The sequence below is a fragment of the Hypanus sabinus genome, unplaced genomic scaffold, assembly GCF_030144855.1.
Source record: "Hypanus sabinus isolate sHypSab1 unplaced genomic scaffold, sHypSab1.hap1 scaffold_209, whole genome shotgun sequence".
Classification (NCBI taxonomy): domain Eukaryota; kingdom Metazoa; phylum Chordata; class Chondrichthyes; order Myliobatiformes; family Dasyatidae; genus Hypanus; species Hypanus sabinus.
The window spans coordinates 99,684-370,954 of record NW_026780194.1 but is presented as its reverse complement, the minus strand read 5'-3'; the positions used below and the strand labels follow the sequence as shown (position 1 = coordinate 370,954).

Here is a 271,271-nt window from a genome sequence, read left to right as displayed (position 1 = left end):
AGACACGTCTGCCACCCTGCCGTCGGATACGAGATGGAAATTAAACCCAATGAAACTATCTCATTTTAAAAATATACATTATTTCTATTTTTGCACTTTTTTATCTATTCAATACCCATATACTGTAAGTGATTTATTTATTGAATTTTATTTCACTTTTTCTTCTATATTATCTATTGCATTGAACTACTGCTGCTAATTTAACAAATTTCACGACACATGCCGGTGTTAATAAGCCGGATTCTGATTCTGGATTTAATGGAATTTATGTTCGGCGGTGTTTGTATTTGACGTACCACAGACCACTTTTCCCTCACCACTTACGAAATTGCCTAAATATCAGTGATTTTAATCAGAGTTATTCACTGCTAACTAATTCGCAGATGAAAACCGGACACAAGCTCTTGTCTCGGGTCTCGCTGTGACTATATTAAGGATTCCAGAAGCACCTAGCAATCTCAATATTAACGGGTTGCAAATTCGATGTTCGTTTTGTGGATATGAGAATGCCAATCCAAAATATAGGTTGCAGTTCCTTTAAGATTTTTTTTGCCTCAACTTGGCCTGAAGGGAATCAAGGGCAGGATGTCTCGGGATTTGCATGTGACGGAGTGTCTCACACGGCACGGCTATTTGAAGGCCCTGCACATGGTTAAGGGAAGAGGAGTTTTCACAGCTGTTTCACCTTTATTTGTCTTTTCCAGCTATAGTTCCCCCGGCCTCAACCTCGTGCCTTGTATATGCTGAATTTCAAGCGTGGAAGTTATCAGGTTTTATCCAATGCGGAGTCAGTTAATAACAGCCGAATCTTGTCCGTTATTGTTTAAAACAAGATAAATAAACATCAATAATAAAGTGTAACATTAACAGAGCAGGTAATGTGTATGTAAACAAATAGGTGCAAGTCCATAAGGAGGGAGATTGTGTGGCGAAGATTTAATCTGATTGGACTATGGAACAACTTAGTTCTCTTAACAGAGATGACAGAGTTTTTTTCTGAACCTGGTGCCGGGGCTTTCATGGTTTTGTATCATCGGACCGATGGATGGTGGCGGTGAGGGTGGTGGGAGAAAGAGAATTAGCGGCGTCGGTGGGCCTTTGATTATGGTTCCAGAGCTCTCCAGTTTTCTGTGGTCTGATGCAGGGCCATAATGTGCCCCTGTAATTGTGAAACTGAATCTCTCTGGGTGTCCCTGTTATGGAACTTTCCATTCAGGAACATGCTCGTGAGACGCTGGGGATCTTTCTCCCGATCGTGCGTTGTCGAAAGCTGCGACTAGCGCTTCAATCGAAGCCGAAACGGGCCAAGTACATTTGTAATAACATGTCTCTGTTCTTGTACGCTGTGCTTCATGAAATTAAACGAGGTTTCCTGATGTGTAACCACTGTTTTTTTGTGTTCTTCGCAATGACCTCGTGACGATTTTAATCTCGCGCTGATTTAATTGTAGCTCCAAATGAGCATAAGACCATAAGATATAGGAGCAGAAGAAGGCTATTCGGCCTATTGCGTCTGTCCCGCCATTCAATCATGGGCTGATCCAGTTCATACGGTATCCCCACTCATCTGCCTTATTCCCATACCCCTTGATGACCTGGCTAATCAAGAGAATATCTATCTCTTCCTTAAATACTTCCAACGACTTGGCAATAAATTCCACCGATTCACCGCACTTTGACTACAGTAACGTCTCCGCATCTCTGTTCTAAATGGACGTCCTTCAAACCTGAAGTCGTGCCCTCTTGCCCTAGACTCCCCTATCATGGGAAATAACTTTGCCATATCTAATCTTTTCAAGCCTTTTAACATTCGGAAAGTTTCTATGAGATCCCCCTGACGAACCCCGACAGAGTCTCATAGTCACATCATTTTGTTCTTGTATTCTATACCACGAGAAACGAACGCCAAAGTTGCATTCGTCTTCTTCACCACCGACCCAACCTTGGAGATTAAACTTTAGGGTATCCTGCACAACCCCAAGTCCCCTTTGCAGCTCTGAATTTTGAATTCTCCCCGGAGTTGTCACTCGCTAACTGGTTGCATTGGAAGCGGCGGATCCACTGATCGTTGTCCTGGACCAGATATTGAGCAGGATTCCGAATAGTTACATGCCGATCGGAATTTTCTTCTGGTCTGAGTGTACACCGGTGTTTAACGTCCAGGCTGTTCCTCTTTTTTCGGTCGGGTACATCGTCTCCTTCACTTTTGATCGATCTGTGGCCATTTGTTGCCAAAAACATACTGAAACCAAATATTGCATCAGGAAAATCGCGGCAATGCTTCTGTGGATGGTGACAGTGGTCAGCTGGTTAAGAAACATTTACTGGTATTTTCTTTACTCACAGTATTGTACAATGATGTTTACTCCATTTTTTGTTTGCCTTCTGTATATTATTTGTCCCTATCTTTGGCGATTCCAATGAATTTATTTAATTGCATCCTCACCTCTGTAAATCCCATTCCTGTTGGTTCTCCTGACGAATGGATTAACCTTCCAGCATGTTTTAGTCACCAGCAGAGGGCGCAGGAGACTCCGGTGTGCTGACAAGGGACAGGGTGCCCGGGACCGGAGATGGAGAGCCGAAGGAAATCCCTCGTTTTACTGATGATCATCTCTGGCAATTTCGTCCTGCTGTGGGCACCGTTCACTGTGTATTCTTTGTGGAACCGACTGGCTGATATCTCTGAGCTGAAGCTTCCTCCTGATTCACTGCGAGTACTGGGCTTGATGTTGCAGCTTCTGAGCTGCTGCACAAACACGGCTCATTACACCGTCACCCAGACCAAGTTCAGGGAGAAACTGAAAGACGCGATAAAATATCCCCTGGCTCTCATTGCTGCGAGGATGTCAAGAATTAGTGATGTTTCCCTGCCTGGCCCAACTAATTCACCACTCATTGCAGGCAAACTCTGCGCCATTGGAGCCCGGCGTTCTCCCTGTCCGTCTCATTCCTCGCCAGCTTTACCATCGCGCATGATCCCTCACTCTGGCTCACTGACGATCAATTTAATCGTTTATTCCTGCATTCACCGGTTTCTATCCCCTCTCTTCCCCAGTGGAACGACCTACGTTTGTTAGTGTAAATCAGCGCCATCTTTGTGAGCCTCAGTTCTGCCGTCAAAGTACCGCTGGTCGCCTGTTCCAGCCGCACTGCTCCGCTCCAGCGTGAAACCTCCCCTGTGTTCCCGAAACCTCTCCCGTTTAACAGTGACTGCGCACGGCCCAGTTCACCCAGTCCGCAGGTCGATGCTGGAGATTAGCTCTTGTCCCGGGTATCGATCTGATAAATTGAAGGATTCCAGAAACATCTTGCAATCAATATGTTAAGGGAATTTTGATATAACATCGATGTTAGTGTTGAGGAAATGCGAGTGCCAATCAGCAACGTGGGGTGCAGTTGCTCTCCGTTTTATAAACTTGGCCAGAGGCTCGGAGATGGAAAACCCTCGTGCAACGAGATGCATCATCACCGTAAGAAATGCAAGATTACACTTACGTCAGAAAGCAGAAGAGTCAAAAAAAGGCAAGATGTTGCCTCAGCATATCAGGTGAAGAAGATTCCTCTGGGTGATGTAGATATGTTAAGAGCTGAGGGATTGCAAGAGACTGAATTGGTCCTCTGGGAGGACAGAATGGTAAACGGTGTGTGCAGCCAGAGCGATGTATTTAATGTGCATCTGTATTTACTTGGGAGACGGAGAGAGAGTCTGCAGAGGTAAGGCAAAACGGCATCAAGTCCATGGACTATGCCAATTACAGAGGAGTTGTCTGCTGCCTTGATTACGGGGATAAACTAGAGACCGTCCTCTGCTGTTTTCATCGATATTAGCGATCTGAATGATTATGTGGTTAAACGCATCTGGACAGTTTCGGATGACGCCAAACGTAGAAGTGCGTTCGGCGGCGGGAATACGACAGCGGCTTGCAGCGGAACGTGGGCCAGCTGGCAAAATGACGTCACAGATCAGAAGCAAGCTGCCGGTACACAGGCCAAAGTACCGAGTACACGGGACGGGATGGTAAGCTGAGGTTGTACAGGACTCTGTCGGTGTCTAATCTGAAGGGTTGAGCGCAGGTTTGGACAGCTCCCCACAGGCAAAAATGTAAGTCAGGTTGAAAGAGGACAGAGGAAGTTTACAAGGATTTGGCCGGGTCTGGAAAACCTGAGTGATAAGGAAAGATTGAATAGACTAAAACTGGTTCAGATGGTGGTGGACTTTAGGAGATCTAGGCCTCATATGGAGCCAGTGATCATTAATGGAGAATGGGTGGAGCAGGTTAAGACCTACAAGTATCTGGGAGTGCAGTTAGACGAGAAGCTAGACTGGACTGCCAACACAAATGCCCTTTGCAGGAAAGCACAGAGTCGACTGTACTTCGTCAGAAGGCTGGCGTCATTCAATGTTTGTAGTGAGATGCTGAAGATGTTCTGTCGGTCATTTTTGGAGAGCGCCCTCTTCTTTGTGGTGGCGTGCTGGGGAGGCAGCATTAAGAAGAGGGACGCCTCACGTCTTAATAAGCTGTTAAGGAAGGCGGGCTCTGTCGTGGGCACAGAACTGGAGAGTATGACATCGGTGGCAGAGCGGAGGGCGCTGAGTAGGCTACGGTCAATCATGGCAAACCTTGAACATCCTCTGCACAGCACCATACAGAGACAGAGAAGCAGCTTCAGCAGCAGGTTGCTGTCAATGCAATGCTCCTCAGACAGGATGAAGAGATCATTACTCCCCAACGCAATTCAACCACCAGGGGCAAGACATGTTAAAGTGCCGGGGTTAGGAATGAGCTTGTTGCCACTCAATGCACTTTAGTAAACTATTTAAGAACTTTTTAAAAGCTATTTATTAATGCTTTTTGGGAGGGTGATTTTAGATGTATATCATATTTATACTGAGTTAAATACTGTACGTAATTAGTTTTGCTACAATAAGTGTATGGGACACTGGAAAAATGTTGAATTTCCCCTTGGGGATGAATAAAGTATCTATCTATCTATCTATCTATCTATCTATCTATCTATCTATCTAGAACATAGAAGATTGAGAGGAGATTTCATAGTGGTAAACAACGTTATGAAAGATATAGATCAGGTAAATGCAAGCAGGCTTCTCCACCAATGTTGGTAGGACCACAACCGGTGCTTCCCAGAACCGGTGAAGGGGGAAAGGTGAAGAAATTAAGAGGGACATGAGGTAAAACCTCTTCACTCAGCAGGTTTGAGAGCGTGGAACGAGCTACCAGCACCAGTGGCGCATGTGAACTGGATTTCAACGTTTTGGAGATAGTTTAGAAGGTAGAGCTAGGGTAGATACCGCCCCTGTGCAGGTTGGTGGGAGAAGGCAGTTTAAATAGGCCTGTTCCTGTGCTGTACTTTTCCCTGACACTTTAACTCTGTGACTCTGTGACTCCTTGCTGGCTGATTTACAACAGTCCAAGGGTTGATCACACAAAGTAAATATCAGAAGTGGTATTATTCACTCCTAAATTCCCCAAGTGTGTTCTTGGATATGTTTTGAAGTAATTGAAACTGCGCTGCCAACTACACCAAACGCTCCCTCTCGCCAGTCGGGGAAGAGGCCGGGTTACTGATTGATTCGGAAAGTTCGGGTTGTTGTTCTGAGAGACTCGGGGCTCTGTGTGACAGCAGCGGCCTGTCCGCCCATATTCCTCAGGACAGGGTGCGGCCTTTCTGCTGAAATCAAATCCTACCGGTTCGACGATTCACTCTCATTAAAGTGTGAACAAAGTCACTTTAATATTGTATTTAACAATTTCTGCTGCATGGAGGAGTGATAGGGCCTTTAATGAAAGAAAACCACCTGGGGTCTCGAACACCAGTCATAGTTGCTGCCCTGTTTGCAGCGAGTTTCTAGAATTTTATTTTTACTCCAGACTCGCGTCGTCTGCAGTTTTTAAAGTACATTTAAAATATAAAAACAAATTTGAGAAAATATTGAGTTGTAAGGAAAGATTGAATAGGTTCGAACTTTATTCCTTTGAACGAAGAGGATCGAGAGGAGATAGAACAGAGGTAGAGAAAATTATGAGGGGTACAGATAGGGTAAATGCAAGCAGTCGTTTTCCCCTGAGGTTGGGTGGAGCTACAACCAGAGGTCATAGGTTAAGGGTTGAAGATGAAAAGATTAAGCAGAACATGAGGGGAAACATCTTCACTCAGAGGTGAACGAGCTGTCGGCTGCACATGTTACAAGCGAGTTCAATTTCAACCACTGAGAGATAGTTTGGATGGGAGGGTTGTGGAGGGCTTTGGCCCCAGTTCAGCACGAAGCGATTAGGCTGTTTAAGTGACTCAACCGAAAGGGCTGTTTTTGTGTTGTACTTTTCTATGTCACCTTGACATCTGATTTTTAACAGAGACGACAGGTTGATTAAACAAAGATCAGATATAATTTTCGGAAGTTTAATTTTCCATAGCTTAATTCCCCAAGAATATTCTGACAAGGAGAATATGTTCTGAAGTCTTTTCAAGCTGCCCCCTTCTCTTGGTCCCACGCGCTGATCTTTCGGAACCATGGTAACACACAAAATGCTGGAGGAACTCAGCAGCACAAGCAGCATCTATGGAACGGAGAAATAAGTCGAGCTTTCGGGCCAAGACCCTTCAGCGGAACTGGAAAGGAAGGGTAAAGAGGGCAGACCATGGATGCGGGTGGTTGTTCTGTGAAACTCGGGGCTCAGGGTCTGTGTGGAAGCATCTGCTGGACCCGCCCATTCCTCGGAACAAGTATTTTCAGGATTCCTTCAAATAATCAGTCCGTGGCATTCCTAACCGCAACATTAACTTGGCTATGTTCCCAGTTACTGCTGCCAGTAATTTTTAAATATCTTCTGAAAGATCAGAACAGTAAACCATACATGGAGCCAAACTAGATGAGTGAGATGACGAGATAGAGGAGATGGATAGAGAGTCTGTATAAGCACTGTTGTCCTGGTTCCTCTGTGGATTAGACAGGAGGTGTTTGCTCTCTTCAAGCAAATCAGTCCTCCAGACTGTGGGAGGCAAGTATAGAAATTGCGGGGCGGCTGGAACAGATATTTAATCATCCTGAGCAATGTGTGAGGTAGTTCAGAGTTGGAAAATAGCTAATGTTCCTCTGTTTGAGAAAGGGTCTTAATCTCTGTGAGAATGTTATAGGCATGTGAGTCTGATATCAGTAGTGGGAACGATATTGGGAGCTATTCTAAGGGATACGATATATGAATTATTTGATAGACATTGAACTGATTATGGATAGTCAGCATGGTACGTACGTGGCTAGTCTTGTCAGAAATGTTATAGATAGTTTTGAGCGTGTTACCACGAAAGTTGATGAAGGCAATGCAGTGGATATAGTCTTCATGGAGTTTAGAATGGAATTGCCAAGGTCTCGCATGGGAGGATAGTCAAGACGTTCCAGCCACTCGGCATTCAATAAGCTTGATAAGACATTGTCCTGGTGGGAGAAACCAGAGAGTTGCTGTAGATGGTTACCTCTCTGACTGGAGGCCTGTGACTAGTGAAATGCTGCAGAGATCAGTGCTGGCTCCGTTGTTCTTTGTCATCGAAACCAATAATCTACGTGACAATGTAGTTAACTGGGTCAGCAAATTTGCAGACCACGCCAAGATTAGGGGTGTAGTGGACAGTGAGGAACGTTATCATGGTTTGCAGTAGGAAATGGACCAGCTGCAAAAATGGGCTAATAAAAAACCCTGAAACGTGGACAAGTGCGAGGTGTTACACTTCGGTAGGAACAGCCAGTGTAGGACTGAAGCAGTGAACGATAGGGTACTGAGGAATCTGGAAGAACGAAGGGATCTGGGGTTATGGTTCTATAATTCAATGAAAGTAACGTGACAGTTAGATAGGGACGTAAAGAAGACATTTTCAAACATTCGCCTTTATAATTCTATGTGTTGAGTACAGAGGATGGGATGTTATGTTGAATTTGTACAAGACTTTGGAGTGCAGTGTGAAAGATTGGTCACCGACCTGCAGTAAAGATGTGAATAAGGTTGTAGGAGTACTGAAACATTTTACACGGATGTTGCCGGGTCTGGATGACCCGAGCTCGAAGGACAGATTTAATAGGTTGGAAGATTGAGAGGAGATTTGATCGGGGTATCCGAAATTATGAGGCATATGGGTAGGGTGAGCGCAAGCAAGGATTTTCCACTGAGGGTGAGTGGGATTGCCACCAGAGGTCATGGGGGAAGGGTGAAAGATGAAGAGTTTAAGAGGAACATGAGCGGAAACTGCTTCGCTCAGAGGGTCGGGGAATGAGCGGCCAGCAAGAGTAGTGCATGCGAACACGGTGTCACTGTTTCAGCGATTGTTTGGATGGCAGGGGTATGGTGGACTGTGACCCCAGCGTAGGCTGGTAAGATTAGGCTGTTTACATTCCTCGGCCGAAGGGTCTCTTTCTCTGCTGTGCTTTTCTATGACTCCATTACTCCTTGATCTCCGATCCATAATACAGACAAGGGGCTGATTAAATGATGGTCCAAAATAAATATCAGAAGTTGAATTATTCATACCTAATTCCCTAAAAGTATTCCAACAGCATGTATGTGATTTGAACTCGTTTCACACTGCCCTGCTGAATGTCCCACAAGCCCCCTCTCGCCGATCTTTTGTAACCACGGCGACACATAAAATACTGAAGGAAATCAACAGGTCCGGCAGCATCTATGGAACTGAATAATAAATGGACGTTTCAGGCCGAGACATCTCAGTGGTATTGTAAAGGAATGAGGAATAGGACAGATCACTGATTTGGAAGATGCGGGTTGTTGTTCTGTGAGACTCTGAGCTCAGGGTCTGCGTGCCAGCAGCTGCTGGTCCGAGTACATACCTTAGAAAAGGGAGATGCCTATCTGCTGAAATCAGATCTAATCGCTTTGACAATTCACTCTCATTCGCGTGTGAACAAGATGTATTTAATATTGCATTTAACCATTTCAGCTGCAGGGTAGAGTGGCCTATTCTTTAACATGATTAAAAGAATATTTCATAGGATCTCGAACTTGCAACGTTACCAGTTACAGTTGCTGCCCTGTTTGCTGCGAGTTTCTAGCACCTTGTGTTTATCCCAGACTTGCATCGTCTGCAGTTGGGTTGAAAAACATTTGCAAAGATCTGTTAAATAAATCAGTCATTCTCAAATAAGACATTCCTTAATGACCTAGGGACTGAAACCTGCAGAGTTCCCAGTTACAGTTTGCACGAATCATTTAAGTGCTATTAAGGTAATGATGAGGATGAGGGGCAGGAGCAGAGTGAGGTGTGAACATGATCAACAGGAAACTGAAGATGAAGGTGAGTGTAAGGGGAGGTAGTGGGTAGAGAAAAATACAGAGAAAGAGTGTTAAATAGAAAAGGGGAGAGAGAGATAGAGAGAGGCAGAGAGATGAACAGAGACAGGGAGAGAAAGGGAGTGGGACTTTTCGTGCTTGGGTGAGTGAGAATGGTAGAGAGGTTTGGAGATTGAAATAAATGAAAGGAGGTATAGAAGAGAGGAATTAAGGGGATGTGAGAATAAGTAAGGGTGTGAGGATAGTAGAGTTGGGGTGACTGCAGGTGAGTTAAGGAGAATGACAGGGAGACGGGATGAGGATTCAGGTAGTTGAGGGAGGAGTGTTGAGCCCGTCTGGGCATGACCGGGGGGCAGCAGCGAGTAAGAAAGGCTGAGTGATAGGGGAGGCAAGGAGAGTGGAATAAGAGAGATCGGTGGCAAGGGGGAGGGGTGGGCTAAACATTGAGGTGACTGAGTTGGGTGCCGAGGAAAGACGGGTGAGTGAGAATGGCGTCAATGAGAGAGAGAGTTGATGGAGATGGGTTTGATGCCGGAGTGAAGGTGTGTGGTGCAGAGAGTGGTGTGACTCCGAGGGGGTGGTGAAAAAGGAGGGATGAGGATGATGGGTGGCGAGGAGAGTGGGGCTAGCTGGGAGGGGAGAGTGAGAGCAATAGAGAAGAGAAGAGAGTGAAGGAGCCATGGAAGAGTGAGAGAGGCGCTGAATCTGTCCAGAATTATGAAACTAACTATTTATTCAACCACGGTGGCAAGGATGGTGGTTATGTCTGTTCAAAAGTCACTGAACAAATCCACGGCGAGATTGCGGTTCGCCCTCCCACCATCGTACAGTGGGAGTTTTGCCACACACTTTTCCCCGTCTGCCACCTCCGTAACCCAGATGGGGAGTATTTCCAGACACAATTCCCAGTCTCCATATCTCATCGCGCACCATTACTACTTACCCTACCCTACACCGGGTGTTGTACCTTGCATGATTTCCAATCACCATACCCCACACCATGTGTTTTACTGCGCACGGCTCCCGATCTCTGTGTAGAACTGTTGATCTGCCAAGTCCCACTAACCGGTCCTCCATACACTCCCATCCATCTGGTTTCCCATCTAGTGTTGCTAAGACCTCAGACAAAGTCAGGAATCGCAGGTTAAACATGCTGTGACTAATGTACTGAGCTGCGTATATTTCAAAGCAGGAAGTATTGGGGGAAAAGCATATGTGCTCACATGGAAGCATGGTATTGTGCGTGGGAGGTTGTGTCTCAGTAATCTTATAGAAGACACGACAGTGGATGTTACCTACATGGACTTTAGCAAGTCACTCGCCAAGGTTCCACATGGGAACTTAGTCAAGACGTTTCCGTTTTCGGCATTGAAAATAACACACATTGGTTTGGTGGGAGAAACCAGAACGTGGTAGCAGATGGTCACCTCTCTGACTGGAGACCTGTGAACAGTGGAGTGCTGCAGGGATCAGTGATGGATCGGTTGTTCTTTGTTATCGAAAGCAACAATCTGGATGATAATGTGGTTAACTGGAACAGCAAAGCTGCAGATAACGGCAAGATTGAGGGTGCAGGGATCAGCATCTATGGAACTGAATAATGTCGATGCATCAAGCAGAGACCCATCAGTGGAATTGGAAGTGAAACGGGAGGGGGACAGATTATGTATTGATTTGAAAGGTATCACTCCTCAATATCCTGAGCATGGACTGATGCCTTACTACCCCATTGTTCTGTTTATTATTTATTGTAATGCCTGCACTGTTTTGTGCACTTTATGCAGTCCCGGGTGGGTCTGTAGTCCAATGTAGCTTTCCCTGTGTTGTTTATTTTTTACGTAGTTCAGTCTAGTTTTTGTACTGTGTCCTGTAACACCATGATCCTGCAAAACGTTGTCTCACTTTTACTATGGATCAAGCAGTTATGGTCGAAATGGCAATGAAAGTGAGTTGAGTTGACTTGATGAGCGGGTTATTGTTCAGTGAGATTCGGAGCTCAGGTTCTGCGTGTATTTAGTTGTTCTGCTGCAGGGAAGAGTGAGAGAATCTAACATGATTTAAAGAAAATTACCAATGGTCTCGAACCCGTAACATTACCAGTTCGTTACTGCCCTGTTTGCTGCGCGTTTCCAGCATCTTGTGTTTATCTCAGAATCGAATCATTTGCAGTTGGGTTAAATTAATTTTCAAGGATTTGTAAATAAATTGTTCAATGACATTGCCAACTGTGAAATTCCTTAACATAAAGACCGTCAATTCTAGGTTCTGGAACCTGCAACATTCCCACTTACAGTTTCCACAAATCTCTTAAATGTTGTTGATTTGACGGTGAGGGTGGGCAGGAGGAGAGTGAGGGATGAACAGGGTAAGGGGCAAGCTGATTTTGAAGGTGAGTAAGAGTAGAGGTAGAGGGAGAGAAGGAGAAGAGGGGAGAGAGGAGGATAGAAAGACTGTGGCACAGAAAATCTAAAAGGAGCGGGAAAGACAGAGAGAATAGATATGGAAGAGATGGTTAATGGGTAAGTGAGGGGCCAGAGAGTGGGGAGAGAAAAGAGAGCGGCGGTGTAGAGTGGAGAGGATATAAGGCAATGTGAAGTGGTGAAGGAGAGTGTGGGATAAAAGTAGAGACGGTGTAAGAGGATTTGTGAGATAGGGAGAGTGGTACAGAGATATGGTGAGGATTGTGGGGTGGGAGATGAGTGTGAAGAAGGAAGTGTGTGTAAGAGGTGGCGAGATAGGATGGGTGAGCGAAAGGTCGGCCAGCAAGAAGATCTGAGTGACTGGATATGCGAGGAGAGAGTGACGAGTCAGGTGGGCGTTAGTGAGAGCGGTGACGGAGACAGATTTAAGGCAGAAGTATTGAAGTTTTGGGGAGCAGAGTGTGGGGTTAGCACGAATGGATGGTGGGAAAGGACGGGTGAGGGTGATGGTTGGTGAGGAGAGAGGGGCCATTTGGGAGGGTGAGGGACAGGGATGAAGAAGAAAGCAGGTTAAAGGAGAACGGCGGTGAGGTGAGGTGGATGTGAGCGAGACTCTGTCTGCTCAGAATTATTAGACTAACTATTTATTTATCCACAGTGACGAGGTAACTGATCTTACTGAAAAAAAAAACAAAAACAGGGTGAGATTAATGTTCCCAGTCTCCAATCCCACAACTCATGTTTCCCAGTCCCTGTATCCTACACGGGAACTTTTACCGCTCCAAATTCACAGTCTCCTTATCCCGCTGCGCACGATTCCCAGTCTCCAGATGCCACACTGGGATATGATTCCCAATCACCATATCCTTCACCAGGAATTTTACTGTGCATGGCTCCCTGTCTCCGTGTCGAATTGTTAATCTGCCGAGTCCCATTGACCTACCCTACATCCCCTCCCATCCACGTTCTTTTCCAAGTTTCTCAAACAGATATTGTTAAGATCGCAGACTAAGTCAGGAATCAAAAAGGTGAACCTTGCTGTGACTGATGTTCTAAGTTGCAGATATCTTAATGCAGGAAATACTGAAGGAAAGGCAGATGAGCACAGGGCATTGATCAACACATGGAGTTATGATATTGTACTATTAGTGATACCAGGACTAGCTGCCCAATATTCCATAGTTTTAGATGTGACAGAATGAGAGGGGTTAAAGGTGCATTGGTGACGTTACTAGTCAGGGAATATTTCACGAGAGTGCTCAGTAAGCACAGATCGAAAAGTTATCTGGTGAAGTTTTATTGCTGGAACTGAGGAATAAAGAAGGGTATGAACCCATCCCCTTACGGACCACCAAACAGTCCGGGGATCTAGAGGAGCAAATCTGCAGGAAGACCGCAGACTGTTGCAAGAAACGTATGGACTTGGGCATAAACAGTGGAAGAACACTAGCTGCGCTGTAATTCTCTGGTACTTGACCTGATGCTAAGCGTTATTTAAATATACCTTCTACGACTACTGCAATTTCCATAATTTCCTCCTTCTCGGTCCGAGGGAACGATCTGTCCGGCACTGGAGATATATCTACCCTAATTCACCTCAAGTCAGCAAACACCTCTTCCTCTGTAATCTGTATAGGCTCCATGACCTTACTTCTGCTTTGGCTCACTTCAATACATTCTGTGTCCGTAAACACAGATGCAAAACAAAAGTTCTCCACCATCGTTTTTTGCCTCCATGCATAAACTACCATTCTGATAATGCAGATAGTCAATTCTGTCCCTTGCAGTCCTTTTACATTCAGTGTATCATCAAGCAATACACTCAAAAACTTCTGTAGTTGTACCGTGGAGAGCATTCTTACACGTTCCTGGATACTGTCCGGTATGGAGAGGCTCCTGCACAGATGGAAAGAAGCTGCCGAAAGTTGTAAATCTAGTCAGTTCTATACTCGGTATTAGTCTACAAAGTAACCAGGGCATCTTCAGGGAGCGGTGTCTCAGCAAGGCAGTGTCCATTAGTAAGGACCTCCAGCACCCAGGGCATGTTCGTTTCTCAATTCTACCGTCAGGTAGGAGGTACAGAAGCCTGAAAGCTCACACTCAGCGATTCAGGAACAGCTTATTTCCCTCTGCCATCCAATTCCTAAATGGACATTGAATCTTTGGATACGACCTCACCTTTTACAGTATTTCTGTTTTTGCACGTTTTTAATTAAACATTTTCAATATATTATACTGTAATTGTAATTCATTATTATTATTATTATTATTATTATTATTAATATTATGTTAATTGTTTTCTCTGCTAGATTATGTATTGCATTGAACTGCTGCTGCTAAGGTAACAAATTTCACGTCATACGTCGGTGATAATGAACCTGAATCTCGTTCTCTTAAAATATCTGTGTTATTTCATAGACTGTCCATCACCTTGTCTGCTAGGGAAACTTAGAACCATCCTGGTTTCTTTCGTAAGGGTTCTCTTGAATTTCATCAACTCCATAAGTACTTCACTTGTTCCCACCCATCTCTTCCTGCTATGCTCCTCAGTGTATTTCTTTACTCGAGCCACATATTTTGAATTTTCACCCCATTTAGAAAATAGTTTTATTTCTTCTTCCATAGTGCGTGACTATACACCTCCCAACACCGTATTCCATCTTCCATTTCTTTGCCCATTCACCTAATCTGTCTGTTTTTTAATAGCCTGTCGACTTCTTAAAAACTACTTACCTTCCACATCTTCCGATCATCTGCAAACTTTACAACAAAGCCACCAATTCGTCATCCAAGTCCTTAACACTTAATGTAAAAGGAAGTACTCACAACTTAGGCTCATGTGGGACACCACTAGTTATTGGCAGCCAGACCGACGAAGCTCCCTTTATTCCCACTCCTTCCTTCCTTCAATCAATCAGCCACTTCTTTATCCATGCTAGTGTCGTTCTTGTAAAACCATGAGTACTTTAGTCAATAATATAAAGCAGGATACGAGAATTCTTTTCGGTTATATGTAGAGTAAAAGGGAGGTGACTGTTGATATTGGACTACTACACTAACAATAATGCTTGTGAGGTAGTAATAAGGGACAAAAATGGCAGATAAACTTAATTGGTGCTTTGCATTTGTCTTCACTGTGGAAGACACTAGCAGTGTGCCACTGGTACATGAGTGTCAGAGAGCAGGAGAGAGTGTAATTTGTATTACAAAGGAGAAATTGCTAGGCAAACTCCAAGGAAATAAGGTAAACAAGTCAGCTGGGCCACATCTTAGAGTCCTGAGAGATGTTGCTGAAGAGATACTGGATACATTAGTCACGATATTTCAATAATCAATTGAATCTGGCATGGCCCGAGGAGACTGAAAGATTTCAAATATCACTCTGCTCTTTAAGAACTGATGAGGGCAACATAAAAGAAATTATAGGCCAGTTAGCCTAGCCTCAGTGGCAATGTGTTAGTGTCTATTACTAAGGATGAGGTTTCGAGGTACTTGGAGACGAATGATAAATTAAGTTAAAGACCGCATGGTTTCTGCAAATGGAAACCTTGCCTTGACAAAGAGGTAACAAACAGGGTGCACAGAAAAAGAGGAAGTGGACGTCATTTACTTGGTTTTTCAGAAGGCGTTTAAAAAGATGCCACACATGAGGTTGCTTAACAAGATAAAATCTTATGGTTTTACAGGGACGATACTCACATGGATAGTGGAAAGGTTGACAGACAGGAGGCAGCGGGTGTGAATAATGGAGCTTTTCTGATATGCTGCCTGTGACTTGTGGTGTTCCTGAGGAGTCAGTATTGGGACCGCTGCTTTTCACATTGATTGTCAGTGATTTAGGTAATGAACTGAATGGTAGTGCGGTTAAATGGATTAGCAAATTTGCGGATGATTCCAAGATTGGGGTATAGTTGACAGTGAGAAAAAGTTACAGTGGAATTTGGACCAGCCGGAAAAATGGGCTTAAGATGCCAGATGGAATTTAGTGCAGGCAGACATGATAATTTGCCGTTCGGTGGGACAAGACAGGGTAGGTCTTACAGAGACTGAGGAGTGCGGTAGATGAAATGGTCCGAGGAATGCAGATCCACAATTTATTGAATCAAGCATCACAGGTTGATAGGGCAGCAAGGAAAGCTTTTGACGCATTGGCTTTCATAAATGACTGCACTGAGTGCAGGAGATGGGATGTAACTCTGAAGTTGCATAAGACATTGGATAGGCCGCGTTTGGTAGATTGTGTCTAATTCTGGTCACCTACCTACAAAAATGATCTAAATAGGGTTGAATGAAGACAGAAAAACTTACAAGAATGTTGCTGGGTCTGGGGAGCATGAGTTATGAGGAGAGATTGAATTCCTCGGAAAGTAGATAATTGAGATGAGATTTAATCCAGGTATGCAATATTATGAGGGGTATAGGGAAGATAAATGCAAGCAGAGTTTATGGGTTAAGGGTTAATTGTGAAAGGTGAACAGTTTAAGGGATACGTGAGGGAAATATTCTTTATTCAGTGGGTCATGAGAGTGGGGAATGAGCTGGCAGCTGCAAGTGTTACATGCGAGTTTGATTTCAACGTTCAAGAGAAGTTTGGATGGTAGGTGTATGGTGGGCCATGACACCGGTGCAGTTCGATGGCAGTAGGCTGTTTAGGTGGCTCGGGCGTAGGCCCTGTTTCTGTGAATGGACTGCTGAAGGGTCTCGGCCCAAAACGTCGACTGCACTTTATATCATAGATGCTGCGTCGCCTGTTGAGTTCCTGCAATTGTTTGTTACGGTTTCTATGTCTCTATGACTTATTCGTCACTGATTTATAACAGCGACAACGGACATTAAATAAAGATAAAAAGTAAATATCAGGAGGAGAAATATTCAACACCTTAATTCCCCAAGAATATTCCAACAGTGCAGATATGTTTGAAGTCGCTTCACACTGCCTTGCCCAATGCTCCACAATCTCCCTCTCGCAGATCTTTCGTAACCATTGTAACACACAAGAAGCTGGAGTAATTCAGCAGTTCCTGCAGGATCTATGGAACTGAATAATAAATCGAAGTTTCGGGCCGAGGCACCTCAATAGAATTGGAAAGGAATGAGGAAGAGGCCAGATCATTGATTTGGACAATGCGGGTTGTTGTTCTGTTTGACTCTGAGCTCAGGGTCTGTGTGTCAGCAGCTACTGGTCCGAGCACATACCTTAGAGCAGGGAGCGGCCTTTCAGCTGAAATCAAATCGGACCAGTTTGACAATTCACCCTCATGCGGGTATGAAAAAAAAAGTCACTTCAGTATTGCATTTACCCATTTCTGCTGCGGGAGCGGGGGGTGGAGGTACGGCAGAGTGTGGCTATGGAAATTGGAGAGGGGAAAGCTGAAGATGTGCTTCACTGCTTGGGATAGGAAGATGGTGAACCCGGGGTGGGGGGCGGCTGTGTGGCGAGAGAGCAGAGAGTGAGAGTTGAGGAGAGGGTGGAGATAGGAGGAGGTCGTGAGAGAAAAGGACTGAAGGATGATGAGAGGGAGAGTGAGAGAGGTAGAGAGTGTGAGAGTGGCAAAGGAGAGAAAGGTTGAGTAAAAGGGGGAGAGGGGAGGGAGGAAGGAGTATGGAGTGAGGAATCAAAAGGTTAATTATGATATAAAAATACCCTCATGATGGTCTAACTAATATTTCAGTGCAATAAATTTCAGTGCAGTGAAGGAAAGGCAGATGAGCTACTGTAGCCATTAGATTTGTTTGCAGGATGGCAGGACAAGCAGCTCGGTATTCCAGGGTTCCGTTGTTTTAGACGCAATAGAGAGGGAGGGATTAAAGGGGGCTTGTGGTATTACTAGTCGGGGAAAATATCACGTCATTGCTCGGTCAGGTCAGACTGGAGAACTCGTCCACAGAGAACACATGACAGCTCAGCACAGGAACAGACCATATGTCCCACAATGTAGTGCCGAAGCACCTAAGAAGCAAATCAAAGCAAACATACACTAATCCCTCCCACCAACACCATGTCCATATCCCCAGTCTTCCTTACATCAATGTGTCTATACAAACGTCTCTTAAAAACCTCTAATGACTCTGCTCCTCCCTCCACACCAGGCAGCACATTCTCTGAACACGACTCTAAATAAAAATGCTTACCCCTCACATCCACCTTGAAGCCACCCCTTCCTGCCTTCAATACATGCCCTCTGGTATCTGACATTGCAACCCTGGGAAACAGATAGCCCATGTAAACTCTACTTAAATCTTTAAATATTTAATATTTTAAACCTCAATCCGATCTCTCCTCAAACTTTGTGCTCCAATGATTAGCCCAATTATCCAGCTTCTGATGATAGCTCATACCCTCTATATAGGGCAGCACCCTTGTAAGCCTCTTTTGCACCCTCTCCAAAGTCGCGACATCCATTCTGTAGTGCAGTGAATAGAAATGTACCGGTTCTCCAGATGTGGCCTGACTAGAGTTGTATGAAGTTGCAATATAATTTCCTAACTTTGAACTCAATGCCTCGACTAATATAGGCAAACATTCCATAAGCCTTCTTAACCACCTTATCCACCCGTGCAGCCACTTTCACTGAGTTATGAATTTTGATCACAGATCTCTCTGCTTAGCAATACTGTTAAGGAACTTGTTCCTGACAGTTTTCTATTTCCTTGCATTTCGCCCTACCGAAGGGCTGCACCTCATATTTATCTGGGTTAAACTCCATCTGCTATTTCTCAGCCACATCTGTGACTATTCTACATCACGTTGTATTTATTGCCAGTCTTCTACACGATCGACAATTCCACCCGTCTTAGTATGATCCACAGATGTACTGACCGACCCCTTTGCATTTTCATGCGGATCATTTATACACAGCACACACAGCAGAGGTCCCGATGCAGATGCTGCGGATCTCCACTAATTCCAGACCACCAGCTCGAATTAGTCTCTTCAGCCGCTACCACCTGCCGTCTACGCACAAACCAGTTCTGAATTCAAACAGCAAATTCACCGCGGATCCCATGAATCCTCCTCTTCTGGATTAGGCTCCCATAAGGTACTGTCAAACGGCTTACTAAAATCCATGTAGATAACATCCAGTGCCCCAGCCTCATCAATCTCTCTCATCGACTTTTCAAAGCGATCGTCCTTTCAAAGCGCTCAATCAATTTGGTACGACACGACCTAACAAACACATAGCCAAGCTGGCTCTCCCTAATTAGGCCACGGTTTCCCAATGCTCAAAATTCCTATCCCGAATAATTTCCTTCAACAACTTCACTCCACCTGACGTGAGACCCGCCTTTCAACTGTTCCCAGGACTTTTCCTTACTCCTTTCATAGAGAAAGTTGCAAAATTATCGCTTTGCCTGTTCTCTGGGACCTCGCCGGTGGCTTGAGAGGACAGAAAGATACTGGGCAAGGGCCCAGCAATCTCATCTCTTACCTCCTTCAGTGAAATGGAGTAAACCCCGTAAAGCTCTGGGGACCAGTCCACCTATCAAATGTTATGAGGAGCAGGCCAGGGAGTGGGATTGAGGAGGGGTTAAAAAAGGATCAGACATGAGTAAATGGCGGAGCAGACTTGATGGGCCGAAATGCCTGATTCTACTCCTATGTCTTATGGTCTTTAGTCTTAATACTCACTAAGAGGCCCAACGTCCCCTTGTGTGTTTCTGTTTGATTAAAACTTCTGGAGTTTAACTTTTCCTTCCTGACTATTTTTGACCAGATTTATTCCAGTTGAGTGTGAATACATATAGCCGAACGTGTTTGGTTTAATTTCAGAAGAAAGTCAGTTCCCTGTACCTGAACAGGTGAGGGACGTTGGATCTGAAGCTATACCTACTCCGGGCAGTCCAGTTTACACACGGGGCGGAGCTCAGATCCTCCCAGAACCCGGACTGGATCAAATCCGGACTGAAATGAGGAATTTCAGAAAACACCATGTACACTCGAACCTATTTGCATAAACTCTACCGGGAAAGAAGGATGCACAGAATAGGATATAAATACTTTACACAACAGTCAGATAAAACTTCTAAGGATATATTTTCATCAACGGAAACATGATTAACCACTCCAAGGAACATATACTATTCTGATATGAAGTACACGAAACTGAAATTAAATGAAAGCACAAGGATGAAAAATGAAGGAAGTATCACGACAGTAGAAACTGTTAACTAATGGAAGAGCATGAGCTCCAGACCCGGCAACATCCTTGTAAATTTCCTCAAAAAGATATCACACTACTTCAGCGTGACGTCCCATCCCCTGTACTTAACCCTTTGAAACATGAAGGCCAATGTGCCCAAAGCTTTCGTTCCGACCCTATCGACCTGTGACGCCACTTTCAACAGATTCTGGACCAGTATTCCCAGCTCCCTTTGTCCTACCGCACTCCTCGGCGCCCGACCGTTCAACCTCCCCTGGTCAGTTCTACCGAAGAGCAACTCCTCGCATTTGTCTGCGTTAAATTCCTTCAGACATTTTCAGCTCATTTCTCCAGCTGGTGCGGATCCCGCTGTAAGTCATTACAGTCTTCCTCGCTGTCCACTACACCTCCAATCAGGTTTTCACCCGCAGATTTCCAGTAAACCACATTATCATTCAGATGGCTGATAGAGACGAGAAACAAAAGCGTACCCAGCACTGCTCCCTACGGCACTGTAGGAGTCACAGGCCTCCAGTCAGAGATGCGACAATCTCCCTCCACGCTCTGGCTTCCACTACAAAGCCGATGTCTGATCCCATTTACTACCTCATCGTGAATGCCGAGCGACTCACCCTTCGTGACTAACCTCCCGTGCGGGAGCTTATCATCTGGTTACTGACACGGACACGATCGCGGGGCAAACATCTTTCACCGAAATGTTGCTTTAAACGGCAAACTCATAGAAGGTGCCATACATCACTATAAATACAATCCGCGTCCTGTTTTAGAGGCCGGCAATAACATGACGAGTGATCCAGTATCGCGGGTATGTCAATCCATAATACCTGGGATAGCACACCAGGACACCCGGTCGTCAGCAGGAAGTAGAGGTGAGAATATAGACAATAGACAATAGACAATAGGTGCAGAAGTAGACCATTCGGCCCCTCGAGTCTGCACCGCCATTCTGAGATCATGGCTGATCATTCACTATCAATACCCAGTCCCTGCCTTGTCCCCATATCCCTTGATTCCCCTATCCATCAGATATCTATCCAGCTCCTTCTTGAAAGCATCCAGAGAAAAGGCCTCCACCGCCTTCCGAGGCAGTGCATTCCACACCTCCACAACTCTCTGGGAGAAGAAGCTCTTCCTCAACTCTGTTTTAAATAACTGACCTCTTATTCTCAATCCATGCCCTCTGGTACTGGACTCTCCCAACATCTGGAACATATTTCCTGCCTCAATCCTATCAAATCCTTTAATTATCTTAAGCGTTTCAATCAGATCCCCTCTCAATCTCCTCAATTCCAGCGTGTACAAGCCCAATCTCTCCAATCTCTCTGCGTAAGACAGCCCTGCCATCCCAGGAATCAACCTAGTGAATCTACGCTGCACTTCCTCAATTGCCAGAATGTCCTTCCTTAAACCTGGAGACCAAAATTGTACACAATATTCCAGGTGTTGTCTCACCAGGGCCCTGTACAAATGCAAAAGAACATCCTTGCTCTTGTATTCAATTCCCCTTGTAACAAAGGCTAACATTCCATTTGCCCTCTTCACTGCCTGTTGCACTCGCTCATTCACCTTCATTGACTGGTGAACTAGGACTCCTAGGTCTCTTTGCATTTCTCCCTTACCTAACTCGACACCGTTCAGACAATACTCTGCCCTCTTGTTCCAGCTTCCAAAGTGGATAACTTCACATTTATTCACATTGAATGACATCTGCCAAGTATCTGCCCACTCACTCATCCTATCCAAGTCTCCCTGTATTCTCCTAACGTCCTCTTCGCATGTCACACTGCCTCCCAGTTTAGTATCGTCAGCAAACTTGCTGATATAGTTTCCAATGCCCTCATCTAAATCATTGACATAAATTGTAAAGAGCTGTGGTCCCAATACAGAGCCCTGTGGTACCCCACTAGTCACCTCCAGCCAGTCTGAGAAACACCCATTCACTGCTACCCTTTGCTTTCTATCTGCCAACCAGTTTTGTATCCATGTTGAAACCCTGCCTCCAATGCCATGAGCTCTGATTTTACTCACCAATGCCATGAGCTCTGATTTTACTCACAATATGTGTGGAATTCGGAGATAGGTATACGAATAATAATCGCTATAATAGCAATAATAATAGAAGTAGTAGTAATACTTGAAGAATTCCCCCCAAATATGCCCGAGACTGCCGAAGTGCCACCAATGTAGATCGGGTCAAATGTCTTATGTGCCTCCGGGACCGCTTTGAGAAGTGAAATGAAGGTGATACTGAAAGTCAGACCGTTTTACTCGATCACTTGTGAGGGGTCGACGCGTTTTACGTCGCTCCTGTGTCAGTGGGGAATTCGTTCGTGACCAATGACCATCACTCCACTGGTTTCCAGGTTGTTAGAGAGAAGAGAGAGAACAGACATTTCAGTCAAAAAGTTAATAGGTGTGAACCCGACTTTCGGTGGCATAAGGAAGGAGCAATGGGATCAACATGCACGAAACAGCGCCCCCTAACGCATTCACCGGCGATTTGGGGGATGTTAACCAGGCCAGTCTGAAAAAATCACCAAGCAATTACCATCAACAAATCGCTTACAGTACCAGAGTACAGTTGAGACCACTCTTACACCACCATCTACCGTGCGGTTCCACTCCCTCACTTCGGGAAGTCTTATCACCTGACTGTACTTCTGCTCCCTGAGTCTAGGCCGAGGCTGAAGACCGCAGCACCAGTAGTGAGGACCCAGAACGTTTGGACCAGGGAACCGCAGGAGCGCCCAGAGGACTGCTTTGAATCGGTGGGCTGGACTGTATCCAGCGATTCATCTTCCAACCTGGATGAGTATGGTGTAGTTCTTACGGACTACATTAAAACCTCAGAGGATGAGTATGTTCCTACAAAGAATAAGTGTACAATCCCAAACCAAAGGCAATGTATACGCCGTCTGCTGAAGTCTAGATCAGTGGCATTTAAATCCGGCCACCCGCGCCTGTACCAGAAAACCAGCTCTGATTTGCGGAGGGCCATTTCAAGGAAAAAGAGGCAATTTCGAAGGAGTTTGGACGCGACATCTGATGTACGACAACTCTGGCAGGGTTTGCAAGACATTACTTCCTACAAAGCGAAACCCAATGGCATGAATGGCAGTGATGGTTCACTACCAGATGTACCAACGCCTTCTCTGCGCGCTTTGAACGGGAGAATATAACTACAGGCGTGAAGATCCCTGCTGCACCCGGGGACGCTGTGATTTCTGTCTCAGAGGCCGATGTTAGGCTCCCTTTAAAGAGGGTGAACCCTCGCAAGGCGAACCCTTCCGGTGGAGTCACTGAAAACTTGGGCCAACCGACTGCCAGAAATATTTAAGGACATTTTCAACCTCTCACAGCTGCGGGCGGAAATTCCCACTGCTTCAAAAAGGCAAAAATTATCCCAGTATCTCAGAAGATTAATGTGAGCTGCCTTAATGACCATCGCACGGTAACACTCACATCGACAATAATAAAACGCGTTGAGAGGTTGCTCATGACGAGACTGAACTCCTTTCTCAGCAAGGTACTGGACCCACTGCAGTTTGCCTATCGCCACAATAGGTCAAGGGCAGATGCAATCTCACTGTCTCTTCGCACGGCCTCAGACCACCTGGACAATACAAGTTGCTGTTCATCGACAATAGCTCAGCATTTAATAGCATCATTCCCACAATCCTGATTGAGAAGTTGCAGTGCCTGCGCATCTGTACCTCTCTCTGCAATTGGATCCTCCACTCCCTAATATGAAGAACACAGTCTGTGTGGATTGGTGATAACATCTCCTCCTCTCATCGCGTCTTTCTTTCCCCGTCCGTCTTTCCCATGTCTATCCCGGCCATCTCCCATCTCTCCGCCCCCTGTCTGACTCTTTCTACACACTTTATCTTCTATCTCTACTTCTCCCCACGTCTCTCTTCTTTCTCGCTCACTTTATTTCATTCTCGAACAATATTCCCTCTCTCACATCAAGTAGCTGTTTCACTCCCATTTCTTTCTTTCCCTCAGTGTCTCTCACCCAGTCCCGCTGCACAAGTCTCTCTCCTCCTGGGTCCCTTTCCCTTTCGTCATTTTTCAACCCGTCATTAACGCACACTCTCTCCCTCTCTCTCCAGTGTAATTCTGTCTTCATGTGTCTCTCCCGTGTTTCTTTTCCCAGTTTTTCTGCACTGACTCTTTCACCACAGTCTCCCTCTCCTTTCGTACTCTCTCTTTCTCTGAGTTTTCCCTCAGTCTGTCTCCCTCTGTTCTCCCTGTCCCCTCAGCCTCTCTCCCTGGTCTTTCTCGCTGACGCCACTCCCCCCTCCCAGTTATCCCTCTCCACCAGTCTCTCTCTCACGCAGACTTTCCGTTTCTAACAGACCCGCTCACCGCCAGTGTCTCTCTCCCCAGTCCCTCTCTCCACCAATTCCTCTCACCTCCAGTCTCTCTACTCAGTCTCGCTTCCCAGTCTCTGTCTGCCTCTCTCTCCACCACTCTCTTTTCCCCAGTTTATCTCTCCCGTCTCTCTCCCTAGTCTCTCACTCACTTACCCTTTCTCTCCATCAGTCAGTTTCAACAGCCTCCCTCCGCACTCATTCCTCGTATTCTCTCTCTCTTCCCATTCTCTCTCCCCATTCTCTCTCTCCATATTCTCTCTCTCTCTTCCCCGTCTCTCTCTCCTAGACCTTCTCACCAGTCTCTCTGTCCCTGACCCCTCTCTGTCCCCTAGTCCCTGTTTCCTCACTCTCTCTCTTCTCATTCGTCATCCCATTCTCTCTCTCCCCGTCTCTCTCCCTAGTCTCTTTCTCCCCATTCTCTCTCTCCCCAGTCTCCATTTCCCGTTTCTCTCTACGCAGAATCTCTCTCCCCCGTTTCTCTATACCCGTCCCAGTTTCCCCAGTCTCTCTCTCTTCCCATTCTCTCTCTCTCCGTCTCTCTCTCTTCCCATTCCCTCTTCCCAGTCTCTTTCTTCCTCGTCTCTCTCTCTCCCCCAGTCCTCTCCCAACTTTCTCTCTTCCCATTCGATCTCTCCCCACTCTCTCTCTCCTTAGTCTCTCTCCCCCGTCTCTCTCCCCAGACTCTCTATCCCTGTCTCTCTCTCCCCGTCTCTCTCCCCTAGACCCTCTCACCAATCTCTTTCTCCTCATTCTCTCTCACTGCATTCTCTCTCTCCCCTGTCTCACCCCATACTCTCTCTCCCCAGTCTCTCTCTCCCCAGTTTCTCTCTCCCAGTCTCTCTCTCCCCAGTCTTCCTCTCTCCAGTCTCTCTCGCCTGTCTTTCTTCCCTTAGTCTCTCGCTGCACGGAATCTCTCTTTCCCAGAATTTATCTCTTTCTCCCTAGTCTCTTGCAACTGATTCTCTCGCTCCTTCCAGTCTCTCTCTTTCCTCAGTGCTTCGCTCCCCCATTCTTTCCCTCTGCCAATGACACTCCTCCAGTGTGTCGCTCCCGTATTTCCCTCACACTCCTTCACTCCCGTCTTTCTCTCCTCTCTCTCTCCTTCTGATTCTGCCTCTGGCTACCTGCGTCTTAACCGTCTCCACGTGACTCTCTTCCCCCGGCGTGTCGCTCTCCGTTTATTTCTCACCAACATCCATGAGTTTCCCCTCAATTCTTTCCCTGCCTTTTCATCTCACCTGCCTCTCTTCCCGGTCCTCCCTCCTGACACTCTCTTTCCCCAACTCCCCCAATTCCTCCTTTTTCTCTCTACCCACCCCCCCCCACTCTCTTTTTGTACCACCATCGAATTTCCTCTCTGGTCCCACTGTCGACTGTCCGTACGCCTGTTTCCCTCTATTTACGCCTGTAAATATTGTCCACAAATATTACGCCGATTTACGCCTGTAAATATTGTCCACAATTGATATCATCCCAAAGCCACTGCACAATGACATTAAACAATTCTGCCCGCCCAGTATAATGTAAATCTCAGGAAAGCCACACTACGAAACACCGCTAGAATGGTCCGAAAGTTTATAACACTTGAGAAATCGGTGTACTTATCTCTGTCAATATCTGAAGTTTTACCAGCTTTAATGAAAAAAAAAGTGATACTAATCATGCCATTGCACTGAGCTGAATGCAGAGGAGATTCAGCATGCAGTTTGCTCGGACGGAAATTGATTACAAATCAGGAAGTGAGAAAACATTCCATCCTTGAAGCAGAGTTCGCATTATGAAGCGAATGCACCTGTTCTCTAGTGTTAAACATTTCTTCATAACAGGTTTTAACAGATTTCTCTAATGCGAAGGACAAATGTAAGGTTTACTGTAAGTTCCTGCAGACTGTTGATTGTCGTTTTCATTCCATTATAGTGCAAAAGACTAAAGTAACAAAGGAGCTGCATTTTCACCGATTTGGTCTTCAATAACCTCAGATCCCGAAGCGCTCCGTCATGATGGGAACTGGAGTGGCTGTGACGGAAGCGGATGATGTAGTGAAACAAACAAAAATAAAAACTAGTTTGAGTTTAGTAATTGGTCGGAGGTGGATGTCTCGGGCTGCGGGTGACGGAGGTTCCGTTCACATGCTGTGTTTTATTCTCCCCTCCGCCACGTTCTCTGTTGAATTGTGAAGACGGACAGCTCTCCGACCCCACTGAGAAGAACTTATATATTACGTTTATTAATTAGTTGAGTAATTGACGCGAGCGGGTATTTCACTGCGCTGATAAACTGCACTCTGAATTTGGACTGAGTTACCCCATAAATAAACGTGTTTGTGCAGCAACTTAATAGCATCAGCATGTATCCGATGTGTTTAAATATGAATTCTGTTTCGTTGTAATTACTTTGATTCAATCCCATACTGATGTAGTACAGGAATTCAGCAACGTTCACCGACCACAGGATGATGAAGCTCCCGGAGATGGAGAGAAGTAAGATCACAGACCTCCTCCTGCTCTCCATCTCCGGGTCACTGCGGTTCTCCGTCTTGTTCTGTCCCCTCAGCCCCTTACGGACGCGACTGGTCACGACAATGTGCCTGACTGTCAGAGCGTTGAACAGAAGTATTAACACAAACGGGAGTAATGGCATTAGAACGGTGGAAAGCCAGCTATATCCCACCCACCCGCGGTCAGTATAGTAGCCCGGCTTTATTAGACAGTCCCAGGGTATATTGTCAATCACTCTCAGAGGACGATATCTAAAGAATTCGGGCACATTTTTAACACAGAACAGAACTCCAGTTGTTGTCAGAACCGCAGTCGCAGTTTTCCCGGTGCAATACTTTGCTCTCCGCTTCTGACAACAGATGGCGACAAACCGATCAAATGTAAAAGTGACGGTGAACCAGACAGAACAGTGAGTAGCTGACTCTCCCAGGGCAGCGATCGCAATGCATACGGGGGTGATGTCCAGGAAAGTCCCGGGGAAGTAATAATAACTGATCCGCCACAATATGACATCAAAGATGATGGTTAGTAGATCCGCCGCTGCCATGGCCACCAGGTACCGCGTGGTGCAGGTGGAGAGGCCGCACTTTCCCCGGGACAGGATCACAATCGCCACTAAATTCACTGGAGAGACAGAAAAAAAGAATGAGTGAATTACAGACTCACCACTCTGTGGGTCTCTGAGCAAAGCTCAGCGAGATATTGAGAACAATCAAACTTCGCAGACCGCTCACTTTTGGAGGTTTAAAAGGCGTAAAGTACTAGACAGAGATGCCTCAACCGCGTGCACGTTGGGTGAAAGGGAGCAGGAGAGTCGGTACTGGAAGAGGAACAGTGTTTGGGAAGGACACACTGTCAACTGGTCACCGAGAGCGTTCTAGAGAAATCAATTAAACTCTCCTGGCATTGGGTTTGGACTGACGTGTAAAGGCTGCATATATCGGCAACTTTTTCAGCGATGGTTATGGCCACGTTCCCGACACCTATGTTTTATCACTTTCCCACTACAGCGAAACCGCGCCTCTGCCCAGTTACAAAATTCAAAGCAATTCACTGACCCGACTTGTCACTAAAGTGTGTCTGACTGCCAGAACGTTGAACAGTAGTATTAACACAAACAGGAGTAATGGCGTTAGAACGGTAGAAAAACAGTTATATTCCACCCACCCGTGGTCCATATACTAACTGGCTTTCCAATACATTCCCAGGGGATATGACAATCACTTTCAGATAATGATATCTCAAGAAGTAGGGCACCTTGTTAAGCAGATCAGAATGCCGGTGGTTATCAGAACCACAGCTGCAGTTTTCCCAGCGCAATATTTTGTTTTCCGCGTCAGCCAGCAGATGGCGACAAACCGATCAAACGTGACAGTGACGGTGAACCCAGACAGAACAGTGAGTGGCTGACTCTTTCAGGACAGAGATCGCACTGCACACGAGCTGATATCAAGGGAAGTTCAGGGAAAGTATTAATAACTGATCTGCCTCAGTGTTACATCACATATGATGGTCAGTAGTTCCGCCGTTGCCATGGCCACCAGGTAGAGAGTGGTGCAGGTGCAGGGGCCGTACTTTCACCGGGTCAGGATCACTATCGCCACTAAATTGACTGGGTGAACAGCAGAAAGTATGAGTGAAATACTGTCTCGCCTCTCCGTGGGTCTCAGGGCAGAGATAAGCTGGAAACTGAGAAAAATTAAATTTTACAGAAAACTCATTTCTGGAGTTTCCAAAGGTGTAAAGCGGGAGTTCCCAAAGCCTCACACGAGTACATGATGGGTGAAAGGGTGCGGTACTTGATAGTGGAAGAGGAACAGTACATGGAAAAAGGCAATGTCGACTGATCGCCTCGGACGCTTTAGAGAAATAGGTATAAATCTCGCACAGTCAAGTTTTCGACAGATGTGTAAAGCCTGCACATTTCATCAGCTTTCTCAGCGTTGGTTATTCCAACTTCCCGTCACCTCAGTTCTGACAATCTCTCCATAGAGCGAAACCCCGCTCCCTCAGGTTCTGATCATGAGCCTTCCTCGTCTGGCCTCTACCGACATATCTGAGTTGACTCTTCACTTCCTCTTCACTGCACAGATAACATGGCGTGGAAGCAAACACTGGTACACTGAAACCCACACAAAACCATTCTTGATGTTTCGGAGTCTGAGAGACAAGTGATGTATAGCGCTTCCCTGAAACTCATCGGGGATTTGCTTCACGCGTTCCCGTCAAACCTTCAGCAGGCTCTTCAAGCACAGTGCAATACCTTCAAAAACGGAGTTTAAAGCTTGTTGTGTTATTGATGCGGAATAATCCCAGCGTGTCTAGCGCCCTGAATTATCGGAATTTCGTTTTCCATTGATAAATCCAAACGGCCTGCCATGAAACGGCAACATGAATGAATCTCCCCGATCTTCCACTTTACATCTGTTTCAACTACGGTTTACTTACAGCGGGGGGGGGGGGGAAGGGGTCACGAATTAAAATGCAAGGGAACTTCTGAACGAGCAAAGAGTTTTGCCACAACGCCTGCACCGCAATCTCTGATACACCGGGATCACAGCGCTGTCGGGCACTGTCGAAAGACCGCGCACACGGAAAAACAATTGTTCGTTCGCCTCTGTTCTTACCAGGAACACCAATAACGGCAATGATCATGAACCATATCTTTCTCACACGGGAAAATACTTCAAGCATTCTGTGTGAGATTCAGCCTATCTTCCAGCTGCCCGCGATCTCGCTGAGGAAACTCTGAACTGATGAATCTCCACTGTCATTCATTTATACTCGCTCCAGCACGCTGAATATTCAATACCGCACGAGGCTGACGTGTCTTACAACAGCTGGGGGTAAAAATAAACATGAGGTAATTCAATTAAAATCCCAACTGTGTTGAGGTATGGAGAGGTTGACACGAAACAGCAAAATCTCAAAGACGAGGCAACGACGATTCGAGAAGTCAGCGAATGTTGTTGCCAAACACTCTCAGGCTCACCTCTCGGATTCATGATTTCTATTGTTGATCTTGTCCTTTCTGAGACTCCATAGACATGGTCATCATAGACTAAAGCTGCACTGTTATTGGCTGCTCTGTTTCACTCTGTGATTTGGCTCTGTTATAGATCTTGCAATAGAAATGAAAAAAGAAATAAACAATATGCTGTTTTCACGTTCCTGGAATATCGCAAAAAGCCTTAAAATAATATCGCATCCAGATTGTTAATTATATTAATTGCAACGCACACTAAATGTTGGGCGAACTGAACAGATCAGGCAGTATCTATGGAAATGAATAAACTGCCGTCGTCTCTGGCAGAGACAACGAAAAGTAGATATTCCCAGTGTCCAAACATTTCAAATCATAACCCCATTCTCTGTCCGGGATGTCGGCCAATGGTCGCCCGCTTAGCCACGACGAGGCCACTCTCCGGCTGGGGGAATAACACCTTACATTCCACCTCGGTCGCCGCCATTTTCATCAATAAACACGGATATTTCGAATTAACACATTTTCAGTTCGTTTTCTCTCTTCTTCATTTCCCATTCTGACCTCTTACTCTTTCTGATCAGCTGTCTGACTCCTCTCATGGTGTCTCCTAGCCTTCCCTTTCACCTATGATGCACACTCCTCACCTGCAGGCTCCCTTCTTCTCTAGCCATTTCCATTTTCGACCTATCACGCCAAAGCTACTTACTTCGTCCCTGTAACCTACCCACCTCCCTTCACCGATCACCATCCAGATTTTCCTGATTCCAAACCCCCCCCCCCCCGGAGCAAAACATCTTATTCTGGCATCTACCCGCTTCCTTTCCAGACCGGTTGAAGGGGAACGGTCCGAAACGTCAACTGGTTATTCACTTGCTTATTTGCTGCCGAACCCGCTGAGTTCCTCCGTGTGCATGACATAGATGCAGTCGCTCACAAGCTAAAAGAGCTCCCATCAAAGTTCGTACCCGTATGCAGCAAAGTAACTCAATAACCTACACATGGCCCTCGAATTGGTACCAATGTTTAAACCGACAGGGCATCTGCAGTCATTACATCTGCACCAGCAATGAGAATTGATTTTCAGATACACTAATTTAGTAACGTTATTAGTAATGTGGTGCTAATCGCATTGACTTGTTTAACAATCTGAAATACACTTTCACTGGAAACATAACACAACATTCTATTTTCTGCTTTAATTCCCCGTGTTGCTACCTCAATGTGCTCATACGTTGAACGGATTGGACTCAACAGCACACAAGTAGATCCTGTCACGTGTCTCGATACCGGTTGCAGGACAAGCCAATGGTTTGCCAACAGCCAAGCAGGCTCGATGGGCTGAATGGCTTAATTATGTTCCCAGGTATTCTGGTATTATGACTGATTTGGCAAATGAAGCGCGAAGTCGGGTCGTGGTCATTATTGAGATACGTTGCGGTTATCTTCCATATGTGAGTAGGGCTGGGATATTCACCAAGAATGACGGGGTTCGCCATAGTGCTGATTAGAGACGGACAAGGAAACGGAATTTCAAACATCAATGAAGGTGAGGATGCGGATTGATAATGTGGTGATAAATACATTGGAAATACCCGCCTTCACTGACGGGGAAGGTCCCGATGTAACGATATATAATATTGGTCAGATTCGAGTTTTTCAACATTTGTTCGGCTCGCCATCAGTAAATGATGTGGATGCAGTGGAGCCGATGCAGAGAGACTTCCGCAGGAAGGTGCCGGAAAAAAAAAAACATTGTAGAGATCAGCGGAGAATCCGTCATTCTGTCCTTGAAGAGGAGGGAAATGGATTTCATACAGAAGTTTTTATTTGGTCAGCGGTGGTAACCGTCTCCCCACATCAGATGCATCTGAAGCGAAGAGCACAGGTTTAGTGGAAGGACAAGTTTTAGCGCGCAGTGTTGACGTTCCCGATGTTAGGAAACGACGCAGTGAGTGAGTTCCAAACCTGACAACATAGGCTGCTGCACTTTCAATGTTCACAGTGATGGTACAACTACATCAGGGAGGGAGAAAAAATAAAACCGGATTTGCATGCGCGGACAACCGATAATTTTCCAACAGTTGATCCTTTGCTCCCTGGTTGATCACGCGTTAGTGATTAACCTACTGATATTCGGGGACATTTTCCCCGTCTATGGCCTTCTCCCCTCTCATCGTGAGGCATAACAAAAGTTGGAAGTACGGACCGATCTTCCAACTGGATGCCTTCCAATGAGGAATTGTATTCCACTACGCCGGCTGAACTGCCCTCTCTGGTGAGGTCCTCGCCCCTTCTCGCCTCTGTACAATAAAATCCTGACGAACAGTCAATATTTCACGCTCCACAGAATAAATCCCCATGGTCTACTTCATCTTTCACCGCCCCCCCCAGTAATCTCCATGTTGGAAATTGACACGCTTGCGTTTATGACCCAGTACCGAGGGTGAGTATTAACTACTTTCTGTCTTGACGGCGTCTGTTTCACTTGATGAGTTCTACCAGTCTATGGTTCTGATTCAGATTTTGGAGTAATATCTGTCACGTAACTCACACCGGATAGAGCAATCGATTATAAATTGCCAAATGCCTATGGCCAGAACAGGCCGGTCTAATTATAGGAATAAATGGAGCCACTGCTATACGTGGTATACTGGCATGTAAATCACATAAACAACATCCGAGACTTCTTCGAGGATGAAATTCACCCGGTGGAAAGCTGCCCAGTTACAAATCCCTGCAATTACTTCCATCAGCTTCCCAGTACCCTCCAGAAACAGTCAGATAACAGAAATGGTAACCGCTGGGAAAAGGAGACTACGTCGGCCAGGCGTTCCTCTCGAACCTGATGTCATCTTCAACTTTCCGACTTGAGGTTATCCATTCCTGCGGTGGCTGGTCTCCACAAAGTTGCCGCCGGTTGCTGCTGAAATCCCCTGTTCCGATCTCTTTCCTTATCAGATCTCTCTGTGAAGTTTCAATTTTGTTAGTTCAACCGTTATGGTTCTTTGCTCCAGAACTGTGATCTGGATAGCTGTTTGGTTGTCATATCGAAATCAGACGGGTTCAAACCAAACAGTCTGCGCAGACCACCAGACCACAAACTGTTCTGTCCACAAGTCTGCCATTTTACATTTCCCTTGTCTGAAAGTGTACCCAGGTTTCGCAGATCGCCAACAAAAACTAAAACCGAAACAAATTGTGCCCATTAATCAATTACTGAATAAGAACCTCTATTCCTACGAGCACATGGCAAGAACAAATATCTTTCTTTGTTTAGACAGTTCCGCTGTCTATCTAACTGTCTATCTAGCTGCCTGTCTATCTATTCGCCTTTCCGTCGGCCTGTTACTTAGCCTGTCTGTTCACCTGCTGCTATGTCAGATTATGCGACTTCCATCGAGCGGATTGCACAAGGAGATGGACAATGTGAAGCCGTTATAAAGATGGAAATACCTCTTTTCTCAATATTACTGCATCGATATCCATAAGATAGATACCCTGTGAGATGGGAATGACCCCAGTTTACCATCTCATTGTCACTTCAAGGGTATTTACAAAGGCGACTGAATTTCATGATCCATTAGTCAGCGAGTCGGTGGATGGCAATCTGTCCCAGTTTTATCTGCATTTATGATACATTATTTGCTGGACATGGAGTGCAAAAACTAATGGAAAATAACAATAATCATGTGAATGAGGATCAATATCGAGTACCCTGCAGTCCACAACCAGTGAAGACCTCCACTATCATTGTCCAGGCAGAACAGCGGTCGGCACCGAGGTTTCGGCTCTCCAGTTCCCTGGAGTATGGTGAGATGCCACTGTCCCTGACTGACAGTTACTGACCGCCGCATTCATTCGTAGAAACTCTGTACTTAAAGACCTCGGGCTGAGCACTCAGTGCTCAATAGTGGAAGTAACATTTCTAGTCCTTCAGTCTGTGAGTTACACATTGGAATGGGTTGTTGCTAACTTGCTAATTTTTCGTTTTAGTCTGTGTTAGTTCTGGACCTTACACTGCACTAAAGCTCACCACCATCCGGAGATCTCTCGTTACATCCACAAGATCAAACAAGGCTCCAAGGTCAAACAATCACAAGATCCGTGTGACGTTCTTCTCACAAATGATGCAAAATGTGATCAGGAAATGGTGAACTTCTGAATGGAACCCCACCAAACACCCGATTGTGGCCGCTAACGAAAGAACCTTGAATGAATCACAGCACGTCTTTTGAATATTGGAGGAAAATGCAAAGCCCATGGGAAGCACGGAGCATCGCATAACGAAAATGTTGCACAACGGAACTCCGGGGTCAAGATCCAAGGTGATCGTTGAAACTATGTGGTCGCAATTTCACACGCTGCGACACTCCGTCTCCATTTGCAATAATATTGGTTATTCATGATAATAGACACGCACACACACACACACACACACGCACACACACACACACACACACACACACAAATACATGGTAGTTGAGACACTTGGCATTTTTAGCTTTTTCATTGTCGAACATGAATTATTTTTACACATTCAATTGCATACAAATCTTTCCATCAGAGGGATTTTTTAAATATTTTACAGAAGACGAGGACTTCACGCACTGACATGCCGAGATTAATTTTCAATCGTACTATGTCTGCAAACTCAGTTTGGAGTTACCCTTTTTGGAGCCTTATGACCCTCCACGAGGAGTAAATAAATAAATGTGGCAAATGTACAGGGGATATTACCGTAGAGTTCAGCAGAGGTTCCCCAGTGAGACAGGGAAAGGACGTTAGTGTACAGGAACAGTGGTGTGCAAAAACTGTTGACAATATGCTCAAGAAGAAATTAAGATCATATGGAAATTTCAGAAAACTAGTTAATCATGAAGATCAAGAAGATTATAAGGCTAGCAGGAAGGAGCTAAAGCCACAAATTAAGAGAGCCAGAAGTGTCCATGGAAAGGCCTTGGCGGGCAGGATTAAGGAAAACCCCAAAACATTCTACCAATATATGAAGAGCGAGAGCAAAAGACGTCAGAGAACAGGACCGATCAAGTGTGACAGTGAAAAAGTGTGTCAGGGACCGGAGGAGATAGGAGAGATACTTAATGAATACTTTGTTTTAGTGTTCACTACGGAACAGGATCTTGGTGATTGTAGTGATGACTTACAGCGAACTGAAATGCTTGGGCATGTAGATATTAATAACGAGGACGTGCTGGAGCTTTTGGAATGCATCAGGTTGGATAAATCACTGGGACCGGACGAGATGTCCGCCAGTCTACTGTGGGATGCGAGGGTGGAGATTGCTGAGCCTCTGGTGATGATCTTTGAATCATCAATAGGAACGGGAGAGGTTCCGGAGGATTGGAGGTTTGCGGATGTTGTTCCTTCATTCAAGAAAGGGAGCAGAGGTAACCTAGGAAATCATTGGTCTGTGAATCTTACTTCACAGGTTGGTAAGCTGATGGAGAAGATCCTGAGAACAGGATTTATGAATATTTGGAGGGGCATAATATGATGAGGAATGGTCAACATGGCTTTGTGAAAAGCAGGTCGTGCCTTACGAGCCTGGTTGAATTTTTTGAGGATGTGACTAAACACATTAGAAAATAAGAAACATTGAAAAACTGCTGAACAATACAGGCTATTCGGCCCACAAAGCTGTGCCGAACATGTCCCTACCTTAGAAATACCTAGGCTTTCCCCATAACCCTCTATTTTTCTAAGACCCGTGTAGCCATCCAGGAGTCTGTTAAAAGATCCTATCGTTTCCGCCTCCGTCGCCGGCAGCCCATTCCACGCACTCACCGCTTTCTGCGTAAGAAAACTTAACCCTGACATCTCCTCTATGCCTACTTCCAAACACCTTAAACTATGTCTTTTCGTGTTAGCCATTTCAGTCCTGGGGGTAAGCCTCTGTCTATCCACATGATCAATGATCTCATTATCTTGTGCACCTCTATCAGGTCACCTCTCATCCTCCGTCGCAACATCCTTGTAAATCTCCGCTACACACTTTCTATGGTTTGCACGTCCTTCCTGCAGTGAGGCGATGAAAACTGAGCACAGTACACCAAGTGGGGTCTGACCAGGGTCCTATATCGCTGCAACATTACCTCTCGGCTCTTAAACTCAATCCCATGATCATTCCAGCTACTTCCCTCAGAAACCGAGGATGCATTTCATCAGGTACCGGAGATCTATCCACCCTCAGACCATTAACCTTCCTGTGCACCATCTCAGTCGTAATTTTCACTGCAAATACATCACTTCCCTGACACTCTTGTATGTCCGGTATACTGCAGTTGACTTCCAATGGGAAGGCTGATGCAAAATAAACTTTCCGATACATTGTATATCCTTGGGCGTTCAGCTCTCGATGGCAGCCACCCTTTTCCTAAGTTTCAGAGATGGACACTACATCATACTTGCCAATCTGCAGCTGAATTTAAAGAACATCCATGTAATTACTTATGCTGCGGTCATTCAGATATAATATTTTCAATCCCGTATTTGTTGCTTTCGGTTTTAACTGAACCAAGCCTCTATTGCCCTGCAACTCACCGAGGCTGTCATTAAGCCTCCTCTCCTGCCTGTCCTTTCTATTATCTCTTTTGTACACTTTATTTGATTGTATCTGTTTTCGGCTTCCTCGGCCCTACCAGTCAGGTTCCCATTCCGTTGCCAAATTAGTTTAAATTCTCTCGAACAGCTCCATTAAACCTGCCTGCTAGGATATTTAGCCACTTTGGTTTCAGGTTTAACCGGCCATTTTGTAGAGGTCGCACCTGCCCCGGAAGAGGCCCCAGTAATCCAGGAACCCGAAGCCCTTCCCCCATACCAGCTTCTCAGCCACGCGTTAATATGCCTAATCATGCAATTCTTGCGCTCGTTAGCACGTGGAACAGGCAGCAATCCTGAGATTACTACCTTGGAGGTCCTGCTTTTCAGCGTCCTACCCAACTCCCTGAATTCTTTCTTCAGGACCTACTCTCTTTTTTACGTATATCCTTGGTACCAACGTGTATCAAGACTTCTGGGTGTTAACCCTCTCCCTTCAGCATACTCTGCACCCGATCCGTGACATCCCGTACACTGGCACCTGGGCAACACGCCTTGCGGGTATCTCTATCAGGCTGACAGAACCTCCTGTCTGCTCCCCTCACTATGGAATCCCCTATGACTACCACATTCCTCATCTTCCTCTTTCCCTTCTGCACCATATGTCAATGATATCGATGACATAATCTGTGATTTTGTGATGTTGGAGGATAGAAATTTTGCTGTGGAAGCAAGGATTCTATAGAAGGACTAACATAGGGGAGGAGAACAGGCAAGTAAGTGGCAGATATAGAACAGGAAAGAGCGTTGCCATGCTCTTTAGTTGAAGAAATAAAGGCGTAGATAATTTTTTAGACGTGAAGCCAATTCAGAAATGAGAAATGAAAAAGGACTAGGGACGACAATGTCTCAGAGAATCCATCACAGGTTCTGCACATTAATGCGATCGCGATAGCATGACAGGGGCTCTACCATATTAGTTGCTGCAATAAATACGTCACAGATCTTCGAGAACAGTGTAGCTCCCTCGTCACTGTCCAGTCACACTCTCCTGGGGACAGACACAGTGTATAGCTTCTGTCACACTCCATGAAAAATGCAGGACATATTACAGACCAGTTTCAGTTTGAAACTCAAATGAATATTTTATTATTTATAAATGGGACAATGCTCGAATAAGTTGATATTCTGATGCACTTCGTGGAACCGATAACAGTACCGGCAAACTTAAGATTGGAGAGGTATACGGTGAAGGCACCAACTTAGAATTGCTGAGAGAAATGCAATCATGCAAATGCTGCAAGAAAGAGTGTTCTTGCAGTTTCTAAGTGTTTTATTTAGATCAAATTATGAATTTAAACAGTTATTTACTTAAATTAATCAATTTCATTCTTTTGCTTATTTTCATTCAATATTTAAGAAGTTGTGTTGCCAAGCCACAGAAAGTTACAGATCCGGTGTTACTCAACTGGCTCTTTCTGACTGAGCAACGAAGAAGCGTGCAGAATGAAGTCGTATCGAATGGTTTGTTTACCATATGACTCACTGACGCCCAGTGTACTGCTCCGTACAACCGTCATCACTCATAAATACACTGTCCATCTCACAATTTTAACATAAACCAACTGCAGAAGATTGTTCTAAAAGTAGTTCAGGGAATACAGAATCTATATTAAGAATACTTGCTAGATTTGAGGAACAGCGGGAATGAAGGAGAAAAAATACATTTGCACACTGAACCTCAGTCTGATTGTTACAGCGCTAAGAGAACACACAAAGCTCTCGAGCAGGAACTGAAAGATACAGAATGAAATGCACACTCTCACAGTGGTAGCAGAGACTGACAGATACAGAATGAAACCCACACTCTCAAAGTGTAGCAGAGACTGACAGATACAGAATGAAACCCACACTCTCACACTGTAGCAGAGACTGGCATATACAGAATGAAACCCACACTCTCACACTGTAGTAGAGACTGACAGATACAGAATGAATCCCATACCCTCACACTGTAGTAGAGACTGACAGATACAGAACGAAACAGACACACTCACACTGTAGAAAAGACTGACAAATACAGAATGAAATCCACACTCTCACACTGTACCAGAGACTGACAGATACAGAATGAACCCCACACTCTCACAATGTAACAGAGACTGACAGATACAGAATGAAACCCACACTCTCACACTGTAGTAGAGACTGACAGATACAGAACGAAACAGACACACTCACACTGTAGAAAAGACTGAAAAATACAGAATGAAAACCACACTCTCACACTGTACCAGAGACTGACAGATACAGAATGAAGCCCACACTCTCACACTGTAACAGAGACTAACAGATACAGAACGAAACACACACTGTCACACTGTAGCAGAGACCGACAGATACAGAATGAACCTCACACTCTCACACTGTAACAGAGACTGACAGATACAGAATGAAACCCATACTCTCGCACTGTAACAGAGACTGACAGGTACAGAATGAAACCCACACTCTCACACTGTAACAGAGACTGACAGATACAGAACGAAACCCACAATCTCAAACTGTAACAGAGACTGACAGATACAGAATGAATTTCAGACTCTGACACTGTAGGAAAAACTTGTTTTGTCCAGAATGAAATGCACAGTCTCACTCTTTAGGAGAGGGAGAAAAGTCTGTTTGTGTGTGTGCGTGCGTGAGATAGCGAGTGTATCTGTGTATGAGTGTGTGTTTGTGTGTGTGAGCGAGACAGAGAGAGAGAGAGAGAGAGAGAGAGAGAGAGAGAGAGAGAGAGAGAGAGAGAGAGAGAGAGAGAGAGAGAGAGAGAGAGTCTCTCTATGTGTGCAATTGTGTGTGAGTGCGTGTGTGAGACAGTATGGAATGGAATCTATACATGGCAGAAAGTATTTTATCAAATCATGCCGGTATTTACACCAGAGACAAAGGTGTTGATGTTTATGCTCGTAACCCACAGAGCAGTGAGTGACAGCATCATCAGCCCATTATATTCCTGCAGCTGATTGAATGCCACAGTATTTCTGTATTTCATCTAACTGTTCCTCAGGTGCATCCAACAGCGGCTTTGTCCGTCACTTTACCATTTCAAACTCCACAGCGCGAATAACAAATAAGAAGTATTATGCATATACATTATAAGATATATAAGAGTTACACACAAAATTACCTACGCATGCACATTGGACACACAGAATAAAAACGCACACAAACATACCTATACACACACACAGACGCGCTCACACACACACACACACACACACACACACACACACACGCACACAAACATACCTATACACACACACAGACGCGCTCACACACACACACACACACACACACACACACACACACACACACACACACACACACACACACACACACACAGACACACACACACACACACACACACACACACACACGCACACACACATGCATACACACACACACAAACACACATACACACACACATACGCAAACATACTTACACTCTGACACTACAGATTTGGAGAAGATAGTTCAAAAGAGAGCAGGAACCGTGGACAGTTCTGGACTTATCGAAGGTGTGAAGATGAACATTATCCTGGGGAAGGTGGTCCAAATGACGCAAGCATCGATGTCGTCCAGGGCTGAAGGTGAATTGGACAGAGTGCCTTTGTATACAGCGTGTATGTTTTATGTATGGTGACAGGTAGACTGACGGAGTGGGATGGGTTTGGTGTCTGAGCGGCCAAATTGGAGGTGTTGAATTCAGAAAATATGACCGATAATGAATTTAAGTGTGTACAGACAGATCGAGAGGGTTTTCATGTGTCCCTGGATCCAGACCACAATGATAGGAAACCCAATCTAATTGTACATGAAGCAACAGGCATGACAGAGAAAATTGTGGAAAATGCGGGAAACATCGATTCCGGATTGCTTGTGGAAAGAGCACCACAGTGAAATTTTCAGGTTGGAAAATTGGAATAGTCGTGACCGCTGACAGCAAATCTGTGGAATGTTGTAAATGAAGCCTCTAATTGAGCATTTACTGGTCTCATTGCAGAATTTAGTCGAACTACGCAGGGGGATCTGACTGAGGTAATGCCAATGATATTGACGTGTTTGTGTCACATCCCCACAGCATTTTCACCTGAGACACTGCCGGTGATGTAATTTGTTTATTCAGTAACAATGGTCAGAGGTGGGACCTTGTCACTGGAGATCGATCCCCTGTATAAATCAGAGCCTGTTGCAGTACGTCAGCGCAGAGTGTCTTGCCGAGCTGTGGAATTCGAGCAATAGCGTTCACTGCGTCACTCAAATGGGATATCCAGTAATCTGGCGGATTGAAAACATTTACTACCCTGTTGTTTCAGCCGTTGGAATTCCCGGTAAGCCGCTGTCACACCCGCGAATGACAAAAATGTATAGTTAATTCCAATATACTGAATTAATTCTGAATTCATAGTTAATTCTGATATTCCGATTTTGATAATCTCGCTACTTGTTGCCTTTAACACAATGGCAGTGAAACCTTTCAGAATGTTATACTTGTGACACACTACCGGGTTCACACTGGGGAGGAAGTTTCAAAGAGCTGCATGCTGGATATTTGTCCATCACCGTTGCTGAATGCGATTTCAAGACTGACTGTTGGTGCTGAACTCAGCAATTTTTGCTGCTGCTCACTACACCCAGTTCTGCACTCTGGTCACTGGGCATGGGAGGAGTTTCTTCTGCTGCACATTCACCTTTAATGGGACTGGAGTTTAATATTCTGCAGCTGAGACAAATAAATCAGTTCTATTTTAAACCTTGTCTTTGGAACTCTGTGAGTTTACAACACAACTAGTGTACTCAGGACGGCTGGACCCTGCCAATGATTCTATTCCTTGACAGTCCTTTTAAATCCTCCCCTATTGTTTATCTCCTGCTTCCCTGTGCTGATGGGTTCCAAACCAATGGTGAAGAGGTTTCCTTTAAATTTTCTACTGACTGAAGAAATCGCACTGATTGCAGTTCTGTCTGAGATGTTCTTCGCCCCTCAAATCTCTGGGCTGACGAAGAATGACATTGGGAGTCAACCTCCTTATTCAGCGCTTATCTCCACATTTGGGCCCAATTCCCCTGCTTCTGAAGGGTTGTTCGAAAACACCACTCTCCTCTAAAGACTGAAAGCCAAATGGGAAACCTTCCGTTGGATGTTCAATGAAGCAGTGTCAGAAACCAGAGGCGAGTCTGCACAGGGCAGAGTTTGGGGCTCTAGACAATGGTCGGGATAAGAATGTATGATGAGGAGAAGGGAATCAGCAGCGGGGTGTGGCAGCACATGACAGAGTAGCAAGATTTGACGGAAAATAATTCAGTTGTCTGACTGACAACACAGACAATGCCTGTTGTGAGATTCCCCATTGGTTGAGGCACGTGTTTGTTGAGAATGGTGATATCTATTGAAAGAGTTGTTCCTGCTTGTTTATCCTGCAATATTATATCCGGATGGTTATTTTAGATTAACCTGTCTGTTGTAATGTATTGATTATAATATCAATTGTGAGATTCTGTCCCTAACTGTATATGGCTTGAATTTATGGTGCCTTAATGAGGTGACTGAGGTCATTCATGACTTTGTATTTTAAAGTAAGATTTTGGTGAATGATATTTGCCACTTGATTTTACCTGCACAAATAATCAGATTGAGTTAAACTGCTGCAGGATTCTAGGAATATTTTGGATTGTGTCTGGTTTCCCTTGGCATTATCTGCATTTATTGCCTTGTTTGTTTGTATTGCATGTATTTGTGAGGTTGTTAACCACCTTGTCCTGTACTTCTGCAAGAAATCCCTCTGTTTCTGGGAAGAGGTGTCCAACTCTCAGTCAGGTGCTCGATGCTTCCTTTTCAACATCTAGTCTGCTCAGATCGTTGGGATGTCTCCCATGGAAGGTTATTCTCATTTGGTTTGTTAATGTTTTTTTTCCATATTGATTATTCATGTTTCTGAGTTCGCCTCTCATTTAAGTGTATATTGCATATATACACTCGGAGTGCTGAATCCTGTTTATTTTTGAAGAAAATATATACTTAAAAGTTTTATCCGATTGTTGTGTGATTTTTTTTTCATTTGTGTTATTCCTCTTCCTCCTTCTGTCCAAGGTAGTGTTTGAGTTTCAGTAGTCTTTTCTGAAGTTTTCTAAAGTTCTTGTTTATCTTTGAAAATATTACTGATTGAAATAGGACCAAGTTATTTTTTATAAAAAAAAGTCAATGTCGGTATTGATGAAAGTGTTCATTGCTTTTGTTGTATTTGTTAACTATTGAACTCAGTTTGCCAGGGTTTCATAAGCCTTGATCTAAATTTTGTCAAAGGTTTTCCCTATTTGCACTACTTACTATTTTCTTTGCTTGTTGTTATTCCAGATACTTGGGAATCAAGAGTCACAGTGAAGGATCTTGGCCCGAAATGTTGATTCCCTGTCAGGTTCTGCCTGACATGATGAGCTCCTCCTCTACACACTTTGTGTGTAGTTCTTTAGTTTTCTAGCATCTGCAGATCCTCTTGTTTCCCAGATACTTGTGTTTCTTGAAAGAACAAGCCGGTTGTAGTGTCGTGTAGCTCTGTTGGTAAAATATTCAATAAAAACACGAGAAAGAGGTGGCACAGGGTTGGAAGGTGTAGAGTAACAGTATGTGGAATTAAAGAAGAGCAAATGTAAAACAAAATCCCTGATGGGAATTGTTTCGAGACCACCAAAACGTAGTTAGTATGTGGTCCACAAATTACAATGGGATATAGAAAACGCTTTCCAAAAGCGTAATGTTAGGATAGTCATGGGGGGGTTGTCATGCAGGTGATTAGGAAAATTAGGATGGTGTTGGTCTCAAGAGGAGGAATTTCCTAGAATGCCCACAAGATTCTTTTTTAGAGCAGCTCGTGATTGAGCCCACTTGGGGATCAGCTATTCTGGACTGGGTATTTCAATGATCGGGAATTAATTAGGTCACTTAATTTCAAAGAACCCTCAGGGGCAAGTGATCTTAATATGATCAAATTCACCCTGACATTAGAGAAGGAGAAGCTAAAGTCAGATATGGAATAAAGAGGGTTAGAGAGGCATGAGAGAAAAATTGGTCAAGATTGATTTGAAAAGAATGAATTTGAAAAGGCAGGGATGACAGCAGAACATCAATGGCTGGAATTTCTGGAAGCAAATTGCAAAGAAGAAGTAGTATTCTAAAGTTAAGGTGACAATACCGTGGCTGATAAGGGAAACCAAAGACAATATAAAAACGAAAGAGAGGGCACACAGCAAAAATTACACGGAAGTTTGAGGATTGGGAAGCTTTTTAAAAACCGACAGAATGCAACTAAAATAATTCAGAAGGAGAAGATGGAATACATAGATGAGCTAGCCATTAATATTAAAGAAGATACCAATTTTTCTAAAGGTACAGATGGTGTAAAAGAGATGCGAAAATGGTTATCAGACCAACGAAAAAATTATGATGGAGAGGTAGTAATGGGGTACAAGGTGATGCCAGATGAACGGAATAAGTATTGTAGATCACTCTTATCTCTCAAAGACACTAGCAGGAATATGGAAGCTGCAGATGTCAGTGGTCAGAATTGTAAAGTTATGTTACTCTGGGGAAGGTTCTTGGGAAACGGAGATGGTCTGAAGGTAAGTAGGTCACCGGGACCAGATGGTGTACACCCCAGAGATCTGAAAGTGGTGGCTGAAGAGATGCGGAGGCATTAGCAATGATCTTTTGAGAATCGTTAAGGAAATTATATCCTAAGAAGTTTTGTTTTCCTTCCCTGTTTCCCCTCTCCCAGTTTCATCTGTCACCGACCACCTTTTCCGTCCCTTTCACCCCCCACACTTCTTCCTCTGACGTCTCATCTTCTTTGTTCCCAGTCCTGATGAAGAGTCTTGGCCCGAAACGTCGACTGTTTACTATTTCCCATATATCCTGCCTGGCCTCCTTGGTTCTTTCAGCATTTTGTGTTTGTGTTGCTTGGATTTCCAGCATCCACAGATTTTCTCCTGTTTTTGATAAAAAACAAAAGCAGGGTCAGTGGAAACAAGAAAACAGTGGAAAGATTGGAAAGCTTTTACATAACCAACAGGAGACAACCAAAAATATAACACAGGAGGGATAAGATGAAAAATTAAAGTAAGTGAGCCAATCATATCAGTTATCAAGAGTTGTTCATACCTATAAATAGTAAAAGGGGGCGAGTTGATTTTGTACCGCTGGAAGATGATGCTGCCGATCGAGCAAAGAAATAGCGGCCGAACGTAATAAGTATTTTCTGTCATTCTTCATTGTATAAGACAATAAGACATAAGAGCAGAATTAGTCCATTCAGCCCATCAAGTCTGCTCCATCATTCTATCATGGATGATGCCAGTTCTCTCTCAACCCCATGCACCTGCCTCCTCGGCATATCCTGTAATTCCCTGTCTGATCAGCAAATTCCTTAAGTGTACCCACGGTCGTGGCCCTCACCGCTGTCTGTGCCAGAGAATTCCACAGATGCAATCTTCTCTGACTAAATAAAATTCTCTTTTACTACTCTATAAGGTCGCTCCTCATTGTTGAGGCTGTGTCCTCTGTTATGCCTGCCCCTACTATACGAAATGTCCAGTCCTCATCCACACTATCTGGACTTTCCCAAATTCAGTGGGTTTCAGTGAGATTTGCCACCCCACCATCCGCATTCATTAAACTTAGGTCATTGCAGGAGTACAGGCCCAAGGCTGGCAAACGCTCCTCATATCTTAACCCTTTATTCCCGGAATCATCTTGAACATCCTCTGTACTCTCTCCAATGACAGCACAGGTTTTCCGAGATATGGGTCCCAAATGCTCTAAGTGCGGACTAATAGGGTCTTATAAACTACCCGGATGATCTCTTTGCTTATATCTTCCACTTCACTCTAAATAAATGCCAGCATTACATTTGCCTTCTTTACACAGCTTCTCCTGTAAATTAACCTTCTGGGAGTCTTGCTCGAGGACTAATTTTTTCTTCCGTACTTCTGTTTTTTGAAACTTCTCCTCAATCAGATAATAGTTCACTATTGTTCCTTTTGCCAAAAATCACCATCGTACATTTCCCAATATTGTATTCCATCCGCCACATTTTTGCTCATTCTTCAAATTTGCCTGTGCCCTGCTGCAATCACATTGCTTCCTCAGCCCTAACGACGCCTCCACCTATCTTTCACAAATCTGTCCCATAGCCCGAACTTTGGACGGGGTCCACGTTCGGATTAGCTGGGTTGTGTCGATCATGATTTTTCAACAGTGCTAACCAGGATCTAATTCTGACTTCGCTTGTTTTTTTGTTTCTCCGATTCATTCAACCACAGAAGTTACTGGTAAAAGGAATCACGTATCTAGTATATCTACTTTCCAAGCAGACCTGATCATCTGGGGAGACTGATGGCACCGGAGGATCTCCCAAGAATGTATTTACACATTCAATCTTTTGGTTTTTAAATGAGAATCCTGCCGGACAGATCTTCTAGACTTTTTTAAGAAGTTACACGCAGGTTATTTTCAGGAGAATCGTTGAACGTGTGTACTTGGATTTTCAGAAGGCCTTTGAGAAGTTGCCGCTCATGAGGCTGTTTACCTGGTTAATATTCAATGGCATAAGGCCAGGAGACCATAATATGTAGGAATAGAATTAAACCATTTGTTACATCGAGTGTGCTTCCCCATTCCATCAGGGCTGATCCAATTTTCCTTTCAGCTCCAGACTTCTGTCTTCCACCCACATCCACTCATGTCCTGCACAATCAGGAATCTGTCACACTGTGCATTAAATATACAGGAACGCTTGGACTCCGCAGATGACTGTGGTAAGGAACTCCACTGATTCATCACTCTCTGGCTGAAGGAATGCTTACTCAATTCCGTTTTAAAAGGATTGCCTTCCGTAAAATCCTCTCCACACTCACTCTATCAAGGGCTTTCACTATTCGATAGTTTTCAATGAGCCCACTCCTATTTTTGTTTTCTGAATTCCAGTGAATACAGACCCAAAGCGATCAAACATGTTTCAGATGGCTCGCCATCCAATCCTGGAATCACTTTCGTGAAACTGATTTGAACCATCTCCAGTCAAACACATCTAAGATAAGGAGTACAAAACTGCTCATAACCCTCCAGGTGAGGCCCCACCTGTTCTTTATAAAGTGAGCGCATTATCTTCTTTCTTTTATATTTTGGTTCTCTGGAAATCCACGCTGACGTTGCACGCCTTCTTCACCGCAGACTCAACCTGCAATTTCCCCTTTATGGACTGTCACACAGGAGTTCCCGGGTCCCTTTCCCCCTGAGTTTCTCTTTGTATTTTCCCTCCGTTTAGAAAAGAATCAATGCTTTCCTTTCTTCTACCAATGTGCACGACCAGAGAATTTACTACCTTCCATCTGCCATTTCCTTACCCATTCTCCTAATCTATGTAGGTGCTTCTGTAGCCTCTCTACTTACACAATGCTCCCTGCCTATCCACCTCTCTTCATATCGCCTGCAAACATTGCAAATAAAACCGATAAATTCCATCATTGAAATCAGCTTTGGCATAGAACGCAAGAAGAATCGATCCCAACATGGATTCCCGTGGAACCCCACTCTTCTCCGGCAATCATCGTCTCGATTATTTGACACTTTTCACAGGTTTATGGAAACGTAGTCGTTGTGTACGTTCACGTGCTGATTTAGCCCAGACTATAAAAGCACTTATCAATAAATACAAACTCCTTCTGTACCTAACTGATCATTATTGATGATGGGTAATCCTTGTAACACATTCTCTCAATTGTGACAGATACATCTGACATCATCCGAAAGTCAGGACATAGCAGCATTAAACAATGAGGCCCACACAACAATATTGATGTCAGTCTCCAGAACGCCTTTTAGTTTACACGAATAGAGTTGCTGGAAAGTTCACACGGATTGAGAAGTAGGTGTGTGAGGTTTACTCGTGCCTCAGGGTTTAGCAACCGGAGCTGAGAGCAAAAGGAAAAACAAATAATACCATTGATAATAATTTACCTGTTTAAAAACAGGATATAAAATTGTAGCATCGTGCATCCCACAGCTATTCGACACACACTGAGATAATCACAATTTAATCACAGAAGAGCAGAAAGTATGCCGTGAGGGTGTGAAAATATGTAAAGATAACTGATAATAGATTCCGTAATTCTAAATCAAGCACGAATGAATATCTGAAAGCTTTCATGTGGTTATGTTGACTACAAAAATCATTTAATTCTGCCCCACACTAGAGATCATGTCATTTGGACTGGATAACCGCAGAACATTAAACACAATGAAAGGTGCAATAGAGCGAGTAGAGCAGCAAGGTCCGATACTCCCGATGAATGGAAATGAAGCAGATAAACACCTGAGATATAAAAATGCAAGCAAATTAGATCATTGGCGTGATAAATGGAAATATACCACTTCAGGGCTTAAGAAAATGCGCCAGAAAGTGCTCAATAGTGAAACTATTACAAAGGCAACACACAGGTTTGCTGCAAATACATTATATTTGTTTGTCAAACCCTATCTGGAAAACTGATAAAGAAATACAACTGAAATGAAAATTTTAGAAAACACTACGTACACTTGTGCGCACTTACCTCGTACAGAGGCGGAAGGGGAATAACAGACATAGTAGCAAGTTTACACACTACCCAGATGAAACTTAGAAAGATAACTTTTCATCAAGGAAGACAAGCTTTAGTAATTATCGCGAACATGTGGAATTCTGATATGGAGACCACAGCATTAAACTTAAATGAAAGTACAATATAGGAAAAATAATAAAATTGTCACTTCAGACCAGAAAGTTATCCGATGGAAGAAAATGACCTTCCACGGAGAACATCCCCACGATCTGAACAGAGCTGATGTCGACAAGGAAACGTCGAAGGTTTGGCTCAGATTTGGAGTCCTTTTCCCAGGAACGGTGCAACACAAGGTGGTGAACTCTGAAACAATATAAAATACAGAAGAACAACAAATTCAAGCCGACAATGTCACGAGAAAGCAGAAACAACCGACCGCAGCACAGGATCCTGCAGCAGATTAGCTCACTTTGATTACTGATACAGGTAAAATCAGGTGGCAAGCGTCATTCACCAAGTTCTTGCTTTAAAATGCCAACTCATAAAAGGTTGACGCCCGTCCGTCAATCACCCCTCGTACCTCATCGTCAGCACGAATACTCCGGTTCCCACCCCCGCCAAATTAGTTTAAACCCTCCCGAACAACTCGAGCATACATTGTCCCAATAGTAATATTCACAGCTGGTCTCATCCCAAACACACTATACAGTATTTTTAAACAGTTAGGCCTTCGCAGCAATATTTATGTCAGCCTCCAGAGAGCCACAATAATAAACAGCTCTAGAATGCTCCGAAAACTCCCCAGCTTGAGCTGAGAGAAAATAAAACTTAAATAGTAATCAGAATGAAAAGCTTCATTATGCATGTGATAGACGGGTTTGACAATGCTGATTACCTCCCCCTACACACAATATCTCTCAATGGCGTGTTTCTCACACAACCTCTGGGTTGTCTACTGCGTCTGAACAAGTCCAGCTCCTGACCTTCACATGATGTTTAACTACTAAGCCCAGCGGAACCATTTCTATTGACAGGATGAGGAGCAGAGGCGGCTCACCATGGCTTCGGACGGATGGGGCTTGTCAGCCGGGGTTGGCATTAATCATGCGATGGAAAATTCTGTTCTCAAACCTACGACAAAATCCAGTCCGTGGGAAAGCCTCGGTAGCAAAGTCCGGAGCAACAGCTCCACGGCAAAAGCGTGCTCTGTGGATTCTGTTGTAATGGCTTTCATATTGTCTTGTGTATCAGGGAGACAACTCGGTCGCATCATCCACGGTCGACAATGGCCAACGGAGAGAGTCATAATAATGCAAAACAGTAAATAAATAAATAAACAAACAAATGAATGAATGAATAAATAAATAAATACATACATACATACGTAGACAGATAGGTAGATTAGGAGATAGATAGATAGATAGATAGATAGATAGATAGATAGATAGATAGATAGATAGATAGATAGATAGATAGATAGATAGATAGATAGATAGATAGATAGATAGATAGATAGATAGATAGATAGATAGATAGATAGATAGATAGATAGATAGATAGAAAGATAGGTAGATAGTTAGATAAATATAGGTAGATAGAAGTCAGATAGACAGGGAGGTAGATAACTTGATAGATGAATACATCACATCAATATTACGAGAACATGACTTTCAGAGCCATTGAAAGTGTGTCCATGGTTGTGGAATCTGTTCAGTTTTGCGGTGAGTGCAGTAATCCGCATTGTTTCAGGTGCCTGATGGTAGGAGTGAGGAACTGTTCCTGAACCTGGTCTTGTGTCTCCTTCTGAGGGCAGCCGGGATAAAAGAGACACAAAAGCCTGGAAGATGGTTGCTCTTGTTCGTGCCTTCCGCTTTCTTGTGACGTCACACGTTGTAGATGTGTCGCTAGTTTCCTGCGTTTTCACCTGTCGGGTGTGCGGGGCTTTTCCTGTGATGGGATGCAGGTGCTTTTCCTTGTGCAGGTGTTCCCGTTCTGCGGCATTGGTGTTCCCATTCCGGGCCCCCATGCAACCGGATCAATACTGTACTCAGTGCGGAGATTTATAGCGCAGTCCGAGCCCAGATTAGCAAACCAAAATCAGAATCAGGTTTATTATCACCGGCATGTGACGTGAAATCTGTTAACTTAAGAACAGCAGTTCAATGCAATCCATAATCTAGCAGAGTTAATAATAAAAATAATAAATAAATTAAAACATAATAAGTACACAAGTGAAAGGATCAACAAAAATGTGTTAAAAACAGAACAGAAATGCTGTATATTAAAAGGTGAGGTAGTGTCCAAAGCTTTCAAAGTCCATTTAGGAATCGCATGGCAGAGCGGAAGAAGCTGTTCCTGAATCGCTGAGTGTGTGCCTTCAGGCTTCTGTATCTCCTCCCTGAAGGTAACAGTGAGAAATGGGCATGCCCTGGGTGCTGGAGGTCTTTAATAATGGACGCTGCTTTTATGAGACACCGCTCCCTAAAGATGTCCTGGATACTTTGTAGGCTAGTACACAAGATGGGGCTGATTAGATTTACAACCTTCTGAAGCTACTTACGGTCCTGTGCAGAAGCCCCTCCACACCAGCCAGTGATGCAGCCTGTCAGAATGCTCTCCACGGTAAAACGATAGAGGTTTTTGAGCGTATTTGCTGACATGCCAAATCGCTGCAAACTCCTAATAAAGTACAGCCGCTGTCCTGCCCTTTTAATGACTACATCAATATACTGGGACAAGGTTAGATCCTCAGAGATCTTGACACCCAGAAGCTTAAAGCTGTTCACTCTCTCTACATCTGAACTCGTTCCCTCGTCTGACGGTTCATTATTGTAATACTCAAAATCAAATTTCAACATACTTTCATTTTCACATTCTGCTGGCGTGTTAGTTCCACCGCATTTGGGTCTCCCGAGGTCTGTCACGGATCAGTTGCCTGAGAACTGGTTGGTTGCAAATGTATTCGGCTACTTAAGATAGATTCTGGGGCTAATTCCTTGAACACGACGTCAGAAGTGGGTACATTATTAGCAAATATTCTACGGGATCGTCTATGTAAACATTTGGTTAGACTGGGCCTTCTTAGGTCTGTGCGTGTTCGGTCGTGCCTCACCAATCTTACAAAGTTTTTCGCGGAGGTGACCAGGAAAGCTGATGAAGGAATCGCAGTGGCTCATGTCCGCCTGGGCTTTAGAAAAGCTTTTGTCAATGTCGGGCCTGAGAGGTTGGTCCGGCTGTTCCGTCTTCTGGCACTGTGAATGCGGTAGTAAATTGGATGCAACATTGGCTTACGGCAGGGGTTCCCTTCTTTGTATCCACGGATCCCTCGGTTAATCGTAGGGCTCCATGCAATAAACATATTGAAAACCCTGTCCTATGGGCAGAATCCAGTGGGTGGTAGTAGGTAGTGGCCTCTCTAACTGGAGGCCTGCAGTTACTAGTGTAACACAGGTGCTGCTCTGGGTTCATTGCTGTGTGTTTTATAGATCAACAATCTGACAGACAGTCTGATAAATTCACTCAACAGATTTGCGAATGACACCAATATTGGATGAGTGGTAAACAGCGAGAGAGGCTGATGGTCTTGAATACAGGTTAGTGTGTGGTGTATCACTTTGGGAGGACTAGCCATGACACGATTTACACTGTAAAAGGGAGGGCATTGAGCGCTGTGGTATTACAGAGGGACCTGGGAAGACTGATCCATAATCCCTTGAAGGTGGCGTCGCAGTCAGATAGGTTTGCAAAGAGAACTACAGGCACATCGGCCTTCAGACATCGAAGCAACGAGTACAGGGGCTGTGATGCTATGCTAAAGCTATATAAGACGTTGGCAATGCCTAATATCGGGTATTGTATGTGTTCTGGTCACCACATTGCATGAACGATATCAATAATCTTGACGGTGTAGATAGAAAAATTAGAAGGATGATGCCGGGACATGAGGAGGGGAGTTAGAGGGAAGGATTGAGTAGGTTAGGAATAGGTTTTTTATTCCTCCAAGCATTGGGGTAAGAGAGAAGGATTTTAACAGATGTTGCAATTTATGAAGTGTATAGATAGCGTAAATACAAGCAGGACAGTTGCCTTTTCGGGACGAGACACTTTGTCTTGACTCTTCATAGAATCCATGCTATACAGATCTTCGAGGAGGGGATCTCTGCGCACAATTAACCATTTTATTCTCATGCACATAGAAAGGGGTTCGAAAATTAGTGCCAGGATCCTCCCTGATTTACCATCAATCCGCTTTCCCCGGCACTCAGATATTTGCGCGGCTCTAATCTGAAGCCAGTGCACGCCCGGAAGCTCAGTTACTGATGCTGGTTCTTAATGCGGCGTTCTTTCCAATGCGTCTCTCCATTGACCGTCTCTCTGTTCCTGATGTGCTGTAGCGGAAGTGACGCAATTGGCCCGTTGTATGTCATGTTTTATGAAATGCCAAAGAGCCCCCGGCCCACTGCTTCTCCATGTTTCTCTATCTAAACACGAGAACAGCGTGCTTCAGGAATAGCTGTGTTTAATTATCCCGATGCTTTACTGTGTCTCTGTATTTATGCCCCATTACGCAGTTCATCTCTGTTTAGCAGTTTAATACACTTTTTTCCTGAATCAATTTCTTTCTGAAATTCAACTTCGAATATCATCTAGTAACTCTGTAACATATTTAATATCGTCAGTGCTACTTGTTTGCATTAAGACCGGTGTTGACACAATATTTTCTGTTTTACTCTGTCTGGTACAGCAGCGGACAATGTCTGTAATGCTGGGTTCACTGGTTTGCATTTCGCGCCGCATAATCGCCAACATCTGTGTTTGCGACTGACTCCGGTAACAGTGCAAACAGTGAGGGTTTGCGCCAGAAATCATTCATGTTAATGTCCATTAAAATTCAATCCCCGCAAGCAAAGTGACAGTGAATCACATGAAAGGTGCGTCATCACGGGGAATTAACGAGACAAAGACTCCACTCGCAATGTGAGTGTGGAATCAGCGCTGATGAGGTGGACTCACCCACAGGATTACAGACTACTGTCGTCCCCAGCGATGCGCAGATAATGTCCTGTCATTACACGGAGTAGTTTGACAACATCACATTTGGTGTTGCGAGCCCAGCATCGGCCGTCTCTTGAGGCTTCATGACAGGTGTTGAGTTCAGTTGAATGAAATAAGGCATGTTATTTCCCCACTGGCATTACGGTTCGTTAGAGCAGAGATATTTTTGCTATCTAGCGTTAATTAGCACCAGTCACTGTACAAGTTGTTTTCATTTTTGGTGACCGATTTTTCTATATAAGTACGTCATTTTGTGCTTCAGCTACATTGAGGACGGAAACATCCAGACGCGGTGGACTCTCAACAACGTGTGATCCGTGAAGAGTTTTACCCAGTAGCCGCAAAGGAAATGTGCTCTCCGGGCTTTTTTATAACTGTTTGAGTTCATTTACTGGCTATTTACAATTTCTATGACAATTAGAAATTGGGAACATTCCAAACGGAACAGCCTTGGATCAACAATGTTTCTAGAGAGGGCTATTTGTTACACAGTCACTGTAATTGTCGGTATCCCGGGTAAGTACCTTTCGAATATTTATACGAAAGCAGAGACCTCACGCCGCTCTCGGCGGTGATTTAATAGGTGATTATTAAAAATCCCTAAAATGCTGTTCCGTTCATCTCAACCTCCTGCCCTGTTGTCGTTTTAACCTGGGTCGTGCAGACTTGTCACTGGACTGCTTCACCAATCCCACCCCCCAAAAACAAATTCTCTTCCCTCCTTCTGAAAAGTAAACTCATATTTCCCCCTTCTCTTTCTCCGGGCACTGTTCAATTAACGGCCAATCTGTTTTCTATTCTTTGACAATTCCTTTTTTTTTTCCCGTCACCAAATTCTGAGCTATGTTCCTTGGTGTCAGCACAGTTCCCTCTAAAATGCGGGGGTGCGCAGCCTCGTCATAATTGAAACTCCCCCGCGAACATGGCATTTGTGGACAAGCAGCTGGAATTTCTTTTACACGATGCTAACATCATTTTGAAATTTTGCGAAAATCTTTCGAAAACTTTGGTAATATAACGATGAATTTAACTGTATTAATGAATATAATCCATAAATGTGCTAAACACTAAACGTACCACATTTACAGTGAAACATTTTAGCTTCAGCGAACGTGCATTGTCATTGTTTCAAGTTACAACACTGTCACAAATGGTCAACATGAAGACAGAATGGAAGTCGGTCGCTCACTGTTCAGAAACCACCATCGCCGTCCCGTCAGAACTTTTCACTGTTGCATCCTCCCTGTCAATTGTGACTGTCTGACAGTGTTTACGTGTCTTGTGTGTTATGTTTTGTCATCGATTGAATTGCATATTACAGATTTAAACAATATTACAAGTGCCGAGCACTTTTAAGACCGGGTAACGATGTTCTGCTCAGAGCAATGGTTTGTCCCCGAAGCAGTAAAATAAATGAGAGGGAAGGTTGCTGCGGTGCAAGATCTTGTTTTCAGAATCTGACCTTGCAATCGAATCAAACTCAGACTTTCGGAAAGAAGCGTAGGTGCGCACTTCAATAGCACTACCCCTCTCCTTGGAGATACCCCGCTTGGAGTTCTGTGAACAGTTTTGGTCGCCCTGTTATAGGAAAGGCAGAAGTCCGCTAAAAATGGTGCAGACAGTATTCACAGAGTTGCTGCAGGGAATCTTGGGATCGAGTTGCAGGGAGAAGTTCGGCCGAGTGGCATTTTATTGCAAAAGGCAGGTGGTTGGCGGACGAGGTGAATTAAACCATTCAACTCCGTGGGGTAGGGGAATCGTGAACAAAAGGCGGTAGATTTTTCAGAGGGCAGAAATGTAGCTGGATTCCCAGCGACGTTTCCTCACATAGAAGTTGCTCTGTGTATTGAACAGCCTGACAAAGGAAATGGGAGAAACAGAGTCGTTAAAAATATTTAAAGTGCACGTGGACAGTTTGACGAATCTGATCCAATCACGAACAACTGTATCAGATGGCCACGTCGGTCGGCATGGAGATATTGGGCCGAAGGACCCGTTTCTGTGTTCTATCATTCTTTGACTCTGCTCATCGCTGCTGCATCCGTGAACGTGAAGAGATTAATGTGAGCATGCGCAACTTTAAAACGTTTTATGCTGCGGTCACGTGTTCAAACAAGTAAAGTATCTTTTAACTTCCACTGATAATGTCCAGCAGAGATTTAATTTCAAGAGAACTATTGACGGCTGTGTTTCTGCCAAAAAGTACGTTTGATTTTGTTTATTCTTATTGCTGGTCATCTTTGCTTCACTGCAGTTAACCTTGTTGCAATCATCATTCTCAGCCGAGGAAACTGCGGTCTCTCCAAATGCGTCACGCGGTACCTGGTGGCGATGGCTGCGGCGGATCTAATGGTGGTGATTATCGAAGTCCTGTTTTACCAGATGAGTCGAGCTTACAGATTTCATTACGGAGTCCTGGGCAACGCTCCGTTCTGCCTTGTCCACTACGTCCTGTGTCACGTGGCCGTTGACTGTTCCGCTTGGTTTACTGTCGCTTTCACTTTCGATCGCTTTGTGGCCATTTGCTCTGCTAAATTTAAAACGAAGTACTGCATCTCCAAAATTGCGAGTTTGGTGATCGGCGCAATATCTATCGGTTTCTGTTTAAAAAACATCCCATTTTATTTCATATATATGGGAGGAACAGCATGGTTGACGAGTGATAACTGGGTCTGTTTCGATAGGAGTGTATTTCTTATTTCGGGATCGTTTGAGGGGTTTTATTGGGTGGACCGTCTGTTGAATCCGCTACTTCCTTTCTTCCTCATTTTGACCCTCAATGCTCTGACCGTCAGACAGATTCTGGCGGCGAGCAGATTACGCAGGGGACTGAAGGGACGGGGAAATTGCGGGAAACAGCGAGATCCGGAGATGGAGAGTCGGAGACAATCCATCATTCTGCTCTTCAGCCTGTCGGCGAGTTTCCTTCTCTGTTGGGCGACAACCACTCTGGTCTTCATTCTCATGCGATGCCTCTACACAGACCTGGAAACGTCAATCCGGTTTTTTAAGGCACAGTTTTCGGGTTCTGTGATTCAGAATTTCAGCAGCTGCACGAATACATTTATCTACGGAGTGACCCAGACCAGATTCAGAGAGCAGATGAAAGCTCTTCTGCTCTCTCCGGCTAATTTAGTTTTGAAGATTTTTGGAAGTCCATACCGAGCAGGAGAAAGCATCAGATAACTTCCTCGTTTCGGAATCAGAATCAGGTTTATTGTCACCGGCAGGTGTCGTGCAAAATAAACCCACATCAGCCATGAATAAATTGGACTCTCTGAAAACGTTCTTGTTCTCAAACAATACCTTTGCTCCCAACAGTTCAGCTTTCCCTTTTCTTCAGTAAAATACTCTCATTTCCTGCTATAATTTACATAGAAACATAGAAAACCGACAGCACAATACAAGCCCTTTGGCCCACAATGCTGTGCCGAACATGTACTTACTGAGAAATTACCTCAGGATACCAAAAGCCCTAAATTTTTCTAGGCTTCATATAGCCATGCCGGGGTTTCTTAAAAGACCCTGTCGTATCTACCTCCAACACTGTCGCCGAAAGCCCATTCCACGCACTGGCCACCACGTAAAAACTACGACTAGAATCTCTTCTGTACCTACTTCCAAGCACCTTATACCTGTGTCCTTTTGTGTTAGCCATTTCTACACTGGGCAAAAGCCTCTGACTATGACTATCAATGCCTGCCATTAACTTGTACACCTCTCATCCTCTGTCGGGTCCCAGGAGAAAAGGCCGAGTTCACTCAAACTACTCTCATAAGGCATGCTCCCCAATCCAGGCAATATCCTTGTAAATCTCTGCACCCTTTCTATGGTTTCCACATTCATCCCGTAGTGAGGGGGACAGAACTGAGCACAGAACTCCAAGTGGGGTCTGACCAGGGTGTTATATAACTGTCAGTTGCTTGTTTACTGTCCTTCTGTAAAATGTATTTTACCTTGCACATTATCTCACCCGAGTATCCAATGTTGAAAACGCATCGATCCATTCTCGAAGCGTTCATTAGCTGAACCTTTGGAATGGACTGGCCGTGGCTGCCAATCCCGACATCCAATCCCTTTCTGTATTGCTTGGTATTTCCCTTTACCTAATGTTACAGTTTGCTTACTATAGCCAGCATTTTACTAGCAGACTTTTTTCTGCCTTTTTTTCTGTCTGAATGGACCCCTCTAGTTTCAGCACAAATCGGAACCCACACTCTGAATGAGATATGCTTTTGCTTCGGCCCAATATCGCTGTAATTTGAGAACACATCAGTCTCCCATGTCCTATTGAGCTGGCTGCTTGATGGAGAACATATCGATTCAAATGGTCTAAATCAGGATGTCTGGAATCGTACCGTACAATCCAGAATTACTACAGCACTTTAAAACATTAATTTATTAACGAATAGTTTCCATCTGTATAAATATCACAACCGTCCCGAAATTGTTGCAAAGGTTGCACCACTTTGTTTCACATTAGCCTTTTCTGAACGAAATGTTGTAGACAGGGTGTGTTTGCGTAAAATCAGTTTAGCAATCCGGAACTCGTATCTGCTTCTGGGTGCAATCACTGTTTGATGATTGCCTTCAAATTCAGACATTTGAATTTCCGTATTTGGACCCTAACGTGAGAATCCGTCTCTGACGGACAAAGACGTATCTCACACGTATATTGCTGTGGCTTCTGGAAGCTGCTGACCCTCCCGCTGCTCCTTTTATAATGCTCCTTCTGTGATCAACCCGTATAATGCGCAGAGCACGATCTGTAATGGTGCTGCGTCATGGCCCAATGGGGCGAAATGTCATTTAGCCATGAATGCTCATTTAATATTGAACTGTTTTATCAAAGGATCTGTCGGAGTTAATGCAGACCCTCTCTCAGAGTTTACCAGCGGAAGTAGCGTTTGAAGCTAGCGAGTATCAGTGTGATGCGAACAAACGTAAACCCATTACATGACTGTTTACCGCGATTAAAACTGATAGCAGACCTGAAGAATGTTTCACAATCATATTGGCAATGGCGATCTGACCGCTAATCCGGCATTGAAAACAGATGAAATCAATTAAACTCAGATTCTCCCGAGTTATTTGGGCTCCCGCATTTACTTTTCCGGTTCCTTGCACTGCAAAGCCGTTGATCCATATCTCCCGTCACGGGGTGCGGTATCGCTGAGCGGGTCGGCAACGATCACAGAGCCTAATTACAAATGCACTGAGTAAACTGTTTGTACTTGTCAGTAGGCAGCGAATGTCTTTACGTTTTTTATGGTCTGGAACAGGCCGGACCGTAGATTTACACAGCTGAACCTCCCTAGTAACCCAACTGATATATACATATATACAGCCACATGTTCGTGTGGAACTAACTTTCCCAACACTGCGTGTGTGTGTGTGTGTGTGTGTGTGTGTGTGTGTGTGTGTGTGTGTGTGTGTGTGTGTGTTGGGGGGAGGGTTATTCTATTGGTTTACTTAGTTTAATTCCAATTGTCGGAAACGCTGTCGAGTTATGAACAGATTCCCCGATACTCAAGCGTATTAACAACATGACGGAATAAAAACAAATTTCCACCATGATCCGTGAATAGGAATGTCAACATGGATTTATAAATGTTTCTATTCCACAGTGTCAAAGATACAGCAGGAAGTTCTGCAGCTGATCCACTTATTCTACGATTGTAGCTGTTGCCGGTCTGCTGAAGGAAGTGAATTGGAAGCGCGAGCATGAGCCCGTCACCCGTGACCACATTGGACGAGCGGGACAAGCGATACTCCAACTATTCCGGAAGGCGGTAGTCATGAGTCTTTCATTGTTATGAGGATGAATGATTTTTGGGTACTTCACATTATCTTCAGCGGAACTAACGTAAAACTGTCAATTTTGCCTTAGTAAGGTATATCACAGTATTAAGTTTTACTACTCATGTTAAACCTTCATTTCTTGCCAATTAAACAAAATTTTCCAATACAATTGCTAAACTCACTTGACTCTCATTTATATGAGAGGTTTGGAGAGGTAGGGATTAGATTATCCTTGAAAGATGGAAGACGTGAGGGATCTGTCAGTGAATATATAAAAATGAAGCGCAGGAACCATGGACTGTTTCCGATCGCACTGTGAACGGTCAGTCTCGGGTAATACAAATAACGCGTCTCGATTCAGAACAGCATTCGAAACAGAGGAATGAAATGCCGCGAATGGAGTCTATCGGTCGTCACTTCGACAATTTGCATTTCTAAAGTGAAATCCCTTCCAAAATTAAAAACAAAACGGGACAGAATCCTCCAATGATACAGCGGATGAATAAGCAAGTGGGTTAGGTCCTGATTTCCAAAAGGTATATAACAGGATGCAAGTTAATTGGGTGTCAGAAAGATTAAATATCTTGGAATAATAGAAACTGTTTCTGTACAGAAACAAAACAGAACACTATTATGTTTCCCTTTTCCTGGACTGGTGGAAGAGTTACAATCGATTTCCTCAGAGATCAGTTGCAGCAGAACATTGTTGTTCTTAACATTAATATAGAGCTGAGTAAGTCTGGAGTTGAATAACCAAGTGATGCAGTACGAGTAATAGAGTAACAGGAAATATTGCATTTAAAATTGAACACTGAGGATTAAGCAGTGTTTTATAATGAATCCCGATAAGAAACCACGCCTCTTGCACCACATTCTTGCACTGACGAATTATGTTTTCAACTAGACACATAGACCTCGGCATCAGCTAACAATACGGACACCACATCTCTTCCACAAGCCTCTTCCAATCCCTCAACGCCTTGCACCCTACCGGAACCCATTGATCCGGAAATTTCAACAAGCCTCCATCACTGACCCACGCTCTCACACTGAACACACCCACCCTCCACCCACTCCCAATGACCAGACGTCACTGCAAGATCTCTTCCCAGTGAGACGCAACCGAGTCCATTCCATTACCACGGGTCCTTGCCATTGAACTTCCGGACTCCAAAAGTTTTAAACAAGCCCAATTATCACACCGCCTCCCTTAAAATACCTTCAAAACCCACTTCTTCATGATCGACGTATGACAATGGCTCTATTCCTCCCCATTAGATTTTCCCTCTGACCCCAATATTCCAACAGTTACGCCGCCACATTAACCCCTGATTGGGCAATTACACGTCGGCCATTCCATTGATCGATATTCCACCAGCACACCTCCAACTATATTTCCTACTGACCCAATCTTCGACAAAATGTTCCGTTCTGAATCCTCCTCTCCAACAGCTTCCTCCAACACAGCACATTCGCCATAGTTCCATTGAAACCATACCTTCACACTGGACCACAGCCCCAACAGATCCCACTGACCCCATTCATACCGACTTTTCCCAATGACTCTACACCTCGCCACCAAACTCAACCGGTTGCCCAATTCCCCATATGTTATCCACGATACCGTAAACCTTCCACCTTCCAATGAACACGATATTTCTTCCAGCAGCTGCCACTGACCTCACACATTCCCATGTACTCAGCAGCTCTCCGGTCCGTCATCTGATTTACACCCGTTCAAATGCTTCTTGTTCCGTTTGTATGATCTGTCCTGGACTGACTCTGCACTAAGTGAACTCCGTTTCTCAGGAATCCACGGAAGTTACAGTCCGGTAACTTCCTTGTATTTCCTGAGGTCCTGTGCCTGTTATGGGACGCAATACCTCGGTCAAGGTCAAGATTTCCATGGCAGCATACAACCTCAAGGAGGACTCAGATTGAGCATGATCTGTAGGTTAAAGTAATTGTCGACGTTTCGAATCGAAACCCTGTATCAGCGCCAATGTTCTATCTAATATTCTGTATTTCACGGGGATTTATCTTTGAGGACCTTTCAAAATCTGTTGCTTTCTGGGCCTGATGAATGCGGGAGGGGTGTTGGCGGTGAGTTGAACGTCCCGATGTGTTTTACAAAGTATAACTGCTTGTGAATTGGAGGGCGCTAGCCCGATACTGTAATGGAGTCAGGTTCACCAGGAGACTTTAAAGGCAATGCAGAGACAGGGAGCCGAGTTTTCGGGATGAATCCTATAATTGTCCGCGAAAAGAATATGGAGCGTATGACATCCTTGTGTCCAGTTCACTGGGTTAATTCCGTGGCGGACAGGGATTCTCACCCTCAAAATCTGCCCCTTTACCTTGCTCACCTTTGTTCTCACTCTGATTTAAATGATCATCACTCTTATCCCCTTGGTAACCCGGGCTATCGCTCATCCAGTCAACGTCGGTTGATATTGCTGGTCGCAGGAATGTGGTGCGGAGAAGCCCCCATTCCTCTACCCTGTCCTTCACTCTCCGGTCTAACCTTTCTGAAGATGTTATTACCAGTCTGACTCCGTCACTTCCCTTTCCACTATTTCACTTGTGCTCCATAGGTTTTCCAGGGCTTGCTGATTCATTGCTCTAAACAATCTACCATCAGCCGGACAAACCGCAGAGCATCTCATGCGCCAGGGTTTCCGTCTACACGGTTTCCCACTGATAGTGTATCAGACAGAGGTGCTCGATTCACCTCCCAGCTCTGCTCGGTGGAACTGGCTTTGAGATAATTATCTTCCACTCAAACTAGAATCACGTAAACTAACAACTCGCTTTATCAGTCTCCTCAAATACATTAGGAAAATTAACCCGTTAGCATACGGATTACAGCTTCCCCGTTCTATGAGATTTCATCCCACCTTTCTTGCATTCAAATTGAAGCAATTAATTTGACCCGGAATCCCAAGCCACACACTCCACCTAGGAGCTCAGACGGTGAGACAGTTCACACAATCCATAGACTGTTTAACTCACGAAATTAAAGGGACACCTACAATACTTTGTAGTTTGTGATGGATAGGGTCCGGAGGAACCAGGAATATTTCGGATCTTGGGTTCACTTCAGAATTCCATTGTGCATTCTGGATCGCAGTGGGCCGTCAGGTGCCGGTCACATGGGGGCGGGTTCTGTCACAAACCCGGGTCGCCGATGGAGTATTCTGGAGTTCTCAGCCTTCCTTACTGTTTTTGGTGTGTGTGCGTGTTCCCTGAGATTTAGTAATGATAGTTACAATGTATTGTTGCGTTTCTGGTGTTGATGTGTTATAGTTGAGTCTTCTCCCATTCCCATGTGGGCAGATATTGCCCTTGGATAGTTCCAATTAACTTTCCTTGAAACTTTGCCGGTGTCCAATTAAGTACCCTTGGACTTTTGCCTCTTATCACAATGGTTACCTGTAAGCTGCTCACGAATCGGGGGTTTGATTAGCTGGACAAGGATTCCTCCGTACCCTGGAGTGTATTTAAAGTGGAAGGGCTAAACCCTCGGGGCTCAGTCGACCTGGTCCTTGCGTAATGAAATTACGGCCGTGTTATTTAAAATTGTACATGAATGTGCAATTTCTACTGCTTTTGGCGCTTTTTTCAGTTTGATTAATAGAATTTCAAGTTTTGTTGAATCTTCCTGTGTGCAGCGTGACAATACAATTCACAAATTCCAAAACTCGAGCAGTTCGCAGTTAAGCCTCCTCTGTTAGGATATGAAACAGCTTCATACGTTTAAGCCGCCAGAAATCCCACAGACAGTATTTAAGATTTTTGTTTTATGACCCTGGAACCCTATGCAAGTCATGGTTCCCTGGTGTTGATGCCGGATCTATAATTAAGTACCTGTATAGTGATTTATCAAAGACCCAACATTGATCGCTGCGACGCATCACTGGTCCCAGGCCTGTATTCCTAAATAAGGACATCCCCCATCCCTCTAGCACATTGTGCCACGTATCACGATGTCAATATCAATGCTCCGGTAGTGAGTGCCTAGCACTGCACATTCTTCTAACTTTTTGTTGACATCCTCATAAAATCAGTTCAATTAGCGAAACATTATCGCCCAATCCGGCTCTTCAGAATCCCTTCTATGCATTTCTCACCAATAATATGAGGCTCACTGGCCCTCAGTTCCCCAGCTCCTCCTTATAGCCCTTCGGATGTAATGGCAATCCTCTCGTCCTCTGGTACCTCATTGATCTCAGTCGAACGTGAAACTATCTTTGCCAGAGGCATTGCTTCTCAGAAGTGCCTGTGAAAGGCTGTGAACGCCCAGAGGATTTCCATCCATGTGTTCTTCAGGTGCGACACACTTCTTGTGCTCAGCCCCTGTTCCTGTGCAGCCATGAGCAGCGCCTCTGTCTGCCCGTCAGCCCTGCCATTTCGCCATTGATAAGACATTCTTGTGACAACCACCTCTGATATCTGGCAATGATACATCACACGTGCTGTGGCTTGTCCATCCATGACCTCTAGTCCTCTGGCTCTGGTTCAGCTTCTTCTGTTTCCATATCCACTGCCTGCTCTGTGAGGTATTCCCTTAAGTGCCATAGGGACCATCTTCTTGACATATTCATGGGTGTTTCTCATTTCATCCAGGACTGTGGCCTTGAGACTTCCTAGTCCCCGTCGTCCTTTATTCCAGTGAGTGTATTGTCGCTGGACGATGGACTGTGGATAGAATCCTCCGTGTCTTGTTAGAAGTCTCCGGGTATTGATATTGATTTAGAGGATAAATTAATATATTCCGACCAAGATTACACACCCCGCGGTCCTCCAGAAACGCAAAGAATACTCCGAAGTAAAACGAGCATTAAAGAAAAATTAGATTAGGTTTCAAACCCCGGACGCTGTTAAACTTCGAGTGTTTTATGACAATGGGATGCAGTTGTACCAGACAGTGGAAGAGGCGACTAAAGACATGAAGGTCAGAGGGTTGCCCGTCAGCTTGAAAAAAACTAAAGAAAGCCTGGCTGAGGAATTGTCCCGCTTGGCTTGGGAAATAGTGCGAGAAACCAGAAGGCAGGAGACGGGAGGAAGCCGAGAGAAACATATCAGTAAGGGACCGGGAGGTTCCCAAAGACAGTCCTCACCCCCTTCAGAAGAACCATAAGATTTGGCTAACTTTAAAAATGTTGAGAAGCTAAACAGAAGCAAAAGTACCCGGTGATATACCTAACTCGAGAAATACATTATAATGTGGATTTTATATTACTTAGCAAACTCGAGGAAATCTGCAGAAGCTGGAAATTCAAACAGCAACACACACTAAATGCTGGTGGAACACAGCAGGCCAGAAACGTCGACAGCGCTTCTCCCGACAGATGCTGCCTGGCCTGCTGTGTTCCACCAGCATTTCGTGTGTGTTGTTGTTTATATTACTTAGTTGTTATTCTCTATTCGCTCACTAACTTCTTTTTCCCAGCAAAATGAGAATATATATATGTGTGTGTGTGTGTGTGTGTGTGTGTGTGTGTGTGTGTGTGTGTGTGTGTGTGTGTGTGTGCGTGTGCGCGCGTGTGTATTTGCGTGTGTGTGTATATATATATATATATATATATATATATATATATATATATAGGAGTACACAGGGAAATCTTTTCAGTGTAATGGATTTGTTCACTGAACATTTATGAATACTGCAATGGGGTCCCTCAACTCACAAGTAGGAGGGGTTATCCCCAACAGCTGGACATTTCCTCTAGCTCAACGCAGAGTCATCTCCTCGAGACCTCAGCCTTGGAGTCACACGTTTGTTGCCATTTTTGTTATTATTTGAGTTTCCTGGTTTTTATTTGTTCAGGGAGCAGATCGATTAAGTTTTATTGTAATTTCAATGATACATTGACAGATAAATACGGATGGTTAAGGAAAAGGTAAAATTCATTTATTTTAATGTAAATGGGCTATTAATTCCAATGAAACTTAAGAGAATTTTATCCAAAATGAAAAAAAGGAACAAGCCCATGTGGTATATTCAGAGGAAATTCATTTAAGTGATAATGTTGATTTTGACCTACAAACAAAGAATACTATTTGGAAACTAAATTCAAGTCAACTAAATGATCCGTACTTTTAGGAACAAATTAAAAAAGAAATTAGTGTCTACTTAGAATTTAATGATACTGCAGAGGTTTCATCTCCCATTTTATGGGATGCTCTGAAGCGGTCTTAAGAGTGAAAATTATAACGATATCTTCAAATAAGAAAAAAAGGAATAAAACATTAGGAGATTTAGAAAATAAGCTGAAGGTACTAGAGAAAAAATACAAATTGAATTTGGCACAGGATGCATTAGGGGAAATTAAGAGAATGAGGAATGAAATAAATAATTTGGCTACGAAAGAAATCAGGAAAAACTAAATGTTTCTGAAACAGAGACATTATGGAAGTGGATCGAAATCTATGAAAATAATGGCGTGGAAGCTGAGAAAAAAAAAGATAGCAGAAAATACAATTCATATAATTAGGGACTCAAGAACGAAAATGATAAAAAAAAAACTAAGCTAAATGAAGTTCAAGAAGCTTTTGAAGTGTTTTACAAAACGCTATATTCCAAAGTTCCAAGGGGAAGCATAACCCAAATTGACACCTTCTTGAATTCTCTAGAGTTACCCACTTTAAGCGAAGAACAAAATAAAAGGATGACTGATGACATAACTGAAGTTGATTAAAATGCTTCATTTAGTCGGCTTAAATTAAGCAAGTCACCAGGATCAGATGGGTATAATGGAATGCGGGTCATTTAGAACAATATCCGTTCTTAATGTAGTTTATAGGTTATTTACCTCCATCGAGGCCAAACGATTAGAGGAGTTTCTACCCATACTGATAGGTAATGATCAGATTGGTTTTATACGACAACGCCAGACACAAGACAGTATACGAAGGACACTTCACATTATGAATCATATACAAAAATAAAATCGAAGCAATAGTGGTAAGCGTGGACGCTGAAAAAGCATTTGATTCGGTTAATTGGAATTTTCTCTGCAGAGCTTTGCATAGATTTGGTTTCCAAGACGCAATTATTAAAACTATGGAGACACTATATGACAATCCTGCTGCTGGGATTAAAGTTAATGGATGTTTATCAAATAGTCGTACCCTAGAAAGGGGCAAGAGACAGGGTTGTGCATGGCCACCACTACTCTTCGCACTATATCTGGAACCATTAGCTCAATAAATCAGACAAAATGAAGATATCAGGGGAATTCCTATTAAAGGGACAGAGCATAAATTGGCTTGCTATGCGGATGACATTTTGATCTATCTCGGGCAACCAACATACTCTTTACCTAAATTGATGCAATCCTTTGAACAATATGGTCAATTATCAGAATACAAGATCAACATAGATAAAACCCAATTACTTTCATATTAGTATAGGCCACCCAGAGAAATTGAAAGTCGATACCCCTGGGCATGGCACACAGAGTCTTTCAAATATTTGGGCATCATTATGCCAAAAGATTTGGCAAAATTATCACAATGTAGTTATCAGCCTTTAAATAAAAAAAAATTAAGCAATATGTGGCATGATGGAGCCTGATTCCTGTTTTCAGTCTCAGTTCAAGGATTGAGTCTACTAAAATGCATATACGGCCCAGACTGTTATATCTCCTTCAGACCTTACCAATAGAGATTAATCAAAATCAATTCAATCAAATGAACAAGATGCTATCAAAGTATATTCAGCAAGTTCAAGGCCTAGAGTTCGTCTCAAAACTTTGCAATTAGTAAAGGAAAAGGGGGGATGGGGCTTGCCTTCTCTTGGAGATTATTTTGCAGCACAGTTGAGAGCTGTGATATGTTGGTGCAACCCATCATATGACGCTCAATGAAAAGACATTGAGGAGCGGGTACTTCCCATCCCCATACAAGCTATTTTGGCTGACAACAACCGCAAAGCTACATAAATACTATTACCCATGGGTGAAATTGAATCTTAAAATATGGAAAACTACTATAAAAGAATATAATCTAGAGGGAGACATTGTAATTATTAAATGGTGTGCATATGACTCTGATTTTACACCAAATAAATTGGATGCTAGATTTAAGGACTGGACAGCTAAAGGAATAACAGTTCTTTGCAACATAATGAAAGAAGGAACACTGTTCAGTTTTGAAATGCTAAAAGAGAAACACTTATTAGAAAAACAAGATTTTTATCGGTATTTACAGTTGCGACAATATGTTAATAAGACGCTTAAAAATGTAACCAAGGCAAATACATGCTTGACAGAGCTCTTTAGAAAAGCATATAATTCAGATACTGGCAGTAGAATCATTTCAAGCATGTATAAGGGATTGACAAATCTAAAACACGTTCGACTTCATACATTAAAACAAAATGGGAGAAGGAAGGAGTGATAATTATATCTGAGGAAGAATGGACATCAATATGGAGATATCAATGGCAGTGCACCAATTCACAGAAATGGAGGGAGTTCGGATGGTAAAACTTAATAAGATATTTTATTACACCTTCTCAGAAATCCCATTATGATGGAAACCTCCCTGTTTGCTGGAGAAATTGTAGAAATCAAAATGCAAATCATTATCATATTTTTGGGACTGCCCTGTTATCAAAAACTATTGGGGTGGTATACATAATGCCCTAACAAGACATTTTTAAATGTGAAATACCCTTGGAGAGTAAGACAATATATTTTGGATATATACCTCAAGAATGGGTGAAAAGAGATAAATATTGAATGAATATACTGTTGGCGGCTGGTAAAAAGACTCTTACCAGGAAATAGTTATCACAGGAGAGCCCAACTTTAAATACATGGATGGAAATTACAATGGATATTTGCAAAATGGAGAAGATAACAGCATCTGTTAATCATAAGCAGGAACAATTTGATTCATACTGGGATAAATGGTTTAACTACATAATGCCTCACAGGCCTGATTTTAATCTCACAAATCAATGAATCTGTTGTAAAAAAATCACTCCCTACTTGTAAATAGTTCTTTCCTTTTGCTTGTTTTTATCTTTCCACTGTTTTCTATAAGTGTATATCCCAGATAAATACTTTGTGATTCTGTGATATATATGATTATATGATATATATGTACAATGTCTGAAATACATCTTATGGAACTGTTTGTTTGATGAACTTGTTTCATATCTGAGGTGTCTGATCAGCAGAGAAACAAGAATCCGTTGGAGACTGGTAGTACCAACCTAAAGGCGTTTATTAGTAAACAATAGAATATCAAAATGCAAATATACATATAAAACAAGTTAGCAGTAATAAACCTAAAAGTGTAGGAATAATAATAAGCAATAATAAACAAGCTCTATCGATGACTAGGAGTAAATGAATTGTCAAAAGAAAGTATAGAGTTCAGTTCATAAATGCTGAGGTGGTTATAGTTGTTGTGTTGAAAACGTTGGAGAGAGAGCGAGAGCGACACAGAGCGAGCGAGCGAGATGTAACAGCAACAGCTGTGGCAGGAAAACCTTTTGTAGCTTTCTTAATCCGTCGTGTCGTTGTGTTCATTCAGTTATGACCCCTCTGTTCTTCAGCTAGACCGTTCTCTTGTGGTGGACTCATCACTCTGGCATGAGTGGACACACACACAATTCCCCACCGTCCCTGCTGTAACACTGTGAACTTTACTGACCGATCTCCTGGTTCGGTCTCCGAGGCTCCCATCTTTCTGTGGGTTCCCAACACTCAGTCAGTGTCCACTGGTGTGTCTGAAGGGTGTCTCTCCAGACCTGTCTTTTATCCCCACTCACGGGGTCTCAGCTATCCATAGAAGATAATTTAGAAATTGACAACATTCCAAACAGAACAGCCTTGGATTAACAATGTTTCCAGACAGGGATATTTGTTACACAGTCATTATAATTGTCGGTATCCTTTGTAAGTACCTTTCGATTACTTATACGGAAGCAGAGACCTCACGCCGCTCTCAGCTACTGATGAGTGAGTGAGTGTGTGTGCCTGTCTGTGAGATGCTGATTGTGCATCGGTGAACAGTGGCAGGCATGCAATGATGTTTGTCCAACGGAGCAAATTATAGGAGGCTAGCGCGATGTGCTGGGGAATTAGCTCAAATGGTAGAGCGCTCGCTTAGCATGCGAGAGGTAGCGAGATCGATGCTCGCATTCTCCATCGACATTTTGTATTCCGAGGATTCGTTCAATCAAATTCCTGAACTAAGAATCCACAAAAGATGCGGTTGGCGCAGAGCGAGCGGAAAGTATCTCAGTCAAAGGGTCGGGAGAAAATGTCGTAGGTTTGCTGCGTTGAAAGCAGATAGGAGGGAAAGCCGGCTGGCAGCTGCTGTTTCAGTAATGGATGAGCTGCAGGCGACGATTCCGGCATAAATCAGGTGAGTCGTTAGAAGGACATTGCCCTGGTTACTGGGTGAAAAGAGAAAGCTTTGATTTGAACGGGCGAGGACGATCAAAGAGCTGTGTTGGAATCGTAGTGTCCCTAGAATTGTCAGAAGCGCGGTGATCGGCGTCATCCCGTGGCCTGTGGCCCCCAGTGCTGGAAGGACGAGATAGTTGCCACAGGCAGGCTTTTGCCATCGGTCGACAGATGCCGGGCTGAAATCTGCAGAATGATTGTCGGTAGGAGCCAACGTGGAGAAACTTGGTGTCGCTTTTCCTTCGATAGCTCAGTTGGTAGAGCGGAGGACTGTAGAGGAAATGGAGTCATCCTTAGGTCGCAGGTTCGATTCCGGCTCGAAGGATCAGGACTTTTACAGCGCCCATCATCAATTCCATACCACAGCCTCGTCATGATTGAAATTCCCCCGCGAACATGGCATTTGTGGACAAGCAGCTGGAATTTCTTTTATACCATGTTAACATCATTTTGAAATTATGCCAAAATGTTTCGACATCTTTGGTAATATAATAATGAAATACTCTGAATTTAACTGTATTAATGAATATAATCCATAAATGTGCTAAACACTAAACGTACCACATTTACAGTGAAACATTTTAGTTTCAGCGTACATGCACTGTCATTGTTTCAAGTTACAACACTGTCACAAATGGTCACAATGAAGGCAGAATGGAAGTCGGTCGTTCACTGTTCAGAAACCACCATCGCCGTCCCGTCAGAGCATTTCACTGTTGCATCCTCCCTGTCAATTGTGACTGTCTGACAGTGTTTACGTGTGTTGTGTGTTATGTTTTGTCATCGTTTGACTTACATATCAGATTTATAAAACGTTACAAGTTCCGAGCACTATTAAGACCGGGTAACAATGTTCTGCTCAGAGCAATGGTTTGTCCCCGAAGCAGTAAAATAAAACAGAGGGAAGGTTGCTGCGGTGCAAGATCTTGTTTTCAGAATCTGACGTTGCAATCCAATAGTAACACAGACTTTCGGAAAGAAGCGTAGATGCGCACTTCAATTACAGTACCCCTCTCCTTGGAGATACCGCGCTTGGAGTTCTGTGAACAGTCTTGTCGCCCTGTTATAGGAAAGGCAGAAGTCCGCTGAAAAGAGAGCAGGCAGTATTCACAGAGATGCTGTAGGGACTCTCTGGGTTGAGTTACAGGGTGAGGTTCGGCCGAGTGGCATTTTATTGAGGGCAGAAATATAGCTGGATCACGAGAGACGTTTACTCACATAGTAGCTCTGTGTATTGAACAGCCTGACAAAGGAAATGAGCGCTACAGAGTCGTTAGCAATATTTGAAGTACACATGGACAGTTTGACGAATGTGACCCAATCACGAACAACTGTATTAGGTGGCCAGGTTGGTCGGCATGGAGATATTGGGCCGAAGGACCCGTTTCTGTGATCCATCATTCTTGGACTCTGCTCATCGCTGCTGCATCCGTGAAACGTGAAGAGATTAATGTGAGCATGCGCAACTGTAAAACGCATTCTGCTGCGGTCACGTGATCAAACAAAGTATCTTTTTACTTCCACTGATAATGTCCAGCAGAGATTTAATTGCAAGAGAACAATTGACGGCTGTATTTCTGCCAAAAAATGAGTTTGAATTTCTTTATTCTTATTGTTGGTCTTTTTTGTCACACTGCATATAACCTTGTGGCGATCATCATTCTCAGCCGAGGAAACTGCGGTCTCTCCAAATGCGTCACACGTTACGTGGTGGCGATGGCTGCCGCGGATCTGATGGTGGTGATTATCGAAGTCCTGTTACACCAGATGGGTCAAGCAAAAGGATTTAATTACGGAGTCCTGGACAACGCTCCGTTCTGCCTTGTCCACTACTTCCTGTGTCACGTGGCCGTTGACTGTTCCGTGTGGTTTACAAATTGTATTTGTTTCAGTAGACCTGTAGTGCCTTTCTCGCCATCGTTTGAGGGGTTTTATTGGGTGGACCGTCTGTTGAATCCGCTACTTCCTTTCTTCCTTATTTTGACCCTCAATGCTCTGACCGTCAGACAGATACTGGCGGCGAGCAGAGTCCGCAGGGGGCTGAAGGGACGGGAAAATTGGGGGAAACAGCGAGATCCGGAGATGGAGAGTCGGAGACAATCCATCATTCTGCTCTTCAGCCTGTCGGCGAGTTTCCTTCTCTGTTGGGCGACAACCACTCTGATCTTCATTCTCACGCGATGCCTCTACACAGACCTGGAAACGTCCATTCGGCTTTTTCAGGCACAGTTTTGGGGTTCAGTGAATCAGAATTTCAGCAGCTGCACGAATACATTTATCTACGGAGTGACCAAGACCAGATTCAGAGAGCAGGTGAAAATCATTCTGCTCTCGCCGGCTACTTTAGTTTTGAAATATTTTAGGTCTGTACCGCTCAGATGAAAGGGTCAAATAATTTACAAATTTCAAAATAAGATACCTGCTCTGCAAGCACATTAATGAATTGAACTGCCTGAAAAAGTTACTGTTCCCAGCATTTCTGCCTTTCCATTATTTCAGAAGAAAAATAATTTATTTTTCTATTATAGATTAGATTGCTTGTCGTTTCCGTTCTGTAAAATGTATTTTACCTTGCACATTATATCACCCTGATATCCGGGATTGAAAACACGCAGATCCATTGTCGAAGTGTCCATTTTCTAAATCTTGCTAGTGACCTGGCCGTGTCTGCCAATCCCGACGTCCATTCTCCTTCCCTCTTGTTCCGAATTCTCCCTTTATTTAAACTTCCGGTTTGTCTGCTATACCTGTATGTAGCTGGGAGAATAATTGCATCTTCTCTGTCCGGATGAAGCTTTCCAGTTTCAGCAAGAGTCGAATCCTACAGTCCGGATGAGATGTAATTCTTCATCGGCCCAACTTCGCTCTAATTTGATAACATATCGGGACACATTTCCTATTGGCCTGAGGGTATTTTCATACAGTAAATACAAGTTACTCTTGCTATAACAGGTTTGCAGCACAGGCCCTTTACAACAATGATGTCGAACATGAGGAAAGCGAGAAACAAGTTAAAAGAATTTACGTTTTATACTTTCAATAATGTTGAGATGTAGAACTTCAGAATTAATACCTTCGGTAGGACTAATGTGTGCCCGGCAATTTTGCTTCAGAAAGATCAATCACAGTATTGATTTTTATTATTTATGTTGTCTTCATATCCTGACATTCAAACGGTAAAATTGCAGCATAATTGCTAAAAGCGTTTCCTATCAGTGATACGGGAGATTTGGGGAGAGGGGTTAGATCATCCTTGGAAGATGGGAGACTGTGATGGAATCTGCCAGGATGATATCGCAGTTTGTAGGACACTCAAATGCTAAGAACGTTGGCTTTCAGTTATATGGAAAATGTGGAGAAGGTAGTTAAATTATGCCTAGAAGAGAGAAGATGTGGGGAGTCTGCCAGGATGATATGAGATTGCGAAGGCAGAGTCACAGTAGGTGTAAGGACTGTGGACGGTCGGTACAGGAAGAATACACTGAATGTGCCTCGAAAAAATCTAACCGGGAATCAAAACACATTCCACACAGAGGATGGAGATGCGGGGAAGCGGCTCAATTTGCATTCACTGGGACAATTGTGATATATTAGAACAAGGTTGTTTAAAAAATCGCTTCTTATTAACACGGGGTAACCCTTCAGTGAAGCAGAGGATGCGTAAGCTCATGCAATGGGGCAGTTACTGACTTCCAAAAGCTGCTGGGCAATTGTGTTGCCATGGAGATTTGATATCGTGCAATAACTGGGAGCGCGACTCCGCAGAATCAAGCCCTGAAATGTTGCTGCTTCTCCGGACCGGTGAAGGATTCACACTGGACTTCCTCAGATGACAGTAGCATTTCCAAATTTTTATAATCACTAATGGAGAGCGGGAAAACTTTGGGAGAACATAACCGTGATATAGAGGAAAGTTAATGGGAAATATAGCAGGTGAAATAAAATACTGAAGATCGTGACTCCCGATAATAAAACACGCCTTTTGCACGACCCTCTCACACTGACTACGCGTGTCTCCAAGTAGTTACAGATACTGACCTTCGGAATCTCTCAGCCCCAACAGACACCACAACTCCTCCTCTAACCTCTTCCAATCACCCAGCGCCTTCCGGACGGGCTGTACCCACATCTCTCCACCAGAGACCGTTCTCCCTCCCCTCACCTGCTCATTAAACACACCTCCCAATAAACACACGTCTCCCCAATGACCTGTCCGAATCAGCCCAGTCCTCCAACACGGAAACCCCCTGAGTCCAGTCCATCAGCACAGACCATTCGCATTGAAATCACCGACACCCAGTCCACAAGTTTTACACACATCCAAAGACCACACACCACCTCACTGAACCCTCCTTCTGAATCTTCCTCTTCGCCATCGACACCCGGCAATGTCTCTGATCCTCCCCATCAGCTTGTGCCAGTGGGTGTTCCCCCCTCAGACTAATGGGCAGGCTGAGAGGACGGACCCTGACCTGGAGCGAGCCCTTCTCTGCCCTCTGTCCGGGAATTTGTCCTCTTGGAGTGACCATTTAATCCGGGCCGAGTTCGCCCACAATACCCTTCAGCATTCACCGCTGGGTATGACCCCATTCGAATGTCAAATTGAGTTTCTGCCCGCTCAGTCTCCTGATCAGGAATTAGGTGTCGGGGTCCCCTCCGCCGAGTAATTTGTTCAAAGGGTTCTCAAGGACAGAAACTCGGAAAGGAAATTCAGCCGGGCTGCAGGCCAAGGCCAACAGATACAGGCGGCTTGGCCTCTCTTTCAATATTGACAAGCGGGTCTCTGTTCAAATAAAGATCGTCCACTGGAATGGCGGAACCTAGCCCCTCGCTTTATCCGTCTCTCTAAAGTCATGAGGGAAACTGCCCCGGCAACATACACACCACATCTTCCCCGTTCTCTAAAAATTCATCCCGCCTTACACGTATCGGGATTTAAACGTACGTTGTCCCTACTTGGCCCCGAATCGGAAGCCACACATGCCTTTCCCTCCGCCCCTCACCACTGGGGATCATTTTACCAGTATGGGTGGGATATGGTCCGGAGGAAGAAGGGATATTTTGGATCCTGTCCTTTACTCAGAATTCCAAAGGACATTCCGGACAGTACTGGGCCGTCAGATGCCGTCCATGGTGGGACGGGATATGTAGCACCCTCTGGTCGGCGGTAGAGTATTCTCAGAACTCTGTTTTTCCCTTTGCTGTTTTTGTAATCCTCTGCTTAGTTGCTGCCTGAATGGCAAATTTCCTCCAACATTTTGTGTGTGTGCGTCACTGTATTTCCATCAACTGCAGAATCTTTTGTGTCTTATATCTGCCTTTGTAAGAGGATTGAACGTTGGCATTAGATACCCTTTGATATTGAGTATGGGAGCCGCTTTCTGCGTTAAAGCAGCTGCTGAGTTTTCCATATACAAATGAAAACTGAAGTTTGGACATGGAACTGGCGTTTGCAGAAACTTTTAATGGCACCGTGCGTACCCATAATGCTCAGCATTAAAAAATTCGCCAGCGCTGAAGCATCGGTCATATGGGCAGGCGTGAAGGTTGTGACGGTGGCGAATTTTACGCATGCGTGCAGTTCACAAAAGGCCTCGGGAGCCCGGCAACTGGATCGGACGCAGGTAAGCGGTTATCTACGGACTACTGTCCTAAACATCGACTGAGGGGCAACTGCTGTGAGCTCCCCACACCGTACCCCGCAATCCCGGGACGGCCCTGCTCACCTCCCTCTCTCTCTCAGCCCCACGATCCGTGCACGGGCCCCGGGGAGCTTCCGGCTGCTGAGGGATTGGGAACGGATGGATCTGTCGGACAGAGCTGAGCTCCAGATATCTAAATGCAAGGATTAGGAACTCGGAGAAAGGGAACAAATTTTTTTACATCACCAGTTGAGAAAATCACCTTTGTTTCTCTTCCAATCACAAACTCTGCAGATGCTGGAAATCGAAGCAACACACACAAAATGCTGGAGGAATTCAGCATTAGTACTCTTTTCCATAGATGCTGCCTGGCCTGCTGAGTTCCTCCAGCATTTTCTGTGTGTTGTTGACCTACCTCCTCTCGTTCTGGACTTTTCTACCCGTGACGACATGTTTTGACCCATTCTGTCTGGAAGTTAATGACATCAAAAACCTTTGCCCTTGGGCAACAAGTAACTTTCACATCCCAAATGTGCCAGACTCCAATGAGACAGACTATTACCCTTCCCTTCATATTTATAATAGATTCTACCTTCTTTTGTTCTGGACTTTTCTACCCGTGACGACATGTTTTGACCCATTCTCTCTGGGAAGATAATGACATCAAAAAACTTTGTCCTGGGCAACAAGTAGCTTTCATATAACAAACGTGCCAGAGTCTGTTATTCCTTTCGCTGTGGTAACGTTCCCAGGATCGTAGCAGCAGGAACAGTTTGTGGTTGTGGTGAACTGGGTCCCCAATATCCTTAGGGCATGTTTACACACCTGTCTCTGTAAATGGATTGATAGTGGGAAGTTGACATCTGCAGATGTGCTGGGCTGTCCGCACCACTCTCTGCAAGTTCCTGCAATTACGGGAAGTACAGTTTCCCATACCAGGCAGTGACGCAACCAGTCAGGGTGCTCTCAATTGTGTTCCTGTAGAATGTTCTTGGTATTTGGAGCCCCAACCCAAACTTTTCAGTCATCTGAGGTGACAGAGGTGCTGTTGTACTTTTTTTTTACAACACAGCTGGTACGCACACACGAGGAAATCTGCAGATGCTGGAAATTCAAGCAACACACACAAAATGCTGGTGGAACACAGCAAGCCAAGTAGCATCTATAGGAAGAAGCACTGTCGACGTTTCTGGCCGAGACCCTTCGTCAGGGCACCATGTGATATCCTCGGTGGTGTTTATGCCAAAGAACATAAAGTTCTTCACCTTCTTAACCACAGATTGATTAATGTCAATAGGGGTTAGCCTGTCTCGATTCCTTCTGTCGTCCACAATCAGCTCCTTTGTTTTTGTGAAATTGAGGGAGAGTTTGTTTTCTTGACACCAGTCAGATTTTGTTCAGACCTCAGACAAAGTCAGCAATCACATGGAGCATGGTGCGATGAATGTGCTGAGCTGTGTATATCACAATGCAAGAAGCCTCGTAGGAAAGCCAGATGAGCTCAGGACAGGGAATTGTGATATTGTAGCCATTATTGGGACTTGTTTACACCCAACAGTCTGAGGGATTCAGAGGAACAAATCTGTAGAGAGATTGCAGACCATGTCAATAAACATAGGTTGATTCAGTAAGTGATTTTAACTTTACACATATTGACTGGGACTCCCACACTGTAAAAGGACTAGATGGGGTAATGTTTGTCAAATGTGCCCTTAGTCATTACGTAGAATTCCCGACGTAGAAGTGCGCAATAAGCTGTTAGGAAATGATCCGAGGCTGGTGACAAAATTTAGTGATCATAATGCCATGAGATTCAAAATAAAGATGGTATAAGAAAGGTCTGGACCATGGGTTGAGATTCTAAATTGGAGAACGGTCAATTTTGATGGTATCAGAAAGGGTCTGACAAGTGTGGTTTGGGACAGGCTGTTTCCTGGCAACGGAGTATTTGTAAGTGGGAGGCCTTCAGAAGTGAAATTTTGAGGGTGTAAAGTCTGTATGTGCTTGCCAAGATAAAAGTTGAGAGATAACTGGTGCAGGGGAACTTGGTTTTCAAGAGATAGCGAGGCCCCAGATGTTTTGTTCCTCTAAATCCCTCAGACTGTTGGGAGCTACCAAGACCCATTAATGACTACAATATCAGGATTCCACGCACTAAGCTCATCTGAGTGTTTTTAGTTGTCTGCTGTTGGTTTCTAAAAGTTTTTGCTCTATCATGTGCCCTCTATCTGGCTTTATGTTGGCTTTGACTTCTCATTTTAGCCACGGTTGTGTCCACCTGTCTTTCTAAATATTTCTACTTATGTGGAATCACTCAGCTCCCAAATTGCTCCCAGAAACTCCAGCCTTTGTTGCTCCGTTGTCACTCCTATCTTTCCCTTCCAAAAAAGTTTGGCCAGCTTCTCTGTCATAGAACCACGAAAAAGTTCAGTACGGAAATGGACTATTTGGCCCATCGAGTCAATTCTGAAAAAAACATTTAAGCTGTCTAATGCAACGACCCGCACAGGGACACTCGCCCTTCATACCCCTAACATCCAGGCTCCCATCTAAACTTATTTTAAATGGTAAAACCGAGCTCATCTTCACCACTTGTGCTGGCATCTCATTCCACGCTCTCACAACCATTTCAGTAAAGAGCTTTTCCACATGTTCCCATTAAATATTCACCTTCCCCACTTCCCCATGACCTCTGGTTGTAGTCCCACCGAACCTCCGTGGAAAAAGCTGCTTGCATTTAACCTATCTACAATCTCATAATTTTCTATACTTCTAACAAATCCCCAATCTAATGTACAATTTCCTTCTTTATGTTTAGAGCCTCTGTTAGGTGTATAAAATGAAGAGGGGCATTGAGCGTGTGGGCAGCCAGAGGTTTTTTCCCAGGGTTGAAATGGTTAACTCGAGGGGGCATAGTTTTAAGGTGCTTGGAAATAGATAATGAGGGATATCAGGGGTAAAAGTTTTACACGGGGATTGGTGCGTGCGTGGAATGCACTGTCAGCAGCGGTTTTCCAGGCAGATACAATGGGGTCTTTTAACAGCCTCTTAGATAGGTACATGGAGCTTAGAAAAACAGAGGGCTGTGTGCGAGGGAAATTCTAGGCAGTTTCTAGAGTAGGTTACATGGTTGGCATCACATTTTAGGCTGAATGGCCTGGAATATGCTGTAGATTTCTATCTTCTATTTTGAATAGTGAAGTAACTACTTTTCTTTAATCTGTATAGGGTCCACGATTTGAATGGCACTTTTCCACACTCCCATAGACTCTTTGTCCATCTCCTGAGTAAACAGAGATGGAAAAATATTGAAGATTTAAGATATCCACCATCTGCTTTGGTTCCACATGTGGATTGCCATTCCGGTCTTCCAGAGGACCAACTTTGTGCCTTGCAATCCTTTTGCTCTTAATCTATCTCTAGAATCTCAGAGAATTATCCTTCATCTTTTCTGTGAGGGCAACCTTATGCCTTCTTTTAGCCATACTGGTTTATTTCTTATGTGTTCTCTTGCATTTCTTATACACCATAAGATTCTGCCTGCCTATACCTTGCCATAAAGCAGCCTGTCCCAATCCACAGTTGCCAGATCCTAGTATCTCAATTCCAGGTGTTGATCCATGTCCTGAACACATCTGCCTTTCCTAAAATGCTCCTTGTATTGAAATATACAGAGCTCAGCATATTCACTGCATCATGCTCAACTTTTTCATTCCTGACAATTGAGGACTGAACAACAACTATCTGCACAAACACTCCACTCTCTGTTCAGTTATTCAGGCTCCCATTCCCCCTGCAACTTTCATTTTACCCCCCCCCCCGTTACCCCAACTTCTCAGCATGCCGCTCTATCACCCCTTTGGCTTTCTCCTCCCAGATCAAAAAAAAAAAGGAGACGCATACCAGGTACAGGCAGATAGGAACAAATGGGGTACTTAAGAATTACAAGGAAATTCAAGAGAACACTTATGAATGAAATAAATGAAGGCATGAGGTTGCCCCAGGAGACAAGTTGAAGTAGAATTCTCGGGGAATCTGCAGATATGTTCAGAGTAAAAAAGATTACATGGGAAAAAATTAATCCTCTGCAAGATCAGAATGGTAATCCATATGAGGAAGCAAAATAGATGGGGAGGTCAAGGCAGTGGATGTTCTCTGCATGGACTTTAGCAAGGAGTTTGCTCAAGAATGTTCAGTCATTCAGCATTCAAGATGAGATAGCAAATTGGATGATCAAACCTTGGCAATTCAAGTGATCTCACCAGAAATGTTGTCCGACTCCCATTGATGTATTTTGTAAATCTATTTACAGGTCACAAATGAGAAGGAATTTGTCTCCAGGAATCTCAAACACAGCATGCCAGTTTTGCTGTCTCTGTCTAGATGTTCAAGAAGTGGAGCAAGGGATTCACTCGATCATCCTTCCTGCTCAGACTGTGGGAAGGGATTCTCTCGACCATCCTTCCTGCTCAGACTGTGGGGAGGGATTCTCTCGATCATCCTTCCTGCTCAGACTGTGGGGAGGGATTCTCTCGATCATCCTTCCTGCTCAGACTGTGGGGAGGGATTCACTCGATCATCCTTCCTGCTCAGACTGTGGGAAGGGATTCACTCGGGCATTTGACCAACTGGCATGCACGTCATTTTACACAGCAGAAAGGCCGTTCACCTGCTCAGACAGTGGGGACGGATTCACTCGGGCATTTGACCAACTGGCACGCACGTCATTTTACACAGCAGAAAGGCCGTTCACCTGCTCAGACAGTGGGAATGGATTCACTCGGTCATCTCAACTGAAGGTAAGTTCACACTGGACAAGGCCATTCACCTGTTCTGTGTGTGAGAAAGGATTCAGTTGGACCTGTGGACACACCAGTCAGTTCACACCGGGCAGAGGCTGTCATCTGCTGAATTACTGGGAAAGGATTCACTCAGTCATCTGACCTAATGGCACACTAGCGAGTTTACAATGGGGAGAAGCCTTTCACCTGCTCAGTCTGTGGGAAGGAATTCACTCAGTCATCCAATCTGCTGAGTCATCAGCGAATTCAAACTGGAGAGAGGACATTCACCTGCTCAGTTTGTGGGAAGGGATTCACTCAGTCATCCCAATTACTGGCACACCAGTCAGTTCACACTGGGGAAAAGCAGTTCACCTGCTCAGAATGTGGGAAAGGATTTACTGAATCATCCACCCTGCGGAGTCACCAGCAAGTTCACACTGGGGAGAAGCCATTCACCTGCTCAGAATGTGGGAAGGGATTCTCACTGGCATCCCACCTACAGAGACACCAATCAGTTCACACTGGGGAGAGGCCATTCATCTGCTCAGTCTGTGGGAAGGGATTCACTAAATCATTGCATCTGAAGGTACATCAGCAAGTTCATCCAGGAGACAGGCCGTTCACTTGCTCAGACTGTGGGAAGACATTCACTCAGTCATCCCATCTACAGAGGCATCAGCAAGTTCACACTGGAGAGAGGCCATTCACCTGCTCAGAATGTGGGAAAGGATTCACTCAGTCACCCCAAGTACTGGCACACCAGTCAGTTCACATTGGGGAATGGCCGTTGTTATGAATCCCTAGGTTTTGTTTGCCATGGACTGTCATTTTAAGAGAGAGAAATTAAGAAGGCTAATCAGTCTGACTTGCAGCTTGTTTGCATCGCTCGCAGCTTGTTTAGTTTTAACCGAGGACACAGACACTCAGAGTCAGACGGAGAAGAAGGAGAAAAAATGGAAGGATTGAAACCAGGGAACTGGTGGCCAAGGGTCACTGATTGGAACTTTCCTTTGCCCATAAGGGTGGGTTAATTAATGATTCAGCATACATCGAATGTGTGGATGTCACCTCGTTCGATCCGTAGGAGTGGATCTGATTTGGGGTAACCTGTGAAGACCACTGATGTGTTAACTCTTCCCTGGGTGTGGTGTGGTAATTCACTTGAAGACAGTACTCTTTGTGACAAGTCCCTTTCGGTGATAATTCATATGTCGATTTGGAACGAAGAGGGACAAAATCTACAGCAACTGTTGTCTGGTTTTACCACCATGAAACCTGTGGAATTCGACATAATTGCCTTCTCTCAACATTTACCCTGGATTACAAATATCTCTCTCATCACCTATTCCATGGTTGAACTGAACTTTCATACTTTGCCATCTCAAGACTCCAAACCTTGTTTCTCCCAAGTTCAATAGTTTTGGAGTTATATTTACACATATATTTATACACATAAAAATGTTAACTTTTGTTTATCTTGCTTGTTACTATATTATAAGTAGATTCTAATAAAGGTAGTTTTAACTTCAAAAAGACTCCAGGTGTAGTTTATTGCTTCTGGTTCATTTCTCAAGCGTTATGATTCATAACAAAATTGGGCCCGTATCCAAGATATTAACATTTTTCGGAGCATTGACATTAATTATTGACTTAATTGAGGAAGTCCATTTGATTTATTTGTGTGTGGAAAATCAGCAGCAAAGAATGTTGATAGATGTCAGGAAGCGCCAACCTCTGAGATATTAGGGGACACCAGAAGGACTGAGTTGTTGAGTCTTGCTAGAAGGTTAAATCTTGCTAAGGGGAAATCGACAATAAGCAGGGCACAGATGCAGAGGATAATAGCTGAACATTATGAATTTGTTGGTGTGTTTAAAGTGGAGGAGTTGGAGGTGCTTCCTGAAAGTAAACCTCGTGATCTTGTACTCCAGTACAAGTGAGAGAAATGAAAGATAAAGGCTGCGGAAGGCAGAGGCAGTTTGAGGATAGGGAGGCAGAAAAACAGAGGGACGAAGCAAAAAGACAGAGGCTGTTTGAGCTGTAAAAGATAGAGAGATTGCAGCAAAGGGGTCTAGCGTTAGACTCTAGTGAAAAGTTTAAGGCCAGTCAAGAAGTTAAATTGGTACCTCCATTTGACGAGGCCGAGGTTGATATATACTTTCAGCATTTTGAGAATGTTCCTGAAAGTTTAAAGTGGCTGAAAGAGGGTTGGCCTTTTCTCTTACGAAGTATAATTAAGAGGAAAGCTCAGCAAGACTATTCTGCTTTGACAGTTGTTGAAGCAGCTGACTATGACATCGTGAAACAGTCTGTGCTGAACGCTTACGAGTTGGTCCCAGAATCATACAGGCAAAAGTTTGGAAATTTGAGGAAATCTGTGAAACAGACATATGGAACTTGCTTATGAGAAATTTGTGTGTTTTGACCGGTAGTGCACATGTAAAAATATAAATGATGATTGTGACAGCTTGAAAGTTTTGCTATTAATTGAAGAATTCAAAAGGTGCTTTCCTGATGACATAAAGAGCTATTTAGATGAAAAGGATGCTGCCACTTTGCCGGAGTCTGATAGAGCAGCAGATGAGTTTGTTTTTACTCATACGGTTAAGATTATCTGGAATAAGAGCTTCCAAAAGAGTAGCAGGGATCACCAGGGTAAACCAGAAATTAAAGCTGGGACTAGTGACAAGTGTAAGGATGAAGGAGAAATATTCTGGTCTTACTTGTTACTATTGTAAGAAAGCTGGTCATACGGTGGCTAATTGTTCCATCCTGAAGAAGAAAAAGGAAAAGGAAGCAGTCCCAAATGTCTGTGTTCAGTATGTTGAAGCAGCTATCAACCCACAGAGTTCTGAACATTCTGTTTCAGGCTCAGTTAATGTTTCAGAGATCTGACCGTGTTATGAAGGGATTCGATCATTTTATGTCAGATGGGTTTGCATTAGTAAAGGAAGGGTCACCCCGGTAGCAGTGAAAATTCTTCGAGTTACTGGGGCTTCTCAGCCACTTATATCAGACAGTGCTCTAATGTTTGGTGATGAGACTGACACTGGTGAGGTAAATCTTATTAAAGTTATTGGGGGCGACATGGTTTCCGTGCCATTGCACAAGGTAACTTTACTGTCAGGGTTGGTTTCAGGACCTGTTGAGATCGGATTATGCTCCAGTTTACCAGAGCAAGATGTTACTTTGCTGTTAGTGAATGAACTGGCAAATGGTAAAGTTGTTCCTGCAGTGCAGTTAACAATTAACCCAACCACTGATGACCCACTGATGGATTTTAACATTTATCCTTCCTGCACAGGAACTCGGTATGGCTGAAATGTCTGCCAACGCAGACGAGTTTATCGCAGAACAGAACCGAGTCCTCGAGATTGTAGCATTAAAAGAAACAGCTTTCTCAGATGACGAAATTAAGAAAGTGCCAGAACGGTATTATCACAAGGTTGGAATGATAATGAGGTCATGGAGGCCACCTGCTATACCAGCGAGTGAGGAATGGGCAATTGTTCACCAAGGTGTAGTTCCTAAAGTTTATAGGACTGAAATTTTAACTTTGGCCCACTGTCTGCCCTCCGGTGGCCATTTGGAGTGAATAAAACTGTAAACAGGGTTATGAAATAATTCTACTGGCCTAATCTGAGGAAAGATGTTGTGACCTTTTGCAGAATCTGTCACATTGGTCAAGTTGTGGGTAAACCTAATCAGATCTCCACAGTGCCCCACTGCAGTCTATATATAACTGCATTCGGTGAACCCTTTTCCAAAGTTATAGTGGATTGTGTTGGCCCATTGCCAAAGACTAAAGCTGGCCATCAGTATCTGCTAACTATTATGTGTACTGCATCAAGATTCCTAGAGGCAATACCTCTCAGAAATATTAAAGCTAAAACTGTGGCGAAGGCTCTTACCAAGTTTTGTTTTACTTTATTTGATTTGCCTAAAGAAATCCAGTCTGATCAAGGAAGCAATTTTACATCTGGATTATTCCAGCAGGTAGTGTATGTACTGGGAGCTATACAAATTATATCTTCTGCGTAATTCCAGAATTACGATGGGTTCTGGAAAGATTTCATTCTACCCTCAAAACAATGATTAAGACATAATGTGTTCGACACTGTCTCTCTTTCTCACTCCGTGCCTTGTAAAGGCCTGAAAAATACATAATCGGATGCACGCACGCACACGCCAAAAAAAGACATACTGTGTTGAAAATGGAAAAGAGTGAGATGAATTTGCTTTTGTTCGCAGTAAGAAAGTTGGTACAGGAATCACTGGGCTTTAGTCCATTTGAATTTGTATTTGATCATAGAGTGAGGGGAACTTTGACCTGGTTAAAGGTACAGTGATTTGATGGGGATGTGCATGTTAACTTGTTAGACTAAGTTTTGAAGTTCAACAATGAACTACTCCAGGCTTGTAGTCTAGCGAGACAAAACTTAATGATTTCTCAAAACAAAATGAAATGTTGGTTTGATAAGTGGGCTTGCGAAAGAAATTACCAGGTGGGGGATAAGGTGCTTACCTTATCTCCAATGTTGACAAATCCACTTCAGGCAAAACTCAATGGACCGTATGAAATAGTCTCTCAAATTAATAATGTGAATTATGTTATCAAAACACCCGACCGATGTAATCTAACACAGGTGGTACAGACAAATATAATAAAGCCTGATTTTGACAAGCAGGCACCATCTGTGAGTGTTGTTGTCAAAACATATGAATCTGGCAACCCTGAGAATGAAACAATTGACTTGTCTGAGACTTTTCACAAGCAAAACATTGTCCTAGTTAGGCTAATGAATTCAGTTGTTCTAGAAAGCATTGATAACAGGTTGGCTCACCTGCAGCCAAAGCAACAACAAAAGCTGAAGGAATTAATTCTGCAGTTTAAAGATTTATTTCCCGATGTTCCCAGGCAAACCACGGTCGCAATAAATGATGTAGATATTGGTTAAACCGATTAAACAACACACATATCGCATGAACGTAGAAAAGTGTAAATAGGCTGAGCAAAAAATTGACTATATGCTGGAAAATGGCATTATCGGTGCTTCAGCATCATATTGGAGCTCACCCTGCATTATAGTGCCCAAACCTGATGATAGTGTTAGATTTTGCACTGATTATAGGAAGGCAAATGCAGTAACAAAAACAGATGCCCATCCTATCCGTAGGGTGGATGATTGCATCAATAAGTTTGGAAAAGCTGAATTTCTTACAAAGATTGATCTGTTGACAAATTATTGGTGTGTTGCATTGACGGACAGAGGTAGAAAAAATCTGCATTTGTGATACCATCTGGGTTGTATGAATATAATGTCTTGCTGTTTGGAGTGAAAACTGGTCCAGGAACATTCCGGAAAATAAATGACTCTGTAATTCGTGGGTTGGAACACACAGATGCCTTTATTGATGACTTAGGCACAGGGAGTGACACTTGGGAAGAGCATATCCCTGCAGTAGAAAAACTGTTTGACAGGTTTTTCCAGGCCAGCCTGACAGTTAACTTAGCTAAGAGTGAGTTTGGCCATGCCATTCTGACCTGTCTTGGCGATGATGTATTCAATGCAAGTTTGCTCCTGTTCGGGCAAAAGTCCAGGCAATTTCTCAAGAACCTATTCTGACTACTAAGAAGGCTCTTAGGAGGTTTCTGGGAATGGATGGATATTACCGTAAGTTCTGTAAAAACTGCTGCTATCGCTCTTCCTCTGACTAACCTGAAGAAGGGTGAAAAGTTTGTTTGAACCGAGCCTTGTCAGGAGGCATTTGGTCGATTTTAAGTTATTATGTGAGATTAGGCCAATCAATGTAGTGCTGTCGGCAAATTTAATTAGCAGATTGGAGCTGTGGGTGGCAACACAAGTCATGGGTGCACAGAAAGTAAAGGAGAGGGACAAAGAGACAACCCTGTGGGTTATGTGTCCTGAGGGTCAGAGGAGATGGAGCCCACTCTTACCACCTGCCGGCGATCTGACAGGAAGTCCAGGATCCAGCTACATAAGACAGGGTGAAGGCCGAGGTCTCTGAGCTCCTTGCTGATACTTCACGCCTTTGTATGGCTACTGCTCTGCCCATGACTGCAAGGAACTTCAGAGAACTCTGGACAGCAGAGAACATCAGAGCAGAGAACATCAGCCCCCACTCCATGGACTCTCCCTACACTTCCCCTCCCTCGGAAAAGCAGGCCATGTACACAAAGAAGCTCATAGCCTGGATATTGTTGCTGCAAACCCGCTCCCACATTGGCGGAGAGGTACAAAAGCTTTAAAGTGCATAACACCAGGCTGAAGGACGGTTTCCCGTCTGCACTTATAAGCCAAATGAATGATAAAATGGACTCGGCCTCACAATGTAACTCGACGTGACCTTGCCCCATATGTCTATCTGCACTGCACTTTCTCTGTAGCCACAATGCTTTGTTACAGTGAGTGTAACTTTGTTACTGTTATTGTTTTGTTGTATATCTGCTCGATGTGCCGTCGTAATGTATCGATCTGTTTGGATGGTACGTCGGGCAGGATTTTCACTGTAGCTCAGTACGTGATGATAATAAACAAATTCCCCACTTTAATTGTCTGGAAATATTAGACAGACTGAGCTTCTGCTCTGGAACCGCAAAAGGAAACTGAACTGTTGTCATTTCTGTGGAAAGCAAATATGTGGAAAATGCTTCAATCTCACATTACGATCTGCAGTAACTGGGATCAGGTGACCGGTGATGGGCCTCCCATATCAATATCAGAATCAGGTTTGATAGCACCGGAATATGCCATGAAATTCGTTGTTAATTGTTAATTCTAAACAAAAGATTTTAACAATTGTGATTTAAAATAAGAATATATATATATATATAGTACAAAAATAGAAAAAATAAAAATGTAATAAACTATTTTAATTGGAACTATTTGACTGACTGGGTTGTTGCTTTGGAAATTCGGAAGTGAAGCTTAACTGAACTTTTCACATTTATGAGAAGCTCAGATAAATACAAATGGCTAAATTCTCACATAAATGGGTCAGACACCCAGAAACATTGGCAGCACCTCAGCACGTCGAAAAAGTGAATGAAACATGCAGAAAATATTACAGAAAAAAAACATTGTCTACCCACAATAAGAAGACGTGACAGATCCGGATCTCACTGACTTGTCTGAACGGGGAAAGATGAAGCTACACGGACACGTAGAGCAGTGACCCGCAGATGCTACAGATCTGCAGAAAAATGTGAACAGGAAACGGGATCAGGTCACGGGTGGAGGGACTCCCTCCTGAACCGGTGGCTCTGCTCCTCGCCCCTCACACGCTGCCTGACCCACCCGCCGCATTCCCCACATTATTCCATATTTACACCAGGTACATGCCTACTCTTCCACACCATATCTACCCCGATCCCTTTCCCTCCACCCCCAGGTCAGAGTCACGGGCTCGATTCCCATCCCGGTCCGAAACGTAATTCAAGCCCAAACAGGAAGTGTTCACGTTTCATTTAAATCAGTTCTGTGTTTATAAACACTAATTTCTAATCACATTCCTCCGGCCTCAGTGGACAGGAACACTGAAACATCAAATGAGAAACAGCAGGAGGTTGCCATTCGGCCCATCTAACCATCAACAAGATGGCGGCTGCTCTCCCATCTCAGCCACGTTTCTGTCCGATCCTCATTTCACAGATCCCTTCGGTCTCCACACTTCTGCCGGCCTCTTTTCTACGTGAGGACGATCACTGAGTGTTCACCGTCCTCTGTGGAGGGGATTTACAGATATTCACCACTCTCAGAATGGAGAATTTTCCCCTCATCACATTCCCGGACAGTCCAACCCCTTTTTCAGAGTCAGATCCCTGGTTCAACCGGTAATGATGTTGTGCATTTCAATGTGTTCACCTCTCAGTCCTCGATTCTCCAAAATGACATTCAGAGTTATCACATTTGATCTTTCTTGAAGTTATGACCCCACCACTCCAGGGATCAGTCAGGTGTATCTTCATTGCACTCTCTGTACAAATACTCTCTAACCACTTTGTTCATCCTCTATGGAATTAATTTCCTTCTTCTGCAGCCCCGTTTTGCCCCAACTACTCACTTTCCATCCTTATCACTATTTTCCCCTTCCACCTCCCCTGTCAGCTTGATACACCTCTCACTCCCCAGCTCTTGCTCCATCCCCACCCCTCACCTCTTTTCTCTGAATATTTCCCGTCCACACTCAGTCTAGAGGGAGAGTCTCGGCCCGAAATGTTGACGGTCCATTTCCCTCGACAGATGCTGCCCGACCCACTGAGTTCCTCCGGCAGTTTGTTCTTTGGTCTGTATAACCCGTGTTAGTATGGGGAGCGGGATTTTACACCATATTCCAGGGTTAGGGGTAATAGACTTCTCGGTGAGACAACAACATTAATCAGGGGTTTCATCACTGAATCCAGTGTTGTGGGATGTGAAGTCCCCTGTTATGTGTCCGGCTGTGCCGTGTTGTTGGTGGAGTGGGCAGCGTGGTGCTTGTCTCGATTCGGGTCACAACACCAGAATTGCCAGCGTGGTCCACACACAGTGTATTAGTGAACAGAAAACCTCTCGTCCCTGCAGTCTTTGTCTCCTGGTAAACTCAACACCCTGACAGTGTGGACCATAGATACCCCTTCCTCTCAGAGTCAGGGAATCACTCAGACAGCTGATCGCTGAGAGGAATTATATTTATTGGTCATTAAAGTTCGCCCAGATTCGTTTGGACGGATTTGATGTGGAGTTCGGGGTGTCACAGTGAAAGGGCCGGACGGCCGAACTCTCTCCGTTGTCCAAACATCCTTCCAGGTGAGGCGACAATTCACCTGTGAATCTTCAGGCGTCGCCCATTGTGTTCGCAGGTCCCGGTGCGGCCGCCTCCACACTGATGACACCGGCTCCTCCGCAGTTGTGCGGGGTACGAGTGTTTTTTAACGGGTGTCGATATTTTTCTTACCTTTTGTTCGGGAGGGGTGGGTTTTGGGGGTTGATAATCGGGATGCCGTCCTTTTCGATACGAGTGGTGTGGAGGGAGTTTCATTTGTTTTTTCTTTCTGAACGACCTTCATGTTTTCTTTGTTTCGTGGTTCTCTGCAGAAGAAAAAATCTTAGCGTTATTTATGAATACCTGGTTTGATTATAAATTAACCTTTGAACTATTCGCTCCGAGCGGGACTTACTTACTTAGTCACTCAGACAGGAACAGTCTGTGAATACTCCCATCCAATTCACTAATTCCCCTTACACCACAGATATATCTGTCCAGATATTCCCCACTCAAGACAGGCTGGAGCCAAAAATATTTACAACATGACAGACCCTAAAGACAAATTACAAAATAGTCATAATGCCTTTGAACAGACTGCGGCTGTCCTATCTCTACACATGAGTGCACAAGAAGATAAGCATCCTGAAACCCTAGCTAGCTACCCTCAAGCAGAAATATGGCTCAGGACGGCTTAACACATTGGTTGATCATCAGCAGTTTCTTTCGGAAAAACAGGTCGCTATTGTTTAACGAAGTGTTAACCCTTTTACATACTTTATCATTCCATCCTTTACATCATTGCATGATCAACAAAGCAGTAACGTTTTACAGAGAAAGCAACCTAGCATTGACTTCTCAGTGGGTAAAAACGGCATACATCAGTATTTATAACAAAGATATGTACAACCTTTTGGACATAATTCAATATCTTGCCCCACATATTACCGACAGGTCTTCGAAGATCACCATTTCGACCCTTCGGTGAACCCGTGTAAATCCTGCCCTACTCTCCTGATGCTGTCAGTCTCCCTGGCAGTGTGCTTAGAGAGGGATGTAGACTCATCGGGGATATAGGTGCAGCATTCTGTGTCAATAATAGCACAGGTTCCCCCTTTCTCAGCTGGGATAAAATCTAAAGCCATATGATTCTGTAGGACTGTTTGACGAACTGCAATCATTTCAGTGGATATTTCTGTTATTTGGGCCTGTGTTTCTGTCAGGGCCCCTGGAGTATTGTGGCCAGCTTCTCAAGTGCTTGTAGCCAAATTGTTCATCCTAACTCTGGTTGAACAGGATTACAGACATTGGAATCATAGTTTTACCCAGCGGGCACCTGGTTCTACCTGTTTGTCAAGGTTGACAGAGAGACAGAAAGGTGTTAACATGGGGGCCCCGAGAAAGACATAAACACGAACACCTCTGTTACATTCCTGTAACGGTTTAAATGAGCCAGCAGCAATAGACCACACCTGCATTGTGGTTTTGATGTTAAAACCACGGACTTTATTAGTATCTACTTATAATATAACAAATTAAGCAAAATAATCAACAGCTAAAAGTGTTATGAGTACACATATGTGTACATATAACTCCCAAACCACTGAGCTCAGGGAATACCAAGCTTAAAGTCTTGAGATGGTAAAGTATGAAAGTTCAGTTCATCAACGGAATCAATGACGAGAGAGAGATATTTGTAATCCAAGGTGAATGTCGAGAGAAGGCAATTACGTTGATTTCCACAAATTACACAGTTGTAAAACAGGATAACAGTTGCTGTAGGTCTTATCCGTCGTTGTTCTGAATCCACATACGAATTATCACCAGAAGCAGCTTATCACAGGAGTACTGTCTTCAGAAGGAACTACCACTCAGGCAAGGGTTAACACACAGGTAGATTCCGCAAGGTAATCCCAATCCAGATCCAACACACAAAGTATTACCGACAGTGATTTCAACAGAATATCCCTTCTCACAAGCATTTACCACATAACACACCCGAATCCTGTTAAGGGTTAACAAAACTGGTAGCCACGAGATACTGCAACAGATCCCCATTTGGATTATACGAATTATCACCAGCAGTGATTTGTCACAGGGGTACCTCTTCAAGTGAATTACCACCCCCAGGCAAGGGTTAGCACAAGTGGTCCTCACAGGATACTCCCAAACCAACAGATCCACTCCAATGGATCAAACCAAGTGACAATCACGCATTCGGTATACGCTGGATCAATAATCAACCCGCCTTGTGGGCATAGGAGAGTCCAAAAAGTGGCCTTTGGCCACTAGGCCCTTTGTTTCGAGCTTTCCATCTTCTTTCTTTCTCTCTGGCTGACTGTGTTTGTGACTGTCCTTGCTTAAATAAAACAATCTGCGAGCTATGTAGACCCAAGATGCAACAACATGGTCAAATTGTTCCGCCCCTCTCTCTCTCTCCCTCAGTAAGAATCAAACAGGAGCCGGGAAAGCCAGGCTTGTATACACAGGAATTTAGCAGGAGAATTTAGAATTTAGTATTTTCTCCCCGTATTGCTTTTTTAGTTATCTTCTGTTGCTCTTTAAAAGTATCCCAATCCTCTCGCTTCCCTCTCATCTTTGCTATGTTATACACCTTCTCTTTCATTTTTATACAGTCCATGACTTTCCTTGTCATCCACGGTCCCCTTAGCTTGCTTTCAGCACTGAGATTGGGTGGGACTACAACCAGAAGCCATGGGTTAAGGGTGAAAGGTGAAACGTTAAGGGGAACATGAGGGGAAACTACTTCACACAGACGATCATACGGGTGTGGAATGAGCAACCAGCACAAGTGGTGCATGCGGGCATGTTTTTAACATTTAAGAAGTTCGTGTAGGTATCTGGACGGCAGGGGTGTGGGAAAGGGCAGTTTAATTAGTTCAGCACAAACCAGATGGCCCAAATGGCCTTGTTCTGTATTGTAATTTTCCACAAGAACCTGAAGTAACACTAACATTCACTCTAAGTCCTTTTAAAAGCTGTGCAGATCAACCATTCACCTCAGTAGGGATTTTTTATATGGCGTTAAAATTGTGGAACTTTAAGTTAATAATAAAAGAAAATCTCAGATGCACGTCGAGAAAGACAATTTGCATGAGAGTGTTTCAGATACTGTGGGGCCAGGAACCCATGCAGCTCAGCAGGAAGAGGGATTAATACCAATGGAGAGAGTCAAACTGAGCCAGGGTACAAATTGCAGATGGCAGAAATGCCCCATTCTGTTAGAAATAGGAAGAGCATCGGGGAATAAATGGTCATTCCAGATACCAGCTCTCTGCCCAGTCAGGAGATGATTTCTCTGTCCAACTTGGGTTCAACCTCATTGCAACAGCGAGGAACAGCCAGATCAAAACTTGGCGACTCAAGCAATCTCATCTGAAATATTGTCCTACAGCCATTGTTGGACTTTGTAAATCATTTCTGAGGTTAAAACAAGAACGGATTTGTCTGCAGGAATCTCAAACACAACACGCCAGTTTTGCTGTCTCTGTCCAGATACTTAAGAAGTGGAGCGAGGGATTCAATCGACCATCCTTCCTACTCAGACTGTGGGGAGGGATTTATTCGGTCATCTGACCAACTGGCATGTCCGTCATTTTACACAGGAGAAAGGCCGTTCACCTGCTCATACAGTGGGAATAGATTCACTCGGTCATCTCAACTGAAGGTACATCAGTACGTTCACACTGGACAAGGCCATTCACCTGTTCTGTTTGCGAGAAAGGATTCAATTGGTCTTTCCATCTGCGGACACACCGTCAGTTCACACCGGGCAGAGGCAGGAGATCTGCCGAAATTGTGGGAAAGGATTCACTCAATCACCTGACGTAATGGCACATCAGCGGGTTCACACCCGGGAGAAGCCCTTCATTTGTTCAGAATGTGGGAAGCGATTCACTCGGTCACCCAACCTACAGAGTCACTTGCGAGTTCACACTGGAGAGAGACCGTTCACCTGCTCAGAATGTGGGAAGGGAATCACTCAGACATCCCAAGTACTGGTACATCAGTCAGTTCACAATGGGGAGTTGCCGTTGTTATTAATCCCTAGATTTCGTTTGCTGTAGACTGCCATTTTAAGAGCGAGAAAATAAAAAGTTAAATCAGTATGACTTGCAGTTTGTTTTCATCGCGTGCAGCTTGTTCAGTTTTAACCGAGGACACAGACACTCAGAGTCAGACGGAAACCAAGGAGGAAAAATGGAAAGATCAAAACAAGGGAACCAGTGGCCAAGGGTCACTGATTGCAACTTTCCTTTGCCCACGAGGGTGGGTTAATTATCGATTCAGCGTACTCAAATGTGTGGTTGTCACCTCGTTTGATCCGTAGGAGTGGATCTGATTTGGGGTAACCTGTGATGACCACTGATGTGTTAACCATTGCCTGGATGTGGTGGGGTAATTCACTTGAAGACGATACCCCTTGTGACAAGTCACTTTCCGTGGTAATTCGCTCGTGGATTTGGAAAGATGACGGGTAAAATCTACAGCAACTGTTGTCTCGTTTTACCACCATGATACCTGTGCAATTCGACATAATTGCCTTCTCTCAACATTTACGCGGAATTACAAATATCTCTCTCATCACCTATTCCATGGTTGAACTGAACTTCCATACTTTGCCATCTCAAGACGCCAAGCCTTGTTTCTCCCGAAATCAATAGTCTGGGAGTTATATTTGCACACATATATACACATAACACATTTGTTTATCTTGTTTAAGTTATATTATAAGTAGATTCTAATAAAGATGGTTTTAACATTATAAACAGACTCCAGGTGTCGTCTATTGCTGGTGTTCGTTTCTAAAGCGTTACAATTCCTAACAAAATTTGGGCCTGCGTCTGGGATATGAACAGATTTGGGGGCGTAGTCATTAATTTTCGATTTCATTGGGGAAATTCCTTTTGATTTATTTGTGTGTGAAAAATCAATAGCAATGGATGTTGATAGATGTGTCGAAGTGCCAGGCATTGGAGGACGCCAGAAGGATTGAGTTGTTATGTATTGCTAAAAGGTTAAAACTTGCTTAGGGGAAATCGACAATGAGGAGGGCACAGATGCAGAGTGTAATAGCTGAACATTATGTATCTGAGGGTGTGTTTAAAGTGGAGGAGTTGGAGGTGTTTCCTGAAAGTAAACCTAGTGAGCTTGAGCTCCAGAGCAAGTGAAAAAATTAATTGTGGAGGCTGCGGAAAGGCAAGAGGCAGAAAAAACAGAGAGGAGGCAGAAAAGCAGAGGGAGGAAGCATAAATGCAGAGGCTGTTCGAGATGGAAAAGATAGATTGATTGCAGCAAAGGGGTCGAGTGTTAGACTCTGGTGATAAGTTTAAGGCCAGTCGGGAAGTTAAATTGGTACCTCCATTTGACGAAGCAGAGGTTGATAAATACTTTCATCATTTTGAGAAGGTTGCTCAGAGTTTAAAGTGGCTAAAAGAGGGTTGGCCTATTCTCTTACAAAGTGTAATTAAGGGGAGGCTCAGCAAGCCTATTCTGCTTTTACGGTTGATGAAGCAGCTGATTATGACATTGTGAAACAGACTGTGCTCAAAGCCTACCAGTTTTACACAGAATCATACAGGCAAAAGTTCAGAGATTTCAGGAAGTCTGTGAAACAAACTTATATGGAACTTGCTTAAGAGAAGTTTGTGTGTTTTGACCGCTGGTGCACATATAAAAATATAAATGATGATTTTAGCAGCTTGCAAGAGTTGGTTTTAATTGAAGAATTCAGAGGGTGCGTGCCTGATGACATACAGAGATATTTAGATGAAAAGGATGCTGCCACTTTACAGGAGTCTGCTGGATGAGCAGATGAGTTTGCTTTAACTCATAAGGTTACGTTTATCCCGAATAAGAGCTTCCAAAAGAGTAGCGGAGCTCAACGGTGTAATCCAGAAATTAAAGCTGGGACGAGTGACAAGAGTAAGGATGAAGGGAAGCAGTTGAATGAAAAATATTCTCATGTTACTTGTTACTATTGTAAGAAAGCTGGTCATATGATGGCTTATTGTTGCCTCCTGGGGAAGAAAAAGGAAAAGGAGGCAGTCCCAAATGCCTGTGCTCAGTATGGTGAAGCACCTATAAACCCACAGGGTTCTGAACATTCTGTTTGAGGCTCACATAAGGAAAAATGAAAAGGAGGCAGTCCCAAATGCCTGTGTTCAGTATGTTGAAGCACCTATAAACCCACAGGGTTCTGAACATTCTGTTTGAGGCTCACATAAGGAAAAATCAAAAGGAGGCAGTCCCGAATGCCTGTGATCAGTCGGTTGAAGCACCAGTAAACCCATAGGGTCCTGAACATTCTCTTGAGGCTCAGGTAAGGATTTGAGAGGTCTGACCCAGTTAAGAAGAGATTCGATCATTTTATGTCAGCTGGGATTGTATTATTAAAGGAAGGGCCAACCCCAGTACCACTGAAAATTGTTTCAGGTACAGGGGCTTCTCAGTCACTTATATGAGACAGCATTCCAAAGTTTGGTGATGAGACTGATACAGGTGAGGTAAATCTTATTAAAGGCATTAGGGGCGGTGTGGTTTCTGTCCCGTTGTGAAAGGTAACTTTACAGTCAGGGTTGGTTTGGGACCTGTTGAGATCGGATTATAGTGCAGTTTACTGGTGGGAGATGTCACTTTGCTGTTAGGAAATGACCTGGCAATTGGTAAAGTTGTTCCTGCAGTGCTGTTAACAACTACGCCAAACACTGACGACCCACAGATGGATTTTAACGTTTATCCTTCCTGCGTAGTAACTCGAAGTATGGCTAAAATGTCTGCCGACGCAGACGGTTCTGTGCAGCATGATACCCATGATAGCCAAAATCGGGATTCAGGTTATGATGACTTGTCAGGGACTTTTCTGCCTTCCTTGTTTCAACAGGATTCAGGTAGTAAGTCTGATGAGAAAGATTCATCCCTGTCTAGGAAGGTGTTTATAGCAGAACAGAACGGAGACCCTGAGATTGAAGCTTTAAAAGAAACAGCTGTCTCAGATGATGAGATTAAGAAAGTGCCAGTTGGGTATTATCCCAAGGAGGGAGTGTTAATGAGGAAGTGGAGTCCACCTGCTATACCAGCGAGTGAGCAATAGGTAATTGCTCACCAAGTTGAATTTCCTAAAGTTTAAAGGGCTGAAATTTTAACTTTGGCCCACAGTATGCCCTTAGGTGACCATTTTGGAGTGAATATAACTGTGACCAGGTTTATGAAATAATTGTACTGGCCTAATTTGAGGAAATATGTAATATTTTGCAAACCTGTCACACTTGTCCAGATGTGGGTAAACCCCACCAGGTCACCCGAGTATCACCACTGTGGTCTTTATCTGCATTCAGTGATCCTTTTTCTAAAGTTATAGTGGATTGTGTTGACCCATTGCTAAAGCCTAAAGCTGGCCATCAGTATCTGCTAACTATTATGTGTACTGCATCCAGATTCCCAGAGGCAATACCTCTCAGAAATATTAAAGCTAAAACTGTGGCGAAGGCTCTTGCCAAGTTTTTTTTTTACTTTTTCTGGATTGCCTAAAGAAATCTAGTCTGATCAAGAAAGTAATTTTACACCTGGACTATTCGAGCAGGTAGTTTATGAACTAGGAGCTGAACAAATAACATCATCTGCGTACCATCTGGAATCACAAGGGCTGTAGAACGTTTTCATTCTACACACAAGACATACTGTAGAAAATGGAAAGACTGGGATGAAGGAATATATTTGCTTTTGTTCTCTGTAAGAGAACACTTACTGAGTGTACAGTACAGGATCATTGGACTTTACTCCATTTTAATTTGTATTTGGTTGTAGACTGAGGGGACGTTTGATCTTGTTAAAGGAACAGTGGATTGATGGGGATGTACATGTTAACTTGTTAGACTATGTTTTGAAGTTCAAAAATAAACTACACCAAGCGTGTAGTCTAGTGAGACAAAACTTAAATATTTCTCAAAACAAAATGAAGAGTTGGTTTGATAAGCGGGCTTCCGAAAGGAAATACCAGGTGCGGGGTATCTTATCTTATCTTATTTTATCTCCATTGTTGACGAATCCACTCCAGGTGAAATTCAATAGACCGTATGAAATAGGCTCTCAAATTAATGATGTGAATTAGGTTAGTAAAACACCCGACTGACGTAAACTAACACAGATTGTACACATAAATATGGTAAAGCCATATTTTGACAAACAGGCACCATCTGTGATTGTTGTTGTCAAAACATATGAATCTGGTAACCCTGATAATGAAACAATTGACTCGTCTGAGACTTTTCACAAGCCAAACATGGTCCCAGTTAGGCTAATGAACTCGGTTGTTCCAGAAAATATTTATCACAGGTTGGCTCATCTGCAGCCAAAGCAACAACAACAGGTGAAGGGATTAATTCTGAAGTTTAAAGATTTATTTCCTAATGTTCCCAAGCAAACCATGGTCGTAGTACATGACGTAGATATTGGTCAAGCCAAACCGATTAAACAACACCCATATCGCATGAACGTAGAAAAGTGTGAATTGGCTGAGCAAGAAATTGAAAATAAGCTGGCAAATGGTATTATTAGTCCTTCAGCATCAGATTGGAGCTCACCCTGCTTTATAGTGCCCAAACCTGATGGTAGTGTTAGATTTTGCTCTGGTTATTTGAAGGTTAATGCAGTAACAAAAGCAGATGCCTATCCTATCCCTAGGGTGGATGATTGCATCGATAAAGTTGGAAAAGCTAAATTTCCGACGAAGATTGATCTGTTGAAAGGGTATTGGTGTGTTCCAGTGCTGGAGAGAGGTGGAGGAATTTCTGCGTTTGTGACACCTTCTGGGTTGTATGAATACAACGTTTTGCCGTTTGGAATGTAAAAAATGGTCCAGGAACATTCCAGAGAACGTTTGATTCTGTAATTCGATGGTTAGATCACGCAGCTGCCTATATTGATGACTTAGTCACAGGGAGTGACACTTGGGAAGAGCATATCTCTGCATTAGAGGAGCTGTTTGACAGGCTTTCCCAGGCCAGCCTTTCATTTAGCTAAGAGTGAATTTTGCAATGCCACTGAGACTTATCTTGGCTATGTTGTAGGTCAAACCAAGTTGGCTCCTGTTCAGGCAAAAGTCCAGGCAATTTCTCAAGTTCCTATTCTGACTGGTAAAAAGGCTCTTAGAAGGTTTCTGGGAATGGTTGGATAAAGTTCAGCAAGAACTTTACTGATATCGCTCTTCCTCTGACTAATCTCCTGAAGAAGGGTCAAAAGTTTGTTTGTACCGAGTCTTGTCAGGAGGCATTTGATGGATTGAAAGCCATTTTTATGTCATTAGCCTGTGCTCAGGGCACCTGACTTTACAAAGCCATTTTCTGTAGCTGTGGATGCCAGTGATGAAGCTGCCGGGGCAGTGTTATTACAGAAAGATGATGATGATGTTGAACATCGTGTAGCTTACTTTTCGAGAAAATTCAACGAGCAGCAAATAAATTATTCCACCTTAGCGGGCTCACTTTTGACATTTCAGAAAAACTTGGACAGATATATGGATGAGACGGTCTTGGAGGGATATGGCCCATGTGCAGTTGAGTGGGACTAGGCAGAGAAATGGGTCTGCACAGCCAGGAAGGGCCAAAAGGCCTGTTTCTGTGCTGTAATGTTCTATGGTTCTTAGTTAAAGAGTTGTTGTCACTCATCTTGGCATTGCGGCATTTTGATGTCGATGTTTGTCCTGAGAAGAAACCTCTGGTAGTTTGTACTGATCATAATCTGTTGGTGTTTTTGATTCAGGTGAAGGGCAAAACCAGATGATTGTTAAACTAGAGTCTGATTTTGCAAGAATATGGTATTGTGATAATGCATATGAAAAGCACGGTCAATATCATTGCCGATTGTCTTTCCAGATGCTGAGCTTACAATTTTAATAGTGAAGCAGAATCTGATATTTGTATACGATTTTGCAATGTGTTACATGATAACCATACGTGCATTATTTTACATACTATAGATTGCAATTAATTTTTTTCTCTTTTAGAGCAAAAAGAAATTATTTGAGGGGAGGGGAAGTGTTATGAATCCCGAAGTTTCGTTTGCTGTGGACTGTCACTTTAAGAGAGTGCCTGAGTGAGTTGGGGACTAACAATGACGTCAGCCGCTGACTTTCTCCGCTGACTTTTGATTTTTACAGAGAGAGAATTCAAGGAGGCGGGACAGTCTGACTTGCAGCTTGTTTACATTAGTCCCAGTTTGTTTAGTTTTAAGCGAGGACACAGACACATTCAGAAGGAGACAAAGAAAGAGAACAAAAGGATTTAGACAAGGAAGCTAGTGGCCAAGGGTCACTGCTTTCGAACTCTCCTGTGCCCACAAGGGTGGTTTGATTATCGATCCAGTGCACACCGAATGTGTGCCTGTCACCCCGAATAATCCACAGGAGTTGATTTTGTTTGGGGAATCCTGTGGAGATCACTTATGTGTTAACCCTTGCCTGGATATGTGGTGTGGCGATTCACTTGAAGACGATATCCCTGTGACAAACACGAGGACCTCTGAAATTCAAACAGCCACACACACAAAATGCTGATGGAACACAGCAGGCCAGGCAGCATCTATAGGGAGAAGCGCTGTCGACGTTTCGGGCCGAGACCCTTTGTCAGGACTAACCGAAAGGAAAGATACTAAGAGATTTGAAAGTACTGAGGGGAGGGAGAAATGCGAAATGATAGGAGAAGACCGGAGGTGGTGGGATGAAGCTAAAAGCTGGAAAGGTGATTGGTGAAAGTGATACAGAGCTGGAGAAGGGAAGGGATCATGGGACGGGCGGTTTCGTAAGAAAGCAAGATGGCGGGGCAGATGGAGAACAGGTAATCAACTAAATATGTCAGCGATTGGGGTAAGAAGGGGAGTAGGAGCATTAACGGTAGTTAGACATTTTAATTACACGTCCCATTCCCATTCTGATATGTCTATCTATGACCTCCTCTATTGTCAAAATGAATCCAAACTCAGGTTGAAGGAAGAACACATTATATACCGGCTGGGTAGCCTCCAACCTGATGTCATGAACTTTGACTTCTCTAACTTCCGTTAATGCCCCTCCTCCCCTTCTTACCCCTTCCATGACATATTTAGTTGTTTGCATGTACTCCAACTCCCTCTGGTACACAAGTCAGTTCACACCAGGGAGAGGCCGTTCTCCTGCTCCGTGTGCGGGAAGGAATTCACTTGGTCATCTCAACTGAAGGAACATCAGAGAGTTCACACTGGGGAAAAGCCGTTCACCTGCTCAGACTGTGGAAAGGGGTTCACTCGGTCATCCCACCTACTGATACACAAGTCAATTCAGACCAGGGAGAGGCCGTTCTCCTGCTCCGTGTGCAGGAAGGGATTCACTCAGTCATCTCAACTGAATGTACATCAGAGATTTCACACTGGGGAGAAGCCGTTCACCTGCTCAGATTGTGGGAAGGGATTCACTTGGTCATCTCAAATACGGAGACACCAGCGAATTCACACTGGGTAGAGTCTGATCACCTGCTCGGACTTTGGGAAGAGGTTCTCTCAGCCAAATCAACCAGATGTGCATCACTGACTTTACACTGGGAGAGGATGTTCACCTACTGTGAATGTGGGAAGCGATTCGCTTATTCATCTAACCTTATGTAACTCTCGCTTCGGCTAGCAGCTTAAAATAAGAGGCGAAAGCTCTCCATCCCTCCTCCCCACCCGGTCAAAATTAAGAAATCTCATTTGGGTGGATGCTGCGTGATGTGTTCCCTGTTACAAATCAGTACTGTACCCCGAAATAACAAACGGTACGCAATATGTGATTAAACAATTGAGCTTTATCACTCTGACTTTGACTGAGGCAAAGATGTACAGTATCTCAGTAAAGTTTCCTGTAACATTTGACTTCATTGTAGAGTATTATCTTGCACCTTCTATCTCACTGAGTTTTCCAAGAATCAGTTTCTGTTCGCTAGAACGACAAGAGGTTTAATTGAATGCAGCACCTGGTGGGGTAAGAGTTATAAGCTACGATCATAGGGTATGGCAGGATAGATTCTAGCATTTTGTTACGAACAGTAACACTTTAGAAACGAACCAGCAGGAACAGACTGCACCTGGAGTCTGGTTTTAGAAACATAGAAAATAGGTGTAGGAGTAGACCATTCGTCCCTTCGAGCCTGCTCCACCATTCAGTACGATCATGGTTGATCATCCAACTCAGAATCCTGTACCTGCTTTCTCTCCATACCCCGATCCCTTTACCCACAAGGGCCATATCTAACTTCTTCAAATATAGCCAATGAATCGGCCTCAACTGTTTCCTGTCGAAGAGAATTCCACAGATTCACCACTCTCTGTGTGAAGAGGTTTTTCCTCATCTCGGTCCTAAAAGGCTTCCCCTTTACCCTTAAAATGTGACCCCTCATTCTGGACTTCCCCATCATTGGAAACAATCTTCCTGCATTTAGCCTGTCCATTCCATATTACCATATAAGCATATAACAATCACAGCACGGAAACAGGCCATCTCGGCCCTCCTAATCCGTGCCGAACTCTTAATCTCACCTAGTCCCACCTACCCGCACTCAGCCCATAACCCTCCACTCCTTTCCTGTCCATATACCTATCCAATTTTACCTTAAATGGCACAACTGAACAGGCCTCTACTACCTCTACAGGAAGCTCATTCCACACAGCTATCACTCTCTGAGTAAAGAAATAGCCCCTCGTGTTTCCCTTAAACTTCTGTCCCCTAACTCTCAAATCATGTCCTCTCGTTTGAATCTCCCCTACGCTCAATGGAAACAGCCTATTCACGTCAACTCTATCTATCCCTCTCAAAATTTTAAATACCTCGATCAAATCCCCACTCAACCTTCTACGCTCCAATGAATAGAGACCTAACTTGTTTAACCTTTCTCTGTAACTTAAGTGCTGAAACCCAGGTAACATCCTAGTAAATCGTCTCCGCACTCTCTCTAATTTATTGATATCTTTCGTATAATTCCTTTAGAATTTTATATGTTTCAATAAGATTCCCCCTCATTCTACTAAATTCCAGTGAGTATAAGCCTAGTCGATCCAGTCTTTCTTTATATGAAAGTCCTGCCATCCCAGTAATCAAGCTGGTGAACCTTCTCTGTACTCCCTCTATGGCAAGAATGTCTTTCCTCAGATTAGGGGACCAAAGCTGCACACAATATTCTAGGTGCGGTCTCACCAAGGCCTTGTACAACAGCAGTAGAACCTCCCTGCTCCTGTACTCAAATCCTTTTGCTTTGAACGCCAACATACCATTTGCCTTTGTTACTGTCTGCTGTACCTGCATGCCCACCTTCAATGGCTGGTGTAGAATGACACCCAGGTCTCGTAGCACATCCCCTTTTCCTAATCGGCCACCGTTCAGATAATAATCTGTTTTCCTATTCTTGCAACCAAAGTGGATAATCTCACATTTATCCACATTCAATTGCATCTGCCATGAATTTGCCCACTCACCTAACCTATCCAAGTCACCCTGCATCCGCCGCCCAGCTTCGTGTCATCTGCAAACCTGGAGTTGCTGCATTTAATTTCCTCGTCTAAATCATTAATATATATGGTAAACAACTGGGGTCCCAGTATTGAGCATTGCGGTACCCCACTTGTCCCTGCCTGCCATTCTGAAAAGGTCTCATTTACTCCCTCTCTTTGCTTCCTGTCTGCCAACCAGTTCTCCATCCACATCAATACCATACCCCCAATACCGTGTGCTTTAAGTTTGTACACTAATCTCCTTGTGAGACCTTGTCAAAAGCCTTTTGAAAATCTACATATCCCACATCATCTGGCTCTCTCCAATCCACTCGACTAGTTAAATCTTCAAAAAATTTTATAAGGTTCGTCAGACATGTTTTTCCTTTCACAAATCCATGCTGACTTTGTCTGATGATTTCACGTCTCTCCAAATGTGCTGTTACCACATCTATGAAACCCGACTCTAGCATTTTCCCCACTACTGACGTCAGACTAACCTGTCTATAATTCCCCGGTTTTTCTCTCCCTCCTTTTTTAAAAAGTGGCGTTACATTAGCTACCCTCCAATCTTCAGGAACTAATCCAGAAACTAAGAAGTTTTGTAAAATTATCACTACTGCATTCACTGTTTCTTGGGCTATTTCCTTAAGCACTCTGGGATGCAGACCATCTGGCCCTGGGGATTTATCTGCATTTAATCCCTTCAATTTACCTAACACCAGTTCCCTACTAACATGTATTTCTCTCAGTTCCTCCGTCTCACTAGAACCTCGGTCCCCTACTATTTCCGGAAGATTATTTATGTCCACCTTAGTGAAGACAGAACAAAAGTAGTTATTCAATTTTTCTGCCATGTCTTTGTTCCCTATGATCAATTCACCTGTTTCTGACTGTAAAGGACCTACATTTGTCTTGACCAATCTTTTTCTTTTCAGATATCTATAAAAGCTTTTACAGTCAGTTTTTATGTTCCCTGCCAGCTTTCTCTCATAATCTTTTTTCCCTTTCCTAATTAATCCCTCCTCTGCTGGTCTCTGAATTTCACCCAGTCCTCAGGTGCGCCGCTTTTTTTTTTTTGCTAATTTATATGTTTCTGCTTTGGACTTGATACTATCCCCAATTTCCCTTGTCAGCCACGGGTGCACTACCTTCCCTGGTTTATTCTTTTGCCAAATTGGGAAGAACAATTGTTGTTGTACATCCTTGCGATCTTTAAATGCTTGCCATTGCATATCCACCGTCAACCCTTTAAGTATCATTTGCCAGTCTATCTTAGCTAATTCACGTCTCATACCTACAAAGTTACCCTTCTTTAAGTTCAGATTTTTTTGTTTCTGAATTAACTATGTCAATCTCCAGCTTAATGAAGAATTCCACCATATTATGGTCACTCTTACCCAAGGGGCCTCGCATGACAAAATTGCTAACTAAGCCTTCCTCATTGCTCAATACCCAATCTAGAATGGCCTGCTCTCTTGTTGGTTCCTCGACATGTTAGTTCAGAAAACCATCCCTCATTCATTCCAAGAAATCCTCTTCCTCAGCACCCTTACCAATTTGGTTCACCCAATCTATATGTAGATTGAAGTCACCCATTATAACTACTGTTCCATTATTGCACGCATTTCTAATTTCATGTTTAATGCCATCCCCAACCTCACTACTACTGTTAGGTGGCCTGTACACAACTCCCACCAGCGCTTTTTGGTGTTATGCAGCTCTATCCATATCGATTCCATATCCTCCAGACTAATGTCCTACTTTTCTATTGCGTTAATCTCCTCTCTAACCAGCAATGCTATCCCACCTCCTTTTCTTTCCTGTCTCTCCCTCCTGAATATTGAATATCCCTGGATGTTGACCTCCCATCCTTGGTCACCCTGGAGCCATGTCTCTGTGATCCCAACTATATCGTATTCATTAACAACTATCTGCGCATTCAATTCATCCACCTTGTTACGAATGCTCCTCACACTGACATACAAAGCCTTCAGGCTCGTTTTCACAACACTCCTAGCCCTTATACAATTATGTTGAAAAGTGGATCTTCTTGCTTTTTGCCCTAGATTTTCCTGTCTGCCATTTTTACTTTTCACATTACTACTTTTTGCTTCTACCCTCATTTTACACCCCTCTGTCTCTCTGCACTTGTTCCCATCCCCCTGCCACATTAGTTTAAATCCTCCTGAACAGCAGTAGCAAACGCTCCCCTTAGGAAATTGGTCCCAGACCAGCCCAAGTCCGGCCCATCCTGTTTATACCGGTCCCACCTCCCCCAGAATTGGTTTCAATGCCCCAGAAATTTGAATCCCTCCCCCTTGCACCATTTTTCCTGCCACGTATTCATCTGAAATATCCTCCTATTTCTGCTCTGATTAGCACGTTTTTGATTTTAAAACCACTATCTTCATCAGTATCTACTTACAATATAGTAACTTAAGCAAGATTTATGTGTATATGTATATGTAAATATTATTCCCAAACTATTGAGCTTGGTGGTGGGTGGGGACAAGGCTTAAAGTCTTGAGATGGTAAAGTATGAAAATGTAGTTCATTCACGGAATAAGGGATGGGAAAGAGATATTTGTAATCCAGGGCAAATACAGAAAGAAGGCAATTACGTTGAATTTCATAGCTTCCACGGTGGTAAAATGAGATAACAGACGCCGTAGATTTTATCCGTCACCATTCCAAATAAACTGACGAATTTTCATCGGAGGTGACTTGTCACAGGGATCAACAACACACACCAAATGCTGGTGGAACCGAACAGGACAGGCAGCATCTATAGGGGGAAGCTCTGTCGAAGTTTCGGGCCGAGACCCTTCGTTAGGACTAACCTAAAGAGAAAATAGTAAGAGATTTGATAGTCGTGGGGGGAGGGGGAAATGATAAATGATAGGAGAAGACTGGAGGAGGTGGGATGAATCTAAGAGCTGGAAAGGTGATTGGCGAAAGTGATATGGAGCTGGAAAAGGGAAAGGATCATGAGACGGGAGGCCTCGGGAGTAAGAAAGGGGGCGGGGGGAACACCAAAGGGAGATGGAGAACAGGCAAAAAAACAAAATATGTCTGGGATGGGGTAGGAAGGGAAAGAGGGACATTAACGGAAGCTAGAGAAGTCAATGTTCATGCCATCAGGTTGGAGGCTATCTAGCCGATTATAAGGTGTTCTTCCTCCAACCTGAGTGTGGATTCATTTTGACAATAGAGGAGGCCATAGATAGACATATCAGAATGGGAATGGGACGTGTAATTAAAATGTCTAATTTCTGTTAATGTCCCTCCTCCCCTTCTTACCCCATCTCTGACATGTTTAGTTGTTTACCTGTTCTGCATCTCCCCCCACCCCCACTTTCTTTCTCCCGAATCCTCCCGTCCCATGATCCTTTCCCTTCTCCAGCTCGGTATCACTTTCGCCAATCACCTCTCCAGCTCTTAGCTTCATCCCACCCCCTCCGGTCTTCTCCTAGCATTTTGCTCCCCCCTCTACGTTCAAATCTCTTACTATCTTACCTTTCAGTTAGTCCTGACGAAGGGTCTCGGCCCGAAACGCTGACAGCGCTTCTCCCTATACATGCTGCCAGGCCTGCTGTGTTCCACCAGCACTTTGTGTGTGTTTGAATTTCAGATTTCCTCGTGTTTGTCGCAGGGATATCGTCCTCAAGTGAATCACCACAACACATACCCAGGCAAGGTTGAACACATAAGTGGTCTCCACATGATCCCCTAACAAAATCCACTCCTGTGGATTATTCGGGGTGACAGGTACACATACGATGTGCACTGGATCGATAATCAAAACACCCTTGTGGGCACAGGAGAGTTCCAAACAATGACCCTTGGCCACTAGTTTCCTTGTCTAAATCTTTTTGATCTCTTTCTTTGTGTCCTTCTGACTGTGAGTGTCTGTGTCCTCGTTTAAAACTAAACAAACTGGGAGTAATGTAAACAAGCTCCTCCTTGAGCTCTCTCACACTGTAAAAATAAAAAATGAGCTGAGAATGTCAGCGGCTGACGTCATTGTTAGACCCACCTCACTCAGGTACAGTCCACAGCAAATGAAACCTAGGGATTCATATCACTTGCGCTCCCCCCCCAAAAAAATTCTTCTTGCTCTAAAAGAGAAAATTTTTAACTGCAAGCTACAGTATGTAAAATAATGCACGTATGGTTATCATGTAACACATTGCAGAATCGTATACAAATACCAGATTCTGCTTCACTATTAAAACTGTAGGTTCAGCATCTGGAAAGACAATCAGCAATGATATTGTCGGTGCTTTTCATATGCACTATCAGAATAACATATTCCTGCAAAATCAGACTCTAGTTTAACAATCATCTGGTTTTGCCCTTTACCTGAATCAAAACACCAGCAGATTATGATCAGTACAAACTACAAGAGGTTTCTTCTCAGGACAAACATCGACATCGAAATGCCGCAAAGCCAAGATCAGTGACAACAACTCTTTCTCTAAGAACCATACAACATCACCGCACAGAAACAGGCCGTTTGGCCCTTCCTGGCTGTGTCAAACCATTTTTCTGCATAGTCCCACTCACCTGCACCTGGGCCATATCCCTCCAAGCCCCTCACATCCAGATATCTGTCCAAGATTTTCTTAAATGTCAAAAGTGAGCCCGCTAAAGTGGAATAATTCCATTCATGCACATTAAATTTTCTCGAAAAGTAAGCTCCAAGATGTTCAACATCATCATCATCTTTCTGTAATAACACTGTCCCGGCAGCTTCATCACTGGCATCCACAGCTACAGAAAATGGCTTTGTAAAGTCAGGTGCCCTGAGCACAGGCTAATGACATAAAAATGGCTTTCAATCGATCAAATGTCTCCTGACAAGGCTCGGTCCAAACAAACTTTTCACCTTTCTTCAGGAGATTAGTCAGAGGAAGAGCGATATCAGTAAAGTTCTTGCTGAACTTTATCCAACCATTCGCAGGAACGTTCTAACAGCCTTCTTACCAGTCAGAATAGGAACTTGAGAAATTGCCTGGACTTTTGCCTGAACAGGAGCCAACTTGCTTTGACCTACAACATCGCCAAGGTAACTCACAGTGGAATGGCAAAATTCACTCTTAGCTAAATGTAAGGCTGGCCTGGGAAAGCCTGTCAAACAGCTTCTCTACTGCAGAGATATGCTCTTCCCAAGTGTCACTCCCTGTGACTAAGCCATCAGTATAGGCATCTGTGTGATCTAACCCTCGAATTACAGAATCAAACGTTCTCTGGAATGATCCTGGACTATATTTTTCATTCCAAACGGCAAAACATTGTATTCATACAAGTCAGAAGGTGTCACAAACGTAGAAATTTCTCTACCTCTGTCCGTCAATGGAACAGACCAATACCCTTTCAACAGATCAATCATTGTAAGAAATTAGCTTTTCCAACTTTATCGATGCGATCATCCACCCTAGGGATAAGTTAGGCATCTGTTTTTGTTACTGCATTTAGCTTCCTATAACCAGTGCAAAATCTAACACTGCCATCAGGTTTGGGCACAATAATGCAGGGTGACTCCAATCTGATACTGAAGGACTAATAATACCATTTTCCAGCATATTTTCAATTTCTTGCTCAGCCAATTTACACTTTTCTACTTCATATGATATGGGTGTTGTTTAATAGGTTTGGCTTGACCAATATCTACGACGTGGTTTCCTTGGGAACATCAGGAAATAAATCTTTAAACTTCAGAATTAATTCCTTCAGCTTTTGTTGTTGCTTTGGCTGCAGATGAGCAAACTTGTTATCAATGTTTTCTCGAACAACCGAGTTCACTAGCCTAACTGGGACAATGTTTGGCTTGTGAAAAGTCTCAGACGAGTCAATTGATTCATTCTCAGGGTTGCCAGATTCATATGTTTTGACAACAACACTCACAGATGGTGGCTGTTTGTCGAAATAAGGCTTTATCATATTTATGTGTACAACCTGTTCTAGTTTACATCGGTCGGGTGTTTTGATAACGTCATTCACATTAGTAATTTGAAAGCCTATTTCATACGGTCCATTGAATTTCACCTGGAGTGGATTCATCAACATTGGAGATAAGGCAAGCATCTTATTCCCCCACCTGGTATTTTCTTTCGCAAGCCCGCTTATCAAAGCAACGCTTCAGTTTGTTTTGAGAAATCTTTAAGTTTTGTTTCACCAGACTACACGATTGGTGTAGTTTATTTCTGAACTTCAAAACATAGTCTCACCAGTTAACATGTACATCCCCATCAATCCACTGTTCCTTTAACAAGCTCAAAGATCTCCTCAGTCTTCAACCAAATACAAGTTCAAATGGACTAAAGCCCAATGATCCTGTACTGACTCTATTACTGAGAACAAAAGCAAATATATTCCTTCATCTCAGTCTTCCCAATTTCAACACAGTACGTCTTAATCATTGTTTTCAGTGCAGAATGAAAAAATTCTACAGCCCTTGTGATTCCAGATGGTACGCAGATGATGTTATTTGTTCAGCTCCTAGTTCATAAACTACCTGCTGGAATAGTCCAGGTGTAAAATTATTTTCTTGATCAGGCTGGATTTCTTTAGGCAATCCAGAAAAAGTGTAAAAAAAAAACAACTTGGTAAGAACTTTCCCTTCAGTTTTAGCTTTAATATTTCTGAGAGGTATTGCCTCTGGGAATCTGGATGCAGTACACATAATACTTTGTAGTTACTGATGGCCAGCTTTAGGCTTTGGCAATGGGGCAACACAATGCTCTATACTTTAAAAAAGGGTTCACTGAATGCAGGTATAGACTACAGTGGGGCCACTGGGGTGAGCCGGTGGGGTTTACCCACAAATGGACGTGTCACCTCTTTCTTCAAATTAAGCCAGTAAAATTATTTCATAAACCTGTTTACAGTTATATTCACTACAAAATGTCTAAGGGCATACTGTGGGCCAAAGTTAAAATTAAAGCCCGATAAACTTCAGGAACTACAACCTGGTGAACAATTGCCCATTCCTCACTCACTGGTATAGCAGGTGGCCTCCACTTCCTCATTATCACTCCATCCTTGAGATAATACCCTACCGGCACTTTCTTAATCTCATCATCTGAGAGAGCTGTTTTTATAAAGCTTCAATCTCAGGGTCTCGGTTCTGTTCTGCTATAAACTCATTCCTGGACAGGGATCAATCTTTCTCATCAGACTTACTACCTGAATCCTGTTGAAACAATGAAGGCAGAAAAGCCCCTGACAAGTCATCATAACCGGAATCCCGATTTTGGCTATCATGGGAATCAGAATCATGCTGCACAGAACCGTCTGTGTCGGCAGACTTTTTAGCCATGCTTCCTGTTACTGCGCAGGAGGGATAAATGTTAAAATCCATCTGTGGGTCGTCAGTGGTTGGTTTAGTTTTCAACAGCACTAAAGGAACAACTTTACCATCTGCCAGGTCATTCCCTAACAGCAAACTAACATCTTCCACCGGTCAGCTGGAGCATACTCCGATCTCAACAGGTCCCGAAACTGACACTGACTGTAAAGTTACGTTGTACAAGGAACAGAAACCACACCATTCCCAATGTCTTTAATAAGATTTACCTCACCAGTGTTAGTCTCATCACCAAACTTCAGAACACTAATATAAGTGACTGAGAAGCCCCAGTAACTCGAAGAATTTTCACTGTTACCGGGGTTGACCCTTCCTTTACCAATACAAACCCATTTGACCGAAAATGATCGAAAGCCTTCTTAACTCGTTCAGACCTCTCAGACCTTAACTGAGCCTCAACAGAATGTTCAGAACCCTGTGGCTTTACAGGTGCTTCAACGTATTGAACGCAGGCAATTGGGACTGCCTCCATTTCCTTTTTCTTCTTCGGGATGGAACAATTAGCCATCATATGACCAGCTTTCTTACAATAGTAACAAGTAAGACCAGAATATTTCTCCTTCAACTGCTTCACTTCATCCTTACTCTTGTCACTAGTCCCAGCTTTAATTACTGGTTTACCCTCGTTATCCCTGGGACTGTTTTGGAAGTTCTTAGTCTCGGTAAACTTAACCTTATGAGTTAAAGCAAACATCTGCTAATCTAGCAAAGTGGCAGCATCCTTTTCATCTAAATACGTCTTTATGTTATCAGGGACGCACCTTTTGAATTCTTCAATTAAAAGCAACACTTTCAAGCTGTTAAAATTATCACTTCTATTTTTATATGTGAACCAGTCATTAAAACACACAAACTTCTCATAAGCAAATTCCATATAAGTGTGGTTCACAGATTTCCACAAATTTATAAACTTCTGCCTGTAGGATTCTGGGACCAACTCATAAGCTTTGAACACAGCCTGTTTCACTATGTCATACTCAGCTGCTTCATCGATTGTCAAAGCATAATAGGCTGAGCCTCCCCCTTAATTACACTTTGTAAGAGGACCAACCTTCTATTGGGCAACCTTCTCAAAATGCTGGAAGTATTTATCAACCACCGCCATGTCAAATGGAGGTACCAGTTTAACTTCACAACTGGCCTCAAACTTATCACCAGAGTCTAACGCTGGACCCCTTTGCTGAAATCTCTCTATCTTTTCCAGCTCGAACAGCCTCTGTCTTTCTGCTTCCTCCTTGTGTTTTTCTGCTTCTTCTCTCTGTTTTTCTGCGTCTCTCACCTCAAACTGCCTTTGCCTTTCCGCAGCCTCCATCTTTAATTTTTCTCACGTACAGGAGTTCAAGCTCACTAGGTTTACTTTTAGGATACACCTACAACTCCTCCACTTTAAACAATCCCTCAGATACATAATGTTCAGCTATTATCCTCTGCACCTGTGCCCTCCTCATTGTTAATTTCAACATAGCAAGTTTTAACCTCCGAGCAATACTCAACAACTCAACCTTTCTGGCGTCCTCTAATGCCTCAGAGGTTGGCGCTTCCACAAACCTATCAGCATCTGCTGCTGATTTTCCACACACAAATAAATCAAAAGGGATTTCCCCAATGAAATCGATAATTAATCAATACGCCCCAAACCTGTTCATATCCTGGACGCAGGCCCCAATTTTGTTATGAATCGTTACGCTTTAGAAACGAACTAGCAGCAATAGATATACGTGGAGACTGTTTTTGATGTTAAAACTATCGTTATTAGAATCTACTTTTAATATAGTAACTTAAGCAAGATAAACAAAAGTGAACATTGTTATGTATATATATGTGTGTAAATGTAACTCCAAAACTATTGAGCTCAGGGGAAACAAGGCTTGGAGTCTTGAGATGGTAAAGTACGAAAGTTCAATTCAACCACAGAATAGGTGATGAGAGGGAGATATTTGTAATCCTGGGTAAATGTTAAGAGAAGGCAATTATGTCAAATTCCACAGGTTCCATGGTGGTAAAATGAGAGAACAGTCACTGTAGATTTTATCGGTCGTGTTCCAAATCCACATACGAATTACCACCGAAAGTGACATGTCAAAAGTGGTATTGTCTTCGAGTGAATTACCACACCACAACTAGGCAAGGGTTAACACATAAGTGGTCTTCACAGGATACCCCAAATCCGATCCACTCCCATGGATCAAAAGAGGTGACAACCACACATTCGATGTATGCTGAAATGATAATTAACCCACACTTGTGGGCGTAGGGACATTCTAAACCATGAGCTTTGGCCACTATTTCCCTTGTTTTGAACCTTCCATTTTTCATCCTTCATCTCCGTCTCACTCTGAGTGTCCGTGTCCTTGGTTAAAATTAAACAAGCTGCGAGCGATGTAAACAAGCTGCAAGTCAGACTGATTCACCTTCTTTATCTCTCTCTCTTTCTCTCAAAATGACAGTCCACAGTAAACGAAACCTGGGGAATCATAACAACGGCCACTCCCCATTGTGAGCTTACTGGTGTGCCAGTAGTTGGGATGACTGAGCGAATCCTTTCCCACATTCTCAGCAGGTGAATGGCTTCTCCCCAGTGTGAACTCGCTGATGACTCTGTAGGTGGGATGACTGAGTGAATGCCTTCCCACAGATTGTGCAGGTGAATGGCTTCTCCCCAGTGTGAACTCGCTGGTGTCTCTGTAGGGCGGAAGAGTCACTGAATCTCTTCTCACAGACTGAGCAGGTGAACGGCTTCTCCCCAGTGTGAACTCGCTGGTGTTTCAGTAGTTTAGATGACAAAGTGAATCCCTTCCCACAGTCTGAGCAGGTGAACGGCCGCTGCCCGGTGTGAACTCGCTGGTGTGCCATTAGGCTAGCTGAAACAGTGAATCCCTTCCCACAGTCTGAGCAGGTGAATGGCTTCTCCCCAGTGTGAACTCGCTGATGACACTGCAGGTTGGATAACAGAGTGAATCCTTTCCCACAGACTGAGCAGGTGAATGGCTTCTCCCCAGTGTGAACTCGCTGGTGACTCTGCAGGTAGGATGAATCAGTGAATCTCATCCCACAGACTGAGCAGGTAAATGGCTTCTCCCTAGTGTGAACTCGATGGTGTCTCCGTAGGGTGGAAGAATGAGTGAATCCCTTCTCACAGACTGAGCATGTGAATGGCTTCTCCCCAGTGTGAACTCGCTGATGACTCTGTAGGGTGGAAGAGTTAGTGAACTTCTTCTCACAGACTGAGCAGGTGAATGGCTTCTCCCCAGTGTGAACTCGCTGGTGTCTCTGTAGGTGTGATGACTCAGTGAATCCCTTCCCACATTCTGAGCAGGTGAACGGCTTCTCCCCAGTGTGAACTCGCTGATGATTCTGCAGACTGGATGACTGAGTGAATCCCTTCCCACAGACTGAGCAGGTGAACGGCTTCTCCCCAGTGTGAACAAGCTTGTGTCTCTGTAGCGTGGAAGAGTGAGTGAATCTCTTCTCACAGACTGAGCAGATGAACGGCTTCACCCCAGTGTGAACTCGCTGATGTGTCAGTAAGCGAGAAGATAAAGAGAATCCCTTCCCACAGTCCGAGCAGGTGAACGGCCGCTCTCCGGTGTGTACTCGCTGGTGAGCCATTAGGTCAGATGACCGAGTGAATCTCTTCCCACAGACTGAGCAGGTGAAAGGCTTTTCCCCAGTGTGAACTCGCTGGTGACTCTGCAGGTTGGATGACTGTGTGAATCCCTTCCCACAGTCTGAGCAGGTGAACGGCCTCTCCCCAGTGTGAACTCACTGGTGACTTTGTAGTATGTATGAATCAGTGAATCTCATCCCACAGACGGAGCAGGTGAACGGCCTCTCCCCAGTGTGAACTCGCTGGTGACTTTGTAGTGTGTATGAATCAGTGAATCTCATCCCACAGACGGAGCAGGTGAACGGCTTCTCCCCAGTGTGAACTCGTTGGTGTCTCAGTAGTTCAGACGACCAAGTGAACCCCTTCCCAGTCCGAGCAGGTGAACTGCCTCTCTCTGGTGTGAACTCGCTGGTGTGCTATGAGGTCAGATGATGGAGTGAATCCTTTCCCAGAACTTCAGCAGATGACTAGCCTCTGCCCGGTGTTAATTGATTGGTGTGTCCACAGGTGGGCAGACCGACTGAATCCTTTCTCACACACAGAATAGATGAATGTCCTTGCCCAGTGTGAACTCGCTGATGTACCTTCAGTTGAGATGACCAAGTGAATCCATTCCCACTGTCTGAGCAGGAAGGATATTCGATTGAATCCCTTGCTCTGCTTCTTAAATATCCGGACAGAGACAGCAAAACTGATATGCCATGACTGAGCTTTCTGTAGACAAATTCCTTCTCGTTTTTAACCTGTGGAAAGATTTACAAAATCCATCAATGGGTTTAGGACAACATTTCAGATGAGATTACATGAGTTGCCAAGGTTTGATCTGGTATCACACTGTTACAGTGAGATTGAACCCAAGTTGGACAGAGAAATCATCTCCTGACTGGGCAGAGTGCTGGTAGCTGGAATGACCATCAATTCCCTGATACTCTTCCTGTCTCTATCAGAATGGGGCATTTCTGCCATCTCCAAACTGTGACTTGGCTCAGTTTGACTCTCTCCATTGGTATTATTCCCTGCTCCTGCTGAGCTGCATGGGTGCCTGGCCCCACAGTAACTGAAACAGTCTCACACAAATAGTGTTTCTTGACATGCAGCTGGGATTTTCTTTTATGTATTATTAACTTAAAGTGCCACAGTTTTAACGACATATAAAAAATTCCTGCTGAGATGAATGGTTGGTCCGTACAGCTGTTAAAAAGGATTTGGAGTGAATTTTTGTATTATTTCAGGTTTTGGTCACAGTACAACACTGAAACAAGCTCTTTCAGCCATCTGGTTTGTGCTGAACTATTTAATCTGCCCACTCCCATACCCCTACCATCCAGGCACCTACACAAACCTCTTAAATATTGAAATTGAGCTTGCATGCACCACTCGTAATGGCTGCTCATTCCACTCCCAGATGACTGTCTGTGTGATGAAGTTTCCCCTCATGTTCCCCTTAATGTTTCACCTTTCACCCTTAACCCATGGCTTCTGCTTGCAGTCACACACCATCTCAGTGGAGAAATCCAGCTTGCAGTTACCTCCATCACAATCAAGTCTCTGCTAAATCTCTAATTTTCCAAGGAATAAAGTCCTGACCTGTTCAATCTCTACTTATAACCCAAGTCCTCTAGACCTGGCAACATCTTTGTGAATTTTCTCTGAACTCTTTCAACCTCTTTTACATTTTTCCTGCAGCTTGGTGACCGAAACTGCACAAAATACTCCAAATTTGGGCTCACCAATGTCTGCTGCAAGTCAACATAACATCCAGTTATTGTTGTCAGTACTTTCGTTCCTGAAGCCCATTGGGCTGAAATCTTGCTTTCCATCACAATCTAACTGTGACATCACTTTCAGTGAATTAAGGACTTGTATTCCCAGGTCGCTTTCTTTTCCAACACTCATCCATGCCCGACCAGTCACTCTGAAAGACCTCCCTTGGTAGGTCATACCAAAGTGCAACACCTCATACTTGTCTGCATTAAATTCCATTTTCCATTTCTCAAACCATTTTCCCAGCTGGTCCAGATCACACCGCAAGCCATGATAGTCTTCCTCACTGTCCACTACACCACCGGTCTTGTTGTCATCCACAAATTTGCTGATCCAGTTAACCACACTATCATCCAGATTACTGATATAGATGACAAACAACAACAGATCCAGCACTGATCCCTGTGGCAACCACTAGACACAGGCCTCCGGTCAGAGAGGCAATCATCTGCTACCACACTGTGGCTTCTCACAAAGACCGTGTCTCATCCACTTTACTGTCTCATCTTGAATGTTGAATGACTGAACCTTCTTGACCAGCCTCCCAATGAGACTTTGTCAAGTGCCTTCCTCGTCGATGTAAACAACATCCACTGCCTTGTCTTCGTCCACTTTCCTGATAACTTCCTCAAGTAGCTCCATGAGACTGGTTAGACATGACCTACCATGCATAAAGCCATGCTGTCTATCCTTAATCAGTCCACATCTATCCAAATACTTATATATCCGGTTCCTGCACATATGTCCCAATGACTTTCTCACTACTGCTGTGAAATTCACCAACATATCACTTCCTAGCTTAATTTTAGAGCTTTTCTTGAACAGTGGAACAACATTGTCTGTCCTCCACTCCTCCAGTACCTCACCTGTCACTAACGATGATTTAAATATCTGTGCTTGGACCCCGACAATTTCTGCACTTGTCTTCCACAGGGTGCGAGGGATCTACATTTCAAGCCCTGGGAATTTATCCACACTAATTTGCCTGAGAGAGCAAAAACCTCCACCTCTGTAATCTGTCCATGGTCTCTGAAGTTGATGCTGCTTTGCCTCACCTCTATCGACTCTGTGTCCATCTCCTGAGTCAATACGGATGCAAAACTGCTATTTAAAACCTCCCCCATCTATTTTGTCTCCCGTATAGATTACCATTCTGATCGTCCAGAGTGGGCATGTTTCTGTTCTGACCTTCTCCATGTTTCTATGACAGAGAAGCTGGCCAAACCTGACTGGAAGGGGAATCTGGTAGGAGTGATGATGGAGCAGCAATGGCTGGAGTTTCTGGGAGCAACTCGGGAGCTGAGTGATAGACACATCCCAAAGAAGTGGAAGCATTGGAAAGGCAGGAGGACAGAACCTTGGCTGAAATGAGAAGCCAAAGCCAACATAAAAGCCAAAGAGATGGCAAACAAAAGAGCAGAAACTATTGGGAAGCTTTTAAAAACCAAGAGAAGACAACTGAAAAAACTGTCGGATGAGCTCACGGTGTGGAATTATGATATTGCAGTCATTAATGAGTCTTGGTAGCACCCAACAGTCTGAGGTATTTAGAGGAACAAAATATCTGGGGCCTCAATATCTCTTGAAAACCAAGGTTCCCTGCACCAGTTACCTTTCAACTTTTAGTTTTGCAGGCACATACAAACTCTACACCTGCAAAATTTCACTTCTGAAGAACTCCCACTCACCAAGTACACATTTGCCAGAAAACAGCCTGTCCCAATCCACACTTGTCAGATCCTTTCTGTCGCCAACAAAATTGACCTCTCTCCAATTTAGAATCTCAACCTGTGGTCCAGACCTCTCTTTTTCCATAATTACTTGGAATCTCATGGCATTATGAGCAATATTCTGTGTCACCAGCCCTAGATCATTTCCTAACAGCCTATTGCACATTTCTACATTGGGAATTCTACATTCCGATTATGGGCACATTTGACAAACTCTACCCCCAACTAACCCTTTTACGGTATAGGAGTCTCAGTCAATATATGGAAAATTAAAATCACTTAATATATCAAGCTTTGTTTCTTGGCATAGTCTGCGATCACTAGAGAAAAATTTGTCGCTCTAAATTCCTCAGACTGTTGGCTGGAGCCAAGTTCCTGTAATGGCTACAATATAATAATATATGTTCCATACACACTGGTTGTCTGGTGACAAATACACAACAGTGCTCTTTCACTTCAGAGCACTGAAAAGTTTGAAATAGGGACCTAAATCCTAAGAACTTTCTACAGGGTTACAATTGAGAGTATTGTAACTGGCTGTGTCACTGCCTGGTATGGGGACTGTACTTCCCTCAATCGCAGGACTCTGCAGAGAGTGGTGCAGACATCCCAAAGCCAGGACCAGCAAGCTCTGGGACAGCTTCTTCCACTAAGCCATCAGACTGACTAATTCATCCTGATTCATCCTGTATCTCTATGTTATGTTGACTGCCTGTTGTACACACTATTTATTATGACTATAAATTGCACATTGCACATTTAGTCAGAGACGTAATGTAAATGTTTCTTCTCCTCATGTATATGAAGGATATAAGTAATAAAGCCAATTCAATTCAATTAACCCCCTCCATTATTTGTTCTGTCATTCTGGCTCCCTCCCTGCCTGCAACTTTAGTTTGACTCTCCCACTAGCACTTGCAAGCCTTACTACTAGGACGTTAATCCTCTTCTAGTTATGTTCCCCTAACTATCGAATCCCTATCACATCTTTGACTTAGCTCTGCCAGATAATTCCTCCTACAACAGTTTCTAAAGTGTCCCACCCGTTATTGTGGAAAAGCCAGGTGTTACAAATTTCAAAGCCTTATAAATACCGACTCCACAAACCTTGGCCCAACAATCAGCAGCCATGGGCTCCGCTAAGTCCCTGCCTAGCACTCTGAAAATTAAAATACATAATGCCCACAAAGCAAGAGAAGACAGCAAAGAGTTTTCAGTTAGCCATTTCCTTAGTTCGTAATGTACTTAAGAAATGTCAGGTAACAGGAATGGTGGAGGTCATTTTGAGGTCTAGAAGACCAAGAAGTCCTTCCGAGAAAACTGCTCGTAGGATTGCTAGAAAGGAAAATCAAAACACCCATTTGACTGCAAAAGACCTTCAGGAATATTTAGCAGACTCTGAAGTGGTGGTGCACTGTTCTACTGTGCAGCGATACCTGCACAAATATGACCTTCATCCAAAGAAAAATTTCCTGCATCCTCACCACAAAACTCAGCATCAGAAGTTTGCAAAGGAACAAGCCTTATGCATTTTGGAAACAAATCCTGTGGACTGATGAAGTTACAAAAGAACTTATTGGCCACGATGAGCAATGGTATGTTTGGAGAAAAAAAGGGTGCAGCATTTCATGAACAGAACACCTCTTCAACTGTTAAGCAAGGGGGTGGATTGATCATGCTTTGGGCTTGTGTTACAGCCAGCTGCATGGGAATATTTCACTGGTATATGGAAATTGAATCCAATTAAATACCAGCAAATTCTGGAAGCAAACATCACACCGTCTGTAAAAAAGCTGAAGATGAAAAGAGAATGGCTTCGACAACAGGATAATGATCCTAAACACACCTCAAGATCCACAATGGACTACCTCAGGAGGCACAAGCTGAAGGTTTTGCCATGGCCCTCACAGGCCCCTGACCTAAGCATCATCGAAAATCTGTGGATAGACCTCAAAAGAGCAGTGCATGCAAGACGGCCCAAGAATCTCACAGAACTAGAAGCCTTTTGCAAGGAAGAATGGACAAAAATCCCCAAACAAGAATTGAAAGACTCTTGGCTGGCGACAGAAAGTATTTAGAAGCTGTGATACTTGCCAACGGGGTTGTTATTAAACACTGACTATGGAGGGTGTCCAAACTCAGGCCCTTTTCCTTTTTTATTATTTTGAAACTGTAAATGATGGATGCAAAAGAGTAATCTTGCTTAAAATATTAAACAATGTGTCATCTTTAACTTTATGCCTTTTGGAAATCAGGTCATTGTTTTACTCGCTTAGCTGTTCTCAGGAACAGGAATTTTGAGCAGGGGTGCCCAGACTTTTGTATGTCACTGTGTGCAATTTTCTTACTAAATGATGCTTTAAAAAGTCAGACTTCCAAATATCACTCCCCTTCTTCCCACTTGCAAATTCTCCAGCAAATTTTGCATCACCAAAATGCAAACAGGTACAACCAGTTCCTGTATTTTACATAAATATTTCCACTGAACCCTCCCTCAAGTGATGGACGGTGATGAACTCGGTTATGGCAATGCCAATGAATATGAAGGGAAGGGCAGCAGTTTGACTCACTAGAGTCTGGCACATTTGTGATTTGAAGGCTACTTGTTGCCCAGGACAAAGGTGTTTGATATCATTATGTACCAAGACAGAACGGGTCAAAACATGTCCTCAGGTGTAGAAAAGTCCAGAACAAGAGGAGGTAGAACAAGCAACACACACAAAATGCTGGAGGAACTCAGCAGGCCGGGCTGAATCTATGGAAAAGAGTACTATTGCTGTTCCAGCATTAAAAGAGTCCAGCTTCTGCAGATTTTCACTTGCTGCGGTTGGAGATAGAACAAAATTGATTTTCTCAACAGCTGATAGAAAGATTTTGTTCTCTTTTTCCGAGTTCCTAATCCTTGCATTCAGATACCTGGAGCTCAGCTCCGTCTGTGAGATCTATCTGGTCCCGTTCCCTGATTAGCCGGAAGCTCCCCGGGGCCCGTGTACGGATCGTGGGGCTGAGAGAGGAGAAAAAATCTGGCCTGTGCTGAGTTTGCGGGCGACAGCCTCCGGTTCTCACAGCAATTGTCACCCAATTAGAGTCAGAAAAACCCTTACCTTTCCGATCCTCCCGACATTTTGTATACTGCGCGCATGCGTATTTATCGGAGACGGCTGCGATCCTGACGCCTGCGCATTTGATCGGTGCTGCAAACGACAGGGAAATTTTAAACGCGGTGATTTATGGGTAAGTATGGTGCCATTAAAAGATTCTGCAGGGACCGGTTCCACGTCCATATCTCAGTTTTTTTTCTGTGTAGAAAACTCAGCAGCTTTCTTAACGCAGAAAGCGGCTCCCATAAACGATACACTCAATATCAACAGGCATTTCGTGTTCTGAAACAGATCTGAAACAAAAGAGATTCTGCATTTGCTGGAAATACAAACATGCACACACACAAAATGCTGAAGAGGCTCTGCAGTTCAGGCAGCAACTAAGCAGAGGAGTACACAGTCTAGACATGCTCAAGGGGATCGGCTTAAATGCTGCCCATTTATTCCTCTCCACATTTGCTGCCTGATCTGCTGATTACCTGCAATGTTTTGTAGAGATTAACCATTTTGTTTTTCGATTAACCAGTTTCCAAAAGTTTCTCATGTTTCCTTCATAGCCACATCCCGCTGGTCTGGTTCCTCTTCCTCCTCCTGTTCGTAACCTCCAGAACCCATCTCTTTCCAGGGCCCCAAAGCCCTGACTTAGGCTGGCAACTCTTTGGCCTCTTACTCTGCTCCATCGAAGATTCACTCGCTAGTCTGCTGTCAGGCTTTAGAGGCGCATTGCAACAACCCGGCTGTCTGAGGCACAGTCCTTTGAAATTAGTGGAAATGACACAAAATTTGAAAAGAGCAGGGAAAAAGTTTAACCACCTTAGTCCAGAGCCCTGGGGAAGGTCAAATACTCAGCGAGATCATCCTGTTAATTAGCCTGGGGAAAATCATGCAGGAAATTCATGCAGGTGTATAAGATGATGAGAGGCATTGATCGTGTGAAAAGTCAAAGGCTTTTTTCCCCAGGGCTGATATAGCTAACACGTGGGGGGCATAGATAAGGTGCTTGGAAGTAGTTCAAGGCGGATGTCAGAGATATATCTTTTATACAGATAACGGTGGGTGTGTGGACTGCACTGCCAGCGACGGTGGTATAGACGGGTACAATAGAGTCTTTTAAGATAATCTTAGACAGGTACATGGAGCTTATGAAAATAGAGGGTTCTGTGGTAGGGTAATTCCAGGAATTTTCTAGAGTAGGTTACATGGTCAGAACAACATTGTGGGCCGAAGGGCCTGTAATTTGCTGCAGATTTCTCTGATTCTAAGAAATTCAAGGGAAATCTCTTCTCCCACGGAGCGGTGACAAGTTGCAACAGGGAGTGTGAGATGTAAATTTTAAAATGCTGATATGGAACAGAAACCTGGGCATGGAGCAGACGGACCGAGTGGAATCTTTAGTGTACATTTTTTTTTTGAGTTTGGCGGTGACAGTAAGTACCTGCGACATGGGATTTGATACAGAATTGATTTATGTTTCACGGATCCACAATATTAAACAACAGCCCAGTTTAAGGCTAACATCAGCAGAACAGACTCCTCCAATGCTCAGTGACCAGGGTTCAGTCCTGGGTGCGATGAGCAGCCGCAAGAACTGCAGGATCTGACAGTAACAGTCCCTCATGAACCTGCAGCTGCCTTCAGTCACCGTGATGGTGAAACATTTAACACGGAGCTGATTTGAACTTCCTCCCTGATGTGAAGTTTCTGGTGTTGCAGCAGCTGGGATGATTGAGTAAAACTCTTTGCTCACTCCGGACAGAAATGTGGCCTCTATTTACTGTGAACTCACCGGAGCATCACAAGGTGGATGAACTGAATGAGTCTCTTCGCACACACGGAGCAGGTGAACAGCCGTTTCCCAGAGCGAAGCTGTAGGTCACGGTCTTCGGTCTCGGCCCGAAATGTTCACTGTTCGTTCCCACGGACGCTGCCCAGCCTGCTGAGTTCCTTCAGCATTTTGTACCTGTTGCTTTGCCCACAGCATCTGCAGTGTACTTTGCGTTCAAGCTCTGGTGAACTGACAGATACAGCGGATCTAACGTGCTGTTGTGTTTGTGATTCCCATACACAAATCCTTTGACTTTTGTACACTGTTAAAGGTTTATAAAGCACGTCAGTGGGTGAAGGACAACACTTCAACTGCAATTATTTTAGTCTCCATGGTGCCTACTGATAAAAGCACTGTCACAGCTCAATACAAATTGGAGTAACAAAAATTCATCTTCTAACTGGCCACAGTTCCGACATCAGGCATAACATCAAACTCGCCGCTTCCCTCTCTGTATCAAAATGGATCACTCCTCCCCTTCATCAGTCTGTGACTTGGCTCAGTTTGTCCGTCTCCTTCGCATTCTGAGCATGCGCCACACACCCACTGAGATCACATTTTATTTACACGGCGGTGACTAGAGACTTTCTGATTATTATGACCCTCCCGGCATTTGACGGTGGTAAACTCAGAGTCAGCAATGGTATTGAACATCGGGAGTAGGTGATTAGGCTTTTTCGTTGGAGATCGATAAACTGCCGGTAGTGTGTGGCTGGATGAGTGGGTCGTTTTCAGACTGGAAGGAGGTAGCGTTTGGAGTACCCCAGAGATCAGTCCCTGACCACAGTTGTTCACAGTTTAATGTCCTGGCGGAGGCAGCGAGATGTGGGATGTCCCAGTCTGCTGGTGACGCAGAAAGAGTGGAGTTGGGGGAGGGGAGGCTATTCACATGCAATTTCGTAGCTTTGCAATCAGTACATAGTGCACTGTGGGGCTGCAGTGGCTGGTTCCAATCTGCTAATTAATCAATGTTGACAACACTTCATTGATCGGCCGAATCCCAAACAATAACGAGGCAGCCTACAAAGAAGAAGTCATCACCCCGACACAGTTGTGTCAAGAAAACAACCTCTCCCTCATTGTGACAAAAACAAAGGAGCTGGTTGTGGATCACAGGAGGAATGGAGACAGGGACCAAATTCAACATTTCCAAGTCTGTTATTGACACAAAATGCACATTTTAATATTGATCATGACACAATGTATTTTATATATCGATAATGACATAAAACAATTTTTTTATAGATTGTTACTGACAGAGAATCGGATAACTTGTGTTCCCAGTGTTATCTGAATGTACTTGCCTGTGATGCTGCCACAAGTCAGTGTTTCTCTGACCCTGTACCTTCCCGTACTTGTGCACTTGGCAATAAATTCAACAGTACCTGAGAAATCTCAGTGAGATTTGATTAGTGATGATCATCTTGGCAGCTCAGTAGGTCGAATGTATGCGACAGTACACTGTTAAATGCAAAACCCTGAACAGTGTTGATGATCAGAGGGATCTTAGACTCCAAGTTCATCGCTCCCTGAAAGAGACTGCATAGATTGACCGGGTGGTTAAGAAGGCAAATGACATGGTTGTCTTTATCAGTTGAAGCATTGAGTTCAAAAGTCGGGAAGTTGTGTTGCGGCTGTTACTGTGACTGTTTCTTTAAGAGCGCCGGCGTGAGGAGGCGGGACTATGACGTCAGTCACAGGCTGACAGCGCTGACTGTGGACTGAACAAGAGAGAGAGAGCGATCTGCAGACAGGCAGTCGGCTAGTCTAAAGAGAGAGAGAGAGAGATAGAGAGAGAGAGAGAGAGAGGGACTGGAAAAGCTGATCGCTTCAGTCAGTTGCAGCTGAGGCTTGGAACTCTCCTATGCCCACAAGAGTGGGTTGATCATCGGTACACGGAACCACAACGAACGTGTGTGGCTGTCACTTCGTATAATCCATAGGAGTGGATTGTGAAATATCTTGTGTTAACCCTTGCCTGGGTATGTTGTGTGGTAACCCCTGGAAAACGGTATTCCTGTGACAGGTCACTTTCGCTGATAACTCGTATGTAGAAGGATTCAACGGATAAGAACTTCGACGACGATTATTTTGAAGTAATGGCCGTTTCTCTACGTTTCACCCTGGATCACAAATATCTCTCTCCCATCATTTACTAGGTTACTGAACTTACTTACTTTTTTGTTCCCTCAGGCTCGATAGTCTGGGAATTATATTTACACATAACACTGCTAACTTTCCTTTATTTCATTAAGTTACTATATTATAAGTAGACACTAATAAAGAGAGTGGTTTTAACATCAAAACCAGACACCAGTGTGAACTCTATTCCTGCTGGTTCGTTTCTGAAACGTTACAGTTCGTAACACAGTTTTATAAAACTAGTTAGACCACATCTGGAGTGTTTCATACAGTTCTGGCCGCCCCCATTCTCGGAAAGATGTCGGGGCTTTGGACAGGGCGCAGAAGAGGTTTACCAGGACACTGCCTGGATTAGACGGCTTGAACTATAACGAGAGGCTGGACAAACTTGTGTTGTTTTCTCCAGAGCGGAGCAAGCTGGGGTGAGATTGGATGGCCGTTTATAAGATTACCAGAGGAATAGATAGAGTGGACAGACGATATATTTTCCTGGGAGTTGAAATGTCCAACACATTTAAGTTGGAAGCAGTTGTGAGCGGCAAGTTTTTTTTGTTTCCACAGAGTGGTGGGCAGCTGGGGTCACTGTCTGGGGTGGGAGACCCTCCACCGTCACGTGATCCCGTCTCCTGTTCACGTTTTTCTGCAGATCTGTAGCATCTGCTGGTCACTGCTCTACGTGTACGTGTAGCGTCATCTTTCCCCGTTCAGACAAGTCAGTGAGATCCGCATCTGTCACGTCCTCTCATTGTGGGTGGACAGTATATTTTTTTTTCTGCAATATTTTCAGCATGTTTCATTCCACTGTTTTTATCTGCTGAAGTGCAGCCAATGTTTCTGGGTGTCTGACCCGTTTATGTGAGAATTTAGCCTGTTCTATTTATCTGAGTTTCTCATAAATGTGTACAGTTCAGTTAAGCTTCACTCCACTACTTCCAAAGCAACAACCCGGTCAGTCAAATCGTTCCACACAATTAAAATAGCTTATTACATTTCTTAATTTTTTTAATTTTTGTCCTATTTATATAATTTAACAATGTAATATTTATATTCTTATTTTAAATCACAATTGTGAAAACCTGCTCTTATGAATTAGGTTCTACTGCTGCCGCAGAGACAACGAATTTCATGACATATGCCGGGCCTTATTAAACCTGATTCTGATATTGATATGGGAGACCCACCACCAGTCACCTGATTCCAGTTACCGCAGATCGTAATGTGAGATTGAAGCCTTTTCCATATATTTGCTTTCCACAGAAACGACAACAGTTCAGTTTCCTTCTGAGGTTCCAGAGCAGAAGCTCAGTCTGTCTAATATTTCCACGTAATTAAAATGGGAAATTTGTTTATTCTCATAACGTACTGAGCTACAGTGTAAATCTTGCCTGCCGTACCATCCACACCGATCGATATATTTCAATAGCACATTAAATAGGTTATGTTCGTCCTGTTATTTCTTCCTTTATTTGGAACAATAAGATTTAATAAGTATCACTTAGAAAAATCCAAAAAAGATGGTGGACTTGCACTTCCTAATTTAAGACTGTATTATTGGGTGGTGAAAATTAGACAATTATGTTTTTGGTTATATTGGCTTGATAAGAACCAAAAATCATTATGGGTTGATTTGGAATTAAAAGCTGTTAAACAATTTTATTTAAATTCAATTTTAGGAACTCCATTACCTTAACAGCTCTCTAAAATTCCAAATTTAAATCTTTACCCGGTTATTAAACAATTCCTACGGATTTGGGTTCAGATCCGTAAATTTTTAAAATTTTAAACAATTTAAGTTGTCTAGTTTTTTTCATCGAAACTTTTCATTTAAACCTTCAACAACTGACTCTATTTTTCTCCCATGGAAAAATAAAGGGATCCATTCTTTTACAGATTTAGTTTGTAATGGTCTATTGATGACCTTTGAAGAGTTAATTAACAAATTCTCTCTGGCTCATACACATTTTTTGCAATATGTTCAGGTGAAATATTTTTTACAACAATGTTTACCTAAGATTCCATATTTACAAGAATCTGATTTGTTGTAAACCATTTTGAAATTGAATCTCGTAGTGTAAGTTTCCTTTAGCAGAATTTATAATTTATTTTTGTTACACAAAAAGAACCTATCACTAAAGATTAAACAAGATTGGGAGAGAAAACGTAATATGACCTTTGTTAATGAAGTTTGGCTTCGAGTTTCGAAAAAACGTAAATTCTTCTTCTGTATGTGCCAACCATTGTTTATTTCAATTTAAAGTCGTTCACCGTTATTATTTAACAAAGGAGAGACTATCTAGAATATTTCCTAGTATAGACAAATGCTGTGTTAGATGTACAACTGAAGTAGCTACTTTGTCGCATATGTTCTGTTCATATTTTTCATTAAAATCGTTTAGGAAATCTTTATTTTCTGCAATTCCTAAAGCTCTGAAAATTAATTTACAACCTAATAGATTGACTGTTCTATTTGGAATAGTTCCACATCATATTCAGAGTATTTCATCTTCAGATCAACATGTAATTGCATTTGTTACACTACTGACAAGAAGGGTTATTTTCTTAAAATGGAATGATATTTCTTCCCCTACATTAACTGAATGTTTATCTCAAGTGATGTTATGACTTAGTTTGGAAAACAAAATGGAAGTAGAACTTTTTGATCCTCGATTCAATTTTGAAAGAAGATGGGGTTCTTTTACCAAATATTTTCATTTAATTTGTATTATGCTATATTGGTTCCTTCCGGGTTGTTGATTCCTAATGGTTTTTCCCCTTTTGTTGTAGTTAGTGGGTTTTTTTCCTAATTAGATGGAGTTCTTCTTTTCCTTTTTTTTTCCATTTTTATATTTTACGATCAGTTTTTTCAGCTTTATTAATTGTATACATATTAATCCATAGGTTTTGTCTCATTTTATAGCTGTAGAAGATTATGTACCAATAAGAACGATTCTAAAAATGAAAAATGAAAATGATAAAACAATCACTGTAACAAAGCATTGTGGCTGCAGAGAAAGCACAGTGCAGATATACATATGGTGCAGGGTCACGTCGAGATACATTGTGAGGCCGAGTCCATTTTATCATTCATTTGGTTTATAAACACAGACAGGAAGCCGTCCTTGAGCCGGGTGGTTCGCTTTAAGGCTTTTGTATCTCTTCCCCGATGGGGGAGCGGGTTTGCAGCGAGAATGTCCAGATTGTGAGGATCTTTGAGTACATGGCCTGCTTTTCCGAGGGAGTGGAAGTGTAGGAAGAGTCCATGGAGTGGAGGCTTGTTTCTCTGATGTTCTCTGCTCCAAAGTTCTCTGCAGTTCCTTGCAGTCATGGGCAGAGCAGTAGCCATAAAAAGGTGTGAAGTATCGACAAGGAGGTCAGAGACCTCGGCCTTCACCCTGCCTTGTGCAGCTGGATCCTGGACTTCCTGTCAGGTCACCGGCAGGTAGTAAGAGTGGACTCCATCTCCTCTGTCTCTCTGACCCTCAGCACACATACCCCACAGGGTTGTCACTTTGGACCCCTCCTTTACTCTCTGTGCACCCATGACTTGTGTTGCCACCCACAGCTCCAATCTGCTAATTAAATTTTGCTGACAGCACTACATTGATTGGCCTAATCTCAAATACTGATATCAATCAATCAAATGCCTTCTGACAAGGGTCGGTCCAAACAAACTTTTCACGCTTCTTCAGGAGATTGGTCAGAGGAAGAGCAATCGCAGCAGAGTTCTTACGATAATATCCATCCATTCCCAGAAACCTTCTAAGAGCCTTCTTAGCAGTCAGAATAGAAACTTGAGAAATTGTCTGGACTTTTGCCCGAACAGGAGCCAACTTGCTTTGACCGACAACATAGCCAAGACAGGTCACACTGGCATGGCCAAATTCTCTCTTAGCCAAGTTAACTGTAAGGTTGTCCTAGGAAAGCCTGTCAAACAGCTTTTCTACTGCAGAGATATGCTCTTCCCAAGTGCCACTCCCTGTAACTAAGTCATCAATATAGGTATCTGTGTGTTCTAACCCTCGAATTACAAAATCAGTCTTTCTCTGGGATGTTCCTGGAGCATTTTTCCTTCCAAAAGGCAAAACATTGTATTCATACAACCCAGATGGTGTCAAAAATGCAGAAATTTCTCTACCTCTGTCCATCAATGGAACACACCAATACCCTGTCAACAGATCAATCGTTGTAAGAAATTAGCTTTTCCAGCCTTATCGATGCAATCATCCACTCTAGGGATAGGATAGGCATCTGTTTTTGTTACTGTATTTACCTTTCTATAATCAGTGCAAAATTTAACACCACCATCAGGTATGGGCACAATAATGCAGGGTGACTCCAATCTCATTTTGAAGGCCTAATAATACCATTCTCCAGCATATACTCAATTCCCTGGTCAGCCAATTTACACTTTTCTACGTTCATGCAATTTGGGTGTTGTTTAATCAGCATCTACGTCATGTACTACGACCGTGGTTTGCTTGGGAACAAAGGGAAATAAATCTTTAAACTTCAGAAATAATTCCTTCAGCTGTTAACCATATAAACCATATAACCATATAATAATCACAGCACGGAAACAGGCCATCTTGGCCCTCCTAGTCCGTGCCGAACCCTTAATCTCACCAAGTCCCACCTACCCGCACTCAGCCCATAACCCTCCACCCCTTTCCTGTCCATATACCTATCCAATGTTACCTTAAATGACACAACTGAACTGGCCTCTACTACTTCTACAGGAAGCTCATTCCACACAGCTATCACTCTTTGAGTAAAGAAATACCCACTGGTGTTTCCCTTAAACTTCTGCCCCCTAACTCTCAAATCATGTCCTCAAGTTTGAATCTCCCCTACTCTCAATGGAAACAGCCTGTTCACATCAACTCTATCTATCCCTCTCAAAATTTTAAATACCTCATTCAAATCCCCCCTCAACCTTCTACGCTCCAATGAACAGAGACCTAACTTGTTCAACCTTTCTCTGTAACTTAATTGCTGAAACCCAGGTAACATCCTAGTAAATCTAGCCACTGTTGAATCCATTTTATTACTCCAGCATTAATACCTAACGACTGAACCTTCTTAACTAACCTTCCATGTGGAACTTTGTCAAAGGCTTTGTTGAAGTCCATATAGACTACATCCACTGCCTTACCCTCGTAACTTCTTCAAAAAATTCAATAAGGTTTGTCAAACATGACCTTCCACGCATAAATCCATGCTGGCTACTTCTAATCAGATCCCGTCTATCCAGATAATTATAAATACTATCTCTACGAATACTTTCCATTAATTTACCCACCACTGATGTCAAACTGACAGGTCTATAATTGCTAGGCTTCCTTCTAGAACCCTTTTTAAACAATGGAACCACATGAGCAATACGCCAATCCTCCGGCACAATCCCCGTTTCTAATGACATATTAAAGATCTCCGTCAGAGCTCCTGCTATTTCTACACAAACTTCCCTCTAGGTCCTGGGGAATATCCTGTCAGGACCCGGAGATTTATCCACTTTTAAATTTCTTAAAAGCGCCAGTACCTCCACCTCTTTAATTGTCATAGGTTCCATAACTTCCTTACTTGTTTCCCACACCTTAGACAATTCAATATCCTTCTCCTTAGTGAATACCGAAGAGAAGAAATCATTCAAAATCTCTCCCATCTCCTTCGGTTCCACACATAGCTGACCACTCTGATTTTCTAAGGGGCCAATTTTATCCCTCACTATCCTCTTGCTTTTAATATAACTGTCGAAACCTTTCGGATTTACTTTCACCTTATTTGCCAAACCAACCTCGTATCTTCTTTTAGCTTTTCTAATCTCTTTCTTAAGATTCCTTTTACATTCTTTATATTGCTCGAGCAATTCCTTTACTCCATGCTGCCTATATCTATTGTAGACATCCCTCTTTTTCTGAACCAAATTTCTAATATCCCTTGAAAACCATGGTGCTCTCAAACTTTTAACCTTTCCTTTCACCCTAACAGGAACATAAAGGTTCTGTACCCTCACAATTTCACCCTTAAATGACCTCCATTTCTCTATTACATCCTTCCCATAAAACAACTTGACCCAATCCACTCTCTCTAAATCCATTCGCATCCCCTCAAAGTTAGCCTTTCTCCAATCAAAAATCTCAACTCTAGGTCCAGTCCTGTCCTTCTCCATAATTATATTGAAGCTAATGCTATTGTGATCACTGGACCCGAAGTGCTCCCCAACACATACATCTGTCAGCTGACCTATCGCATTCCCTAACAGGAGATCCAACACTGCCCAATCTCTAGTCGGTACTTCTATGTATTGTTGCAAAAAACTATCCTGCACACATTTCACAAACTCTAAACCATCCAGCCCTTTCACAGAATGAGCTTCCCAGTCTACGTGTGGAAAATTAAAATCTCCCACAATCACCACCTTGTGTTTACTACAAATATCAGCTATCTCCTTACACATTTGTCCTTCCAACTCACGCGCCCCATTAGGTGGCCTATAATACACTCCTATCAGTGTAACTGCACCTTTCCCATTCTTCAATTCCACCCAAATGGCCTCCCTAGAGGAGCTCTGTAATCGATCCTTCCAAAGCACCGCCATAAGATTTTCTCGGACAAGCAATGCAACAGCTCCTCCTCTGGCTGCTCCTACTCTATCACACCTGAAGCAACTAAATCCAGGAATATTTAGTTGCCAATCACACCCTTCCTGCAACCATGTTTCACTAATAGCTACAACATCATAATTCCAGGTATCAATCCACGCTTTAAGCTCATCCACCTTTCTTACAATGCTCCTAGCATTAAAATCGATACATTTAAGATACTCTCCATCTCCTCCTCTCTTTCCATCCCTAACAATGCATTCAAATTTATTATCCTTTTCTTTCTTCTCCCCTACATCTTCGGGCTGAGCGCATCCCTTCTCCATCACCTGCCTTTCCTCCCTCACACACTGTCTATTTACTTGCTCCACTGGTGAACTAACCTCCTCTCCCAAAGTCTCCTCAAATAGTCTCCCGCCCCCCCCCCCCATCTTACTAGTTTAAAGTCCGCCCTGTAGCCCTAGCAAATATAACCATATAACAATCACAGCACGGAAACAGGCCATCTTGGCCCTCCTAGTCCGTGCCGAATGTGTATATATGTGTAAATATAACTCCTAGACTATCGAGGCTGAGGGAACAAAGCTTAGAGTCTTGAGATGGTAAAGAAGGAAAGTTCAGTAATCCACGGAATAAATGATGGGACAGAGATATCTGTAATCCAGGGTGAAACGTACAGAAAAGGCCGTTACATCAAAATAACCGTCGACGAAGTTCTCTCTCTCTCTCTCTCTCTCCTTGTGTCTGACGTCACAGTCCTGCCTCACTCAGGCACTTAAAGCGACACTCACAGTAAGCGAACCTGCGGTCTCGTAACATAATGTGCATCTAAAGTCTGACAGCAGAGTAGTGAGTAAATCTTCGATGGTGTAGAGTCAAAAACCAAAAAGTTGCTCCAGAGAGAGATTGGGTCTAGAGTTTACGAGGAGGAGGAGGAATCAGACCAGCAGGATGTGACTACAAAAGAAAGGTCAGAAACATTTAGAAACTGGTTGACTGAAAAAATGGTGGTTAATTTCGGGCAGCAAATGTGGAGAGGAATAAAAAGACAATGTTTAGGCCGAGCCCCTTCAGCATGCCTAGACTGTGTACTCCGCTGCTTAGTTGCTCTCTGAAATGCAGAGTTCCTCCAGGGTTTTGTGTGTGTGCATCTCTGTATTTCCAGCAACTGCAGAATCTCCTGTGTTTTATAACAGCATTGTACTTTGGCACTAGATACACGTTGATATTGAGTATATTGTTTATGGGAGCCACTTTCTGCGTTAGAACAGCTGCAGATTTTTTCTACACACACTATAAAAAAAATGAGGTATGGACATTGAACCGGTGCTTGCAGAAGTGGTTAATGGCACAATGATGTCTCAGAGGGCCATGCGCTAAGAATTTTGCCGGCGTTAAAGAGCTGATGAAATACGCAGGCGTCAGGCTGAGGCCGTCCCTGAGTATCACGTATGCGCGCAGTACACAGAAGGCCTTGAAAATGTCGGGTACAGATAAGAGCGATTCTCTGTGTTTTTATCTTAAACACTGACTTCAGGACAATTCCTGTGAAATCCGGACACCGTTGCCATCAATCCCGGGACAGTCCTGCTCTCGTCCCTGTCTCTCAGCCACATGATCCATACACGGGCCCTGGGGAGCTTCCGGCTGCTGAGTGAATGGGAACCGATGGATCTTTCAGACAGAGCTGAGCTCCAGCTATAATAAAGGCAAGGATTAGCAACTCAGAGAAAGGGAACAAAATCTTTTACATCACCAGTTGAGAAAATCACCTTTGTTCTACCTCCAATCACTAACAAGAGAAAATCTGCAGATGCTGGAAATCCAAGCAACACTCACAAAATGCTAGAGGAATTCAGCATTAGTACTCTTTTCCATAGATGCTGCTTGGCCTGCTGAGTTCCTCCAGCATTTTGTGTCTGTTGCTTGTTCTACCTCCTCTTGTTCTGGACTTTTCTATCCGGGAGAACATGTTTTGTCCCATTCTCTCTGGGTATGTAATGATATCAAACACCTTTGTCATGGGCAGCAAGTAGCTTTCACATCCCAAATGTGCCAGACTCCAATGAGACAGACTCCTGTCCTTCCCTTCGTATTCATTGGCATTGCCATCACTGAGTTCACCACTGTCAGTCGTTGGGGGAGGCTTCAGGGGAATACAGAAACTGGTGATACTTGTGTGTATTCTGGTGTTGCCAAAGTTGCTGGAGAATTTGCAAGTGGGAAGAAGTGGAGTGATATTTTGGAAATCTGACTTTTTAAAGCGTAACTTAGCAAGCAAACCACATATGGACAAAATGCAAAAAAAATTGATGAGAAAATCCTACATTACCCATTACAGGCCAGCTACATAGGTTGTGTGTGTGTGCAGATGAACTGGATCGAACCCAGAGGAGATCAATGTTCCTATTGACAGTGATTTGCCAGCTGTTAAAATGAATATCTCTCTAAAAAAATTCACTGTGCACATGTTGTCAATGTGTAAAAAAAAATTACACATTGCACGATTTATGTACACACTGGTTATTACAAGTTAGAGGGGGTATTGGAGGAAAGATGGGGAGACGTAGTGTCCCTGATGCCCTCCCTTACAAGATGCACATCCAGATGCAGTTTGTAACCCTGCACTTGAAGGAGTTGGAACTTGAAATGCATATGGGAATTGATGATCATTCCAGATACCAGCACTCTGCCCAGTCAGGAGATGATTTATCTTCCAACTTGAGTTTAACCTCACTGTAACAGTGTGATACGAAATCAAACCTTGGCAACTCAAGTAATCTCATCTGAAATGTTGTCCTAAACCCATTGATGGATTTTGTAAATCTTTTACAGGATAAAAAACGAGAAGGAATTTGTCTCCAGGAATCTCAAACACGACACGCCAGTTTTGCTGTCTCTGTCTAGATATTTAAGAAGTGGAGCAAGGTATTCAATCAACCATCCTTCCTGCTCAGACTGTGGGGAGGGATTCACTTGGTCATTTGAACATCTAGCAAGCCCGTCATCTTACAGAGGAGAAAGGCCTTTCACCTGCTCAGACAGTGGGAATGGATTCACTCGGTTATCACAATTGAAGGTATATCAGCAAGTTCACAATGGGCAAGGCCATTCACCTGTTCTGTGTGTGAGAAAGGATTCTGTCGGGCAACCCACCTGTGGACACACCAGTCAGATCACACTGTGCAGAGACTGGTCATCTGCTGAATTTCGGTGAAGGGATTCTCTCGGTCATCTGACCTAATGGCACACCAGCGTGTTCACACGAGGGGGCGGCCATTCACCTGCTCAGTCTGTGGGAAGGGTTTCACTGCATCATCCAACCTACAGAGACATCAGCGAGTTCACACTGGGGAGAAGCCATTCACCTGCTCAGTCTGTGGGAAGAGATTCACTCAGTCATCCATCCTACAGAATCATCAGCGAGTTCACACTGGGGAGAAGCCGTTCACCTGTTCAGACTGTGGGAAGAGATTCACTCAGTCATCCAACCTACTGGTCCATCAGTGAGTTCACACTGGGGAGAAGCCATTCACCTGCTCAGACTGTGGGAAGAGATTCACTCAGTCATCCAACCTACAGAGTCATCAGCAAGTTCACACTGGGGAGAAGCCATTCACCTGCTCAGACTGTGGGAAGAGTTTCACTCGGTCATCCCGACTACTGGCACACCAGTCAGTTCATACCGGGGAGAAGCCATTCACCTGCTCAGTCTGTGGGAAGGGATTCACTCAGTCATCCCACCTACTGAGACATCAGCAAGTTCACACTGGGGAGAGGCCGTTCACCTGCTCAGTCTGTCGGAAGGGATTCACTGATTCATCCGCCCTGCAGAGTCATCAGCGAGTTCACACTGGGGAGAGGCCATTCACCTGTTCTGTCTGTGGGAAGGGATTCACTCATTCATCCCATGTACAGAATCATCAGCGAGTTCACACTGGGGAGAAGCCGTTCACCTGCTCAGTCTGTGGGAAGGGGTTCATTCAGTCATCCCATGTACAGAATCATCAGCGAGTGCACACTGGGGAGAAGCCGTTCACCTGCCCAGACTGTGGGTAGAGTTTCACTTGGTCATCCAAACTACACCACACCAGTCAGTTCATACTGGGGAGAAGCCATACACCTGCTCAGTCTGTGGGAAGGGATTCACTCAGTCATCCCACCTACAGAATCATCAGCGAGTTCACGCTGGGGAAAAGCCATTCACCTGCTTAGACTGTGGGATAGGATTCACTCAGTCATCACAACTACTGGCACACCAGTCAGTTCACAGTGGGGACTTGCCATTGTAATGAATCCCTGGGTTTCCTTTGCTGTGGACTCTCATTTTAAGAGAGAGACATTAAGAAGATGAATCAGTCTGACTTGCAGCCTGTTTACATCGCTCGCGCTTGTTTAGCTTTAACCGAGGACACAGACACTCAGAGTCAAATGGAGACGAAGGAGGAAAAATGGAAGGATTGAAACCAGGGAACTAGTGACCAAGGGTCACTGTTTAAAAGTTTCCTATGCCCACAAGCGTGGGTTAATTATCGATTCATGTACATCGAATGTGTGGAAGTCACATTGTTTGATCCATAGGAGTGGATCTGATTTGGGATATCCTGTGGAGACCACTTATGTGTTAACACTTGATTGGCTGTGGTGTGGTAGTTCACTTGAAAACATACCCCTTGTTACAAGTCACTTTCGGTGATAATCAGTATGTGGATTTGGAATGATGACGGATAAATTCTACAATGACTGTTCTTTCGTTTTACCACCATGGAACCTGAGGAATGTACATATTTACATATCTACATAGATCTACATATTATCTACATAATATCGACATTTTTGCCTTCTCTTGCCATTTACCCTGGATTACAAATCTCTCTCTCTTATCGCCTATTCTGTAGTTGAACTGAACTTTCATACTTTACCATCTCAAGACTCCGAGCCTTGTTTCCCCCGAGCTCAATAGTTTGGGAGTTATATTTACACACATTTATAAACGTAACACTATTAACTTCTGTTTATCTTGTTTAAGTTGCAATATTACAAGTAGATTCTAATAAAGACAGATTTAACATCAAAACCAGACTCCAGGTGTAGTCTATTGCTGCTGGCTTGTTTCTAAAGCATTATGGTTCGTAACAAATTTGGGGCCTGCGTCTGGGATATGAACAAATTTGGTGGCTATTGATCGATGAATTATCAGTTTGATTGGGGAAATCCCTTTTGATTTTTTTGTGTGTGGAAATCAGCAGCAATGGACATTTATAAATTTCTGGAAGCGCCAACCCCTGAGGCATTACGAAAAGCCAAAAAAAAATGAATTGCTGACTGCTGTTAATGGGCTGAATCTTAAACAGGTAAGGGGGTGTGAAGGACCAAGGCAACCATAAAATTGGGAGAGGAGGTAAAGGTAAAACAATAGGGGTTTTATTATAAAATATAGGCATCCACCCCCTTTTTCAGAGACTGGGATCCCTGTTTCTACCGGTAATGATGTTGGGCATTTCAATGTGTTCACTTCTGTCCTCGATTCCCTAAATGAAAGGGTTATCACATTTGATCTTTCTTCATATGATGACCCAACCATTTCAGGGATGAGTCTGTTGAAACTTCATTGCACACTCTATAACAAATACTCTCTAACCACTTGGTTAATCATCTGTGCAAAAAATGTTCATCTTCAGCAGCCCCGTGTTGCCCCAAACACTCACCTCCTACCCCCGTCATTGGCCCACTTGCAGGTCAACCGTCTGCTGGTGTTTCCCCCCCCCCCCCCCCAATGTGAATCCCTCTGTTCGCCACCACTGTGGGCTCAGATATTTCCACAGATTTCCACCGGGACAAACATATTGCCCGCCCCCTCTCACACTATCTTTTTCCATTCAATAAAATCCCTCCTCTCCCTCCCCAGGGAACTGGCATCATACCGATGGGCCGAGTCGTCTCCTCCTACCTCTCGGCGACACATCAGACTCCAGCCGCAGCAGACGCTTCACAAACACCCCAACTTCCCTTGGAGGGAAATGGAAATAAATCAAAAAACGGACATTTACTCCGTTGTGATGTGGAGTTTGAGGCCGGAGCGGGAGGCGAACTCAGCGGGGGTAACACCCTCTGGACTTGTCCACCTCTGCGACTGGTGGTAACAAGTGATTGACATCGCTTTGCACCAATGGGAATAGCGCAGTCCCTGAATCCTTTGTTGACAGCGGTGGGGGAGGGCTGGTCACGTGACTATTAGCCCAGCTATTAAACTGATAAAGCCCGAGCTCAGCAGCGCATGGATGACGTAAGACACTGTGCACGTAAGGGCAGATCCCGGTGTGTGAAGCCCATGCGTGACGTCAGCCACGAGGGGGGTCTGTGTGACATCACCTGTGGGGAAGCGCTCGTATTAAAATGCACCTCAATGTGCGTTTCTTATGATTTCAGAGGGACAAGAACATTAATCACGGGTTTCATTACTGAATCCAGTGTTGTGAGATGTTAAAGTTCCCTGTTATGTGTCCGGCTGGGCCGTGTTGTTTGGGGGCTATTGATCGATTAATTATCTATTTGATTGGGCATATCCCTTTTGATATATTTGTGTGTGGAAATCAGCAGCAGTGAATATTGATAAATTTCTGTAGGTTGGATGACTGAGTGAATCCCTTCCCACGTACTTCCTCATCCAGGTCATCCACTCTTGGTCTTCCTGGAATCATCCTTTGACACTTCTCCAGACCCACTCCAATACGAACACATCTTTTGCTCAGATAATAAGTCGGAAGTACAGGTCGGAATCTGCTCACAATACACCAACAGTGATCTGCCCAATGCATTATAAAGCTATAGTATCGCATCCTTGCTCTTATATTGCTAACATTGCAGTTGTCATCCTTAATCAACTCAATCTACAAGCAAATCTTTAGGGCCTCTTGCTCAAGGACTTACAAGCACTTATGCACATCTAATTTTTTCAAGCTTCTCCCATTTATTTTTTTCTACGCCCAATTACTTCTACCAAATGTACATGACTTGCATACACTGTATTTCAACTGCTACTTTGCTGGCATTACCCAGACCTATCGACGTCCTTCTGCAGACTCCCGCTTTGCTCTAAACTACCTGTCCCATACCTATCTTTGTATCAACAGCAATGTTCGTCGCCAAGGTATCAATGCCGTCATCCATATCATTCAGATTTAACATGAAACGATGCAGTCTCAATACTGACCCCTACGCAACAGCATTTGTTACCGACAGCAAAACAGAATTGCCCACATTATTCTGACACTTTCTCCCTTGTCAGTACAAGTTTCTTTCCTGTAATTCCATGAGCTGTGATCCTGTTAAGCAGCCTCACGTGCAGCACCTTAGAAACATAGAAAACCTGCCGCACGTTACAGGCCCTTTGGCTCACAAAGCGATGCCGAACATGTCCTTGCTCTAGAAATGCCAAGGGTTACCTACAGTTCTCTGTATTTCTAAGCTCTGTGTACCTATCCAGGAGTCTCTTAAAAGACCCTATCATGTCCGCCTCCACCACCATTGCCGGCAGCCCATTCCAACCACTCACCACTCTCTATGTAAAAAAAACATACCCCTGACATCTCCTCCGTACCTACTTCCAAGCATCTTCAAACTATGCCCTCTCGTGCTAGCACTTTCAGCCCTGGGAAAAAGCCTCTAACTATCCACACGATCAATGTCTCTCATTTTCATGAACACCTTTATCAGGACACCTCTTATCCTCCATCACTCCAAGGAGAAAAGACTGAGTTCACTCAACCTATCCCTATCGAAACAACATCCTCGTAAATCTCAGCACCCTTTCTATGGCTTCCACATCCTTCCTGTAGTTTGGCGACCAGAACTGAGCACAGTACTCCAAGTGGGGTCTGACCAAAGTCCTATATAGCTGCAACATTACATCTCGGCTTTTAAACTCAAGCCTGCGGATGATTAAGGCCAACGCACAGTATGGCTTCTTAACCACAGAGTCAACCTACATAGCAGCTTTGAGTGTCCTGTGGACTCCGTCCCCAAGATCCCTCTGTTCCTCCACACTGCCAAGAGGCTTACCATTAATACTATATTCTATAATATTTGACAGAAGAAAATGAACCACATCACACTTCTTTGGGTTGAACTCCATTTGCCGCTTCTCAGCCCAGGTTTGCAGACTATCAATATCCCCCTGCAACCTAACCCAACCTTTGTGTCATCAGCAAATTTACTAACCCGTACCTCCACTTCCTCATCCAGGTCATTTATTAAAGTCACGAAGGGTAGGGGTCCCAGAACCGATCCCTGAGGCAGACCACTGGTCACCGACCTCCATGCAGAATATGACCAGTCTAAAACCACTCTTTGTCTTCTGTGAGCAAGCCCGTTCTGGATGCACAAAGCAATGTGCCCTTGGATCCCATGCCTCCTTACTTTCTCAATAAGCCTTGCATGAGGTACCTTGTTGAAGATCATCTGGAAATCCAAGCAAACAACATACACTGCCTCTGCTTGATCTATCTTTCCTGTTATTTCTGCAAAGTATTCCAAGAGATTTGTCAGTCAAGATTTCCTTGAAGGAATCCTGCTGACTTTGGCCTACTTCATCATGTTTCACCAATTACAGTACCAAAAAACACACTCTTAGTACACTCTAACATCTTCCTGACCACTAACGTCAGACTGTCCAATAATAATAACTGTCCAACAATAATAACTGTCCAATAATTTTCCTCTTAAATTGTGGAGTGACATTTGCAAATTTCTGGTCCACCAGAACCGTTCCAAAATCTAGTGATTTGTGATAGATCATTACTCATCACTTGAAGAGAAAACTAAGGGGGAACTTCTTCATTCAGAGGCGGGGAGCGTGTGCACCGAGCTGCTGAGCAAGTGGCAGGGACGATTGTAATCTTTAAGCGAAGTTTGCTTAGGTCACTGGATGAGAAGCATATGGAGGGCGATGGTCCAGGTGGAAGTTGTTGGAACTCGGAGGATTAATGCTTTAGCACGGACTAGACTGGCCGAATGGCATTTTCCTGTGTTGTAGTGTTTTATGACTCTAATGCCTTCACAATCTCTTCAGCTACCTCTTTCTGAACTCTGCGGTGTCTTATCTACCTTCAGGCCTTTCAGCTTCAACAACACCTTCTCTCCTTGGTAAAAGCATGTATCCTAACTTCTGCCCCAGGTACTGCTGAATGTTTGGCTTTTATGTAATAAATTTAATGACACAACTGTAGTGGGTGACTTCAATCTGCAGGAGGATTGGGAAAGTCAGATTGGCGTGAGATCGCAAAAGAGGGGATGTATTGAATGCTAACGAAATGGCTTTTTAGAGCAGCTGATGGTTGAGCCTACTCGGGGAACTGCTATCTTACATTGGGTGTTGTGTAATAACCCAGATCTTATTAGGCAGGTTAATGTAAAGGAACCATTAGAAGGCAGTGATCATAATATGATTGAAGTCCCACTGCAATTTGTGAGGGAGAAGCACAGGTCACATGTGTAGTATCGCAATGGAATGAAAGGGAATTACAGAGGCATGAGAGAGGTGATTCCCCAGGTGGATTGGAGGATGCTGGTGGAGATGACGTCAGAGCAGAAATGGCTGACGTTTCTGAGAATAGTTCATAATGTACAGGATAGATATGTCCCACAGACGTAGTTCTCAAACAGCGGGGCTGGGCTATCGTGGCCGACAAAGGAAGTTAAGGACTGTATAAAAGCATATAAGGTAGTAAAAGTGAGCAGTAGGTTGGATAACTGGGTAGCTTTTAACATCCAACGACAGGCAAATTTAAAATAAAAGCTATAAGGCGAAAGGTGAAATATGACAGCAAACTATACAATAATATAAACCAGTTATAAAATATACGAAAGGGAGGCGAGAGTTGATATTGGACCACTGGAAAATGATGCTCATGGGGTACAAATGGGGAAGAGATGGTAGACTAACTTGATAGGTACTTTGCATCCGTCTTGTCTGTGGAAGACACCACCAGTGTGCCAGAGATCCGTGAGTGTCAGGGAACAGGAGTGAGTGCCATTGCTATTACAAAGGAAACGTTTGAGGCAAACACAGGTTCTTGAAGTGGATAAGTCATCTGGACCAGATGGACTACATCCCAGAGTCCTGAGAGAGGTTGCTGGAGAGATAACAGATGCATTGGTCATGACACGTCAAGAATCTCTTGATTCTGGCATGGTCCCGGAGGACAGGACAGGAAGATTGCAAATGCCAATCCACTCTTTGAGAAGGGAGGAAGGCAAAGTAAAGCAAATTATAGTCCAGTTAGCCTAATCTCAGTGGCTGGGAAAGTGTGGAGTCATGATAACAGTTGAGGTTTTGGTGTACTAGGAGACTAATGATATAATGTCAAAGCCAGCATAGGTTCTGTGCAGGGAAATCTTGCCTGACAAGTCTGTTACAGATCTTCGAGGAAGTCATAAGCAGGATGGACAAACGAGAGGCAGTGGATATCATTTACTTGGATTTTCAGAAAGCTTCCGATAAGGTGTCACACATGAGACTGCTTAACAGGATAAAAGTCAGAAGTAATACTGGCATGGACAGAGGAATGGCTGACAGCCAAGAGGCAGCGAGTGGGAATAAAAGGGGCCTTTTCTGGTTGGCCAGCAGTGACTTGTGCTCTTCAGGGGTCAGTATTCGGACCGCTGCTTTTCACATTGTTTGTCAATGACTTGGATAATGGAACTGATGGCTTTGTGACAAGGTTTGTGGATGATACAAAGGTAGGTGGAGGCGATGGTAGTGCTGACGAAGCAATGCGATTGCAGCAGGACACAGACAAATTTGAAGAACGATCAAGAAAGTGGCAGATGGAATACAATATTGGGAAAAGTACGATAGTGCATTTCGGCAAAAGGAACAATAGTGAACTGTTATGTGATTGGGGAGAAGGTTCAAGCCACAGAAGTACAGAAGGAAGCGTGATGATGATGATGATGATGATGATGTCCTCGACTCAGGACTGACTCAGGGCGGCGTCGGGCATTTCCATGCCTTACAAGGCGCGAATCGGAAGGTTGTGTAGGGCGCTTCTCCTCACATAGACATTTCACAGTATTTTTCTTTATTTTATGAGGTCGAATTGCGAGCTCAACACTCAACCCGGCACGGATGGAAAGCGTACTCGGGAGAGGCCCGACTATATTCGAACCCGGGGACCTCCGTTACGGAGTCCGGCGCTGACGTCACTACGCCACCAGGACCTTGGGCAAGACTCCCAGAAGATTAACTTCCGGGTTGAGTCTGTGGTAAAGAAGGCAAATACAACGCTGGCTTTATTTAAAGTGAAGTAGAATATATTAGCAAGGAGATAATGCTGATTCTTTACAAGACACTCCTCAGGCCGCACGTCAGAACATAAGAAATGGGAGCAGGAGTCGGCCATTGGCCCACTGAGTATGCCCCGCCATGCAATAAGATCATGGCTGATCCGTCAGGAAACTCAGGTCCATCTACCTGCCTTTTCCCTATAACCCTTCATTACCTTATTCTGCAAAAACCTATCTAACCGTATCTTAAATATACTTCGTGAGGAAACCTCAACTGCTTCCCTGGACAGAGAAGTCCACAGATTCACCATTCTGTGGGAAAAACAATTTCCCCTCATCTCCGCCCTAAATCCTCTCTCCGGAGTCTTGAGGCAATGTCCCCGAGTTCTAGTCTCATCTACCAATGGAAACAACTTTCCTACTATCTTATCTATCCCTTTCAAAATTCTAGGTATTTCTATAAGATTCCCTTTCATTCTTCTGAACCCCAGAGAGAAAAGTCCCAGGTGACTCAATCTCTCCTCATAGATTAACCCCCTCATCCCTGGAATCAAACTGGTTCACCTTCTCTGTATTGCCTCCAAAGCCAGTACTGTATATCCTTCCTCGTGTACGGAGACCAGAACTGCGCACAGTACTCCAGGTGCGGCCTCACCAGTACCCTGTATAGTGGCAGCATTACCTCCCTGCTCTTGAATTCAATCCCTCTACCAATGAAGGCTAACATTCCGTTAGTTAGAGTATGTGGGACTTCTATCTTAGAAAATGTGCGTTGTCATTGGAGAGAGTCCAGAGGATCTTCAAGAAGACGATTTCGGGAATGAAGGGGTTTAGCATGAGAAGCGTTTCCCAGCTTTGGGCCTGTACTCCTGCACTGACTTATGTTTAGTAAATGTGGGTGGAGGGTGTTCAGAAGCTGCAGAAGGCTGTAAATCTCGTCACCTCCATCTTGGGTACTAGACTACAAAGTATCCAGGACATCTTCAGGAAGCGGTATCACAGAAGGGCAGAGTCCATTATAAAGGACCTCCAGCACCCAGGACATGCCCTTTTCTCACTGTTACCATCAGGTAGGAGATACAGAAGCCTGAAGGCGCACACTCAGTGATTCAGGAAAAGCTTCTTCCCCTCTGCCATCCAATTCCTGAATGGACTTTGAAAGCTTTGGACACTCTTCAATATACAGTATTTCTGTTTTTACACATTTTAATAATCTATTCATCACACATAATTGATTTACTTGTTGATTAGTTTTAATTAATTTATTATTATTATCTATGCCAGAATATGAATTGCATTGAACTGCTGCTGTCAACAAATTTCACGCGAAATGCCGGTGATAATAAACCTCATCCTGAATCTTGAATCTCACTGAAACCCACCGAATGTGGAAAAGTCCGGATAGGGTGGATGAGGAGAGGACTTTTCCTATGGTGGGGGTAGCCATAACAGAGGGCACAGCCTGAAAACTGAGGAGCAACCTTATAGAGCAGTTAAGGCGAGCAGTAAATCTGCGGAATTCTGTGACACAGATGGCGGGGGGGGGGGGGGGGGCAAGTCTGTGGGTACATTTCAGGCAAAAGCTAATAGTTTACAGATCAGTCGAGGCATTACAGGATGTGCCGAGGAGGCAGGAGCATGGGGTTGAGTGAGAACCGGGATCAGCCATGATAGAACGGCAGAGCAGACTCGATAGGGCTGAATGGCCTAATTCTGCTCCTATGTCTTATAGTATTATACTGCAAGTGTCTTACACAGTGAAGATTGACACAAAATACTTATTACATTCGGCCGCGATTTCTTTGCTCTATTACTAACACGCCAGCATCATCTTCCAGTGGTACAATATCAACTCTTCCCTCTCTTTTACTCTTTATATATCTGAACAACTTTTGATACCTGATATTATTGGCTCACTTACCTTAATTTTTCATCATGTCTCTCCTGTGTATGTGAGTGTGAGTGTTTTTTTTTTGTTGTCTCCTGTTGGTTATGTAAAAGATTTCCAATCCTCTCACTTCCCACTGTTTTCTTGCTATATTACGTGACCCTGCTTTTGCTTTTATCAAAAACAGGAGAAAATCTGTGGATGCTGGAAATCCAAGCAACACATACACAAAATGCTGGAGGAACCTGGGAGGCCAGGCAGCACATATGGGAAATAGCAAACAGTCGACGTTTCGGGCCCAGACCCTTCATCAGGATTGGGAACAAAAAAAGATGAGACGTCAGAGGAAGCAGTGTGGGGGTTGGAGGGGTGGAAGACGTGGTAGGTGATGGGTGAAACTGGGAGAGGGAGAGCAGTGAAGGAAAAATCTTCTTTGGATTTTATTTCCTTAACGATCCTCGAAAGATCATTGCTAATGCCTGCACATCACTTCAGCCACCTCTTTCAGATCTCTGGGGTGTACACTATTTGATCTAGGTGACCTATTTACCTTCAGACCATCTCTGTATCCCAAAGAACCTTCTCCCGTGTAACGTAACTTTACACATTCTGACCACTGACATCTGGGACTTTCATATTCCTGCCAGTGTCTTCGAGAGATAAGAGTGATGTACAAGACTTATTCAGTTCATCTGCCATCACCTTGCACCCCCATCCCATTACTACCTCTCCAGCATCATTTTTCAGTGGTCCGATATCCACTTCAGCCTCTCTTTTACAATATATGTACCTGAAGAAAAATTTAGTATCCTCTTTAATATTGCAGGCTAGCTCATCTCTGTATTCCATCTTTTCCTTCTTAATTATTTTTGTTGCATTCTGTTTGTTTTTAAAAGCTTCCCAATTCTCTAACTTCCTAATAATTTTTGCTGTGAGCCCTCTCCTTGGTTTTTACGTTCTCTTTATCAGCCACGGTTTTGACACTTTACCTTTAGAATACTACTTGCTCTTTGTGATGTGTATATACCCTGTGCCTCCCGAATTGCTTCCAGAAATTCCAGCCATTGCTGTTCTGTTTTCATCTCTGCCTGTGTTCTTTTCAAATCAATTTTGACCAATTCTTCTCTCTTGCTCTCTTTTAAAATCTTTTTATTAATTTTAAACAAACATAAATGAAAGATGAATACAAAGTGTTTGAGAGTACATAATTAATAGTTTAAATAGACATTCAGATATATAATAATAAAAATAGATAACCTCCCAAACTCATAACGTTGATGAACAAAGAAATAAAAAGAAAAAAAAAAGACCCCAGAAAAAAAAGAGAAAAAAAACACTAACCAACATGGGCCGTTGAATAATGTTAAGTACATATACAGTAGTGCGAATAACTCCGAACCTCCATCCAAATAATTAAGGATAATATAAGTAAGATTTAGGAAAAGACAATTCAACTCATATGAAAATGTTTCATCATTTCCATCGAAATACGTCTTTATGTCATCATAGACGCACCTTCTGAATTCTTCAATTAAAACCAACTCTTTGAAGCTGTTAAAATCATCATTTACATGTTCAGATGTGCACCAGCGGTCAAAACACACAAATTTCTCATAAGCAAATTCCGTATGTCTGGTTCATAGATTTCTTCAAATTTCTAAACTTTTGCCTGTCTGCTTCTGGGACCAACTTGTAAGGTTTGAGCACAGCCTGTTTCACTAGGGCATAATGTGTGCTGCGTGACCATGTGGTTAAGGTGTTGAACTAGCGATCTGAAAGTCATGAGTTCGAGCCTCAGCTGAGGCAGCTTGTGTGTCCTTGAGCAAAGCACTGAACCACACACAGCTCCTGCACATTTATAGCCCAGTGGCGATGATTGGGGCAGCATAAATAAATAAATAATAAGCTGCTTCAGCAACTGTCAAAGCAGAATAGGCTTGCTAAGCCTTCCTCTTAATTACACATTGTAAGAGAATTTTCTTTCTGATTTTCTGCCTCTCCAGCCTGAAACTGCTTCCGCCTTTCCAGAGCCTCCACTTTTAATTTTTCTCACTTGTACTGGAGCTCAAGCTCACTCGGTTTACTTTCAGGAAACACCTCCAACTCCTCCACTTTAAACACACCCTCAGATACATCATGTTCAGCTATTATCCTCTGCATCTGTGCCCTCCTGATTGTGAATTTCACCTTAGCAAGCATTAACGTTTTAGCAATACTCAACAACTCAATCCTTCTGGTGTTCTCTAATGCCTGAGAGGTTCACACTTCCAGATATCTATGAACATCCATTGCTGCTGATTTTCCACACACAAATTAATCAAAAGGGATTTCCCCAATGAAATCCATATTAAATTAATCCTTAAATTTGTTCATATCCCAGATGCAGGCCCCATTTTGTTACAAACCGTAACACTTTAGAAACGAACCAGCAGCAACAGACTACTCCCAGTGGCCACACATATTAATTCCATGTCCCATTCCCATTCTGATATGTCTATCCATGGCCTCCTCTACTGTCAAAATTAATCCAAACTCAGGTTGGAGGAACAACACTTTATATACCGGCTGGGTAGCCTCCAACCTGATGGGATGAATACTGACTTCTAACTTCCATTAATGCCCCTCTTCCCCTTCTTACCCCATCACTGACATATTTAATTGTTTGCCTGTTTTCCATGTCTCTCTGGTGCTTCCCCCCACCTTTCTTTCTCCCGAGGCCTCCTGTCCGATGGTCCTTTCCCATCTCCAGCTCTGTATCACGTTCGCCCATCACCTTTCCAGCTCTTAGCTTCATCCCACCACCTCTGGTCTCCTATCATTTCGCATTTCACCCTCCCCCCACTACTTTCAAATCTCTTTGTATCTTTCCTTTCAGTTAGTCCTGACGAAGGGTCTCAGCCTGAAACATCGACATTTCTTCTCCTTATAGATACTGCCTGGCCTGCTGTGTTCCACCAGCATTTTGTGTGCGTTGTTTGAATTTCCAGCATCTGCAGATTTCCTCGTGAGTGTTATGTGTATAAACGTGTATAAATACAACTCCCAAACTATTGAGCTCGGGGGAAACAAGGCATTGAGTCTTGAGATGGGAAAGTATGAAAGTTCTGTTCAACCACAGAATAGGTGATGAGAGAGATATTTGTAATCCAGGATAAATGTTGAGAGAAGGCAATTATGTCGTATTCCACAGGTTCCATGGTGGTAAAATGAGACCAACAGTCGCTGTAGATTTTATCTGTCATCTTTCCAAATCCACATACTAATTATCACCCGAAGTGACTTATCATAAGGGGTATCATCTTCAAATGAATTACCAAACCACAGCCAGGCAAGGGTTAACACATCAGTGGTCTCCACAGGATATCACAAATCAGATCCACTGCCATGGATCAAATGAGGTGACAACCACACATTTGAGTACGGTGAATCGATAATTAGCCCACCCTTGTGGGCAAAGTAAAGTTCCGAACAGTGACCCTTGGCCACTAGTTCCCTGGTTTCGATTCTTCCATTTTTCCTCCTTCGTCTCCGTCTGACTCTGTGTTTGTGTCCTCGGTTAAAACTAAACAAGCTGCGAGCGACGTAAACAAGCTGCGTCAGACACATTTGCCTTCTTAATCTCTCTCTCTCTCTTAAAATGACAGTCCACAGCAAACAAAACCTAGGGATTCATAACAATGGCCACTGCCCATTGTGAGCTGACAGGTGTGCCAGTAGGTGGGATGACTGAGTGAATCCTTTCCCACATTCTCAGCAGGTGAACCGCCTCTCTCTAGTGTGAACTCGCTGGTGTGCCAGCAGGGTAGATGACTGAGTGAATCCCCTCCCACAGACTGAGCAGGTGAACGGTCTCTCCCCAGTGTGAACTCGCTGATGTGCCATTAGGGTAGATGACTGAGTGAATCCTTTCCCACAGACTGAGCAGGTGAACGGCTTCTCCCCACTGTGAACTCGCTGATGACTCTGTAGGGTGAATGAACGAGTGAATCCCTTCCCACAGACTGAGCAGGTGAAAGGCCTCTCCCCAGTGTGAACTCGCTGATGTGCCAGTAGGGTAGATGACTGAGTGAATCCCTTCCCACAGACTGAGCAGGTGAACGGCCTCTCCCCAGTGTGAACTCGCTGATGTACCAGTAGGGTAGATGACTGAGTGAATCCTTTCCCACAGACTGAGCAGGTGAACGGCCTCTCCCCAATGTGAACTCGCTGATGATTCCATAGGTTGGATAAATGAGTGAAGCTCTTCCCACAGACTAAGCAGATGAATGGCTTCTGCCCAGTGTGAACTCGCTGGTGTCTCTGTAGGTTACCTAACTGGTTGAATCCCTTCTCACAGACTGAGCAGGTGAACGGCTTCTCCCCAGTGTGAACTCGCTGGTGACTCCGTAAGTCAGATGACCGAGTGAATCTCTTCCCACATTCTGAGCAGGTGAACGGCCTCTCCCCAGTGTGAACTCGCTGATGACTCTGTAGGGTGGATGACCGAGTGAATCCTTTCCCACATTCTGAGCAGGTGAATGGCTTCTCCCCGGTGTGAACTCGCTGATGTCTCTGTAGGCTGAATAAATTAGTGAATCTCTGCCCACAGACTGAGCAGTTGAACGGCCTCTCCCCAGTGTGAACTTGCTGATGGTTCCATAAGTTGGATAAATGAGTGAAGCTCTTCCCACATTCTGAGCAGGTGAACGGCTTCTCCCCAGTGTGAACTCGCTGATGTACCAGTAGGGTAGATGACTGAGTGAATCCTTTCCCACAGACTGAGCAGTTGAATGGCTTCTCTCCAGAGTGATCTCGCTGATGTCTCCGTAGGTGAGATGACTGAGTGAATCCCTTCCCACAGACTGAGCAGGTGAATGGCTTCTCCCCAGTGTGAACTCGCTGATGTACCAGTAGGGTAGATAACCGAGTGAATCCCTTCCCACATTCTGAGCAGGTGAATGGCTTCTCCCCGGTGTGAACTCGCTGATGTGTCTGTAGGCTGAATAAATTAGTGAATCTCTGCCCACAGACTGAGCATGTTAACAGTTTCTCCCCAGTGTGAACTCGCTGATGTCTCTGTAGGCTGGATAAATTAGTGAATCTCTTCCCACAGACTGAGCAGGTGAATGGCTTCTCCCCAGTGTGAACTTGCTGATGTTCCAGTAGGTGGGATGACTGAGTGAATCCTTTCCCACAGACTGAGCAGGTGAACGGCTTCTCCCCAGTATGAACTCGCTGATGTCTCCGTAGGTTGGATGACTGAGTGAATCCCTTTCCACAGACTGAGCAGGTGAATGGCTTCTCCCCAGTGTGAACTCGCTGGTGAGCCATTAGGTCAGATGACTGAGTGAATCCCTTCCCACAGAGTGAGCAGGTGAACGGCCTCTCCCCAGTGTGAACTCGCTGGTGAGCCATTAGGTCAGATGACCGAGTGAATCCTTTCCCAGAATTTCAGCAGATGACCAGCCTCTGCCCGGTGTGGTGTGAACTGATTGGTATGTTCACAGGTGAGAAGACTGTCTGAACCCCTTCTCACACACAGAACAGATGAATGGCCTTGCCCAGTGTGAACTTGCTGATGTACATTCAATTGTGATAACTGAGTGAATCCATTCCCACTGTCTGAGCAGGTGAACGGTCTTTCTCCTGTGTAAATTACAGGTGTGCCAGTTGGTCTAATGCCCAAGTGAATCCCTCCCCACAGTCTGAACAGGAAGGATGGTCAATTGGTTCCCTTGCTCCACTTTTTAAACATCTAGACAGAGACATCAAAACTGTTGTGCCGTGCTTGAGCTTCCTGGAGACTAATACCTTCTCATTTTTAACCTGTAAAAAGATTTACAAAATCCATCAATGGGTTTAGGGCAACATTTCAGTTGAGATTACTTGAGTTGTCAAGGTTTGATCTGGTATCACACTGTTACAGTGAGGTTCTACCCAAGCTGGACAGAGAAATTATTTCCTGACTGGGCAGAGTGCTGGTATCTGGAATGACCATCAATTCTCTGATGCTCTTCCTGTCTCTATAAGAATGGGGCATTTCTGCCGTCTCCAATCTGTGCCTTGGCTCAGTTTACTCTCTCCATTGGTATTATTCCCTCTTCCTGCTGAGCAGCATGGGTTCTTCACCCCCCAGTAACTGAAACACTCTCACACAAATAGTCTTTCTTGACGTGTATTGGAGTATTAAATATTGGAGTATAAATTTTGCTGGACCAAAACTATGCAGTCAGCTTTGACTTGCTATTTGCTATGCATGAAATCTTAGGAATGTAGAAGACAAAGGTGTCTTAATGAGGGGTAGCTGAGAGATGTAGATTAGTTTGGTCAAGCTTTGAAGCTTGCTATTTTGCTATGCATGGACCCAATTTAGTAGAATGAAACCTTAGGAATGTAGAAGACAAAGGTGTGTTAATGAGGGGTAGCTGAGAGATGAAGATTAGAACATGATTAAATCAATTGGTACAAACAATGGTGGCAAGATGTAAGTGTAGTACGTGTGATACGCAACTATAGATCGATTACATATGCTAATACAACTGGACAAATACTATAAAAAATGCTGTGTCCGAGGATCGGGGGGGCGGGGGGGGGGTGGCTGGGTGCAATCAGCGACTAGCTCAATGACTGTCTCAGCTTTGATTTGCAAATTAAAGTTTCTTCTTGAAGAATCTTCTGCGTCTCTTGGTCATTTGTGAGGCACGAAAAACCACAACACAATTGGCGTCATGAACAGGACCGGAAAGAGACCCGCGGAAAGGAAACGGCAGATTGGGGATGCTTCCCAGTCCTCCGGGACGCCACAAGGCTAACAGAATTAAGGGTGCACCCAAACAAATGGTAAGCGCTTTCTGCGACAATTTAGACTAAGAATTCTGTCGGTTTTGGGGAGGTCTTGGAGTCTCTGAAGTGTGGAACCACTGCTGCAGGAATCTGCCAGAATTGGGATTTAACAGAGGAGGCTCAAGGAATTGATCAAGAACACTGCAGTGAGGGTAAGTACAAATAATTTAAAAAGACGTTAAGAAAAAGTTGGTAAATCACTGTGGGTACCGCTTCGTACGAAACGAAGGGCTGAACGGGCAGGGAAAGGAAATTAGTTTTTATTAAGATGGTAGGATTCTCCGGGAAAACACAGTTGACACAGTGCACGGCTCCAGTGCAGTTCAGAATAGGAAATAAAGAAATTGTTTTGCCGGTGCTAGTATTTAAAGGAACTCCGATTAATTTGTTAGGCAGAGATGCCTTATTGAAATTGGAATTTAAAATTAGAATGTACCAGAAATGGGCTGAATGTGGAAAGAGCAGTGGCTCAATTGATAGTGCAAGAAGACAAGAAGGCTAATGTCTTTTGGATAGGAGACATCGCAGATCAGATTCAGGAAATCTGGGAAAAATGGAAAAAGGGCGTGCAGGCTATATTACCCAGGGCTGTCACGTCCAAATCTGAGCTACATTGTACAGTGATTTTTGACGAGACTCAGAACAGGGAGTTAGAGGAGAGATGGCACCTGGAGGCATGTACCCAACAGCACCTGGAAGGGGAAGCTGTGATAATTGGAAAGCAAGGGGCAGCTTTACAAGTTAAGTGGAACACCTTTTAAGAAAAATGGTACAGGATACCGGAGGCTGCGCCCCACATAACGGTGTTGGTAAACAAGGGATATCAGTCTAAAGACTTAGGACCCTTAGTTAAGAGTGCTGAAACCGTAACAGTGTGGAGGAAAATCATGCCCGAGGTGTGGGTATCAGAAGACAACAATTGCAGTAAAATAATGGTAAGTGTAGATATGGTAGGGACAGTAAGAGAGGTCGAAATAACTCCCCAACCACACCTGCCCTTGCTGGGAAAGGAAAGAGGCCAGCAGAAAGATAAAAGGTTAGATGAGTTGCCGTCTATTCTGTGGTCACAGCCTGACAAGGACGTAGGGAACAGCTCGTCCGGTGGAAATAAGGCTGAAAAAAGGAGCAATTCCACACAGGAGACCACAATACCCACTAAGACCAGAAGCAGAAGAGGAAATAGCATCGACAGTGCAGGGATTGCTTGAATTAGGGGTGCTTAAAAGAACAAAGAGTCCATGTAATACCCCGTTGCTGCCGGTCTTAAAAGCAGATAAATCTAAGTGGAGATTGGTGCATGATTTGCGAGCGGTAAATGATGTGGTAGAGGAGTGGCCAGCGGTAGTCCCCAACCCACACACGCTTTTGACTAATGTCCTACCAGAAGCAAGTTACTTTTCAGTGATTGATTTGTGTTCGGCTTTCTTCAGCATTCCTCTAGCCGACCAGTGTCAGTATCTGTTTGCATTTACGTAGTGAGGTGCTCAGTATACCTATACCAGAATGCTGCAAGGATTTAAACATTCACCACACATTTTTAATCAGGTGTTGAAGGCAGACCTAGAGGGCATGCCATTGGAAAGTACATTGTTACAGTATGTGGATGACCTGTTGATTTGCTCTCACAGTAAGGAACAGTGTGAGCAGGACACTATAACTCTGTTAGAGAAGCTAGCGCACAGAGGACCTAAAGTATCCAAAAAGAAACTGCAATTTTGCACGCAGCAAGTGGAGTACCTAGGCAGGGTAATATCCAAGGGAGTGAAGGCAATAGCACTAGATCAGATTGAGGCAATACTAAGGCCCCCAAACCCGAGACTGTAGGGCAGATGATGACGATTTTGGGAATGGCAGGGTACAGCTCAGATTGGATAGGAGAATAGGCTGAGATTGTGGCACCTTTGGAAAAGATAATGAAAGAAGCAGGACATACAAATTTGAAGAATGGCTTACAGTGGAATGGAGAGGCGGAGATAGCTTTCAATACTATTCAGCTGGAATTGCAGTCAGCACCAGCATTAGCTTTGCCTGACTACAAGAAGGTTTTTCATTTGTATATATCCAACCGACAGGAGGGTTATGTCACAGAGGTTTTAACACAAGAGACAGGCACAGGATGAGTTTAGATGAGGTGGCTCAGGGGTATCCACCCTGTTATCAGGGATTGGCTGTGCTGTACTATGCATATGAAAAGGCGTAATCATTAACCCTGGGCTATCCTGTGACTCTGTACACACACCACAAAGTAGCAGAATTGTTGGAAAGAGGGAAATTTGTGCTAACGCCAGCCAGGGTAGCAGTGGATCAGATGCTATTGACATTTCCTGACATATCTATACAGAGATGCACTACCAGTAATATAGCCAATTTTGTCCCTTTGGACTATGATGGAGAACCCCATGATTGTGTAGGGAAGACGATAGCATTTGCCAAATTGAGAGCAGATTTACAGTCAGTACCTCTAGAGGATGCAGATAAAAAGGTTCTGTTAGTAGATGGCTCTTGTTATAGGGATTATGATGGAAATCATGCAGGTTTCTCAGTAGTACAGCATGATCAGTCGAGCTATAAGATTATTAGGATGGAGTCCTGTCCCCAACCATGTTCCGACCAACTAGCGGAAATCAAAGCCCTGACAGTTGCGTGTGAAATGATGGAAGGTGAGAAAGTGGACATCTATACTGATTCGGCATATGCTCATGGAGTTTGCCATTTGTTCGGGGCAGTGCGGAAGCAGAGAGGTTTTAAAAAAAGTAGCGGAGATCCCATACAACATTGTCAGCAAATTCTAGACTTAATAAAAGCTATAATGAAACCTAAAGCATTGGCTATAGTAAAATGCCAGGCACATAAAAAGGGAAATGATGTAATTACAAAGGGAAATCAAGCTGCGGACGAGGCAGCCAGAAAGGCGTCTGGATGTACATCAGCTGTCATTGCCCCCCAGGTAAGCCTAACTCCAGAACCTGAGGTAGAGGACCTAATTGAAATACAAGGTAAGGCAACTTTGGCAGAACAGACAATGTGGAGACGGAAGGGGAGCCAAGCAGAACCCGGAAGGCTTGTGGAGCATGGAAGACGGTTTGTTGGTAGCGCCCACCCCTCTACTGACGATTCTGATTTCAGAAGCGCATGGGATTGACCATTGTGCATTGGGGGAAGTGATAAAGAAAATAAAGGATGGTTTTTCGTCACCTCATTTACAGGCTTCAGTGGACTTTGTCTTGTCACAGTGCGAGGTATGCGAACAGAATAATGTTCGGAAAGGAATTACAACCCCAATAGGTCACATTCCTGTACCTGAAGGACCATTTAAACATCTAGTGATTGATTACATAGATATGATAAAGACAGCGAGAGGGAAAAGATACATGCTGGTAGTAATCGATCGATTTAGCAGATGGGAGGAGGTGGTACCTTCAAGAGATCAAGGGGCAAAGACAGTGGTAAAATTTCTGACAAATGAAGTGATCCCAAGGTTTGGAATACCGACAGAAGTTAGCTCAGACAATGGTTCAGCTTTTATCCAGAAAGTGGTCAAATTGGTACTACAGGCGCTGAGGATAAAGCAAAGATTTGGATATGTATACCACCCTCAGTCACAGGGCATGGTAGAGAGAATTAATGGAACCCTGAAAGCCAAACTAAATAAAATTTGTGCAGACACTAAACTTAATTGGGTTGATGCTTTACCGTTAGCATTGATGAATTACCGCATGCAAACTAATCGAATGACATGCCTGACACCGCTTGAGATTGCTGCAGGCTGGGAAGCTATCATACCTGTGATAGGGGTAAGCAAAAATGTTGAATGGATAAACTATATATACTATAATCAGCAGAGATTCATCAACTGCACCGATGATGCACTGGAGGCCTTAGGGCAACAGCTAGATATAACCAGCAGGATGGCGTGGCAAAACAGACAGGTACTGGATTGGCTTTTGGCAGAAAAAGGGGGTGTGTGTGTAATGTTTGGAGAACAATGCTGCACTTTCATACCGAACAATACTAGCCCAAAAGGGTCTTTCACCAGAGCAATGAATAAACTAAAGAATCTGCAGTTGGAGGTCAAACAGAATGCAGGATTTGAACATCAGTTCTTTGGTTGGTTGGAAAGTAGACTCGGAGCATGGGGAGCATGGTTGACTAAAATTGCAATAACTGTCAGTATTATATTGTTGAGCTGTGTGCTTGTGCTGTGCTGTTTTCTTCCTTGTCTCAAATCTCTTGTAGTGTGTGCTGCAGCCAAACAATTTCCGATGCTCGTGGCAATTACTGAAGCAAGCTTAGTGGAGAAAGAAACACCGAAAATGTATCGTTACAGCCTACAACACCTGCAGGATGGACAAGAGCAAAACGACAGTGGGGGAGTAGATTGTAAGGGCTTCTGAGTCTTTTTCCCTGACTCAGGTACAGAGGGACAGGTTTTTGGCTCAGTGGCCCAGGGTAGCAGGGAGAGAATACTTTGAGGTCTTGGCGCAGAAAATTATAGTTTACCCGAGATTTGGAAATAAATGCTTGAGTTTATTGAGGCTTTTGCGTGCGGACTCTTAGTCTTCTTTCTCTGGGTCTCAAAGGGGGGATATATTGGAGTATTGGAGTATAAAAATATTATGGAGTATAAAACTTGTATCATTTGCTGTGTAACTAGTCAGTTTGCTATGCATGTACTCAATTTAGTAGAATGAAGTCTTAGGAATGTAGAAGACAACGATGTGTTAATGAGAGGTAGCTAAAGAAATGTAGATTAGAACATTGCTCAGTTCTGAGTTTATTATTTGCTGTGCATATACTCAATTTGGTAGGAGACTGAAGTCTTAGGAATGTAGAAGACAATGGTGTGTTAATGAGAGGTAGCTAAGAGATGTAGATTAGAACATGATTAAGCCAATTGATAGGAACAATAGGGACATGATGTACGTGTAGTAAGTGTAATAGGCAACTATAAATCGATTACATATGCTAATACAACTGGACAAATACTATAAAAAATGCTGTGTCCAGAGATCGGTGGGCAATCAGCGACTAGCTCAATGACTGTCTCAGCTTTGATTTGCAAATTAACGTTTAACCCTTCTTGAAGAATCTTCTGTGTCTCCTGGTCATTTGTAAGGCACGAAAAACCACGACATAATTACCCCACAGGGGAAAACAGGGTTGTCACCAGCTGAAATCATTTCCGGATGGCCCATGAGGACACCCTGGGAACAAAGTCTCAGGATTAAAAGCAAAGTGAATAAGAATAAGGAACCTTGGTTCTTGAGGGATATTGGAACTGATAAAGAAGGAGAGAGATGTATGACGTATAAGTAACAGGGATCAAATAAGGTACTTGAGGAGAATACAAAAAGTAAGAAAATACTTAAGAAAGAAATCAGGAGGGCTAAAAGAAGACATGAGGTTGCTTTGGCAGTCGGGGTGAAGGATAATCAAGAGCTTCTACAGGTATGTTAAGTGCAAAAGGATAGTAAGGGATAAAATTGGTCCTATTGAAGATCAGAGTTGTCGGCTATTTATGGAACCAAAAGAAATGGGGGAGATCTTAAATGTTTTTTTTTTGCACCTGTATTTACAAAGGAAACTTGCATGGAGTCAATGGAAATAAGGCAAACAATTCATGAGGTCATGGAACCTTTTCAGATAGAAGAGGTGCTTGCTATCTTGAGGCAAGTCAGAGTAGATAAATCTCCAGGACCTGACAAGGTATTTTCTCGGACTTTGAAGGAGACCAGTGTTGAAATTGCAGGGGCCCTGGCAGATATATTTTAAATTTCGTTACCTACGGGAGAGGTGCCAGAGGATTTGAGGATAGCTCATGTTGTTCTGCTTTATAAAAAAGGCTCTAAAAGTAATTCAGGAAATTATTGGCCAGTAAGTTTGACATTGGTAGTGGGTAAATTATTGGAAGGAGTACCAAGAGATAGGATTTACAAGCATTTAGATAGACAGGAACCTATTAGGGTGAGTCAACATGGCTTTATGTGCGGTAGGTCATGTTTAACAAATCTATTAGAGTTTTTTGAGGAGGTTATAAGGCAAGTGGATGAAGGCAGGGCTGTGGATGTTGTCTGTATGGACTTCAGTAAGGCCTTTGACAAAGTCCCGCATTGGAGGCTAGTTAGGAAGATTCAGTCACTAGGTATACATGGTAAGGTAGTAAATTTGATTAGACATTGGTTCAATGGAAGAAGTCAGACAGTGGTAGTGGAGGATTGCTTCTCTGAGTGGTGGCCTGTAACTAGTGGTGTGCCACAGGGATCAGTGCTGGGTCCATTGTTATTTACCATCTATATCAATGATCTGGATGATAATTTGGTAAATTGGATCAGCAAATTTGCTGATGATACAAGGATTGGAGGAGTAGTGGACAGTGAAGAAGGTTTTCAATGCTTGCAGAGGGATCTGGACCAGCTAGAAAAATGGGCTGAAAAATGGCAGATGCAGTTTAATACAGACATGTGTGAGGTATTGCACTTTGGAAGGAAAAAACAAAGTAGAACATACAGGGTAAATGGTAGGGCACTGAGGAGTGCACTAGAACAGAAGGATCTAGGAATACTGATACAAAATTCCCTAAAAGTGGTGTCACAGCTAGATAGGGTAGTAAAGAGAGCTTTTAGTACATTGGCCTTTATGAATCAAAGTATTGAGTATAGGAGTTGGAATGTTATGGTGAGATTGTATAAGGCATTGGTGAGGCCGAATTTGGAGTATTGTATGCAGTTTTAGTCACCGAATTACAGGAAGGATAGTAATAAGGTTAAAAGAGTGCAGAGAAGGTTTATGAGGATGTTGACAGGACTTGAGAACTGAGTTACAGAGAAAGGTTGAACAGGTTAAGACTCTATTCCTTGGAGCATAGAAGAATGAGCGGAGACTTCATAGAGGTATATAAAATTATGATGGGTATAGATAGAGTGAATGCAAGCAGGCTTTATCCACTGAGGCTAGGGGAGAAAAAAACCAGAGGACAGGGGTTAAGGGTGAAGGGTGAAAAGTTTAAAGGGAACATTAGGGGGGGGGGGCTTCTTCACAACTGGTTCTGACAGAGGCATAACTGGTTCTTCTGGGCACATTCAGTCTCACTCCCAACCATTTCCTACCTTCCTTTGTACAGGTATGTAATGTCTAAAGGACCAGTGTTTGAGTAAATGAGACTCACCAAACTTTCTCCTGACTGAATCACTGGAATCTCCGAGTCAGATGGGTTCTCTCCAGTTGATGCTCTCAGTCCTCGGGCTGGTTCACTTGTTGCTGTTCCCACGTCTTCAGTAGTGGTTTGCTTCCAGTTGCGGTTTTTCTTCCAATAAATCTCTCACCACAGGTCTAACTTTAACCACAAAGATAATGAAGCACATTAACAATAAAAAGGAGAACCAAACATTTCTGCTTAATGTTACTCTGAACAGCACTCACTGACAGTTAAACACTGAAGGCAGATTTAATGATCCCTGTGAACCATCTTTTATTTTCCCTCACATGTTACAGAATGATATGGGATAAGAAGGAGCCATCATTCAATCATGGTAAGATACATGACACAGGAACAGAATCAGGTGATTCAATCCATCTGGTCTGCCCACCATTCAACCATGGTTGATTTTTATTCCAACATATTCCTGTCTTCCTCCAGTAACCCTGAAGCTACTTAGCAATCATGAATATATTAATCTTTGTCATAAATATACACAAATGGCATCCTCAACCAACCTCTACGGCAAAAAATTCCACAGATCAGACAGCTTTTAGCCAAAATTTTTTTCTTATCTCAGTTTTAAAGAGAAGTATCTTTATTCTGAGACTGTGCTGTCAGATCACAGACTCTGTCTAATGGAAACCTCCCCTCCCTTTCCAGTGTATACAGGCTTTTCAGCATTTGGTACGTTTACTTAACCATACATCCTTCCACTACCACCACCGTCCCTCTGAACTCCATTGCGCACAGGCCCAGACCCATCAAATGCTCCTCATACATAAAGCCGATCATTCCTGAGATTGTTCATGTAAACCTCATTAGCAACAACTGTACTGAACACATTTCCAGCAATAACAGACAAAATGGTACCAGATAATTGACAGGGAAAAGCTGTGCTTTCTTTACTGATGTCCTATCACAGGACGAGTCATTTCCATTTCCAGGTTAAATCAGGTCCATTTCAGGAAATACAAATCAGTCCTGGGTGAATGTAATAAAAAGAAACTGGAATTACCAGAAACACTCAGCGGGTAAGGAACAGCTGTGGGATCTACAATTCAGGTTAATAACGTTTCATCAGAATGACTTCAAACATTTTCAGATTTTAGTGCTGATCTCCAGCAACTTGAAATTCTGCTTGATTTCCACCGATTTTACTTGGATCAGAAACTGATATCCCGGGACCCAACCTCACAGAGTCGCACAGATGAATCTGCCACTGACCCTGAGAGTCTCTTGGACTCGAGTCCCATGCTTAGTGACGATTCCTGGGGTTAAACCCATTGCTACTGGTCATCTATGTCAATAATTTAGTTGTGAAAGTACAGGGTATGGGGAGAGAGTTTGCAGCAAGTTCAAACAATTACTTTTTTTGAAAGACAGTCAGTATAAACACTCCCCTCTCTTTCCCTCTCCCCACTCAGAACTGACCAAAAGCGACTTCAGAAGATGCAAGAGTAACCACTGTGAGGGAATGGGAGTGGTTTCAAAGGGCTGGCCTGCTGGAAGCACATTACCAGACCTGGAGTGATTGCAACTGGGTCTGACAGAGGCATAACTGGTTCTTCTGGGCACATTCTCCAACTCCAACTATTTCCTACCTTCCTTTGTACAGGTATGTAATGTCAATGTGTGTTATGTGGTAAACACTTGTGAGAAGGGATACTCTGTGGAAATCACTGTCGGTAATACTTTGTGTTGGATCTGGATTGGGAGTACCTTGTGGAATCTACCTGTGTGAACCCCTGCCTGGGTGGTCATTCCCTTTGCAGAGAGTACTCCTGTGATAAGCTACTTTTATTGATAATTCGTATGTGGATTTAGAACGACGACGGATAAGACCTACGGCGACTGTTATCCTGTTTTACCACTGTGGAATTTGTGGAATTCAACGTAATTACCTTCTCTCGACATTCACCTTGGATTACCAATATCTCTCTCTCGTCATTGATTCTGTGTATGAACTGAACTTTCATACTTCACCATCTCAAGACTTAAAGCTTGGTATTCCCTGAGCTCATTGGTTTGGGAGTTATATTTACACTTATGTGTACTCGTAACACCTTTAACTTTTGGTTATTTTGCTTAATTTGTTATATAATAAGTAGATACAAATAAAGACAGTGGTTTTAACATCAAAGAAGGTAAAAGGGTTAACACTTCGTTAAAAAAATAGCAGCCTGTTTTTCTGACAGAAACTGCTAATGATCAACCAATGTGCTAAGCCTTGCTGAGCCGTATTTCTTCTTGAGGGTAGCTAGCTAGGGTTTCAGGATGCTTATCTCCTTGTGCACTCATGTGTAGAGATAGGACAGCTTCAGTCTGTTCTGTGTGTGCAAGCCATTATGACTATTTTGTAATTTGTCTTTAGGGGCTGTCATGTAGTAAGTAGCTTTGTCTTGGGTGGGGAGTATCTGGATGGATATATCTGGGGTGTAAGGGGAATTGTTGGTCAGTTAGTGAATTGAGTGGGAACAGTCATCAACTGTTCCTGTTTGTAACTGAGTAAGCCCCGGGTACTTGGAATAAAGAGTTTGTACTTATATGGTCTCTAAGTGACTTTCTCCAGATTCGATTTCCACAGATTGGGAGTGGTTTCAAAGGGCTGGGCTGCTGGAAGCACTGTACCAGACCTGCAGTGATTGCAACTGGGTCTGACAGAGGCATAACTGGTTCTTCTGGGCACATTCAGTTTCACTCCAGCTATCTCCTACCTTCCCTTGTACAGGTATGTGATGTCTAAAGGACCAGTGTTTGAGTGAATGAGACTCACCAAACTTTCTCCTGACTGAATCACTGGAATCTCCGAGTCAGATGGGTTCTCTCCAGTCGGTGCTCTCAGTCCTCGGGCTGGTTCACTTGTTGCTGTTCCCTCATCTTCAGTCGTGGTTTGCTTCCAGTTGTGGTTTTTCTTCCAATAAATCTCTCACAGCAGGTCTAACTTTAACCAGAGAGACAATGAAGCACATTAACAATATAAAGGAAATCCAAACATGTCTGCTTAATGTTACTAAGAACAAATCTCACTGAAATTTAAACATTGAAGGCAATACAGTAATGATCTCAGTGAACAATCGGTTATTGTCCCTCACATGACACAAAACAATATGGGATCAGAAGGAGCCATCATTCAGTTATGGTAAGACATAAAGAACAGAATTAGGTGATTTGATCCATCCCATCTGCTCCACTACTCAACCATGGTTGATTTTTATTCCAACACCATATTCTTGCCTTCCTCCTGTAACCCTGTAGCTACTTAGCAATCTTGAATATATTAATCTCCGTCATAAATATACCCAAATGGCAGCCTCAGGCAAACTCTGTGGCAACAAATTCTACACTTCAGACACCTTTTGGCAAAAAAAGTTACTCAAATGAATTTTAACGGGAAGCATCTTTATTCTGAGACTGTGCTGTCAGATCACAGATTCTCTGTCTAATGGAAACATCCTCTCCGTGTCCACTGTTTCCAGACTTTTCAGCATTCGGTAGGTTTACTTAACCATACATCCCTCCACCACCCCCACCGTCCCTCTGAACTCCAGGTCCAGAAACATCAAATGCTCCTCATACATAAAGCCGATCACTCCTGAGATTATTCATGTGAACCTCGTTAGCAACAACTGTACTGAACACATTTCCAGGAATAACAGACAAAATGGTACCAGGATAATTGATAGGGAAAAGTTGTGCTTCCTTTACCGATGTACTATCACAGAATGAGTCATTTCCATTTCCAGGTTAAATCAGGTCCATTTCAGGAAATATAAACCAGTCCAGAGTGAACGTAATAAAAGAATAAAAGAACGTAATAAATAGAAGCTGGAATTACCAGAAACGCTCAGCAGGTAAGGAACAGCTGCGGGGAGAGGAACAAACTTTACAATTCAGGTTAATGACGTTTTGTCAGAATGATTTCAAACATTTAGTTTTTGGTGCAGATCTCCAGCAACTTGAGATTCTGCTTGATTTTCACCGAATGACAGACTGGTGACAGTGAGGTGTGGGGGAATTTCCAAAGACAGTTTGAACGCCAGACTCACGGGTCTAATCCTACTGTTGTAAACACGAAAAAGCCGTTCCGGAGACGTCAGAACACACCAGAGCTACTGAATGAATGATACATACTACTGTAGAAAAAATTCAAAAATGACAAAGTTAGAAGAAAAAACAAGAACTTTGTCATATATACTTTGAGCCTCACCAAATTTTTATCAACACACCACAGAAAGATTCCCATCCGGACACCTCACGCTCTGCATGGTAACTGCTCCGCCCGTGACTGTGAGGAACGGCAGAGACCTTTGGATACAGATCAGCACATCACAGAAACCATTCTCACCCCGAGACTTCCCAGTCCCTCGGTAAAGCAGGCAGTGAAATCAAAGATCCCCAGAACCTGGGACGTTCTCCTTTCTCACCCACCCCAGTCCGGGAGAAGACACAACAGCCATAAAGCTCCAGGACAAACGCGAGGAGCCTCAGGAAGCGAGACGAGTTCGGGGAAGTTAATGGAGCTCAGTGGCCAAAATCACACCACGTGATCTGGCATCACAAAGCGGAGGGCGGGGCGAATCTGCGGCACACAGCCTCACGTGACCTGTCGGCCGGACTTCCATTTCAATTCTGCGGAAACAGACAGCCTGGGCTCCTGGTTTGGATCGTTCAATGCAGATTAAGTGGAGTCGACACATTTCTGACGAGCCCGGATAGTTGGGAAACAAATGAGTTCCTGGCCCTCAGTTCGGGGCTCACGGCCAACATCGGATCTCCCCGCTCGGGATCGGTCTCAATACTCACCGATGGAAAAGTGATATCTTCGGCCCACAGACAGTGATCCCGACGGAAGAGACGAAAGTCTTTCCCGATCACACCACCGACCCACTTCAGCTCTGAGCGGAGAGGATAACACCGTCCACCCGGAGACTGTGAACATGCGCGAACAGATTGTTACATCATCGGGAGGCGGGGCCTCGGAAACAGACGCGCAGATGCTGCCCATCTGCGGTTAAATGGGAGGGGCAAACGGAATCACGTGTCAGGATTGGTGACACCGCCCCCACCCAGGCCCCCATCCAGCTACTCATTCGTCTGTGGAAAGAAGCAAACTTGCCGCTCACATCACCTCTCACCTTAAATGTATTAGACATTTCAAACCCCAGGAAAAATATATCGTCTGTCCACTCTATCTATTCCTCTTGTAATCTTATAAACGTCCATCCACTCTCACCCCAGCCTGCGCCGCTCTGGAGAAAACAACACAAGTTTGTCCAAACTCTCGTTATAGCTCATGCCCTCTAATCCAGGCAGTGTCCTGGTAAACCTCTTCTGCGCCCTGTCCAAAGCCCCGACATCCTTCCGAGAATGGGAGCGACCAGAACTGTATGAAACACTCCAGATGTGGTCTAACTAGTTCTATAAAACTGTGTTACGAGCTGTAACGTTTTAGAAACGAACCAGCAGCAATAGAGTTCACACTGGAGTCTGGTTTTGATGTTAAAGCCATTGTCTTTAGTAGTATCGACTTATAATATAGTAACAACGAAATAAAGGAAAGTTACCAGTGTAATGTGTATATATGTGTAAATATAATTCCCAGACTATCGAACGTGAGGGAACAAAGCATTGAGTCTTGAGATGGTAAAGTAGGAAAGTTCAGTAATACACGGAATAAATGATGGGAGAGAGATATTTGTAATCCAGGGTGAAACGTAGAGAAAAGGCCGTTACTTCAAAATAACCGTCGACGAAGTTCTTATCCGTTGAATCCGTCCACAGACGAGTTATCAGCGAAAGTGACCTGTCAGAGGAATACCGTCTTCCAGGGGTTACCACACAACATACCCAGGCAAGGGTTAACACAAGATATTCCAAAACCCACTCCTATGGATTATACGAAGTGACAGCCACACACATTCGTTGTGGTTCCGTGTACCGATGATTAACCCACTCTTGTGGGCATAGGAGAGTTCCAAGCCTCAGCTCTCTTGTTCAGTCCACAGTCAGCGCTGTCAGCCTGTGACTGACGTCATAGTCCCGCCTCCTCACACCGACGCTCTTAAAGAAACAGTCACAGTCCGACCTTTGAACTCAATGTTCCAACTAATAATGACAACCATGTCTTTTGCCTTCTTAACCACCCGATCAATCTGTGCAGTCTCTTTCAGGGAGCGATGAACTTCGAGTCTAAAAACCCTCTCATCATCGACATTGTTCAGGGATTTGCATTTAACAGTGTACTGTCTCTCCACATTCGACCTACCGAGCTGCCAAGATGATCATCACTAATCAAATCTCACTGAGATTTCTCAGGTCCTGTTGAATTTATTGCCAATTGCACAAGTACGGGAAGGTACATGGACAGAGAAACACTAACTTGTGGCATCACAGGCAAGTACATTCAGTTAACACACGGAACACAAATTATACGATTCTCTGTCAGTAACAATCTGTAAATATGATTTATGTCATTAGCAATGTATAAAATACTTTGTGTCATGATCAATATTAAAATGTGCATTTTGTCTGAATAACAGACATTGAAATGTTGTAGTTGGTCCCTGTCTCCATTCCTCCTGTAATCCACAACCAGCTCCTGTGTTTTTGTCACAATGAGGGAGAGGTTGTTTTCTTGACACCACTGTGTCGGGGTGATGACTTCTTCTCTGTAGGCTGCCTCGTTATTATTTGAGTTTAGGCCAGCCAGTGTAGTGTAGTCAGCAAATTTAATTAACAGATTGGAGCTGTGGGTGGCGACACGTCAGGAGAATACAGAGAGTAAAGGAGGGGGCAAAGAGGCACCCGTGTGGGGTAAGTGTGCTGAGGGTCAGAGAGACAGAGGTGAGGGAGCCCACTCTTACCACCTGCCGGCGATCTGACAGGAAGTCCAGGATCCAGCTACTCAAGGCAGTGTGAAGGCCGAGGTCTCTGAGCTTCTTGTCGATACTTCACGCCTTCGTATGGCTACTGCTCCGCCCGTGACTGCAAGGAAATGTAGAGAACATCAGAGAAACAAGCCTCCACTCCATGGACTCTTCCTACACTTCCCCTGCCTCGGAAAAGCAGGCCATGTAGTCAAAGAACCTCATTACCTGGACATTCTTGCTGCAAACCAGCTCCCACATCGGGGAAGAGATACAAAAGGCTTAAAGCGCGAACCACCCGGCTCAAGGACGGTTTCCTGTCTGTGGTTATAAGCCGAATGAATGATAAAATGGACTCGACCTCACAATGTAACTCGACGTGACCCTGCACCATATGTCTAGTGATTGTTTTGCCAATTTCATTTTTCATTTTTAGAATCTTTTTTATTGATGCATAATCTTCTACAGCTATAAAATGATACAAAACGTCAACAGATTAATATGCATACAATTAATAAAGCTGAAAAAAACTGATTGTAAAATATAAGAATGGAAAAATATATATATAGAAAAATAACCCCATCTAACTCGAGAAAAAACCCAGTAACCGCAAAAAAAAAGGGGAAAATCCATTAGAAATGAACCCTCCGGAGCAATACGTTTGACGATCATCTAAATTTTTTAAAAAAGAATCATCAGCCGTCATATCACCTTTATAAAAAAAATAAAATCGGACGGAAACCATATAGCATAATTCAAATTAAATGATAATATTTGGCAAAAGAACCCCATCTTCTCTCAAAATCGAATCGAGGATCAAAAGTTCTACTTCTACTTTTTCCAAACTAAGACATAACATTCCTTGTTAAACGATTCAATTAATGTAGGGGAAGAAATATCTTTCCATAATAAAATAGCCTGTCTTGTCAGTAGTGTAACAAATGCAATTGCATGTTGATCTCAAGATGAAATACCCTGAATATGATGTGCAACTATTCCAAATAGAACAGTCAATCTATTAGGTTGTAAATTAATTTTCAGAGCTTTAGAACTTGTAGAACTAAAAGATTTCCAAAACTATTTTAATGAAGAACATGACCAGAACATATGTGACAAAGTAGCTACTTCAGTTTTACATCTATCTCAGCATTTGTCTATACTAGGAAATATTTTAGATCGTCTCCCCTTTGTTAAATAATACCGGTGAACAGTTTTAGATGGAATTAAACAATGGTTGGCACATACAGAAGAGGAATTTACATTTTTCAAAACTCGAAGCCAATCTTCATTAACAAAGGTCATATTAAGTTTTCTCTCCCAATCTTGTTTAATCTTTAGTGATAGGTTCTCGTTTTGTAACAAAAATAAATGATAAATTCTGCCAATGGAACCTTTCGCAAAGGGATTCAATTTCAAAATGGTATCCAACAAATCAGATTCTTGTAAACATGGAATCTTAGGTAAATATTGTTGTAAAAATGTCTAAACTGAACATATTGATATGTGTATGAGCGAGAGAAAATTTGTTAATTAACTCTTCAAAGATCATAATGGACCATCACAAAATAAATCTGTAAAAGAAAGGATCCCTTTATTTTTCCATAGGAGAAAAATGGGGTCAGTTGTTGAAGGTATAAATGAGAAGTTTCGATGTAAAATACTAGTCATCTTAAATTGTTTAAAATTTTTTAAAAAACGAAACTGATCCCAAATCCGTAGGGATTCTTTAATAACCGGGTAAAGATTTAAATTTGGAATTTTAAAGAGCTGTAAAAGTAATGGAGCTCCTAATATTGAAGTTAAATGAAATTGTTTAACTGCTTTTAATTCCAAATCAACCCATAATTGATTTTAGTTCTTATCAAGACAATATAACCAAAAACAGAATTGTCTAATGTTCACAGCCCAATAATACTCTTAAATTAGGAAGTGCAAATCCACCATTTTTTTCAGATTTTTGTAAATGATACTAATTAATTTATTGTTCCAAATAAAGGAAGAAATAAGTGAGTCAATTTGATCGAATTTTTTTTTAGTTATAAAGATAGGTAGATTTTGGAAAACATATAAAAATCTAGGTAAAATCATTTTCACAGCATGAATACGAAAGATTAAAGAAAAAGTAAGTGGATTCCATCTAGAAAATTGTTGTTTCATGGAGACCATTAAAGGAAATATATTCGCTTTGTGGAGATCTTTATTTTTTTTAGTAATTATTATACCTAAGTGTATAACATTATATAAAATACATTGTGTCATGACCAATATTAAAATGTGCATTTTGTGTCAATAACAGACTGGGAAATGTGAATATGGTCCCTGTCTCCATTCCTCCTGTAATCCACAACCAGCTCCTGTGTTTTTGTCACAGTGAGGGAGAGGTTGTTTTCTTGACACCACTGTGTCGGGGTGATGACTTCTCTGTAGGCTGCCTCGTTATTTGGGATTCGGCCGATCAATGCAGTGTAGTCAACAAATTCAATTAGCAGATTGGAACCCGCCACTGCATATCAAGAAGGAACAATATACGAATTTTGGGTCTTCCTGAGTTGGTCGAAGGCAATCGACCTTCAGAATGTTTTCCAAAGCTGTTCGCTCGTTTGTTTTCTGACGTTTTGGAGACTCCGCCTGGAATAGACCGGGTACACCGAGCCCCGGTGTTTAACTCCTCTTCTCAACAGAAACCTCGACCTGTGACCATTGCTTTTCATGGCTTCCAAACAACGGTTACCATAATCCGCCAATATCCTCGGTTAGGTATGATGAAGAAGATAAGATAAGGCCGGTCGAAGATTATTTGCCCGGGGCATTAAGTGAACGTTTTAAGTATGAAAGAAAAGTCATGGCAAGAGTTATATAACAGAGTCTATAAACCTTCACTAAATTACCCCGCTCGCCTCAGGATCATTTTGAAAAATGAAATGATGTCCTTCATCCACTGACATGCTTTGTAAACTTTTAACAGTGTAAAGAATTCAAAGGATTTGTCTATAGGAATATCAAACACAACAGCACGTTAGCTCCGCGGTATCTATCAGTTCACCAGCGCTTGAATGCCGCCGATCCTCGAAAGTGGAGACGGAGATGCTGGAGAAGACAGCGCCCCTCTCGCTACAAGGAGAGCGCGAGCACGTGTCCATATCCGTGATCTGATTGGATACATCGCCATGACGTTGTATCACTGTGACGTCATTCACTGGCTCTCATTTTGGAAGGGATTCACTGGGACAGCGCAGATACACCAACAGCTTCGCTCTGGGAAGCGGCCGTTCACCTGCTCCGTGTGTGCGAAGAGACTCATTCAGTTAACCCACCTTGTGATGCTCCGGTGAGTTCACAATAAATAGAGGCCACATTTCTGTCCGGAGTGAGCAAAGAGTTTCACTCAATCATCCCAGCTGCTGTAACAGCAGCAACTTCACATCAGGGAGAAAGTTCAAATCAGCTCCGTGTTAAATGTTTAACCATCACGGTGACTGAATGTTCATGAGGTTCATGACGGATTGTTACTGTCAGATTCTGCAGTTCTTGCAGCTGCTCATCGCACCCAGGACTGAACCCTGGTCACTGAGCATTGGAGGAGTCTGTTCTGCTGACTCCTTAAACTAGACTGGTGTTTAATATTGTGGATCTGTGAAAGATAAATCAGTTCTGTATCAAATCCCGTGTGTCAGGTACTTACAGTCTCTACTACACTCACTATGTACACTAGAAAGGGCACTCGGCCCATCTGGTTTCAGCCCATGTTTCTGTTCCGTATCAGTTTATGAAAATCTATCCCTGCCGTTCCCCTCTTGCTCTCGCTGAGATGACAGGTTGCAACTAGTCGCCACTCCGTGGGATAGGAAATTCCCCTTGAATTCCATAGAATCACAGAAATCTACAACACATTACAGTCCTTTTGGCCCACAATGTTGTGCCGACCATGTAAATTAGTCTCTAAACTGCTTAGAATTGCCCTACCGCATAGCCCTCTATTTTTCTAAGCTCCATGTACCTATCTAAGAGTCTCTTAAAAGATCCTATTTTATCCGACTCTACCACCGTCGCTGGCAGTGCATTTCATGCACAATCACCACTGTTGTTTAAAAATCTTAGCTCTGACATCTCCCCTGTACCTACTTCCAAGCAGCTTAAACCTATTCCCCCTCGTGTTAGCCTTTTCTGCCCTGGGAAAAAGCCTCTGACTATCCACACGACCAATGCCTCTCATCATCTTATACACCTGCATGAATTTCCTGCATGATTGTCTCCGGGCTGAACAAGACGATGAGCTCACTGTGGTTGTGACGTTGTTCAGGGCTCCGGACGAAGATGGTTAAACTCCTTCTTCTCCGCTCTTTTCAATGTTTTAGGTCACTCTCACAATTTTCAAAGGTCTTTGCTTCGAACTGCTGCATTGTTACAATGAACCTCTGAAGTCTGACAGCAGACTAGCGAGTGAATGGAGCAGAGTCAGAAACCAAGTTGCCAATCAGGGATTTGGGGCTCCAGAAACAGATGGGGCCTGGAGTTTACAAGGAGGAGGAAGAAGACAAACCGAACCTGCAGGATGTGGCTACAGATGAAAGATCAGACACATTTGGAAACTGATTGATTGAAAAAAAAAACTGGTTAATTTCTGCAAAATACTGGAGGAAATCAACAGATCCGGCAGCAAATGTAGAGAGGAATAAATAGAAAACGTTTAGTCCGAGCCCCTTCAGCATGCCTAGACTGTGTACTTCTCTGCTTAGTTGCTACCTGAACTGCACAGTTCCTCCAGCATTTTGTGTGTGTGTATGTGTGTGTGTGTGTGTGTGTGTGTGTGTGTGTGTGTGTGTGTGTGTGTGTGTGTGTGTGTGTGTGTGTGTGTGTGTGTGTGTGTGTGTGTGTGTGTTTTTCTAGCAACTGCAGAATCTCTTGTGTTTTATATCTGCCTTTGAAAGAGGGTTGTCCGAGAGGCTTTAGGTAAATGGAATGCCTGTTGATATTGAGTATATTGTTTTTGGGAGCTGCTTTCTACGTTAAAACAGTAACTGAGTTTTCTACACAGAAAAAACCCTGCGGTGTGGACATGAAACCGGTACTAGCAGGAATGTTTAATGGCACCGCGATTACCCATACAACCCCGGGTTTAAAATTTCGCTGCCTCTGAAGCAACGATCAAATGCGCAGGCATCAAGATTGATGACGTTACCGAATAGCACGCATGCGCGCCGTACACAAAGGCGCTCCGGATCGGTAAAGGTAAGAATGATTTTCCGGGCTGCTATCTTAAACACCGACTGAGGGACATTTGCTGTGAACTCCGGACATCATAGTCCGCAATCCTGGGACAGTCCTGCTCTCTTCCCTCTCTCTCAGCCCCACGATCCGTACACGGGCCCCGGGGAGCTTCCGGCCGCTGAGGGAATGGGAACCGATGGATCTCTCAGACACAGCTGAGCTCCAGCTATCTAAACGCAAGGATTAGGAACTCGGAGAAAGGGAACAAAATCTTTTACATCTCCAGTTGAGAAAATCACCTTTGTTCTATCTCCGATTACAAACAAGAGAAAATCTGCAGATGCTGGAAATCCAAGCAACACACACAAAATGCCGGAGGAACTCAGCATTAGTACTCTTTTCCATAGATGCTGCCTGGCCTGCTGAGCTCCTCCAGCATTTTGTGTGTGTTGCTTGAGCTACCTCCTCTCGTTCTGCCCTTTTCTACCGGTGAGAACATGTTTTGTCCCGTTCTCCCTGGGTATGTAATGAGATCAAACAACTTTGTCCTGGGGAAAAAGCGGTTTTCACATCACAAATGTGCCAGACTCCAGTGAGACAGACTACTGCCCTTCCCTTCATATTCATTGGCATTGCATTCACTGAGTTCACCACCGTCAGTCACTTGGGAGAGGGTTCAGGGGAAATACTTATGTACAATATGGAAACTGGTGTTGCAGTATTCTGGCGATGCAAAATTTGCTGGAGAATTTGCAAGTGGGGAGTGATATTTGGAAATCTGACCTTTGAAAGTATCATTTAGCAAGCAAATCACATGTGGATGGTTTGCAAAAGTTCTAGTGAGAAAATCCTTCATAACCCACAACAGGCCTGTTACATAGTTTGTGTGAGAGTGCCCATGAACTCGATCAAACCCAGAGGAGATCAAAGTTTTTATCGACAGTGATTTGCTAGCTGTTAAAAGAAATACCTCCCTATTTAAAATTCAGTGTGCACGTCTTGTTGTCAGTGGGTAAAAATTGCACAGCACAAGGTGTTTTGGCACACCGGTCATTACAAATTAGACGGGACATTGGTGGGAAGGTGGGGAGACTTCCAGTGCCCCTGATACCATCACCTATAAGACGTGCATCCAGCTGCAGCCTGTAACCCTGAGCTTTAAGGAGCTGGAGCTGGAAATGGATGAATTCTGGATCATCTAGGAGTTGGAGGGGGTGATAGTTATAACATCAAGAGAGGTGAGTTACACCCAAGGTGCAGGACACAGTAAACTGGGTGAGAGTCAGGAAGGGGAATGAGGTTAAATAGCCATCACAGAGTACTCTTGGGGTCATCTCATACAACAACAGGTAGACCACTTTGTAAACTGTTGGGGGGATTACCTGGCAGAGGAAAGTCAAATGTCCATATGTTCTCAACCCCAGATCCATTGATATCAATAGGGGTTAGCCTGTCTCCATTCCTTTTGTAGTCCACAACCAGTTCCCTTGCTTTTGTGACATTGAGGGAGAGGTTGCTTTCTTGACACCCAGACAGATGTTGTTCAGAACTCAGATAGAGTCAGCAGACAAAAGGTTGAGCATGGTGCGATGAATGTGCTGAGCTGTGTATATCACAATGCAAGAAGCATCGTAGGAACGCCCGATGAGCTCAGGACAGGGAATTGTGATATTGTAGCCATAATTGGGACTTGGTTGCACCGAATACTCTGAGAGATTTAGAGGAGCAAACTTTGCAGAGATTGCAGTCTATGCTAAAAAACAAAGGTTGATATAGTAAGCGATTTTAACTTTTCATATATTTAAGGACCAAATGGGGTAGAGTTTGTCAAATGTGCCCTTAATCAGGATGTAGAATTCCCGATGTAGAAGTGTGCAATAAGCTGTTAGGAAATGATCCATTGTTAGTGACTGAAATTAGTGTATGTAAACACTTCATATCTAGCGATCGTAACAACATAAGAGTCCAAGTAAATATGGAAAAAAAAAAGCGGGCTGGATGATGAGCTGAGATTCTAAATTGGAGGAAGGTCAATTCTGATGGTATCAGAAAGATCTAACAAGTGTGGATTGGGACTGGCTGTTTTTCTCGAAAAGCAGTTCTTGCAAGTGGGAGTTCTTCAGAAGTGAGGGTATAGAGTTTGTATATGCCTGCCAAAATAAAAGTTGTAAGGTAACTGGTGCAGGGAACCGTGGTTTTCAAGAGATATTGAGGTCCCGGGTATTTTGTTCCTCTAAATGTCTCAGACTGCTGGGTGCTACCAAGAATCATTAATGGCTACAGTATCTTAATGCCACGCCCTGAGCTCATCTGACTTTTTGTTTTAGAAACTTTGTTTCTAAAGCTTCCTAATAGTTTTTGCTCTTTTGTTTGCCCTCTCTTAGGTGTTTCTGTTGGCTTTGTCTTCTTATTCCAGCCACGGTTGTGTCCTCCTGCCGTTTCAATGCTTCCACTTCTTTGGGATGTATCGATCACTCAGTTCCCGAATTGCTCCCGGAAACTCCAGCCATTGCTGCTCCATTGTCAATCCTACCTTTTCCCTTCCAAACAAGTTTGGCCAGCTTCTCTGTTATAGAAATGTGGAGAAGTTCAGTACAGGAACAGGCTATTTAGCCCATTTTGTCAATGCCAAAAGAACATCAAAGCTTTCTAATGCAACTACCTGCACTGGAACCATCGGCCTCCATACCCCTACCATCCAGGCTCCCATCCAAACTTTTCTTAAGTGGTAAAATTGAGCTCATGTTCACCACTCGTGCTGGCTTCTTTTCCACACTCTCACGGCCAATTCAATGAAGAGGTTTTACACATATTCCCCATAAATTTCACCTCCCCACTTAACCCATCACTTCTGGTTGTCATCACACTTAACATCAGTTGAAAAAGCCTGCTTGAATTTACCTGTTCTATGCCCTTATATTTTTTCTACACAGGAACATAGAAAACCTACAGCACAATACAGGCCTTTTGGCCCACAAAGCTGTCCCAAACATATCCTTACCTTCGCCAAGGCCCTCTAATTTTCTAAGCTCCAGGTATCCATCCAGGTGTCCCTTAAAAGACCCTTTCGCTTCTGCGTCCACCAGGGCTGCTCACCAATCTCTGTGTAAAAAAAAACTAACTTCGATACTTTGAACAATTCCTCAATGCAATGGATAATTTCCTTGTCTCTGTTTAGTGCATTTTTTAGGTGTATAAGATGATGAGGGGCATTGATCGTGTGGATAGCCAGAGGTTTATTCTCAGGGTTGAAATGGCTAACATGAGGGGGCATAGTTTTAAGGTACTTGAAAATAGATACCGAAGGGATGTCAGGGTTATTTTTTTTTTGCACAGAAAGTGGTGGGTCTGTGTAATGCACTGCCAGCAGCGGTGGTCAATGCAGATACAATAGGGTCTTTTAACAGCCTCTTAGATAGGAATATGGTGCTTAGAAAAATAGAAGTCTATGCACTTCGGAAATTCTACGCAGTTTCTAGAGTAAGTTACATGGTTGGCACAACATTGTGGGCTGAATGGCCTGGAACAATAGACAATAGATAGTAGGTGCAGGAGTAGGCCTTTCAGACCTGCTATCCAGCACTGCCATTCACTGTGATCATGGCTGATCATACACTTTCAGTAACCCATTCCTGCCCTCTCTCCATATCCCTTCACCCCACTATAAGATGTCTATCTAACTCTCTCTTAAATGCATTCAGAGACTTAGCCTCCACTGCCTTCTGGGGCAGAGCATTCCACATATCCACCACTCTCTGGGTGAAAAAGTTTAGGCATCTCTGTTCTAAATGGCCTACCCCTTATTCTTAAACTGTGGCCTCAAGTTCTGGACTCACCCATCAGCGGGAACTTTCTTACTGCCTCCAGTGTGTCCAATCCCTTAATAATCTTATAAGTTTCAATCAGATCCACTCTCACCCTTCAAAATTCAAGTGTATACAAGCCCAGTGGCTCCAATCTGTCAACATATGACAGTCCCACCATTCCAGGGATTAATCTTGTGAACCTGCGCTGCACTCCCTCAATAGCAAGAATATCCTTCCACAAATTTGGAGACCAAAACTGCACACAATACTCCAGAACATGCTGTAGATTTCTATGTTCTAGGTTGAACAGCGAAATCACTTTTTTTCTTTAATCTGTGCAGGGTCCATGATTTTAATGCCAGTTTTCCACACTCCCATAGAGCCTTTCTCCATCTCCTGAGTAAACATAGATGAAAAATTATTTAAGATCTCCCCCATGTGCTTTCGTTCCACAAGTGGATCACCATTCCGGTCTTCCAGAGGACCAGCTTTGTGCCTTACAATCCTTTTGCTCTTGATCTATCTGGAGAATCCCTGTGGATTATCATTCATCATTTCTGCAGGACAATCTCATGCCATCTGGATTTATTTCTTATGTGTTCTCTTGCATTTTTTATCCTGCCTATCCCTGTTATACAACTTCATTTTATGCTTCACCAGGGTCTCAATATCCCTTGAAATCCAAGGTTCCCTACAGTTTTTTATCTTCACTTTTTATTCTGAGAAGCAAATTCCCCCTTTGTACTTTAAAAATTTGGCTTTGAAGGACTCCCATTTACCAAACACACCTTTGCCATAAAGCAGCCTGTCCCAGTCCACAGTTGCCAGATCCTAGTATCTTAATTCAAGCCCTGAACACATCCACCTTTCCTACGCTGCTCCTTGTATTGAAATATACAGGGCTCAGCATATTCACTGCACCATGCTCAACTTTTTCATTCCTGACTTTGTCGGAGGACTGAACACCAACTGTCTCCATTACCCCTCCACTATCTGTTCTATTATTCAGGCTCCCATTCCCCCTGCAAGTTTAGTTTAGCCCCCCTTACCCCCACCTCCCTCCATGCAGCTCTGTCACCCCTTTGGCTTTCCTCTCCCAGATCAATAAAAAGGAGGTGCATACCAGGTACAGGCAGATAGGAACAAATGGGGTACTTATGAAATACAGGAAATTCAAGTGAACACTTATGAAAAAAATAAAAGGAGGCATGAGCTTGCCTGGGCAGAGAAGGTGAAGGAGAATCCTCAGGGATTCTGCAGATATGTTTAGAGCAAATAGATTGCAAGGGAAAAAATTAATCCTCTGCATCAGAATGGTAATCCATATGAGGAGACAAAGTAGATCGGGGAGATTATTTTTGCATCCGTATTTACACTGGAGATGGACACAGAGTCTATAGAAGTGAGGCAAAGCAGCAACAACTTCTTAAGGCAAATTAGTGTGGATAAATCTGGGACTCTGGGACTCTGCGGAGGACAAGTGCAGAAACTGTCAGGGCACAAGCAGAGATATTTAAATAATCCTCAGTGGCAGGTGAGTTATTGGAGGATTGGAGGACACTGTTTGAGAAAGGCTCTAAAAATAAACTAGGAAATTGTACATTGATGAGCTTGACATCAGTAGTGACGTTATGTGCTGGACCCGGACAAGTATTTGGATAGATGTGGACTGATTAAGGATAGACAGCATGGCTATGTGCATGGCAGGTCATTTCTAACTAATCTTATAGAGTCTCTCGAGGAAGTTATCAGGGAAGTGGATGAAGGCAAGGCAGTGGATGTTGTCTACATGGACTTTAGCAAGACACTTGACAAAGTCTCATATGGGAGGTTGGTCAAGAAGGTTCAGTCAATCAGCATTCAAGATGAGATAGTAAATTGGATGAGACACTGACTTTGGCAGAAGCCAGAGTGTGGTAGCAGATGGTTGCCTCTCTGACTGGAGGCCTCTGATTAGTGGTGTGCCACAGGGATCAGTGCTGGATCTGTTGCTGTTTGTCATCTATATCAGTATTCTAGAGGATAGTGTGTTTAACTGTATTAGCAGATCTGTAGATGAAACGAAGATTGGTGGTGTAGTGGTCAGCGAGGAGGACTATCATGGCTTGCAGTGTTATCTGGACCCACTGGGAAAATGGATTGAGAAATGGAAAATGGAATTTAATGCAGACAAGTGTGAGTTGTTGAACTTTGGTCTGACCTACCAAGGGAGGTCTTTCAGAGTGACTGGTCGGGCACAGAGGAGTGTTGTAGAAGAAAGGGACCTGGGAATACAAGTCCTTAATTCACTGAAAGTGTTATCACGGTTAGATAGAGACGGAAAAAAAGATTTCAGCCCATTGGCTTTGATGAACCAAATACTGACAATAGATGGATGTTATGTTGACTTGTAGAAGACATTGGTGAGGCCTAATTTGGATTATTGTGTGCAGTTTTGGTCACATACCTACAGGAAAGATGTAAAAGAGTTTCAGAGTTCAGAGAAATTTCACAAGGATGTTGCCAGGTCTGGAGGGCTTGGATTATAAGGAAAGATTGAACAGGTCAGGACTTTATTCTCTGGAATGTAGAAGATTGAGGGGAGATTTGATTGTGGTAGAGGGGCATAGATAGCGTAAATGCAAGCTGGCTTTCTCCACTGAGACAACAAGAGGCCATGGGTTAAGGGTGAAACATGAAACGTTAAGGGAAGCATGAGGGGAACTTCTTCACACAGACAGTCTTCCGGATGTGGAATGAGCAGCCAGCACAAGTGGTGCATGCGAGCTTGATTTTAACATTTAAGAGGTTCGTGTAGGTACCTGGATTGGGAGTGGGCAGTTTAAATAGTTCAGCACAAACTAGATGGCCCAAAGGGCCTGTTTCTGTGTTGAAATTTGCTATGACTGTGACAACAACCTGAAATAATACAAAAATTCACCCTAAGTCCTTTTAACAGCTGTGCGGACCAACCAGTCATTTCAGCAGGAATTTTTATATGGCGTTAAAACTGTGGCACATTAAGTTAATAATACATAAAAGAAAATCCCAGCTGCACGTCAAGAGACTATTTGTGTGAGACTGTTTCAGTTACTGTGGGGCCAGGCACCCATGCAGCTCAGCAGGAACAGGGAGTAATACCAATGGAGAGAGTCAAACTGAGCCAGGGTATAAACTGGGTATAAACAGGGTATAAAATGCCCCATTCTTATAGAGACAGGAAGAACATCAGAGAATTGATGGTCATTCCAGATACCAGCACACTGCCCAGTCAGGAGAAGATTTCAGACAGACAGACATACTTTATTGATCCCGAGGGAATTTGGATTTTGTTACAGTTGCACCAACCAAGAATAGAGTAGAAATATAGCAAAATAAAACCAAAAATAATTAAATGATAATAAGTTATGCAAAGTGGAAATCAGTCCAGGACCAGCCTATTGGCTCAGAGTGTCTGACATTCTGAAGGAGGAGTTGTAAAGTATGACGGCCACAGGCTGGAATGACTTCCTGTGACACTCAGTGTTGCATCTCAGTGGAATGAGTCTCTGTCTGAATGTACTCCTGTGCCTAACCAGTACATTATAGAATGGATGGGAGACATTTTCCAAGATGGCATGCAACTTGGACAGCATCAACTTTTCAGACACCACCGTCAGAGAGTCGAGTTCCACCCCCACAACATCACTGGCCTTACGAGTGAGTTTGTTGATTCTGTTGCTGTCTGCTTCCCTCAGTCTACTGCCCCAGCACACAACAGCAAACATGATAGCACTGGCCACCATAGACTCGTAGAACATCCTCAGCATCATCTGGCAGATGTTAAAGGATCTCAGTCTCCTCAGGAAATAGAGATGGCTTTGACCATTCTTGTAGACAGCCTCAGAGTTCTTTGACCAGTCCAGTTTATTGTCAATTCGTATCCCCAGGTACTTGTAATCCTCCACCATGTTCACAGTGACCCTTTGGATGGAAACAGGGGTATCTGGTGCCTTAACCCCCCTCAGGTCCACCACCAGCTCCTTAGTCTTTTTCACATTAAGCTGCAGATGATTCTGCTCACACCATGTGACAGTTTTCCCACTGTAGCCCTGTACTCAGCCTCATCTCCCTTGCTGATGCATCCAACGATGGTAGAGTCATCAGAAAACTTCCGAAGGTGGCAAGACTCTGTGGTGTAGTTGAAGTCTGAGGTGTAGATGATGAAGACAAAGGGAGACAGGACAGTCCCCTGTGGAGCCCCAGTGTTGCTGACCACTCTGTCTGACACACAGTGTTGCAAGCGCACATACTGTGGTCTGCCAGTATTTATCTGTCTAACTTGGGATTAACCTCACTGTAACAGTGTGATACCAGATCAAAGCTTGGCAACTCAAGTAATCTCATCTGAAATGTTGTCCTAAACCCATTGATGGATTTTGTATATCTTTTTACAGGTTAAATATGAGAAGGAATTTGTCTCCAGGAAGCTCAAACATGGCACACCAGTTTTGTTGTCTCTGTCTAGATATTTAATAAGTGGAGCAAGGGATTCAATCGACCATCCTTCCTGCTCAGACTGTGGGGAGGGATTAACTTGGTCATTTGACCAACTGGCAAGCCCGTCATTTTACACAGGAGAAAGGCCATTCACTTGCTCAGAAAGTGGGAATGGATTCACTCAGTTATCTCAATTGGAAGGTACAAATTCACACTGGGCAAGGCCATTCATCTGTTCTGTGTGTGAGAAAGGATTCAGTTGGTCTTCCCACCTGTGGAAACACCAGTCAGTTCACACCATACTGGGCAGAGGCTAGTCATCTGCTGAATTTCTGGGAAAGGATTCACTCAGTCATTTGACCTAATGGCTCACCAGCGAGTTCACACCAGGGAGCGGCCGTTCACCTGCTCAGTCTGTGAGAAGAGATTCACTCACTCTTCCACCCTATGGAAACACCAGCGCGTTCATACTGGGGAGAAGCCATACACCTGCTCAGTCTGTGGGAAGAGATTCACTGAGTCATCCACCCTACTGGTACATCAGCGAGTTCACACTGGGGAGAGGCCATTCACCTGCTCTGTCTGTGGGAAGGGATTTAATCGGTTATCCCACCTACAGAGTCACGAGCGAGTTCACACTGGGGAGAGGCCTTTCACCTGCTCAAAATGTGGAAAAGGATTCACTGATCCATCCAACCTACAGAGACATCAGCGAGTTCACACTGGGGAGAAGCCGTTCATCTGCTCAGAATGCGGGAAAGAATTCACTGAGTTATCCAACCTACAGAGTCACCAGCGAGTTCACACTGGGGAGAAGCCATTCACCTGCTCAGAGTGTGGGAAAGGATTCACTGATTCATCCACCCTGCAGAGTCATCAGCGAGTTCACACTGGAGAGAAACCTTTCACCTGTTCAGAATGTGGGAAAGGGTTCACTCATTTATCCAACCTACGGAGACACCAGAGAGTTCACACTGGGGAGAAACCATTTACCTGCTCAGAATGTGGGAAAGGATTCAGTGAGTCATCCACCCTACTGGTACATCAGCGAGTTCACACTGGGGAGAAGCCGTTCACCTGCTCAGAATGTGGGAAAGGATTTACTGCTTCATCCACCCTGCATAGTCACCAGCGAGTTCACACTGGGCAGAAGCCTTTCACCTGCTCAGTCTGTGGGAAAGGATTCACTCGGTCATCCAACCTACAGAGTCATCAGCAAGTTCACACTGGAGAGAGGCCGTTCACCTGCTCAGTCTGTGGGAAGAGATTCTCTCATTCATCCACCCTACAGAATCATCAGCGAGTTCACACTGGGGAGAAGCCGTTCACCTGCTCAGTCTGTGGGAAGAGATTCACTCAGTCATCCCAAGTACAGAGTCATCTGCGAGTTCACACTGGGGAGAAGCCGTTCACCTGTTCAGAATGTGGGAAGGGATTTACTCAGTTATCCCAACTACTGAGTCATCAGCGAGTTCACACTGGGGAGAAGCCGTTCACCTGCTCAGTCTGTGGGAAGGGATTCACTGATCCATCCAACCTACAGAGTCATCAGCGAGTTCACACTGGGGAGAAGCCGTTCACCTGTTCAGAATGTGGGAAGGGATTTGCTCAGTCATCCCAACTACTGAGTCATCAGCGAATTCATACTGATGAGAGACCATTCCCCTGCTCAGTCTGTGGAATGAGATTCACACATTCATCCACCCTACAGAGACACCAGCGAGTTCACACTGGGGAGAAGCCATTCACCTGCTCAGTCTGTGGGAAGAGATTCACTCGGTCATCTGACCTACAGAGTCATCATCGAATTCACACTGGGAAGAAGCCGTTCACTTGCTCAGAATGTGGGAAGAGATTCACTCATTCATCCACCCTACAGAATCACCAGCGAGTTCACACTGGGGAGAAGCCATTCCCCTGCTCATTATGTGGGAAGAGATTCACTCGCTCTTCCACCCTGCAGAGACATCAGCAAGTTCACAATGGGGAGTGGCCATTGTTATGAATCCCTAGGTTTCATTTGCTGTGGACTGTCATTTGAAGAGAGACAGAGATTAAGAAGGTGAATCAGTCTGACTTACAGCTTATTTACATCGCTCGCAGCTTGTTTAGTTTTAACCGCTGACACAGACACTCAGAGTCAGACGGAGGAAAAACGGAAGGATCAAAATCCAGGAACTAGTGGCCAAGGGTCTGATGTGCCATCAATAACTGTCGGAGACATGAGGCGAGATATGGGCTTTTATTAGCTGAAAAATTGAACATTCTCAGCAGCAGAACAGCAAGAGATCAACGCACACATCCTGGAGACTGAGGGAGGAGCCATGCCTCCAATTTCCTTTATACAGGGGTCTGTGTGCAGAGACATAGAAGCAGTCAGCAAGGGGGGGGGGGGGGGGCGTGTCCAGTCAGGTATATGTAGTTCACCACAGGGTCGCTGTTTAGAACTTTCCTATGCCCACAATGGTAGGTTCATTATCAATCACCATACTTCGAATGTGTGATTGCGACCCTGTTTGATCCATAGGAGTGGATCTGTTTTGGGGTATCCTGTGAAGACCACTGACGTCTTAACCCTTGCCTAGATGTGGTGTGGTAATTCAGTTGAAGATGATACCCCTGGTGACAAGTCACTTTCGGTAATAATTCATATGTGGATTTGGAATGATGACAGATAAAGTCTACAGCAACTGTTCTCTCATTTTACCACCATGGAACCTGTGGAATTTGACATAATTGCCTTCTCTTGATATTTACCCTGGATTACAAATATCTCTCATCATCTATTCTGTGGATGAACTGAACTTTTGCACTTTACCATCCCAAGACTCCAAGCCTTGTTTCCCCTGAGCTCACTAGTTTGGGAGTTATATTTACACACGTATATACACATAATACTGTTAACTTCTGTTTATCTTGTTTAAGTTGCTATTTTTTAAGCAGATTCTATTAAAGATAGTGGTTTTAACATCAAAACCAGACTCCAAGTGTAGTTTATGGCTGCTGGCTTGTTTCTAAAGCATTAAGGTTCATAACAAATTTGGGGCCTGCGTCTGGGATAGGAACAAATTTGGGGGCTATTGATCGATTAATTATCGATTTGATTGGGGAAATCCCTTTTGATTTAATTGTGTGTGGAAATCAGCAGCAATGGATACTGATAAATTTCTGGAAACACCAACCCCTGAGGCATTAGGAAAAGCCAAATTAATGAATTGCTGACTGTTGCTACTGGGCTGAACCTTAAGGAGTAAGGGTGTGTGAAGGACCAGGGTAAGTGAAAACTGGGACAGCAGGTAAAGTTAAAAAAAATACATGTTTTTTTTTATATAATCTAGGCATCCACCCCCTTTTGCAGAGACTGGGATCCCTGGTTCAATCGGTAATGATGTTGTGCATTTCAATGTTCACCTCTCAGTCCTCAATTCTCTAATTGAAAGGGTTATCACATTTGATCTTTCTTCATATGATGACCCCACCACTCCAGGGATCAGTCTGGTGAATCTTCATTGCACTCTCTATTACAAACATTCTCTCACCTCTTTGTTAATCCTCTGTGGAATTAATTTCAATTTTCTGCAGCCCCGTGTTGCCCCAACCACTCACCTCCCACCCCGTCACTATTTCCACCTTCCCACCTCCTCCCTCAGATGGATCCACCACTCCACATCTCTTGCCCCATCCGTACCCCTCACCTCTTTTTTCTGACTATTTCTGTCCACTCTCAGTCCAGAAGGAAGGTCTCAGCCTGAAATGTTGACGGTTCATTTCTCTCCACAGATGCTGCCCGACAATTGAGTTCCTCCAGCAGTTTGTTCTTTGGTCTGTATAACCCGTGTTAGAATGGGGAGTGGGATTCCAAGTACAATCTCAACAAAACACGCATAATTGTCACGTTTCCCGAATCATTGTCCCCACTTGCACGTCAGAAGGCTGCTGGTGTTTGCCCCCATGTGTGAATCCCTTTGCTCGCCACCACCGTGTGCTCAGACGGTTCCACAGATTTCCACCGGGACAAACATCCTGTCCGCCCCTCTCACACTATCTTTTTCCTATCAATAAAATCCTCCTCCCTCCCCGGGGAACCGGCATCAAACCGACGGGCCGAACGGTCTCCCCCTACCTCCTGCCGATAAGTCAGACTCCAGCCGCAGGAGACGCTTCACAAACGCCCCAACTTCCCTCGGAGGGAAATGGAAATAAATCAGAAAGCGGACATTTACTCCGCTGTGATGGGGAGTTCGAGGTCGGAGTGGGGGTAACACCCTCTCGGCTTGTCCGCCTCTGCGACGGGTGGTAATGAGTGATTGACATCGTTTTGCACTAATGGGAATAGCGCAGCTCCTGAATTCTCTGCTGTCAGCGGTGAGGGAGGGAGTGGTCACGTGATTATTTCCCAGCTGTTAAACTGATAAAGCCCGAGCTCACCAGCACGCGGACGACACCGCGCACGTGAGGGCAGATCACGGTGTCAGGAGCGGGGGGGGGGGGGGGGGTCGTCGTGACGTCACCTGTGGTGGTGCGCTCACATTTAAAAGCACCTTATTGGGCGTTCCTTATGATTTCGGACGGATAACAACATTAATCACGGGTTTCATCACTGAATCCAGTGTTGTGGATAAAGTCCCCTTTTATGTGTCCGGCTGTGCCGTGTTGTTGGTGGAGTGGGCAGCGTGGTGTTTGTCTCGATTCGGGTCACAACACCAGAATTGCCAGCGGGGTCCACACACAGTGTATTAGTCAACAGAAAACCTATCGTCCCTGCAGTCTTTGTCTCCCGGTAAACAACACCCTGACAGTGTGGACCATAGGTATCCTTCTTCACCCACCCCGTTTTTATTCACTTTATGAACAGACAATCAATCCGTACACGGTATATAATCTGTGGATATATGTTGTTACTGTTGTGTTGTTGTGTTGCTCTGGAGCCGGAGTAATAATTATTTCGACCTCATTTACACGTGTCTGTTGGAAATGGAATTCAGCAACCCTGAATCTTGAATAAACATTTCAGCAGCTGAGCGTCACATTTCTGTCTCTCAGCGTTATTGCGGCAGAGCGCCAGCTGGTGACAATGGAGTCCACAAATCAGGCGGTCCTGTTCTTGCGGCAAATTTCCACCAAGTGGCAGTGTTGTCCACAAAAGGGGGAGGTTTACAGCGATAAGGAGGGGTGTCGGGGTCTGGAAGCCAACTGCAAGTCGATGAAGTGCCAGACCTGCCGATAACCTCTCTCCTCATCACGAGTCATGGTCCCAAACTGTCCTTCCATATGAGGCAACTTTTAAACATCGTGCTTGTTGGGGTCATCCACTGTTTCCAGTTTTCCAGGTGTGGCCTCCTCGACATTAGTGACACCCGATGTAGTCTCTGCATTCTGCACTGTGTCCCGCTGAGATTCTGCAGATGTTGGAGATGCAGGGTCACAGACACAAACTGTTGGAGGAAGTCAGGAGGTCTGGTAGCTTCTATAGAGGGGATAAAGCAAAACAGAGATTTCCTGCCCAGACCCTTCATCAGGACTGGAAGTGGGAGAAGCCGGAATAAGATGGTGCGGGGAGTGGAAGGAGTCCAAGCTGGTAGGTGATAGGTGAAGCCAGATAAGAGTGAAGGTGAGTGGGTGGGGGAGGTGGGAGATGAAGTCAGATGCTGTGAGCTGGTAGGAGGAAAATGCAAAGGACTGAACAAAAGGAATCTGATAGGATAGGAGAGTGGATAATGGGGGGAAAAAAGTAAAAGCGGAACGAGAGGGAGACAATCCGCAGTGGGGAAGAGTGGACACAGGATGGAGGAGACGGGCGTGTGGGTTGATGAAAAAAAAAGGTAGAGTTAGAAGTTAAAGATATCATGTCATTGAGGTGTAAACTACCCGGATGTAATATGAGGTGTTGCTCCTCCAACCTGAGAGTGCACCCACCGTGTCAGTTAAACAATGAACCGGAAGTGAGAGTGGATTAATAATTTCCCTCTGGGATCCCTATTAAATCAATCCTCTCTCACCTTAAACCAGTGCCCACTGGTTGTTGATTCCACAAAAGTGGGGAAAAGGACTGCGCATATACCCCATTTCTGTACACTCATGGTTTGGGACACCTGCATAAGGTCACCTCAATCTCCTGCACTTCCAGGTGTGAAATCCCAACCTGTCCAACCTCGAGTACCGGCACCATTCTCGTAAATCTCCCCTGCACTCATTCCAGTTTGACGTCCTCTCTCCTGTAGCAGAATGACTAAACAGGAGGAAATCTGCAGATGCTGGAAATTCAAACAACACACACAAAATGCTGGTGGAACGCAGCAGGCCAGGCAACATCTACAGGGAGAAGCACTGTCAGTGACGAAGGGTCTCGGCCCGAAAAGTCGACAGTGCTTCTCCCATTACATGCTGCCTGGCCTGCTGTGTTCCACCAGCATTTTGTGCAGAATGACCAAAACTGAATACAATAATCCAGGCGTGAATACCCTAATCCTAATGAAACCTCACTGGCCTCTTCTTCAGACCATGAGCCATGAGATATCAGACAGAGGCCGCTCAGCCAATCGAGTCTGCTCCGCCATTCCTTCGTGTCCAATTGATTACCTCTCTCAACCCCATTCTCCTGCCTTCTCCCCATAATCTTTGAACTTCCATTTAAAATGCACTCAATGACTTGACCGCTACTCCGTTCATGGGAATGAATTCTAAAGATTAAATTTCCTCCTCATCTCTGCTGTCAGTGGATGCCTATAAATTGAGGGCCGTGTCCTCTGGTCCCAGATTCACACAGTACAGGGTGCATCTTCTTCACAGCCACTCTGTCGATGCCTTTCAATATTTAATTGTCTTCAATGAGATCCCCTCTCTTTCTTCCAGACCAGCGAGTACAGGGTCAAAGCCGTCTAATGCTCCTCATACTTAACCATTTCATTCCCGGAATCACCCTCGTGAAACTTCTCCGGACCAGCTCCAACACGAGAGTAGCATTTTCTAAGATAACAGGTCGGAAACAACTCACAATACACCGAGCGATCTGACCAATGCGTTTTAAAGCTAGTGTCACATCCTTGCTCTTATATGCTAACATTACTGTTGCCATCCTTAATCAACACAATCTGCAAGCAAAACAACAGGGACTCCTGCTCAAGGACTCCCAAGTACCTATGCTCTTCTGATTTTTGAATTTTCTCCCATTTTTTTTCTACGCCCCTATTCCTTCTACAAATTGTACATGACCGTTCCCTTGCATACACCGTGTTAAATCCGCCACTTCGTTGCCTGTTCTCCAAACCTATCGAAGTCTTTCTGCAGACTCCCACTTCTCTCGAAACTACCTGCCCCGTACGTATCCTTGTATCAACTGCAAAGTTCGTCACCAAGGTATCAATTCCGTTATCCATATCATTCAGATTTAACACGAAAAGATGCGGTCTCAATACTGACCCCTACAGAACACCATGAGATACCGACAGCAAAACAGAAATGCCCATATTATTCTGACGCTTTCTCCCTTGTCAGTCAGCCAATCTTCGATCCAAACACGTCTCTTTCCTGTAATTCCATGAGCTGTCATCTTGTTAAGCAGCCTCACATGCAGCAACTTGGAAACATAGAAACATGAAAATCTTGCAGAACAGTATAGGCCCTTCGTCCCACAAAGCTGTGCCAAACCTTTGAAATACCTAAGCTTACTCATAGCCCTCTATTTTTCTGAGCTCCATATACCTATCCAGGAGTCTTTTAAAAGACCCTCTCATTTCGGCCTCCACCACCACCTCCGGCAGACCATTCCACACACTCACCACTCTCTGCGTAAAAATCTTACCCCTGACATCTCCTCTGTACCTACCTCCAAGCACATTTAAACTGTGCCCTCTCGTGTAGTCATTTCAGCCCTGGGGAAAAGCCTCTGACAAACCCCATGATCGATGCCTCTCATCATCTTGTACACCTCTATCAGGCCACCTCTCATCCTCCGTCACTCCAAGGAGAAAGGGCCGAGTTCATTCAACTTCTTCTCATAAGGAATTCTCCTCAATCCAGGCAACATCGTTGTAAATCGCCTCAGCAACATTTCTATGGCTTCCACGTCCTTCCTGTAGTGAGGCGACCAGGACTGCGCACTATATTCCAAAATGCGTCTGATCAGGGTCCTATATAGCTGCAACAGTAAGTCACGACTTTTAAACTCAGTCCAATGGTGGATGAAGGCCAATGCGCCGTACGACTTCTTAACCACGGAGTCAACTTGTGTTGCAGCTTTGAGTGTCCTATGGACTGGAACCCCAAGATCCCTTTGATTCTGCACACTGTCAAGAGTCTTACCATTAATGCTGTATTCTGCCAAAATGAACAACCTCACACTTATCTAGGTTGAACTCCATCTGCCACTTCTCAGCCCAGTTTTGTATCCTGTCAATGTCCCACTGTAACCTCTATCATCCTTCCACACGATCCACAGCACCCACAACATTTGTGTCATTAGCAAAATTAATAAACCATCCCTCCACTTCCTCATTCAGGTCAATTATAAAAATCACAAAGAGTAGGGGTCCCAGAACCGATCCCTGAGGCACCCCACTGGTCACCGACCTCCATGCAGAATATGACCCGTCTACAACCACTCTTTGCATTCTGTGGCAAGCCAGTTCTGGATCCACAAAGCAACGTCCTCTTGGATCCCATGTCTCCTTGCTCTCTGAACCAGCCTTGCATGGGGTACCTTGTTAAAGATCATCTGAAAATCCAAGCAAACAACATCCACTGCCTCTGCTTTATCTGTCTTGCCTGTTATTTCCTCAAAATATTCCAAGAGATTTGTCAGACACTATTTCCTGTAAAGGAATCCTGCTGACTTTATCCTACTTCATCATCCTCCCCAATTACAGTACCCAAACACTCACCCTTAATACACCCGGACATATTCCTGACCACTGAGCTCAGACTAACTGTCCTGTCATCTCACTGGACAACATTTTTTTAAAGTGTTGCTTCCTCAGAATTGTTTTGTTTATGATAGACTGCTTGACGATTAACACAAATATAATTTCAGACTACATGTATCAGGTAGGAATTTGGAAAAACGACAAATTATCTTTTATTGAATATATTATATTTAATTGCATAATGGTGCTGATGCTTTGCAATAGTGCAACTAAGTTAAAAATATTTTGGTAATGGTTTTCATTTGTACTCAGTATCCGAGGCTTTTCGCTTCAGTGTCCAACAATAATTCGCAGCGTTGCTGGATTCAGTGGAAACTGCGTGAATAGATGAAGAGTCGGTCATCTTTGGTCCAAATTCCGTTTGGACCGTCGGGGTCACCAATGTAGCGATGTACTACATGCAGAGCGAGAGACAACGACATGCATTCGGTAAGTCATTTTGAGACTAGTTTATTCAAACTTCGCGGCGCTGGCATTTAATCCTTAGCGCCCGCCCTCTCCGGGCGGAAATGACGCCAGAGCTGCATTACTAAAGTCTCTCCAGAATGTTCTCCAGAATGATATCACAAAAAGCACACGACAAAACAGACTGCACTAGAAAATCTACATAATGTTTGGTAATCCCCAATTTCAGAGTCCAGAGAGGCGGCTGCGTATTAATATCGCGCTACCTTCTTAGCGCGTTTCCCGGAAGGGAGAACCAAACCCACCAGACAAAACAAGACGACCCAGACACACCAAGAGACCAACTCTACCACCCAACAAACCAAAAACTAAAGCTACAAGACATACACAAAACCACATAGTTACACATAGTTATATCTAATGTATAATTACAACAGTGTAGACAACATCAAATTGATTAAAAAAAACCAGACCATGGGTACAGTAAAAATAGTCCAAAGATGTTAACAGACTATAAGTTGAAAAGAAATCACCACAGAGTTTCCGCAAGTCCTCAGGGTCCCGATAGACTCGTCATCCTACGCAGTCGGCAGAAGGCATTCCCGTGAACTGGAAGGCCCGGCATTCCCGTGAACGTTCTCCGGACCCGCTCCAATACGAGCACATCTGTTTTCGCAGGTTGTAAACAGTTCACAATTCACCAAGAGCGATCTGACCAATGCGTTTTAAAGCTACAGTGTCACGCCCTTGTTATTATATGCTAGCATTCCAGTTGTCATCCTTCATCGATTCAATCTGCAAGCAAACCTTTAAGGACTCCTGCTCAAGGACTCCCAAGTATTTATGCACCTCTGATTTTTGAAATTTCTCCCATTTATTTATTTTTTTCTCTACGCCCTTATTCCTTCCACAATTGTACATGACCGTACATTTGCATACACTGTACAATTCCATACATCTCATCCACGACTTCGTTGTCCGTTCTCCAAACCTATCGAAGACCTTTTACAGACTGCAGCTTTGCTCTAAACTATCTGTCTCTTATCAGTATCAACTGCAACGTTCTGTGGATGCTGGGAATCCAAGCAACACATACACAAAATGCTGGAGGACCCTAGGAGGCCAGGCAGCATATATGGGAAATGGTAAACAGTCGACGTTTCGGGCCGAGACCCTTCATCAGGACTGGGAACAAAAAAGATGAGACGTCAGAGGAAAAAGTGTGGGGGTGAAAAGGGTAGAAGAAGTGGTCGGTGATAGGTGAAACTGCGAGAGGGGGAGTAGTGAAGGTGGAAAAAAACTTCTTAGGATTTTATTTCCTTAACGATCCTCGAAAAATCATTGCTAATGCCTCCACATCTCTTCAGCCACCTCCTTCAGATCTCTGGGGTGTATATCATATGGTACAGGTGACCTGTTTACCTTCAGACCATATCAGTTTCCAAGAACCTTCTCCCGAGTAACGTAACGTTACACATTCTGACCACTGACATCTGGTACTTCCGTATTCCTGCCGGTGTCTTCGAGAGATGAGTGATGTACAAGACTTATTCAGTTCATCTGGCATGACCTTGCACTCCGAGCCCATTACTACCTCTCCATCATAATTTTTCAGTGGTTCGACATCCGCTTCTGCCTTTCTTTTACACTATAATTACCTGAAGAAACATTTGGTATCCTCTTTAATATTACCGGCTAGCTCACTGAAGTGTTCCATCTTTTCCTTCTTAATTATTTTAGTTGCATTCTGTTGGTTTTTAAAATCTTCTCAATCCTTCAACATACTAGTGATTTTTGCTCTATGCCCTCTCTTTGGTTTTTCTTAATAGCCACGGTTTTGTCAACTTAGCTTTAGAATACTACTTCCTCTTTGTGATGCATAGAGATTTGAGGGGCGAGGGACATCTCAGACAGAACTGCAGTCAGCTCGACTTCTTCAGACTGCAGGAAATTCAAGCGGAACCTTTCACCCACAGAGTGGTGACTGTTTGGACCTCATTCACAGGGACAGTGAGAGGTGAACAACAGGGGAGGATTTGAAAGATCTGCTGTGGAACAGAATCACTGGCAAGGTCCAGCCGGCCTGAGTTGACTCTCTGCTGTACACTAGGTGTGTTATAAATTCACTAAGTACCGGAGACAGTGTTTAATATAGAGTTGATTTATTTGTCACAGGTCTAGTCCCATTAAAGGTGACTATGCAGCAGAAGAAATTCCTCCCATGCCTGGTGAGCAGCAGCAATAATTGCAGAGATCAGCACCGACACTCACTCTCGAATTTGCATTCAGCAACGCTGATGAATAAATATTCAGCATGCAGCTGATTGAAACGTTCTCCCAGTGTGAACCGGTAGTGTGTGGTAAGTGTAACACGCAGTAAGGTTTCACTGCTAAAGTAACGGCCTCTCTGTAATGTTTCGCTGCTGAGGTAATGGTTTCTCTGTAGCAGCAATGTTTAGGGTAAGACTAGAGGAAATAGGGTTTTCGAGTGTGGGACTATGCAATGACAGAAATATTCTTTCTTGTGAGCCTGGAAGAGAGATTTTCACGGTTTTTTGCTGGCGAGAGATGAGAAGACGTGAATGGAGAGAGCGGGCCCTTTTTCCTTTTTTTTCAGTTTCTTTACTAACCCTATAGTCAAAATAAGTATTATAGAGCTCAATCGTTTAATTGCATATTGTGCATCGTTTGTTACTTCGGGGTACTGATCTGCAACATGGGACACATCACACAGCATTCACCCAAATGAGAGTTCCTAAGTTTGCTCGGGCTGGGGTGGGGGGGGGGGCTATCACCCCGTATATTAAACTGCCAGCTGAAGCGATCGTTACGTAAGGTTAGATGAATGAGTGAATAGCTTCCCTCATTCACAGCTGATAAACAACCTCTCCACAGTGTGTACTGAATGATGCACTTTTGGTTGATTTGGCTGTGAAAATCTCCTGATAAAGTCTGCACAGGTGATTAGTCTCTACCCAGTGTGAACTCGCTGGTGTCTCTGTAGTTGAAATGACCAAGTGAATCCCTTCCCACACATTGAAGCCAGAATTATTCTTCTCCGTCGAGTCTATGCCGTAGGCTCTACGTAGCCGCGTACCCGACGCTGCACCCTCGGCTGTACTGTATGCCGTAGCCTAATGCGCACATTCCTAAAAATGCAACTACGCATCACAGCGACGCAGACGACAAGAACTGTGATTGGTCCACTTGGTAGCAGCCAGTTTCCTTTTCTTTTTCAATCTTTTTATTAAGTTTCAAATTTAATAAGCATAGCAATTATATAACGATACAAAGAGATCGGGATTACTTTAATAACGGTTGACACGTAAAAGCACAGATTTCAAATGACAAATTTAGTTTAACCTCCTAATCGCATAGCAACTAACCATGAAAGAGATATTATATAAGGAGAAAAAAATCGTAAACTAGAAAAAACACTAAACTTAAAAAAAAAGACAGAATTGGGCTGTCATATTACAACGGCTGAAATTATTTGGCGTTAACTCCGCTCGTCTATACAAGAACAAAAACTTATTACACAAGATTCGGAAAGGGTCAACTTACATCATATGAAAATATTGAACAAATGGCCTCAAAGTCTCTTCAGATTCAACCGAAGGATCCACAGTACCACTCCTAATTTTTTCCAAGTTTAGACATGTTATGGTTTGGGAAAACCATTCAAATGTAGTAGGGAGATTGGAATCTTTCCATTTAAGTAAAGTAGATCTGGTGGCCGTTAATGAAACAAATGCAATTAGACGACAAGCTGACGAGGATAAATGACTAGAGTCCATCACCGGTCGTCCAAAAATTGCGGTAGTAGGATGTGGTTGTAAATCAATACACAGAACTACTGAGATAATATCTCAAAATATCCTTCCAATATTTTTTTAGAAGAGGACAAGACCAGAACATATGTGTCAAGGAATCTACCTCGGAATTACATCCATCATAAACAGGATTTAATGGCAGTAAAAATGTGCTAACTTATCCTTGGACATATGAGCCGATGAACCACCTTAAATTGCATGAAGGCATGTCTGACACACACTGAAGAGGTATTTTCTAGTTCAAGAATTTTCTCTCATTTCTGTATAGGTAAAGGTATCCGAAGTTCTCTTTTCCACTCATTCTTAATTTTATCAGAAGTATCCAAGTGTATTTTCATAATTAAATCATAAATAAATGATAATAAGCTCTTCTGATGTGGATTTGAACTTTTTTTCCCCGTAACTTCAATTTGATATGATATCGGAACAGAAGGTAAAATAACATTCAAAAAGTTTCTAATCTGTAAATATCTGAAAAAGTGTGATCTAGGCGAATTATATATATTAGAAAACTGTTCAAAAGAAATAAAACAATCATCCATAAATAAGTCACGAAAACATAATTTTCCCTTTGTTTTCCATAAAAGAAAAGCTTGATCAATTTAAATGTTTGAAAAAAAAAGATATAATAGAACTCGACAGTATATATTTATTTGGTCCAAACAATTACCAAAAATGAAACCATATTCCTATTGTATGCTTAATTATTGTAATTTCCATTTGCTTATTAAATTTGGTAAGTGCAAAGGGAACCACAGCCCCTAAAATAGAAGCCAATGAAAACTCCTGTCGAGACTCACGCTCAAGGTTCATCCAACTTTTGTGTCCAAAACATTAAATATCGAATATTAATTGCCCAATAATAAAATCTAGGATCCGGCAAAACCAAGCCGCCTTCCTTTTTTGATTTCTGTAAATATGTCTAATTTAACCCGGGATTTCTATTCTGCCATCCATATGCAGAAATTTTAGAATCAATAATATAAAAAATGTTAGAGATAAAAATTGATACCACCTGAAATAGGTACTGAAATTTAGGTAAAATAATCACCTTAATAGCATTAATGGAACCAATCAAGGATAAGGACAATGGGGACCATTTAGTAAACAATTGTTTAGCCTGATCAATTAAGGGTTAACATTAACTTTAAATAAATCGTTGTGTTTCTTAGTAATTTTAACACCGAAATAAATAAAATAATCAGCAAGCAATCTAAATGGTAACTGTCTGTAAATTGAGACTTGCATATTTAATGGGGAAAGCACACTTTTATTAAGATTCAGTTTATAAGCAGAAGAACTACTAAACTGAGCAAGTTGTGTTATTACTGCAGGAATGGATTTCTCTGGATTAGAAATATATAGCGACAGGTCATCTGCATATAGTGATACTTTACGCGTCCCATTTCCATGAGTAACACCAAATATATTGGGTGAATCACGAATAGCAATTGCCAAGGGCTCCAGGCCAATATCTGACAGTAAGGGGCTCAAAGGACAGCCTTGTCTAGTACCTTGGAAAAGCCTAAAGAAAGGGGATCACTGATTATTAGTGAAACAGAAGCCAAAGGTATATGTTATATCAATTGTATCCAAGATATAAATTTTGGGCTGAAAGTAAATTTCTCAAGTATTTTAAACAAATATTCCCATTCAAATGTATCAAACGCCTTCTCAGCATCGACCGAGATAACATATTCTGGTGTCTTAGATAAAGTAGTGTAGACAATGTTCATTAACCTCCAAACATTAAAATGTGTATAATGATTTTAATAAATCCTGTCTGATGCTTGGATACAATTTGTGGCAATATCTTCACCAATCTAATTGCTAATATTTGAGAAAGGATTTTAGATTCAACATTCACAAAGATATAGGTCTGTCTGATGCACATTCAGTGAGATCATTATCATTTTTGGGAATTAAATAAATAGATTTTTCATAAAATGTTTGTGGAAATTTATGTACAAATAAAGCATCTTTAAAAATTCAGCTGTATACTCATCCGGACCAGGTGCTTTACCAGAATTCATTGAATAAATTGCTTTCTTTATTTCCTCTTCAGTGATGGGTGTGTCTAATACTAAATGTTCATCAACTGATAATTTCAGAATATTTAATTTCCATAAAAATTCTTGCAATATGGTAGAATCATCAGGAAATTCTGATTGGTATAAATTGGTATAAAATTCTTGAAAAAAATTGTTAATTTCATCATGGTCAATCGTCAAAGTACTATCCTGTTGAAGAACCCTATTCATCTGAAGTTTTGCCAAAGCAGCTTTTAATTGGTTAGCCAATAATTTACCCAATTTATCACCAAATATATAAAGTATCTGATTTTCAATCGGCGATGTTAATAACAAATGATGTTGCATCTGAAGTTCAACTCTCTCTTTATAAAGATTCAATTCGGGAGCAATGGAATATTTTCTATCAATTTCTTTAATCTTATCAACCAACGTACTTATTTCATTATTAATTTGAAATTATTTTTTTCAATCCAGCAGAGTGTGAAATAATTTACCCTCGGATATATGTTTTAAAGGCATCGCATGATATCCCATTGAAAATTTCTTCCGTTGAGTTAGTTGAAAAGAAAAAGGCAATTTGTCCTTTAATGAAATTAATAAAATTTAAGCCCTGAAGTAAAATAGAGTTGAAACGCCATTGTTTAGTACCAAAGGTTACATCAGTTAACTGATCATTTCAAAGGTGCATGATCTGAAATGGCAATTGTATCATATTCACAGGCAGTGACAAATGAAACTAACCGAGAATCAATAAAGGTGTAAAGGAATCTAGAGTAATTATGATATACATGAGAAAAAAGAGAGCTCTTTTTCATTAGGATGTAAAAACCTCCTAATTTCTAAAATTCCAGAGTCAACTAAGAAGGAATTAATAAAAATATCAGATTTGTTTGTAAGTACCTGATTAGGCACAGACTTATCCATCATACGTTTCAGACAACAATTAAAAGATCCACCCATTATTACCATATATTCATATAAATTGGGAAGAATTGCAAAAAAGTGCTTAAAGAATTCAGGATAGTCAGTATTTTGTGCATAAATATTAACCAAAACTAATTTATTGTCATAAAATTAACCGATGTTTAATAGAAGTCTATCATATTGGTCTGAAATTGTATCATAGTGAACAAATCAAATCTAGGAGTCTATAAAAAAAAGAAACACCTTTCACCTTAGTCGATGAGTTAGAGTGAAACTTTCCGAAACCTAAAGAAGCGCTGATTATCCTCCTTACTCACATGAGTCTCCTGCGCAAAAATAATCTGAGTATTCAGTCTATGAAAAACTAAAAATCTTCTTCCATTTAATTGGATGATTCAAACCGATCGTATTCCATGAAACAAAATTAATAATGACAAAATTAATTAAGAATATCCATTTTCCTTAAATAAACAATGTAGTATGTAAAGGGTTAACCATATTGCATAGGAAACTCACGAATTAGGAAGAGGGAAAATAGTTTAAAGAGGAAACGGAAGTTACGACAATACAGACATTTTTGTAGTTTCAGTTCAGCCCAAAAGAAAAAAAATACTAGTCTAAAAATAGCCCTACCCCCCCCCCCCCAACCCACAAAGACCAAAAACCTGGCCAATAGACAGCCAGACAACTATCTAAGAACCTCCCTAACCCCGTCTCCCTTGAGGGAAAATCTCCAAATTAAAAAAAATAAAAAAACAAACCACCCATTGTCAAAACATTACGAGAGGAATGTCAAGCAGATGTTAGAGATAAACAGCCAATTGCAGACCATTTTAAAAGAAAAGGTCTTAAAAAATGACACAAAATCAATCTTAATAATATTTCAAGAAAAACAAAATAATCAGCAAGTCAAAGTCTTAATGATTTTCAAAAGCAAACAATTAAAAATAAAAAAAGTAAAACAATGAAGGAAAAATAAAGGAACTTTAACATGGAAACATAATAAACATCCGAACGTCAAAACACAGTGCGAATGTAATCAACCCAAGGGCAAAGTTCTAAAGTGTCCAAATCTATAAGCTGGTTATCAACTAATAAACCAGATATACACAGACATAAAGGAACGGTAAATTTCATAGTCATCCATGCTCAAATATTGATCTTCAAAACATTAGACATTTGCGTTCAAGCTTAGATCTTCAAGACATTGTTTTGCTTCATTCACGGATTTAAAGCATTTGAATGATTTGTCAGGCAGAACAACCCTTAGGTGAAAGGGATATAACAAAGCCGGAGGAAGATTCCTCTGATATAATTCTGACATCACCATTTTAAAATGCGATCTTTCTTGCATAACCTGAGGACAACAATCTTCAACAAAATGAAACTTAAGATGCTGATGCTCAGTAACTCCTTTCTGACGAGCAATCCGAATGAAGAGCTCCTTAGTATTCACATTGTGACATCGAAGAATTACATGACATGGTTTTAACCCTTTCGAGGGTTTTGGTTTCAGCGCCCGATGTGTGCGGTCGAGCGCAGGAAGAGAAGAAAAAACCTCCGAGCCAAAGACCTCCATTAAGAATTGAGAAAAAAACTGAGTAAGATCCCAGCTCTCAATGTCCTCACTGTGTCTATTATTCGCAAATTCAGTCTGTGGCTTCGACTCTCCAAATCAATAATTTTGACTTTATTCTGCTCCAATGTATGAGTGATCGAAGTTTGTTTCTTTTCCAAAGAATTCAATTTGTGATCTCTCTGTTTTCCAGCTTATAAGGCACTGAAATTTGTCACTGCTGTTTTTCATTCTTCTTTTCAAGTGTTGCCAATCCACCTTAGTTCTCCTTTAACCATACTTCCAAGGTAGTAAACCTTTCATCAAGTTTTTCATCCAAAAGATTCCAGATAGCCTTTAAAGTAAGTTGAATCTTTTTAGGCTGTTCAAAGACATCTTCTTTCTTCCCATTTCCATTGCCAGTTTCCTCGCCTTCAGCTAATGCCTTTCTTCCTCTATAAGCCATTTCAGTCGATTAAAATTCAAATTCAAACATATAAAAGTGTTATAAACACTCTGATAAAGATATTAAAGGGGTGGTAAGTAAATTTAAAATGAGCAGAGCAAGGCCCGAAAGCTACCCACTCCATGTAGCACCTCCAAGAGAGTCTTTTACCTAATGTAGCCTAACGTGCACATTCCCAAAAATGTAGCTATGCGTCGTGGTGACACAGACCGCAAGAACTGTGAATGGTTCACTTGGCAGCAGCCAGTTTCCTCCTATGAATTTCCAGTTGCTTCGAAGTTGGAAAGTGGACCAAGTCGAGGAAAGGTTAAGTGATGTAGTCAGAAAATATGTACATTTGCATGACTCTTCAACAGCAGAGAATAAACACTTGAAAATGGCATCAACTTCGTGCCAGGAAATTTTCACAAACATCGGTTTGGACATTGTGGACTGCACAACGTAATGGGAAAACTTCTCTCTTTCCTGCGCTGCAGTAATTTCAATAAAAGTAACTCTTGTTCAACATCGATTAGCTCCAACTCCAACAAGATGTAGTCAGAAGTCGCCATCGTTCCCAACTCAACACGAGTCAATGCAACACAGTAGCATAGAACCCCAACGCCAACTAGCGTTTTGGCAGAGTGACACAGGCACAAGAACACACAAGTAGCGTCTATGCAGAGGTAAAATTCAGGCTTCAGACGGTGAATGGCTTCTCCCCAGTGTGAACTCGCAGGTGTACCTTCAGATTAGATGACTGACTGAATCCCTTCCCGCAGACTGAGCAGGTGAATGGCCTCTCCCCAGTGTGAACTGACTGGTGTGCTTGTAGTTGGGATGACCCAGTGAATCCTTTCCCACAGTCTGAGCAGGTGAATGGCCTCTCTCTGGTGTGAACTAGCTGATGTGCCTTCAGATGACATGACTGAGTGAATCCCTTCCCACATTCTGAGCAGATGAATGGCCGTTCCCCAGTGTGAACTCTCCGATGTACCTTCAGTTCAGATGATGTGATGAATCCCTTCCCACAGTCTGAGCAGGTGAATGGCCTCTCTCCAGTGTGAATTCTCTGATGTAGCTTCAGTTTAGATGAGCAAGTGAATCCCTTCCCACAGTCTGAACAGGTGAACGGCCGCTCCCCGGTGTGAACTCGCTGGAGAGCCATTAGGTTGTATGACTGAGTGAATCCCTTCCCACAGTCTGAGCAGGTGAATGGCCTCTCCCCACTATGAACTGACTGGTGTCTCAGTAGCTGAGTTGACAAAATGAATCCCTCCCCACAGTACAAACAGGTAAACAGCCTCTCCCCAGTGTGAATTGACCTGTGTGCTCGTAGGTGGGCAGACTGAGTGAATCCCTTCCCACACTCTAAGCAGGTGAATGGCCGCTCCCCAGTGTGAACTCGGTGATGTACTTTCAGCTTAAATGACTGAGTGAATCCCTTCCCACAGTCTGAGCAGGTGAATGGCCTCTCTCCAGTGTGAACTCTCTGATGTGCCTTCAGTTCAGATGACTGAGTGAATCCCTTCCCACAGTCTGAGCAGGTGAACGGCTTCTCCCCAGTGTGAACTCTCTGATGTACCTTCAGTTCAGATGACCGAATGAATCCCTTCCCACAGTCTGAGCAGGTGAAAGGTCTCTCTCCAGTGTGAACTCTCTGATGCACCTTCAGTTCAGATGAGCAAGTGAATCTCTTCCCACAGTCCGAGCAGGTGAACGGCCTCTCCCCAGTGTGAACTCGTTGATGTACCTTCAGTTGGCATGACCAAATGAATCCCTTCCCACAGTCCGAGCAGGTGAATGGCCGCTGCCCGTTGTGAACTCGTTGGTGTACCATTAGGGTGGATGACCGAGTGAATCCCTTCCCACAGTCTGAGCAGGTGAATGGCCTCTCTCCAGTGTGAATTCTCTCATGTGCCTTCAGTTCAGATGACTGAGTGAATCCCTTCCCACAGTCTGAGCAGGAGAGCGGCTTCTCCCCAGTGTGAACTCTCTGATGTACCTTCAGTTCAGATGACCGAATGAATCCCTTCCCACAGTCTGAGCAGGTGAATGGTCTCTCTCCAGTGTGAACTCTCTGATGCACCTTCAGTTGGTATGACCAAGTGAATCCCTTCCCACAGTCTGAGCAGGTGAACCGCCACTGCCCGGTGTGAACTCGTTGGTGAGCCATTTGGGTGGATGACCAAGTGAATCCCTTCCGACAGTCTGAGCAGGTGAACGGCCGCTCCCCGGAGTGAATTTGCTAGTGAACCATTAGGTCAGATGACCGAGTGAATCCTTCCCCAAATTCAGCAAAGGACCAGCCTCTACCCAGTGTGAACTGACTGGTGTGTCCACAGGTGGGATGACCGACTGAATCCCTTCTCACACACAGAATAGGTGAATGGCCTTGTCCCAGTGTGAACTTGGTGATGTCCGTTCAGATGAAATGACCAACTGTATCCATTCCCACTGTCTGAGCAGATGAATGGGTTCATCACCTGTTTAAAATGACCGGTGTGCCAGTCGTTCAGATGACCGAGTGAATCCCTCCCCACAGTCTGAGCAGGAAGGATGATCGAGTGAATCCCTTGCTCCACTTCTTATGTATCTGGACAGAGACAGCAAAACTGGTGTTTTGTGTTCGAGATTCCCGTAGACAAATTCCTTGCCATTTTTAACCTGTAAAAAGATTTACAAAATCCATCAATGGGTTTAAGACAACATTTCAGATGAGATCACTTGAGTTGCCAAGGTGTGATCTGACATCACACTGCTACAGTGAGGTTTAACCCAAATAGGAGAGAGAAATCATCTTCTAACTGTGCACAGTGCTGTTATCTGGAATGACCATCAAATTCTCTGATGTTCTTCCTGTCTCTGTAAGAATGGGGCATTTCTGCCATCTCCAATCTGCGACCTGGCTCAGTTTGACTCTCCATTGGTATTATTCCCTGTTCCCACTGAGCTGCATGGGTGCTGGCCCCACAGTAACTAAAACAATCTCACACAAATATCTGGCAGTGCATTCCATGCACCTACAACTCTCTGTGTAAAAAACTTACCCCTGACATCCCCTCGGTATCTATTTCCAAGCACCTTAAAACTCTGCTCCCTCGTGTTAGAGATTTCAGCCCTGGGAAAACAAACCTCTGGCTGTGCACGCGATCAATGCCCCTCATCATCCTGTACACCTAGAAAAGGCTCTAAAGATAAACAAGGAAATTACACATTGCTTTGAGGATTTGTTAGAAGTATAGAATATCAAGAGAGTATAGATAGGGTAAATGCAAGCAGCTTTTTCCACTGAGGGTGGGTGGGATGACAACCAGAGGTCATGGGTCAGTGGGGAGGATGAAAATTTAATGGAAACATTTGGAAAAGCTGTTTACTGAAATGATCGTGAGAGTGTGGAATGAGATGCCAGCACAAGTGGAGAATATGAGCACAGTTTCACCATTTAAAAGAAGTTTGGATGGGAGCCTGGATAGTAGGGGTATGGAGGTGTGTAAAAAGAGCCCAAAGAATATCGGGGACCAAATTCACCACAACCACAAACTGTTCCTGCTGCTGCTACCATCCAGGAAATGGTAAACCAGCAAAAGGAACAACAAGCTCTGGGACATCATCTTCCACCAGGCCATCAGACTGATTAATTGATTTCTGTGTTTTCTTGACTGTCCTATATATAAACTAATTATTATAAATCAATTTAAATTACACATTGCACATTTAGATGGTAACATAATGTAAATATTTCTACACATCTATATGAAGGATGTACATAATAAAGTCAATTCAATTCACCATCTCCACTATCTGTTCTGTCATTTTAGCTCCCATTCCCCCTACAACTTACTTTAACCATATCAGCACCCCCCACTACCTCTAGTAAGCCTTACCACTAAGATATTAGTCGCCACTTATCCTGTTCCTCTAACTAACAAATCCACTTATCAGCCCTTTGACTTTCCTCCGCCCAACAGTTTCTAAAGTGTTCCACCCGTTGTTGTAGGGCATGGTCACTAGAGTACTCTCGATGGCTATTTAACCTCATTCCCCTTCTTGACTCTCAACCAGTTTCTTATGTCCTGCCCCTTGGGTGTAACTCACCTCTCTTCATGTCATAACTATCACCCCCCTCCAACTGCTGGATGATCTGGAATTCACCCATTTCAAGATCCAACACCTTAAAGAGCAAGGTTACAAGCTGCAGCTGGATGCACATCTTGAGGCTGAGGGCATCAGGGACACTGGAGGTCTCCCCTCCTTCCCTCCAATATCCCCTATAATTTGTAATATCCAGTGTGCAGATAAATCTTGTACTGTGCATTTTTTACCCAGTGACAAGATGTGCACAGTGAATTTTATATAGTGAGGTATTCATTTTCACAGCTAGCAAATCACTGTCAATAGGAACTTTGATCTCCTCTGGGTTTGATCGAGTTCATCTGCACTCTCACACAACCTATGTAGCAGGCCTGTAACGGGCAATGAAGGATTTTCTCACCAAAGTTTTTGCACGTTGTCCATATGTGGTTTGCTTGCTAAATTATGCTTTAAAAAGTCAGATTTCCAAATATCACTCCACTTCTTCTCACTTACAAATTCTCCAGCAACTTTTGCATCACCACAATGCAACAGGTATCACTAGTTTCTGTATTCTACATAAATATTTCCCCTGAAGTCTCCCCCAAGTGACTGACGGTGGTGAACTCAGTGATGGCAATGCCAATGAATATGAAGGGAAGGGCAGTAGTCTGTCTCACTGGAGTCTGGCACATTTGTGATCTGAAAGTTACTTGTTGCCCAGGACAAAAGTGTTTTATATCATTATGTACCCAGTGAGAATGGGAGAAAACATACTCTCACCGGTAGAAAAGTCCAGAACAAGAGGAGGTAGAGCAAGCAACACATACAAAATGCTGGAGGAACTCAGCAGGCCAGGCAGCATCTATGGAAAAGAGTACTAATGCTGAATTCCGCCGACATTGCGTGTGTGTTGCTTGGATTTCCAGCATCTGCAGTTTTTCCCCTTGTGATTGGAGGTAGAACAAAGGTGATTTTCTCAACTGCTGATGTAAAAGATTTTGTCCCCTTTCTCTGAGTTCCTAATACTTGCATTTAGATAGCTGTAGGTCAGCTCTGTCTGAGAGATCCATCGGTTCGCATTCCCTCAGCGGCCGGAAGCCCCGGGGCCCGTGTACGGATCGTGGGGCTGAGAGAGAGGGAAGAGGGCAGGACTGTCCCAGGATTGCGGGTCATGGTGTTGGGATTTCTCAGGAATTACCCGAAATCGGTGTTTAAGACAAAAAGTCAGAGGCTCGCTCTTACCTGCTCTGATATTTCCAAGGCCTTCTGTGTACTGCGCGCATGCGTGCAACTCGGAGACCTCACAGCGCTGACGCCTGCGCATTTCATCAGTGTTTCAACGCGGGTCAATTCTTTTTCGCGCAGGCCCTTATGGGTAGTTAGGGTGCCATTAAAAATTTCTGCAAGCAGCGGTTCAATGTCCACACCTCATTTTTTTTCTTATGTATAGAAAAATCTGCAGCTATTTTAACGCAGAAAGTGGTTTCCAGAAACAATATACTCAATATCAACGTGTTGTAGCGGTGTGCTACAAGCAGCGCTAAAATTACGACACGGAGTCGGTAACTGCAGTCGAAGGAAAAAACTTTATTCGAAAACTTCAGCCTCACTTTTAAGCCTCTGTCAACCGGCCCCCCATGGCGAAGAGGCTCCAAAGCTCTGTGGTCGCAAACCCCCGTAGGCTATCTAATTGTGAGTCGGTTCGCATACGCTAGGAAATGAGCCGCCACATAACCCCCCCCCAGAACCGGCGATACACCCCCCATTGTCCACAGCCTGGGCCAGAACCTGCTTGGGAGGTCGGCCTCTGCGCCGAGGCGCCGGAAACTCGGCCGGTTGCGCCAGGTCCACATGGGCCGGCTTGAGGCGGTCCACCGTGAAAACCTCCTCCTTCCCCCCAACGTCCAGCACGAACGTGGACTCGTTGTTCCGGAGCACCGTAAACGGCCCCTCGTATGGCCGCTGCAGCGGTGGCCGATGCCCGCCCCTTCGTACAAACACAAACTTACAGTTCCGTAGGTCTTTGGGTACGCAGGTCGGGTGCCGCCCATGCTGTGAAGTGGGTATGGGGGCCAGGTTACCGAGCTTCTCGCGAAGTCTGCCCAGGACTGCAGCGGGTTCTTCCTCTTGCCCCCTCGGGGCTGGTAGGAACTCCCCGGGGACGGCCAGGGGCGCGCCGTATACCAACTCGGCCGACGAGGCGTGCAGGTCTTCCTTGGGCGCTGTGCGGATGCCGAGAAGGACCCAGGGAAGCTCGTCCGCCCAGTTGGCTCCTCGCAGGCGGGCCATGAGGGCCGACTTCAGGTGACGGTGGAAACGCTCCACTAGCCCGTTCGACTGTGGGTGGTAGGCAGTGGTGTGGTGCAGCTGAGTCCCCAAAAGGCTGGCCATAGCTGACCACAGGCTGGAGGTGAACTGGGCGCCTCTGTCGGAGGTAATGTGGGCTGGTACACCAAAGCGGGATATCCAGGTGGCGATCAGGGCTCGGGCGCAAGATTCGGAGGTGGTGTCGGTGAGCGGGACCGCCTCTGGCCATCTTGTGAACCGGTCCACGATAGTCAGGAGGTAACGCGCTCCGCGCGACACTGGCAGGGGGCCCACGATATCCACATGAATGTGGTCGAAACGCCGGTGGGCGGGATGGAACTGCTGCGGTGGGGCTTTGGTGTGCCGCTGAACCTTGGCCGTCTGGCAGTGCATGCACGTCCTGGCCCATTCACTGACCTGTTTGCGGAGTCCGTGCCAAACGAACCTGCTGGAAACCATCCGGACAGTTGTCCGGATGGAGGGATGCGCCAAGTTATGAATGGAGTCGAAAACACGTCGCCGCCAGGCTGCGGGGTCGACCGGACGGGGCTGGCTGGTGGCGACGTCACAGAGTAGGGTCCTCTCACCTGGGCCCACGGGGAGGTCCTGGAGCTGCAAACCAGAGACTGCAGTCCTGTAACTCGGAATCTCCTCATCTACCTGCTGTGCCTCTGCCAGCGCCTCAAAGTCTACCCCTTGGGAAAGGGCATGAACGGTAGGGCGAGAGAGCGCATCCGCCACGACATTGTCCTTACCCGAGACGTGCCGGACATCCGTTGTGTATTCAGAGATGTAGGACAGGTGGCGTTGCTGGCGGGATGACCAGGGGTCGGATGCTTTCGTAAACGCAAAGGTAAGCGGTTTGTGGTCCGTGAACGCGGTGAAGGGCCGACCTTCAAGGAAGTACCTGAAATGCCGGATTGCCAGGTAGAGCGCCAACAGTTCCCGGTCAAAAGCACTGTACTTGAGCTCGGGTGGCCGCAGGTGTTTGCTGAAAAACGCCAGGGGTTGCCAGCGACCTGCGATGAGCTGCTCCAGCACCCCACCGACTGCCGTGTTTGATGCGTCCACTGTGAGGGCGGTAGGGGTGTCCATTCTGGGATGTACTAGCATTGCGGCGTCAGCCAAAGCTTCCTTCGTTTGAACGAAAGCGGCGGCGGACTCCTCGTCCCAGGTAATGTCCTTGCTCGGACCCGACATCAGGGCGAACAGGGGGCGCATGATCCGGGCAGCTGAAGGGAGGAAGCGGCGGTAGAAATTGACCATACCTACGAATTCCTGAAGGCCTTTGATCGTGGTGGGTCGGGGGAAGTGGCGGACCGCATCTACCTTAGCGGGCAGAGGGGTTGCCCCGTCTTTAGTAATCCTGTGGCCCAGGAAGTCAATGGTATCAAGTCCGAACTGGCATTTGGCAGGGTTGATTGTAAGACCGTACTCACTCAGTCGGGCGCAGAGTTGACGGAGGTGGGACAGATGCTCCTGACGACTGCCGCTGGCTATGAGGATGTCATCCAAATAGATGAACGCGAAGTCCAGGTCCCGTCCCACCGCGTCCATTAACCGCTGGAACGTCTGTGCGGCATTCTTCAGGCCGAACGGCATGCGGAGGAACTCGAAGAGGCCAAACGGGGTGATGAGAGCCGTCTTGGGGACGTCGTCAGGATGCATCGGGATTTGATGGTACCCTCGGACAAGGTCGACCTTGGAGAAGATCCGGGCGCCGTGCAGGTTTGCCGCAAAGTCCTGAATGTGCGGCACAGGGTAGCGGTCCGGTGTGGTAGCCTCGTTCAGCCTGCGGTAGTCGCCGCACGGTCTCCAGCCCCCCGTCGCTTTGGGCACCATGTGCAGGGGGGAAGCCCAGGGGCTGTCGGACCGCCGGATGATCCCCAATTCCTCCATTCTCTGGAACTCCTCCTTCGCCAGTCGGAGCTTGTCCGGGGGAAGCCGCCGAGCACGGGCATGGAGGGGTGGTCCCTGTGTCGGGATGTGGTGCTGTACGCCGTGCCTGGGCATGGCTGCTGTGAACTGCGGTGCCAGAACCGATGGGAACTCCGCCAGGACCCTGGTGAAGTCGTTGTCGGACAGCGTGATGGAGCCGAGGTGAGGGGCTGGCAACTGGGCCGCGCCCAGGGAGAACGTCTGAAAGGTCTCGGCGTGTACCAGTCTCTTCCTGGGCAGGTCAACCAGCAGGCTGTGAGCTCGCAAAAAATCCGCACCCAGAAGCGGTTGGGCTACGGCGGCCAGTGTGAAGTCCCACGTGAACTGGCTGGGGCCGAACAGTAGCTGCACCTGACGGGTGCCATAGGTCCTTACTGTGCTGCCATTCACGGCCCTCAGGGGGGGACCCGGTGCCCTGCTGCGGGTGTCGTAACTTGTCGGAGGTAAAACGCTGATCTCAGCCCCAGTATCGACCAAAAACCGGCGTCCCGACCTTCTATCCCACACATTCAGGAGGCTATCCCGATGGCCAGCCGCCGTAGCCATCAGCGGCGGCTGGCCCTGGCGTTTCCCGGGAACTTGCAGGGTGGGCGACAACGGCGGGCTTCTGCGCCCCACCGCTGGTGGTAGAAGCACCAGTGGTCATTGGGCCGGGGGTTAGTGGGCTCTGCGGCCGGGCCTGGACTGGTTTGCTGCCGGGAGCGTGGCTGGGACATCTGTGCGATGGACGCCCCGCTCACCTTTTTGGCATTCCACAGCAAGTCCGCCCGGGCTGCCACCTTCCGGGGGTCACTGAAATCCGCGTCGGACAGCAGCAGGCGTATGTCCTCGGGCAGCTGCTCCAGGAATGCCTGCTCAAACATGGGGCCTGTGTGTCCCTCGGCCAGAGACAACATCTCATTCATTAAAGCCGATGGAGGTCTGTCGCCCAAGCCATCCAGGTGCAGTAAACGGGCAGCCCGCTCGCGCCGAGAGAGTCCGAAAGTCCTGAGGAGCAGGGCTTTGAATTCCGTGTACTTGCCGTCTGCCGGGGGCGACTGTACGAACTCCGCGACCCGGGCAGCTGTGTCCTGGTCGAGGGAGCCCACCACGTAGTAGTAGCGGGTGTCTTCTGAGGTGATCCGGCGAACGTGGAATTGGGCTTCGGCTTGCTGGAACCATAGGTCCGGGCGCTGTGTCCAGAAACCCGGCAGTTTCAACGAAACCGCATGAACAGAGGCGGCGTCGGTCATTTCTGGTCCAAAAATCGTTTGGACCGTCGGGGTCACCAATTGTAGCGGTGTGCTACAAGCAGCGCTAAAATTACGACACGGAGTCGGTAACTGCAGTCGAAGGAAAAAACTTTATTCGAAAACTTCAGCCTCACTTTTAAGCCTCTGTCAACCGGCCCCCCATGGCGAAGAGGCTCCAAAGCTCTGTGCTCGCAAACCCCCGTAGGCTATCTAATTGTGAGTCGGTTCGCATACGCTAGGAAATGAGCAGCGACGGTGGTAGATTCGGATACAATAGGGGCTTTTAAGAGACTCTCAGGTAGGTACATGGAGCTTAGGAAAATAGCTGGCTATGCAGTAGGGTAATTCTAAGCAGTTTCTACAGTAAGATACATGGCTGGAAGAACAGCGTCTGTAATGTGTTCTGGATTTATAAATTTCCATGAAATTCAAGAGAAATCTCCTATCCCACAGAGTGGTGATTAGTTACAACCTGTAATCTCCGGGAAAGCGAGAGGGGAACGGCAGGGGTAGATGTACTGAAATGGAACAGAAACATGGGCAGCGACCAGATCGGCCGAGTTGTCTCTCTAGTATATATTGTGAATACCTGAGACACGGGATCTGGTACTGAACTGATTCATCTTTAAAGCTCCACAATATTAAACATCAGTCTAGTTTAAGGCTAACATCAGCAGAACAGACTCCTCCAATGCTCAGTGACCAGGGTTCAGTCCTGGGTGCGATGAGCAGCCGCAAAAACTGCAGAATCTGACAGTGACAGTCCCTCATGAACCTGCAGCTGCCTTCAGTCACCGTGATGGTGAAACATTTAACACGGAGCTGATTTGAACTTCCTCCCTGATGTGACGTTGCTGGTGTTGCAGCAGCTGGGATGAGTGAGTAAAACTCTTTGCTCACTCCGGACAGAAAAGTGGCCTCTATTTATTGTGAACTCACCGGAGCATCACAAGGTGGGTTAACTGAATGAGTCTCTTCGCACACACGGAGCAGTTGAACGGCCGCTTCCCAGAGCGAAGCTGTTGGTGTATCTGCGATGGCCGACGGAATCCTTTCCAAAATGAGAGCCAGTGAACGACGTCACAGTGCCATGACGTCATGGCGATGTGTCCAATCAGATCACGGACATGGACACGTGTTCGCGCTCCACATTCAAAGATCGGCGGCATTCAAGCACTGGTGAACTGATAGATACAGCGGAACTAACGTGCTGTTGTGTTTGTGATTCCCATACACAAATCCTTTGACTTCCTACACTGCTAAACGTTTACAAAGCAAGTCAGTGGGTGAAGGACAAGAATTCAACTGAAAAAATTTGAGTCTTCATGGTGCCTTCTGATAAAAACACTGTCACCACTCAAAACATTTTGAAGGAACAAAGCTTCATCTTTTAACTGCCACAGTTCCGGTATCAGGCACAACATCAAACTCTCTGCTTCCCTCTCTGTGTCAAAATGGATCATTCCTCCCCTTCATCAGTCTGTGACTTGGCTCAGTTTGTCTGTCTCCTTCGCATTCTGAGCATGCGCCACACAACCACTGCGATCATATTTTATTTACACGGCTGTGACTAGAGACTTTCTGATTATTATGTCCCTCCCGGCATTTGACGGTGGTAAACTCAGAGTCAGCAATGGTATTGAACATCGGGAGTAGGTGATTAGGCTTTTTCGTTGGAGATCGATAAACTGCCGGTAGTGTGTGTCTGGATGAGTGGGTCGTTTTCAGACTGGAAGGAGGTCGCGTTTGGAGTACCCCAGAGATCAGTCCCTGACCACAGTTGTTCACAGTTTAATGTCCTGGAGGAGGCAGCGAGATGTGAGATGTCCCAGTCTGCTGGTGACGCAGAAAGAGTGGAGTTGGGGGAGGAGAGGCTATTCACATGCAATTTCGTAGCTTTGCGATCAGTACATAGTGCACTGTGGGGCTGCAGTGGCGGGTTCCAATCTTCTAATCAGATTTACTGACGGCACTACATTGATCCGCCGAATCCCAAATAATAACGAGGCAGCCTACAGAGAAGTCAACACCCCGTCTCAAGTTGAGTTTTTATCCCTTCTCCAGAGAGCCAAGAAACAAAGAGCATGAAAGTCGTTCAGAGAGAAAAATCAAACTTCCACCCCAACCCCAGCATAAAAAAGAACGGCATCCCGATCATCAATCCACACCCCCCCCCCTCCGCACAAAAGGGAACAATAACATTGAGCCCCCGAAAATAAACACCCCTACCCCGCACAACTGCGGAGGAGCCGGTGTCACCAGTGTCGAGGCGGCCGCATCGGGAGCAGCGGACACAACGGGCGACCCCGGAAGATTCACAGGTGAAGTGTCGCCTCACCTGGAAGGATGTTTGGAGAGAGTTCAGCCGTCCGGCCCTTTCACTGTGACACCCCGAACTCCACATCAAATCCGTCCAAACGAATCTGGGTGAATTTTAATGACCAATATATATCGATCAGCTGTCTGAATGATTCCCTGACTCTGAGAGGAAGGGGTATCTATGGTTCACACTGTCAGTGTGTTGAGTTTACCAGGAGACAAAGACTGCAGGGACGAAAGGTTTTCTGTTGACACTGTGTGTGGACCCCGCTGGCAATTCTGGTGTTGTGACCCGAATCGAGACAAACACCACGCTGCCCACTCCACCAACAACACGGCACGGTCGGACACATAACAGGGGAATTTACATCCCACAACCCTGGATTCAGTGATGAAACCCGTCATTAATGTTGTTGTCCCACTGAAAAGTCCATTAAGGTGCTTTTAAGTGCCAGCGCTCTCCCACAGGTGACGTCACACAGCTCCTCCCCGCACGCGCCTGACGTCACACATGGGCTCCCCATACCGGGATCTGCCCTCACGTGCGCGGTGGCTTACGTCACCCACGCGCTGCTGTGCTCGAGCTTTATCGGTTTAACGGCTGGGCTAATAATCACGTGACTAGTCCCTCCCCCATCGCTGTCAACAAAGGATTCAGGAGCTGTGTTATTCCCATTGGTGCGAAGCGATGTCAATCACTGGTTACAACCAGTCGCGGAGGCGGACAAGCCGAGTGGGCGTTACCCCGCCGAGTTCGTCTCCTATTCGAGCGCCGACCGCCTCCTCAGAGCGGAGAAAACTCCAAAGTAAATGTCCGCTTTCTGATTTATTTCCATTTCCCTCCGAGGGAAGTTGGGGCGTTTGTGAAGCGTCTCCTGCGGCCGGAGTCTGATATATCGCTGAGAGGTCGGAGGAGACCGCTCGGCCCGTCGGTTCGATGCCTGTTCCCCGGGGAGGGATTTTATTGAAAGGATGAAGATGGTGAGAGAGGGGGCGGACAGGATGTTTGTCCCGGTGGGGACAGGAGGGGCTCATCTGTGGAAATGTCTGAGCCCACGGTGGTGCCGAGCAGAGGGATTCACCCCATTGGGGGCAAACACCGGCAGACTGTTGCCCTGCAAGCCGGACCAATGGTCCGGGCAAAGTGACAATTATTTGTGCTTTGTTGAGCTTGTACCTGGAATATGGTGTAAAATCCCGCTCCCCAGACTAACACGGGTTATACAGACCAAAGAACAAACTGCCGGAGGAACTCAGTGGGTCGGGCAGCATCTGTGGAGGGAAATGGACCGTCAACATTTCGGGCCGAGACCCTTCCTCTGGACTGAGAGTGGACGGGAAATAGTCAGAGAAAAGAGGTGAGGGGTGGGGATGGGGCAAGAGCTGGGGAGTGAGAGGTGGATCCAGGTGAGAGGGGAGGTGGGAAGGTGGAAATAGTGACAGGGGTGGGAGGTAAGTGGTTTGGGCAACACGGGGCTGCAGAGGATGGAAATTAATTCCACAGAGGATTAACAAAGATGATAGAGAATGTTTGTTATTGAGAGTGCAATGAAGATTCACCAGACCGATCCCTGGGGTGGTGGGGTCACCATATGAAGAAAAATGAAATGTGATAACCCTTTCATTTAGAGAATCGAGGACTGAGACACATTGAAATGCAGAACATCATTACCGGCTGAACCAGGGATCCCAGTCTGTGAAACAGGGGTGGACGGTCCGGGACTGTGATGAGGGGAAATGTCTCCACTCCGGGGGTGGTGAATGTCTGTAAATACCCTCCACAGAGGGCAGTGAAGACTCAGTGATCGTCCCCATGTAAAACAGAGGCTGACTCATGTGTGGAGACCGAAGGGGTGGAGGAAATGAGGATTGGGCAGGAACGTGTGGCTGAGATGGTAGAGCAGCCACTACCTTGCTGATGGTTAGAGGGGCTGAATGGCCTCTTCCTACTGCTTCTCACTTGATGTTTCAGTGTTCCTGTCCAGCAAGGCTCTGGAGGAATGTGAATAGAAATTAGTGTTTATAAACACAGAACTAATTTCAATGAAACGTGAACATTTCCTGTTTGGGTCTGAAATATGTTTTGGACCTGGATGGGAATTGAGCCGGTGACTCTGTGACCTGGAGGTGGAGGGAAAGGGATCGGGGAAGATATGGAGTGGAAAAATAAACATGTATCTGGGATAAATATGGAATAATGTGGGGAATCTCGTGGATGGGTCGGGCAGCATGTGAGGGGAGAGGAGTAGAGTCACCGGTTCAGGAGGGAGACCCTCCACCCGTCATCTGATCCCATTCCCCGTTCATGTTTTTCTGCAGATCGGCAGCATCTGCGGGTCACTGCTCTACGTGTACGTGTAGCTTCATCTTACACCCGTTCAGACAAGGCAGTGAGATCCGGATCTGTCACGTCCTCTCGTTGTGGGTGGACAATGTTTATTTCTCTGCAACACTTTCTGTTCTTTCATTCCACTGTTTTGAAGTTCTGAAGTGCAGCCGATGTTTCTGGGTGTCTGACCCGTTTATGTGAGAATTTAGCCTTTTCTATTTCTCCTGAGCTTCTCGTAAATGTGTAAAGTTTAGTTCAGCTTCACTTCAGAATTTCCAAAGCAACAAGCCAGTCAGTTAAATTGCTCCACACAATTAAAATAGCTTATTACATTTTTTTCCATTTTTGTACTATATATATGTATATTCATATTTTAAATCACAATTGTTAAAATCTATTGTTCTGAATCAGGTTCTACTGCTGCCGCAGGGACAACGAATTTCATGACACATGCCGGTGCAATTAAACCTGATTCTGATATTGATATGGGAGACCAACCACCGGTCACCTGATCCCAGTTACTGCAGATTGTAATGTGAGATTGAAGCATTTTCCATATATTTGCTTTCCACAGAAATGACAACAGTTCAGTTTCCTTCTGAGGTTCCAGAGCAGAAGCTCGGTCTGTCTAATATTTCCACACAATTAAAATGGGAAATTTGTTTATTATCATCATGTACTGAGCTACAGTGAAAATCTTGCCTGATGTACCATCCACGCAGATGGATACATTTCAACAGTACATTGAGCTGATATACAACAAAATAATCACTGTAAGAAAGCATTGTGGCTGCAGAGAAAGTGCAGTGCAGGTAGACATATGGTGCAGGGTCACGTCGAGTTACATTGTGAGGTCGACTCCATTTTAATATTCATTTGGCTTATAGCTGTAGACAGGAAGGCATACTTCAGCCTGGTGTTACGCACTTTAAGGCTTTTGTATCTCTTCCCCGATGGGGGAGTGGGCTTGCAGCAAGGATGTCCAGCTTGTGAGGTTATTTGAGTACATGGCCTGCTTTTCCGAGGGAAGGGAAGTGTAGGGAGAGTCCATGGAGTGGAGGCTTGTTTCCCTGATGTTCTCTGCTCTCCAAAGTTCTCTGCAGTTCCTTGAAGTCATGGGCAGAGAAGTAGCCAGACAAAGGTGTGAAGAATCGACATGGAGCTCAGAGACCTCGGCCGTCACCCTGCCTTGTGTCGCTGGATCCTGGACTTCCTGTCAGATCGCCAGCAGGAAGTAAGAGTGGGCTCCATCTCCTCTGTCTCTCTGACCCTCAGCACACATACCCCACAGGGTTGTCACTTTGGCCCTGTCTTTTCCTCTCTGTGCACCTATGACTTGTGTTGCCACCCGCAGCTCCGATCTGCTAATTAAATTTGCTGACAGCACTACATTGATTGGCCTAATCTCAAATACTGATAACAATCGATCAAATGCATCCTGACAGGGCTCGGTCCAAACAAACTTTTCACGCTTCTTCAGGAGATTGGTCAGAGGAAGAGTGATAGCAGCAGAGTTCTTACGATAATATCCATCCATTCCCAGAAACCTTCTAAGAGCCTTCTTAGCAGTCAGAATAGGAACTTGAGAAATTGCTGGGAGTTTTGCCAGAATAGGAGCCAACTTGCTTTGACCTACAACATAGCCAAGACAGGTCATACTGGCATGGCCATATTCACTCTTAGCCAAGTAAACTGTAAGGCTGGCCTGGGAAAGCCTGTCAAATAGCTTTTCTACTGCAGAGATATGCTCTTCCCAAGTGCCACTCCCTGTAGCTAAGTCATCAATATAGGTATCTGTGTGTTCTCACCCTCGAATTACAAAATCAATCATTCTCTGGGATGCTCCTGGAGCATTTTTTCTTCCAAAAGGCAAAACATTGTATTCATACAACCCAGATGGTGTCACAAATGCAGAAATTTCTCTACCTCTGTCCATCAATGGAACACACCAATACCCTTTCAACAGATCAATCGTTGTAAGAAATTAGCTTTTCCAGCCTTATCGATGCAATCATCCACTCTAGGGATAGGATAGGCATCTGTTTTTGTTACTGCATTTACCTTTCTATAATCAGTGCAAAATCTAACACTACCATCAGGTTTGGGCACAATAATGCAGGGTGACTCCAATCTCATTTTGAAGGCCTAATAATACCATTCTCCAGCATATACTCAATTCCCTGGTCAGCCAATTTACACTTTTCTACGTTCATGCAATTTGGGTGTTGTTTAATCAGTTTAGCTTGACCAACATCTACATCATGTACTACGACCATGGTTTGCTTGGGAACAAAGGGAAATAAATCTTTAAACTTCAAAAATAATTCCTTCAGCTGTTGTTGTTGCTTTGGCTGCAGATGAGACAACCTGTTAGCAATGTTTTCTGGAACAACCGAGTTCATTAACCTAACTGGGACCATGTTTGGCTTGTAAAAAGTCTCAGACCAGTCAATTGTTTCATTCTCAGGGTTGCCAGTTTCATTTGTTTTGACAACAACACACACAGATGGTACCTACTTGTTCAAAAAAGGTTTTATCATATTTATGTGTACCACCTGTGTTAGTTTATGTCAGTCGGGTGTTCTAATTACATAATTCACATCATTAATTTGAGAGACTATCTCATACGGTCTATGGAATTTCGCCTGAAGTGGATTCGTCAACATAAGGCAAGTACCTTATCTCCCACCTGGTATTTTCTTTCTCGAGCCCTGTTATCAAACCAACACTTCATTTTGTTTTGAGAAATTTTTAAGTTTTGACTCATTGGACTACAGGTTTTGTGTAGTTTATTTTAGAAGATCAAAACATAGTCTAACGAGTTAACATGTACATCCCCATCAATCCACCGTTTCTTTTAACAAGGTCAAAGGTCACTCTGCGACCAAATACAATTTCAAATGGAGTAAAGCCCAGTGATTCCTGTACTGACTCTCTTTCTGTGGACAAAAGCAAATGTATTCCTTCATTCCAGTCTTTTCCATTTTCAACACAGTATGTCTTAATCATTGTTTTGAGGGTAGAATGAAATCTTTCTAAAGCCCCTTGTGATTCTGTATGGTACGCAGATGAGGCAATTTGTTTTGCTCCCAGTTCAGAAATTACCTGCTGGAATAATCCAGATGTAAAATTACATCCTTGATCAGACTGGATATCTTTAGACAAATCGAATAATGTGAAAATCTTGGTAAGAGCCTTCGCCACAGTTTTAGCTTTAATATTTCTGAGAGGCATTGCCTCTGGGAATCTGGATGCAGTACACAGAATAGTTAGCAGATACTGATGGCCAGCTTAGGTCTTTGGCAATGGGCCAACACAATCCACTGTACTTTAGAAAAGGGTTCACCGAATGCAGGTATAGGCCACTGGGCTGAGCTCATTAGGTTTACCCACAACTTGACAAGTACCTTTTGGAAACTCTTATTCAGGGTAAACATAACTTTATGAGTTAAAGCAAACTGATCTGCTAATCCAGCAGATTCCTGCATAGTGGCAGCATCATTTCCATCTAAATACATCTTTCTGTCATCAGGGACACACCTTCTGAATTCTTCAATTAAAACCAACTCTTTCAAGCTGTTAAAATCATCATTTACATGTTCAGATGTGCACCAGTGGTCAAAAGACACAAATTTCTCATAAGCAAATTCTGTATGTCTGGTTCACAGATTTCTTCAAATTTCTAAACTTTTGCCTGTCTGCTTCTGGGACCAACTCATAAGCTTTGAGCACAGCCTGTTTCACTATGTCATAATATGTGGTGTGTGACCATGTGGTTAAGGTGTTGAACTAGCGATCTGGAAGTTCGAGCCTCAGCCGAGGCAACGTGTGTGTCCTTGAGCAAAGCACTGAACCACACACAGCTCCAGCACATTTATAGCCCAGTGGCGATGACTGGGTCAGCATAAATAAGTAAATAATCAGCTGCTTCAGCTACTGTCAAAGCAGAATAGGCTTGCTAAGCCTTCCCCTTAATTACACTTTGTAAGAGAATTTTCTTACTGCTTTTCTGTCACTCCAGCCTAAAATTGCCTCTGCCTCCATCTTTAATTTTTCTAACTTGCACTGGAGCTCAAGCTCACTAGGTTTACTTTCAGGAAACACCTCCAACTCCTCCACTTTAAACACACCCTCAGATACATAATGTTCAGCTATTATCCTCTGCATCTGTGCCCTCCTCATTGTCAATTTCACCTTAGCAAATATTAACACTTTAGCAATACGCAATAACTCAATCCTTCTGGTGTCCTCTAATGCCTGAGAGGTTCACACTTCCAGATATCTATCAACATCCATTGCTGCTGATTTTCCACACACAAATAAATCAAAAGGGATTTATCCAATGAAATCGATATTAAATCAATCCTTAAATTTGTTCATATCCCAGACGCAGGCCCCATTTTGTTACAAACCATAACGCTTTAGAAACGAACCAGCAGCAACAGACTACTCCCATTGGCCACACATTTTATTTCCACATCCCATTCCCATTCTGATATGTCTATCCATGGCCTCCTCTACTGTCAAAATTAATCCAAACTCAGGTTGGAGGAACAACACCTTATATACCGGCTGGGTAGCCTCCAACCTGATGGGATGAACATTGACTTCTCTAACTTCTGTTAATGCCCCTCTTCCACTTCTTACCCCATCACTGACATATTTAATTGTTTGCCTGTTTTCCATGTCTCTCTGGTGCATCCCCCGCACCTTACTTTCTCCTGAGGCCTCCTGTCCAATGATCCTTTCCTATCTCCAGCTCTGTATCACTTTTGCCAATCACCTTTCCAGCTCTTAGCTTCATCCCACCACCTCCAGTCTTCTCCTATCATTTTGCATTTCACCCTCCCCCCACTACTTTCAAATCTCTTAGTATCTTTCCTTTCAGTTAGTCCTGATGAAGGGTCTCAGCCTGAAACGTTGACATTTCTTCTCCTTATAGATACTGCCTGGCCTGCTGGGTTCCACCAGCATTTTGTGTGTGTTGCTTGAATTTCCAGCATCTGCAGATTTCCTCATGAGTGTTATGTGTATAAATCTGTAGAAATAAATCTCCCAAACTATTGAGCTCAGGGGAAACAAGGCTTGGAGTTTTGAGATGGTAAAGTATGAAAGTTCAGTTCAACTACAGAATAGGCGATGAGAGAGATATTTGTAATCCAGGGTAAATGTTGAGAGAAGGCAATTATGTTGTATTCCACAGGTTTCATGGTGGTAAAACGAGACCAACAGTCACCGTAGATTGTATCTGTCATCCTTCCAAATCCACATACTAATTATCATCCGAAGTGACTTGTTATAAGGGGTATCATCTTCAAGTGAATTACCACACCACACCCAGGCAAGGGGTAACACATAAGTGGTCTCCACAGGATATCCCAAATCAGATCCACTCCTATGGATCAAATGAGGTGACAACCACACATTCGATGTAAGGTGAATCCACCCTTGTGAGCAAAGGAAAGTTCCAAACAGTGACCCTTGGCCACTAGTTCCCTGGTTTCGATCCTTCCATTTTTCCTCCTTTGTCTCTGTCTGTCTCTGAGTGTCTGTGTCCTTGGTTAAAACTAAACAAGCTGCACACGATGTAAACAAGCTGCAAATTGGACTGATTTGTCTTTTTAATCTCTCCCTCTCTCTCTCTTAAAATGAAAGTCCACAGCAAACAAAACCTAGGGATGCATAACAATGGCCACTCCCCATTGTGAGCTGAGAGGTGTGCCAGTAGGTGGGATGACTGTGTGAATCCTTTCCCACATTCTCAGCAGGTGAACGGCCTCTCTCTAGTGTGAACTCGCTGGTGTCTCTGTAAGGTGAATGACTGAGTGAATCTCTCCCCACAGACTGAGCAGGTGAATGGCTTCTCCCCAGTGTGAACTCGCTGATGTCTCTGTAGGCTGGATAAATGAGTGAATCTCTTCCCACAGACTGAGCAGGTGAACGGCCTCTCCCCAGTGTGAACTCGCTGATGTACCAGTAGGGTAGATGACAGAGTGAATCCTTTCCCACATTCTGAGCAGGTGAACGGCCTCTCTCCACTGTGAACTCGCTGATGACTCTGCAGGGTGGAAGAGTCAGCAAATCTCCTCCCACATTCTGAGCAGGTGAATGGCCTCTCCCCAGTGTGAACTCGCTGGTGTCTCTGTAGGTTGTAAGAGTGAGTGAACCCCTTCCCACAGACTGAGCAGGTGAATGGCCTCTCCCCAGTGTGAACTCGCTGATGTACCAGTAGGGTAGATGACAGAGTGAATCCTTTCCCACAGACTGAGCAGGTGAACGGCCTCTCCCCAGTGTGAACTCGCTGATGTCTCTGTAGGTTGGATAAATGAGTGAATTCCTTCCCACAGACTGAGCAAGTGAATGGCCTCTCCCCAGTGTGAACTCGCAGGTGATTCTGTAGGTTAGCTAACTGAGTGAATCCCTTCCCACAGACTGAGCAGGTGAACGGCTTCTCCCCGGTGTGAACTTGCTGGTGACTCTGTAGGTGGGATGACTGAGTGAATCCCTTCCCACATTCTGAGCAGGTGAACGGCCTCTCTCCACTGTGAACTCGCTGATGTCTCTGTAGGCTGGATAAATTAGTGAATCTCTTCCCACAGACTGAGCAGGTGAACGGCCTCTCTCCACTGTGAACTCGCTGATGTCTCTGTAGGCTGGATAAATGAGTGAATCTCTTCCTACAGACTGAGCAGGTGAACGGCCTCTCCCCAGTGTGAACTCGCTGATGTCTCTGTAGGTTGGATAAATGAGTGAATTCCTTCTCACAGACTGAGCAAGTGAATGGCCTCTCCCCAGTGTGAACTCGCAGGTGATTCTGTAGGTTAGCTAACTGCGTGAATCCCTTCCCACAGACTGAGCAGGTGAATGGCCTCTCCCCAGTGTGAACTCGCAGGTGATTCTGTAGGTTAGCTAACTGAGTGAATCCCTTCCCACAGACTGAGCAGGTGAACGGCTTCTCCCCGGTGTGAACTTGCTGGTGACTCTGTAGGTGGGATGACTGAGTGAATCCCTTCCCACATTCTGAGCAGGTGAACGGCCTCTCTCCACTGTGAACTCGCTGATGTCTCTGTAGGCTGGATAAATGAGTGAATCTCTTCCTACAGACTGAGCAGGTGAACGGCCTCTGCCCAGTGTGAACTCGCTGATGTCTCTGTAGGTTGGATAAATTAGTGAATCTCTTCCCACAGTCTGAGCAGGTGAACGGCCACTCTCCACTGTGAACTCGCTGATGTCTCTGTTGGGCAGATGACTGAGTGAATCCCTTCCCACAGACAGAGCAGGTGAACGGCTTCTCCCCAGTGTGAAGTGGCTGGTGAGCCATTAGGTCAGATGACTGAGTGAATCCTTTCCCAGAAATTCAGCAGATGACCAGCCTCTGCTCAGTGTGGTGTGAACTGATTGGTGTGTCCACAGGTGGGATGACCAACTAAACCTTTTCTCACACACAGAACAGGTGAATGGCCTTGCCCAGTGTGAACTTGCTGATGTACCTTCAATTGTGATAACCGAGTGAATCCATTCCCACTGTCTGAGCAGGTGAAAGGCCTTTCTCCTGTGTAAAGTGACGGGCTTGCGAGTTGGTCAGATGACCGAGAGAATCCCTCCCCACAGTCTGAGTAGGAAGGACGGTTGATTGAATCCCTTGCTCCACTTCTTAAATATCTAGACAGAGACAACAAAACTGTTATGCCGTGTTTGAGATTCCTGGAGTCGAATTCCTTCTCATTTTTAACCTGTAAAAAGATTTACAAAATCCATCAATGGGTGTAGGACAACATTTCAGATGACATTACTTGAGTTGCCAAAGCGATCTTGTATCACACTGTTACAGTGAGGTTCAATGAAAGTTGGACAGAGAAATCACCTTCTAACTGGGCAGAGTGCTGGTATCTGGAATGACCATCAATTCCCTGATGCTCTTCCTGTCTCTATAAGAATGGGGCATTTCTGCCATCTCCAATCTGTACCTTGGCTCAGTTTGACTCTCCCCATTGGTATTATTCCCTGTTCCCACTGAGCTGCATGGGTTCCTGGCCCCACAGTAACTGAAACACTCTCACACAAATAGTTTTTCTTGACGTGCAGCTGGGATCTTCTTTTATGTATTATTAACTTAAAGTGCCACAGTTTTAACGCCATATAAAAAATTCCTGCTGAAATGACTGGTTGGTTCACACAGCTGTCAAAATGGGTTAGAGTGAATTTTTGTATTATTTCAGGTTCTTGTCACAATCATAAAAAATTTGAACACAGAAACAGACACTTTGGGCCATCTAGTTTGTGCTGAACTATTTAAACAGCCCACTCCCACACCTCTACCATCCAGGTACCAACACAAACCTCTTAAGTTTTGAAATCGAGCTCGCATGCACCACTTGTGCTGGCTGCTCATTCCACAGCCGAATGACCGTCTGTGTGAAGAAGTTTCCCCTCATGTTCCCCTTAACATTTCACCTTTCACCCTGAACCCATGGTCTCTGGTTGTTGTCCCACCCAATCTTCATGGAAAAAGCCAGCTTGCATTAACACTATCTGTGCCTCTCTATCACAATCAAATCTCACCTCAATCTTCTGCATTCCAAGGAATAAAGTCCTGATTTGTTCAATCTTTCCTTATAACTCAAATCCTCCAGACATGGCAACATCCTTGTGAAATTTCTCTGAAATCTCTGAACTTCTTTTACATCTTTCCTGTAGGTGGGTGGCCAAAACTGCACACAATACTTCAAATTAGGCCTCACCAATGTTTTCTAGAAGTCAACATAACATGCATCTATTGTTATCAGTACTTTGATTCATGAAGGGCAATGGACTGAAATCATTCTTTCCATCCCTATCTACCTGTGATACCACTTTCAGTGAATTAAGGACTTGTATTCCCAGGTCCCTTTCTTCTACAATACTCCTCCGTGTCCGACCAGTCACTGTGAAAGACCTCCCTTGGTAGGTCAGACCAAAGTGCAACAACTCACACTGGTCTGCATTAAATTCCGTTTTCCATTTCTCAAACCATTTTCCCACCTGGTCCAGATGACACTGCAAGCCATGATAGTCTTCTCGCAGTCCGCTAAACCCCCAGTCTTGTTGTCATCCACAAATTTGCTGATCCAGTTAACCACACTATCATCCAGATTACTGATATAGATGATAAACAACAACAGATCCAGCACTGATCACTGTGGTAACCACTGGTCAGAGGTCTCCAGTCAGAGAGGCAACCATCTGCTACCACACTCTGGCTTCTCCCAAAGACAGTGTCTCATCCAATTTACTGTCTCATCTTGAATGCTGAGTGACTGAACCTTCTTGACCAACCTCCCATATGAGACTTTGTCAAGTGCCTTGCTAGAGTCCATGTAGACAACATCCACTGCCTTGCCTTCATCCACTTCCCTGATAACTTCCTCGAGAGACTCTATAAGATTGGTTAGATATGACCTACCATGCACAAAGCCATGCTGTCTATCCTTAATCAGTCCACACCTATCCAGATACTTACAGTATATACTTGGTTCCTGCACACACATTCCAATAACTTTCCCAGTTCTGATGTCAAGCCCACCGATGTATTATTTCCTAGTTTATTTTTACAGCCTTTCTTGAATAGCAGAACAACATTGTCTGTCCTCCAATCCTCCAGTACCTCACCTGTCACTAAGGATGATTTAAATACCTGTGCTAAGGCCCCGATAATTTCTGCACTTGTCTTCTGCAGGGTCCTAGTGATCAACTTGTCAGGCCCTGGGGATTGATCCACACTAATTTGCCTCAAACCCCTCCACCTCTGTAATCTGTACAGGGTCCATGAAGTTGATGCGGCTTTGCCTCACTTCTATAGACTCTGTGTTCATCTCTTGAGTAAATACGGATGCAAAAAAAATCTCCCCAAGTCTATGTTATCCCTTCATATGGATTACCATTCTGATCTTCCAGAGAATTAATTTTTTCCCTTGCAAACTTTTTGCTCTTAACATATCTGCAGAATCCCTGAGGATTCTCCTTCACCTTGTCTGCTGGGGCAACATCATGCCTTCTTTTATTTCTTTCATGAGTGTTCACTTGAATTTCCTGTATTTCATATGTACCCCATTTGTTCCTATCTGCCTGTACCTGGTATGCACCACCTTTTTATTGATCTGGGAGAGGAAAGCCAAAGGGGTGATAGATCTGCATGGTGGGAGGTGGGGGAAGGAGGGTTAAACTAAAGTTGCAGGGGGAATGGGAGCCTGAATAACAGAACAGATAGTGGAGAGTTTTTGGAGACAGTTGTTGTTCAGGCCTCAGGCAAAGTCAGGAACGAAAAAGTTGAGCGTGGTGCAGTGAATATGCTGAGTCCTGTATATTTCAATACAAGGAGCAGCGTTGGAAAGGTGGATGTGTTCAGGGCAAGATCAACACCTGGAATCAACACTAGGATCTGGCAACTGTGGATTGGGACAGGCTGCTTTATGGCAAAGGTGTGTTTTGTAAATGGGAGGCCTTCAAAGCGAAATTTTGAAAGTAGTAAGCGGGTATGTCAGAATAAAAGGTAAAGATAGAAACTGCAGGGAAACTCTGATTGCAAGAGATATTGAGTCCCTGGTAAAGCACAAAATGGAATTGCATAACAGGGATAGGCAGTCAGTTTCTTATGGAGTATAAGAAATGCAAGAGAACACATAAGAAATAAATCAGGATGTCTAAACGAAGGCATGAGGTTGCTGTCACAGAAAAGGTGAAGGATAATCCTCAGGGATTATGGTGATAGATTAAGAGCAAAAGGATTGCAAGGCACAAAGTTGGTCCTCTGGAAGACCGGAATGGCAATCCACGTGTGGAACCAAAGCAGATGGGGGAAGACCTTAAATATTTTTCCATCTCTATTTACTCAGGAGATGGACAAAGGGTCTATGGGTGTGTGGAAAAGCGGCATTAACCATTTCAACCCTGGGGAAAAAACACTCCTCTGGCCACTCGCACGCTCAATACCCCTCATCATTTTATACACCAAAAAATGTCTCTAAATATAAACAAGTAAATTATACATTGCACAATCTACTTTCCATGATTCAGTACATTTACACAGACAGGTGTGTAAAAAGGTCCCAATGAATACCAGGGACAAACAGGCCCAATTCACCACAACCACAAACTGTTCCTGCTGCTACCATCCAGGAAACGGTACCACAGCAAAAGGACCAACAGGCCCCGGGACATCATCTTCCACCAGGCCATCAGACTGATTAATTCATGCTGATACAATTGCATTTCAATGTTATATTGACTGTCCTATGTACAAACTATCTATTATAAATTACTATAAATTACACATTGCCCATTTAGATGGAGATGTAAGGTAGATATTTCTACTTCTCATGTTTATGAAGTATGTATCTAATAAAGTCAATTCAATTCACCCTCTCCACTATCTGTTCTGTCATTCTGGCTCCCATTCCCCCTACAACTTATTTTAACCACATCACCCCCTCCCCTGCTCACTACCACTAGCAAGCCTTACCACTAGGATATTCATCCCCTCTTTTTCTGTTCCTCTAACTGACAAATCCCCTATCAGCCCTTTGACTTTCCTCTGCCAGTTAATTCCCCCCAACAGTTTCTAAAGTGGTCCACCTGTTGTTGTGTGAAATGGCCACTAGAGTAATCTGCGATGCCTATTTAACCTCATTCCCCTTCCTGATTCTCACCCAGTTTCCTGTGCCCGGCACCTTGGGAGTAACTCACCTCTCTTCATGTCATATCTATCACCCCCTCCAACTGCTGGATGATCTGGAATTCACCCATTTCAAGTTGCAGCTCATTGAAGTGCAGGGTTACAAGCTGCACATCTTGTAGGTGAGGGTATCAGGGACACTGGAGGTCTCCCCTCCTTCCATCCAATACCCCTCTAATTTGTTGTAAGCTCCCCTCTAATTTGTAATAACCAGTGTGCAGATAAATCTTGTACTGTGCATTTTTTACCCAGTGACAAGATGTGCACAGTGAATTTTATATAGAGAGGTATTCATTTTCACAGCTAGCAAATCACTGTCAATAGGAACTTTGATCTCCTCTGGGTTTGATCGAGTTCATCTGCACTCGCACACAACCTATGTAGCAGGCCTGTAACAGGAAATGGAGGATTTTCTCACCAAAGCTTTTGTACAGTGTCCATATGTGGTTTGCTTGCTAAATTATGCTTTAAAAATTCAGATTTCCAAATATCACTCCACTTCATCCCACTTGCAAATTCTCCAGCAACTCTTGCATCACCAAAATGCAAACAGGCATCACTAGTTTCTGTGTTCTACATAAATATTCCCCCTGAACCCTCCCCCAATGACTGACGGTGGTGAACTCAGTGAATGAAATCCCAATGTATATGAACGGAAGGGTCGTTCTCTGTCTCACTGGAGTCTGGCACATTTGTGATGTGAAAGCTACGTGTTGCCCAGGTTTGATGTTGTGTTTGATGTCATTACGTACCCAGAGAGAATGGGACAAAACATGTTCTCACCGGTAGAAAAGTCCAGAGCAAGAGGAGGTAGAGGAAGCAACACACACAAAATACTGGAGGAGCTCAGCAGGCCACGCAGCATCTATGGAAAAGAGTACTAATGCCGATTTTCTCAACTGCTGATGTAAAAGATTTTGTTCCCTTTCTCCGAGTTCCTAATCCTTGCGTTTAGATAGCTGGAGCACAGCTCTGTCTGAGAGATCCCTCGGTTCCCATTCACTCAGCAGGCGGAAGCTCACCTGCGCCCGTGTACGGATCGTGGGGCTGAGAGAGAGGGAAGAGGACAGGACTGTCCCGGGATTGCGGATCACGGTGTCCGGATTTCAGAAGAATCGTCCCGAAGTCGCTGTTTAAGATAAAAACACGGAGAATCGCTCCGACCTGCAACCGACATTTTCAAAGCCTTCTGTAGACTGCGCGCATGCGTGAAACTCAGGGACGTCCTCAGTCTGACGCCTGCGCATTTCAATCGGCGCTTCAGCTCCGGCGAAATGCTTAACGCATGGCCCTATGGGTAATCACGTTGCCATTAAAAATTTCTGCAAGCACCGGTTCAATGTCCATACCTCATTTTTTTTTATCCTGGGTATAGAAACATATATAAACAATATACTCAATATCAACGTGTATCTAATGCCAATGTAAAATGCAGATATAAAACACAGGAGATTCTGCAGTTGCTGGAAATACTGAGACGCACACACACAAAACGCTGGAGGAACTCTGAATTCAGAGAGCAACTAAGCAGCGGAGTACACAGGCTAGGCATGCTGAAGGGGCTCTGCCTAAACGTTTTCTATGTACTCCTCTCCAAAATTTCTGCCTGATCAGTTGATTTCCACCTGTGTTTTGTTGAAATTAACCACCTTTTTTTTCAATCAACCAGTTTCCAAATGCTTCTAATCTTTCACTTTTAACCACATCCTGCTGGTCTTATTCGTCCTCCTCCTCTGGACCCCATTTCTCTCTGGAGCCCCTGATTCAGGCTGGCAACTCTTTTGTTTCTGAGTCTGCACCATCGAAGATTCACTCGCTTGGCTGCTGTCAGACTTTAGAGGTGCATTGTGTTCCGAGACTGCAGGTTCGTTTACTGTGAGTGTCGCTTTAAGTGCCTGAGTGAGGCGGGGCTGTGACGTCAGACAGAAGCTGCGGCAGCCTGAGGGAGCGGGAGAGGGAGACAAGTTGTTGGAAATTCAGCGTGTGCCTGCTATAGGCTACAACTCTTCCATGCCCAAAAGGTTGGGTTGATCTGATCATCGGCACGCAGTGCACAACGGATGTGTGACTGTCACTTCGTATAATCCATATGTGTGGATTTGCTGGAGTATCCTGTGGTGTTACTTTTGTTGTCCCTTACCCGGAATCGGGGTGTTCTGTGGTAACCACTTGAAGACGATGTTCCTGTGACTGTCACCTGATGATATTTCTAAGTGGATTTCGGAACTAATCGACGGATAAGATCTTCGGCGACTGTGATTTCGTTTACCCAGCGTGGAATATATGTGGAATTCTTCGTAATTGCCTTCTCTCTACATTTTCGTGTTGATTTACAAATCTCTCCTCTCACTCGCTTATTCCGTGGATTATTGAACTTTTCAACTTTACCATCTGAAGACTTTAAGCATTGTTTCTCAAGCTTGATAGTTTGGGAGCTATATATATACGCATAACACTGTTAAATTCTGTTTATTTGATTTAATCTTTTATATTTGGAGTAGATACTGTTAGGTACACCGTGACGGGTCAAAGAACCAGCAGAAATAGAAAACACCGTGGAGCCTGGTATTGCTGTAAACTAATGCTGTTTATTAGTAACCACGCGATACAGCAAAATAACTGCTGATATATCAAACAGGTTAGCAATGATTATATGTGTGTGTGTGCGTGTGCGTGTGCGTGTGTGTGTGTGTGTGGAAATAGGAAAGCCAAGCTTCTTCATGCCTCGGGGTGAATGGATACCGTCTTACGGTGATGAGTGAAGTTCGGTTCAGTTCTTGGGATTGAGTCGAGTAGTGATGGAGAGAGAGAGAAGGAGAGGTTTGAGTCTTCAGGTAAGCTGACGCCGTCGATAGTCCCGTCGTCCTCCGAAATCCTTTGGATGTCACCGACTGTGACCACTACAAACGGGACCGTTCTTCTGTGGTGAAGTTATTAACCCAGGCGAGGGATGGACACACGAATAACTCCCCACCAGTCACAGCCTTTTCACACTGCGAAAGCCACTGATCGATGCTCCTGATCGATCTTCCAAAACCCACCTTTTTCTGTGGACACAACAAAGCTCATTCAGTGTCCAAAACCATGTGTTTGGAGGTCTATCAGCGGACCTCCTACTTATCTCACCGTGCTGAGCCGCAGCTGTCCATCAAACAGTTCCTCCCTTCTCTCTCTGTAAGAACACAGAAGCTGACAGTGTCCTTGTAAAAGTGTAAACAAGCTTGCAGATAAACCATAATTCATTCTCACTCTCTCTCTCTCTCTCTCTCTCTCTCTCTCTCTCTCTCTCTCTCTCTCTCTCTCTCTCTCTCTCTCTCTCTCTCTCTCCCCCCCCTCCCCCCCCCCGCCTCCCTCCCTCCCTCTCATTGGCAGGGATATATTTTCATATACTGATATGGAAAAGAACCATGGGCAGGGACCAGCTGGGCCGAGTGGCCTCTCAAGCGAGACAGGGGATTTGATACAAACTGATTTATCTTTCACAGCTCCACAATATTAAACACCAGTCTAGTTTAAGGCTAACATCAGCAGAACAGACTCCTCCAATGCTCAGTGACCAGGGTTCAGTCCTGGGTGCGATGAGCAGCCGCAAGAACTGCAGAATCTGACAGTGACAGTCCCTCATGAACCTGCAGCTGCCTTCAGTCACCGTGATGGTGAAACATTTAACACGGAGCTGATTTGAACTTCCTCCCTGATGTGAAGTTGCTGCTATTGCAGCATCTGGGATGATTGAGTAAAACACTTTGCTCACTCCGGACAGAAATGTGGCCTCTATTTATTGTGAACTCACCGGAGCATCACAAGGTAGGTTAACTGAATGAGTCTCTTCGCACACACGGAGCAGGTGAACGGCCGCTTCCCAGAGCGAAGCTGTTGGTGTATCTGCGATGGCCGACTGAATCCCTTCCAAAATGAGAGCCAGTGAATGACGTCACAATGCTCTGAATGTCATGGCGATGTATCCAATCAGATCACGGGCATGGACACGTGCCCGTGCTCTCCTTGTAGCGAGTGGGGCGCTGTCTTCTCCAGCATCTCCGCCTCCACATTCAAGGATCGGCGGCATTCAAGCGCCGGTGAACTGACAGATACAGCGGAACTAACGAGCTGTTGTGTTTGTGAGTCCCATAGACAAATCCGTTTTCTTTTCTACACTGTTAAAAGCTTACAAAGCACATCAGTGGGTGAAGGACAACATTTCAACTGAAATAATTTTAGTTTCCATGGAGTCTTCTGATTAAAACACTGTCACATCTCAAAACAATTTAGAGGAACAAGATTTCGTCTTTTAACTGCCCACAGTTCCGGCATCAGGAACAATATCAAACTCTCTGCTTCCCTTTCTGTATCAAAATGGATCATTCCTCTCCTTCATCAGTCTGTGACTTGGCTCAGTTTGTCTGTCTCCTTCGCATTCTGAGCATGCGCCACACAACCACTGCGATCATATTTTATTTACACGGCTGTGACTAGAGACTTTCTGATTATTATGTCCCTCCCGGCATTTGACGGTGGTAAACTCAGAGTCAGCAATGGTATTGAACATCGGGAGTAGGTGATTAGGCTTTTTCGTTGGAGATCGATAAACTGCCGGTAGTGTGTGTCTGGATGAGTGGGTCGTTTTCAGACTGGAAGGAGGTCGCGTTTGGAGTACCCCAGAGATCAGTCCCTGACCACAGTTGTTCACAGTTTAATGTCCTGGCGGAGGCAGCGAGATGTGAGATGTCCCAGTCTGCTGGTGACGCAGAAAGAGTGGAGTTGGGGGAGGGGAGGCTATTCACATGCAATTTCGTAGCTTTGCAATCAGTACATAGTGCACTGTGGGGCTGCATCGCTCCCTGAAAGAGACTGCACAGATTGATCGGGTGTTAAGATGGCAAATGGCGTGGTTGTCTTTATTAGTTGAAGCACTGAGTTGTGTTGCGGCTGTTACGAGCCTGCGGTCGTGCTGTGACTGTTTCTTTAAGAGGAGGCGGGCTATGAAGTCAGTCACAGGCTGACAGCGCTGACTGTGGACTGAACCGAGAGAGAGAGAGAGAGAGAGAGCGAGAGAGAGAGAGAGAGAGAGAGAGAGAGAGAGAGAGAGAGAGAGAGAGAGAGAGAGAGAGAGAGTGAGTGAGTGAGTCTCAAAACCACAGTGAGCTCATCGACTTGTTCAGCCCAGAGAAAATCATGCAGGTGTATAAGATGATGAGAGGCATTGGTCCTGTGGATAGCCAGAGGCTTTTTCCCAGGGCTAACACGAGGGGGAATAGGTTTAAATAGGTTTAAGCTGCTTGGAAGCACGTACAGAGGAGATGTCAGAGCCACGTTTTTTAAGCAAAGAATGCTGTGTGTGCGGAATGCACTGCCAGCGACGGTGGTAGAAGCGGATACAATTGGGTCTTTTAAGAGACTCTTAGATAGGTACATGGGGCTTAGGATAATAGGTGGCTATGCAGTAGGGTAATTCTAAGCAGTTTCTAGAGTAAGATAAATGGTCGGAACAGCAATGTGGGACAAAGTATCTGTAACGAGTTATAGATTTCTATGTTTCGATGAAATTTATGGGAAACCTCCTATCCCACGGAGTGGTGATTAATTGCAACCTGTCATCTCAGGGAGAGTGAGAGGGGAACGGGAGGGGTAGATTTTGATATACGGATATGAAACAGAAACATGGGCAGGGACCAGATGGGCCGAGTGGCCTTTCCAGTGTACATTTTGAATGTGGTAGAGACAGTAAGTACCTGAGACACGGGATTTGATACAGAACTGATTTATCTTTCACAGATACACAATATTAAACCGCAGTCTAGTTTAAGGCTAACATCAGCAGAACAGACTCCCCCAATGCTCAGTGACCAGGGGTCAGTCCTGGGTGTGATGAGCAGCCGCAATAACTGCAGACTCTGACAGTGACAGTCCCTCATGGAACCTGCAGTTGCCTTCAGTCACCGTGATGGTTAAACATTTAACACGGAGCTGATTTGAACTTCCTCCCTGATGTAGGAGCGCTCAGACCGAAGATGTAGGGGAGAAGGAAAAAAAAGAGATAATAAAGTTGTTCGCACAGTTAGGGATAAACAGAGAGGAAGAGGTGGAGAGTTTCTTAAATGCATCTATTTTAATGCTACGAGCATTTTAAGAAAGGTAGATGAGCTTAGAGCATGGATTGATAACTGGAAATATGATGTTGTATTTATTAGAGAAACATGGTTGCAGGAGGGGTGTGATGGGCAACTAAATATTCCTGGATTTCATTGCTTCAGGTGTGATTGGATTGGAGGGGCAGGTGTTGCATTGCTTGTGTGAGAAAATATTATAGCAGTGCTTTGACAGGACAGACTAGAGGGCTCGTCTAGGGAGCATTTTTCGGTGGAATTGTGGAATGGGAAAGGTGTAGTGGGGTTGTATCATAGACCACCTAATCAGGAGTGAGAATTGGAGGAGCAAATTTGTAAGGAGATAGCAGATACTTGCAGTAAGCACAAGGTTGTGATTGTGGGAGTTTTTAATATTCCACACACAGAAACATAAAAAATAGATGCAGGAGTAGGCCAAAGTGAATAATGTCACATTTATCCACGTTAAATTGCATCTGCCTTGAATTTGGCCACTCATCTAACCTATCCAAGTCACCCTGCATCCTCCTTGCAGCTAACACTGCCGCCCAGCTTCGTGTCATCTGCAATCTTGGAGATCTTGCATTTAATTCCCTCGTCTAAATCAGTAATATATATTGTAAACAACTGGGGTCCCAGCACTGAGCCTTGCAGTACCCCACTGCTGACTGCCTGCCAATCTGAAAAGGTCCTGTTTATTCCCACTTTTTGCTTCCTGTTTGCCAACCAATTCTCTATCCACATCAATACCACACCCCCAATACCGTGTGCTTAAGTTTGCACATTAATCTCCTGTGTGGGACCTTGTCAAAAGCCTTTTGAAAATCCCAATATACCACATCCACTGTTAACCCTTGCCTGGGTGTGTTGTGTGGTAACCCCTGGAAGACGGTATTCCTGTGACAGGTCACTTTCGCTGATAACTCGTACGTGGACAGATTCAACGGATAAGAACTTCGTCGACGGTTATTTTGAAGTAACCGCCTTTTCTCTACATTTCACTCTGGATCACAAATATCTCTCTCCCATCATTTATTCCGTAGATTACTGAATTTTCCTACTTTACCATTTAAAGACTCTAAGCTTTGTTCCCTCAGCCTCGATAGTCTGGGAAATACATTTACACACATATACACTTAACACTGTTAACTTTCCTTTATTTCGTTAAGTTACTTTATTATAAGTAGATACTAATAAAAAGAGTGATTTTAACATCAAAACCAGACTCCGGTGTGAACTCTATTGCTGCTGGTTCGTTTCTAAAACGTTTCAGTTCGTAACACAGTTTTATAAAACTAGTTAGACCACATCTGGAGTGTTTCATACAGTTCTGGTCGCCCCCATTCTCGGAAGGATGTCGGGGCTTTGGAGAGGGCGCAGAAGAGGTTTACCAGGACACTGCCTGGATCAGAGGGCATGAGCTATAACGAGAGGCTGGACAAACTTGTGTTGTTTTCTCCAGAGCGGCGCAGGCTGGGGTGAGACTGGATGGACGTTTATAAGATTACGAGAGGAATAGATAGAGTAGACAGATGATATATTTTTCCTGGGGGTTGAAATTTAAGGCGAGATGAGATGTGAGCGGCAAGTTTGCTTCTTTCCACAGACTAATGTGTAGCTGGAGTCTCTGCCTGGGGGAGGGGGGAGGTGTCACCAATCCTGACACGTGATCCCGTTTGCCCTCCCATTTAACCGCAGATGGGCAGCATCTGCGCGTCTGTTTCCGAGGCCCCGCCTCCCGATGATGTAACAATCTCTTCGCGCATGTTCACAGTCTCCGGGTGGACGGTGTTATCCTCTCCGCTCAGAGCTGAAGTGGGTGGAAAGACTTTCGTCTCTTCCGTCGGGATCACAGTCTGCGGGCCGAAGGTATCACTTTCCCATCGGTGAGTATTGAGACCGATCCCGAGCGGGGAGATCTGATGTTGGCCGTGAGCCCCGAACTGAGGGCCAGTTAATCATCTATTTTCCAGCTATCTAGGCTCGTCAGAAATGTGTCGACTTCACTTAATCTGCATTGAACGATCCAAACCAGGAGCCCAGGCTGTCTGTTTCAGCAGAATTTAAATAGAAGACTCGCAGACAGGTCACTTGTGACTTGTGCCGCAGATTCGCCCCGCCTCCGCTTTGTGACGCAAGATCACGTGGTTGATCTTGGCCACTGACTGTGTTCAGGCATTAACTTCCCTAAACTCGCCTCGTTTCCTGAGGCTCCTCGCTTTTGTCCTGGGGCTTTTTGGCTGTTGTGTCTTCTCCTGGACTGGGGTGGGTGTGAAAGGTGAACGTCCCAGGTTGTGGGGATCTTTGATTTTACTGCCTGCTTTAGCGATGGACTGGGATGTCAAGGGGAAGAATGGTTCGAGCTTCAGCACCACGCAGCGTGGTGTGTCCCTGAGCAAGGCACTTAGCCACACATTACTCCTGCACGTTTATAGCCCAGCGACGGCGGTCGGTCCAGTATAGGCAAGACAAGATCTGTATCCTAGGATCTGTAATACAAATTTCCTGAAATGGACCAGTTTTAACCTGGAAATGGAGTGATAGTATAACAGTAAAGAAAGCACAACTTTTCCCTGTAAATTATCCTGGAACCGATTTGTCTGTTATTCCTGGAAATGTGTCCGGTACAGTTGTTGCTAATGAGGTTCACATGAATAATCTCAGGAATGATCGGCTTTATGTATGCGGAGCATTTGACGGTTCTGGACCTGGGCTCAGTGGGGTTCAGAGGGATGGTGGGGGTGGTGGAGGGATGTATGGTTAAGTAAACCTACCGAATGCTGAAAAGCCTGGATACAGTGAACATGGAGAGGATGTTTCCATTAGACAGAGAGTCTGTGATCTGACAGCACAGTCTCAGAATAAAGATGCTTCCCTTTAAAACTGAGATGAGAAAAATTTTTTGGCCAAAAGATGTCTGATATCTGGAATTTGTTGCCGCAGAATTTGTTTGAGGCTGCCATTTGGGTATATTTGTGAAGATTAATATACTGCTGATTGCTGAGTAGCTTCAGGGTTACAGGAGGAAGGCAGGAATATGGTGTTGGAATAAAAATCAGCCCTGGTTGAGTGGGGGACAGACCAGATGGATCGAATCACCTAATTCTGTTCCTGTGTCTTATGTCTTCCCATGACTGAATGATGGCTCCTTCTTATCCCGTATCGTCTGTGTCATGTGAGGGACAATAAAATATTGTTCACTGAGATCATTATATTTGCCTTCAATGTTTAAATTTCAGTGAGTTTTGTTCCTAGTAACATTAAGCAGATATGTTTGGTCCTCCTTTTCATTGTTAACGTGCTTCATTATCTTTCATGTTAAAGTTAAACCTGCGGTGAGAGATTTATTGGAAGAAAACGCATGACTGAAGACGAGGGAACAGCAACAAGTGAACCAGCCCGAGGATTGAGAGCACCGACTGGAGAGAACCCATCTGACTCGGAGATTCCAGTGATTCAGTCAGGAGAAAGTTTGGTGAGTCTGATTTACTCAAACACTGGTCCTTTAGGCATTACATACCTGTACAAAGGAAGGTACAAAATAGTTGGGAGTGAGACAGAATGTGCCCAGAAGAACCAGTTATGCCAGTACCAATCAGACACAGTTGTGAAGAAGCCCCCACCTCCAATATCCCCTTTAAACTTTTCGCCCTTCCTTCTCCCTTAACCCATGTCCTCTGGTTTTTTTTTCTCCCTTAGCCTCAGTGGAAAAAGCCTGCTTGCATTCACTCTATCTGTACCCATCATAATTTTATACACCTCTATCAAATCACCCCTCATTCTCCTACACTCCAGGGAATAAAGTCCTACCCTATTCAACCTTTCTCTGTAACTCAGTTTCTCAAGTCCTGGCAACATCCTTGTAAACCTTCTCTGCACTCTTTCAACCTTATTAATATCCTTCCTGTAATTTGGTGACCAAAACTGCACACAATACTCCAAATTCCCCCTCACTATTGCAATATACAACCACGCCATTACATTCCAACTCTTCTACTCAGTACTTTGATTTATAAAGGCCAATGTACCATCTCTTTACTATCCTATCTACATGTGATGCCACTTTTAGGGAATTTTCTATCAGTATTCCTAGATCCCTCAATTCTGGTGCACTCCTCAGTGCTCTACCTTTTACCTTGTATGTTCTATATTGGTTTGACCTTCCAAAGTGCAATACCTCACACTTGTCTGTATTAAACTCCATCTGCCATTTTTCCAGCTGGTCCAGATCCCTCTGCAAGCTTTGAAAACCTTCCTCATGGTGCACTACACCTCCAATCTTTGTATCATCAACAAATTTGCTGATCCAATTTACCAAATTATTATCCAGATCATTGATATAGATGACAAATAACAATGGACCCAGCAGTGATCCCTGTGGCACACCACCAGTCACAGGCCTCCACTCAAGAGTAGCAATCCTCCACTACCACTCTCTGACTTCTCCCTTTCTCAATTCCCATTCAAATTTACTACCTCACCATGTATACCTAGTGACTGAATGTTCCTAACTAACCTCCCATGCGGGACCTTGTCAAAGGCCTTACTGAAGTCCATACAGACAACATCCACTGCCTTGCCTTCATCCACTTTCCTTGTAACCGCCTCGAAAATCTCTAATATATTTGTTAAACATGATCTACCATGCACAAAGCCGTGTTGACTCTCCCTAATAAGTCCCTGTCTATCTAAATAATTGTCGATCCTATCTCTTCGTAATCATTCCAATAACTTACCCATGACCTACATCAAACTTTCAAGCCTATGATTTCCTGGATTACTCTTAGAGCCTGCTTTAAACAACGGAACAACATGAGCTATCCTCCAAATCTCTGGCACCTCACCCGTAGATAACGACATTTAAATATATCTGCCAGGGCCCCTGCAATTTCAACACTAGTCTCCTTCAGGGTCCGAGGGAATACCCTGTCAGTTCCTGGAGATTTATCTACCTGACTCAAGGTAGCAAGCACCTCCTCCTCTTCTATCTGTATAGGTTCCAGGACCTCAATACTTATTTGCCTTATTTCCATTGACTCCATGCCAGTTTCCTTAGTAAATTCAGACACAAAAAAACCATTTAACATCTCCCCAATTTCTTTTGGTTCCATGCATAGCCAACCACTCTGATCTTCAAGATGACCAATTTTATCCCTTAACTATCCTTTTGCTATTAACATACCTGTGGAAGCTCTTACTATCCTTCACCTTGACTGCCAACGCCACCTCATGTCTTCTTTCAGTCCTCCTGATTTCTTCCTTAAGTATTTTTTTTGCACTTTTTATACCCCTCAAGTACCTTCTTTGCTCCCTGATTCTTACACATGTCATACATCTCTCTCTTCTTTATCAGAGTTCCAATATCCATCGAGAACCAAGGTTCGTTATTCTTATACACTTTGGCTTTAATCCTGAGACTTTGTTCCCAGGGTGTACTCATGGGCCGTCCAGAAATGATTTCAGCTGGTGACAACCCTGTTTTCCTCTGTGGGGTAACCCTCATGTGGAATCGGGCTAATGGTCGGACCTTCAACCAAGTGAGTCCAGTCTCCACTGTTAGTCTGGCCAGTTTACTCTTCAGAGTGCCATTGGCTCTCTCCACTCTGCCAGCGGCCCGTGGGTGGTGTACACAGTGGAATTGTTGCTTGATAGCTAGTTCGTTACATACCCCTTCATTTACTTTCACCATAAAGTGAGGGCCATTGTTGAACTCAGCATCTCTGGCTTGTACCTGGGAATTATTTCCCATAATAATACCTTCACAACAGTCACAGCAGTATTAATGGTAGTTGGAATAGCTTCAATCCATCTATTAAACACATCTATAATAACTAAGCAGTATCTATAGCAATGTACTCTAGGCAATTCAATAAAATCAACTTGTAGACATGAAAAAGATCCACCTGTCAAGGGAGTCGTACCCGGTGTGCAGGGTACAGGTTACCAACCATTCCCTCCTTTCCCAGGTGTGTCAAAAATTGTATTGGTAAAAATTGTGTTGGAACACAAACCTGTCCCACTAGGTGATCCAAAAACTTAGGCCGGGGACTTTCTTGCACCCCATATGGGACCACAGTTTTCACTCCTCCTCAGAGGCATCCCCCTGAGAAGAACAAAACACGAGGTAGCTGTAGAGCAGTGAATAAGTTGTCATTACTAATGGAGTGGCCAGAGGAAGTCAGGAATCCCCAAGTTCCTAGAGAGCCCCGTAGTCATGTGCAATTCCAAATGCATAATGGGAGTCTGTGTGAACGTTCCCACTTCTGTCTGTTGCTGGGATACAGGCACGAGTCAGAGCAAACAGCTCAGCCTTCTGGTCGGAGACAGCTGCTTCAAAAGAGGCCTGTTCAGTTACTTCACTGTCCGTTACTATCGCATAGTCAGAATATCGTTTTCCTGCTGCATCCACAAAAGAGCTTCTATTCTCATAAAACGTTGCCTCAGGCTAGAGGGGGTATTGCAGAATGGATGGGAGAGTCTGTCCTTTCCCAGTGATCCGGACGGGCTAGAGGGGGTATTGCAGAATGGATGGGAGAGTCTGTCCTTCTTTCCCAGTGATCCGGACGGGCTAGAGGGGGTATTGCAGAATGGATGGGAGAGTCTGTCCTTCTTTCACAGTGATCCGGACGGGCTAGAGGGGGTATTGCAGAATGGATGGGAGAGTCTGTCCTTCTTTCACAGTGATCCGGACGGGCTAGAGGGGGTATTGCAGAATGGATGGGAGAGTCTGTCCTTCTTTCCCAGTGATCCGGACGGGCTAGAGGGGGCATTGCAGAATGGATGGGAGAGTCTGTCCTTCTTTCCCAGTGATCCGGACGGGCTAGAGGGGGTATTGCAGAATGGATGGGAGAGTCTGTCCTTCTTTCCCAGTGATCCGGACGGGCTAGAGGGGGTATTGTAGAATGGATGGGAGAGTCTGTCCTTCTTTCCCAGTGATCCGGACGGGCTAGAGGGGGTATTGCAGAATGGTTGGGAGAGACTGTCCTTCTTTCACTGTGATCCAGACAGGAGGGCGGACTTCATGGACTGAAATTGCCCAGAGATGGGGTACAACATCTTGGGTTCAGTCACTATTAAAAGAATGTCTTACCAGATGTCCAGTCTTCACCTCAGACTCCTTCTAGTATCGGAGTTGGCCCACGGCCAAGTCTTGCCAGTCTCCCTTGGTGCTGGAGGCCTGTTTCGTCATGGTGTAGGCCAGGAGCACTCGGCTCATTGGCTTGAACCCAGGTCAGACCCTGAAGGTGGTATTGGGAACCTCCAGTCCTGTCTGTCACCAAAAGAAATCTGGAACCTCGGCCAGAAATGCAATGCAGTCTCTTCCTTTAACCTCTCCAATCACCGTGACTGGGAATTTCTGTCCCTCGGGGTGCATAATATTGGCTTTCCTCAGTTGAGCACCACGTAGGGTCATAGCACAGAGTCACATGAGAGTCGGCCACTGGAAGAAGGGGTTCAAATGTACTGGAGTCCAGATAAAGTGCCCACCACTGGGTGGTCAGAGGAAGCTATCAGTTGTTAGCAGTTCCAGCATGATATCCTTGTCCATGCATAGAATCTCAACTTCCAACGGACAGAGCAAGTCTCTCCCTACGAGATTACACCCCCGTCTGGTGGTGACAGTAAATGAAACCTCACACTGGTTCCCCTGGAATTCCACCTGCAGTGGCTGGGTACGTGAATAAATACGTTCTGTGCCTTCGAACACTGACAGAGTGATTGTAGCGTCTGATAGCTGGAATCCCTTTTCCGATACTATTTCCTGATCGAGAGTGGTTGTGGTTGCCCTCATATCAATCATAAATGGAACTGGATTTCCAGCAACTTGCAATATTACATTGGGCTCTTCCTGAGGGTTGGCAGTCATGGTTGGAAGGATCTTCTTGTCAATTTCTAAAAGGGTTGTTGTCCCCACCTGTCACTTGGTAGGTTTTTGTTCCCATTTCTGTTCCTCAGATATAGCCCGCTCGCGTCCTTCCCGCTGAGCATATTCACCTTTAATATTAGTTCCCTTCGGGGTTGATCGGGATTCGAAATTTGGGTCCTAATGATATGTCAAAGCTCATGGCATTCGATTTTGGTCATTGTCAGGCCAATCCATATTATTTGTTTTAATCATGTTGGCTAACTCAGTTGGTAGGCATTGGAGCAGTAGGGCATTGAACTCGGGGGAAAGATTCCCATCATTAAAGGCTTGGTCTCCTGCAAAGGTGCCGTAGCAGGACACAAGTCACTCCCAATAGTCTGGTCCCGATTCCCCAGGCTTAGGATTGCATTCAAGTACTTTAGTGATGTTTACAGGTTGTTGGAGAGCCCTTTCCAAGGCTTGAATAATCTGGTCAGTCTGTTCATTCTCATTATGGTTTTCACCTGGAACTCCTGATAGCTGTAACTCCTGTATCTCAATTCTGCCTTCCCTTTTTGCCTCTCATCAGCTGAGAGAATCATGCAGCAGTTAAATCTTGAGGAGTCGCATTAAACATTTGTATGGTACCGTGGACACACTGAGCAAACTGCGCTGTTTTTTTCTTTTCTATCTGTGGCCTGATTCATGATCATTATCATTTCTTGAGGCTTCCAGGGAGCATACACAGGAATCACAGAGGGCTGTCCGTCTTCCTATTCCGAGGGGGAGCGTTTGCTACTGCTGTTCAGGAGGATTTAAACTAATGTGGCAGGGGGATGGGATGGCAGTGCAGAGAGACAGAGGGGTGAAGAACGACAGTAGAAGCAAAAAGTAGTAAGGTGAAAAGTAAACATGGCAGGCAGTCAAATCCAGGGCAAAAATCAAAAAGGGCCACTTCTCAACATAATTGTATAAGGGCTAAGAGTGTGGTAGAAACAAGCCTGAACGCTTTGTGTGTCAATGCAAGGAGCATTTGTAATAAGGTGAAGGAATTGAATGTGCAGATAGTTATTAATGAATATGATATAGTTGGAATCACAGAGACATGGCTCCAGGGAGACCAAGGATAGGAGCTCAACATCCAGGGATATTCAATATTCAGGAGGGATAGACAGGAAAGAAAAGGAGGTGGGGTAGCGTTGCTGGTTAGAGAAGAGATTAACACAATAGAAAAGAAGGAAATTAGCCTGGAGGATGTGGAATCGATATGGGTAGAGCTGCGTAACACTAAGGGGCATAAAACGCTGGTGGGATTTGTGTACAGGCCACCTAACAGTAGTAGTGAAGTTGGGGATGGCATTAAACAGGAAATTAGAAATGCGTGCAAAAAAGGAACAGCAGTTATAATGGGTGACTTCAATCTACATATAGATTGGGTGAACCAAATTGGTAAGGGTGCTGAGGAAGAGGATTTCTTAGAATGTGTGCTGGATGGTTTTCTGAACCAACACGTCGAGGAACCAACTAGAGAGCAGGTCATTCTAGACTGGGTATTGAGCAATGAGGAAGGGTTAATTAGCAATCTTGTCATGCGATGCTCCTTGTGTAAGAGTGACCATAATATGGTGGAATTCTTCATTAAGATGGAGAGTGACATAGTTAATTCAGAACCAAATGTTCTGAAATTAACAACGGGCAACTTTGAAGATGTGAGACTTGAAGTAGCTAAGACAGACTGGCAAATGATATTTAAAGGGTTGACAGTGGATAGAAACATAGAAAATAGGTGCAGGAGTAGGCCATTCGGCTGTTCGTGCCTGCACCGCCATTCAGTATGATCATGGCTGATCATCCAACTCAGAACCCTGTACCTGCTTTCTCTCCATAACCTCGATCCCTTTAGCCATATCTAACTCCCTCTTAAATATAGCCAATGAACTGGCCTCAACTGTTTCCTGTGGCAGAGAATTCCACAGATTCTCCACTCTTTGTGTGAAGACGTTTTTCCTCATCTGGGTCCTAAAAGTCTTCCCCTTTATCCTTAAACTGTGACCCTTCGTTCTGGACTCCCCCAACATCGGAAACAATCTTCCTGCATCTAGCCTGTCCAATCCCTTTAGAATTTTATATGTTTCAATAAGATTCCCCATCAATCTTCTACATTCCAGTGAGTATAAGCCTAGTCCAACCAGTCTTCCTTCATATGAAAGTCCTGTCATCCCAGGAATCAATCTGGTGAACCTTTTGATTAGGGGACTAAAACTGCACACAATACTCTAGGTGCGGTCTCACCAAGGCCTTGTACAACTGCAGTAGAACCTCCCTGCTCCTGTACTCAAATCCTTTTGCAATGAATGCCAGCATACCTTTCGCCTTTTTCACCGCCTGCTGTACCTGCATGCCTCCCTTCAATGACTGGTGTACAATGACACCCAGGTCTCGTTGCACCTCCCCTTTTCCTAAACGGCCACCGTTCAGATAATAATCTGTTTTCCTGTTCTTGCAACCAAAATAGATTACCTCATATTTATCCACATTAAATTGCATCTGCCAAGAATTTGCCCACTCACCTAACTTATTAAAGTCACCCTGCATCCTCTTAGCATCCTCCTCACAGCTAACACCGCTGCCCAGCTTCGTGTCATCCGCAAACTTGGAGATGCTGCATTTAATTCCCTCATCTACATAATTAATATATATATTGTAAACAACTGGAGTCCCAGCACTGAGCCTTGCGATACCCCACTAGTCACTGCCTGCCATTCTGAAAAGGTCCAGTTTACTCCCACTCTTTTCTTCCTGTCTGCCAGACAATTCTCTATCCACATCAATACCATACCCCCAATACCGTGTGCTTTAAGTGTACACACTAATCTCCTGTGTGGGACCTTGTAAAAAGCCTTTTGAAAATCTAAATATACCACATCTACTGGCTCTCCCCTATCGACTCTTATTAGTTACATCTTCAAAAAATTCTATAAGGTTCGTCAGACATGACTTTCCTTTCACAAATCCATGCTGAATTTGTCCGATGATTTCACCTCTTTCCAAATGTGCTGTTATCACATCTTTGATAACCAACTCTAGCATTCTCCCCACCACCGACATCAGACTAACCGGTCTATAATTCCCCGGTTTTTCTCTCCCTCCTTTTTTAAAAAGTGGGGTTACATTAGCCACCCTCCAATCCTCAGGAACTAATCCAGAATCTAAGGAGTTTTGAAAAATTATCACTAATGCATCCACTATTTCTTGGGCTACTCTGGGATGCAGACCATCTGGCCCTGGGGATTTATCTGCCTTTAATCCCTTCAATTTACCTAACACCACTTCCCTACTAACATGTATTTCCCTCAGTTCCTCCATCTCACTAGAACCTCGGTCCCCTATAATTTCCGGAAGATTATTTATGTCCTCCTTAGTGAAGACAGAACCAAAGTAGTTATTCAATTGGTGTGCCATGTCTTTGTTCCCTATGATCAATTCACCTGTTTCTGATTGTAAAGGTCCTTACATTTGTCTTGACCAATCTTTTTCTTTTCACATATCTGTAAAAGCTGTTACAGTCAGTTTTTATGTTCCCTGCCGGCTTTCTCTCATAATATTTTTTCCCTTTCCTAATTAAGCCCTTTGTCCTCCTCTACTGGTCTCTGAATTTCTCCCAGTCCTCAGGTGTGCCGCTTTTTTTTTGCTAATTTATCTGTTTCTTCTTTGGACTTGATACTATCCTTAATTTCCCTTGTCAGCCACAGGTGCACTACCTTCCCTGGCTTATTCTTTTGCCAAACTGGGATGAAGAATTGTTGTAGTTCATCCATGCAATCTTTAAATGCTTGCCATTGCATATTCACCGTCAACCCTTTAAGTATCATTTGCCAGTCTATCTTAGCTAATTCACATCTTATACCTTCAAAGTTACCTTTCTTTAAGTTCAGAACCTTTGTTTCTGAATTAACTATGTCACTCTCCATCTTAATGAAGAATTTCACCATATAATGGTCACTCTTACCCAAGGGGCCTCGCACGACAAGATTGCTAACTAACTCTTCCTTTTTGCTCAATACCCAATGTAGAATGGCCTGCTCTCTAGTTGGTTCCACAACATTCATATGCAATGGCAAGCATTTAAAGATTGCATGGATGAACTACAACATGTTTTAAGTTTTTCAGCTTAAACCTATTCCCCCTCGTGTTAGCTGTTTCAGCCCTGGGGAAAAAGCCTCTGGCTATCCACACGACCAATGGCTCTCATCATCTTATACACTTGCATGATTTTCTCCAGGGTGAATAAGACGATGAGCTCACTGTGGTTTTGACGTTCTCTCTCTCTCTCTCTCTCTCTCTCTCTCTCTCTCTCTCTCTCTCCTTGTGTCTAATGTCACAGTCCCGCCTCACTCAGGCACCTAAAGTGACACTCACAGTAAGCGAACCTGCGTTCTCGTAACACAATGCACCTCTAAAGTCTGACAGCAGACTAGCAAGTGAATCTTCGATGGTGCAGAGTCAAAAACCAAAAAGTTGCCAGCCTGAGTCAGCGCTTTGGGGCTCCAGAGAGCGATGGGGTCTAGAGTTTACCAGGAGGAGGAGGAGGAATTAGACCAGCAGGATATGGCTACAAAAGAAAGGTCAGAAACATTTGGAAACTGGTTGACCGGAAAAAAAGGTGGATAATTTTGGGCAGCAAAGGTGGAGAGGAATTAAAAAGACAATGTTTAGGCAGAGCCCCTTCCGCATGCCTAGACTATGTACTCCGCTGCTTTGTTGCTCTCTGAATTGCAGAGTTCCTCCAGCTTTTTGTGTGTGTGCGTCTCTGTATTTCCAGCAACTGCAGAATCTCCTGTGTTTTATATCTGCATTTTACTTTGGCATTATATACACGTTGATATTGAGTATATTGTTTATGGGAGCCACTTTCTGCGTTAAAACAGCTGCAGATTTTTCTATACACTCTATAAAAAAAAAAGAGGCATGGACATTGAACCGGTGCTGGCAGAAATGTTTAATGGCACCGTGATTACCCATAGGGCCATGTGTTAAGAATTTCGCCGATGCTGAAGCGCTGATGAAATGCGCAGTACACAGAAGGGTTTGAAAATGTCAGGTGCAGGTAATAGCGATTCTCCGTGTTTTTATCTTAAACACCAACTTCGTGACAATTCCTGTGAAATCTGGACACCGTGGCCAACAATCCTGCTCTTGTCCCTGTCTCTCAGCACCACAATCCGTACACGGGCCCCGGGGAGCTTCTGGCTGCTGAGTGAATGGAAACCGATCGATCTTTCAGACAGAGCTGAGCTCCAGCTATAATAAAGGCAAGGATTAGGAACTCAGAGAAAGGGAACAAAATCTTTTACATCACCAGTTGAGAAAATCTCCTTTGTTCTACCTCCAATCACTAATAAGAGAAAATCTGAAGATGCTGGAAATCCAAGCAACATGCACAAAATGCTAGAGGAATTCAGCATTAGTACTCTTTTCCATAGCTGCTGCCTGCCCTGCTGAGTTCCTCCAGCATTTTGTGTCTATTGCTTGTTCTACCTCCTCTGGTTCTGGACTTTTCTACCGGTGAGAGCATGTATTGTCCCATTCTCTCTGGGTACTGAATGATATCAAGCACCTTTGCCCTGGGCAGCAAGTAGCTTTCACATCTCAAATGTGCCAGACTCCAGTGAGACAAAAAGACTACTGCCCTTCCCTTCGTATTCATTGGCATTGCAATCACTGAGTTTCACCACTGTCAGTCTTTGTCTGATGTGTGTATTGTGGCAATGCAAACATTGCTGGAGAATTGGGGAAGGCTTCAGGGGAATATAGAAACTGAGTTCACCACTGTCATTCATTGGGGTGGGGAGGGTTCAGGGGAAATATTTATGTAGAATACAGAAACTGGTGATACTTGTGTGTATTCTGGTGTTGCAAAAGTTGCTGGAGAATTTGCAAGTGGGAAGAAGTGGAATGATATTTGGAAATCTGACTTGTTAAAGCATAACTTAGCAAGCAAACAAAATATGGACAATATGCAAAAACTTTGGTGAGAAAATCCTTCATTACCCATTACAGGCCTACTACATAGGTTGTGTGAGAGTGTGGATTGAACCCAGAGGAGATCAAAGTTCCTATTGACTGTGATTTTCTAGCTGTGAAAATGAATACCTCTCTACATAAAACTCACCGTGCACATCTTTTCACTGGGTAAAAAAAAATGCACAGTGCAAGATTTATGTACACACTTGTTATTACAAATTAGAGGGAAGATGGGGAGACCTGTAGTGTCCCTGATGCCCTCACTTACAAGAAATGCATCCAGCTGCAGCTTGTAACCCTGCACTTTAAGGAGTTGGAACTTGAAACGCATATGGGAATTGATGGTCATTCCAGATACCAGCACTCTGCCCAGTCAGGAGATGATTTATCTTCCAACTTGGGTTTAACCTCACTGTAACAGTGTGATACCAAATCAAATCTTGGCAATTCAAGTAATCGCATCTGAAATGTTGTCCTACACTCATTGATGGATTTTGTAAATCTTTTACAGGTTAAAAACTGGAAGGAATATGTCTCCAGGAACCTCAAACACGGCACAACAATTTTCTTGTCTCTGTCTGGATATTTAAGAAGTGGAGCAAGGGATTCAATCGGCCATCCTTCCTGCTCAGACTGTGGGGAGGGATTCTCTTGGTCATCTGACCAACTAGCAAGCCGGGCATTTTACACAGGAGAGAGGCCGTTCACCCGCACAGACAGTGGGAATCGATTCACTTGGTCATTTCAACTGAAGGTACATCAGCAAGTTCACACTGGGCAAGGCCATTCATCTATTCTGTGTGTGAGAAAGGATTCTATCGGGCATCCCACCTGCGGACAGACCAGTCAGATGACACTGGGCAGAGCTGGTCATCTGCTGAATTTCGGGGAAGGGATTCTTTCAGTCATCTGACCTAATGGCACACCAGCGTGTTCACACCAGGGGGCAGGCATTCACCTGCACAGTCTGTGGGAAAGGATTCACTGCATCATCCAACCTACAGAGACATCAGCGTGTTCACACCGGGGAGAAGCCATTCACCTGCTCAGTCTGTGGGAAGGGATTCACTCAGTCATCCCACCTACAGAGTCATCAGCGAGTTCACACTGGGGAGAAGCCGTTCACCTGCTCAGTCTGTGGGAAGGGATTCTCTCAGTCATCCAACCTACAGAATCATCAGCGAGTTCACACTGGGGAGAAGCCGTTCACCTGTTCAGAATGTGGGATAGGATTCACTCAGTCATCCCAACTACTGGCACATCAGTCAGTTCATAATGGTGAGTGGCCATTCACCTGCTCAGTCTGTGGGAAGGGATTCACTCAGTCATCCACCCTACTGAGTCATCAGCGAGTTCACACTGGGGAGAGGCCATTCACTTGCTCAGTCTGTGGGAAGGGATTCTCTCACTCATCCACCCTACAGAGACACCAGCGAGTTCACAGTGGGGAGAGACCATTCACCTGCTCAGTCTGTGGGAAGGGATTCACTCAGTCATCCATCCTACGGAGTCATCAGCGATTTCACACTGGGGAGAAGCCATTCACCTGCTCAGTCTGTGGGAAGGGATTCACTCGGTCATCCATCCTACAGAGTCATCAGCGAGTTCACACTGGGGAGAAGCCGTTCACCTGCTCAGTCTGTATGAAGGGATTCACTCAGTTATCCAGCCTACAGAGTCATCAGCGAGTTCACACTGGGGAGAAGCCATTCACCTGCTCAGACTGTGGGAAGAGTTTCACTCGGTCATCCCAACTACTGGCACACCAGTCAGTTCATACTGGGGAGAAGCCATACACCTGCTCAGTCTGTGGGAAGGGATTCTCTGAGTCATCCAGATTACTAAGTCATCAGCGAGTTCATACTGGGGAGAAGCCATTCACCTGCTCAGACTGTGGGAAGGGATTCACTCAGTCATCCAATCTACAGAATCATCAGCGAATTCACACTGGGGAGAAGCCATTCACCTGCTCAGTCTGTGGAAAGGGATTCACTCGGTCATCCCACCTACAGAATCATCAGCGAGTTCACACTGGGGAGAAGCCATTCATCTGCTCAGAATGCGGGAAGGGATTCACTCAGTCATCCACCCTACTGAGTCACCAGCGAGTTCACTCTGGGGAGAAGCCATTCACCTGCACAGTATGTGGGAAGGGATTCACTCGTTCATCCACCCTACAGAGTCATCAGCGAGTTCACACTGGGGAGAAGCCTTTCACCTGCTCAGTCTGTGGGAAGGGATTCACACAGTTATCCAACCTACAGAGTCATCAGCGATTTCACACTGGGGAGAAGCCGTTCACCTGCTCAGACTGTGGGATAGGATTCACTCAGTCATCACAACTACTGGCACACCAGTCAGTTCACAGTGGCGACTGGCCGTTGTTATGAATCCCTGGGTTTCGTTTGCTGTGGACTGTTATTTTAAGAGAGAGAGAGATTAGGATGCCGATTCAGTCTGACTTGCAGCTTGTTTTCATTGCTCGCAGCTTGTTTAATTTTAACCGAGGACACAGACACTCAGAGTCAGATGGAGACAAAGGAGGAAAAATGGAAGGATCGAAACCAGGGAACTAGTGGCCAAGGGTCACTGTTTGGAACTTTCCTATGCCCATAAGGATGGGTTAATTATTGATTCACCGTACATCGAATGTGTGGTTGTCACCTCATTTGATCCTTAAGAGTGGATCGGATTTGGCGCATCCTGTGGAGACCACTTATGTGTTAACCCTTGCCTGGCTGTGGTGTGGTAGTTCACGAAGACGATACCGCTTGTGACAAGTCACTTTCGATGATAATTTGTATGTGGATTTGGAACGATGACGGATAAAATCTCCAGCAACTGTTCTCTCGTTTTACCACCATGGAACCTGTGCAATTCTACATATTTGACTTCTCTCGCCATTTACCCTGGATTATAAGTCTCTCTCTCTCATCGCCTATTCTGTAGTTGAACTGAACTTTAATACTTACCATCTCAAGACTGTAAGCCTTGTTTCCCCCGAGCTCAATAGTCCGGGAGTTATATTTACACACATTTATAAACGTAACACTGTTAACTTCTGTTTATCTTGTTTAAGTTGCAATTTTACAAGAAGATTCTAATAAAGACAGATTTAACATCAAAACCAGACTCCAGGTGTAGTCTATTGCTGCTGGCTTGTTTCTAAGGCATTATGGTTCGTAACAAATTTGGGGCCTGCGTCTGGGATATGAACAAATTTGGGGGCTATTGATCGATGAATTATCGATTTGATTGAGGAAATCCCTTTTGATTTATTTGTGTGTGGAAATCAGCAGCAATGGACAATTATAAATTTCTGGAAGCGCCAACCCCTAAGGCATTAGGAAAAGCCAAAAAGAATGAATTGCTGACTGTTGCTAATGGGCTGAATCTTAAGCAGGTAAGGGGGTGTGAAGTACCAGGGCAAGCATAAAACTGAGAGAGGAGGTACAGGTAAACCAATAGGGGTTTTATTATAAAATATAGGCATCCACCCCCTTTTTCAGAGACTGGGATCCCTGTTTCAACCGGTAATAATTTGCATTGCAATGTGTTCACCTCTCAGTCCTCGATTCTCTAAATGAAAGGGTTATCACATTTGATCTTTCTTTATTTGATGACCCAACCATTTCAGGGATCAGTCTGTTGAAACTTCATTGCACTCTCTAATACAAATACTCTCCAATCACTTTTTTAATCCTCTGTGCAAAAAATGTCCATCTTCCGCAGCCCCGTGTTGCCCCAATGACTCACCTCCTACCCCCGTCATTGGCCCCACTTGCAGGTCACCCGTCTGTCAGTGTTTCCTCCCCTATGTGAATCCCTTTGCTCGCCACCACCGTGGGATCAGACATTTCCACAGATTTCCACCGGGACAAACATCTTGTCCGCTCCCTCACACCATCTTTTTCCTTTCAATAAAATCCCTCCTCTCCCTCCCCAGGGAACTGGCATCAAACCGACGGGCCGAGCGGTCTCCACCTCTCGGCGACATATCAGACTCCGGCTGCAGGAGACGCTTCACAAACGCCCCAACTTCCCTTGGAGGGAAATGGAAATAAATCAAAAAACGGACATTTACTCCGCTGTGATGTGGGGTTTGAGGCCGGAGCGGGAGGCGAACTCAGCGGGTTAACACCCTCTGGACTTGTCCACCTCTGCGACTGGTGGTAACAGGTGATTGACATCGCTTTGCACCAATGGGAATAGTGCAGCCCCTGAATCCTTTGTTGACAGCGGTGGGGGAGGGCTGGTCACGTGACTATTAGCCCAGCTATTAAACTGATAAAGCCCGAGCTCACCAGCGCATGGATGACGTAAGCCGCTGTGCACGTAAGGGCAGATCCCGGTGTGGGAAGCCCATGCGTGACGTCAGGCGCGAGGGGGGGTCTGTGCGACGTCACCTGTGGGGATGCGCTCATATTTAAATGCACCTTATTGTGCGTTTCTTATGATTTCAGAGGGACAACAACATTAATCACGGGTTTCATTACTGAATCCACTGTTGTGAGATGTAAAGTCAACTTTTATGTGTCCAGCTGGGCCGTGTTGTTTTGGGGGCTATTGATCGATTAATTAGCTATTTGATTGGGCATATCCCTTTAGATTTATTTGTGTGTGGAAATCAGCAGCAGTGGATATTGATAAATTTCTGTAGGTTGGATGACTGAGTGAATCCCTTCCCACGTACTTCCTCATCCTGGTCATCCAATCTTGGTCTTCCTGGAATCATTCTTTGAAACTTCTCCGGACCCACTCAAATACGAGCACATCTTTTGCTCAGATAATAAGACGTAAGTACAGTTCGGAATCTGCTCATAATGCACCAACAGTGATCTGCCCAATGCGTTATAAAGCTATTGTATCGCATCCTTGCTCTTATATAGTTAACATTGCAGTTCTCATCCTTAATCAACTCAATCTACAAGCAAATCTTTAGGGCCTCTTGCTCAAGGACTCACAAGCACTTATGCACATCTAATTTTTTCAAGTTTCTCCCATTTTTTTTGCTACGCCAATTACTTATACCAAATGTACATGAGTTCCATACACTGTATTTCAACTGCTACTTTGCTGGCATTCTCCAGACCTATCGAGGTCCTTCTGCAGACTCCCGCTTTGCTCTAAACTACCTGTCCCGTACCTATCTTTGTATCAACTGCAATGTTCGTCACCAAGGTATCAATTCCGTCATCCATCTCATTCACATTTAACATGAAATGATGCGGTCTCAATACTGACCCCTACAGAACATCATTAGTTACCGACAGCAAATCAGAATTGCCCACATTATTCTGACTCTTTCTCCCTTGTCAGTACAAGTTTCTTCCCTGTAATTCCATGAGCTGTGATCCTGTTAAGCAGCCTCACGTGCAGCACCTTAGAAACATAGAAAACCTGCGGCACGTTACAGGCCCTTTGGCTCACAAAGCGATGCCGAACATGTCCTTGCTCTAGAAATGCCAAGGGTTACCTACAGTTCTTTGTTTTTCTAAGCTCCGTGTACCTATCCAGGAGTCTCTAAAAAGACCCTATCGTGTCCGCCTCTACCACGATTGCCGGCAGCCCATTCCAAACACTTACCACTCTCTGTGTAAAAAACTTACCCCTGACATCTCCTCTGTACCTACTTCCAAGCATCTTCAAACTATGCCCTCGTGCTCGCAATTTCAGCCCTGGGAAAAAGCCTCTAACTATCCATACGATCAATGTCTCTCATTTTCTTGAACAACTCTATCAGGTCACCGCTCATCCTCCATCACTCCAAGGAGAAAAGACTGAGTTCACTCAACCTATTCTCAAAAGACATGCTCTCCTATCCAGACACCATCCTCGTAAATCTCCTCAGCACCCTTTCTATGGCTTCCACATCCTTCCTGTAGTTTGGCGACCAGAACTGAGCACAGTACTCCAAGTGGGGTCTGACCAAAGTCCTATATAGCTGCAACATTACATCTCGGCTTTTAAACTCAAGCCTGAGGTTGATTAAGGCCAATGCACAGTATGGCTTCTTAACCACAGAGTCAACCTACATAGCAGCTTTGAGTGTCCTATGGACTCCGTCCCCAAGATCCCTCTGTTCCTCCACACTGCCAAGAGGCTTACCATTAATACTATATTCTATAATATTTGACAGAAGAAAATGAACCACATCACACTTCTTTGGGTTGAACTCCGTTTGCCACTTCTCAGCCCAGGTTTGCAGACTATCAATATCCCCCTGCAACCTAACCCAACCTTTGTGTCATCAGCAAATTTACTAACCCGTACCTCCACATCCTTATCCAGGTCATTTATAAAAGTCACGAAGGGTAGGGGTCCCAGAACCGATCCCTGAGGCAGACCACTGGTCACCGACCTCCATGCAGAATATGACCAGTCTAAAACCACTCTTTGTCTTCTGTGAGCAAGGCAGCTCTGGATGCACAAAGCAATGTGTCCTTGGATCCCATGCTTCCTTACTTTTTCAATCAGCCTTGCATGGGTACCTTGTTGAAGATCATCTGAAAATCCAAGCAAACACACACTGCCTCTGCTTTATCTATCCTGCCTGTTATTTCTGCAAAGTATTCCAAGAGATTTGTCAGTCAAGATTTCCTTGAAGAAATCCGGCTGACTTTGGCCTACTTCATCATGTTTCCCCAATTACAGTACCCAAAAAACACACTCTTAGTACACTCTAACATCTTCCTGACCACTAACTGTCCAATAATTTTCTTTCTTGTGCCCCCTCTCTTCTTAAAGAGTGGAGTGACATTTGCAAATTTCTGATCTACCAGAACAGTTCTAAAATCTAGTGATTTGTGATAGATCATTACTCATCACTTGAAGAGGAATCTACGGGGGAACTTCTTCATTCAGAGGCGGGGAGAGTGTGCCCCGAGCTGCCAGAGCAAGTGGCAGGGACGATTGAAATCTTTAAGAGAAGTTTGCTTAGGTCACCGGATGAGAAGCATATGGAGGGCGATGGTCCAGGTGGAAGTTGTTGGAGCTCGGGAGATTAATGCTTTAGCATGGACTGGACTGGCCGAATGGCATTTTCCTGTGTTTTAGTGTTTTATGACTCCAATGCCTTCACAATCTCTTCAGCTACCTCTTTCTGAACTCCGCGGTGTCTTATCTACCTTCAGGCCTTTCAGCTTCAAAAACACCTTCTCTCCTTGGTAAAAGCATGTATCCTCACTTCTGCCCCAGGTACTGCTGAATGTTTGGTATTTATGTAATAAATTTAATGACACAACTGTAGTGGGTGACTTCACTCTGCAGGAGGATTGGGAAAGTCAGATTGGCGTGAGATCGCAAAAGAGGGGATGTATTGAATGCTAACGAAATGGCTTTTTAGAGCAGCTGATGGTTGAGCCTACTCGGGGAACTGCTATCTTACATTGGGTGTTGTGTAATAACCCAGATCTTATTGGGCAGGTTAATGTAAAGGAACCATTAGAAGGCAGTGATCATAATATGATTGAAGTCCTACTGCAATTTGTGAGGGAGAAGCACAGGTCACATGTGTAGTATCGTAATGGAATGAAAGTGAATTACAGAGGCGTGAGAGAGGTGATTCCCCAGGTGGATTGGAGGATGCTGGTGGAGATGACGTCAGAGCAGAAATGGCTGACGTTTCTGGGAATAGTTCATAATGTGCAGGATAGATATGTCCCACAGACGTAGTTCTCAAACAGCGGGGCTAGGCTATCGTGGCTGACAAAGGAAGTTAAGAACTGTATAAAAGCATATAAGGTAGCAAAAATGAGTAGTAGGTTGGATAGCTGGGTAGCTTTTAACATCCAACAACAGGCAAGTTAAAAATAAAAGCTGTAAGGGGAAAGGTGAAATATGACAGCAAACTATACAATAATATAAACCAGTTATAAAATATACGAAAGGGAAGCGAGAGTTGATATTGGACCACTGGAAAATGATGCTCATGGGGTACAAATGGGGAAGAGATGGTAGATGAACTTGATAGGTACTTTGCATCCGTCTTGTCCGTGGAAGACACCACCAGTGTGCCAGAGATCTATGAGTGTCAGGGAACAGGAGTGAGTGCCATTGCTATTACAAAGGAAAACGTTTGAGGCAAACACAGGTTCTTGAAGTGGATAAGTCACCTCAACCAGATGGACTACATCCCAGAGTCCTGAGAGAGGTTGCTGGAGAGATAACAGATGCATTGGTCATGACACGTCAAGAATCACTTGATTCTGGCATGGTCCCAGAGGACAGGAAGATTGCAAATGTCAATCCACTCTTTGGGAAGGGAGGAAGGCAAAGTAAAGCAAATTATAGTCCAGTTAGCCTAACCTCAGTGGCTGGGAAAGTGTGGAGTCATGATAACAGTTGAGGTTTTGGTGTACTAGGAGACTAATGATATAATGTCAAAGCCAGCATAAGTTCTATACAGGGAAATCTTGCCTGACAAGTCTGTTACAGATCTTCGAGGAAGCCATAAGCAGGATGGACAAACGAGAGGCAGTGGATATCATTTACTTGGACTTTCAGAAAGCTTCCGATAAGGTGTCACACATGAAACTGCTTAACAGGATAAATGTCAGAAGTAATACTGGCATGGACAGAGGAATGGCTGACAGCCAAGAGGCAGCGAGTGGGAATAAAAGGGGCCTTTTCTGGTTGGCCAGCAGTGATTAGTTGTCTTCAGGGGTCAGTATTCGGACCGCTACTTTTCACATTGTTTGTCAATGACTTGGATAATGGAACTGATGGCTTTGTGACAAGGTTTGCGGATGATACAAAGATAGGTGGAGGCGATGGTGGTGCTGAGGGAGCAATACGTTTGCAGCAGGACACAAGTTTGAAGAACGGGCAAATGGAATACAAAACTGGGAAATGTACAACAAAGCATTTTGGCAAAAGGAACAATGGTGAACTATCATCTGATTGGGGAGAAGGTTCAAACCACAGATGTACAGAAGGAAATGTGATGATGATGATGATGATGATGATGACGTCGTCGACTCAGGACTGACTCAGGGCAGCGTCGGGCATTTTCGTGCCTTACAAGGCGCGGATCGGAAGGTTGTGTGGGGCGCTACTCCTCACACAGACATTTCACAGTATCTTTCTTTATTTGATGAGGTCGAATTGCGAGCTCAACACTCAATCCGGCACGAATGGAAAGCGTACAAGGGAGCGACTGTATTCGAACCCAGGGACCTCCGTTACGGAGTCCGGCGCTGACGTCACTACGCCACCAGGACCTTGGGCAAGACTCCCAGAAGATTAGTTTACGGGTTGAGTCTATGGTAACGAAGGCAACTGCAATGCTGGCTTTATTTAAAGTGAAGTAGAATATACTAGCAAGGAGATAATGCTGTTACTTTATAAGAGACTACTCAGGCCACACGTCAGAACATAAGAAATGGGAGCAGGAGTCGGCCATTGGCCCATTGAGCCTGCCCCGCCATTCAATAAAATCATGGCTGAACTCAGCTCCATCTACCAGCCTTTTCCCTATAACCATTAATTACCTTATTCTGCAAAAACCTATCTAACTGTATCTTAAATATACTTCGTGAGGAAACCTCAACTGCTTCCCTGGACAGAGAATTCCACAGATTCAGCACTCTCTGGGAAAAACAGTTTCTCCTCATCTCCGCCCTAACTCTTCTCTCCTGAATCTTGAGGCAATGTCCCCAAGTTCTAGTCTCATCTACCAATGGAAACAACTTTCCTACTTCTATCTTATCTATCCCTTTCAAAATTCTGGGTATTTCTATAAGATTCCCTCTCATTCTTCTGAACCCCAGAGAGAAAAGTCCCAGGCGACTCAATCTCTCCTCATAGGTTAACCCCCTCATCCCTGGAATCAAACTGGTTCACCTTCTCTGCATTGCCTCCAAAGCCAGTACTGTCTATCCTTCCTCGTGTACGGAGACCAGAACTGCACACAGTACTCCAGGTGCGGCCTCACCGGTACTCTGTATAGTGGCAGCATTACCTCCCTGCTCTTGAATTCAATCCCTCTACCAATGAAGGGTAATATTCTGTTAGAGTTAGAGTATGTGGGACTTCTATCTTAGAAAATGTGCGTTGTCATTGGAGAGAGTCCAGAGGATCTTCAAGAAGATGATTCCGGGAATGAAGGGGTTAAGTATGAGAAGCGTTTGCCAGCTTTGGGCCTGTACTCCTGCACTGACTTATGTTTAGTAAATGTGGGTGGAGGGTGTTCAGAAGCTGCAGAAGGCTGTAAATCTCGTCACCTCCATCTTGGGTACGAGACTACAAAGCATCCAGGACATCTTTAGGAAGCGGTATCACAGAAAGGCAGCGTCCATTATAAAGGACCTTCAGCACCCAGGACATGCCCTTTCCTCACTGTTACCATCAGGTAGGAGATACAGAAGCCTGAAGGCGCACACTCAGTGATTCAGGAAAAGCTTCTTCCCCTCTGCCATCCGATTCCTGAATGGACTTTGAAAGCTTTGGACACTCTTCAATATACAGTATTTCTGTTTTTACACATTTTAATAAACTATTCATCACACATAATTGATTTACTTGTTGATTACTGTTTTAATTAGTTTATTATTATCTATGCCAGAATATGAATTGCATTGAACTGCTGTTTGATTATTGTTTTAATTCATTTATTATTATCTATGCCAGAATATGAATTGCATTGAACTGCTGCTGCTGTCAACAAATTTCAAGCCAAATGCCTGTTGTAATAAACCTCATCCTGAATCCTGAATCTCACTGAAACCCACCGAATGTGGAAAAGTCCAGATAGGGTGTATGAGGAGAGGCCTTTTCCTATGGTGGGGGTAGCCATAACAGAGGGCACAGCCTGAAAGCGGAGGAGCAACCTTTTAGAGCAGTTAAGGAGGATTTTATTTAGTCAGACAGCAGTGAATCTGTGGAATTCTCTGACACAGATGGCGGTGGGGGCCAACTCTGTGTGTACATTTCAGGCAAAAGCTAATAGTTTATGGATCAGTCGAGGCATTACAGGATATGCCGAGGAGACAGGTGCATGGGGTTGAGTGAGAACCGGGATCAGCCATGATAGAACGGCGGAGCAGACTCAATGGGTCTGACTGGCCTAATTCTGCTCCTATGTCTGATAGTCTTATAATGCGAGTGTCTTACACAGTGAAGATTGACACAAAATACTTATTACATTCGGCCGCGATTTCTTTGCCCTATTACTAACACGCCATCATCATCTTCCAGTGGTACAATATCAACTCTTCCCTCTCTTTTACCCTTTATATATCTAAACAACTTTTGATACCTGATATTATTGGCTCAATTACCGTAATTTTTCATCATGTCTCTCCTGTGTGTGTGTGTGTGTGTTTTTGTTGTCTCCTGTTGGGTATGTAAAAGATTTCCAATCCTCTCACTTCCCACTGTTTTCTTGCCATATTACGTGACCCCGCTTTTGCTTTTATCAAAAACAGGAGAAAATCTGTGGGTGCTGGGAATCCAAGCAACACAGACACAAAATGCTGGAGGAACCTGGGAGGCCAGGCAGCATATATGGGAAATAGCAAACAGTCGACGTTTCGGGCCGAGACCCTTCATCAGGACTGGGAACAAAGAAGATGAGACATCAGAGGAAGCAGTGTGGGGGTGAAGGGGTGGAAGGCGTGGTAGGTGATGGGTGACACTGGGAGACGGGGAGCAGTGAAGGAAAAATCTTCTTTGGATTTTATTTCCTTAACGATTCTCCAAAGATCATTGCTAATGCCTCCACATCACTTCAGCCACCTCTTTCAGATCTCAGGGGTGTACACCATCTGGTCCAGGTGACCTATTTACCTTCAGACCATCTCTGTATCCCAAAGAACCTTCTCCCGTGTAACGTAACTTTACACATTCTGACCACTGACATCTGGGACTTCCATATTCCTGCCAGTGTCTTCGAGAGATAAGAGTGATGTACAAGATTTATTCAGTTCATCTGCCATCACCTTGCAGCCCCACCCCGTTTCTACCTCTCCAGCATCATTTTTCAGTGGTCCGATATCCACTTCAGCCTCTCTCTTACAATATATGTACCTGAAGAAAAATTTGGTATCCTCTTTAATATTGCGGGTAGCTCATCTATGTATTCCATCTTTGCTGCCTGACAATGACGGAAAACGTAGTTTACTTTATTCAATGTAGTCTTGTTTTTTTTAGTATGTTTCAATTGCGCTTAAGCCCAAAGTGCATAGAGATATGTAGGTAATACATGATACTTATGGGGTATTAGCCTTCATAAGTGGAGGAATAGAGTTGAAGTGTCGCGAGGTAATGATGCAGCTCTATAAAACTCCAGTTCGGCCACACTTCGAGTACTGTGTCCAGTTCTGGTCGCCTCACTATAGGAAGGATGTGGAAGCATTGGAATGGGTACAGAGGAGATTTACCAGGTTGCTGCCTGGTTTAAGGAGTATGGATTATGATCAGAGATTAAGGGAGCTTGGGCTTTACTCTTTGAAAGAAGGAGGATGAGAGGAGACATGATAGAGAAGTACAAGATATTAAGAGGAATAGACAGAGTGGGCAGCCAGCGCCTCTACCCCAGGGCACCACTGCTCAGTACAAGAGGACATGGCAAGGGGAGGGAAGTTCAAGGGGGATATTAGAGGAAGGTTTTTCACTCAGAGAGTGGTTGGTGCGTGGAATGCACTGCCCGAGTCAGTGGTGGAGGCAGATACACTAGTGAAATTTAAGAGACTACTAGACAGGTATATGGAGGAATTTGTGGGAGGCTATATGGGAGGCAGGGTTTGAGGGTCACCACAACATTGTGGGCCGAAGGGCCTGTAATGTGATGTACTATTCTATGTTTTATAATCAATACATTATTTCAGATAGGACAATCCGTACGAACCATTCGAATATAATATTACAGGATTAATAAGCAGGAACAACTCCTCCAATAGATAAAACCATTCCAAACACATACATTCCTCAACCAGTGGAGCACCTTACCACAGGCATTGTTTGTGTCATCAGTCAGACAACCGAAAGATTTTCTCTATCAATCAGCTTCCAAATGTTGCTACTCTGTCATTCGTTGACACGCTCCGCTGCTGATTCCCTTCTCCTTATCATACGTTCTTACCCCGACCGTCGTCCAGAGCCCCAAACTCTGCCTTGTGCAGACCCGCCTCTGGTTTCTGACCCTGCTCCGTTGAACATCCAAACAATGGTTTCGCATTCTGCTTTCAGTCTTTAGAGGACAGTGTGTTTTCAACAACACTTTAGTAGCAGTGGAAATGACCCATAATGTGGAAATGAGCCATGAATAAGGAGGTTAACTCCCAAATTCATTCTTCCTCAGCTCAGAGATTTCAGGGGTAAAGAACATCTCAGACAGAACTGCAGTCAGCTCAATTTCTTCAGTCTGCAGAAAATTCAGGGAAACCTCTTCACCCACAGGATGGTGACTGTTTGGAACCCATCACCACAGGGAGAGCAAGAGGTGAACAACAGGGGAGGACTTAAAAGGACTGTCCTGGAACAGAATCACAGGCAGGGTCCAGCCGGCATGAGTTGACCCTCCACTGTGCACAAGGTGTGTTATAAATTCATTACGTACCGGAGACAGAGTTTAAAATAGAACTGACTTATTTGTCTCAGAACCAGAATATTAAACTCCAGTCCCATTAAAGGTGAATGTGCAGCAGAAGAAACTCCTCCCATGCCCAGTGACCAGGGTGCAGAACTGGGTGTGGTGAGCAGCAGCAATAATTGCAGAGTTCAGCACCGACAGTCAGTCTCGAAATTGCATTCAGCAACGGTGATGGAAAAATATCCAGCATGCAGCTTATTGAAACTTTCTCCCTGGTGTGAACCCGGTAGTCTGTCACAAGTATAACAATGTTTAGGTTACGACTATAGAAAACAGGGATTTGGAGTGCGGGTCTGTCCAATGAGAGAAATGTTCCTTCTTGTGAGTCTGGAAGAGAGATTTTCATGGTCTTTTGCTGGGGAGAGATGAGAAGATGCGAATGGAGAGAGTGGGCTCTGTTTCTTTTTTTTTGTTTTCTTTACTAACCCTATAGTCAAAGTAAGAATTATAAATCTCAATTGTTTAATCACATATTGTGTACCGTTTGTTATTTCGGGGTACAGTACTGATTTGTAACAGGGGATGCATCATGCAGCATCCACCCAAATGAGATTTCTTAAGTTTGGCCGGGCTGGGGCCGGGGGCAAATTAAGCTATATCAAGCTGCTAGCTAAAGTGAGAGTTACATAAGCTTAGATTACTTAGTGAATCACTTCCCACATTCACCGCAGGTGAACGGCCACTCCGCAGTGTGAACTTGCTGATGCCCATTTTGGTTGATTTGGCTGAGAGAAACTTTTCCCAAAGACTGACCAGTCTACTCAGTGTGAACTCGCTGGTGTCTCTGTAGTTGAGGTGACCGAGTGAATCCCTTCCCACAGTCTAAGCAGGTGAACGGCCTCTCCCCAGTGTGAATTCGCTGATGTACCTTCAGTTGGGATGAACAAGTGAATCCCTTCCCACAGTCTGAGCAGGTGAACGGCCTCTCTCCAGTGTGAACTCGCTGATGTACCTTCAGATGCGATGACTGAGTGAATCCCTTCCCACAGTCTAAGCAGGTGAACGGCCTCTCCCCAGTGTGAACTCGCTGATGTACCTTCAGTTCAGATGAGCAAGTGAATCCCTTACCACAGTCTGAGCAGGTGAACGGCCTCTCTCCAGTGTGAACTCGCTGGTGTACCTTCAGCTTGGATGACTGAGTGAATCCTTTCCCACAGTTTGAGCAGGTGAATGGCCTCTCTCCAGTGTGAACTCGCTGATGTACCTTCAGTTGGGATGACTGAGAGAATCCCTTACCACAGTCTGAGCAAGTGAACGGCCACTCCCCAGTGTGAACTGACTTGTGTACCAGTAGTTCGTGTGACAGAATGAATCCCTTCCCACAGTCTGAGCATGTGAATGGCCTCTCACCAGTGTGAACTCTCTGATGTCCTTTCAGATTAGATAAGCAAGTGAATCCCCTCCCACAGTCTGAGCAGGTGAACGGCCGCTCCCCAGTGTGAACTCGCTGATGTAACTTCAGAATAGATGACTGAGTGAATCCCTTCCCACAGTCTGAGCAGGTGAATGGCCTCTCTCCAGTGTGAACTCGCTGATGTACCTCCAGTTTTGATAACTGAGTGAATCCTTTCCCACAGTCTGAGCAGATGAATGGCCAAACCCCAGTGTGAGCTCGGTGATGTCCCTTCAGTTGGGATGACAAAGAGAATCCCTTCCCACAGTCTGAACAGGTGAAAGGCCTCTCCCCAGTGTGAACTAACTTGTGTGCCAGCAGGTTGGATGACCGAGTGAATCCCTTCCCACAGTCTGAGCATGTGAATGGCCTCTCACCAGTGTGAACTCGCTGATGTTCCTTCAGTTTAGATGACTGAGTGAATCCCTTCCCACAGTTTGAGCAGGTGAACGGCCTCTCCCCAGTGTGAACCCGCTGATGAATCTTCAGTTTATCTGAGGAAGTGAATCCTTTCCCACATTCTGAGCAGGTGTATGGCCTCTCTCCAGTGTGAACTCGCTGATGTTTCTTCAGGTTAGATGACCAAGTGAATCCTTTCCCACAGTCTGAGCAGGTGAACGGCTGCTCCCGAGCGTGAACTCGCTGGTGAGCCATTAGGTCAGATGACTGAGTGAATCCTTTCCCAGAAATTCAGCAGTTGACCAGCCTCTGCCCGGTGTGGTGTGAACTAATTGGTGTGTCCACTGGTGGGAAGACCGACTGAACCCCTTCTCACACAAAGAACAGGTGAATGGCCTTGCCCCAGTATAAACTTGCTGATGTCCCTTCAGTTGAAATGTCCAACTGAATCTATTCCCACTGTCTGAGCAGATGAACAGGTTCCCCCCCCACCACCCCCGTTTAAAATGGCAGGCATGGCAGTCAGTCTGATAATAGAGTGAATCCCTCCCCACAGTCTGAGCAGGAAGGATGATCGAGTGAATCCCTCCCCACAGTCTGAGCGGGAAGGATGATCGAGTGAATCCCTCCCCACAGTCTGAGCAGGAAGGATGACCGAGTGAATCCCTCCCCACAGTCTGAGCAGGAAGGATGATAGAGTGAATCCCTCCCCACAGTCTGAGCAGGAAGGATGATCGAGTGAATCCCTCCCCACAGTCTGAGCAGGAAGGATGATCGAGTGAATCCCTCCCCACTATCTGAGCAGGAAGGATGATCGAGTGAATCCCTCCCCACAGTCTGAGCAGGAAGGATGATCGAGTGGATCCCTCCCCACAGTCTGAGCAGGAAGGATGGTCGAGTGAATCCCTTGCTCCACTTCTTAAATATCTGGACAGAGACAGCAAAACTGGCGTGTAGTGTTCGAGATTCCCGTAGACAAATTCCTTGTCATTTTTAACCTGTAAAAAGATTTACAGAATCAATCAATGGGTGTAGGACAACATTTCAGATGAGATCACTTGAGTTGTCATGGTGTGATCTGGCAACACACTCTTACAATGAAGTTCAACCCAAGTTGCAGAGAGAAATCATCTTCTGACTGGGCAGAGTGCTGGTACCTGGAATGACCATCAAACTCTCTGATGCTCTTCCTGTGTCTATAAGAATGGGGCATTTCTGCCATCTCCAATCTGTGACCTGGCTCAGTTTGACTCTCTCCAATGGTATTATTCACTGTTCCCACTGAGCTGCATGGTTTCCTGTTCCCACAGTAACTGAAACACTCTCACACAAAAAGCCAGCAGTGCATTCCATGCACCCACCACTCTCTGTGTAAAAAAAAAAGTTACTCCTGACATCCCCTCGGTATCAATTTTCAAGCACTTTAAAACTCTGCTCTCTTGTGTTAGCCATTTCAGCCCTGGGAAAATAACCTCTGGCTATGCACATGATCAATGCCCCTCATCATCTTATACACCTAAAAAAGCTCTTAACCAAAAAAAAGGACATTTTACACATTATACGTAATCGAGTTAATCTGCACTCTCACACAATCTGTGTAGCAGGCCTGTAATGGGTAATGAAGGATTTTCTCACCAGAGCTTTTGTACATTGTCCATATGTGGTTTGCTTGCTAAACTATGCTTCAAAAAGTCAGATTTGCAAACATCACTCCACTTCTTCCCACTTGCAAATTCTCCAGCAACTTTTGCATCGCCACAATGCACACAGGTAACACCAGTTTCTATATTGGACATAAATATTTCCCCTGAACCCTCCTGAGGAATTGAGGATATATAAACAAAATCATTTTGAACCTATGAAACCTCTGGTCAGAAGAATAATTGGTACTGAATAGGAATTTTGAACTGATGTGAACTCAGTTTTCAGCATTTAGCTAAGACAGGCTCATTACCAGTTCTCTGAGGCTTGCAGAGAGACACACTGAGAGCTGATAGCATTATACATTGTACTCATGTTTGAGTACGTGGAGGAGGACTCCCTGATAAGGACAGGAATGAACTTGTTTGTTATTAAATCAGGGCCTTGCAAAGGGAATAACTGACAAGGACGAGACTGTACATCCATCTGTAATTAAAACCTTGATTTAGTTAACTCTCAATTCTAAGTAATTAAGTTTTGCACCAACAGACTTGGGTGTACCAGTTCGAACAACATATTGCAATAGTAATGTATGGGCTTACTATGTACTATGTACAGGCTGTAACCTGACTAAGTCAGTCCACTTGTAGACAGTGGCAGTGCTTACGTGCCTACCCTTTGACAACTGGGTCTCAATCTCCTGCAGAAGAATGCACAACAAACTGTGGTGATGATAAGAAACTGGACTCCTGAGTTTTAATTGGACTCAACTTTTAACATTTGTCATCACGAACAGGATCCCAATGCAGGGAGTGCCAAGCAGACGGGCTGAGTAAGCGGCTGGACCACTCTGGGGACTGCAGAGACTGACCGGGTGCCCAATAGGTATTTTACCTTTTGTCACTCTCCGTTACTTCATTTGGAGGTACGGTCCCTCACCCAAGGCTGATTGCTTAGCTTGACGGGATTGGGAAAGAATCTGTCGAGAGGCTCGTATAAGGATGGCAAAATTTTGCTAAGTGGGCATGTGGCAGTACCAGGTAAATTTTACTAAGTGGGCAGGAGGCAGACATGCCAGGTAATTTCATTAATTGAGCAGGAGGTGCCAGCCGGGTAATGTTACCTGATCGATAATTGAGCAGGAGGCTTTGTGCCGGGTAGATTACTTAGAGGACAGGGGTCAATTGCAGTCGATTGATGCGAGTGGGCCAGGAGCAGCCCTACACAATATGTCTGAGAGTTTTCCAGGCAAGGAAAAAGATTTTCAAATGTTGAGTGCAGCGCTGAATAAGAAATTGGGGAACAAAATGTGGCCACTGGGGGGAAGGGAAACTGGGATATTACATCATGAGAACAAACAGTCAATTTGATATGGAAAAAGAACTGTGGAAAGAAGTGGAAATTGTTGAAAGGGAGTGAAAGGAAAAGCAGATATGAAGTGGAACAGTATATTATTAGCAAGTTGGAGTAAGAATGCATGTGATAATGGGATAGAGGTATATACTGCAAAGATTGGGAGACACTAAAAGTGAAGTGTGAATGGGTGGATGTGCGCCAAAAACGAGAGCAGGAAAAACAACGTAAGCAAACCAATGCCGGCCCAGATAGGAGAGAAGGGCAGGAACGTCAGACAGACGTACTTTATTGACCACGAGGGAAATTGGGTTTCGTTACATTCTGATAGGGAAACAAGGGATCCCAAACCCATGTCTGTCATACTGACCCTGCTTGAGGACAGTGACCGTGATGAGGAGTGGGAACCCCCCCGTACCTCTCCTACCTTACCAGGGGCCAAGTGCACCCACTGCCCCCAAACACCAACGATGGCCGCTCGGGTAAAACAGCAGGACAGGGAAGTGGGGGGGGGGGGGTGGGGTTGCCACTTTACCATGAGATCCTGAAAGGGAATACAGAGGTTTATTCCGAGACAGGGAGGGAAGAATCCAATAAAACCCCAGAGTTAATGGCTCCACAAAGACAATTCCCACCCGAATGCTGCCCAATCCACGAGCAGGAGGAGGGACAGCCCTCAGTGATACCTGTGTATGCACCCTGGAAGCCTCAAGAAATGATAATGATCATGAATCAGGCCCCAGATAGAAAAGAAAATCCAGCACAGTGTGTCCACAATACAAAAATGTTTAATGCGACTCCACAAGATTTATTCAGTCTCTGCTGCATGATTCTCTCAGCTGCTGAGGGGAGGAAATGTAAGGCAGAATTGAGATACCAAACCTATCAGGAGTTACAGGCGGGAAACCATAATGGGAATGAACAGACAGACCAGATCATTCAAGCCTTGGAAAGGGCTCTCCAGCAACCTGTAAACATTAGTAAAGTACTTGAATGCAAACCTACCCCTGGGGAATCGGGACCAGACTATTGGGAATGATTTGTGGCCTGCTATGGCACTTTCACAGGAGACCAAGCCTTTAATAATGGGAATCTGTCCCCCCAGTTTAATGCCCTACTGTTCTATCGCTTACCAATATAGATAGCCAACATGATTAAAAATAATATGGATTGGCCTGGCAATGACCGAAATCGAATGCGACGAGCTTTGACATATCATTGCGAACCGACTTTCGAATCCCGATCAACCTTGAAGAGAACTAATATTAAAGGTGAATATGTTCAGTGGAAAGAAGGATGCGAGTGGGCTATATCTGGGGATCAGAAGAAATGAAAGCTACCACGGGACAGGTGGGGAAGACAACCCGCTTAGAAATGGACAAGCAAAGATGCTTCCTACTGTGATTTCCACCCCTCAGGAAGAGCCCAATGTAATATTGCAAGTTGCTGGAATTCCAGTTCCATTTATGATTGATATGGGGCAACCACAACCACTCTCGATCAGGAAACAGTAACAGAAAAGGGATTCCAGCTATCAGACGCTACAATCACTCTGTCTGTCTTTGAAGGCATAGGATGTACGTGTTCACATAACCAGCCACTGCAGGTGGAATTCCAGGGGAACCAGTGTGAGGTTTCATTTACAGTCACCATCAGTCGGGGGTGTAATCTTGTAGGGAGAGACGCTCTGTCTGTTGGAAGTCGAGAGCCTATGCACAGATAATGGCATCACCCTGCAACTAGCGAACAACCAACAGCTTCCCCAATTTCTGACCCCCCCCCCCCCCCCAGTGGTGGGCACTTAATCTGGACCCAACTGAGTTTGAACCCCTCCTGCCAGTGGCCGACTCTCATGTGACTCTGTGCTTTGACACTAGGGGGTGCTCAACTGAGGAAAGCCATATTTATGCAGCCCTCGAGGGGCAGAAGTTCCCTTTCACGGTGCTTGGACAGGTTAAAGGAAGAGAGGGCAGCTCATTACTGTCTGAAGTTCTGGATTTCCTTTTGCGACAGACAGGACTGGTGGCTGCCCATACCAGCATCAGGGTTTGCCCTGGGTTCCCTGACTACACCCTGACAAAACAAGCCTCCAGCACGAAAGGAGACTGGCAAGATTTCCTGTGGGCCATCTCCGATACTTGAAGGAGTCGGAAGTGAAGACGGGACATCTAGTAAAACTCTCTTTTAATATTGACAAAACCCAAGATGTTGTACCACTTCTCTGGGCAATTTCAGGCCATGAAGTCGGCCGCACCAACTGCCCCCTGTCTGGATCACAGTGAAAGAAGGACAGACTCTCCCATCCATTCTGCAATACCCCCTCAAGCCTGAGGCAACTTTTTACGAGGATGGAATCTCTTCTGTGGATCCAGCAGGGAAACGATGCGATAGTGATGGACAGTGAAGTAACTGAACAAGCCTCTTTTGAAGCAGCTGTCTCTACCCAGAAGGCTGAGCTGTTTGCTTTGACTCGTGCCTGTATCCCAGGAACAGACAACAGTGGGAACGTTTACACAGACTCCCGTTAGGCATTTGGAATTGCACATCACTACGGGGCTCACTGGGAACATGGGGATTCCTGACTTCCTCTGGCCACCCCATTAGTAATGCCACCTTTGTAAACAACTTACTCACCATTCTACAGCTACCTCGAGCTTTGGCTATTATTAAATGTGCAGCCCACGCCCGCATGTCTAACCTGGTCACTGCAGGCAATGCTTTAGCAGGTTAGACAGTGAAAAGTGCGGCACAATCCTCGGTAGTTGTAGTCCGCTCGGGTTCCCGTCAAGCAATCCTCCGTGACTCAAGCAGAACGGGTTTGCCAGACATGAGGGAGGTGCGTACTTTTCAGGGGGACGCCTCTAAGGATGAGCGCAAACTGTGGTCCCAGATGGGGTTCCAGAAAGACCCCGATCTAGGTTTTTGGATCACCCCAGTGGGACAGGTCTGGGTTCCTACACAGTTTTTACCAACATTGGTCAATTATGTAAATGACTGTACACACTTGGAAAAGGAGGGAATGGTTGGTAACCTGTACACTGCACATTGGGTACGACTCCCTTGACAGGTGAAACTTTTTCGTGTCTACAAGTTGATTTCATTGAATTGCCTCGAGTACATTGCTATAGATACTGCTTAGTTATTATAGATGTGTTTAGTAGATGGGCTGAAGCTATTGCAACTACCATTAATACTGCTGTGACTGTTGTGAAGGTTTTATTATGGGAAATAATTCCCAGGTATGGCCTGCCAGAGATGCTGAGCTCTGACGATGGCCCACAATTTGTGGTGAAAGCAAACGAAGGGGTATGTAACAAACTAGCTATCCAGCAACAATTCCACTGTGTACACCACCCACGGGCCGCTGGCAGAGTGGAAAGAGCCAATGGCACTCTGAAGGGTAAACTGGCCAGACTAACAGCGGAGACTGGACTCACTTGGTTGAAGGTCCGACCATTAGCCCGATTCCACATGAGGGTTACCCCACAGGGGTAAATAGGGTTGTCACCAGCTGAAATCATTTCTGGACGGCCCACGAGGACACCCTGGGAACAAAGTCTCGGGATTAAAGGCTAAATGAATAAGAATAAGGAACCTTGGTTCTCGAGGGAACTCTGATAAAGAAAAAGAGAGATGTATGACATGTATAAGAACCAGGGAGCAAATAAGGTGCTTGAGGAGTATAAAAAGAGTAAGAAAATACTTAAGAAAAAAATCAGGAGGGCTAAAAGAAGACATGAGGTTGCTTTGGCAGTCAGGGCGAAGGATAATCCAAAGAGCTACATCAGGTATGTTAAGAGCAAAAGGATAGTAAGGGATAAAATTGGTCCTCTTGAAGATCAGAGTGGTCGGCTATGTATGGAATCGAAAGAAATGGGGGAGATCTTGTTTTTGCATCTGTATTTACTAAGGAAACTGGCATGGAGTCAATGGAAATAAGGCAAACAAGTATTGAGGTCATAGAACCTATACAGATAGAAGAGGAGGAGGTGCTTGCTATCTTGAGGCGAGTAGATAAATATCCAGGACCTGACAGGGTATTCCCTCAGATCTTGAAGGAGACCAGCGCTGAAATTTCAGGGGCCCTGGCGGATATATTTAAATGTCGTTATCTACGGGTGAGGTGCCAGAGGATTGAAGGATAGCTCATGTTGTTCTGTTGCTTAAAAAAGGCTCTAAAAGTAATTCTCGAAATTATAGGCTGGTAAGTTGATGTTGTTAGTGGGTAAAATATTGGAGGAGTACTAAGAGATAGGATCGACAATTATTTAGATATTCAAGGTCTTATTAGGGAGAGTCAACACAGCTTTGTGTGTGGTAGGTCATGTTTAACAAATCTATTAGAGTGTTTTGAGGAGGTTACAAGGAAAGTGGATGAAGGGAATGCAGTGGATGTTGTCTACATGGACTTCAGTAAGGCCTTTGACAAGGTCCCGCATGGGAGGTTAGGTAGTAAATTGGATTAGACACTGGCTCAATGGAAGAAGCCAGAGAGTGGTAGTGGAGGATTGCTACTCTGAGTGGAGGCCTGTGACTAGTGGTGTGCCACAGGGATCAGTGCTGGGTCCATTGTTATTTGTCATCTATATCAATGATCTGGATAATAATTTGGTAAATTGGATCAGCAAATTTGCTGATGATACAAAGATTGGAGGTGTAGTGGACAGTGAGGAAGGTTTTCAAAGCTTGCAAAGGGATCTGGACCAGCTAGAAAAATGGGCTGAAAAATGGCAAATGGAGTTTAATACAGACAAGTGTGAGGTATTGCACTTTGGAAGGAAAAACCAATGTAGAACAGATAAGGTAAATGGTGGGGCACTGAGGAGTGCAGTAGAACAGAGGGATCTAGGAATACTGATACAAAATTCCCTAAAAGTGGCATCATGGGTAGATAGGGTAGTAAAGAGAGCTTTTGGTACAATGTCCTTTATGAATCAAAGTATTGAGTATAAGAATTGGAATGTTATGGTGAGGTTGCATAAGGCATTGGTGAGGCCGAATTTGGAGTATCGTGTGCAGCTCTGGTCACCGAATTACAGGAAGGATATTAATAAGGTTAAAAGAGTGCAGAAAAGGTTTACAAGGATGTTGCCGGGACTTGAGAAACTGAGTTACAGACAAAGGTTGTATAGGTTAGGGCTTCATTCCTTGGTGCTTAGAAAAATGAGCGGAGACTTCATAGAGGTATATAAAATTATGATGGGTGTAGATATAGTGAATGCAAACAGGCTTTATCCACTGAGGCTAGGGGAGAAAAAAACCAGAGGACAAGGGTTAAGGGTGAAGGGCAAAACATTTAAAGGGAACATTTGGAGGGGGGCTTCTTCTCAACTGGTTCTGACAGAGGCATAACTGGTTCTTCTGGGCACATTCTGTCTCACTCCCAACTATTTCCTACCTTCCTTTGTGCAGGTATGTAATGTCTAAAGGACCAGTGTTTGAGTAAATGAGACTCACCAAACTTTCTCCTGACTGAATCACTGGAATCTCCGAGTCAGATGGGTTCTCTCCAGTCGGTGCTCTCAGTCCTCGGGCTGGTTCACTTGTTGCTGTTCCCTCGTCTTCAGTCGTGGTTTTTCTTCCAATAAATCTCTCACTGCAGGTCTAACTTTAACATGTAAGACAATGAAGCACATTAACAATACAACGGAGGACCAAATATTTCTGCTTAATGTTACTAGGAACAGAACTCACTGAACTTTAAACGTTGAAGGCAAATATAATGATCTCAGTGAACAATCTTTTATTGTCCCTCACATGAAATAGACAATATGGGATGAGAAGGAGCCATCATTCAGTCATGGTAAGACATAAGACAAAGGAACAGAATTAGGTGATTTGATCCATCTGGTCTGCCCACCATTCAACCATGGCTGAAGTTTATTCCAACACCATATTCCTGTCTTCCTCCTGTAACCCTGAATCTACTTAGCAATCATGAGTATATTAATCTCTGTCATAAATATACCCAAATGGCAGCCTCAATCAGACTCTGTGGCAACAAATTCCACAGATCAGACATCTTTTGGCAAAAAAAAAATTCTCAACTGAATTTTAACAGGAAGCATCTTTATTCTGAGACTGTGCTGTCAGATCACAGACTCTCTTAACCATACGTCCCTCCACCACCGCCACCGTCCCTCTGAACTCCATCGAGCACAGGTCCAGAACCATCAAATGCTCCTCATACATAACACCCATCATTCCTGAGATTATTCATGTGAACCTTGTTAGCCACAACTGTACTGAAGACATTTCCAGGAATAACAGACAAATTGGTACCAGGATAATTGACAGGGAAAAGTTGTGCTTTCATTACTGTTCTACTATCACATGTGCTGGCGCGTGGCCAAGTGGTTAAGGCATTGGTCTAGTGATCTGAAGGTTGCTAGTTCGAGCCTTGGCAGAGGCTGCGTGTGTGTCCTTGAGCGACGACACTGGTGCCAAGCTGTATGGGTCCTAATGCCCTTCCCTTGGACAACATCGGTGGTGTGGAGAGGGGAGCCCTGCAGAGACTCTAATGGAGGCCTACAAACTATCACAGCCATTTTCATTTCCAGGTTAAAAAAGGTCCATTTCATGAAATATAAACCAAGAAATAAAAAGAAACCAGAATTACCAGAAACACTCAGCAGGTAAGGAACAGCTTACAATACAATTCAATTAATAACATTTCATCAGATTGAGTTCAAACATTTTCAGTTTTTAGTGCAGATCTCCAGCACAGCTGCCTGATTTCCACTGTGCACGAGCACTCCCAGTACACTTTGCTGCCAGTAAAATGCTGCAGTGTGTCAGCCCGTCACTGTTCATAAACTAGCACCTCCACAGCAATGCACAACAGAACTAGGACCTGATGACTCTCCGACATTCCAAACAACAATAACCGATTCTGGAAATGACTCAGCGAGGCCAAAGGTACAAAAGAACACTTCACAATGAAGACAAGGTTTAGAAGAAAGTTTGCTGATATATAACATTGAGGAGGTGGGATACAAGGCGGACTGAGGCTGACCCAGATGGTTGATGTATATCACTGAAACGGTGGGGGGGGGGGGGGGTATGAGGAGACTGGACAGAGGTTGAACAAGATGAACAGATGGAACCAGGTGGGAGAAGGGATCAAGGACGATCACTGATGGTCCTCCAGCAACACATAGGTACTGAATGAATAGTACATACTATCGTACAAAAGATTCTAAAATGACAGAATTAGCTAAAATAACAAGAGCTTTGCCGGATATATTTTGACCCTCACCAGATTTTTGTCAACCCACCATAGGAAGTTTCCCATCCGGACACTTCACGCTTTGAATGGTAACTACTCTGCCCATGACTGCGAGGAACTGGTAAGACCTTTGGATCCAGATCAGCACATCACAGAAACCATTCTCCCCCCTAGACTTGCCAGTCCCTTGGTAAAGCAGGCAGTGAAATCAAAGATCCCCACAACCTGGGTCATTCTCCTTCCTCACCCACCCCAATCCGGGAGGAGACACAACAGGCATAAAGCTCCAGGACAAATGTGAGGAGCCTCAGGAAGCGCGGCGAGTTCGGGGGAAGTTAACGGGACTCAGTGACCAAAATCAGATTTCCCAACACAACATGGAGGATGCGTGACCACCCATCTGGAGATTGTAAACACGCACAAAGAGATCGTTACTTCTGCGGTTAAATGGGAGGGGCAAATGAGATCATGTGACCGGTGAGGTCGAACACCCCAGGCATAGTCTCCAGCTTCCCAGCACTCTGTGGAAATAAACAAACTTGCCCCTCACATCTCCTCTCACCTTAAATGTGTCAGACATTTCAAACCCCAGGTAAAACATAACGTCTGTATCTACTCCTCTCATAATCTTGTAAACTTCCATCCAGTCTCACCCCAGCCTGGCTGTTCTGGAGAAAACAACACAAGTTTGTCCTGCCTCTTGTTAAAGCTCATGCCCTCTAATCCAGGCAGTTTCCTGGTACACCTCTTCTGCGCCCTCTCCAAAGCCCCGACATCATTCCGAGAATGGGGGCGACCAGAACTGTATGAAACACTCCAGATGTGGTCTAACTAGTTTTACAAAGCTGCAACACAACTTCATGAGTTTTGAACTCAGGGCTTCAACTAATAAAGACAACCATGCCATTTGCCTTCTTGACCATCTGATCAATCTGTGCAGTCTCTCTCAGGAAGCGATGAACTTGGAGTCTAAGATCTTTCTGATCATCAACACTGTCCAGGGTTTTGCATTTAACACTGTACTGTCTCATACATTCAGGGCTGCAGTGCTACCAGAGCGGAGTGCCACTCCAGCACCTCTGTAAAAAACAGTCAAAATAAACAAGCCGGAAATTTAACAACGGCCGCATATTAAATAGAGGGAATCTTACAGAAGCGGGGGTTGGGAAGAGGGGGTGTTGGCTGATGGGGAAAAATACCACTAATAACTTTAGGATATTTGATCATTTTTGGTGAATTTTTTTATTTAGGTATTTGTGAAATTCCTTCTCGCTCGACCTGTTGTCCTAGGAAGCTGGGAAATACCTGTACACAAATGCGAGCATTTTTCTGCTTTTTCAAATGGGTACCATTGGATTCCTTGAAGAAGCAGGATTAGGCAAGGAATGATCATGGAAATCCAAGTTTAATAGTTGAAAACAATGAAAGAAAAATTCACTGCTCGCTTATCTTTGTCCTGATTTTGAGCAAATACACAAGCTAATCATCCAAAATCCTCTTCTACACCTAGATAAATTAAATCTTGTTTTACAAGCCAAATGGAATAAAAGACATTCCTAGGCTTTAAGCTAGTTTTACGTCATTTCAGCTATCATTAATAGTGGATCAACTCCTTGGCCTCGCTCCACCAACTGTAGTTGATTGAAAAGAGGCTCTTTTTCTCTTTGTGTTGACAGGAAAAAGAGTAATTTAGTGAGGCAATGAACGAGATGAAATGCATTCCCAAGACTCCCAAATGGTTGCTCTCCTCCCCGTTAACATTTATCACTTCCAAAATACAATATTTTCTATTCGTATAGATTCGATAATAATGTATGTAAAGATTCAAGCCTCTTCAATTTTTTATATATTTAAAGACCAAACAGGATCTGTAAAGGTTTAACCATGTAACACCCGACCTGTGAGGATATTGTGAGTATCAACACTCACAGGTACACTTCCCATCCAATCATTTCTGCGAGAGAAATGGTACGAGGCAGTTGCCAACCTACCGCTTTTGAGACTAATATTCAGCAATATTCGTGGCTTTAGCAATAGTTCATCAGACGTTCTTTTTCATACTTGATTACTTGGTTCCAATTTAGGTGGCTAAAAGTGTAAAAAAAATGAATGGCTTTATTTCTGTTATTTTTATACCTCTGAGGAACACTGCTAAGCGCTGTGGGCCCTGCTGTCTGCTTTGACTCAGTCGTATTAGTAAGGCTACATCTGTGGTGGTCCGTGGATTACTCGCTAAAGTAAATTTTTCTCACTAACAACCCTTTGCCTTCTTAGCAAACAAAGTTATTTTACTTGCGTGATAATTATATTCTATGATAATCAGTTAAGTGCAACCGTGCAATACTTTCTCATATTATTAAATTATTATATGTTTAATTGTACCAGTTATACACTGAAATGTAGTGACAGGCTGTAATCTTGTTAATGTCTTAGCTATCACTATATTTCTGTGGAGCTCTGGAATTCACATATTTCTTTCATCTTGGTTTACTGCTTGACATTATAAGAAGCCCTATATATGTCACATCCAATTTGTGTACCTGCTCATTACACGAATGGGGCAAGGAAGTTGTTCAGTGCATGAAATGAGCAGGTAGACAAATTGGGTGTCACACACGAGAGGTCCGTGGACTAAGGTGGAACGAGTCAATTTTACAAAACCAAGCAATTTTCATTTACCTGAAACAGAAATACCGCAAAAGTTATTAACTTCAAACTTTCTGCAGAATCACTCAAAGAGCTGAACTACACGTGCAGGTCCCGAGAGTTGTATAACTTTCGGCCTTCTAACTTAGGCCACGAACTTATCAACCACCCCTCCGTACAGCTCTGGCACCTAAAAAATTGCCACTGCACCCCTGCTCCAGCCGTCCGGCAGAGCTCGGGCCCGGCCCTTTCCCAATGCAACCGGCCCACATTTATACAATTTCGGGATCAACCCTGACTCACCCCCGGTCGAATCGGAGAACTGCCAACAGCTACAGAGAGCAGTGCGCATGCGTTTAGCAGACGTTTCTACGCAGCGCCACCCGTGGCCGGAGGCCCGCACAGCTCCAGCAGTCTCTAGGGATCCATGCAGAGCCACCAGTGGCCGGAGGCGGGAGGAACAACGGAGAGGTAAATCACAAACACCACAAAGTCTGCAGATGCTGGAAATTCAGAGCAACACAAAGAAAATGCTGGCGGAACTCAGCAGGCCGGGCAGCATCTATCGAAAAGAGTTTTCATTTGAACCCTCCTTCAGGACTGAGATGGGATGGGAGAAATATCTGAATAAAATCGGGGCGGGCGAGGAAATGTCTCGCTGGAAGGTGATAGGTGAAAGTAGGTGGGAAAACTCAAGAGCAGAAGAAAACAGAGTATAATAGGAGAGGAGAGTGGCGAATAGGAGAAAGGGATGGAGCAGTGGACCCAGAGAGAAGTGATAAGCAGGTGAGAAGACGTGAAAAGTCAGAGAGGGAGTGGGAGTGGGAGGGAAATTTGTTCACCGGAAGGAGAAATCGATATTCATGCCATCAGGTTGTGGGGGTGGGGGTACACAGACGGAATATGAGGTGCTGATCCTGGACCCTGAATGTAGCCTCATCTTGGCACAAGATGGGTTGACACGTCGGAACGAGAATGGGAATCGGAATGAAAATGTTTGGACATCGGGAACTCACGCTCGGAGCGGATAGTTCAAAGTTTAATTTATTATAAAGCAGTTATCCATAAACAATTCTGAGTTATTTTGTTCTTCTCCGGAAAACCACGAAACAAAAAAAGAGCATGAAAGTCGCTCCGGGAGAAAAATCAAACTCCAACCCCACCCCCGCATAAAAAAGAACGTCATCCTGATCATCAACCGCAAAACCCACCCCTCCAGACAAAAGGTAACTATAATATTGATACCCCCCCCCCAAAAAAAAACCTACCCCACACAACTGCGGAGGAGCCGGTGTCACCAGTGTACATGCGGCCGCATCGGGAGCAGCGGACACAACGGGCGACCCCGGAAGATTCACAGGTGAAGTGTCGCCTCAGCTGGAA

General features: G+C 44.3%; 4 protein-coding genes, 1 long non-coding RNA gene, 2 other non-coding genes and 1 pseudogene across 10 annotated transcripts; 5 read left to right on the top strand and 3 right to left on the bottom strand.

Moving 5' to 3' along the window:
* The first annotated feature begins 68,919 nt into the window (after positions 1 to 68,919).
* Positions 68,920 to 68,992, top strand: trnaa-agc (transfer RNA alanine (anticodon AGC)). The gene has a single exon. It is a non-coding gene; the product is annotated as a tRNA-Ala (tRNA).
* A 500-nt stretch (positions 68,993 to 69,492) lies between these two features.
* On the top strand, positions 69,493 to 69,578 carry trnay-gua (transfer RNA tyrosine (anticodon GUA)). The gene is given in 2 exon segments: positions 69,493 to 69,529; positions 69,543 to 69,578. It is a non-coding gene; the product is annotated as a tRNA-Tyr (tRNA).
* A 41,479-nt stretch (positions 69,579 to 111,057) lies between these two features.
* Positions 111,058 to 119,594, bottom strand: LOC132387672 (oocyte zinc finger protein XlCOF6-like). The gene is made up of 2 exons (XM_059960048.1): positions 119,535 to 119,594; positions 111,058 to 113,679 (listed from the first exon to the last, which is right to left on the bottom strand). Exon 2 carries the CDS (start codon positions 112,936 to 112,938, stop codon positions 111,883 to 111,885), a length of 1,056 nt encoding a protein of 351 aa, XP_059816031.1. The 5' UTR covers positions 112,939 to 113,679; positions 119,535 to 119,594; the 3' UTR covers positions 111,058 to 111,882.
* Positions 119,595 to 133,424: 13,830 nt separating this feature from the next.
* LOC132387674 (zinc finger protein 214-like) lies at positions 133,425 to 134,601 on the top strand (annotated as a pseudogene).
* A 9,805-nt stretch (positions 134,602 to 144,406) lies between these two features.
* LOC132387668 (zinc finger protein 271-like) lies at positions 144,407 to 163,702 on the bottom strand. Of its 4 annotated transcripts, XM_059960042.1 has the most exons (5): positions 162,098 to 163,702; positions 160,068 to 160,235; positions 158,165 to 158,275; positions 157,262 to 157,429; positions 144,407 to 149,079 (listed from the first exon to the last, which is right to left on the bottom strand). In XM_059960042.1, exon 5 carries the CDS (start codon positions 148,666 to 148,668, stop codon positions 147,025 to 147,027), a length of 1,644 nt encoding a protein of 547 aa, XP_059816025.1. In that variant the 5' UTR covers positions 148,669 to 149,079; positions 157,262 to 157,429; positions 158,165 to 158,275; positions 160,068 to 160,235; positions 162,098 to 163,702; the 3' UTR covers positions 144,407 to 147,024. The 4 variants fall into 4 exon arrangements, with proteins under 4 accessions (XP_059816025.1, XP_059816023.1, XP_059816026.1 ...); XM_059960040.1 differs by lacking the exon at positions 158,165 to 158,275; XM_059960043.1 differs by lacking the exon at positions 158,165 to 158,275 and having other exon boundaries at positions 157,262 to 157,425.
* Positions 163,703 to 169,346: 5,644 nt separating this feature from the next.
* Positions 169,347 to 244,696, top strand: LOC132387675 (zinc finger protein 208-like). Its single transcript, XM_059960051.1, has 3 exons — positions 169,347 to 169,389; positions 177,590 to 179,599; positions 242,646 to 244,696. Exons 2-3 carry the CDS (start codon positions 177,997 to 177,999, stop codon positions 244,025 to 244,027), a joined length of 2,985 nt encoding a protein of 994 aa, XP_059816034.1. The 5' UTR covers positions 169,347 to 169,389; positions 177,590 to 177,996; the 3' UTR covers positions 244,028 to 244,696.
* A 4,982-nt stretch (positions 244,697 to 249,678) lies between these two features.
* Positions 249,679 to 269,225, top strand: LOC132387676 (uncharacterized). Its single transcript, XR_009509980.1, has 3 exons — positions 249,679 to 255,171; positions 259,458 to 259,546; positions 266,575 to 269,225. It is a non-coding gene; the product is annotated as an uncharacterized LOC132387676 (long non-coding RNA).
* Positions 255,165 to 257,391, bottom strand: LOC132387670 (zinc finger protein 229-like). Its single transcript, XM_059960046.1, has one exon. It carries the CDS (start codon positions 257,273 to 257,275, stop codon positions 255,986 to 255,988), a length of 1,290 nt encoding a protein of 429 aa, XP_059816029.1. The 5' UTR covers positions 257,276 to 257,391; the 3' UTR covers positions 255,165 to 255,985.
* Positions 269,226 to 271,271: the final 2,046 nt, after the last annotated feature.

Coding starts and splice junctions, on each gene's coding strand:
- LOC132387672 (XM_059960048.1), bottom strand. CDS start 112,938: ATGGCTCACCAGCGAGTACACACCGGAGAGCGGCCGTTCACCTGCTCG.
- LOC132387668 (XM_059960042.1), bottom strand. CDS start 148,668: ATGGCTCACCAGCGAGTTCACACTGGGGAGAGGCCGTTCACCTGCTCA.
- LOC132387675 (XM_059960051.1), top strand. CDS start 177,997: ATGGCTCACCAGCGAGTTCACACCAGGGAGCGGCCGTTCACCTGCTCA. Junction 179,600..242,645: donor CTCTTCCACCCTGCAGAGAC/ATCAGCAAGTTC, acceptor ACCTACAGAGAC/ATCAGCGTGTTCACACCGGG.
- LOC132387670 (XM_059960046.1), bottom strand. CDS start 257,275: ATGGCTCACCAGCGAGTTCACGCTCGGGAGCAGCCGTTCACCTGCTCA.